This window comes from Caretta caretta, chromosome 3 (assembly GCF_965140235.1).
Source record: "Caretta caretta isolate rCarCar2 chromosome 3, rCarCar1.hap1, whole genome shotgun sequence".
Taxonomy (NCBI): domain Eukaryota; kingdom Metazoa; phylum Chordata; order Testudines; family Cheloniidae; genus Caretta; species Caretta caretta.
The window spans coordinates 104,112,613-104,400,970 of record NC_134208.1 but is presented as its reverse complement, the minus strand read 5'-3'; the positions used below and the strand labels follow the sequence as shown (position 1 = coordinate 104,400,970).

Below are 288,358 nucleotides of genomic sequence, written 5' to 3'. Positions count from 1 at the left end.
ACCAAGGCTGAGATAGGGTGTCCAGAGGTTGGAGGAGACCACAGGTTTTCTGGCATGGGATCTTGGTACAGGCACACCCCTGGCAGGAAGCAACAAAAGTCTCTATTGTGGGGCACATATGGGGCCACCAGATGAACCTGGATGTTAATCATTAGGATTTATATCACCCCACATGTCCTGCCAGGGTAGAGTCATGGCACAACTGAAGAACTCCAACTCTTGCAGATCTAGGGGAAACACAGATGTAGTTCCTTATGAACACGATTCCCTCCTGGGTGTTGTGTGGCTCTGGTCAATAATGGCCATCTCGTCGGGTGGAATTCCAGAGACAGAGGCAGAGCCGATGAGCATCAATAGGTGCTACCAATTGGGCATGTTGGGGAAGTTATGGGACTTGAGAACATGGGCTGGTTCCAGAATGCTGCTGGCTTAAGTAGGGCCAGCAGGCCAATCGGCTGCTTTGGAACTCCACCAATAGGAACTGAAGGGCAGAGCCTGAAACTGGGTCTGGGCTTCATGGGTCCTGGATAAACAATTGGCAGCGTTCTGTCAAGTAGAGGGTTGAAGCATGGCTGCTCCTGTGAACCCTGCAGACCCAGATTTGAGGCCTGTGCATAACACCCTTACTGAAACATAGTGTTTGCTTGTGCCCAGCTCACTAAGTGGTCCCAATCGCTTGGTATCAGTGACTTGTGCTCTTCATTGTCTATCACTCCCCCAGTCTTTGGGTCATCTGCAAACTTTCACTAATTGTTTTGTTTTCTTCCTTAGGGACCTTGTTCTAATGGTAAGAATTAGTTATAATAGTTCAAGGGCTACTCTAATTCTGGAGGCTGGGCTAGTGCAGAATCAGGAAGATGTAATTGTCTCCCGATGAGCCTTCCACTCCCCTACAGCAAACTGAGTTCAGATGCAGGTGAGACTTGAGCCTGTGGCTTTAAGTCGCAGCTTTCAGTACAGGATAACGTACAGGCCCAACAAGTCAGTGGGACCTTCAGGAAGCAGCGTCTCAGATATAGGCTCAATAGACCTAATTCTTCACTCATTCATGCCAGTGTAACACCACCAATTTTAGTGAAGTGTCACCCAATTTACACCAAAGCTATGGTGGAACAACCTGTGCAGGGTGCAGACCTGCATATCATAAACATGGCCCTATCACCTTCTTCCTCTTTGGTGTTAGCCAAAAGTAGTCCTTTGAGCACCAGGACTAGAATAATTACTAGATCCTGCTTAGAAGTGCAAGGAGGAAGGAAAGATGTTGTTTTTTTAAATGACCTTTTCCCCTGACTCACTTGCACAGGACTGATGACAATCTAACCCTTGTATGTTGTAGGGGTAGTATTTTAATGCCCTAGAGATGCCATCCTGCATGGACGGCTACTCTGTACACCCAGAGATTCCTTGCCATACCAGATAAAGCTGCATCCACTGCTGATGTTGAATCAAGCAGAACAGAATTCAGCTTACTCTCTTATAGCAGTGTTGGTTCTACACTATTACAGGAATTTGAGAGACTAGTTATAATAAAACAAACACATTTGTGTCACTAAAATGAGTATGTGTGACTCTGAATACACAGAGGGAAAAGATCTGCTGATTAAGAAGCCACTTTTATAGTCTCTTTTCAGACCAGAAGCACACTTCAGGATATGGAAGGAAGGATAAAGAAAGATGAAACATGTAAAGAGGTAAAGTACTGATGAGGTAGAAGATAGGTAGGCACACGAATAAGCCAGCAGAAGTTTTCTCTAATTACTGTGGATGCTGTTCTAGTATTTGTTTACAGTGAAATAGTCACTGTTGGTTAATGTTGTTGCAGTAATGTTTTGTCACTGAACTTTATCCATGTTCTCTCTCCAGTCTTCCCCCCACCCCCTCACCACACACACACACTTTTTGATTCATTGTTAAAAACACACTTGTTAGTCTGCAAGCAGGCTGAGACGAGAGATTCACTCAGTTTCATTCTCTAACAGTGTGACTCCAGTTTATGGCCCTTGGACTTTCTGCTCAGTCCTTTCTATCTTTAGAGAGAGAATTTTTCACACATAGTCTATGCAACATAAGGCTGTAGTGTATCTCAAGACACTTGACAAACCTCAACAAGAGAGCATGAGAGAAATTAAGAGGTATAATAGAAGGTGGAAAATATGCTTTCAACTACATTTTTAAAGGAGATAGGAAACCCAACAAGATAGTGAGATATAGGAAAGTTGTTCAGCTAGCCCAAGGACATTGTCTTTGAAATTCTTCCTTTGGGTGAAGGAAGTTTCTTCCAGCAGGGAGAGTACGGGGCAGGGGAGTGGGAAACACTCTACCTTCCAAACGCTTAGCCTTCAGCAGAACCCCTCACATATCTTTCCTGAAAAGGCCCCTTACTTTCAGCTTGCTGCTTACCCACTGGGAGGTATGGCAAAGTACCCCAAGAGCAATGATGTTGGAGCACATCCTTACTGGAGCACCTCCTTGCACTGTTGTGCTGGGAAGCCACTACTCAGCTTCAGTTTCCTAGCTGGTCTTCCACTGCTCCACCCAGCCTTCTGGGTAGCAGAGGATAAGCCCCCCAACTGTCTTACTTACAGTTCTACCCCTTCCAAGAGCACTCCAGGTCTAACACAAGTGTGAAGCAACACAAACAAACTCTTCCCCTTCCCCCAGGAGCCCTGCTATATACCAGTCTTGTCCCATGTCAGCAAGCAAACATTGCCAACAACTAAGCAGAGCTCTTCCTTTTAAGCCCCTCCTGGGAATGCCTACCACCTGCTCCAGGCCTCTTGATTTGGGCTGACTGGCCTTCAGTAGCTCATTAACCCCTTCCTGCCTTGCATAGAAGCTGTGGACTGTAATAACTTTTAGTTAGTATCAATCTGGATGAATTTGAACTGGCAGCATACCACAAAACACAGATAAGTGTTGGGACAGTTTGATTTTCTCAGCTTAAAAAAGGCCAAGTATAACTGGGACATATGCTGCTCTGCTATTGGAGATAGAAAATGAAGATCACAAAGGAATGAGAAACATTTAGCATTTTAACAGGATTCTGAGATAGGTTTTAAAAACAAACAAACCAAAACAGAACAAAAAACCCCCAACAGTAACAGAAGACTAAGTTTCCCAAACGTAAGGTTGGAAAACTAACTTTATTTAATGTCTGTGACAAACTTAAAATACAGCGAAGGGGCTTTAAAACATTCAGTAAAAAGAAGCTATGTTTTATTCTAGTGGTTAAAAAAGTCACTATTGCACTTCGCTGCCTAGCTACAGTACCTTTCTTAATAACTATGGAGACACAACATGGAAAAGCAAGTTATACTAATCAATTTCTTGTTGCCGCTTTAAAGGGAATGATTGTATATTTTCCCTAGCTCACACACACAGAGCCCCAGCAAAAAAATGAATGTTATGGATTAGCACTTTATCCATCCGTCCTAGGAAATGCTGACTAAAGTGATTGCCATTTGGATACCACCCAATTTTGAAATGGTTTTTCCATAATAGGAAGCCACATCATTCCACCAATATGCAATTTATATGGGATGCCAAATGTAGAGTCACTGAAGTTAGAGCCAAAAATCTACAGCTGGTTATCAGGTAATCAGCAATGATCCATGTCAGACTGGCAAGATTCACAAGAGATGTCTAATTGTGAATTGTAACTTAATTCTTTTAAAAATATTTTTCTCAATTACATAAACGTTTATTATTTCATATGTTTCAGATGATTGTGGCTAATAGCCTCTCAAGTTTGTTCAGGACTCCAGTCCTGAAACCTCCCACTCCCGTAGCACTATAGTCTAAAAACATCCTATGAAAATTACTAGGGCCATCACCAAAGAGTCAAGTGAAGTATTCAGGCATCTGCCTAAATCTGCTGGTGCATTAAAATACGCTCACATAAAAAAACTCTGTAAGATATATATTGCTTGCATGCTAATTAATTCAGTCTCTGTGGCCCAGATCCACAAAGGTAATTAGGTGCCTAAATCCCAGACTTAGGCACCTTAGTCCCAGTTTTGGCTCCACTGTGATCCACAAAACTCCACTGAATTAGGGTGACCATATTTCTCTATGCTGAATACGGGACACCTGGTAAAATTACTCATATTCAAGCGAGTTCAACTGCAATCAATCAGAACTTTGCAGTACAAACGTGCAAATTAACATCAAGTTGACTGAGACACTGTTAACTGGGACCCTGCATAGTTGGATTCTTTTTATTTACCTTCTTATCTTTAAGGCTTTAGGGCTCACATGGGGAGAGGTGACACACACGCACTCCCATACACCTCTGTCACACAGGGGGGTGACTGACTGACCCGACCCTCCCTGCCTAGAGCTCTTCACCCTCTATGTCTGGCTGGCCCCCAGGACAGACCCGCCTCTCCTAGTATCTGGCACCGCATCTTCCCAAGGCAACACGTGGGGAAGGCAGGCAAAGTCACATACTCCCCCTCCCCAGATTTGTGCCAGGGTTCATAGCAGAATGTGGCTAGCAGCAGCTTTTCAGCACTATGCAGGAGAGAAGGGATGGGAGCTGCTTCCAGCTGCGGGGAGGGAGGGGAGCTTTGCAGAGCTCATCTCTTCCCCACCCCAACCCCTGCTCCACCCCCGCTCCCCTGTGGCTGGAAACAGCTCATACCTTCCTGCCCACAGAGTGTCGAAAGGCAGCTAACACCTCCAGGCTACTGCTGGCCACCAACATAACCCAGTCACCTCCTGTCCCCTGCCTACAGCATGGGCAGGAAGGAGTTAAGCCCTAAGGATGCATTGTGCACCAGGGCCCAGGGAACCTGACTGCAGGGGCTTCAGTAACCTGGCCAGAGAGGTGGCTCAGCAGGGGAGGATGCCTAGGGGATGGATCCACTGCCACTACCCCACCTTATGACTTGTAGACCAGTGGTTAAAGTATAGGACATGGTAGACCCAGGTTCGGTTCCACCCTTAGCTGCAGTGAAGGGAAGAAAAGGATTTGAACATGAATCTCCCACCTCGCAGGAGAGCTCTATATCTACTGAGCTATGGGATATTCAGATGTGGGGTGCCCTCAGTCTCTCCTGTTTATTTATCCACAATGGAACAGCTTCAGCAGGAGAGATTGAGGGAGCCCAGGTCTCTCACATCCCAGGTGAATTCTTTAACCTCTGAGACAAAAGTTACAAGGTGAGCACCACCACCACCTCCTCTGGAGGTTTCGTTTGGAGCGAGGCAGATGCCTAACTCATTCCTACAAGAAACTACTTCGGCAGATAAGCCATCTGATTCTGTGAGAGGGGTTTCTGTTTGTGGATCTCTAGCAGAGATAAGCGCTGAAGTCTGGGCTGCAGGGAGATGCCTATCTCAGTAAGAGGGCAAGGCTCAGTACACACCCTGTTGTTAGCATCTCCCATTGGCTAGCTTAGGTGGCTTCCCATGCAGTGTCCTGGCTTTGTAGATCACATTCTAAGGTAGGATTACCATACGTCCATATTTTCCCAGACATGTCCAGCTTTTTGGTTCTTAAATCGCCATCCGTGAGGAATTTTTAAATATCTAAAAATGTCTGGGATTTTGCCGTTATTATTTTTCCCCAAAGAAGAGTTGATCATTCAAGAAAGAAAGTGAATGTTGATCACCCGAGAGAGTGCCCACTTTTTCCCCCTAGCTCCCAGCGCTTGTGCCATGAAACAGCTGTTTCATGTGGCTGGGAGGGGGGAGGAGGGGGAACGTGGTGCGCTCAGGGGAGGAGGCGGGGCTGGGGCAGGGATTTGGGGAAGGGGTCCAATGGGGCAGGGAGGGGGTGGAGTTGGGGCGGGGACTTTGGGGAACGGGTTGGAATGGGGGCAGGGAAGAGGCAGGGAAGGGGTGGAGTTGGGATGGGGGGGCGCGAGCAAATACCCCCCCCCATGGAGTGTCCTCTTTTTTGAATGTTCAAATATGGTAACCCTATTCTAAGGTGCCTATTTCTCCCCATTCATTGTATAGGGAGCCTAGGTACTGAACTTGGACTTTGGGGATTGCAATATTGTTCCTGTGATTTTTCTAGGCACTTAACTTTTAGAGTTGTAACACCTAAGTCCCTTTGTGGATCTGGGCCTCGGTGATGAGGAGGAGACTGATACAATCTAAGGGCCCAATCCTGCAAAGACTTATTCACGCACTTAACTTTAAGCAAAGTAAGTAGTCTCCATTGTCTTAGAATGGGACTAATTGTGTGCTTAAAGATGAGCATGTTCGTAAGTCCTTGTGAGATTGGGGCGTAAAAGAAAAAAAAGTTCTTGTTAGAACAGGAGCAGATTGCAAAGAAAACCAAGTAGAAGCTAATCAAAGTGGCTTTACACCACTGAAGGTGCTACACTATAGAAAAGAGCAATTTTGCACCAGGGGAGTGGGACAAATCTGCCTTAATGCAGCCCAGAATCTTACCAAAGTATATATTGTTCACTAGATTTATCTAAATTTCCTTTCCTCATTGCATTTGTGTCCTTGGGCCAGAGCAAGTTTTGCCACTGACATCAATGGTCCAAGCAGGAGCTGCAGCAGGCTTATTAGGTATGGTAAACCCCTTCTTTTGCTTTCTGACAAATGTAATTCTCACACAGACCTTAAAGCTTTCCCACCAACAGCAGTAGACTCAGTGTGAGAAAGGATCCAAGCTCACAAAACTAGTGAAGAGCACTAGAAGTCAGAGACAAGATTGGTAAATATCATTTAGAGTTTATTTGGGGATAGGGTTGAATGCGCTTCTTTTAAATTTGCAATTTCAAGTTAGCAGCAGCAGATTAGGCTATGGCTATGATTCTATTTGATGATCTTTCTTACAGGAAAGCTTTATACAGTGTAGCAAAACATACACTCAAGGACAAAATTCTTTGGGGGCAAGGTTCTTGGGACTCACACTAGGTTTTCTCTATGACTCTGATCTTCTGCAACTGGGAGAGATCAGATTTTAACAGTGCATTTCAGAGGTCATCTCGTTCTCGCTACATCCGGAATGCAAACTGTCTTGCTACCTTTGCATAATCTGTAACTTACCAGTATCTGCAGGAAAGCCACAAGAGAAACCTCATTTACGCACATATTCACCACAGCAAAACCACGTGAGCAGCAAGGTGGAAATAACAGACTGATACAGCTGGAATACACTTGCTATATAAATAGCCAGAGAAACTCTGCTCCTTAAAAAAACAGACACCCCTAGAAGCACTTTTTGGTAGCCATTTTTAAATACATTTCAATGTAAAGTTTATAAATGTGTATTATACACACACACACAAGTAGAGTGCTATTGTATGTCTAAAAGTATTTTTTAGTAGGCTTGAGATTGGGATCTTTGACTTTTGTCATTTGGTCTATTAAATTCTTTACGTGTATCCAGCTTATGAAGTTGGAAACGGTTTTCAATAAAAATCACTAAAATAGTTTTCAAGAGAAAGTTGTAGGCCCCAGTTTAACCTACAGGACACTTCATTTTTTTTTTACCACTATCCTCAAGGGGATGCAAGTATTTTTAGTCCTACAAAGAGGTGTTGGATTATGATTATTTTGTTGAGAACCAATATAACAGAGTATATGTCAGAGTTTTATAAGGGAGAGCTTTATAAAAAACATGGGCTTGACTTCAAAAAACGGCACGTTAGTCTTTAATTGTGCACAAAAATACACCACAGGACTAGGGAGGGGTGAAGTGGTTTAAATAAATCAAGAGGCACTTGACCCAAGCCTTCGCCCACAACTCAAACCAAATATGAACCTTTTCTGAGGTTTGAAAAGGTTCCATTAACTTTGTTTGTTTGTTTTCATTTTTATGCACTGTGGCACTTCCTGGTTTCAGCCATAAGCAGAAATATCATAATACAGTACGAAGAGAAAGGCTGTTCCTCTGGTACTGTATTTCTGGCCTGATGAGCAACAGGAAATACCAGGAGTCTCATGACAGTATCTGTTCTCAGAAGATCTCTAGCCCAATTTTGGATGATTATAGGAACCCAGCTGAAAGTCAGAACCTTGTGAGGTTTGCCCATTGCTAATGGGAAGATGAAAATCATTGCAGGAATTCAGCAGCTTGATCATTAAAAATATAGCATGATTCAGTTACGGTTATAAGCACTATTGCTTGACAGAGCTCCCTGCAGCAAGGACACACTTGACAAATGCTGAACGACAATGGTTGGTGACACTTATAGAAAGGCCACAACATACCTGGCCCTTTACAAAACAAAGCTCAAAGTGAAGATTTTCAGAAGTGACTCACAATTTTGGGTGCCTCCGTTTTGGATGCCCAATTTGAGATACTTTAAAGGGGCTGTATTTTCAGAGGGCAGGTGCTCAGTGCTCTCTGAAAAAAATCAGGCACCTTTAGAGACTCTCAAATTGGGCACCCAAAACTTCAGACACCCGGAGTCACTCCTTTTGAAAATTTTGGCCAGAATCCTCTCTCCCCACCACCAGAGTTTACCATTTAAATTAAGTCAACAACAACAAGAGAAGATAATGCAAGGAGGGATCGGTATGGGAAGAATTAAAACAAAGACACAGATACATATTTTTTTCCGAAGATACCCTGTCAAGGCTGAATCCCCACTCTGGCACTTTGAGTGCAGAAGGTAGGGGCCTGCAAGGATTCAAAAAAATTAATACGTGCCACTCCAGGCTTGTATTAAACTCCCAAGTTTACAGCTTTTCTCTGACCTTGGCTTGGTAAACGCTACCACCACCCTAATGCAAAAAACAAAAACAAAAACAAAAACAAAAAAAACCCCAACCCTTGGACCCAGGAAGGAACACTTGGCTCCCTGTGGGGTATCCTCAAGCCCTTTCATCTCCACCTCCCACCCCTGGGGAGGAGCTGAGAAAGAAAACAAAGGAAATGAGGTGTTGCTACCAGCTAATCAAAAGACATGCACAAACCTCTTAGGATACCAAAAATCCAATCCTGTTCTTAAAAAAGGTAAATTTTATTAAAAACAAAAAGGAAAAAAAATACATCTGGAACTTAGGCTTTTGCTAGATTTTAAAAGAGAAATTCTAAAAATTAAACACCCAAACTAGCTTTCTTGGGAGTTCAGCTTAAAGGTTACAAGCAAAAAAAGCATCAGGGGTTAGCACAGAGGAGATCTACAAGCCAAAATAAGAAATAAACCTGATCGTATGTAACTAAACATTCCCTACCCAAATAATTTCTTCTAGGTATGGAAGATACTTTTTCATACCTGGTTCAAACCTTACATAACATTACTGCTCCATGTCCCTCCAGCCCAGAGAACAAGAGACAAAGGGAAAGTTTCTTTCCCAATTTTAAAAAGTTTTAGCCTTCCCATTGGCTCTTTTGGTCAGGTGCCCATTTTTTTTCTTTACCTGGGGGACCTTTTAACCTTTTACAGGTAAAGCAAGTAGAGAACATCTACCAAGAGGGATTTTACAGCTAACTGGCTGGCTGGGTGTCCATCAAAGGGAGCTACCCGCTCACGCCTTCATTATCACTTACCCTATGTAATCCTCAATACACATGTACTACTCTCCCAAGCAACTGCTTCTTTTACTGTCATATGTACATATACAAGAATCCTTGAAGAAGTTTCAGAGTAGCAGCCATGTTAGTCTGTATCTGCAAAAAGAACAGGAGGACTTGTGGCACCTTAGAGACTAACACATTTATCAGCGCATAAGCTTTCGTGGGCTACAGCCCTCTTCATCGGATGCATAGAATGGAACATATAGTAAGATATATATATATATATACACACACACACACATACAGATAAGTTGGAAGTTACCATACAAACTGTGAGAGGCTAATTAGTTAAGATGAGCTATTATCAGCAGGAGAAAAAAACTTTTGTAATGATAATCAAGATGGCCCATTTAGACAGTTGACAAGAAGGTGTGAGGATACTTAACTTAAGGAAATAGATTCAATATGTGTAATGACCCAGCCACTCCCAGTCTCTATTCAAACCCAAGTTAATGGTATCTAGTTTTGCATATTAATTCAAGCTCAGAAGTTTCTCGCTGGAGTCTGCTTTTGAAGGGAAAGCAGCACACAGGAAAAACAGCCACAGATGGTTATCCTGTCTCTGAGTAAAGACAGTTAACTTTGGGGGTATAAGTAGAAGGCAAAGAAGACACCTCCTCATCCTGCACCTAGAAAATAAGGAGGTAGTGTGTTTACATCCATGAAAACGGCATCTCAGCCAACCTTGGTTGAAAAGCTGCAAAAGGTTTTGGGTGAGCAACTTTTTTAGACTGGAGGGTAACGTATAGTTTAGTCTATAGAAAGCATGTTATGATTTAGTTTTATAAAGCATGTTATGATTTAGTTTTATATCTAACATTTGTTCCAATATCCTTCCTCACTATCATTTGAACCTTAAATCTTTGATAATAAACCTATTTTTGTTTTCATTGTAAATATAGTGAAGGGCTGTGATATTAAGGAAAGTGCTTAACAGGAGTACCTGTGTTAGAGACTAACAAATTTATTAGAGCATAAGCTTTCATGGGCTAAAGCCCTCTTCATCGGATGCATATAGAATGGAATATATAGTAAGAATATTTTCATATACATACAAAGAAGATGGAAGTTGCCATACAAATTGTAAGAGGCTAATTAATTAAGATGACCTACTATCAGCAGGATACAATCAATTGATAATCAACATGGCCCATTTAGACAGTTGACAAGAAGATGTGAGGATACTTAACATTGGGAGTGGCTGGGTCATTACACATATTGAATCTATTTCCCCGTCTCTATTCTAACCCAAGTTAATGGTATCTAGTTTGCATATTAATTCAAGCTCAGCAGTTTCTCATTGGAGTCTGTTTTTGAAGCTTTTCTGTTGCAAAATTGCCACCCTTAAGTCTTTTACTGAGTGGCCAGAGAGGTTGAAGTGTTCTCCTACCGGTTTCGAATGTTATGTTTCCTGATGTCAGATTTGTGTCCAACTATTCTTTTGCATAGAGACTGTCCGGTTTCGCCAATGTACATGGCAGAAGGGCATTGCTGGCACATGATGGCATCTATCACACTGGTAGATGTGCAGGTGAACGAGCCCCCGATGGTGTGGCTAATGTGATTAGGTCCTACGATGGTGTCACTTGAATAAATATGTGGACAGAGTTGGCATCAGACTTTATTGCAAGGATAGGTTCCTGGGTTAATGTTTTTGTTGTGTGGTGTGTAGTTGCTGGAGAGTATTTGCTTCAGGTTGGGGGGCTGTCTGTAAGTGAGGACTAGTCTGTCTCCCAAGATCTGTGAGACTGAGGGATCATTTTTCAGGATAGATTGTAGATCTTTGATGTGCTGGAGAGGTTTTAGTTGGGGGCTGAAGGTGACAGCTAGTGGTGTTCTCTTGTTTTCTTTGGGCCTGTCCTGTAGTAGGTGACTTCTGGGTACTCTTCTGGCTCTGTCAATCTGTTTTTCACTTCAGCAGGTGGGTATTGTAGTTTAAAGAATGCTTGATAGAGATCTTGTAGGTGTTTGCCTCTGTCTGAGGGATTTGCGCAAATGTGCTTGTATCTTAGAGCTTGGCTGTAGACAGTGGATCATGTGGTGTGTCCTGGATGGAAGTTGGAGGCATGTAGGTAAGTATAGCCGTCAGTAGGTTTCCGGTATAGAGTGGTGTTTATGTGACTATCGCTTATTAGCACAGTAGTTTCCAGTAAATGGACTGCTTGTGTGGATTGGTCTAGGTTGATGGTGGGATGGAAATTGTTGAAATCATGGTGGAATTCCTCAAGGGCTTCTTTTCCATGGGTCCAGACATTGAAGATGTCATCAATGTAGCGCAAGTAGAGTTGGGGCATTAGGGGACGAGAGCTAAGGAAGCGTTGTTCTAAGTCAGCTATAAAAATGTTGGCATACTGTGGGGCCATGCGGGTACCCATAGCAGTGCCGCTGACTTGAAGATATATATTGTCCCCAAATGTGAAATAGTTGTGGGTGAGGACAAAGTCACAAAGTTCAGCCACCAGGTTTGCCGTGACATTATCGGGGATACTGTTCCTGATAGCTTGTAGTCCATCTTTGTGTGGAATTTTGTTGTTGAGCGTTTCTACATCCATAGTGGCCAGGATGGTGTTTTCTAGAAGATCAGCAATGGATTGTAGTTTCCTCAGGAAGTCAGTGATGTCTCGAAGATAGCTGAGAGTGCTGGTAGCATAGGGCCTGAGGAGAGAGTCTACATAGCCAGACAATCCTGCTGTTAGGGTGCCAATGCCGGAGATGATGGGGTGTTCAGGATTTCCAGGTTTATGGATCTTGGGTAGCAAATAGAATACCCCTGGTCGGGGTTCTAGGCAAGTTTCTCCACAAATCTGTTCTTGTGCTTTTTCAGGGAGTTTGTTGAGCAGATGGTGTTGTTTCTTTTGGTAATCTTCAGTGGGATCAGAGGAAAATGGCCTGTAGAACGTGGAGTTAGAAAGCTGCCTAGCAGCCTCTTGTTCATATTCCAACTTATTCATGGTGACGACAGCACCTCCTTTGTCAGCCTTTTTGATTATGATGTCAAAGTTGTTCCTGAGGCGGCTGATGGCATTATGTTCAGCATGGCTGAGGTTATGGGGCAAGTGATGCTGCTTTTCCACAATTTCAGCCCCTGCACATAGTCCTTTTGGCCACTTCTCACTTTCCCCAATTTTTTTTAACAGTTTGCATTCTCTTGCCACTTTCTCCTTTTCAACAGTCCATGTTGTCTTCCCTGCTAAATGATTTACTTGTGAATTTTTGGGTGATTCTAAAGAATATCTGAATCCTCACTCACATGTAACTCTGGAATTCCTATTATAAATGATGGCTATGATATGACTTATTTTTCACTCTTCAGTGTACATTGTCATGAATGGTATCAGTGATTTTACATGTCTTTTGCCATTTGATTGTATTGCTTGAATTTAGCCCTTTGTGACATGGAAGAGCCTGACTAGCATATCCCAACCACTAATCAAGTGAGTTATAGAACGAAAAGACTATTGCTATATATATATATATCACAACATCTGGCAACCACTTCTACGGCTGTCTGAAATCGTATTCTCCTTGTTATCAAACACAAAAGAGAAAATGGTATTTGGGACCCGATTCTCCTCTGCATTGCACCTTGTATAGTCATTTACACTTGTGCAAAGTAGGTATAAATGCTACTCTTCTGATCTAATAGCATTTTACACTGGTGTAGATCAGAAGAGTAGCATTTATACCCACTTTGCACAAGTGTAAATGACTTTACAAGGTGCATTGTAGTGGAGAATCAAGCTCTTTAGTTTCTGGATAAATTATAATTTGAGGAAACATCTAGAATAATCTCTCATGAAACAATCCTTCAGATTTTCTGTTTTCTTTGCTTTTCAGCATACATAAAAGTGTGCTTCCTCTGATAATCTTAGTCCAAGTTAAGATTGTTAATATAAACTTCATACAGTTGTTGCCGGCACAGAGTGCCCAAGGCAAGCAACAGTTGGGTTCGTTGCCCGGTGTGCATCGCACCAATGACCACAATGGGGTGGAGAAGCAGAGTTTTATTTGAAGCTTCAGACAGGGCTCAGGGAGACTGAACTGTCTCTCAAATCCTGCAGCCCTGAATGCAGATTACAGTATACAATTTATACCTGTTGCCTACTTCACTGCACAGGCTTATACAACCAATTACCTGTTGCCCCGTACAATACCGTAGCCAATCAGCTAAAGCAGCCAGTTATGTTTTTTCTCATTAGCATTGCCCGGGCCTTGCCTTATTTGGTTCTATTTGTTACTGGTTTTTGCTAAACATTTCTGCCTTATCTATATGTTTCCCAGGCCGAAGCTGGCCTTGGCTAGCGAGCCGTGTGCAAACCTGTCTGTGTGCTAGCTTCCTCATAGTTGTGCAGGGTCGCAGAAAGTTCAAGGAACGGAGGGGCGTCAGTTTGCCTGGGCCTAGAGCAAGAGGGCTTCATCGACAGTCGTGGTCTTCCACCCTCCCGAGTTACCTAGAGTAGTGCCCAGTGTCACCAACAACTCCCTCCTTTGAGAACACTCAACAAGCTTGTAACCGAGTTTTCTCCTATTCCAAGGACAATAAGTGATTAAGCGCTGAGGTGTTAGAATCCTCAACAAGAGGATATAATGGAGTTTCTGTGGAGCGGGAGGCACATATTTTATATATGAGTGCTTTACAACAGCCAAGCAAGAGGAGAATGATAATACACAACACAGCACCTGTGAGCAGGAGACAAACAATGCCTCCCCCCAGGTCGGGCAGCCATCCCCAGAGTGAGTCAAAGATAGTGGGCTCTCTTTCCTGGGCTTTCCACTGGTTAAGAGCCTGTTCGGCTGACAGGATGTGCTTGTTAATATCCTGTGAATCTTCTGGGACATACATACAGCATTCATCCCCAATCAGGGCACAATCCCCAAGCATTCATCCCCAATCCCCGCCCTGTGCAGCCAGAACGTAATCTAGGGCCTGGCGGTTTTGCAGGGACAACAACCAGAGTTGATACAGTTCCGTGTTGAGGCTCCTCTCTATGGCCAAGGTATCATTGGCGAACTTGGTGAGGAATACAGAGAGCTGGCAATAGAGCTTGGCCAATCTACCCCCCCCCCCATATGCTGGAAGAAGGATCATATCGAATCTATCTTCCTTGCTAATGGGTTCAGGAGTGGCATACAGGGACTGCTGATACAGGGGCTGGCCCGATGGGAGTTGGGCCATGACCCGAAGGGGAGGGGTAAGGTATCCCAAATAACAGTTTCTGTGCCAGCGGTGGGGTAGCCATTTATAGGCTGAGTTACTGCAGACAAAAAGGACTGTCCATTGGCTACCTTGCCATTGTGGCCCAATTTGTTGACTGTGGCTTCTACGGGGGTGTAATATTGAAGCCCTTCGCCTGTGTCTTGGCCAGCACTATTAAATAGAGGAATAGTGGTATTTGCGGAAGGGGACAAATAATACTGACAGGTACTATTACCAGCAAACCAGGTATGGTTAGCAGTGGCTTCCTGGTGATAACAAAGGAGATCCATGGGGATGGAGAGTAGCTGGATGGGTTTGGGGGCATGGGTCGCATTCCAGTAGGGTTCCCAGGGATCAATGTTGCTGCTAAACTTGGCCTCTTTAGTACAGTTTTCTGTTAAGGTGGGCTGCATTCGCAACTGAGTGGCGTTTGCTTTTATCCACCCGTCATAGAGGTCTGACCAGTTGTGGCAGGGGTCGCCCTCCAAAGGAAGCTGGCCGCATGGTAGGGGATCTGGGAATATATCCAGCAGCTGGAAAGATTAAATTCACGAGCAAAGGCTATTTTGAGGGCCTCATAGGTATTTACATTCAGATTAACGGTTCCCATCCATCCCTTCTTTAGAGAGAGATATGGGGAGTACTAGGCAAATGACCCTCACTATGAGGGACCTCATGGTGTATATGCCCTTGTAGCCCCTTCCCCCCCCCATGCTTATGTCTTTTTAAACAATAATTTGAGTCCAAGATTGTCGGAGGGTGACATGGTGATGGGCTGGACCGTCCACCATTCCGCTGGTGGAGGAGTAGACACCACCTTCAGGCGAGAGTGATGGATCCAGTTTTTGTGTCCCTCGACCTTTGCTGCTGTGTGGGAAACCAGCAGGACAGTGTGGAGTCCCTTCCACTTTTCTTGGAGAGCCTCGTTCTTCCAGGTACGAACAAGCACGGAGTCACCTGCCTGCAAGGAGTGGACAGGGGCATCCAATGGAAGAGGCTGGAAGTCTTTGGCATACCTGTGGAGAGAAGAGAGAACAGTAGACAGAGCACATATACTGAGACAAAAACCACACCCCATTTCCGACTCCCCTGCCAGAACCGGTGTCCCATTCATATGCCATGCCCTTCCAAACATAATCTCAAAGGGACTAAGCCCTAATCTACCCTTCGAGAGAGCGCAGACGTGGAGCAGAACAAGGGGCAGAGCATCGGGCCATCGCAGGGAAGCTTCTTGGTACACTTTTGAGAGGTGTCGCTTAAGGGTTTGATTGGTACGCTCCACTACACCACTGACCTGCGGTCTCCATGGCATATGGAGATTCCAGGGGATCTGTAAGGCATCTGAGATGTTTTGAATGATCTTTGATGTGAAGTGCGTCCCATTGTCAGATTCCATCCATTGGGAGAGTCCGAAGCGGGGAATAATTTCCCTAACGAACTTGAGGGCCACTGTTTTGGCAGTGCAATTATGGCATGGGAAGGCTTCAGGCCATCCGCTGAATCGATCCACCAAGACGAGGAGATCTCTGAACCCTTGAGTTCGGGGAAACTCAGTAAAATCTATTTGCCACACCAGTCTGGGGCCTGGAGTGGTTCCAGGGTAGCTGGTGTTACTGGATGTCCTGGCCGAGGGTTATTCTTTTGGCAGACTAAACAGTCAGCTTGTGTCTGGGTCGCCAGGGGTCGGAGTCCAGAAGTCAAGAAGTATTTTCCCATTAGCTGGATAAGGGCCTCCCTGCCGGCATGAGTGGTTTGGTGTAGCTGCTGCAGTACTGGCCGGATTAAGCCCTTCGGAAGAAGGATCTTCCCTTCCGGGGAATGAAGCCATCCCTCTTTCTCCTGAAGACTGAATTTGTCAGCTAGCTTCCTCTCTTCCCCAGAGTTCTGAGGGGTCGGAAGCTCCCCCACTGATGGGATGAGGGTATGCATGTGGGCATCCTCAGCTTCTGGTGGCGGCATGCTTGGCTTCTCTGTCCGCCCTGGCGTTGTCCCTGGCCACGTCTTGATTTTCCCTTTGATGGGCCCTACAGTGCACCACCGCTACTTCCGAGGGGAGTTGTACAGCTTCTAGGAGCTGGAGAATTTGGGGCCCGTACTTGACTGCGGAGCCTTGGGCCATTAGCATTCCCCTTTGCTTCCACAGGCCAGCATGAGCATGTAGCATCCCAAAGGCATATTTTGAATCGGTGAAAATGTTGACCCACTTTCCCTTTGACAGTTTGAGCACACGGGTCAGGGCTACTAGCTCAGCCAGCTGGGCAGAGGTTCTGGTGGGCAACCTCTCTGCCTCTACGGTATCATGGAAGGTTACAACAGCATAACCCGCCCTCCTTTGCCCATCCATGACAATGCTGCTACCATCAGTCTACCACTCATAATCCGCATTTGGGAGCGGCTGATCCTTTAAGTCCTGGCGGCTGGAGTATTGGGTATCTGTGATCTCTGAAAAGTCGTGTTCCTGTTCCTCTGTTTCTGGCAAGAGGGTGGCTGGGTTAAGGGAGGGGCAAGACTGCAGGGTGACCTCGGGGTTCTCTAACAGCTTAGCCTGATACCGAGCTATCCGAGCCTGGGTGAGCCAGAAACCACCCTTGGTGTCCAGCAGGGCTCGGACCATATGGGGAACGTAGATTTGCATAACCCCTCCCAATGTTAGCTTCTCGGCTTCCTCAAGTACTAGGGCAGTAGCCGCGACCGCCCGTAAACATGACAGCCAACCCTTTGCAATCTGATCCAGTTGTTTGGAAAAATAAGCCACAAGACGTTTCCAGGTCCCCAACAACTGCGTTAGCACTCCCAGGGCCACCCCTTTCTCGTTCATGTATATACAATTGAAATGGCTTAGAGAGATCCGGCAGACCCAGGGCTGGAGCTTCCATCAGCTTCCTTTTTAAGATTTTAAATGCCTTGTCGGCTTCTGGGGACCAGTGAAAGGGGTCGTGATCCGTTCCCTTGACACAGTCATATAACGGTTTAGCCCATAGTCCAAACTCTGGGATCCAGATCCTGCAAAAGCCCACCATACCCAGAAAGGCCCTGAGCCATTTACGAGTGCTTGGGGTAGGGACTTGACAGATAGCTTCCTTTCTTTCGTTTGAAAGCTGGCGCTTCCCTTGCCGTATGTGAAACCCTAGGTACTGTACTTCTGGGAGGGCGATTTGAGCCTTACTCTGTGCAACCTGATATCCTCGGAGCCCAATATGGTTCAGGAGGCTCACGGTGGCTTCAAGGCAGGGGGATAGGCCCACAGTGGCGAGTAACAAATCGTCTACATAGTGCAGAAGGAGGGCCTCCCCCTTATTGTCCCACTCCTCCAGGTCCCTGGCCAAAGAGGGTGGGGGAATTTTTAAATCCCTGGGCCAACACTGTCCAGCAAAGTTGCTTTTTAACCCTCTTCTGGTCCTCCCACTCGAAAGAGAAGATCTCCTGAGAGGGGGTGTCAACTGGAATGGTAAAGAAAGTGTCTTTCAGATCAAGAACCGAAAAATGGGTATACTGTCCCCCTATAGAAGCCAGTAATGTATACGGGTTCGGGACAAGGGGGTGCAGAGTCTTAACCCGTTCATTTACCACCCTTAGGTCCTGTACCAATCGATACATGCCATCAGGCTTTTGTACGGGCAGAATGGGAGTGTTCCAGGCTGACTGGCATTCTCGCAGGATGCCGTACGTTAAGAACCAATCTATAGTCTCCTGCAGACCTTCTCTGGCTTCCCTCTTGCTTGGATACTGCTTGATTTGCACTGGGCCCTTCCCTGGCATGAGCTGAACATTGACGGGGGTTTGGTGGGTGGCCTTTCCTGGGTCCCCTGCTGCCCACACTAGGGGGTACACCTGGTCTTCCCACTGGCTCCATTCTAGGGCTTGCATAGCCGAGGGTTCAACTGCAAGGGACATGATCCATGCATTCTCGAGGAGTAAGGTAAGGGTTATTTCATCCTCAGTAAAATGCAGGGTGGCCACAACAGTCTCGGTAATCAAAGGATAGAGTCCCACCGAGGGGGCAGTCTCTGTAACCTGAGGCATCCTACCCTTATAAGGTGGGGGTGTGGGGGCTGAAGGGGACACTGACTCTGCCATTACAACTCTGTGGGGGTTCTGGGGGCTAACATTAGCTACTACCGGTCCTGTTGGAGTCAAATTACATCTCTGTAGAATGTCTGTTCTATCTCTTAAAGTCATAAACGCTTGCGCATAGAATCATAGAATATCAGGGTTGGAAGGGACCTCAGGAGGTCATCTAGTCCAACCCCCTGCTCAAAGCATACAGATGTTCATTCCATTTACCCGTCCGCTGACAAAACAGAACTAATTGGAGGATCGTATTATAATTGATTGATCCTCCCGGTGGCCACCGTTCTTGGTCCTCTAGCCGATATTGAGGCCAGTCTACTGTACAAAACCTTTTTAATTTGCTCTTTGTCATTGGATCTGATCCAGACACTTTCCAGTTTGCTAGCATGCATTCTAGGGGCGTGCACTGGGCCCTGCCTGTAGTACTCAGTCCCCGTCCCATATTCCTGGACGACTCTGGGCATCCCCAGGTCTTAACAGAGAAAGTCCAGACCACTGGACTGTTCCTACCTTTTCCAAGGGACCGGTTTCCCACCGTCGCCTGCAGTTGCTTCTCCACTATAGGGGCGCATTGCACCATTGTGCCCTCCGGGGTCGAGCAAATTGCGTCTCCTCCAAGGCCTCCCAATGAACTCACTTGTGTGTGCTGGGCGTCAGTTGTCGCCGCAATCCGTCAACCGCCAGGAGGGGTCCGGGCAAGGCTAAATAGCAGCGCCAAGAACTATTGCCAGCACAGAGTGCCCGAGGCAAGCAACAGTTGGGTTCGTTGCCCGGTATGCGTCACGCCAATGACCACAACAGGGTGGAGAAGCAGAGAGTTTTATTTGAAGCTTCAGATAGGGCACAGGGAGACTGAACTGTCTCAAATCCTGCAGCCCCGAATGCAGATTACAGTATACAATTTATACCTGTTGCCTACTTCACTACACAAGCTTATACAACCAATTACCTGTTGCCCCGTACAATACCGTAGCCAATCAGCTAAAGCAGCCAGTTATGTTTTTTCTCATTAGCATTGCCCAGGCCTTGCCTTATTTGGTTCTATTTGTTACTGGTTTTTGCTAAACATTTCTGCCTTATCTATACGTTTCCCAGGCCAAAGCTGGCCTTGGCTAGCAAGCCGTGTGCAAACCTGTCTGTTTGCTAGCTTCCTCATAGTTGTGCAGGGTCGCAGAAAGTTCAAGGAACAGAGGGGCGTCAGTTTGCCTGGGCCTAGAGCAAGAGGGCTTCATCGACACTCATGGTCTTCCACCCTCCTGAGTTACCTTGAGTAGTGCCCAGTGTCACCAACACAGTAACGACAAACACTTAACTATAGCCTCCAAAATTGAGCTGTAAGCTGGTTGAATAGTCATCTTGTGTACAAGCAAATTGCTGATTTGAAAATTCCTTCCATAGCTCCCTACAACACACCATGTTATAGGCAGAGAAGAATTTAGATTGACTTTTGCTGCTCCACAGTCAATTGGGGGACATGTCTGTTGATCTTTCTAAAATATCTATTTAGCCCAGATGTTTTTCACTTAAAAAAAAAAAAAGTACAATAGAATCACTGAATGACATAGTAAAATATAATTGGACTAGTTGTAAAAATACACACAAAATAATAATAAAGGTTCCTAGGCAGTCTAAGTGCAGTAGTATCTTCAATGTAGATGAAAGCTATTCCATTTGTTTCCATCTACTAGACTAGTTTTGATCAGATTTGCTGACCAAAGCCTGTCAAAAGCATTCACTTCCATCTAGTAATGACTGCACTGCAGCTGTGAACTTCAAAACCCCGTTTGGAGAGGAAGAGAGATGGCCTGGTCTCCTTTTAGAATCACCTTGTGAAAGAAGACTTGTGCCAAAAGCACTTTATGATATATAAGAATAAAACAGTGATTTTCCTGTCTGAAATGTCTGCCCTTATTAGTGGATTGACTATCACCTATAACCTAATAAAGATAGGATACTTCAATTTCATATATTATCAAGGGTCAGAGTTCTGATTTCCTTTTTTAAAAAACACCAGTACATATTTACAATGTCACCGTACCCCTTAGCCAGAAAGGAGGAAAAAGCTCTTTGCTACCATATACCTGTTGTTCTTAGGGCCCATATATGTAAGGTGCTGTGCAATAATCACTGGAATCTATGGAAGCTGAGAGTGCTCAATATTTATCTCTCTGTGGGAAAATATCAGTCTCTTCTTTTGAATGGAAGCATTGCTGGACAATTCAAAAAGGAAAGTTTAACTAACAAAGAATGATAAAGGTCTACTAGGAAAATATTTTGTCATAGCATAAAACACTGTATTCTTTTTTACGCTGATTCCCTCATCATGTTTTTTGCCTTACTGTTTTTTAAAGAGATCTATATATTTGGAGGTCATGTCTTTCTCACTTTACTCACGCAAACAGTCCATTGCCCTCAGTAAGGCTACTCGAATGACAGACATGGAAGATTTGGCCCTTTATGCCAGATTGGTTACATTGGTAACGTTCTCACATTTGATCTAGAATTTCATAGCATGTACAAACAGTGCCCTGGACCAGGGCTGGAAGGGTTCATGATCTGACCTGCAGTCATCTGTATTCAATGTCACCTGCCAGAAATACTCCATCTGGAAGGAATGAACAGGAGGGAAACAGCAAATATAAGGGAGGAAGTAGGCTTTAGTGGGCTGGCTGCTTTGGCAGAGAGAGGATCTTTAGTTTGTGTGACTGAGGAGCGTGGCACCTGAGGAGCAAAGCCTGACTGGAGAAGTGGAAAGGAGCAACAGAGCTTCCCTGAGGGGAAAGGAACCACCATTATCTGTCCATTTCATAAGTGAGAAGATTAGTCTGGTTTCCTTGGGGCAAGGAAAAGCCTAGTGATTGGCTGCATGTGGATTTTCCCCTCTGCTGTGTGTACAAAATTTTTATAAAAACCTGAGGGACATGAAGGGCCTAAGAATGAACTAGAAAGGGAAGGATTTCTCTTCCATATCTCCTGCTGAACTATGTTTGTTTGTGACTCCTATGATGGCTTGTTGCTCCTCTACATATAGGGTGCAATGCAGCTTCTTAACTCTTGCTGCTTCAGTTGATGGATTTGTGCAAGCCTTTTTCTCCAGTTTTGGCTCATGTAGTTTTTATCCCCGGTGTTTTGATTTGAACTCCCTGTTCAAACAAACTGCAAAGTTAAAATTACCTGAAGATATAGAGTCTTTGCCTCAGGGTCAAAGTTATACAAAACCAATGAGTTTCATGTGGCTTTTACCCCAAACTGTAATTGCCTAAGTTTGTGAGCCCTTATGAGCCTTGCTTAAGTTCTGGGCTTGCAAGGCTGTTTTCATTTACACTAAGGTTCCTTTACACCACTCTGGCAGTGTAAATTACATTTGTTCCCAGCACTGCCAGAGTGGTGTAAAGGAACCTTAGTGTAAATAAGAACCAAGCTTTGTAAAGTTCAGAGTTTTAGGGTAGCTTTGTATAGCTCCATCCACAAACCAGTACTAATGGTGATCCAGTAGAGGACTAAAGGGAATGCTGCATTGTTAAAGGTGTTTTCCTTCAGGTTAGTCTCTGATGGCTGTGTTGTATATGGATGTTAAAGGTCCAAAGCCACTCTTTGACAGGAGTAGGCAATTATCTCGGATATGACTCTCCATAGTTCTCTCAGATTTTTTTCTTCATAGAATATCAGGGTTGGAAGGGACCTCAGGAGGTCATCTAGTCCAAACCCCTGCTCAAAGCAGGACCAATCCCCAATTTTTGCCCTTAGACCCCTAAATGGCCCCCTCAAGGATTGACCTCACAACCCTAGGTTTAGCAGGGCAATGCTCAAACCACTGAGCTACCCCTCCATGTCCAGAACTGTGCTGACCATGTTTTAAAATAGTCTGTTTTTCAAAAGGTTTATGTCCAGAAATGCATCTGTGTAGCTAACGTGCACACACATGATCAGTTATTGCATTTGCACATGCAAATGCCTGCACAAATTGAGCATGAGTGCATAAGTATCTAGCATGTGCTTGAGCATCTCTAACATTGAATGGATGCTAGATGACTTTTAGAAATCAAAATTTTTAAGACTAAAACTTCGGAATCATTTCTGCCTGCAGTCACTTCACTATTGATTTCTAACTCACTACCATTTAGAACACTATAAAATATAATTAAGTATGAAAGTCCTTACAGAAATCAAAGTAGTCTGTTTTTATTTTAAAATGTCACTTTACTGCTTTCTTCCTACACCATTTGGAATACCATATTGTAGAACAAACAAGCTCTTTTTCTTCCCTGGTTTAGGACACTTGATATAAGTTAAACTAACAAAGTGCCAGATTTTTTTTATGCTGTGTATGGAACATGTATATTTTCAATTTAAGAATGTCAATGTAATTTTTCTCCACCTTTCCAGATCTTAGTTGGGATTGGGTCTTCATTATCCTAGACTAGGGAGCACTGGTGCTGCGAATCAATCTGACTCTATCCTTCCTGCAAGTTACTCATTAGATTTGTCATATCAGCTGTGTCACTTTGTTATTTCAGAGGTCACACACAAGATTTTGGCTTGCATGAAACTGCTGAGGATTTTTATTCTGAAGTGAAATATCTATTTATACAAAAGAGAAAGCACTTGGCTTTAAATGACTAACATTTAAAATCTGCAGTACCTCTTGAAGTAGATATTGAATCCAGTTTTGTATGAATGGGGATTATATAAATGGTGTGGTGAATTTTATTTTCACCTTGAAAGGAGAAATACTTAATTTTTGATGCAAGAATCAAATTGTTGCACAGCACAATAAATGTGCTCTTTCAATATTCTCAGTGTATAACCAGACATACAAAATAGATACTCTTGAATCAGAAAAGAGAATAACATGTTGCATGTACAACAGGGTTTGTATTTTTTTTCCCTAATGTTATCTCAGACTTGTCAAATTAGACTTCCTCACTTGTCAAGTTTAAATTTTGAAAACAAAGCCATTTGTGACCTAGACACATACAAAAAATATTTCTGAACTTCCTTTTAAATTTTGAAGACAACTTCCACCTCTCTGCCCCCATGCTCAGATAACTATAACATGGCCAAATTAAATGTCCATGTTAAATATTAACAAAACCAAACCTTTTGGCAAGAATCAGTAGGAAGATTTCCTTCTCTATGGGACTCTTGGATACTTATAAGAACTTGAAAAGAGTCTGTTGCAAAGGTGTCCTGTTCCTTACAGTTATATAAAATTCTACATGTTAAACAGTGAGCCAAACTAGAAAACTTCAATATTGTTTGCACTTTCAATGAGATTTACAAATAGTAGTTCCCAACCCAGTTTAGTGCACTGGGAATTTGTCTAACTCACATGGCCTTCAAAGGTCAGATGAGCTGTCAATACTCTGACTACAGGGAACAAACCAAATATTGAGACCAAGACTCAAATAAAACAGAGGACTGCTCCTGGGACAAGGCTTGCACACTCTATAGTGACTGAAATCCTCTTTTTTCCAGAAGTGAGTGTATTATGCTCAAATCTCATGGTGAAACATTTTGTATAAATACATATCCTCTGAAACACACTTGTCCAATGAACCACACTTGTCCAATGAACCCACCCTGCAGTCACACTGAACTCTTGCTAAAATAGAAGGGAAATGTAAAAGTGGGGATGGAACAGCTATAATATTTAGCTAAACCCATACAGCCCAAATTCTTTTTTCAAATTGGGTGATGTCTAAATATTACAGTAACCAGAGCATTATAAATGGATGGATGTGTTTGTAACTGGGCCTATTTATTAGGGATATGATTACAACCCACATACAGGTAACATTTAACCGTCCACTCTGCCTCCTGGAGCTCCTTAGCATACAATCAGTGGGCCAGCTACTATATTCCTTTGTGAATGGTTAGTTTACTACTCATGTAACCAGCTAGCTCCATTGGCTGGTTGGTGCACAGGGAGTGAGGCTGAAGGAGTAAAGATGGAGCAACCCAGAACACAAGGACGGTGATTCTGGCTGGCTCTTGTGGGGTGCACAGGAGGGTGGGATGAAGGCTCCTTACACTTTGCCTGCATACACTGCATGTCTATATAAGGGCAATGCAGAATCTGGCCCATAATCATTATCCATCCTGCCTGAAGGCTGTCTTTTGTTGCCAGTCATCTTACTGACAGCATAATGGATTTTCAAAAGTGCTTAGCCTATTTACAATGGATAGTAAAGTTCCTATTTAAAATGGATAGTAAAATTCTCACTGACTCCTGTGGAACAGAGTTAAGCCAAGAGTGAGTGCTTCTGAAAATTCCACCCAATGTGTGTAATTAATTTCTCATTTAAAACATTAATAAAACAATAAAATTACTTCATATGACCACTGTTTAGCAATAGTATAATTCTTGTTAACTAAACTGAAGAATACTGGCTGTTCAGAACCACCTAAGGAGATAATGGCATATGCTATGACTATCTCCTCTATGTTCAATTACTGATTACAGTTTGTCTGCAAAATTTTGTTTCTCAAGTTTGACAACAAGGACAAATTTTCAGCTGTTGTATTTTGTGAAAGCAAGCAGATATTTGCGTGTGGAAACTGAGTAGTTAGGTACCCTGCTTCTCAATTTGTTCATCAGGAAAGTAATTATGGCACAGATGAAAAATTGAAGGCCATGGCTAAGACTGATTAAATATGGACCACCACAAAACTTAGGCCGCGTCTATGCTGCAGCTTATAGATTCACTAAGGTCAGAAGGGACCATTATGATCATCTAGTCTGACCTCCTGCACAACGCAGGCCACAGAATCTCACCCACTCCTGCGAAAAACCTCACCGATGTCTGATCTATTGAAGTCCTCAAATCGTGGTTTAAAGACTTCAAGGAGCAGAGAATCCTCCAGCAAGTGACCTATACCCCATGCTACAGAGGAAGGCGAAAAACTGCCAAGGTCTCTTCCAATCTGCCCTGGAGGAAAATTTCTTCCTGACCCCAAATATGGCAATCAGCTAAACCCTGAGCATATGGGCAAGATTCACCAGCCAGATACTACAGAAAATTCTGTCCTGGGTAACTCAGATCCCACCCCATCTAACATCCCATCACAGGCCATTAGGCCTATTTACCATGAATATTTAAAGATCAATTAATTACCAAAATCATGTTATCCCATCATACCATCTCCTCCATAAACTTATCGAGTTTAATCTTAAAGCCAGACAGATCTTTTGCCCCCACTGCTTCCCTTGGAAGGCTATTCCAAAACTTCACTCCTCTGATGGTTAGAAACCTTCATCTAATTTCAACTCTAAGCTTCCTGATGGCCAGTTTATATCCATTTGTTCTTGCATCCACATTGGTACTGAGTTTAAATAATTCCTCTCCCTCTCTGGTATATATCCCTCTGATATATTCATAGAGAGCAATCATATCTCCCCTCAACCTTCTTTTAGTTAGGCTAAACAAGCCAAGCTCCCTGAGTCTCCTTTCATAAGACAAGTTTTCCATTCCTCTGATCATCCTAGTAGCCCTTCTCTGTACCTATTCCAGTTTGAATTCATCCTTCTTAAACATGGGAGACCAGAACTGCACACAGTATTCCAGGTGAGGTCTCACCAGTGCCTTGTATAACAGTACTAAAACCTCCTTATCCCTACTGGAAATACCTCTCCTGATTCATCCCAAGACCGCATTAGCTTTTTTCACAGCCATATCACATTGGTGGCTCATAGTCATCCTATGATCAACCAATATTCCAAGGTCCTTCTCCTCCTCCATTACTTCTAATTGATGTGTCCCCAGCTTATAACTAAAATTCTTGTTATTAATCCCAAAATTAATACTTCTCACTATTTAATACACTTCTCACTATTAAATTTCATCCTATTACTATTACTCCAGTTTACAAGGTCATCCAGATCCTCCTGTATGATATCCCGGTCCTTCTCTAAATTGGCAATACCTCCCAGCTTTGTATCATCCGCAAACTTTATTAGCACACTCCCACTTTTTGTGCTAAGGTCAGTAATAAAAACGATCCTTGAGGAACTCCACTGGTAACCTCCCTCCAGCCTGACAGTTCACCTTTCAGTAGGACCCGTTGTAGTCTCCCCTTTAACCAATTCCTTATCCACCTTTCAATGTTCATATTGATCCCCATCTTTTCCAATTTAACTAATAATTCCCCATGTGGCACCGTATCAAATGCCTTACTGAAATCTAAGTAAATTAGATCCACTGCGTTTCCTTTGTCTAAAAAAATCTGTCCCTTTCTCAAAGAAGGAGATCAGGTTGGTTTGGCATGATCTACCTTTTGTAAAACCATGTTGTATTTTGTCCCATTTACCATTGACTTCAATGTCCTTAACTACTTTCTCCTTCAAAATTTTTTCCAAGACCTTGCATACTACAAATGTCAAACTAACAGGCCTGTAGTTACCCGAATCACTTTTTTTCCCTTTCTTAAAAATAGGAACTATGTTAGCAATTCTCCAGCTGGGAGAGTGCTTACCAGTGTGGGTAGACAGACATATCCTAGCTCTGCACTAGCTGGTGCACTAAAGATAGCATGGGCAGTAGGCTGTGCCTCAGGCTAGTTACCTGAATACAAACACACCCAGACTACCAAGCTACATACACAGGCAGCTAGCCCAAGCTGCCATCATGCTGCACCCAGCTATGTGGCTGGCTTTTAGCATGCTAGTTTGATCAGAGTTAGTGGTTGTCTACCTACCCACACTAGGAAACACACTCACAGCTGCAGTGTAGGTGTATCCTTAGAGCTTCAGAACCAGAAGTAGGGTTGCCAGGTGTCCAGTTTTTGACCGGAACGCCCAGTCGAAAAGGGACCATGGTGGCTCTAGTCAGCACTGCTGACCAGGCTGCTAAAAGTCCGGTCAGCAGGGCTAAGGCAGGCTCCCTGCCTGCCCTGGCTCCGCATGACTCCCGGAAGTGGCCGGCATGTCCAGCTCCTAGGTACAGTGGCGGCCATGGGGGCTCTGCATGCTGCTCTCACCCTGAGCGCCAGCTCTGCAGCTCCCATTGGCTGGGAACTGTGGCCAATGGAAGCTGCAGGGGTGGCACCGTGGGCAGCATGCAGAGCCCTCAGCCCCTCCACCTGGGAGCCAGACATGCCAGCTGCTTCCAGGAGTCACTTAAGGTAAGCACCACCCAGCCAGAGCCCACACCCCAACCCCCTACCTGAGGTCAGAACTCCCTGCCACAACCTAACTCCCTCCCAGAGCCCACACCCCCTCCTGCTCCCCAACCCCCTGCCTCATTCCTGAGCCCCCTCCTGCACCCTGAATCCCTCTTTGTGGCCCCACCCCGGAGCCCTCACACTCAGCCGTATCCCTCACCCTCTCCCATACCCCAACCCTCTGCCCTAGCCCAGTGAAAGTGAAGACGGTGGGGGAGAGTGAGCGATGAAGGGACGGGGATGGAGTGAATGGTAGGCAGGGCCTCAGAAGGGGCAGAGGGCAGAGCAATCATGTTTGGTTTTGTATGATTAGAAAGTTGGCAACCCTAATCAGAAAGTCAGTCATCATTCCAGACTCCAGAAAGATATAACTGTCTTTCTAGAATAAAAACAAAATAGAGCTGCAGAACACTACTTTGCTTATGTTTCATATTTATTATATATATATATAGAGAGAGGAAATATTTGTGGAAGTTGACCACACAAAATCTTTTGGCTTAATTTCTGCAACATGAATCTTAGCATTTAATCTGCTATACTTTCAGGATCTCTTGTTTCCATCAAACCACCTGAAAACCAATTATACATTCTCAAATAACTTTAAAAATAAAGGTTATCATCTTGTATCTAAGTTACTATAAGGCATTTATACCAATGGTTCTCAAAGCCGGTCCGCCACTTGTTCAGGGAAAGCCCCTGGTGGGCTGGAGCAGTTTGTTTACCTGCTGCGTCCGCAGGTTCGGCCGATCGTGGCTCCAACTGGCTGTGGTTCGCCGCTCCAGGCCAATGGGGGCTGCGGGAAGTGGCTCGTGCCAAGGGACATGCTGGCCGCCCTTCCCGCAGCCCCCATTGGCCTGGAGTGGTGAACCACGGCCAGTTGCAGCCACGATCGGCCGAACCTGCGGACGCAGCAGGTAAACAAACTGCTCCAGCCCGCCAGGGACTTTCCCTGAGCAAGCGGCGGACTGGCTTTGAGAACCACTGATTTATACTATAACATGTTTCATTAGACAGCAAATGCTGGTCATGAAGGTTTTATCTATAGCTTTGATTACTGAACCCATTAAATACTATTGACTGAGCTCCTTTAGTACTAACTTTAAAATGCTGATTTATTGAAATCTGAAAAGATTTGAGAACAGGAAAGAAGCCTTGCAGATCACTGATGTCATCTGGGTATGCAAAATTAGACAAGTTGCACTGAGGCTGCATTATCCTGTGGATTTGGTTTCTGTCTCTGTTTATATAGAGACTTTTATGGGAAAAATATTGCATCTAATCACAAATACAAGAGCCCTCGGGGAAACTATTCCCAAAGTCAGATAGAATGACTGTATTTGTCATCTTTCAGGTGAATTTTCAAGTTAATTATAGTTAATAAATGGATATAATGGCAACATATGCTTTTAAATCACTAAGTACTTACTAATTCACTCATTACAGGACAGAAATGGTATAAATGTGTATGAAGCAATCATTGTCAGTTTGCTGCATTTTAAATAATACCTCTCAGGAAATCATGGACAGTTGGATGTTGTTTAACTTCTTTCCTTTGGTAAATACAAGTTAAAATGCAAGCTGGGACTTATAGACTGAATTCTGAAGGACTTAATGCAAGCAATGTTTTTAAGGACCCTTAGAGTCAGTGAAAGGGAGTGTAACCTATACTGGAGGGAAGATATAGATAGCTGTATTTAGACTGTTTACCAGTTGGCAACTCCGGATCATGTCTTTTCCTTTGTGGGATTTTTCTCTCAACTTTAGAATATATTATTCCCCTACTCCCGTAAACCCCAAATAAAGTTGCACATTACTTATAAACCAGCCTCTGCAAGGTAGACTGTAATAGACAAAGCTGTGTAACTGCTTTGTGCTGACAGGCTAACATTCCCCAAAAGAGCTGAGACAGCGGAGTGCAAAAAGTTTCCAGGAGCAGTATTGCTCAAAGAATCTCTCAAAGTCAGTATGTTCCCTACCACTCATAGGAAGTATGGGTTTTGTTTTCTCTTCTCCCCTCCCCCACCTACCTACTCATTCAGGTTTTGAGAAACTCATTACGTGCCTTAGGGTCAGGGCTTCCACTTTGCAAGGCAATGGCTTTCATCCAATTGTACTGGGCATTAGGAGATGTCACAGACTTGGTCAAGCTCCCTTTGCTGGACAATGACTGGGCTCCTGTGTTAGGTTCCATCTTTCCCAGCCCACTTAGTCTGACCAGCATCGAGACTCTGGTTTCCCAGGGAGCAGACTGCCTGTTGGGTAACCCTTGTAAGTTGGACCCAATGGCCCAGCTGCCCTGGGCCGCAAGACTAGTGAACTGCTCTCCCACCACCCACCCAGCCCAATTCTCCCCAGGAGCTTAAGCACACCCTTTCACAGATCTTCACCCTCGCAAATACTCTGGTTTCCAGTTTCACTCTTTGGGGATGTCTGAGATTTACAACAAGGAACCTAGAGGCTTTACAAAGTAAACACACACACTTTATTCACAGAAACTTGCAGATCTTGCAAAACAAAACGTTCATGCAAAACCCCTTCCTCAAGTGTTCTCATCACTCCAGGAGACCTTTGAGTTTTTAGACACTCCTTTCAGAGTCCCCAGACCATCCTCTCCTCTTGCTCAGCCTTCAGGTTTGCTCTCTGCCCCTGCAACAAGCTTTCCTTCTCTCATTCAGGTCTGGCTGTCAAAAGGTTCCTGGTAGCTCACAAAATATACCTCTGTGTTTTACTAACTTCCCAGAGTCTGAGGTTTTTAAAAGGTCAGTTCTATCACCTTTTGACAGCAGAAAGTCCACCTTTCTTTACTGAGATTCAACCATCTCATCGCAAACTTTCTGGTTTTGGACTAACGAATTGTGCATAATCCAGGGTTTGTTTACTTTGCAAACACTTGTCATTGTGTGTTTTGTACACTTTGTATGGACACTTTATTGATGATTATGTCAAAAGTCTTGATACCCTTCATGTACAACTAATATGAAACAAATATCACAATGCTAACCAAGGTATCTGTTCCAGCAAGACCAAGTTCCCATTCTGTTTTGGCTCTGTCTCCTCTACTTCCTGGACTTTCATATTTTTTTTTCTATTTACTAGTGTATTTTAGTGTTGATGAAGTGTGGGACTACTGTTTCTATCTGGAGCCAAGAAAGCATCTCTACCCAACTCGTATTGTGCAGACCCTAGACTCAGATGGCATATGCCCAAGTGTTCAGAAGAATTTAAGAAAAAAGTAGGTAAGCAGCTGACAAAACTATGCAATTTCATTAAAATCGGCTGCTATATTAAATGACTGGAGAGTAACAAATATTGTACCTATCCCCAATAAAAAAAAAAAGGAAAGGTGCCAGAGCATGTCTTTCTGGGAATGAAAGAACAGTAAGCCTTACTCCAGTAGCAGAGAAACTGGTTTGAAATAACTAAATGTAAACTATAAAACAACTAGGTGATTGTGACAAAGGAAGGGCAAACTCACACAGCTTCCGTACAGGAAGAGGACGCCTCTCCAAAGTACTTGCATTCTTCAGGCATGTCAACAGAACAGTGCGTAAAGGAGACTCCATAACAACAATTTAAAAACAGATACAGACCAATTGCAAGGGCCTGTTGAGGAGCCTATGGCTATGTCTCCAGTTCAACTGCAGTGTAATCAAAGGTCTGAGAGCAGCTCGGTTAGGCATACCATCTTACTGACTTCTTTACATTTCCCCAACAGGTGTAGGAGCAGGATTTTATAACTCTACTATAAGAATAGAGGTACTAATGAACGTCTTGATATCATTTTACCAGCCACCCTTTTTGAATAGCAGAAAGGAATGACCCTATGGGACATTGGTAGGAATGCATCTGCCAGTGTCTGTACTGATGTTAAGGCAGGGACAGACCAGAACAATCCTTATGACTGATTATGCTCACCCTTTTGTTTTAGAATAAGTTATAATGTCTACTATGGTTTCCTATATGTATTACAAATTAGGCACTCTACCTAAATATAGGTTTCAGAGTAACAGCCGTGTTAGTCTGTATTCGCAAAAAGAAAAGGAGTACTTGTGGCACCTTAGAGACTAACCAATTTATTTGAGCATAAGCTTTCGTGAGCTACAGCTCACTTCATCGGATGCATGCTGTGGGAAGCCGATGAAGTGAGCTGTAGCTCACGAAAGCTTATGCTCAAATAAATTGGTTAGTCTGTAAGGTGCCACAAGTACTCCTTTTTCTTTTAGTTAAATATACATTTCTTTGTTTTAAGGTTTAGTAAGTAAATGACAGGAACTTGTATTGTGTCTGTTAAGGAGATTCAGAATAAACTGATACTGTTTGTATTCTCAACGGTCTCTATAAAAAGACTGTTTGTGTGAATGCGGAATGTATGCACCAGGAAAAGATAAGGTGTGAAGGCCATTGTTATAGCCAGATGGTCAAGGAAAAAGGAGTAAAGAGACTTAATGACACCAAAAAATCAACGCGCATCCATAATGAAGGAAGGGCAAATTGATGACCCTGAGGTGAAGGCTGGCACCCCTTAAGACAGGACAATTGATTAAATCAGAACCAGGACAGGATAACCCTCTCGGAAGTGTATTGGAATATTTACATCAAAAGATACACCAATTAAGATGTAACCGGTCACAAACTGACACAGCAAAATCCATAGACTTCAACTGAGAAAAAGACTATAAGAACAGGGTGCTTGGCCATGGGACTTTGGGTTCATCTTGCCACACTCCAGGAGCATCGGATCGCAACCGACAGAGCCCTGCTCCCCTCTGTGACCAATCTGGCTGGTCATTAGATTGATCCAGACTCTGGACTGGTAACTATAAACATCAACTGGCAGGACTGTGTGCATGGTGTGTGTGAAATTGAAAAGCGTATGCTAACTGTTGTATTCTCAATAAATGTGGCATGCTGCCTTCTTCCTGATAAAGATCCCATGTGCTTCTTATAAGTATAACACAGGGTAGTGAATTCCAGCTGGCAATTGTTGCATACAATGAAATTCTGGACAAATGGCCATTTAAAAAAATCTAGCCCTGGGGTAGATTTATGTAATAAAACAATACTTAATTTTCTAGTTATTTCTTTCCTATATCTCTACCATGTCAACTACTTAAAATTAAATGGCAATACTCAGACTTTTTTATACACATCCCTGGTTATTTTAGAAGTACCCTAGTTATCAAATGTAAAAGAATTAAGTACATTTGCATATTTTAAACTGTATCTGAATCTTAAAATAAATTTAAAAAATTCAGTGGCTGAAGAAACAAAATTACTACAATACCAGATCTCACATTATTATGGCTTGAGACTTTGAAGAAGTCCAAGATATTCCACTTTGTGTGTTCCAGAATTCTATTTTTTAGCTGTATTTGGGACCCTGCAGTCAGAGTGATCCCTGAAAAATGTTTGGGTAACATCATTGTAACTATAGCTATATTGTTTACACTTGTAGTTTTTATTAGTCTCTGACTCTTGCTTTAGCAGTGGTGTTCTGAACAGGTGCTAGCAATAGGGACTGGAGAATTCATGGGCGGGGAGGGATGGATTGACAAGTGGTGTTTTTACTTCTATGTTGTCTAGCCCTGCTAAAGCAGTCAAGGTGGCCTGGGGCTAAAAATGCCAGTAGTCCATTTGTACTAGTGCTCCCATTTTTATTGAGCTACACTGGTTACTAGCCCAGGGGCATGAGGATTTCAGAAAAACCTTCTTTACCAAGAATAGTTTAACGTCAGAGCCCCAGAGATTAATTTCTGTCTTCGCTATTGTTATAGCTATAAAACTTATGATTTTTGATTGATATTGTGAAGCTGTATTATGAAAAACGGCTGTATAAAGAGTGCTTATATGCATGTAGATCCACCCATTGCTGACAGGCCACACCAGTCAGGGACAATAGGAAATACTTAAGGTTAACAATGTCCTTGGCCCTAGCAAAGAGTATGCTTAAAAAGTAGCTCAAGCCTTGCAAGTCCAGTCTAGCTTACCCACCTGATGGAAGGAGGAGAGGGAACAGCAGTGGAAACTTTACCACAAGTAGAACAAAAGACATCAAGTTACCAGGAGGAGTTTAAATAAAGAAACACAGAGGAACAGGGAAACCAGACAGGAAGAGGAAGCATGAGGCAAGAGAGCAAGGTCACAGAAGCCGGGCAAGTCATCCAGCATGTAATAGCCTCATGGGGCCGGGAGGCCCTGTCCACTTTTCTGAGCCTGGATGGTCCAAGGAGTATGGGACTTGGACCCCAGTCCAGAGAATTCCCTGGAGTGGTAAGGAAAGTGAGACAAGGACCTGTGTGTAGTGTTTTCGTATGACCTAGACTCATGTATTTTTACATGAGTAGGTATAAAAAAACATAAATGTGTTCAACACTGAGCAAAGTGTGTGTTATATGCTTTACAAATACTGCATGCTCCTGAGAGACTTAAACTGTAAACCAGAAGTTTCACACATGTGGGACGGAGTTCTGGGAGAGGTGTATGTTTGAGTAACTGGGTATCTTGGGTCAGCAGACTGCAGACTCAGTAATCAGCCAGATGGCTATAGTGGTTTGGTGGGGGGGCTTTGGGTGAAGGGGTGGAGTCAGGGTGGGCCAGAGGGTCAAGCACCCCCCAGCACTTTGAAAATTCAGCGCCTGTGATGCCAAGCATTGATTTCAGATTTTACCATGGTCACTTTGCCTTCCTATGCAGATGTGCAGAAGGGAGTACACACAGTAAATATTCTTGTACTCTCTCCTTGTTGTGGCTGCCATGATGACATGCAGAGAGGTGTGAAAATGCATAAACTAGATGTTATACTAAATGAAAAGCCCTTTCCTCTTGTTTTAAATGGCAGCCTTTAACCAGCAATGAAAATTGTCTCCAAGGTTTGACAGTTCTTTTTGTTATGTTGGAAAAGTATAGCATAATAACCACATTGGGTTATTTACTCCAAAATGCAATCCAAATAAACCGTTTCTAGATTCCAGGTAATCTGTTCTCCTCTCATGCAACGTCTTCCAACACTTCTTTCTTTCAGGTCTATAAATTGTTCTACTATGTCCCTAATATGCCATGGGGCACTCTTTTCTTGAGTGCCTCTTGCTCTGTCATTTTAAATAAACCTACATTGATTAAAAATATCAGTTGAGACTATCTTAGTGGATGCAAATTTGGATTTCAAGCTGAGAATCTGCCCCCAGAAGCCCTGCCCTGTGCTCATTCTTATCGACTATGTGACATCTGAAGTAGAAGCTGCAAGAAGACTCCATTTAAAAGCGCTTGCATGTGTAAAAAATGTTCAAATAGGCATTTCATTAAGCATATAAACAGCAGCCATCTTAAACAAGGGCACATAGCCTAAAAATTAATCATAGCTTCTGTTGCATGTGCATCCTGGAGTATTGTGAATATTTCACAAAATTTGTGTCTTACAATTCAACTGCCTAAAGTATGTGGTACTCCTGGACAATAAACAAGCCAAATTTTCCAGTTGAAATATTCAGTGACTTTTGGGACTGAAGTTAATTATAGTGATTGCTCCAAATTTAAAAATCAAACCTCATTGCACTTTGTGGGGGGAGAGGGGGATGCACACAAGGGAGCCCTCTTTATCTGAAAGAATCCAGACTGGTCAACATCATGCAGATATCTATTTCCCTTAGCTGTCTTCAGGAACTTGCTAGGGTTGTGTGTGTGTGTGAGAGTGCAACAGTGGGGTATGCTAGGTGATCTCAATATGCTGAGCTGTTGTGGTGACTTTCTTCATGCACTGGGGTGTCCACTGGGCCACAGACATGACCACAAAGCCAATCCAATGACGCAAATCAGCAGCTGATATAAACAAGTTGACACAAACCAGAAACTAAGCTAGCAATGAACCTCAAGGGACTATAACAAAAAATAAAGAAAAGAAAACATCTTATTTTATAACGGTAAAAATGCAATTGAAAGTCAGTGCGTCCAATTTCATAAACAACTTAAACACATGCCCTGTAATATGTGTGTTTAAGAGTGAAATGGTCCTATTTGTACAAAAGGTGTGTCCAAAGCCTAGCATGTGGGTTGACATACTATTTAAAAGTACCTGAGGGTGTGGTATGTAGGGTGACCAGATAGCGAGTGTAAAAAATTGGGACGGGGGTGGGGGGGTAAAGGTACCTATATAAGAAAAAGCCCCCAGAATCGGGACTATCCCTATAAAATCGGCACATCTAGTCAGCCTAGTGGTATGGGAGAATTGCTCCTTTGTTTATCATTCTGTCTTTCATTTAGATAGGCCATGAATATGCATGGCAGCAGGTACCCCCACTGAACTAGAAGGTAACTATCTCTCCATCTCTTGATTGTTAACCAAATTCTATCCTTCTGTAAAGATGGGCTCACTTGCTTTTGTTACTGAATTCCATCCCTCTGTCTGTTCTCTTCTCTTCCAAACTCCATCCTTCTGTCAGGACATGTTACTTTATTGTTATGGTTCAGTCCTAGATCTTTCCAAGCACAAGCACATTCTCTCTTAGGCCAGGTGTACACTAGGAGCCCCTGCCCTCCCCCTGCAACTGAAGTAAACTAAGGCAAAGTTTTACCAGTATAGCTGCATCTGCACTATGGCTTTTGCTGGTACAGTTATCTCGGTCAGAGATCACACCCCTGACCAATGTAGCTATGCTGACCAAAGTTTGTAGTGTAGATCTGGCCCTAGTTAATGAACCCTATCCTTCTGCTAGGATGAGTTAGTCCCCTGATTGCTAGATCAATTTAATTTTCTTTCTTGATACTATTGCTTTATTAATGAATCCTAACCAGTCACAATATTAGCTATACTTGTCTCATAACCATAAAACCACTACAGAAAATATAAATGAGAAACATTTAAATTATTTTCCTCATATGATTCCTATAGATTCTAGTTCACTATGTCACATTTCATCTGTCTTGTTTGTTTGTTTTTTGGCCCTACACATTATGGGTAGCAATGAAGAGTGCAGCATTGCATTAGCAGTATAATTTGTCATCCTAATAGTGTTCTATCATGGGAGCCTATAAAAGGATTATAAAAAGTGTTCACAATCTTTTTTTTGGTCAGTGCTTGATTTCATAATAAAGTGACAACAGAAAAATCTATTAAAAATCCGGATATGTACTTTGCAGAATGTAAATAATGACAAAAGGTTAAACTATCAAACACGTGGGAAAGGGTTGAAAAACAAAAAGAACCAAAGACATCTGAGAGAGGAGAAAGAAAAGGAAAAAGTCTTGGACGGTGACACGGAGGGAAACAATGAGTCTTAGAGCTTCTATTCTGATAGGCAGCCAATATTTCCAGTGCATCTTTGAACGTGACCCAAATTATCTGAAACTTTTGGGTCTGGAAACTTGAGCTAGAGGTCTCATGAGAACAAGCTTTCTCGTAATTTTCAGTGATTCTTGTTTCTGGTCAAGCCAAAGATTCTGTGGGAACAGTCTTTTTTCCATATTGACACATGCATCTGACCAGAGCTAAAAAGTAGAGATATGGATGAAAATCATTTGGTGAAATAAAACAATTTCATGCAATCTTTCAAACTTTATAAGGCTCGGTTCTAGTTTTGGGTGAAAACTTATTAGATTACAAACAAGTTTAGGTAAATGGCAAATCAAGTGCTCCTATAGGCTGTCTTTCATAATGCAAGAACATGGGCACATTAAAATGGTATTTTAAGGCAGTAAACTTAAAACTAAGAAAAGAAATGTTTCATAGTCCATAGTTTTCATGTGAAACTCCCTGCCACAAGAGATCAGAGGCTAAGAGCTTATGAGGATTCCAAAAAGGCCAGACGCTTATAGAGCATAGTTATACTAGATAGGACTTCTAACAGTTTGATGTAAATCCTCATACTAACTGTGACACTACCCTCCCCCCCCCCCATATTCTTCATAGAGATATGGTTATGATATGATTAAGGCATAACTAAGATGTGTTTTATGCAAGATAGGTCATGTGAGATAACCTTTCTAAGGCTATGATTTACTGAATATGGTTATGCTATTTGTATGCATGCATCATTTTTGTATCTGAAGTTAGGAATATTGTCTATGCATCTATTACAAATATGTTTATACCTGGAGAAGGTCCACTAGACAGAATGCAATCAGTCTGGATGGCCAGTTGGGAAGGGCCATTAGGGAAAACTATAGATCATTGAAGATGCTTTAATTTCCTGCTGGGAAGCCTCTGAGTTATAGCTGCAGGGACATGTGATCAAGTCACCTGATACTAGGCTCCATGATAATACTAGTATTTTTCCACTGACCAGGTGGTGGGAATCACACTGGGAGACAAAGGATTCCTGCCATATGCAAAAACTACTTAAGGCAAGGGAGTGACATCATTGAGGTTGGTTCTTCATTGACTCCCCACCCAAGAAAGAGGAGGACTGCTGGAAACACCTGAGAACAAAAAGATTGGACTAGGGGAGAAGGGCTGATCCCAGGCTGGAGGGTTGTCTGGCCTGTGAAAGAAATATCTGGAGCACAGTTGCCAACTTTCACGTGGTAAATAAGCCCCCTGTCTTTCACAATAAGCCAAAAATCAAGCTAATTCTATTTCAAAACAAGGCCAAAACAAGCCAATCCTTAAGAACCCCAACACTCTATGTGACTAGATTTCCCACCCCCCCCAACCCACCCAGCATGCAGTCTGGGACTGTGGTGGGCCCACTGTACAACCCTGACTCTCTCTCCCCTTTGCCCCTGCTTTCCCCCCATGTTCCTGCTTGCCAGGAGATGATCAAAAAAAGAAGTAACAAGCTTCAACAAACTACAAGCAAAAAACTAGCCAACAAGCAACTCACAAGCCAATTAAGCCAAAAACAAGCCCAATTTCTGCGTTTGGGGTTTTTTTTTTTTTTTGCACGTTTGGCATGTCTGATCTGGAGTTTTAAGCTGCAACCAAGTGCAGCTTCCCTTCAAGACTCTCTGCAAACTGCCTAGAACAACATTTAAGGTGAGAATTTGCTGCTTATATCCAATTTCGTTAGTATATTAAGCTTAGATTGCTTTATTGGTTTTCTTTTATTTGCTAGGTAATCTGCTTTAATCTGTTTGTCCCTTATAATCACTTAAAATCTATCTTTTGTAGTTAATAAACTTGTTTTTGTTTTGTCTAAAACCTGTGTGTGTGGAAATCATAACTTGGGGCAGAAAGCTGTGTATATTCCTCTCCACGTTGATAGAGGGGGCGAATTTCCTGAGCTTACACTGTACAGTTCTCTGTGCAGCGTAAGACGGTATAATTTTGAGTTTACCCTCTAGAGGGCGGTGTGTACTGGAGTACTAGGCAATTCCTTAGCTGAGCCTTCCCATTCAGAGCTGATCTCAGCATCTGTGTGTATAGCTCCAGCTGGATGGGTCCCTACCGGTATGTGTGCTGGTAAAGTGCAATCTGAAGCCTGAGGGAGGGCTTGGCTGGCTTGCCTCAGTAATACAGTGTAAAGGGAGCCCAGGCTGGTGGGTCAGGTGGGTCCAGTGGTTCCCTGATTGGCACCCTGTGGGGCGGGAGCCCATCACACTAACCTATAGCTAAGGAGGCTAGGAAAAAATTTCCCCATGGCTATTTTCCCCCATGGCTAGTTTATTTTATAATTGTTTATTACAACATCTCTTGCTCCTTCCTTGGAAAAATCCGGTATTGGCCATTTGTCAGACAGGATACTGATTATAGATAGTAGATGTAGCACTAGTCTGATCTGGTATGGCAAATTCTATGTTCCTGTTCCAAAACTTGATATTAGGGCTCGCCAAACTGGTATTTACAAGGGCCAGTTTGAACCTTAGCCCAATTCCAAACTAAAGGTGATGGTATCAAGGTTTGGGATCATTTCAGTTAAGGAGCAACCCTTCTGTGATGTGTGAACCTATAGAGATACCATTCAGGTGGCCACGAGGGAACACAAAGTAAAGAGGCAAGAGACAGTAAAAACAGGCAATAAAGGCAGTCTTGCATTCACCCTGACCACTGTGTCCTGGGTTTCTTATCTCTACTTCCCCAGCTAAGGTCTTGGTTCTTCCTCACAACCTTACACCGATCCCACACTGCTTTTATCTCCTCTCATACTGGCATCTCTACAACCAACCACTCTAGGCTTCTCCACATGCCTAACACTCTCCCATTCCTCCAGGGCTCTCACTCCCTGTGCCATCTCTCAGTCCATGGCACCAGCTCCTCTTATTCCATTAAGTTATCTCTTAGATCTGCAACTCTCCTTTTTAAGAGCCAGTCTAGCAGCCTTTCTGCTAGACTTGCTCTCCTTCATATTGTATAACTTTAGAACCCCCTCCTGATGTGCTGCCTATGAGGAAGCTAGTTGATTAGTCTTATATCTAGACCAGCGTTTCCCAAACTTTTTTGGCCATGGAACACTTTTTAGCCTATTATGGAACACTTATAATATTATTTTGTAGTCGTTTGGTTTTCAAATAAAAAATTGCTTTATTTATGCTCAAATATATTATTTTATAAAACAAAGCAAAAATAAAAATTTAAAATAACTTGAACTAACAATTTCTAACTGGAAAGCGTGTATAAAGTAATACAAAAATCAAGTACAAGAGTCAAAATTAAATTCCAGATTCTTTCATGGAACACCTATTCACATCATGCAGAACACCAGTGTTCCACAGAACACAGTTTGGGAAGCGCTGATCTAGACCATAGTGTGGCCATGCACCACCTTGAATACTCTGCTTACTGTATATTTTGAAGCCCTTTCCCGTAACCGTTGTCCCTCTAGCTTTTAAAATCACTTCTCATCTGCCACCAGAAATGGATAATGACAATAGTAATATATGCAAAAGAGGACAGAGTTAAGGCTGCACACACAACCTTAGCTTTGCTGTCTCATGACTTTGAGTGTTTTACTTTGTAACCTTAACATTTTGCATGTAATCTGTTTTTTGGAAACAGTATACATATAGTGCTGGATATTTCATACCAATAAAGTGGTGATGTAGTGGGCTTCACTTGGGGCCAGCAGGCCTAGAAGGCCATCCCAAGACTCAGATCCAAAAAAAGAAGCACATTTGTCAAACCAGCTCCTGTAGTATCATCAATGTCAATAAATTCTAGAAAATGCTCTCTGACAGTCACCATTGCAGGGACATTTTCACTAGGTTCTGTTGTTGTTACAAAACGCACCATTAAAGTCATTTGTTCTGTATGGCTGATGTCAGGTGTGCAGTCCAGAATAACAGAGTAATATCTTGCTGACTTCAGATTTGCCACAATCTTCTGTTTGACTTTTGTTGCCAGTACCTGATCTCATTTTGAATTGTTTTTCCAAGGTAGTGGTGTGTCTACGTTTCTTGGACGGTGACTCTTCTTAAATGCTCCTGGAGTGCAGAATCAAACTCAGCCAGCAGCTCCACAATTGTAAGGAAGTTTCCACTGTTTGGCACATACAGCTGATCTGAAGTGCCACGCAGTGCTAGGTTTTGGGTAGCAAGCATTCTCACAATGGCAATGAGCCTTTTCAGAACATTTTGCCAGTAAAGAAACTCTGATGCAATCTTCCCTTCATGCTGATCATCTATGGTGGCCTTTAACCTTAGTCTCATCTCAAGCTCTCTCCACCTAAGGAATGCTCTCTGGTGATTTGCTGCCTTCTCATGACATGCCAGATTTCTAGCCAGATTTTTCCAGGCCTTTGTTCCTGTAGAACCCACTGTGGCTGGAACATTAGACTGGAAGAGTTTACAACAGAAACAGTATGCAGCATTCTGGGCTTTTGAGTACATAAGCCATGGCCTCTCCACTTTGTCACCATTTGGGATTTCACGCCAGTAATGTGTTGGATGGAAACTTCTATTTTCACTGTCTTTAGGGAACATGAAGTTTTTCGCTTGCTGTGGCCCATGCAGTACAAGGAAGTCCCTCAGGCTATTGCTCAAGTGGATCCACAGTCCTGGATCATCTAGACTTAAGGAACTAAACCAGGGGTCTCAAACTCAAATGACCATGAGGGCCACATGAGGATGAGTACATTGGCCTGAGGGCCACACCACTGACCACCCCTCCACCTGCTGCCCTAGCCCTACCCCTGCCCCGCCTCTTCCCACTCCTTCCCTTCCCCCATTCCAACCCCTTCCCTGAAATCCCCACCCCAACTCCAACCCTCCCTGCCCCCAGGGGGTGCAGGAGGGGTGCGGGGTGCAGCAGGGGGCACAGAGCAGGAGGCTGGAGTGCAGGAGGGGTGCAGAGTGCGTCAGGGGGCTCAGGGCAGGGGGGTGGGGTGCAGGAGGGGTCTCAGAGCACGTCTCAGGAGGCAGGTCTGGCCCAGCACGCACCGAGGGTAAGGCCAGGACCTGGGATGGGGGGTGGGGGCACGGGGGTGGGGGCACAGGGGTCTGTGTGTTGCCCTGGCTGCACCTCCAGGTACCTCCCTCAAAGCTCCCATTGGCCAGGAATGGGGAACCACGGCCAATGGGAGCTTCGGAGGAGGTACCAAGAGGAGCAGCCAGGGCAACAAACAGATCCCTATTCCCCTCTCCCCCCCCCAGGTCCCAGCCGCTTCCCGGGATCGGCTCAGGGGCAGGGCGGGAGCCTGCCCTGCCCCCAGTGTGTGCCAGGCCGGAGCCGCTCTAGGTAAATGTTGGGGGGGGGGGCCCGCGGGAAGCTGGCGGGCTGCAGAAAATAACTCCATGGGCCGTGTGTTTGAGACCCCTGAACTAAACTCAGCAGCAGCTGTTTCTTGCATCTCCACCACACTCTTCACTGCTCTACACTTTTCTTCAGGAATGTGCAGGGTTACATCCATTTGAAACGGAGATATAGATGCTGCAGTAGCTGCCAGGTCACCTGCACTCTGACTAACTGGAAGATCAGGCATCTCCTCACCACTCATGTCCTCACTGGAGCCAGAAGGCTCGCTGTGAACATTTGTGTCTATGTATCTCAGGAGAGCTCCTTCCTGCTTAGATAGAAAAGATTCCTTTGCTTTCTTTCTTTTTTCTGAATGCTGCCCCAGAGGGGCATTTTCTTCTTTCACTTGTAACCCTTCTGCCAGGCCAAGTTGATAGCAGCAAGGGCCGGGTTCAGTACACAGGGGTTCCCTCTCATCAAAGCAAATGCAAAACTGGCTCGAGCCCCCACCCAGTGACCTGGGAAAATCTTACACACCCCTGGGCACCTCAAAGAGGCAATACTTCCCCTCTCGCAAGCACAGAGTCTTGGTGTAGCAGAGAATCTTTAATAACATGAGGTAAACGACATCAGCATTAAATTGGGGAAACACCACAACTAGTGTTCATTAACCAAACCATAAGCAAAGACCCACCCCAGCAAATTGGGCCACATCCTTTCCCTCAGGTTCTTGAGTCTCAGAACCCAAACGTCTCTTGAGTCCAGCAATCCACAAATCACCCAAAGTCCAAAAAGTCCAGCCCCAGAGTTCAAAAGTTCATCTGCAGAGTGTTACTCCCCAGTCTGGCTAAAATGTGCCTGTGTGTGGGGGAAAGAGGTAAGGGGCATCTTACGTGTCCTGAAGCTGACTGCCCCACAGGGCTCTGTTCTGCTCCGCTGTCTCACGACCAGCTCCGCTCTGCACAGCTCGCCATCTCACGAACAGCTCTGCTCAGCTCAGCTCACCTCACCATCTCACGAACACTCCTCTGTCTCACGAATGGCTCCGCTCTGCACAACTCACCTCACCATCTCACAAACACTCCGCCAGCCTATCCACGAACAGCACCATTGCACTCTAGATCTTCTGGCTCCGCACTACTTGACACAGCGCTCAGTGATTTCAGCTCTCAGTGATTGCAGCTCATAGTAGTGGGAGCCTTAGTGGTGGTGCACCATAAGGCCAAAGTGAATTCAGCACAGCACCTGTAGCAAGACTCTTAATAGACCCAAAATTAGCTCTGACATTCCACAGTGGAGAGAGACAGAGGTGCAATTGGTGTTTCAGGGCCCACACCACCAGGTACTAATACCTATCTCAAGCCTTTCTCAATTCACAGAGTTTTGGAACCCATGTCCCTTGCCTAGCAAGTGCTACTTAGTTGATGGTGAGTCCCTCCATCATAACAAAAGGCCAAGTACAGTTCCAAGCACAGTTCCCATAATCAGGGTAATAACAATTTATTCTTCCCGCCCCAATAATAGAGACACTGGGGATCCCACAACAGCCAAAGTGACCATTTGGGCAGTTATGGCCTCATTCTAGGCGTGGTGGGTGTGCCTATGCAAATGAGATCAGCCCCTGAAGTTCTTTTCCACAACTTGCCACACCTCACCACCAGATGTCAGGGTGGAGCTCATCCTGACTCTGCTTACACACTTATGACTGCTGTTTTGTAGCAGCTATAGTGGCTCTCAACATTCAACTGAAGGGGACAAATAAGCAGGCTGGTAGCAGGGCCTGAGTGAGGGAAGATATCAGCATCTTAAGGGCCTAACTGGCTCCTACTACTTCAGTTCACTGCCTGTTCTCCTCCAGTGGGTTCAGGGAAGCAGCAGGAAACAGGAAGCTTTTTGAGAAGCTGGTGTTAATCAGTCCAGGCTCCTGGGGGTGCTAGACAGGTACATAGGAGGCTCCTTCTCCTCTCTCTCCCTGCAGCTCTTGCTGCTTTCTGTTATTGCCTCTCACCTTTTCTCCTGCCTGCCTCTTATGTCTCGTGCCCTCCTTCCTCCAGCATAGCACTCCACCATCTCTGTGCATCTAGAGCAGAGAGAATACATATGCACCAGCAGCAGACACAATTTTCTACACTCTGGGTCCTAGGGGTGCCCCCTGCACAGTCTGGCACCTGAGTTTGCCTCATGGTAAGGCCAGCCCTGACCCCCAGCCCACTCCTGCATGCTAACTCCCTCCCAGTCCCTAAACCCCCAGCCCTGAGCCCCAGGAGGAGAACACAGAAAAAAAATGAAAAACAGGGGGAGGGGGAAGATAAGAGAGAATGCTCCCCCTGTGGGAGGGGGGGTTGCCCAAAATGAAGCTGAGCACAGGGCCCCACTAACTCTAAATCCGCCACTACTCTCGTTAATTCTATCTGGAGGAACATAAGATACAGACGTGGGTTAGTTAAAAAATATAAGATATAGTGATATGTGAATTGGGATTTTTTAACCATGTAAGAGTAATAAAGCTTCAAAATGTATGGTAACTAGGTTATAATTCTATTCTGTAGTATTAGTGGCCGGGACTTCATTATGACTTGATATTATCCAAACCCCTGGTTGAAATTTCAGCCTTATGTCTAGTTTAGGGTACACCACTCCTTTATGTTATGATACAAATCACAGATCACTGCAATGGATGAAAACATTAGTGAGTTATTCAGATTAAAGTTATTTCTTCATCAAAGCCTTAGAACCTACACTTGAGCTAACTAAAACTTTCAGTTTTAATTTTGACTTGGTCCTCTGTGAATCCGTAACAATAAGCTTCATATACATCAAAGCTGATATGCCTGTCAACTTTACCAGCCATTCACTAGCCTGAAGAATTTATCTGCACTTTCCTTTCACTGTAACCTTGCTGTTGGCATGCCCTCCTGGTCTAGCAGACACCTTTCTAAAGGCCTAATCCATAGGAACTTGGAGAGTACGAAAGAGCCTGCATACATTCCTCTCTAAAAATATACAGATTAGTCTGGTTTACCTCTTTAATTCCATTGCATGAAGCTTTTTTAAATCTGTAGTTGAAACCCTTGTGCTTTCACACAGCCCTAAATGACAAAAAGAATGACTGAGAGAATCTGTCTCCATTGACAATGCATCTCTAACTCATGCTGCCAGATAAGGCAAACCTGCTAACCCAGCTAATGAAATCTATGTGCAATCTAGATGCAGCCTATGCTTGCCACAGCGTAATGCACATAGGACCATGAACTCAGGGATTCTAGAAAAAGTCTTCTCCACACCTCCAGCTCAGTTCTCTCTGGCAACATAACTGAAATTACAGTATTTTCTTTTTAATCCTTATTACCTTTTAGGAATTTCTAGTTTAACAACTTCGACAAGAAAATAGCTTAAATTTCATTTCACAGGGATGTTTTTTAATGCAACAGTATTCATAAACAACAAGTAGTGTCTCTTAAGCAAGGAGATCTAGGGTCTGATCCAGCTTCTGTTGTAGTCTATGGAGCAGGATTCAGCCCTAGGTTACATTTGCTAATCATAAGGGATTGATCACTTGTTCTGCTTTCCACAGTTTGGTTCCTTCCCACTCCTTATCTATCCCCAAAACCCCATGCTTCTTCACTCAGCCCAAGTTGCTTGTCTGATTCCCTTTTGGGGCCTCATCAAAACCCCACTGAAGATAATGGCTTTGTATGTAGGGTCCTTTTTGCCCTCAAGCTTTCTCTGATACAACCTCTATGCCTGGGACTGCCTTCCTGATCCCGTCTGTCACCTTCTCCCCCTTTAAACTTTTTCAGAAAACACTTCTTCAATTACACTTCCATTACAATCTACATATCACACAGACTATGCTGAGAAATTGTGCCATACACTCTCAAAGAAACTGCGAAACCACCTGATCAACATCCTATACAGCAAACAGGGAAAGATTAAAAATGAGCTCTCAAAACTGTATACTCTCATAAAAAACCAACCTTCCACACAAACTTCCTCATGGATAGATTTTACAAAAACTAGACAAGCCATTTACAACACACACTTTGCTTTTCTACAAAGGAAAAAGGACACTAAGCTATCTAAACTACTACATGCCACAAGGAGCCAAAACAGTGGTTCCCTTAACCCACCCAACAATATTGTTAATCTTTCCAGCTATACTCTTAGCCCGGCAGAAGAGTCTGTCCTATCTCGGGTCTCTCCTTTTGTCCCTCCAGGCCCACGAACATGATACAGTTCTGTGGTGACCTAGAATCCTATTTTCAACATCTCCAACTCAAAGAATATTTCCAACACACTTCTGAACAACATACTAACCCACAGAATCCTTCCTAACAACACTACAGAAGAAGGATTCTGTGTGGACTCCTCCTGAAGGTCGAAACAACAGACTGGACTTCTACATAGATTGCTTCCGTTGACGTGCACGGGCTGAAATCGTGGAAAAGCAGCATCACTTGCCCCATAACCTCAGCTGTGCTGAACACAATGCCATCAACAGCCTCAGGAACAACTCTGACATCATAATATCAAAAAGGCTGACAAAGGAGGTGCTGTCGTCATCATGAATAAGTTGGAATATGAACAAGAAGCTGCTAGGCAGCTCTCTAACTCCACATTCTACAGGTCATTATCCTCTGATCCCACTGAGGATTACCAAAAGAAACTACACCATCTGCTCAAGAAACTCCCTGAAAAAGCACAGGAACAGATCTGTGCAGACATATGCCTAGAACCCCAACCAGGGGTATTCTATTTGCTACCCAAGATCCATAAATCTGGAAATCCTGGATGCCCTATCATCTCCGGCATTGGCACCCTAACAGCAGGATCGTCTGGCTGTGTGGACTCTCTCCTCAGGCCCTACACTACCAGCACTCCCAGCTATCTTCGAGACACCACTGACTTCCTGAGGAAACTACAATCCATCGGTGATCTTCCAGGCCACTATGGATGTAGAAGCCCTCTACACCAACACTCCACACAAAGATGGACTACAAGCTATCAGGAACAGTATCCCCGATAATGTCACGGCAAACCTGGTGGCTGAACTTTGTGACTTTGTCCTCACCCACAACTATTTCACATTTAGGGACAATATATACCTTCACGTCAGCAGCACTGCTATGGGTACCCACATGGCTCCACAGTATGCCAACATGTTTATGGCTGACTTAGAACAACACTTCCTTAGCTCTCGTTCCCTGACACCCCAGCTCTACTTGTGCTGCATTGATGACATCTTCATCATCTGGACCCATGGAAAAGAAGCCCTTGAGGAATTCCACCATGATTTCAACAATTTCCATCCCACCCTCAACCTCAGCCTAGACCAATCCACACAAGCGGTCCATTTCCTGGACACTACTGTGCTAATAAGCGATGGTCATATAAACGCCACCCTATACCAGAAACCTACTGACCACTATACTTACCTACATGCCTGCAGTTTCCATCCAGGACACACCACACAATCCATTGTCTACAGCCAAGCTCTAAGATACAACTGCATTTGCTCCAGCCCCTCAGACAGGGCAAACACCTACAAGATCTCTATCAAGCATGCTTAAAAATACAATACCTGCCTGATGAAGTGAAAAAACAGATTGACAGAGCCAGAAGAGTACCCAAAAGTCACCTACTACAGGACAGGCCCAACAAAGAAAATAACAGAACGCCACTAGCTGTCACCTTCAGCCCCCAACTAAAACCTTTCCAGTGCATCATCAAAGATTTACAACCTATCCTGAAAAATGATCCCTCACTGTCACAGATCTTGGGAGACAGACCAGTCCTCACTTAAAGACAGCAAATACTCACCAGCAACCACACACCACACAACAAAAACACTAACCCAGAAACCTATCCTTGCCAGAAAGCCTGATGCCAACTCTGTCCACATATTTATTCAGGTGACACATCATAGGACCTAATCACATTAGCCACGCTATCAGAGGCTCGTTCATCTGTACAGCTACCAATGTGATATATGCCATCATGTGCCACCAATGCCCTTCTGCCATGTACATTGGCCAAACCAGACAGTCTCTATGCAAAAGAAAAGTTGGACACAAATCTGACATCAGGAAACATAACATTCGAAACCGGTAGGAGAACACTTCAACCTCTCTGGCCACTCAGTAAAAGACTTAAGGGTGGCAATTTTGCAACAGAAAAGCTTCAAAAACAGACTCCAATGAGAAACTGCTGAGCTTGAATTAATATGCAAACTAGATACCATTAACTTGGGTTAGAATAGAGACGGGGAAATAGATTCAATATGTGTAATGACCCAGCCACTCCCAATGTTAAGTATCCTCACATCTTCTTGTCAACTGTCTAAATGGGCCATGTTGATTATCAATTGATTGTATCCTGCTGATAGTAGGTCATCTTAATTAATTAGCCTCTTACAATTTGTATGGCAACTTCCATCTTCTTTGTATGTATATGAAAATATTCTTACTATATATTCCATTCTATATGCATCCGATGAAGAGGGCTTTAGCCCATGAAAGCTTATGCTCTAATAAATTTGTTAGTCTCTAACACAGGTACTCCTGTTAAGCACTTTCCTTAATATCACAGCCCTTCACTATATTTACAATGAAAACAAAAATAGGTTTATTATCAAAGATTTAAGGTTCAAATGATAGTGAGGAAGGATATTGGAACAAATGTTAGATATAAAACTAAATCATAACATGCTTTATAAAACTAAATCATAACATGCTTTCTATAGACTAAACTATACGTTACCCTCCAGTCTAAAAAAGTTGCTCACCCAAAACCTTTTGCAGCTTTTCAACCAAGGTTGGCTGAGATGCCGTTTTCATGGATGTAAACACACTACCTCCTTATTTTCTAGGTGCAGGATGAGGAGGTGTCTTCTTTGCCTTCTACTTATACCCCCAAAGTTAACTGTCTTTACTCAGAGACAGGATAACCATCTGTGGCTGTTTTTCCTGTGTGCTGCTTTCCCGCTGACTTCACTTCTTTGTTAACTTTGTATGCAAAAGAGCATCCATTGTGTAAGCTTATAATGCTTAATTTACATCCTTACCAAGAGATAGTTGAATAAGCATTTGTCTCACAGAATACCTGTTTTGTCACCTCTGCTGGTGACTCATACCTTGATACAGACTCTGAGAACGTATTTTCAGTGTATATATGAAACTCCTTACATAGTATCTGCACATACATTTCACAACAATATTCATGACCATTGTGACCCCAGCTTTCATTTAAGACCGCACATGACATTCTTTGAGCCAGAATGTACATAGAATCAGGAAATTCCTGTCACCCCCTTGCCAGTTAGTTCACACGAGCTAAGTACAAAGCAAGGGGAAAAAAACATTTGCCAAAAAAAGAGTGTAGGAACCAAAACATAGCAAAGACACAAAGCATATAAAATCATACATACTTGCAGAAACATTGCCAATAGAAACATCTAGTAGATAAACTAGTAAAAGAAAATATAATTACTGAGTTAATCTATAAGTCAATGCATGTTGCTATTTTCTCTTTTCCAATACTATGGTTGGTGATGCTTTTGCAAACCAAGTTTTCCACTTGCATTGTTTTTGCATATTGTGACAAAGTTCCTCCTCCGCCTTGGTGGGTCCTGCGCTTATTAGCAGATTTGCTTGCCTCAGAGATTCACGACATCCCTCAGTTTGGCCACTCTTGCTAGTGGCTCAAACCTGCCGTTCACTCAGCTAACCTCATCACTGGCCAGCATGGGGGAAACGGAGAACAATCCCTGCAGTCTCTGTATCCCACCTAGTGGGTTGGGGACAGGACAGATCCCTTTCCAATTTAGACCTTCCCTTGTGGTGTTTCTCACAGACCAGCTCAACTCCTCCTGTGTCCAATCAGGAGTTGCAGGGGAACCCAGGCCCACCCTCTACACTAGGTTCCAGCCCAGGGCCCTGTGGATAGCAGCTGTCCACAATGTTCCCTGTATCAGCTGCATGACACCTACAACTCCCTGGGCTACTTCCCCATTGCCTTCCCCCCAGCACCTTCTTTATCCTCACTGCAGGGTCTTCCTCCTTAAGCCTGATCACGCTTGAACGCTTCACTCCTCCAGCAGCACACTTTCTTACTCCCTGCTCCTGGCATGCCCCCCTACTTACTGATGGGAGGTCCTTTTTAAACCAGGTGTCCAGATTACCCTGCCTGCCATAATTGAATCTAGAAAGTTCTTAATTGGCTCCAGGTGTCTTGATTAGCTTGCCTGTCTTAATTGGTTCTGGCAGGCTCCTGATTGCTCTAGGGCAGCCCCTGCTCTGGTCACTCAGGGAACAGAAAACTGTTCATCTAGTGGCCAATATATTTGCCTTCGACCAGACTCCTGTATTGCACAGGTCTGGGTCTGTCACAACATATAGGGTTTTGGTCACAATGTTTTTAAATCCTATACTTTTGTCTTTGTGGTTTACTTGCTGTGTCTTTGTCCCACACTGGTTTTGTTTGTTTGTTTTCTTTTGTTTCCCCCCTGCTTTGTATTGACATGGAAACAGTGACAGAGGACAGTGGTAATAAGATTCTGCTTCCTGCAGTGAGAAGTCTTCAATGCTATTCTCACTTCAGTCACTATTCTCTTGCTCCTATAAGAATCTCTGGTGTTACAAAGTGGAGATTTAGGAAAAAAAAGAAGCTGTGTTAGTCAAGAAGGAAAGTGGTAATGGCAAGGCTAAGAATTTCAGAAGGGGCAAGGACAAATTTAGACAGTCATCCAAAAACGGTTAGAGAGAGTTTTACAGACAAATGGAATGTAGAAGATAAAGAGAGGTGGGAAGATCAAGGATGCCTCCTAGATTCCTGGTTTTAGAAGCAGTCTGACTTAGCATAGGGAACATTGAAATCAGAGACTGGAAAAGAGAAGATTTTTCTTTTTTGCCATGAAGGATTTAATTCTATGAAGGATTAAATAATAGGAAATTATGGTTGCATTCAGGAGATGACAATCAAGCAAGACATGAGTGGGTGATAGAAAATGCTGAAAGAGTTATGGAATTGAGCAACATCTGCACACAGATGAGGTACACCATAGATACTAGTGATAAAGATGTTACAGAGGGCCAGATATACGGAGAAGCCTGCCAAGGGTAGAGACTTGAAGCTGTACATAGAGGAGAAGGGGATGGGAAGTTGTAAAGCTTCTGAAAAAGAATGAAAAGTGAGCAGTTAGATAAGTATGTTTCCAACCATGTGAGTTTTTTGCTCAAGATAATAAAGAAAGAGGAGGAGGAGGAGGAGGAGAGAAAGAGAGTGTATCTTCTCTACAGTGGGGATGTGCACTGGTTGTGGGGTGGGGGCTAAGGCAATAAGCATTATCAAAAATGCTTTCCCTTAAAAAAGATGCATTTTATTCAGTTCTATACTCACTGAGTCTTTGTTTCATCTAACTGGTTCTTTTTTAAAAAAAAGTCCTCTGGTAAATTGGATGCAATCTTCACCAAGTTTTACTTCGAGATTTTGATTTAATTTGAACTGGTGCCAAACTACACTGCCTGAAATCACAGAATACACATCCTCACAATTCTCTTATGTTTCTTTAGCAGGATCAGTTGTTTTAAGTAAATCACTTGTGAAATGAAGCCTTGGCTAAACTGTGGTTTTCAAATTTCATGGCCAGACACCAGAGTATGGTGCCACCCCAAACCCCGCTGATGTAGACAATGCCAGTAAAAGCTCTCTGCTGCACAGGTTTAACTCACCCCACATCCTGTAGAGGTAAGTTGCACCACTGGAGTCACAGTTCAGCCTGGCCACATGAAGTTTGGAGTTCAAGTTTCACTCTGGGTTTCAGATTTAAATGAACTCAACATCTCAAAGTGAAACTTGGTTCAAGTTGCTGAGTTTCACCTGGTTTCCCAGCCTGCTCCAAAATACCATGAAGCCCAGCCAAAACTTACCCTGACTTTTTGGGGGTTTGGCTGTACTAACAAGTTAATATAAAAACACAGCATAATCTCGAGCCCAAGCCTTCTCCCCAAACTTGGTGCTTCCGACCTCAGACCTGTTCAAACCCAGATTACTGTCTATAAAGGTTTCAGAGTGGTAACCGTGTTAGTTTGTATCAGCAAAAACAACGAGGAGTCCTTTTGGCAGCTTAGAGACTGACAAATTTATTTAGACATAAGCTTTCGTGGGCTAAAACCCACTTCATCAGATGCATGGAGTGGAAAATACAGTAGAGAGGTATAAATACATAGCATATGAAAAGATGGTAGTTGCCTTACCAAGCGGGGGAGGGGGGGTGTTAATTCCAGTTCTGCAGTTTCTCGTTGGAGTCTGTTTTTGAAGTTTTTTTGTTGAAGAATGGTCACTTTTAAGTCTGTTATTGAGTGTCCAGGGAGATTGAAGTGTTCTCCTACTGGCTTTTGAATGTTATAATTCTTGACATCAGACTTGTGTCCATTTATTCTTTTGCGTAGAGACTGTCTGGTTTGGCCAATGTACATGGCAGAGGGGCATTGCTGGCACATGATGGCATATATAGATGTGTAGGTGAATGAGCCCCTAATGGTGTGGCTGATGCGGTTAGGTCCTATGATGGTATCCCTTGAATAGATATGTGGACAGAGTTGGCATCGGGGTTTGTTGGAGGGTTTGGTTCCTGGGTTAGTGTTTTTGTTGTGTGGTGTGTAGTTGCTGGTGAGTATTTGCTTCAGGTTGGGAGGGGGCTGTCTGTAAGCAAGGACTGGTCTGTCTCCCAAGGTCTTGTGAGAGTGAGGGATCGTCCTTCAGGATAGATTGTAGATCCTTGACGATATGATGCAGAGGTTTTAGTTGGGGGCTGTAGGTGACAGCTAGTGACGTTATGTTACTTTCTTTGTTGGGCCTGTCCTGTAGTAGGTGACTTCTGGGTACCCTTCTGGCTCTGTCAATCTGTTTCTTCACTTCACCAGGTGGGTACTGTAGTTTTAATGCTTGATAGAGATCCTGTAGGTGTTTGTCTCTGTCTGAGGGATTTGAGCAAATGTGGTTGTATCTTAGAGCTTGGCTGTAGACAATGGATTGTGCGATGTGGTCTGGATAAAAGCTGGAGGCATTTAGGTAAGTATAGCGGTCAGTAGGTTTCCGGTGTAGGGTGGTGTTTATGTGACCATCGCTTATTTGCACTGTAGTGTCTAGGAAATGGATCTCTTGTGTGGACTGGTCCAAGCTGAGGTTGATGGTAGGGTGGAAATTGTTGAAATCCTTGTGGAATTCCTCAAGGGCCTCCTTCCCATGGGTCCAGGTGATGAAGATGTCATCAATGAAGCGCAAGCAGAGTTGGGGTGTTAGGGGACGAGAGCTAAGGAGAGGGTTGTTCTAAGTCAGCTATAAAAATGTTGGCATACTGTGGGGCCATGTGGGTACCCATAGCAGTCCCACTGACTTGAAGGTATAAATTGTCCCCAAATGTGAAATAGTTGTGGGTGAGGACAAAGTCACAAAGTTCAGCCACCAGGTTTGCCATGACATTATTGGGGATACTGTCCCTGATGGCTTGTAGTCCATCTTTGTGAGTAATGTTGGTGTAGAGAGCTTCTACATCCATAGTGGCTAGGATGGTGTTTTCTGGAAGATCACCAAAGTATTGTAGTTTCCTCAGGAAGTCAGTGATGTCTCGAAGATAGCTGGGAGTGCTGGTACTGACTATTCTCACCTTGTTGTACCCAGATGGAGTTCTTGAGTCACCTGCAAGAAAATCAGTGGGACTCAGATTTTCCCAGGTGGAACAACTGTTAACAGGCTAGGTCCAAAAGTTCATTACTCCCTTGTCAGTATCAAATCATAGCATTTTTAATGGTTTCAGTGTGAAACCATAAATCATAGACAATAAGTATACCTTCCAACAAATGTGGCCTGAGATTAGAGATCATAATGAAATCAAGTATATTCACAGGGTTAGGTGTCATCATTCACTCTTTTTGTGAAGCTCTAATCAGACTTGACCAACAATTAGTAAGAATCCAACAAAGACAGGACTGCATTATAACAGAAATGCGAAAGGGCTTTCAAAGTTAAATACTGGGACCCCTATTTGGGCATATAGTCATTCTGATGCAGGTGGCAACTTAAAACACATCTTACTGAAATACAAAAGAATAAAATATTCCAGTGCAATAGCCAACATGTGATTAACAGACAGGATTGAAGGTTTGGGGGACTATAGTAAAGAATACCTGTTTAAAAAAAAGAAAAGAAAAAACTCCCTAAGCCCTGGTCTAAACTAGGACTTTAGGTCGAATTTAGCAGCGTTAAATCGATGTAAACCTGCACCCGTCCACACGATGAAGCCCTTTTTTTCGACTTAAAGGGCTCTTAAAATCGATTTCCTTACTCCACCCCTGACAAGTGGATTAGCGCTTAAATCGGCCTTGCCGGGTCGAATTTGGGGTACTGTGGACACAATTCGACGGTATTGGCCTCCGGGAGCTATCCCAGAGTGCTCCATTGTGACCGCTCTGGACAGCACTCTCAACTCAGATGCACTGGCCAGGTAGACAGGAAAAGAACCGTGAACTTTTGAATCTCATTTCCTGTTTGGCCAGTGTGGCAAGCAGCAGGTGACCATGCAGAGCTCATCAGCAGAGGTGACCATGCAGAGCTCATCAGCAGAGGTGACCATGATGGAGTCCCAGAATCGCAAAAGAGCTCCAGCATGGACTGAACGGGAGGTAGGGGATCTGACTGCTATATGGGGAGAGGAATCCATGCTATAAGAACTCCGTTCCAGTTTTCGAAACGCCAAAGCCTTTGTCAAAATCTCCCAGGGCATGAAGGACAGAGGCCATAACAGGGACCCGAAGCAGTGCCGCGTGAAACTTAAGGAGCTGAGGCAAGCCTACCAGAAAACCAGAGAGGCGAACGGCCGCTCCGGGTCAGAGCCCCAAACATGCCGCTTCTATGATGAGCTGCATGCCATTTTAGGGGGTTCAGTCACCACTACCCCAGCCGTGTTGTTTGACTCCTTCAATGGAGATGGAGGCAACACGGAAGCAGGTTTTGAGGACGAAGATGATGATGATGAGGTTGTAGATAGCTCACAGCAAGCAAGCGGAGAAACCAGTTTTCCCGACAGCCAGGAACTGTTTCTCACCCTGGACCTGGAGCCAGTACCCCCCAAACCCACCCAAGGCTGCCTCCTGGACCCGGCAGGCGGAGAAGGGACCTCCGGTGAGTGTACCTTTTAAAATACTATACATGGTTTAAAAGCAAGCATGTGAAAGGATTAATTTGCCCTGGCATTCGCGGCTCTCCTGGATGTACTCCCAAAGCCTTTGCAAAAGGTTTCTGGGGAGGGCAGCCTTATTGCGTCCTCCATGGTAGGACACTTTACCACTCCAGGCCAGTAACACATACTTGGGAATCATTGTACAACAAAGCATTGTAGTGTATGTTTGCTGGCGTTCAAACAACATCCGTTCTTTATCTCTCTGTGTTATCCTCAGGAGAGTGAGATATCATTCATGGTCACCAGGTTGAAATAGGGTGCTTTTCTTCAGGGGACACTCAGAGGTGCCCGTTCCTGCTGGGCTGTTTGCCTGTGGCTGAACAGAAATGTTCCCCGCTGTTAGCCACGGGGAGGGGGAGTGTTGAGGGGGTAGCCACGCGGTGCAGGGAGGCAAAATGCGATCTTGTAACGAAAGCACATGTGCTATGTATGTAATGTTAACAGCAAGGTTTACTTGCTGAAAGAGTGTAGCCACTGTTTTATAAAATGTGTCTTTTTAAATACCGCTGTCCCTTTTTTTTCTCCACCAGCTGCATATGTTTCAATGATCACAGGATCTTCTCCTTCCCAGAGGCTAGTGAAGATTAGAAAGAAAAAAAAACACACTCGTGATGAAATATTCTCTGAGCTCATGCTGTCCTCCCATACTGACAGAGCACAGACGAATGTGTGGAGGCAAATAATGTCAGTGCAAAGCGCAAAATGACCGGGAGGAGAGGTGGCGGGCTGAAGAGAGTAAGTGGCGGGCTGAAGAGAGTAAGTGGCGGGCTGAAGACAGGGCTGAAGCTCAAATGTGGCGGCAGCGTGATGAGAGGAGGCAGGATTCAATGCTGAGGCTGCTGGAGGATCAAACCAGTATGCTCCAGTGTATGGTTGAGCTGCAGCAAAGGCAGCTGGAGCACAGACTGCCACTACAGCCTCTGTAACCAACCGCCCTCCTCCCCAAGTTCCATAGCCTCCACACCCAGACGCCCAAGAACGTGGTGGGGGGGCCTCCGGCCAACCAGCCACTCCACCACAGAGGATTGCCCAAAAAACAGAAGGCTGGCATTCAATAAATTTTAAAGTTGTAAACTTTTGAAGTGCTGTGTGGCATTTTCCTTCCCTCCTCCATCACCCCTCCTGGGCTACCTTGGTAGTCATCCCCCTATTTGTGTGATGAATGAATAAAGAATGCATGAATGTGAAGCAACAATGACTTTATTGCCTCTGCAAGCGGTGATTGAAGGGAGGAGGGGAGGATGGTTAGCTTACAGGGAAGTAGAGTGAACCAAGGGGCGGCGGGTTTCATCAAGGAGAAACAAACAGAACTTTCACACCGTAGCCTGGCCAGTCATGAAACTGGTTTTCAAAGCTTCTCTGATGCGTACCGCGCCCTCCTGTGCTCTTCTAACCGCCCTGGTGTCTGGCTGCGCGTAACCAGCAGCCAGGCGATTTGCCTCAACCTCCCACCCCTCCATAAACGTCTCCCCCTTACTCTCACAGATATTGTGGAGCACACAGCAAGCAGTAATAACAGTGGGAATATTGGTTTCGCTGAGGTCTAAGCGAGTCAGTAAACTGCGCCAGCGCACCTTTAAACGTCCAAATGCACATTCTACCACCATTCTGCACTTGCTCAGCCTGTAGTTGAACAGCTCCTGACTACTGTCCAGGCTGCCTGTGTACGGCTTCATGAGCCATGGCATGAAGGGGTAGGCTGGGTCCCCAAGGATAACTATAGGCATTTCAAGATCCCCAACAGTTATTTTCTGGTCTGGGAAGTAAGTCCCTTCCTGCAGCTTCTGAAACAGACCAGAGTTCCTGAAGATGCGAGCGTCATGTACCTTTCCCAGCCATCCCACGTTGATGTTGGTGAAATGTCCCTTGTGATCCACCAGAGCTTGCAGCACTATTGAAAAGTCCTCCTTGCGGTTTATGTACTCGCCGGCTTGGTGCTCCGGTGCCAAGATAGGGATATGGGTTCCGTCTATGGCCCCACCACAGTTAGGGAATCCCATTGCAGCAAAGCCATCCACTATGACCTGCACATTTCCCAGGGTCACTACCCTTGATATCAGCAGATCTTTGATTGCGTGGGCTACTTGCATCACAGCAGCCCCCACAGTAGATTTGCCCACTCCAAATGGATTCCCAGCTGACCGGTAGCTGTCTGGCGTTGCAAGCTTCCACAGGGCTATCGCCACTCACTTCTCAACTGTGAGGGCTGCTCTCATCTTGGTATTCATGTGCTTCAGGGCAGGGGAAAGCAAGTCACAAAGTTCCATGAAAGTGCCCTTACGCATGCAAAAGTTTCGCAGCCACTGGGAATCGTTCCAGACCTGCAACACTGTGCAGTCCTACCAGTCTGTGCTTGTTTCCTGAGCCCAGAATCGGCGTTCCACAGCATGAACCTCCCCCATTAGCACCATGATGCATGCATTGGCAGGGCCCATGCCTTCAGAGAAATCTGTGTCCATGTCCTGATCACTCACGTGACCGCACTCACGTCGCCTCCTCGCCCGGTATCACTCTGCCAGGTTCTGGTGCTGCATATACTGCTGGATAATGCGTGTGGTGGTTAATGTGCTCCTAATTGCCAAAGTGAGCTGAGCGGCCTCCATGCTTGCCTTGGTATGGCGTCCACACAGAAAAAAGGCGCGGAACGATTGTCTGCCGTTGCTCTGACGGAGGGAGGGGCGACTGACGACATGGCTTACAGGGTTGGCTTACAGGGAATTAAAATCAACAAAGGGGTGGCTTTACATCAAGGAGTATTTCAGGCAGGACTTCACGGAGGGTTCCAATAAGAAATGGTGCACCTAAGTAATTGTTCTTATTGGAACAAGCAGGTTGATCTGGCCTCTGATTGATACATGGCTCGATTTACCTCGCTGAACCTTCTCTGTGAGTGACTGCAGTGTGACCTAGAGGAATGAGTCCCCTAGACAGGGGAGGGAGGGAAGCAAATGAGTACAAAACAAATCTGGTCTATTTCTTGTTTTGATCCACTTCATCTATCTTTTACATCTTTGGCTGGCAGCAGACGGTACAGAAGGACTGCAAGCCATCCTCATCTCTTGCCTGCCTGGCAGAAGATGGTACAGTAGGACTGCTAGCAATCCGTATCACCTGCCTGCTCACCATAAGATGGTTCAATAGGACTGACTGCAGGACTAAAGAGAATGACCTGGTCAAGTCACTCCAAATTTAGTCCCTGCGCCCATGTTTGCCCAGGCGCTCCTGATCGAACTCACAGAGGCGACCAGGAGCACCTTGGACATGGTGATGATGGCTACCAGTCCTACTGTACCGTCTGCTGCCACAAGGCAATGGGTTGATGCTGCTGTGTAGCAATGCAGTACCGCGTCTGCCAGCACCCAGGAGACACACGGTGACGGTTACCTGAGCGGGTTCCATGCTTGCCGTGGTATGGCGTCTGCACAGGTAACTCAAGAAAAAAGGCGCGAAATGATTGTCTGCTGCTGCTTTCACGGAGGGAGGGAGGGAACGGGGGCCTGATGATATGTACCCTGTCAAGGTTCCTCCCCCACTCTGAACTCTAGGGTACAGATGTGGGGACCTGCATGAAAAACCTCCTAAGCTTATCTTTACCAGCTTAGGTCAAAACTTCCCCAAGGTATAAAATATTCCACCCGTTGTCCTTGGACTGGCCGCTACCACCACCAAACTAATACTGGTTACTGGGGAAGAGCTGTTTGGACGCGTCCTTCCCCCCAAAATACTTCCCAAAACCTTGCACCCCACTTCCTGGACAAGGTTTGGTAAAAAGCCTCACCAATATGCCTAGGTGACTACAGACCCAGACCCTTGGATCTTAAGAACAATGAACAATCCTCCCAACACTTGCACCCCCCCTTTCCTGGGAAATGTTGGATAAAAAGCCTCACCAATTTGCATAGGTGACCACAGACCCAAACCCTTGGATCTGAGAACAATGAAAAAGCATTCAGTTTCTTACAAGAAGACTTTTAATAAAAATAGAAGTAAATAGAAATAAAGAAATTCCCCCTGTAAAATCAGGATGGTAGATATCTTACAGGGTAATTAGATTCAAAAACATAGAGAACCCCTCTAGGCAAAACCTTAAGTTACAAAAAAGATACAAAGACAGAAATAGTTATTCTATTCAGCACAATTCTTTTCTCAGCCATTTAAGGAAATCATAATCTAACACATACCTAGCTAGATTACTTACTAAAAGTTCTAAGACTCCATTCCTGGTCTATCCCCGGCAAAGACCCACACACAGACAGACACAGACCCTTTGTTTCTCTCCCTCCTCCCAGCTTTTTAAAGTATCTTGTCTCCTCATTGATCATTTTGGTCAGGTGCCAGCGAGGTTACCTTTAGCTTCTTAACCCTTTACAGGTGAGAGGAGCCTTCCCCTGGCTAGGAGGGATTTCAAAGGGGTTTACCCTTCCCTTTATATTTATGACATACCCAGAACCACCGGCGACAATGTTTTAGCCCTATCAGGAATTGGGATCTCAACCCAGAATTCCAATGGGCAGTGGAGACTGCGGGAACTGTGGGATAGCTACCCACAGTGCAACACTCCGGAAGTCAACACTTGCCTCCGTACTGTGGAAGAACTCCGCCGAGTTAATGCACTTAATGCGCTTAGAGCATTTTCTGTGGGGACACACACACTCGAATATATAAAAACGATTTCTAAAAAACTGACTTCTATAAATTCGACCTAATTTCGTAGTGTAGACATAAGAACTAACAACTCCAAATGCATCCCAGTTACAAGAGGATTAAAAAAAAATGAAGATGTCTGGCAAATAAAACAAAAGAAACAAATATAACAGAATAAAAGAATATCTTTCTTAGGATTTTCTAAGGAAAGACTGTGCAGTGGAAAGTAATCTGTCAAGGAAACGTTAATTACAGTAGACAATAGGGAGATAAAAAACTTTCTTCATAATTCGTCTCCCTTAAAATGGTATCATAAGGAGTGTAAAATGAAAATAATTAAAATGTATCCACACTGGCAGTATGACATGTTAATTGTATAAATGAAACAGTAATATGCTAAAAAGATCAAACATAGTAATTGTATACCTACTGTCAGAAAATTTAAGAGCCAGTGTTATGGTAATAGGTGAGAAATTAGGTGAGATGTGTTGCTACACTGCCACCTAGTGTTGACGTGGATACTTGTACTTGCCACTTAAAACCTTCCATCTGAGACATCAAACTGCTTTACATATATTAATTAATTTAGTCTCACAACAGCCTCCTGAGCTAATGTATATTAGTCTTATTTTACTGATGAGGACAGTGAGACACAGAGGTTACAATACATGCCGCAGGAGACACAGTGGATGAAATCCTGACTGTACTGAAGTCAATGGAAAAACCTCCACTGACTTCAACAGGGCCAGGATTTCTCCCAGTAAGACTGTCAGACTCAGGCAGGACCTGAACCCCAGTTCTCTGGCAATTAAACAAATAGATTTAACTAATTCCTTATGTTCAAGTTGTATATATTATGTCTTGCCATACACTGCTTATGTAGACAGTCTAACATACTGCAATACAAACTGATATAAGGGATTTTTCACAACTTTTCTTTCTTTATTTACAGTCCATTTAAAATGAATAATAAAATTACCAATTAAAATTCTAGAAGCCTTAAAATCCCTAAAAATACTAGATCTCAGTGGTTTGCTAACTTCTGGTTTCAGCTTCAGTCCAGCTCTCCACAACTTGTACCCTTAAAGCAGTCCTGGCTTGAACTTCTTAAAGCACTTGAAAGCCAGAAATTGGATAGACTCTAGAAAAGGCTTTCAAATGGACCTGAGTTTTTTCAGATGTTTGTTTCTCAAGTTTTCAATACAAGAAACTATTTCAAAGGTAGCTTATATGGCTTTGGCTGAGGTGAAAGACTGTAGCAAATTTTGAAGGGCTTCTGGATCTTAGTAATTTTAACTCCTGGAGAAAAGGTGTCCACATTAAGAAGACAAAAACAAAAACAACCCCACATTATAAATGATACTTGCCCTTATTCAGGAACACATACGCATGTATTTACATTTAAGTATATGCTTAAGTCCAATAGAAGTCAATGGGTTTTAAGCATGTCCTTAAAGTTATGCATGCATAAGCATATACTTAATTTCATCCCTACTCAGGAAAGTGCTTACATGCCTTCCTGAATTGCAATCACTAACACTGGCATCTCCACAAAGATTGAACTGGTATGGAAACTAACCTACCTTTTCACCCCTAGGCATTGAAGCACATGGGTAGGAAGATGTATGTGAGCTTGCACTGCTAATTACTGTTCTGTACTTCAGAGGAACAGCCGTGTTAGTCTGTATTCGCAAAAAGAAAAGGAGTACTTGTGGCACCTTAGAGACTAACCAATTTATTTGAGCATGAGCTTTCGTGAGCCACAGCTCACTTCATCAGATGTGTACCGTGGAAACTGCAGCAGACTTTATACACACACAGAGAATATGAAACAATACCTCCTCCCACCCCACTGTCCTGCTGGTAATAGCTTATCTAAAGTGATCAACAGGTGGGCCCACCTGTTGATCACTTTAGATAAGCTATTACCAGCAGGACAGTGGGGTGGGAGGAGGTATTGTTTCATATTCTCTGTGTGTGTATAAAGTCTGCTGCAGTTTCCACGGTACACATCTGATGAAGTGAGCTGTGGCTCACGAAAGCTCATGCTCAAATAAATTGGTTAGTCTCTAAGGTGCCACAAGTACTCCTTTTCTTTTTGTTCTGTACTTGTTCTTCTTTAAGAGACTTCAGTTTACAAGACTGCCAGAGACCAGGACTGCTCCTTTCATAGCACTAGAAACCTGACCCTGCAGAGCACAGTACAAGAAGGGGAGGATGCTCAGCACTTTGCAAGATTGGGCCCTAAATTTAGCATAATTCTGTGATAATCTTAGGCTTTTAAAGGCTTTCATTGCTCTTATAAATTCATTTTCAAATTACAACTGTATAATATAGTAGGAGAAAAGCTAAAACATTTTTTCTTATATTTTTTTCTCCTTGGCATATTACTTCAAAAGGCCAGTGTCACTAACAAATTCCTCTGTGACTATTGCCATATAAATCACGCTGGTTGGGCATTGTAAACCTGCACACTTTATAAAGAAAAAGAATAAATTACTATCAAGGTAAAATAATCTATTATGTAATTCTGTTAAATAATAAAAGCTTCTGTCAGGATACTTTACCACTGCACTGATTTTCTCTGAAGCCACAGTTAGAGACGTAAAATTTCCAGAAATTTTGCAGGCATGGGGAAAAGCCCCATTCCCCCCCGAACACCCCCCAGAAATTTTGGGGAAAAGTTTTGGGGGAAATTGAAAACTCATTGACACTAAACTTTATTTACTTCATTAAGAATGAGAAATGTATTATGTGAATTTAGTTAGCCCATTAAAAAGTACTGCTAGGTATATTTATGAAATAAGTATAAATTCTTTACGTTTGAATAATGACAAATATACCAAGTGTCAGAGATGGAGCTGCATGGGAAGGTACCTAAGAATATATTTTTTGCCTGTTGACATATCTCTAAAATAAGAAAAATAATTAAAATGTTTCAGAGGAACAGCCGTGTTAGTCTGTATTCGCAAAAAGAAAAGGAGTACTTGTGGCACCTTAGAGACTAACCAATTTATTTGAGCATGAGCTTTCGTGAGCTACAGCTCACTTCATCAGATGTATACCGTGGAAACTGCAGCAGGGTCTGCTGCAGTTTCCACGGTATACATCTGATGAAGTGAGCTGTAGCTCACGAAAGCTCATGCTCAAATAAATTGGTTAGTCTCTAAGGTGCCACAAGTACTCCTTTTCTTTTTAATTAAAATGTTGAAAATTAAAAGCATCAATATTGTTGAACTGTAAACAAAAAGGAAATTTATATCTGTAGAAATAGTATGTAAAGAGAGATCTGATGTTATAATGCAGATACAGAAGAAACTCATGTTTCTAGAGTAAAAGGTTGGAAAATGAACATTCCTATACATATTCTTTATAATATCATTAACACAGAACAACATTATGCAACATCAGTAAATTTGGGTATATATATATATATATATATATTAGGGCTGTTGATTAATTGCAGTTAACTCACACGATCCATTCAAAAAAATTAATCGTGATTAAAAAAATTAATTGCAGTTTTAATCACACTGTTAAACAATAGAATACCAATTGAAATTTATTAAATATTTTGGATGTTTTTCTTTATTTTCATATATATTATATTGTGTGTTGTAATTGAAATCAAAGTGTATGTTATTTTTATTACAAATATATGCATTGTAAAAATGATAAACAAACGGTATTTTTCAGTTCACCTCATATAAGTACTGCAGTGCAATCTCTTTGTCGTGAAAGTGCAACTTACAAATGTAGACTTTTTTTTGTTACGTAACTGCACTCAAAAACAAAACAACGTAAAACTTCAGAGCCTACAAGTCCACTCAGTCCTATTTCTTGTTCAGCCAATTGCTGAGACAAACAAGTTTGTTTACATTTACAGTTGATAATGCTACCCTCTTCTTATTTACGTCACCAGAAAGTGAGAACAAGGCATTTGCATTGCACTTTTGTGCATTGCAAGGTATATGTGCCAGATATGCTAAACATTCGTATACCCCTTCATGCTTCAGCCACCATTACAGAGGACATGCTTCCATGCTGATGATGCTTGTTAAAAAAATAATGTGTTAATTAAATTTGTGACTGAACTCCCTGGGGGAAAATTGTATGCCCCCTACTCTGTTTTACCCACATTCTGCCATATACTTCATGTTATAGCAGTCTCGGATGATGACCCAGCACATGTTGTTCATTTTAAGAACATTTTCACTGCAGATTTGACAAAACGCAAAGAAGGTACCAATGTGAGATTTCTAAAGATAGGTACAGCACTCGACCCAAGATTTAAGAATCTGAAGTGCCTTCCAAATCTGAGGGGTACCGGGTGTGGAGCATGCTTTCAAAAGTCTTAAAAGAGCAACACTCCGATGCAGAAACTACAGAACCCAAACCACCAAAAAAGAAAATCAACCTTATGCTTATGGCATCTGACTCAGATAATGAAAATGAACATGCGTCGGTGCGCACTGCTTTGGATTGTTATTGAGCAGAACCCGTCATCAGCATGGATGCATGTCTCCTGGAATGGTGGTTGAAGCATGAAGGAACATATGAATCTTTAGCACATCTGGCACGTAAATATCTTGCGACGCCGGCTACAACAGTGTCGTGAGAACACCTGTTCTCACTTTCAGGTGACATTGTAATCAAGAAGCATTATCTCCTGCAAATGTAGACAAACTTGTTTGTCTGAGCTATTGGCTGAACAAGGAGTAGGACTGAGTGGACTTGCAGGCTCTAAAATTTTATGTTTTATTTTTGAATGCAGGTTTTTTTTTACACAATTCTACATTTGTAAGTTTAACTTTCATGATAAAGCGATTTTACTGCAGTATTTGTATTAAGTGAATTGAAAAATATTATTTCTTTTGTTTTTTACAGTGCAAATATTTGTAAACAAAAAAATAAAAAGTGAGCACTGTAGACTTTTTATTCTCTGTTGTAACTGAAATCAATATATTTGAAAATGTAGAAAACATCCAAAAGTATTTAAATAAATGGTATTTTATTATTGTTTAACAGTGCAATTAATCAAATGATTAATCGCGATTAAATTTTTTAATCACTTGACAACCCTAGTATCTATCCAAACTTTATAGTAAACACCTGACTCCTTAATAGTGCATTATCATTACACAGTAAATGACATAGCTGTAGGCAAAAAAGCCATCTTATAAATAAACAAGAATAATATAAACAATTTAGTTACTAATATAATCTTGGAAACGCTAGCATAGCTCAAGTTTTTCCTTGTGATTCCTCTAATCAGAATCTATTTCTGAAAGATCCACAACTTCTGATTCTGAACTTTCACAATGATCTTCAAGTATTTCAGCAAACTGAAGATTTACCAAATGAAGCAAGCTTCTGAACTCTTTCACATGTTAGCCTATTTCTTGATTTTGTGTGTATATTTCCAAATATGGACCAGTTTCTTTCAAATGCTGCAGAAAATGGAGGAATCCGAAGCAGATGAGAAGTCAGAGGTTGTGTTGTACAAAAGTCTTGTCACCGTGTTGTAGGAGCAATACGCTTGGCGAATTCCCAGATTGCACTCCTGGACCAACTATCTGAAGATGTTCTGTACTCTGCAACATTTGAAAGTACTTTTCCAATATCCAGTGCTAAGCGTGTTTGGTTGTTTAGCAGTCCAGTCAATGCTGTAACATCACTAACATTACTACCTTTGAACCTTGGATCTATGAGGTTTGCAGCAACATATACTGGCTTGCAACAAAATTCTTCCCATCTACAAATGAAGTCCTTCACTTTTACTCCTTCCTGACTTGTGGGTGGAGATGCACTTAGATTCTCAAAAAACAGTTGACTTTATCTTGGCCAGAAGATGATGAATGTTTGACGAAAGTGCTCTGTCTGATTCATCTAGTGATTGCAGAAACAATTGGCTGTAGAATCTTCAGAGAGTTCTGCATGTGAACCCAGAAGATAGCCTCATCAAGTACACCTTTAAGATCTTCAATTATGACTTTTTCTGGAAGAGCTTTTTTTGTTTTAAAAAAACTTTCAAATGACATCATCGTTTTTCTCCATCTCATTTTGCTAAATAGTTTCAGTGTTACCATTTTATTCTTACCAGGCTTTTCTTCCTGCTTCTTCTTTAAAGACCGCAGCTACAATATGAACATATTTTCACCTTTTATAACTCGTTTTGTTCTTTTTATAGATCTTTTCCAGTGTGCCCAACTGCATGAAATCATTAAAAAGCTGTTTTAGGCCATGGGAAGCACATCCTGTTGCAGTAATATGTGGATATTTGTCCATTATGATGTGCCATGCTGCTATCATATTACTGGCATTTTGACTCAGCAGAGCAAATACTTTCCCACTTCCAATCTTCTCTAGTACTTCACATATTTCACTACTAATATACTCTGTTCTCCTCTTTCAATGCTTTTTTAAAAAACCTGGTTTAGGTGTTATCACAAATTTTATGATTCTTTCTCCCTATACATTTGTCCATCTATCTATAAGTACTACTAGATGAAGCGCTTCATTTATTTTTTTCTTGCAGTTTGCTGACTGGGAACTGTAATAATGTGCCCCAGGGGATTACATAGATAACTATGGTATATCGGCCTACTTGTGTGTAGGAATAGTAATTGCTTAATACTATAAATTGAATTATAGTAACTTCATTTGAAATACTTATTAGTTTTTAGACATCATTTTGAAGGACTGAAGTGCAGCAATAATATTTTAAATATTACTCTAAAATTTCTTTCACTGTTCATTCTGAGAGAAAATATTTCACACAAGTTTCTTTTCAGTTTTTCCCAAACTTTCCAAATGTAAACAGGATCTGAATGAATGCTTCCCTGACAGCTAGCTGGGAGGAGAAGAGACTATGGGTGTGTTTATGTAAATACAGTTTGCTCCTGTGCTGTTTACATATTCATCATTTACAGCTGTGTCAAAGGATCAACTTTGTCTGGTGTTGGGTACAAATGACCTTAGTACTGAATGCAGGGGTACTGAATATGGTTACCAATTTTGTAATTATCGTAGGAATACAGGAAAGCAGGACTGTGCTTAACCTGTCCCAAATGAGGGGGGGCACCCTCAGCTGAAAGAACCTTATTAAGCAAAGGCTTGAATGTCAGAGCCCTATGAATGTAAGAAGGGTGGGGATAAGCTTTTGGGCAGATTATCTCTGTGGCACTCAGACTAGAGATGCGAAGGTCCAGAAAAACCCTGTAAACTTTTAGGGAAAAAAGCTCTTTTCCCCCCAGAGGCCTAGTATGGAAAAACTGTGTAACCCTTCTGCCACGTGGAGCCAGCAGCAACCAGGGACGGGTTCAATATCCAGGGGTTCCTTTCCATCAATACAACACAGAACTGGCTCAAGTCCCCACCCAGTAACCTGGGAAAATTACACACCACCCCTGGGGGCTTATGAGAGGCAATACTTTCCCACTCGTAAGCACAGAGTCCAAGTGTAGAAAATAAACTTTTAATAAAAGGAGGGAAGTAACTCAGAGTTAATTTGGGAAAACACCGCAAACAGGGTTCATGAACATATACCATGAGTAAAAGACCCACCCCCAAGTAGGTTGGGCAGTGCCCTTTTCCCCTCAAGTTCTTAATCCAACCCAAAAGTCCCTTTCACATGCACGACCCTTCTCTGCACCCCACTCACAGTTGCTGTCCTTAGTCAGTGCAGACCAAGAGTTCAGAGGTGCATCTGCAGAGTTCACTTCTTACCCTGGGGGTTGGGGGTAAAAAGGCATCTTACTCACTCTGCTGGCCGCTCACCGGCCACCTGCTCACCGCTCTCACCATGCCCCTCCACCAGCCGGCTGCTCGTTGCGCCTCTCCTCCGCCACCCTGCTAGCCGCTCCTCACACCTCTCCGCTGCCGCCCTGCTGGTCGCTCATTCACCAGCTGACTGTCAGTCACCTTCTGCCTCTCTGCTGTGACTTCTGCACATCAGTCTCTCAGTAATTTTCAGCTCTTTTGCAGGCTGGGCAGAAATACTGCCCCCTCACAGCTGATTTCAGATCTCAGTGATTTTAGCTCTTAGACGGCAGGGCAGAAACACAGTCCTACCAGAACCCCACAAAGTCACGGGACCCCCCTGTCAACCTCCTCCTAGCCCTGGCCAAAATGGCCACCTACAAAACTAGGGAGAGGAGGTTGGCCGACGGGGTTTCCTGTGACTGTTGGGCCTATTTCCGCTCCTCAGTCCGTTCACGTATCCGGGCAGAGTTCTTCTGGGCGGCATCTGCTGGCTCCTTTGACACCTGCAAGGAGCAGTGGGTGCTGTCCGGGGTTCTCCGCTCTGTGTCCCCATCAGGTTCCCTTTGTTTAGCCCTGTGATCTCACTCCCGTTCCTGTTATATCTTTAGTTGTCCCGCACAATCGTTTGGAATCCCAGACCTGGGGAGGAAAGAGGATGTGGGCAAAAATCTACACCATGACAAGTTGGGGGTTCACATTTAGACATACTTTCCGTCTCCTGAACCTCAGCTGGAGATGATTCTTAAAGAAAAGAAAGAGCTATAAGAAGAGAAGGCAGATGCCCCAAATTATCTCTCCCTTTCTCTCTACCCATGTGTGATGGGACATGCATGGCCTGCACTGGGACTGCAGGAGTTAATTCCTCTCTTTGGGCCAAGGAGTCCATGCCCCCTTGACTCTGCCGGGTCCCCCTATCCTTGCCACCGCCCACCCTGAGGTGGTGGCCCACCTCACCAACCCTATTGATTCTGGCTGCTAGGCTGCCCAGCCCTGATCGTGAGAGCAGCTCTACTGACTCTGGCCAGTAGGTCACGCAGCCCTGATCTTGAGGGTGAGTATATTGACTTTGGCTGTTGGACCACACTACCCCGGGACTCGGGGGGGGGGCATGTAGACTTGACCGTGGGCCTATAATGACCTTTGCCCCATCCCATAGGGGGATGAGGAGTGCATGACCCGCGATGCTAAAGCATCCACAATACCTGAAGAACAAAGGAAACAGCTTTGGACTGGGGGAGGGATCCTGACTGAGAGAAATTCAGCCAGCAGAACTGTTGAAACGTGGTGAGAGAGACCTTTGCTTTAAATTTACTTAGCTTGTTAAGTTGGGTATTAGCTGTGTTTTACTTTTATTTTCTTGTAACCAAATCTGCCTTTTATGCCTCATTACTGGTAATCACTTTAAATTATCTATTTGGGATAATAGGATTTGTGCATATCATTTTCTATTAATAAAATGGCAGACTTTGAGTTTGTATTGTTCAGGAGAGAGCTGGGCAGTACACGACCTGCACTTCTGAGGAAAGTCTGGGACCGGGAATTGGCTGGTGTTGCTCTGCAGTGTAATTCAAGAGTGGCTGGCTATAGCACTCATATAACTATAACATGTTGGAGGTTTTGTGAACAGACCAGGAGTGGTAACTCTAACTGTGAAGCAATGTAAAAAGCACCCCAGATTGAAGAACTGAGGGAACTGTTCATCGGTCCAGATTGTACTCTGGGTAATGTCACAGTGTCATAATTGTACTAAGATTAACAAAACGTGTTTTATTAGTTGCATATAATTTTGACAAATGTAGGGCATCAGCTTTCAGAAATCTTATGGACTTGATCATGCTACCCTTACTACCCATATGAGTAGTTCTAATGAGAATGGAGTTTCCAGACTACCAGTGTAGGTACACTGAAAAACTCTGGCATTTACTGACATATGTGAGTCTATTTGTGCTGCCATTTATAACTGAGGCAAAAACTGAAATTGTGTCCTCACTGAAGTCAATAGCAAAATTCCCACTGACTTCAGTGGGGTCCATGATTTCATTCAGACTTTCATTTTACAAGTTAATTGCACACACACAACTTGTAAAAAAGTTAACTTTCCCCCCCCCATCAACAAATGACTTAATATTGAAAAAACTGTCTGTTCTCTGCTTTTTTTGCAAATGTTTTTCTGTTAGTTTGCTTGACTTCCAGTTTCAAGCTTTTGAACTTGAATTTTACTGGGCCATCACGCACTACAAGGGCAACAACAGAAACCGATTTGGGGCTTCCCAAACAACAACAGGATAGCTGGTGGGGTTAGGGCCTGCGCCAGCTGGGGCAGAGGGCCATACACTACCCCATCCCATGCCCAGCGGGCTCCTCGGCTTCCCAGAAGAGGTCACTTGAGGGATCGGGGATGTGAGGCTCCCCTGCCCCAGTCCCAAGCCCCTGGGCGTTGCAGCAAGGAGCGCGGAGGTGAACCTGATCAGACCCCACAGGCGTGGGGCAGCCTGGCAGGATCGCCACTGCGGGGAATGGGGCTGCTCAGGGGCCCAGTTTGTGGGGACACAGGACCGGCTGACTGGCCCTCTGGCGCCAGCAGGAGGCTTCCCCGCCACCTCCCTGAGCTTTGGGGCAGGCCCACAATGCCCCGAGCAGGCCCCTGCCGCGGCCAATCGCCAACGCTACCAGGAGCCGGCTGCGGGGGCATTAAACCAGTGCGGGAGAAGCCGTTTACGCGCGTTCCTAAAACGCATCCTCCAACAACGTCCCGCCCTGAACACTGCCGGGCTGGGCGGCTGGTATCATCAGCGCCAACGTCATGCGCATCACGTCACGGAATGGCGTGTACTGCATAAGCGCAAGCGCCTTTTCTCCCCCTTAATTCTAAGGAGCGCGCGCGCGCGTTTCGTCTTCGGGACTCAGTAGTGGAGCATGTGTTTCCGTTGTCGTTGAGGTGGGAAGCCTGCGAAGAAGTCCCGGATGCCTCTCCACGCCCAGCGTTCGCCCCACTTTACGCGCATGCGCATTCTGCGGAGCGTTGTTTCCTTGGCAGCTGTTGTTTGTTTTCGGCAAAACGAGCGTGAGAGGCCGCGGAGGGGGATGAGGAAGAAACCAAGTGGCGGGGGGGAGAAGGGGCAGCCGCGGCAGTCGCAGCCCTAGTTCGAGGCCGTGCCGGAGATCCGGTCAAAGTGAGTGAGAGCCCCTGCCCCGCGCGCTCTGCCGTTTGCGGAGGCACCGGGATGGGGAGCGGGGTAAGAGGGCTCGGAGGGCGGGGCGGGGGGAGTGGGTCTCCACCCGCTAGGCTCTGCCCCGGTAACTGCACACTGGGTCCCTGACTGCTGGTGACACTGGCCGCGCGCTGCTGGTCTCGCGTTGCCAACTTTCTAATCCCACAAAACCCAACGCCCTTGCCCCGCCCCTTCCTCGCGCTCTCCCCCACCCTCACTCGCTCTCCCCGCCCTGCAGCGCGGGGGTGGAGTGCGTGGGCGGGTGTGCAGGCTCTGGGATGGGGGGCTGAGCCTGGGGCAGGGGTTTACGGGGGGCTGAGCCTAGGGCAGGGGTTGGGGGGGGCTCAGTTACAGCACAGCAGGGGGTTCGGGCCGGGGTTTGGGAGGGGGTGGGGGCTCAGTTACAGGACAGTAGGGGGTTTGGGCCTGGGGCAGGGGTTTGGGGGGGTGGGGGCTCAGTTACAGCACAGCAGGGGGTTCGGGCCGGGGTTTGGGAGGGGGTGGGGGCTCAGTTACAGGACAGCAAGGGGTTTGGGCCTGGGGCAGGGGTTTGGGGGGGTGGCGGCTCAGTTACAGCACAGCAGGGGGTTCGGGCCTGGGGCAGGGGTTTGGGAGGGGGTGGGGGCTCAGTTACAGCACAGCAGGGGATTCGGGGCAGGGGGTCGGGCTGTGGGCTCCAGCTGGGCAGCGCTTACCTCAGGCAGCTGCTGGAAGCAGACAGCATATCCGGCTCCTAGGCAGAGGGGACAAGGGGCTCTGTGGATTGCCTGACCCCGCAGGCGCCACCCCCACAGCTCCCATTGCCTGCGGTTCCTGGCCAATGGGAGTGTGGAGCCAGCACTTGGGGTGGGTGCAGCTCATGGAGCCTCCCTGGCCGCCCACACATCTAGGACCTGGACATGTATCTGCTTCTGGGTGCTGCAGGGAGCCTGCCTTGGCCTTGCTGCACCGCTGACAAGACTTTTAGCAGCTCGATCAACAGTGCTGACTGGAGCTGCCAGGGTCCCTTTTCAACCAGACGTTCCGGTCGAAAACCAGACACCTGGCAACCCTATGCTGACCACTGCCCTACCTTGGGGTTTGAGGGGGGCTGAGACTGCAGGGGAGGGACGTGTGGTGCTGTGACATGAGTCGCTAACCCAACTTGCCAGCAGCTGCCTGGGTACTGGCCGCTGGATTTGGGCTCAGGCAAACTTGGGCAGGCTCCTGAGTGGAGACTACTCTTGTGGGAATTCTGTGTGAAAATATTAAAGATTCTGCACATATTTTAAAATTCTGCAATATTCTCCATATTTTACTGGCCAAAATAACACAATATAATCACACAAATTTCAATTATTTTGGTAATTTATTTCAAAATATCTGTCAGCAAGTATGTCTGTAACAGTACAGACAACGAATAAGACTAGGAAATGTTTTTTGTCAAATAGATTCCTTACTAGGCATATAAATACAGAACTTTGAATAATTAATTTAAACTGCAGTGCAGAACTGTATTTCCCGCCCCCCTCAGAAGCAGTGCAAAAGTTTGGGGGAGTCAGGGGTAAACAGAGGAGCTGAGGGAGAGGGTAGGAGCCTGGGAGTGAACCTGGAGGGTTGATGGGTATGGGTGGGAGAAATATGAAACAGGTTTTTTGGGGGGGCAGGAAGGGATTGTTAGGGGAGCCTCCCCTATGCAGATCCTGGCTGACCTCTAGCCTCTCCCGTTCAGTCAGCTACATCTGCCCCTGTCCCCATGTGTCCCTGTACCCTCCTGTCCTTGCACCCTTTCCCCGGTCCCCATGTGTCCCTCCACCCCCACTGAGACACCCCCCTCCCCCGTGCCCATGTGTGTCTGTACTCTTTCGCCCATCCCCATGTAGCCTTGCACTCCCTCAGCCAGCCCCCTCCCCCCATGTGACTCTGCACCCTCTCCCCCTGTCGCCATATGTGCCCCCACTCAGCCACCACCCTTCCCCTATGTGGCTGTGCACCCCCCCCCGTGCCCATGTGGCTCAGCACCTCCACTCCCATTCATCCCCTGCCCTAGTCTGTTCTCCCCCACCGGCCCTTATGAACCCCAGTCTGTGATCCTCCAACCCCGCACTGTCTGTTCCCCCGTATGCCCTGTCTGCTGACCTGGCCCCACAGGCACAGCGCTGGGCAGGCAACCTCTTCCCTTCCATATCAGCAGCTGGGGCTACTCCTGCCTTGGAGTGGCTGCTCTGTTCTAGTGCCACAGCAGTCCCTGGGGGACAAAAGGCAGAACTGCAGTAACTTTCCAGTAGAAGTTTATTTTCTGCAGGGGAAAAAATTATGCATGACACATTAATTATGTGCATGCATAGTGGTGCAGAATTCTCCTTGGAGTAGTGGGGGCAGAGCGGCTGCAGCAGGGAAGGCAAGGAGAACTGCTATGCTGTAGGCAGTTTCCCATCCTACCTGCCTTACCTGAGCCCTGCTGCTTTCTCAGCCCTCGGGACAGGTGTCTGAGGAGGGGTGTTTGCCTGCCCTACAGGGAGTGAAATTCACTCAGCCCGCCAGTGCAGACCTACCTGTTCTTCCCCACAGAAGCCTGCCTTGGCACTTTGGAGGAAAAGAGATTAGGGATGTCTCCCCCAGTGTCATGAGGCTGTGCCGCCCAGAACAGTGCTGGTCCCAAATAATTGCTGGTGAAGTTGAGATGAGTGTACAAAACTGAGAATGGCTGGCAACACAGGTTGTACTGCAGAGCCAGTTTTTTAAAAAGGCTCCAGAGACTATCCTGGCTGGTACAGGCCGGTAAGCCAAAGTTCAGTACCAGGGAAATTGATTGAAACTGTAGTACAGAACAAAATTATGGGACACACAGGTGAATGCTATTTGTTGGGTAAGAATCAACATGGCTTTTGTAAAGGAAAATCATGTCTCGCCAATCTATCAGAATTCTTTGAAGTGTGTCAACAGACATGGACAAGAATGATCTGGTAGATACAGTGTATTTGGATTTTCAGAAAGCCTTTGAGGCGGTCCCTCACCAAAGACTCTTAAGCAAAGTAGCCAGTCATCAGAAAAGAGGTGAGGTCCTTTTAGGGATCAGTAACTGGTCAAAAGATAGGAAACAAAGGGTAGGAATAAATGGTCAGTTTTCAGAATGGAGGAAGGTATGTAGTGGGGTCTCCTAAAGATCTGTACTGGGACCAGTGCTGTTCAACGTCTTCATAAAAGATTTGAAAAAAAGGGAAAATAGTGAGGTAGCGAAGTTTGCAGATGATACAAAATTGCTCAAGATAGTTAAGTTCAAAGTAGAAGAGTTACAAAGGGATCTCACAAAACTGGATGGCGGGGCAAGAAAATAGGAGATGAAGTTGAGTGTTGATAAATGCAAGTAATGCATATTAGAAAACATAATCCTAACTATATATCCAAAATGATGTGGTCTAAATTAGTTATGACTCAGGAAACAGATCTTGGAGTCATTGTGGATAGTTCTCAGAAAACATCTGCCCAGTGTGCAGGAACGATTACGAAAGACATAGTAAGAAAGTATATGTCATAATGCCACTATATAAATGCATACTGCATGCAGTTCTGGTTGTCCCATCTTCAGAAAGATATATTAGAAATGGAAAAGGTAGAGAAGAGCAACAAAAATGATTAAGGGTATGGAACAACTTCCATATGAGGAGAGACTAAAAAGACTGGGACTCTTCAGCTTAGAAAAGAGATTACAGTGCTAAGCAGGGATATGATAGAGGACTATAAAACCATGAATAATGTGGAGAAAGTGAATAAGGAAGTGTTGTTTACCCCTTCACATAATGCAAGAACCATGGGTCACCCAATGAAATCAATAGGCAGCAGATTTAAAACAAGTACTTCACTCAATATGTGGTCAACCTCTAGAACTCATTACCAGGGGATGCTGTGCAGACAAAAAGTATAACAGGGTTCAAAAAAGAATTAGATAAGTTAATGGAGGATAGGTCCATCAGTGGCTATTAGCCAGGATGATCAAGGATGCAATCATGCTCTGAGTGTCTTTAAATCTTTGACTGCCAGATGCTGAGACTGGACGACAAGGGATGCATCACTTGTTGATTGCCCTGTTCTGCTCATTCCCTTTGAAGCATCTGGCATTAGCCACTATGGGATACTGGGCTGGAGGGACCACTGGTCTAACCCAGTATGGCCACTGCTCCTCTGTTTGGAGGGTTTAAAACAGGCGTGCTTGGAGCATGCACCAAGAACACACTGCTGACTGAGACTGGGGTGAGGAGGCTTTACACACATGAGAAACTCTCCAGCACTTGGGAGGGGGATGGAAAAACCCACTGATATGAGTGGAGCAGTTCACATGTCTCAGACCTATTGTTCCAGGCTGTAGTCATCTCTTTCAGGTGGGAACATTTCGCTGAAATGAATGGGCCACTTTAGAAATCTGCGAGGTCACAGAGGTGTTGTTTTAAACCCACCATGGGCAGAAATCTGAGAATGATCTGTCAATGTTTGGGAAAAAATTTGCCTCTATCAAGTTTCCCAGTGGTCCCCCCCCCCCACCCCCACTCAACATAGTTCCCATCCCCTGATCTTCCTGAATTTTCCCCTTCTGTGTGTGTACTGGGATCTAGGGGAGCCCTACCTCTCTGCAGGGGTCTGACCCTCTCTCCCAGCCCCTCCATGTGAGCTGAAATCAGATCCGGAGTGAAGAGGGACTGAAGGTAATCAACATGGCCGTCCTTAGGCATACGCAGAATACGCAACTGCGTAGGGCACCGCGTAATTTGGGGCACCAAATTTCATGGTGCCCCAGACAGCTGCATGGTGCATATGCGGCACTGGCTCCAGCCGCCAGCCCCACCTCTTCCCGCCTCTGCTCCGGCCCCAACCCACCCCCATTCCACCCCTTCCCGACAGCCCCCTCTCCCGAGTGACGCAGCCTGGGATTAATGTGGGTACTGGAGCTGGCAGAAGGGGTCGCTCCCGCACTCCCTAGCGGTGGCAGGAAGCAGAACTACCCAGCCCCAGCCTGCTCTGCTCTGTTCCACTTCCCGCTGCTGCCGCTGGTGAGTGTGGGGGCGGGCCTGACCCCTTCCTCCAAGCCCCCTCCCACAAGCAACAGGGCTGGGAGCTGGGGGAGCGGAGCAGGCTGGGGCCAGGTCGCTCTGCTCCCCGCTGCGACCGATGAGTACGCAGGGGGGCAGGTCTGACTCCTGTTGCCCGCACCAGGCCCCCCGCTAATCCCTCGCACTGTCCTAGGCCTCCCTGTCCTGCTGCTGCCCCCCACAGCTTCTGCCCCTGCAGCTCTTGAGTGCAGTTTCCCCCTCACCAGCAGAGGGGGTGCAGTGCTCGGGCCATTTGCCCCACCCCACCTCCAGGAGCCACTGCCAGACATGATGGCCACTTCTGGGAGTGGCGCAGGGCCAGGGCAGGCAGGCACGCTGCTGCCACCCTGGAGCTGCTAGAGATACACCCCTGCACCCCAAACCCCTGTCCTGAGTCCCTTAGCCTCCTGCTGCACCTTCCTGCACCCCAACGCTCTGCCCTGAGCCCCCTCCTGCACTTCACAACTCTTCCTGCATCCCAACCCTCTGCCCTGAGCCCCTTCCTGCACTCCCTCCCGCACCCCAACCCCCTGCCCCAGCCCTACATTCATGGCCCTGTACCCCTCCTGCACCACCAACCCCGTGTCCTGAGCTACTGTTACACCCCGCACCTCTCCTGCACCCCAAGCCCTTCCCCTGAGCCCTACATTCATGGCCCTGCATACAATTTACCCACCCAGATGGGGCCCTCAGGCCAAAAAGTTTGCCCATCCCTGACTTAACCTATGTCCTATTAATAAATTTGTTTTATTTTAATATAAACCAATTCAGTGTTGTGTTTGAGGGGAAAGGTGTCTTTACCCCAGTTAAGTTAATAAACTGTAATATGCTTTTCTCTCTTTAAAGGCACAACAAACATTATTTCTCTGAGCTGTCCAGGAGAGGACTGGACACTCCAGGGCACAAGGTTTGGGGGGAAATTTAGGACTGGAAGTGCGGTAGGGTCATCTTGCTGGTTATAATCAGGGCTGGCAGGAGGTAGAACGGAGGTGTAGATAGGTTGCTGAGGGTCAGAGCTGCTGAACTAGGGCTTCATAGCACATAGGCACAGAATGTGACCTGCATTCTTGTAGGCTAGCTGTGAGCATTCAAGGCTGGTAGCTATAGCAGCAAAGCATTGTAAGGCACCCAGGGTTGCAGGGCAAGTGGTGACACAACTCTTTACTGGTCTGGATTGCACTTCCAAACTCAGTGACAGAATGGTGGGGCAGACACACACTAATGTTCTGTCACATGTTTAGTGGCACTCTAACAACCATGTAATAAAACTGAAGGTTTTGGGACATAGACCATGTATGAGATTTCTCTCACTGGCCCTGTTAGCAACTACACATTACAAACATTTCCAAGTGAAACTATTATGTTAATTCTACAGTGACGGGTTGGATCACAGAAACCCCCTTTGGGACCTGCCATCTGATTGCTGAGACTACCTTTGAGCCCATTTTCCCTGGCAGCTTGGGACTTCAGACATGCTAGCCTGCTACAAACACAGACTCAGGTCTGAACCACGCCCCCCACAAGCTGCAGGGCTTAACTGAAAACAGCTTAAGAAGTGTTCCTATCTCCAACACTCAGGTACCCTGCTCCCAGGGGGTCCAAATCCCAAATAAATCCATTTTACCCTGTATAAAGTTTATACAGGATAAACTCATAAATTGTTCACCCTACATAACACTGATAGAGAGATATGCACAGCTGTTTGCCTCCCCCCCGCACCAGGTATTAATACATACTCTGGGTTGGTTAATAAGTAAAAAGTGAATTTATTAAATATAAAAAGTAGGATTTAAGTGGTTCTGAGTAATAACAGACAGAACAAAGTGAGTTACCAAGCAAAATAAAAATATAACACGCAAGTCTAAGCCTAATACAGTAAGAAAGTGATTACAGATGAAATCTCACCCTCAGAGATGTTCCAATAAGTTTCTTTTACAGACTAGCCGCCTTCTAGTCTGGGTCCAGCAATCACTCACACCCCTGTGGTTACTGTCCTTTGTTCCAGTTTCTTTCAGGCATCCTTTTGGGGTGGAGAGGCTACCTCTTGAGCTGAACTGAAGACAAAACTGAAGACAAAAAGGTGTGATCTCCCAGGACTTTGTATAGTTTCTCTCTTCTGGGTGGAAACCCCCCTCTCCGCCTGTGTAGAATTACAGCTACAAAATGGAGTTTTGGAGTCACATGTCCAGGCATGACTCAGAACTTTACAGGAATGTTTCCAGGAAAGCTCAGATGTGGATTGGCATCTGTCAAAGTCTATTGTCAGATTAAGTGTTTCTTGATTGGGCACTTACTGAGAATAGTCTTTTCTCAAGAAGCTGACCAAATGTTTCACTGAGGCTACTTAAAATCAAACAAATACACAGCCAATATTCATAACTTTGAATACAAAAATGATACATGCATACAAATAGGATGAATATATTCAGTAGATCATAACCTTTGGAGAGATATGTTACATGGCATTTGTAGCATAAAACGTATTCCAGTTATGTCATATTTACATTCATGAGCATATTTCTATAAAGCATTATGGGGTGCAACATCACATCTACTATAACAAAATGTGTAGCAGTGAAGAAGAAGCACTGAGGAATTATGTAGTGACTCTATGGTCTAGCGAAAAGACCACTGGATTGAAACTGTTCCTTACTTTGCCACTGGGCCTGCTGGATGATCTTGGGGAAATCGCTTCACCTTTCTGTGCCTCAGTTTCCCACCTGTAATATGAGGATAATAATGTAGCGGTCTTTAAGTTATACCAATGAAAAGTATGATATAAATGTTATGTCTTTAATTATTACTTGGCTTGGAAGGATTAGGTTTTTATTGGTAAATGTCAATTTCACCATACACACACACACACAAACAGATGAAAAAATATATCCATTGAGAATAATAGAAATTTACAAATAGGCAGAGAGAGAAATGCTGCTTGAGAAATTATTAGAGTCTGATTTAAAGATATTTGCTCTATATTTTGACATGTGATGTTGGTGATTGGTGTTTTAATTGTTTTAAACCTTTAACGTTTTGAATCTCAAGGTCTACTGTCATTGAATAATTACTGTCTGACAACTCCCCCCCTAAATTTACACAGTTGCAGGAAATTAAATCAATTAAAACAGAAAAAATACCTAAAATAAACATTGATACTTGCTCAAAATTATTTATGTAAAAAAAAATTTAATTGTGCCAAGCCTAATTATTATCTAGACATGGAAGCATATAAACAGCAAACCTAGGTGAGAACTACAACTGTTGAAATGACCATTAACTCCTACCAGCAAACATTTCACTTTCTGTTTAAAGAAACCTAGGAAATTAAATGGCAAAATACTTCATTAGCTCAGAGTTACATTTGCCCAGTGATAGCTCCTGCCCTTTTAGAACATCGATTTCAGTAAAGTCTCAGACTTCTGAAAGTCAGGAAGTGCAGAGTTAAGGTAAACTCATGCAACCTTAATTTTGCCCTCTTTGAGCAATGTCCCAATATGTCCATAACACACATACGCCCATTCTCCCTTTTCACTGTAATGGACAGCTGCATTTGCTGTATAATCAAACACCCTGCCTGCTGCCTCAACAGAATACAACACTTGTAATATTTAAAAACTACTTCACTCTTTTTGTAGCCCCTTCACACTTGCACGTAAGATACCACCTAAATCTCTACTTTCCCCTACCCATCATTAAAGCCACAGACTGCTCTCATATCTGGCCTTTCTACTGACAGTATCATTGCCCTGCCACTGACACAACCTGTACCATTCTATATTGAAATGATGTAGAGTGGAAACTCAAGGTATATATACACCTCTTTCCTTTCATAAAACACGTGTGGGGGAGAGGACTCAGAACCACATCTTCTAGTATGGCAGTCACAGCTCTGTGATGCTCCTCAAACTAATCCCCAGGTCTCCTAATATCACTGTCACAGCTCTTCCATCTTATTTCTCTTCCACTGAATCTACACCTAACACAGTGAATGTAGCAGGAGTGCATGTAGATCATTCTCAGTGCTATTGTCACCTCCGTGGATGTAGAGTTAAGGTTGCATAGGCATTTACCTTAACTCTATGCTTACTGGCTTTCAGAAGTTTGAGTTTTGCTGAACTTAATGTTCTGGAAGGGCATGAGCTACTACCAGGCAACCTTAACTCTGCTTTAACAAAGTGTTTTGACATTTAATAGATTGAGCTCCTTGCCTGTCTTACTATAAGGCATGTTTTCCAATCCTTTAATCGTACTCATGGCTCTTCTTTGAACTCTCTCCAGTTATCAGCATTTTTCTTGACTTGTGGACATCAGAACTGGACACAGTATTCTAATGATGGTCTGCACCAGTGCCAAATAAAAAGGTAATGTAATCTCAATACTGATATTTCACTGTTTATACATCCAAGGATTGCTTTAGCCCTTTTGGCAATGGCATTGCACTAGGAGCTCATGTTCAAGGGATTCTCCACCATGAACCCCAAGTCTTTTTCAGAGTCACTGTTTCCTAGGATTGAATCCCCCCATCCTGTAAGTAAGACTACATTCTTTGTTCCTAGATGTATGACTACATTTGTCCATATTATTATTATTATTATTATTAATTTATTTATTTTATTTATTATAAATGTGTATTATCATAGCACCTAGAGAACCTGGACCCCATTTGCTATGCACTGTACAAATATAGAACAAAAAGACAGCCTCTAACCCAAAAACCATTCTCATTTTTTGTCTAGTTTCCTCCTTTGAAGTTAAATGCTATTGTGTGTTTCTTTGGTATTTTTCCTTCTACAAGGATGTTAAATTTAATTACATTATGGTCACTGTTACTGAGTAGTGCAGCTATATTCATCTCTTGGATGTGCTCATGTGTTTCATTTAGGACTAAATCAAGAATTGCCTCTCCCCTTTTGGGTTCCAGGACTATCTGTTCCAAGAAGTAGTCATTAATGGTGTCTAGAAATTTTATTTCTGTATCTCCTCCTGAAGTGACATGTTCCCAGTCAATATGGGGATAATTGAAAGCCTCCTTTATCATTGGGTGTTCAATTTTGTAGCCTCTCAAATCTCCCTGAGCATTGCACAATCACCTGGTCAGCTGTAGGTAGTATGTTTCTGCTGCTGTACTCTGATTATTCAAGCATGAAATTTTAAAATTTCTATCCATAGAGATTCTGTGGTACAGTTTGGTTCATTTAAGATATTTTACTATATTTAATTCTGTGCTTTCTTTGACATGGAGAGTTATGTTAGCTGGTGTTGCCAAGTTAGCATTTACAAGGTATTAATAAGGCTTCAGAAATGATGCCTAGTTAATCACTCTCTTGACTAAAGTACCCCATTGAGACGAATGAATAAAAACCTAACACGCTTTTTGTTTTTGCATAAATAATAAATGGTGATGAATAGGAATAGTTTGTATTTTTGTGCCATTTTGTCAAGTAATTCTGGATTGCAGTCTTGTGAGATCTCAAGCTAAGCAGTTACATCTAAGTTACACTAAGCAGTGAATCCTTGGATGGGAAACCTCCAAGGAAAACATGGGTGCCTCAAGATGGTGCTGGAGATTCAGCAGCTTGGCCAGTCAGTGTCCAAGTTCAGTGTTGGGAAGCATTTTGCTGTGCAGATGCTATCTTTCAGGCGAGATGTAAGCAAACAAAATCTGGAGTCATGGCCATTTGTGATCACTAAAAATTTCATTTCACTTTTTGCAAGAGAGTAAGGGAGCTAGTTTGATCAAATTCTAAACTGTGTAATAAGGTCCACCTACCTAAATTCTTCTGTGGCTCATATTGGATGAGGAATTCTTCAGTTCCTGTAGTGTAGCATTTAACAGTAGACACACACTTCTGCTTTGTTATATACTACGTGTGGCTGCTTTGCTGTGGTGGCTGGGGTATTTTTTTTCTTTGCAGCATAACCTATACAGCCCCTGGGATCTTTCAGGACAGAAAATGTTACAGAAGTATAAAATACTGACGCAGCAATACTACACTGTCTGTTTATAGACACAAAAGACAATGATGGACAGTACATTAGTTGCCATTCTGAAGATTATTTTTGCTACTTGATGAATTTGAAAAATACAGTTTAAAAAATGATAGCTTAGATAGAGAAAATGAGAATCTGCAGGAAGATATACAGAACATTTTTAAAATCTCTGGCTGCAGATTTCTGTTTCCCAGATTATATCCTGGTGTCTGGAATATAACCCTGTACTGTATTATGTGTGTTTGTCATTGCTGGAGGAAAACTGCTTTATTAATCAATATGCTAGAAAAATAATAGATTAAGGAAACCTCTAGCTTTAGTCATTTTGGGATTCTCTGATTGTTGAACTTTAACACAAGATTAAATCTCTCCTATTTTAAAATGAGATTATCTAGGGGGAACATCCTTGTTCTTATCCATGTTGATTAATAGGCTATATTTAGGCTTCTGATACTGTTAATTAAAGGCTGTGTGTCAAATGTTATGTAATTCTTCCTTCCGATTACAGTGGATAAAAATAACTATTAATATTATGGGTTTTAATTTTGTTGTCATGAAAGGGATAATTTATTCAGCAAGAGAAGAGTGGTGTGCAGAGAGCTCAGTGGTCTTCAGTCAAGCCTGGTGGATCTGTGCAATTTATAGCACTCAAAACAAAAAAGTGGCAGTGAGAATACTAGCCTAGCCTGTAGAGAAGATGATCAGCTGTGAACAAAATTTATTTGCTAGTGGCCCTCTTTTGTTGTGTATATTTGGATACTAATGAAGATATTTCAGCCATTAGATTGGAAGCAGGTATGCGCTACGCATATTTTATTTGTTTTTTGTCCTGTGTTCCTTTTTATAAACTTGAGAGTACCTGCTTTCTTGGTGCTCAGTCTCTTGAGAGAATAAAATCAATCGCAAAATGTATTCTTCCCTACTCTCCAAAAGACAAAAGTAATTGGTAAACTGCAGCTATTATAATTTAACAGTGTTTTGGTTTCTACCTTAAAGTAGTAAATGTTTTCTATTTCTATCTGAGTCTGAATTTGAATTGTGTGTAAAGCAGTGGTATCCTGTTGAGACACATGCCTTATAGTGACAATAAATCTAACTTTAGAAATATTCAAATTGATTTTATGTAACTAAAAAAAAAACCCTAAGACATGATTATTTAAAAATACATTTTCTCTTTTTTCATTTCTTTTAAGTGTTATGACCATAGGGATGCATAGTTTAACAATGACACTGAAGTAGTTTTGTTTCTGAGCTAGAAATAAATGATATTTCTGTTGGGGGGAAAAATATTGTTGTTAGCTGTGAAATGACAAGCTACATTTCTACAATAAAAGATGCTCCCTGCAGCCCCCCATGTAAAGCCACTTTTGGTCATACCTGCTAATTTCAAACACCTTTCAGAATATAAAGTTGGTATGGTTTCCACCTCAAAAGACTGCCTAGCAGCAAGAGGTAGAAATGGTATAACTAGATGTTAATGCGTAGCTTCTGTTTCTCTCTTTTTGGTTTCTAGAACTGTGCAAATATTGGAATTTTGGTTCGTTGGCAGTTCTGAAAAATAAAATAATTTTAAAAAAACAACAACTTTTTTTGGTGTATCAAAAAGTCAAATTTCATTTCAGTTTGATGATCATTTTATATTTTTATTAATAAAAATAAATATTGAAAAGTTGTTTCAAACTGAAAAATCAAAACACTTTATTTAGAAAATGTCAAAACAAAATGCTTTGATATTTTTCAGACTTTTTTTATAATTGTTTCAATAAAAAAAATTTAAGTGTTTTGGTGTTGCTGAATGTGCATATTTGATGGGGGTGTGTGTGTGTGGGGGGGGGTTGGCCAATAAATTTCACCCAACCCTATTTAGTACATTATGACAGTTCAGTAATTGCTAGAACTTATGCTTGGCATATCCACTCAAGTTTCTTTTAGAACTAATAAACCTCACATTTTGTAAGAAGGAATTTAGGACCCTGTCCTATCATCTTTACTCCACCAAAGCTAATGTTGACTTCATTTGGAGTATCGTCTGAGTGAAGAGGGTGTGCAGGATTGAGTCTTAATTGTTTTTTGTTGTTTTTTTTAAAGCGTGAATCTGTAAAATCTCTCTTTAGAGCATGCCACAAATTAAAGGGAAATGGATTCTATTTCACTGACTCTGTTTATATGGTGAGAAGTATTTCTTGCATTGTTCCATATAAATTGAATTGCATTTTAGATTTATTCTGATCAACTTTGGGTTTTTTTTGGTTTGGTTTTTTTTAGTCTCAGTATTACTAACCCAGTCATTCAGGCTGGCATAAATTTATACTATACATTTTGTAACTTAGTTTTGTTAATTAAAATATTCTGAATGTTGGTGTGTGTTTTGCAGAATGTTGAACTTTAAGAAAGAAAGGTGTAGTGTATTGAGCCATTCTTAATATAGGACTGAAAATGCCGCCAGGTGAGAACTTCTACATTTTTAATTTCCAAAATGCATTTTATTCTTAGAATTGGGTATTAATGTTCAGTTACTTCCATCAATTGATCTTTAGTGCTGTCTTGGATTAATTCTTGGTCAATGCTTACAGCTGATTTTGTTTTGTTTTATGAACTTTTTTATTTAACATTTGCAGGATTTATAAAATTGATAGTTAATATGTGAAACAATGTATTTGAGAATTGTCTTGTTGTGTACAATAGATGATTCTACGTATATTGCTTCTTTGAGTTATGTTCATCTGGTTGCCATTGTAAATGGAAACTTTTTCTCAGTTTCACAAGGTAAAATAAAAGTCTTGATTAGTGTAATTCATCTCTGGTGAAAATGCTGCCCTCTATGCCTAAAAGTGTAATCAGGTGCTGTTGTAATGAACCTAATTATTTGAGCCAATTAATCTTATTTTAACTTTTTTTCTAGCAGAGAGTGAGGCAAAGGCAAAAACCAAAGTTCGCTTTGAGGAAATATTCAGGAGTCATTCTGGGCTAACAGAAAAAAAGAAATCAAAGAAGCAAAAATTTCACTCTCATGAGAATATTATGGTGAGTTTGTTAACCTGAGAACAGTGATTCTGCTTGCCTTCATGGAAAAAATCCCATATCTCTCAGCAAAGGAAGTATGCTTCCTCCCTCCAGCAGAAAGGAGATGCTGTAAGCTTCAGCAAGCACTATGAAAAGAAAACGTGGTGTTTGCTTCATAATAGAAAACTTCCATTTTTAATGTATGACTTTTATTCATTGTTGATGTCCATACTGAACAATAAGAGTAAACCCCAGTAGTTTACAACCTACAGTGACCTAGTGATACTAGTAATGTAATTCGAGGTTAATGTTCAAGGATGCCTACAGGCATGCCTACAGTTAAAATTGTGTCAACCTATTCTTATCCACCACATTTTTCAGTAGAATTTTGGAGGCCATCCTTTAAGCTTTCCAGATTCACATTAACTTCAGTTGGAGTGTCGTGTGTGAAGGGCTTGCAGGATCATTCCCACAGTAATACTAGTAGTTAGCTCTTAGAGCAAATAGCTCTTGTCTGTGAGTTTTACAGATGGTTATCAGTTGTCTAGTTGGTAACAAAGGTAAATGTCAACTTTATTAAGTTTTCCAAAGCTAGTATCATGAAAATAAGATTATTAAAACAAAACTAAATCAAATTAGAACTCCCTCTCCTCTTTCCCACTCATTTCTCTGCTTCTGAACAGCACTGAATATGACTCTTCTCTCCTTGCACCCTCCAGGAATTGTCATCTAACATCCACCCAACTCCTTTCCATCAGCCTTCGTCTCTTGATTTTGATTCATGGCTGTCTATCTTCCTTGCCTCACAATCTCCCTCACTCATTTGTGGTGACTTCAGGTTCCATGGTGATGACCCATCCGACCCCTAAGCTCAGTAGTTTTCAACGTTTTTTCATTTGCGGACCCCTAAAAAAATTTTGAATAGAAATCTTAGACCTAGTCTGTGGACCCGCAGGGTGAAAACCACTGTTTTATGGTAATGACAACCTTTCACAGAGCCCTTAGATATAGTCTGCGGATCCCCAAGGGTCCATAGACCACAGGTTGAAAACCACTCGCCATCACGTCTTCATTCAACTTGCAACCCTGGTCAATAGTCCACTCACCAAAATGGCCACTCGTTTGACTTGGACTCCACCAACCACTGCTCTCATTTATCTCTCTGTTGCTGAGTTCCCCATCCAGCCAGTAAAAGTTGGCAGATTACAGGAACATCAACACACTCTATTGGTGGCCCAAAAAGCTGCCTGTGGCTTAGTTCCTTAGACAGCTCCAGCCTGTACAACCTTAATTCATGCCACTGGTACGTATACATTATGATACCGTCTTTAATTACATAATCACATATTATTTTTTTCCACAGGACCTTTGCTTCATTCAGTGCACAGCATGGATGGTACTCTCTCAGTTGGTAGCCGGTCGATATTTCATTTCATTCTCAGCACTCCATGTGTGGCCTCAGACCTTATTGCATACCTTTCAGAGCCTGTTCTGAATACAAAATTATTAATTTCCTCGTGGTGCTTATCACCTGTGACAAAGTTCCTGCTCTACCTTGGTGGATCTTGCGCTTATTGGCGGATTTGCTCGCCTCGGAGCTTCACGGCAGCCCTGAGCTTGGCCGTTTTTCTGAACTCACAGTCCAAGTCGACTCCTCCTGTGTCTGACCAGGAGTTGGGAGGATTTGGGGGGAACCTGGGCCTGCCCTCTACGCCGGGTTCCAGCCCAGGGCCCTGTGGAATGCAGGTGTCTAGAGTGCCTCCTGGAACAGCTGTGTGACATTACAACTTCCTGGGCTACTTCCCCATGGCCTCCTCCCAACACCTTCTTTATTCTCACCATAGGACCTTCCTCCTGTTATCTGATAATGCTTGTACACCTCAGTCCTCCAACAGTCCGCATTCTCGCTCCCAGCTCCTCACACACACACACCACAAACTGAAGTGAGCTCCTTTTTAAAACCCAGGTGCCCTGATTAGCCTTCCTTAATTGATTCTAGCAGCTTCTTGATTGGCTACAGGTGTTCTAATCAGCCTGTCTTAATTGTTCGCAGAAGGTTCCTGATTGTTCTGAAACCTTCCCTGTTGGGAAACGGAACGTCCTTTGCTTGCTCCTCAGCTATCTGCTTTCTATTCTTTCCTAAAGCCCCCTAGCCTGGATTTTTCTTACTTTTTGAACCTGCCTTAGTCCCCCCGTCCCCCCCCGACCGGGCCAGACGCTTTTTTTTGCTTTGTTTTGATTCTTTGGTTTTTTTTTTCTTCTTGCCATCTACGTGCTGGTCGGCCCTCAGCTTGCCGCCAGCACCCGCCCATCCCACGCCTGCTTTCGGGCGCAGCTGTTTGCCTCAGCTGGGCCCCCCGGAGGAGGGGGGGGAAGATTGCCAATTTTGCTGTCCGGAGGTGGGGAGTGGAAACCCCCAGACCCAGCCGTTTTGCTGGCAGCTCGGACTTTACAACATTCTCAGCATGCCGGAAGCCTTGGAACACAGCCAACACAGCGGGAGAAGAAGATTTCAGAAGACAGGAGAAATAATCCGGGGAAGCTATAAATCATCGTGAAGGGGGCCGTAAAACTGAGTAATTTTCTGAATTATACTCTCGTGGGGGGGAGTTTGACTGTGGTTACTTGCGTTTGTGGCGGCACAGGGGGTGTGGCGCGGAGCCCCCCCGGTCCATCGGTGTCCCTAACCCCCCCCACCATTACTACAACTGTCACGGCCCCCCCCGCCGTCCGTCCCTGCTGGCAACCTGCCATCTCCCTTCGGATCCAGCTGTTCGCTTTGAACTTTGCCTTTCGGACCAGACATAACAGCCGACCCACCGAGACTCTTTGGACAAACCTGTGTGGGTCTGCACCCGCCCCGATTGCTTATCCCACAGCTTGCCCCTATTACTGGACCCCGATTTTGTTTTTTCCCCCCGCCCCCAGTCCAACCCCCTCGGCATTCCCCCCCCCCCGCCTGCAGCTCAGCGGGGAGGAGCGGTTACTTTGCTTCCCCCTCCCTCCTCCTCCTTCCGGTGTCTCCCCGTCTCTCCCTGCTCACAATGGCGGGGAAAGAGAGGGGCGAGGCCCCTTTAACAAAATCAGTTGTCCCTCCCCCACCACCCCCCCTGCCCGACCCCCAAGGTCTCCCCCCACCACTATTGTTAAGATACTTGCCACACACCCCGCCACTGGGGCACCGGCAGCAGGAGGCACCGGGGTGATTGCTGCTGCTGCGCCCACCGCCCCCCCAGATTCTAGGAAACCCCCCCCAGCTGGCCGGAAGGGCCAAGGCGGGATGAAAGGAAAGGGCCCCGCTAAAACCACTAAGCCCTCCATGGCAGGGGCTGCCCCCACCGCTGTGGCCTCGTCATCAACCGTGGCGCCCCTCCCTGTGTTTCCCTCCACCAGCTCTGCGATTGTCCCTCCCCCGGCCCCCAGGACGTATGCCCGGGCGGTGACGGGCTCCCCCCTGCCTGCCGCCTCGTCATCTCGCCCCCCCCCGCCTCCGCTACCATCACCAGCGGCCGGGGCCCTTTCCCCGCCTTGACCAGGAGGCACGGTGTCCGTTGCCTCCTGGTGCCCACCTCGCCCCACGTGGAGACATACGTGCAGGCGTTGGCGAAGGTGATAGGACCCATGGCTATTGTGGTGGCCTCCAAGATGTATGGGAAGGTCGTTTTTTTCTTAGCTTCGGAGGCTGCCGCCTAGGAGGCGGTGGAGAGGGGCCTGGCGGGGGGGGTGGTGGTGTTTGTCCCCCTAGAGCCGCTAGAAGACCTGGGTGTTCGTCCTCACCTCCGTTCCTCCCTTCTTACCCAATGTTGCCCTGTTACCCGCTCTCTCCACTCTGGGGAAACTTGTCTCTGTCATCAGCCCTCTCCCGTTGAGCTGCAAGGACACCACCCTCTGTCAAGTCCTTTCATTCCGCCGGCAAGTGCAGCTTCTACCGCCGGCAGGGGCGTGTGACGGAGAGGTGCTCGAGAGGTCTTTCCTAGTCCCCTACCAGGGAGCCCGCTATCGGGTCTTTTACTCCACCAGAGAGGCCCGGTGCTACCTCTGCCGCTCAGCGGGGCATGTCCGCAGAGACCGCCCTTTGGCCTGGGGGGAGGGGCACCCGAAACCCCCGAGACCCAGCAGGACATCGGCCCCGTCGCTGCTGACGCCCCTGGATGCCCGGCACCTGAAATCAACCCTCCTCCTACTCGACCCATCGCTGCTCCCGTCCGGGCCCAAGAGATACCTTCCCTACAACGCCTGGGCAAGCAAGGGAGTTCCACCCTTGCTATTACCAATCCAGCAGAGCCTATGGAGGAGGGTGTGGCAAGGATATTACCGGGTATAGGAGAGGGCCCGCCCCAAGGAGAAACCCCCGCCCCTCATGCTGCCTCACCGCTACCCCCCCGAACCCCTGAACCATCGCCTCCGCCCCCCGACATGACCCCTGCTAACCAACCCCCAGATGACGCTATGGAGGGCTGGACCCTAGTCCAGGGGAAGCGAGGCAAGCGGAAAGCTCGAGCTCCGCTGCATCCATCCGACGCAGAAGCCCCCAGAAGACCAGGAAAGGAGGCACTGATATTGAGCCTCCCACCACGGCCACGAGCGAGATCCATCCGCTGGTGTCGGGAGGGGAAGAAGGACTGGCATTGGAGGGCAGAATCCCCCCTCCACGGGAGACCCTCCCCTCCGAGACTCCTGAGGATGCCCCTTCTGCCTGGATACCACCCGAACCCCCCGCGGACCCCGAGGCGACCTTTGAGGCGGGCCCTAGAGTAGGGGCCCCCGGGGTAGCAGGAGCTGGCCTCTCCCCCATGTATGCGGAGATTGAGGCCCTAGATTTGACCCCGGTCACCCAGGGAGAGGATGATCTACTGCCGGCTGAACACCCCCGCCAACAAGAAATCCCCACCCCCCCAGCCCTCCGCATGACGCCTCTTATTATTGCGACCCTGAATACCAGGGGCTGTAGGATGGCTCTCTGCAGGTCCCAGGTGCTCTCTTACCTTTGGGAAGGGGGGTACTCTGTAGTTTTCCTGCAGCAGACCCATACGGACCCGGCCGCTGAGGACAGGTGGCGGCTGGAGTGGGGGGACGGGGTATACTTTAGCCACTTCGCGACTTGGCAAGCTGGAGTGGCGACCCTGTTCTCCCCCAACCTACGGCCCGAGGTGCTAGGGGTCACTGAGGCTGTGCCAGGCCACCTGCTGCACCTTCGAGTCCGTATGGAGGGGCTCGTGGTCAATCTTGTTAACATCTATGCCCCGCAAATGAGCTCCAGGCGGCCACAATTCTATCAGCGGGTGTCCGACTTTGTCAGCACACTGGATTCGCACGAGTGCGTGGTCCTGGGAGGGAACTTTAACACCACCCTCGAGGAACACCACCCTCGAGCCGAGCCCGGCCGCCGCGAATATTCTCCGAGGGATAGTTGAACATCACTCTAGTGGACGTCTGGCGTGACCATCACACAGATGACACTTCCACGTTCACCTTTGTCCGGGTGGAGGCCCATCGGTCACACCACTCTCGGTTGGACCGTATTTACTTATCCCGTTTCCATCTTTCACAGGCCCACTCCTCTGCCATTCGGCCGGCCCCATTCTCCGATCATCATTTAGTCACCGTAACGGTCTCCCTCTGTGCAGAGAGACCGGGGCCGGCCTGTTGGCACTTTAACAACAGCCTGTTGGAGAACGAGAGCTTCATAACGTCCTTCCGGGAGTTTTGACTAGCCTGGCGAGAGCAGTGGCGTGCCTTTCCCTCGGTGCAGCGATGGTGGGATCTCGGGAAGGTGCGCGCCAAGCTCTTCTGCCGTGACTACACTCGGGGCACCAGCCGACGGCGAAATGCGGCGATAGAGCAGTTGGAACGGGAGGTCTTAGAGATGGAGAAGCGCCTGGCCGCCAACCCTGAGGACCCGTCCCTCTGCGGAGCGTGCCGGGAGAAGCGGGAGGAGCTCCGGGCCCTCGAGGACCACCGGGCCCGTGGTGCCTTCGTTCAGTCCTGCATCCGCCTCCTTCGGGAGATGGACCGCGGCTCCCGCTTCTTCTATGCCCTGGAGAAAACGAGGGGGGCCAAGAAACACGTCACCTGCCTTCTTGCGGAAGACGGCACCCCCATCACGGATCTGGAGGAGATGTGTGGGAGGGCCCGTGACTTCTACACAAGCCTTTTCTCCCTGGATCCGACCGATCCTGGCACTTGCGGGGTGCTCTGAGAGGAACTCCCCACGGTCAGCGTAGGCAGACCGAGACCGACTAGAGCTGCCTCTCACCCTGGCCGAGTTCTCGGAAGCCCTCCGTCGCATGCCCACCAATAAATCTCCAGGCATGGATGGGCTGACCGTGGAGTTTTACCACGCGTTCTGGGACATCCTCAGCCCAGACCTAGTCACCGTCTGGACTGGGTCCTTGCAGAGCGGGGTCCTCCCTCTGTCGTGCAGGCAAGCGGTGCTCGCCTTGCTGCCGAAGAAGGGGGACCTCCGCGATTTACGAAACTGGCGTCCCGTCTCACTCCTTAGCACGGATTACAAAATCGTAGCGAAAGCAATCTCGCTGCGGCTAGGGTCCGTGATGGTGGACGTGATCCACCCAGACCAGACCTATACTGTCCCGGGTCGCAGCATTTTTGACAACCTATTTCTAGTCCAAGATCTTTTGGAACTCGGGCGGAGAGATGGTCTGTCGTTCGCCCTCCTGTCTCTTGATCAGGAGAAGGCGTTCGATAGAGTAGACCATGGGTACCTCTGAGCACTCTGCAGGCGTTTGGATTCGGACCTCAGTTTGTGAGTTTTCTCCGGGTGCTGTATGCCTCCGTGGAGTGTTTGGTTAGGCTCAACTGGACCATGACTGAACCGGTCACCTTCGGGCGAGGAGTGCGGCAGGGGTGCCCACTCTCGGGCCAGTTGTACGCTCTGGCGATCGAGCCTTTCCTCTGTCTCCTCTGCAGGAGGATGACAGGGTTGGTGCTGCGGGAGCCGGAGCTGCGGCTGGTCCTGTCGGCGTACGCCGATGATGTACTCCTTGTGGTCCAGGACCCGGGCGACTTGGCGCGAGTGGAGGCATGCCAAGCCATCTATTCGGCAGCCTCCTCCGCCCGAGTCAACTGGGTCAAGAGCTCTGGCTTGGTGGTGGGGGACTGGCGGCAGGTAAGCTCCCTCCCACCCGCGCTTCAGACCATCCGGTGGAGTGCGGGTCCACTGCTCTATCTCGGCATTTACCTTTCCGCCACGCACCCTTCCCCGCCGGAGAACTGGCAAAATTTAGAGGGCGGGGTGATAGAGTGGATCCGGAAATGGACGAGGCTATTCCGATGTCTCTCCCTCCGAGGGAGAGCACTGGTGCTTAACCAACTAGTCCTGTCCACGCTCTGGTACCGGCTCAACACCCTGGACCCAGCCCCAGGTTTCCTGACCCACCTCCGGAGATTGATTCTAGAGTTCTTCTGGTCAGGAATGCACTGGGCCCCTGTTGGAGTTCTTCATCTACCCCTGAAGGAAGGAGGGCAGGGCCTGAAGTGTCTGTACACTCAGGTCCGCATTTTCCGCCTCCAGGCCCTGCAGAGGCTCTTTTATAGTGCAAGTAGTTCGGCGTGGAGCATACTGGTGCACGCCTTCCTGCGCCGCTTCCAAGGGCTCCCGATACGACCGGCAGCTCTTTTATCTTTCTCCAAGGGGTTTTCCGCGAGACCTCTCTGGGCTGCCGGTCTTCTACCAGGACCTCCTCTGGACCTGGAAACTGTTTTTAACGACCAGGTCCGTGGCGGCCACCGTGGGAGCAGATCTCCTCACGGAGCCCCTGCTACACAACACCCAGCTCCGTGCGCCAGAGGTTGGTCCTGGCGGAAGTCACGAGGGTCGGAGACCTCCTGGACTACGACCGGAGAGACTGGCTGGATCCCCTGACGCTCGCTCGGCGCATGGGGCTCTCCAGCCCCCGCACCCTCCGGCACATACTTCAGGAGGTGAAGGCCGCCTTGACCCCCGCTGCTCGGGCTTATGTCAACCGAGCCTTGCGTGAGGGCGCACCCCGTCCATCCTCTACCCCAGGCCCACCGGACCTTTCCATTGGGCCCCTACCCCGTAGATCCCAACAAACCCCTCACCCTTTCACTGCAAGCCGGCTGCATGAGCTGCAGCTGGTCAGTTTTCAAATTGCACCATGGAAATATTTATATACACTCACGCTTCACACCCTTCACGCCCACACCCTGGTGTCCCGCCCCGATACAAAGTGGCGGGACCTCCTGCCACCTTTGGAGGATGAGCAACCTTGATGGGCCAGCCTGTATTCCACCTTGGTCCCGAGGCCCGTCGGGGACATCAGTTGGCGGCTCCTTCACGGAGCTGTGAGCACGGGCGTGTTTCTGACACGGTTTACCCCCATTCCAGATACTTGCCCTTTTTGTAATGTGAGGGAAACCCTGGCACACGTATATTTAGAGTGTGCCAGATTGCAGCCCCTTTTCCGGCTCCTCACAAATATTCTATTGCGCTTCTGGCTTCATTTCTCCCCTCACCTTTTTATCTATACACTTCCCATCCATGGCCCCACAAAATCGCGGGATCTCCTGGTCAGCCTCCTCCTAGCCTTGGCTAAAACAGCCATTTATAAAACCAGAGAGAGGAGGTTGGCCCATGAAACATCCTGCGATTGTAGGGCTTTTTTCCGATCCTCAGTACATTCACGTATCCGGGCGGAGTTCCTCTGGGCGGCGTCCACCGACTCCCTTGACGCTTTCGAGGAGCGGTGGGTGCTGTCTGGGGTTCTCTGCTCAGTGACCCCGTCCGGTTCCCTCCATCTGACCCTTTGATTGAGGGGAAGAGCGAGAGACGCCAGCCCCAGCCGTTGCCGCTGTGGATACCATCATTAGTGTCATCTAGGAGGGGTCCTATAATACATGGGTGTCTACCCCCCCACCCCTAAACCGCCCACCCCGCAGCCGTGCCCATCTTACCGGGCAATCTCAGGAGAGGGAGGATCGGTGACACTGGGCCCGGCACTAGGTAACTCGAGGGGGTGGAAGACCACGAGTGTCGAGGAAGCCCCCCCGCTCTAGGCCACAAGGTAACTCAGGAGGGTGGAAGACCACGAGTGTCGAGGAAGCCCCCCCGCTCTGGGCCCAGGCTAGCCTGAACACTTCTCCCTCCTGAAAGCTGCTGTGTTATACCTTCTGTTTGCGTTGTTTTGTTGCATATCTGTTTTGTTTTCCTTGGTAATTCTTGTAAGTGTTACCAATAAACTCTTTTTCTGTTTCAAAAAACAAACAAACAAACCTTCCCTGTTACCTTACCCAGGGAAAAGGGACCTACTTAGCCTGGGGCTAATATATTTGCCTTCTATTACTCCCCTTTTGCCTTCTGGCCCGACCCTGTCACACACGATAGTGCTTATCACCATGGAATCAGAGTGCTTCACAAATATAAATTAATTTATTTTCAAAATACTCCTGTGAGGTAAGTTATCATCCCCATTTTACAGATGGGGACCAGAGCAAAGAGAGATTCACATCAGAAGTGTCCACTAATTTTGGGTGACCAACTTGAGTGCCCAGCAACTGGAATTCATCTACCAATAAGCCCTAGGGACTGATTTTTTTCAGAGTACTTAGCATTTTATAGCCGTTTATTTGTTTAGAGCAGAGATGGGAAAACTACGGCCCGTGGGCCACATTCAGCCTGTGGGACCCTCCTGCCCGGCCCTGAGCTCCTGGCCCGGGAGGCTAGCCCCCGGATCCTCCCCTGTTGTTCCCCCGCTGCCTCAGCTCACTGCGCCACCAGCACAATGCTCTGAAGAGCGGGGCTGCTAACTCTTGCCGAGCAGCACAGCTGCAGAGCCGCGGTCTGTGCTGTGTGGTGGCATGGCTGGCTTCAGCCACACAGCATGGCTGCCTGTCCTGGTGTTCCAGGCGGTGCGGCTGTAGCGGCGCCAGTTGCCGGTGCTCCAGGCAGTGTGGTAAGGGGGCATGGAGCAGGGGGGTTGGAGAGAGGGCAGGGGAATTCGGGGTGGTGGTCGGGGGTGGGGGTATGGATAGGGGTCGGGGCGGTCCGAGGGCGGGGAACAGGGTGGTTGAATGGGGGAAGGGGTTCCAGGGGGGCAGTCAGGAAGGAGGGGGGGGTTGGATGGGGCGGCAGAGGGCAGTCAGGGGACAGGGAGGGATGGATGGGGCAGGATTCCCAGGGGGGCCATCAAGGGACAGGGAATGGGGGGGTTGGATGGGGCAGGGGTCCCGGAGGAACCGTCAGGGGGCGAGAAGCGGGGGGTCAGATAAGGGGCAGGGACCGGGCCACGCCTGGCTGTTTGGGGAGGCACAGCCTCCTCTAACTGGCCCTCCATACAATTTTGGAAAAACCAATGTGGCCCTCAGGCCAAAAAGTTTGCCCATCCCTGGTTTAGAGTATGGCTCGCATTGACTTCAGTTGTAGGCCTTAGAAGTCTAAAGTTGATCACTGAGGAAAATTAGGAACACACAAGTGACTTGCCCAGCGTCACACAGGAACTCTGTGGCAGAGGCAGGAATAGAATCCATTTAACCAGTATGGCAATTATGTGTCTTAACCATGACACCATCTTTTTATTACATACCTTCCAACTTCTACAACAAATGAGGCAGAGGCCCTACAGACAACAATTTCCTTCACTGCATAGTCCTGTTCCAGCCCCAAAGCACCATCCTTCCTTCTTACTGAATGAGGCAGGGGTCCTGTGAATAGAATAGTATGTGATCATGTAATAAAAGTCTGTATCATAATGCATATGTACCAGTGGCATGAATTAAGGTTGTACAAACTGCTGCTGTCTGAGGAACTAAGGTCTGAGCCTAGCCACAGGCAGCTTTTTGTGCTACCGATCAAATGTGTTGATGTTCCTGTAATTTGCCAGCTTTTTGGGGCAGTGTTTGATATAGTTAGGAGGAGCTTCTGTTTTGCTAAGAGTTGTGGCTAAATTTAAGTGTACAAAGGGGTTTGTTCAAATTAGGGATATATATGTGTGTGTGGGTGCTGTAGATGATGAACTGCACAAAGTTTACAAAAAATGTAACACACCAGTCAAAATATCTCAGGTGTGATTTTTGAGATTTCTTCAGTGGAACACTTTTTACAGATCAGGATAAATTCAGAAAATCACTGACATGTAAATGATTAATTCCAAGTTATTTTCTGAAAGAAAACCAGTGCTTTCTCAGCTACAGAGAAGGAGTAAGGTTCTGTCAAAGACAAAAGAGTGACATAACCTTGACTATGGTGTCACTATTGTTCCTCTATAATTATTTGTCTGATAAATAACTTCATCCATTATACTTCATGGGTAAAACCTGCTCAGTAAAAATGCAGATAAGGAGGTGGGATAATCCATCCAAAATCAGTTGATGTTTCTGTATGCTTTGCCTTTTTTCATTTTGTATATAATCTGCTGCATTTTTTTAGCCACTGTAAAAATATTTTTCCTTTCTTTCCTTTATCTGTCACTCTTAAAATTACCTGTACATAATCTGCCACATCCTTTTGGATTGTTGGCTTTTGTATGGAAAGAATGTTGTTGGACTAACTAAGCAGGAAAAGGTTAAATTCATATGATGATGAGTATTTTCATGATTAAATACTACATAATTTTAAGTACACTCTATGTAATTAAAAATACTGAAAAGGTGTGTGAATACAGGGCTGGCCTTAGGTTTTTTGCTACCCTAGATGAACATCATTGCATGGAGTCCTATTCCCTAGTCTTCCATACATTTACATCCCACATTTAATAGAATTATTTAATTTAATATTTTAGCATGCATTTTTTACATTACTATGTCTGGGTTTATGTTTCTCTTTCCTTTCCCTCACTCCCTTTTTCTTTATGTTGACTCTGTGTTGGTGCATTTTTTCTCCCACTCTGTTTATCTGTCCAATTTATTTTTCTAGTAAGAATAATAATTCTCTCGCTCTCTCTCCCCCTCCCTTCTTTCTTCAACATCTCCAATGCTTTTCTACCTCCTTTTGTAATCTCCCCTCACCTCCATGTCCATCATGGCTAAACCAGGCTTCCTCCTCATCTCAAGGGTAGAGAGGAAGGTTTGGCAGCTAAGAAAGCTGAGGTGAAACTTGTGATGGAGGCAGCTGGTTGGCAGATAGGGAATGATCAACTTTTCTTGGTTAGTCACATGAAAGGTCAACCATATCCTTCTCTCACTCTTCAGAGATGGATCTCTAGAAATCAGAGATTCCAAAAGTGTGTGCGCCTTTGTAGCTACATGCTTTGCCCACGTTTAGGATTGGACCTGCCTGCTTCCTTCCCCAACCCCTCAGGATGACATTTAGTGGCATTATCTAGGCAGACCAGGTGAATATTTAAATATCAGGTTCTTATATAATGTCCTTGAGTATTAAAAAAAAAACAAAAAACAAACAAACAAACAAAAAAAACCCACAAAACAAAAAAACCAAGAACCCAAAAGAGAAATACAAAAACTATAAGATTACTTAAAGGAACCCTATCAATCTAAAATTGGTTTGTCTTAGATTTTTTTTATCTGCTATTCTTACAAGTAACACCCGTGGTAGGGGTTTTCAACCTGGGGTTTGTGTAAAGGTGTCAAGAGTTCTTTGGCCACTGTGCCCTTCCTAGCTAGATGGGAAGTGAATCCCAGGATTGTCTTGCTATTGAAAAATAGGGTAATGGCAAGGAAAAAGCTGAAGAGTAACAGAAATAAAATATTTGTACTGGAAGAAGTCAGAGGGGAAAACATATATTTTAGTTATTGGGGTTTCTTGTGGGTGTGTATCTGAAAGCTCTGTCTGTATAGTTAGTTTTACTGTTTCCCCCTGTGTAGTCAGTAACACCCCAATCCTGCAATGAGCTTCACTTTGGCAACCCCCTGAGCCCACATGGAGCCCCACTGACTTAATAGGAGCCCCACACAAGCTTAAGGACATATCTGTGTGGAGCTCATTGCTGGATCAGGCCTGTAGTAAGTTTGCTGTGTTGTCTGTGTGGATTTTTCATTCATCCATAAAGGGAGAGAAACCTTTACAAAAGTATTTTGCAAAACCACAAAAATTGACAGAGGGGTTCAAAGGTGGGTGTATTATCTGAAAATACTTTCAGCTACGTTTTTGAAGTGGACTAGATCTCAGGTTGACTCGGTCCCTTTAATAAAAGTAGTTTATTAATAGATTTTTTTTCCATAGTTTTATAACTGTCATCTTAAGAGTTGTCAGTTCTTACATTTTATTAAGTCTGTCTTTTGGAAAGTGATTTTCATTGCCAAAATTTGGCACACTGCTCATGGTAAAAAGGACAGGCATTGGCACCTCTAACATTAATATTAATATCCGTTTGAGACGTGTTTTGGTTCTGCATTTCATTTCTCCAGATCTTTCAAAATGTATTACATTGACATATCATATTATTATGGAGTAGTTCTGTTCGTTGAGGTAGTTTTGAATTTTACTATGTGGTGAATATATATGTAAGGTGTTTGTTGAAAAAGAACGTTGAAAGTACAGATTTAAAGCTGTCCAAATACAAAAACATATTTTAAGCATGAATGATCTGTTTCTGTTCCATCTGGTACTTGCTAGGTTTAAACAAAACAATGATTAGATGACTAATTTAATTTTTATATTTCACCAAATAGTGTAAACTGATAATGTACTGAGCTATTTTTATTATTTTAACATTGCATATGATTTATACTTAAAATTATGTTCTGTGTTTTTATTTCAAGCTTGACACCTTTAGAAATAATCTTGATCTAGCTAAAGAAAGTGGAAATGATGAGGTAATTATAAACAACACTTATAATCCTGAGGAAAAGAGCCCCCGGTTTACAAAAAACAAACTAAGAGACAAAGCCTCAGTTGCAGAAAAAATAAACAATGATGTTGTTAGTGGAGAAGAAAACAAGCAACCAAAGTCTAACAAGAAGAAAAAGAAAGCAGTGTTACAAGAACAATTTAATGAGGAGGAAAATGTATATGAAACTAAATTGGAGAGTTTTGAAAAACAGATTACTGATTTTCCAGAGAAAAAAACAAAAAGTAAATCACAAACAGATGCATCTCGTCAAAAAGGTAACAACAAGATAAAAAGTACCTTGAATGAAGTGAGAGACGTAACTGAATTAGAAGAGGAAGAACAGCTAATTCAAGCCTATCAGCTGCAAGTGGCTGAGGATGAGGCAAATGCAATTAAGGAGAAAATAAGAAAAAAACTTACAGAACAGATGTCTGAATTCACCTCCAGTGTTCAAAGCCAAAAAGTTGTATTGAACAATGAAGTGGGCAAAAAGAAGAAAAAGAAGAAAGAAGTGCCAGTTGCATCTGAAGCTGAAACAAGGTATAGTGGTAAATTGTAATCTGTGCATGTATACATCTTAAACAAACTGTTTGATTTTTAAGATGGGGAAAGAATCCTGTGATAGAGCTGCAAGGTTTTTTTGTTTTGTTTTTGTTTTTAAGTGTGAACGAGCCAGATGATTTTATGTTGGGGGGAGGGAACCTCTTCCCCTATATACACAAATAACTCTTCTACCACATTATATCTAAAAATGTTGCCAAGATCCTTACTAATTTGTAAGAAGTTACAAAATTGAATGCATTTTTTTTAATGTTGCAATACTACATGTAATCTGCCAATTCTTCACTGAGGACCCAACTCCCTGACTGTGTGGCCTTTGGGTCAAGCCTGATTAAAATTCGGCATTTATGAAATATTGTCTCAAGTCAAAACTACTTATCCACTCAGCTAACAGAATGCATCATTCTTTAGTATATTTTATTTCATGTGAACTGTGGCTCTGATCCTGCAAAGATCTTGTTTAAATTTATGCACATGAGTAGTCACAGGACTACTCATGTGCAAATCCCCACATGAAAATATTTTAGAAGGTAAGACTTAGGATAATAAAATGGAGAGAGAAATTAAGGATAGACCATTCAAGAATGTGTGCCACCGTTATCACTGTAATAGCTAAACAAGACAAAATTATATTTTTGATAGGATTTTGAAGAATGAGAGCTAATGAATTTGAGAAACAGGAAGAGTCTTTTTAATGGATTAACAGAAATAGTACGTATTTGCTGACAGTGATGTGTGTTGCGTTACAGTGCAATGTCCCTCGCTGAACTACAGCATAACCCAGTGGAAGATGATACCACAAAAAAGAAGTCATCAGGAAGACTGCTTGTATCATACTTTAAAGATGAAATGAACACAGAGGAACACGAGGAGGAAGATGTGGAAAAACTGAAACCTAAAATAAAGAAAGCAAAAAAGAAATCTAAAAAAGGTTTTTGTAATCAAAATATTATAGTCAAAGTTTTTCATATTGGAAGACTTTGCTGCTGCTAAGTTCCTTTGCTGTTGCTTGTTCCTATCAATGAGACAAAGGTGGCTTAGACTATTAAGCAGTGGGATGCAGAGGGGTTGAGTTCCAGAGGTTTGGGCTGCACTGACAGAGCTGAGGCCGTTGTGGGGGTTGGCTTTATCTGAGCCCCCAGCCTCTCTTGCCTCCCCTACCATCCATCACCATGACCCCTTTTCCCTCACTACAGCCCTAAACCCAATCTCCATATCTCTCCCCCAGTCTCCCACTCCTCCATCCCCTAATGCCCCTCCCATTCCCTTCCAGGAAGCATTCACATGTCATCTCTCTCCCCGCCCTGTAGACTTTAATTACGTTCCCTCAAAATAATTTTGGCACCCATGACTCTCACAAATTGTAGCAACCTCCAGCCCCTCAGTCTAAAACTCCTTTTGTCTTAGGTAGGGGCTTGTGATTAATATATCCTCAGTTATGTTAAACTGAAGTGTGAGTTCACAGCCATGGGTCTCAATGAGGTCTGTGGTTCATCCAGTCATAATTGTCTCTCAGTTTAACAGTACAAGGCAGCAAAAGGAAACCAGTTTCTTGGGAGGGCCTGTAACTCAGAAGCCACCCCCTTCAAATGACCCCAAATGTGGTCTCTACCATTACCCTGCACCTTGTAAGGCATAATCAATTTAAAAATAGTCTGATTAGCTATTCAGATGTTAGACCATTTACAAGAATTGAGCTTCAAAGCGTGTAAAATGGTGGGACTGGAAAACCTCTAGCTGTTTTTCTATATTGGTGCATGCGCAGTGTAAAAAATGTACATTTTTCTTAAATGCTGTTCTCAGTTTGGGTCCCCCAAAGATTTAGTGGGTGCTGTGCACTGCTTTAGGTAAAACTGAACAGATTGAGACCATTTTGCTCTGCATGACATCAATTGTTTAATCTCTAGCTCTGGGAAAAAGAAATACCCACCTAGAAATTTTTTTTAAAACGGCTATTTTTCCCAGAGCATACATCTCCAGAATCCCTGTCTCAAATGATCCCAAATTTGGGTCACTAACTCTACCACGCACCCACATGAGGCACACCAAATTTCAAAGAAATCCGACTAAGCATGTTCAATCTAGAGCAGGGGTTCTCAAACTTCATTGCATATGACTCCCTTCTGATGACAAAAATTAACTACATGCCTCCAGGAGGGGGAACTGAAGCCTGTGCGCTCCCCTCCCACCCCCGCCAAGCCCTGCTGCCCTTGGGCAGGAGCGGCCAAAGCCCAACCCCCACCACCCTGGGAAGGGGGAGCCAAAGCTGAAGCCCAAGGGCTTCAGCCTCACGCAGGGGGCCTGTAACCTGAGCCCCTCGGGCTCCAGCTTTGGCTCCGGGCCCAGCAAGTCTAAGCCAGTCCTCGCAACCCCATTAAAACAGGATTGAGACCCACTTTGAGGTCCTGACCCACAGTTTGAGAACCGCTGCTCTACAGGACTTAGAAAGGTCAACCTTTAAACAAATGATACGATGCAGCCTTAACTGTAGTGGTGCTCCTATGCCATTATAATACTATAAAATAGCTAAGGAGGCATATGGCATATTTTCTGTTCCTAGTTTTGGGCTGAATTCATGGAAAATTAGATGGGTGCAAAGCCATAAGTGCCTATTATAGTCTAGGGGATTCAGCTAATTGTGCTAAATGATCTTGTGCTAGTCTTGCAATTTGGATAGTAAGGTATTTTTGATCACATTATATAACCATTCAACAGCATATTGTGTAGCTATTGAAATCATAAAAGACAACAGGCATACATACTGTCGTTTATTAGTGTAGCTGGCTACATGTATATTGAAGTCTCAGGGAAGAGCTGATGCAAATCAAGAGCAAGAGTTGTGGTTCATTAATTTTTATTTGATAATCAGTGGTAGAGAATGCTTGTGTTAATATATATGCATATAGACAAACATATGTATTCTGATACTCTATTGCATAAAGAACAGAACTAAATATAATGAACCGAATGTAAAGTTTGCTATGAAAATGTAATAGATTTTTAATTCTTATAATTTGTCACTAATCTCTGCTTAAAGATCTTTTTGTTTGTTTGTTTGTTTCTTTGCTTTTAGCATTAGAAGAAAACACAGAAATTGCTGCAGAAAATATACAGGAAATGAACAGTCCAGAAGTTTGTACTCAATCCAAACTTGCTTTTGATGACAGCCTTGTGTTAGGGGTTTACATCCATCGAACTGATAGACTTAAAACTGATCTCATGGTTTCACATCCCATGGTCAAGATTCATGTGATTGATCAGAAAACTGGTTTGTATGTCAAGAAAGAGCATAGGTGATTTTACTGATTTTTTTTTCCCCCACCCCCAACCCCACCAAAAAAAACCTTCATGTGCCTGCTTCTGCTGGAAATAATTACTTAAATAAGCATATACATACATGTTTAACTATAAGAATAAATATAGTCTTATTCACTGCAAATCCCCACACAACTTGCATACTTAAAATAAAGTACATGTGTAAGTGTTTGCAGGAATGGCGCCATTGTTTTCTTTCACATTTGGAGCACATGTATTATCAGAGTAGCAGTGTATCTGGTCAGACACACACATTTGCAATGTGACTGATTGACTCCTCTCCCAAAACAAAGAGAGAGATGGCAGAATCTTTAGAAGCCTCATTGAGAATAAGCAAACAAACATATTGAGCCCTGAATAAGAGATTTCTTTTTGCTTATTGGCAAAACATCTATAAGAATATTGAAGTGAAGGTGAGTTCTCCATTCTTCTTACCGGTTTCAGAGTAGCAGTCGTGTTAGTCTATATTTGCAAAAAGAAAAGGAGTACTTGTGGCACCTTAGAGACTAACCAATTTATTTGAGCATAAGCTTTCGTGAGCTACAGCTCTGTTTCACTTACCTATTCCCATGAGGGGCCTGATTCAAAGCCCACTGAAGTCAGTGGGATTTGTATTGGCTTCAATGGGCTATGGATCAGGCCCAATCAAAATGCTTGATTATTGGGATTTGGAACTCCAGCTATGCTTATTGCCCTGGACTTCATCAGTTGCAGTAGGATCTGCAGTGGTTATTGAATATTCTTTCTAAAATAAAGAGAATGGATATCTTGTACATTTTTTTGTTTACAGTTGTTGAAGTAGTCATAGTATTTTGTTCTTTGCTTACTTTTTTGAAAAATATTGACAATTGCAGTTGGTTGTTTTTAAACAGCAGCCGGGCGGTTTCATCTTTTTATGAACAAGAGCGAGTGGAGCACATTCTTCCTATTATGACCCAGCCTTATGATTTCCGACAATTTAAATCAACACTTCCAGAATGGGAGGAACAAATCATATTTAATGAACGTTTTAGTTATTTTCTTCAAGATACTGAAGAAAGCCCCAAAGTAGTCCTGTTTTTTGAGGTACAGATGAAATATTTTACAGTAAATTTTTCAAGTTGCAATTTTCTGACTGTGTATTTCTGGCAGCACTTTATTTATGATTTACAGTTATATTGCTGGAATACCATAGTTTTTTTAAGAGAATATATATTATGGTGAAGATTTTAAAAAACACTCAACATTGGCCAGCTGTTCTCTCATTGAAGCCAATGGGAGTAAAATTAGGCCAATACTAAGGAGTTTTGAAAATCCCTCCCTCAGCAGGATTCTGTTCTGGGTAATAAATAAATACTTTGGCGAATGTGTCTTATTGACACAATCAAAATGCTTCCAGAAAGGACTGAAAGGGGCACGCCAGACTGGGAGCTATGGTACCCTTTGAAAAGGGTGTAGCATACCCTCCTCTCATTGCACTGGCACTTCTTGCTGACAGAAGAATAGGTAGGGTCACTGTCCTTTTTTTGGGTTCCTAACACCAGCAGTTCAGAGGCTGATAGTGGCTGCCCCCTTAGTGCTGTCACCTCCTACTTGTATACATAAGCAAGGCTAGCCAACATGTAGCCCACAGACTTTTTGCATGTTTGCCATAAAAAAAAAAAGTAGACATCTGTTTCTCCTTCATCATTACTCAAACAGCAATAACTACCTCAGCCTCAAATACATTTATGTTTATAGGAAAAATTGTAAAGCATGTTCCGAACATGTTTTTGAGTGTAACTGTAGCCGGTATTTATAGACAGCTATATACAAGAGAGTTTATATAGTGTTAATGTGGAAATGGAAACCTAGTACAATCAATAATTTTTTCATACCCCTGTCATATATTTTTCTAAATACATTGTGCATATGCAATCTGATAACAGTGCCAGATATTCCTTTATGGTCTGCAATTTTCATAAAATAACTACATTCAAAGTACTGAGAGAGGATCCTGGTGGCTTATCACAGAAGTGATTCCAGTAGCGTATAGAGGCTCTTCATGGAAACAGTTTTAAAGTTTGAGACAAAATCTTTGTCAAATGAAAGCCCGCAGTTTCTGTTGTTTTCACTGGCATTACTTAGGCACAAATCTGAAGATCAATTGTAACTCTAATATTATGCATAGAATCATAGAATATCAGGGTTGGGAGGGACCTCAGGAGGTCATCTAGTCCAACCCCCTGCTCAAAAGCAGGACCAATCCCCAGCTAAATCATCCCAGCCAGGGCTTTGTCAAGCCTGGCCTTGAAAACTTGTAAGGAAGGAGATTCCACCACCTCCCTAGGTAACCCATTCCAGTGCTTCATCACCCTCCTGGTGAAAAAGTTTTTCCTAATATCCAACCTAAACCTCCCCCACTGCAACTTGAGACCATTACTCCTCGTTCTATCATCTAGCACCACTGAGAACAGTCTAAATCCATCCTCTTTGGAACCCCCTTTCAGGTAGCTGAAAGCAGTTATCAAATCCCCTCTCATTATTCTCTTCTGCAGACTAAATATCCCAGTTCCCTCAATCTCTCCTCATAAATTATGTGTTCCATCCCTCTAATAATTTTTGTTGCCTTCTGATGGACTCTTTCCAATTTTTCCACATCCTTCTTGTAGCGTGGGGCCCAAAACTGGACACAGTACTCCAGATAAGGCCTCACCAATGCAAAATCGAGGGAATGATCACATCCCTCGATCTGCTGGCAATGCTCCTACTTATACAGCCCAAAATGCTGTTAGCCTTCTTTACATGCATGCCGTGTAAAGTTGCAGAAGTGGTCGGATATGAGGAGATTCTGGTTGCAGACCATGAAAATCAAGAGAATTTGTATACCAAAATGATCTTTTTGACATATAAAGGGTTTGTGAAGAATTGCTTTTGTCTTGTTTTTATAAAAAATATAAAGAGACTGATGTGAAATAAGAAACTTTGTAAAAAAAAAAAAAAGAGATTTACGTTCTTGAAGATCATAACACTGATGTGGTGGTGTGTGTGTTTAAATATCACTTGTGGTAGATATGGACACTGGATAGTTCATAAATTATATTTTTATAATATTAAGTAAAATGAGAATTTTGTTTAAATCCATGAATCCTATCTAAAATACCGTCAGTAGTAATTATTACTTCAGAGAAGTGCATTCTCAATGGTAATGTATGTATATATTCTAATTTAATATCTGCAGATCCTTGATTTCTTAAGCATGGATGAAGCAAGAGCCAACTCTGAAGTGCAAATTCAGGAAAGTGGTTTTCACAAAATCTCTTGGGCATTTCTGAAGGTATTGTGAACTTAAAAATACAAAAAAACAACAACCAAAAGTAGAATAAAAAGCCTGCATAAAGTATTTAAAAGAAATTGGCAAAGCCAGCTTTTCAAAGAAACATATTACTTGTTGGGAAACTTTTTTAAAACAAACGAAGTATTTTAAACCACAGGTATAGAGACAGATTCTGACAGAGAGCGCTCATGCTATTAAAAGATCATGTAGATATACAGAGAAAATAGGTATGGCAATAGAGAAAATGGATATTTCTCAACTAAATGTACAAAATGCATGAAAAAATACATTTTCTTTTTCAAGTGCAGCACTTGGCAGAAAAAACAGAAGCTTCTGAATAAAGGCGAATCAATTGATAAATGTCATGGGTGTCTTCTCTGTACACCTGGGACCAGAAGTACTACCTGAAGAGCAGTTAGTGTCTTCTGTTTAAGTGCTATTCAAAATTCTAGTAGACCTTTTAGTTAAATCCAGATATTGAGGGGGCACTGTGAGTCCCCCCCACTTGAAATAATGAAATTGTCATGACTCGCCTTAATCCTACAAAAGGGGAATCATCCTGACAAACAGTGGTCTATCTCCTGCCCCTAGTAGGCAAAAAACTAACTTATGGAAGGGATAAGTTCCAGAGCTCACTTATTTTCTCTTACCCTGAGTCATGCTATGCTACTCGGGGATGTTTACAGGCGCTACAGTGGTATGCCTGTGGCTTTGCAGCTGCCCCGTTGTAATGCAGTAGCACAGATACTTGCTACAGTGACAGGGGTTTTCTGTCACTATAATAAATCCATTTCCTTGAGAGGCTAGGCAACTAGGTTGATTGAAGAATTCTGACGTAGTGGTGTCTATGTAGAGGCTTAGATTGGCTTAACTTCATCTCTCAGATATGAATTTTTCACTTTGGGGAAGATGGGAGAGTTGCTACTTCTGCTGCACCTTCTGTCCTCCACCAGAAGACTGTAGAAGCGCCTTCATTGGGACATGAAAAAAGTGGGGGCAAGAGCAGGGACCTAGCTGCTCTTTGTGGCAGAAATCCAATGAGTCTCAATGGACAGTGCAACTGTTAATAACATTAAAAATACAATATTTTGTCTTAAACAACCACATTAAAACTAAATCTTTTTTTGACTTTTCCCTTTGGAAAGGAGTTGCAAAGGAAAGTGATGTTGCAAATAGGGATTCTTTCCCAAGTACAATATATTACATAACTACTTCTTGTGAAAAATTATAATAAATTAATGAATGCCTTTTTCTCTTGGGAAAGACAAGGTAGGTGAGATGATCTGTTTTATTGGACCAACTTCTGTTGGTGGAGGGTTTGAGTTTCACAGAGCTCTTCTTCAGGTCTGGGGAAGGTAACCAGAGAGTCTAAGCTAAATATAAGCTGGAACAGATAGTTAAGGGATTCACACATTGTAGGAGACCACTTAAAATGAAGTGGTCAGTTACGGGTTAGCAGGGAGTGAGGTGTGTTACAACTTGGCATAATGAACTATGAAACTTGTTGAGTCCATGGTTTGTGGTGTCTATTAGAGATACGAATTTAATTTCCTAGGCTCACCTTTTGAAGATGCTGTGCAGGTTTCCTTTGAGGACAAGTATTGAAAGATCAGATATGGAGTGATTGCTTTGTGAAAAGTATTCATCCAGAGGTGATAAGGTGTTTTTGTCTTATCATTTTTCTGTATGAGTTTATTTGAGAGCTTAGAGATTGTCTGTCTGGTTTTACCTCCATAGTTGTTGTTAGTGCATTTGATGAGGTACACCACACTTTGAGATAGGCATGTGTAGGACCCATGAATCTTGAAAGTTGTATTGTGGGGAGTATTGATGATTGTAGTGATGGAGACATGTCTGTGGGTTTTGCATCTGTTCTGGCAGGTTCTGGTGCTGCTTTGAGTTCTGTGTTTTGGTCTATGGGGAGCTTGCTTCTGATGATGAGCTTAGCAAGGTTGGGGGATTGTTTGAAGGCCAGAAGAATGGGTCTGGGAAAGATTTCTTTCAGGGTGTGGTCCCCATCAAATGTGTTATGCTTATAAGAAGCACATGGAATCTTTTTCAAGGGGATATCAGAACCCCGCGGAGGTTTCACACGAGGCTGCTCTCATAGACTGGGTAACTTGGGACCAGGAGGGTGGTCATACCCAGATCCCTGATACCTCCCAGAGGGCACTAAGCAGTGCCAACAAGAGGGGGAGAAGGAATACAACTCCATTAAGACAAAGCTCCCCAGCTAGCCTGACGGACCCTAATGCAGCTTGGGGAGAGCCAGGAAAAGTGGGATGAAGCACGGACTGGGAGGCCCTTAAATTACAATTGCAGCAGAAGGAGGTAGCAAGCATAACCCCCAACGCTCCTCCTATCCCTCCTCCTCCAGAAGACAACGAGGGAGGCCTGCTGGATAGGGAACCCCCACATTATGTAGGAGTACAGCAGTGGAGGTTCATAGGTAAAATCACCTAGGATCCCGGGGGGGCGACCATGTATTTATGTCCAGCTGGGTAGATGTGCTCCTATGCTAGCTCTAATTGACACAGGAGCTGTTGTATCTTTAATAAAATCCACTCCAAAAGCCTAATGGGGAGAAATTGTCTTCGAGGAAACTTTGCTTATTTTGTTAGCTTTGAATTAGTAAGAAGAAATTGTTTTGGTTTTATTCTTTGCTTTATGTGTTAATGATTGTTTGTTTGTTTTTAGAAGGATAGAAGTGTTATGGCTACAGTTCTTTCTTTTGAAATTATTTACTGTTTTGTGTGTGAGTGAAGAATGTATGGCATGCTAACAGAGAAGACACATGAGGCGCCAGTACTGATGGGCCAGATGGTCAAGAGAGGAGTGGAGAAGTCAAGAGGCACCAACCTTATTATCAGAATCACCCAGATGGCAGGCTGACAACCCTAAAGCAAAGGCATACGCCCCAAGGACAAGATAAAGAGTGGAGCCAAAGGGACGAGATAAGAAACATCTGCGGATACTCCCAGTAACAACCCAAAATAATGCTGATTGGCAGCAATCTTGACTACCTCGTGATTAACAGCTCCGGTGTGACACAGCAAGGTCCATAGACTTTTATGGGAACTTATTACTGTAAAAGAAGGGTGTATTCCTATGGGACTCTGGGTTTGTTCTGCATCAACATCAGAGCTTCAGATGCGTCCGACAGAGACCCAGCTCCAGCTCCTCCCCTCCCTCGTGTGCAGTTTCAGCTGGCCACTGGAACTGACCGAGCAACACTAAGGACTGGTAACTATAAGATCCAGCTGCAGAACCTTTTGGGGTGTCTGTGTGTGTGAATGGAAGCACGTGCTGATTTTAATGTTTAAATTGTACTCTCAATAGACGGGACGTATTGCCTTATACCCTTGAAAAAGATACTGTGTGCTTCTTATATGCATAACATATGGGTTGTAATTATTTGATGATACTTTGTATGGGTTCCAGTGTGGGGTGACAGGTGACAACTAGGGTTGTGCAGTCAGTAGGTTGTCTTTTCTTTTTTTTTCCTGAATGGAATCAGGTTCTCCACAAGTATTCTGGTGGCCCTTTCCATGATGTGATCTACTTCTCTGGTGGAGTGTTCTTGTTTAGTGAAGGCAGTTCTAAGGATCTTTAGGTGTGTATCCTGGACTTTCTCTTTGGAGCAAATTCTGTGGTATCTGAGTGTCTGGATATAAATAACAGATTTCTTAGCGTGCCTGGGGTGTTAAAGGTGATCTGTGAATTTCTTGTATATAGTTGTTTGTAGGGTTCCATTGCTGAAGCTCATCATGGTATCCAGGAAGCAGATGCAGGTATGGAGTACTCTAGAGAGAGTTTGATGGATGGGTGATGGTGGTTGAAGTTGTGGTAGAAATCTATGAAGGAGTTCATAGAATCATAGACTATCAGGGTTGGAAGGGACCTCAGGAGATCATCTAGTCCAACCCACTGCTCAAAGCAGGACCAATCCCCAACTAAATCATCCCAGCCACGGCTTTGTCAAGCCTGACCTTAAAGACTTCAAAGGAAGGAGATTCCACCACCTCCCTAGGTAATGCATTCCAGTGTTTCACCACCCTCCTAGTGAAAAAGTTTTTCCTAATATCCAACCTAAACCTCCCCCACTGCAACTTGAGACCATTACTCCTCGTTCTGTCATCTACTACCACTGAGAACAGTCTAAATCCATCCTCTTTGGAACCCCCTTTCAGGTAGTTAAAAGCAGCTATCAAATCCCCCCTCATTCTTCTCTTCTGCAGACTAAACAATCCCACTTCCCTCAGCCACTCCTCATTAGTCATGTGTTCCAGTCCCCTAATCATTTTTGTTGCCCTCCACTGGATTCTTTCCAATTTTTCCACATCCTTCTTATAGCGTGGGGCCCAAAACTGGACACAGTACTCCAGATGAGGCCTCACCAATGTCGAATAGAGGGGAATGATCACATCCTTCGATCTGTTGGCAATGCTCCTACTTATACATCCCAAAATGCCATTGGCCTTCTTGGCAACAAGGGCACACTGTTGACTCATATCCAGCTTCTCGTCCACTGTAACCCCTAGGTCCTTTTCTGCAGAACTGCTGCCAAGCCATTTGGTCCCCAGTCTGTAGCGGTGCGTGGGATTCTTCCGTCCTAAGTGCAGGACTCTGCACTTGTCCTTGTTGAACCTCATCAGATTTCTTTTGGCCTAATCCTCTAATTTGTCTAGGGCCCTCTGAATGCTATCCCTACCCTCCAGCGTATCTACCTCTCCTCCCAGTTTAGTGTCATCTGCAAACTTGCTGAGGGTGCAATCCACACCATCCTCCAGATCATTAATGAGGATATTGAACAAAACTGGCCCAAGGACTGACCCTTGGGGCATGCCACTTGATACCGGCTGCCAACTAGACATGGAGCCATTGATCACTACCTGTTGAGCCCGACAGTCTAGCCGGCTTTCTATCCACCTTATCGTCCATTCATCCAGCCCATTCTTCTTTAACTTGCTGGCAAGAACACTGTGGGAGACCGTGTCAAAAGCTTTGCTGAAGTCAAGGAACAACATGTCCACTGCTTTCCCCTCATCCACAGAGCCAGTTATCTCATCATAGAAGGCAATTAGATTAGTCAGGCATGACTTGCCCTTGGTGAATCCATGCTGACTGTTCCTGATCACTTTCCTCTCCTCTAAGTGCTTCAGAAATGATTCCTTGAGGACCTGCTCCATGATTTTTCCAGGGACTGAGGTGAGGCTGACTGGCCTGTAGTTCCCAGGATCCTCCTTCTTCCCTTTTTTAAAGACGGGCACTACATTAGCCTTTTTCCAGTCATCCAGGTCCTCCCCCGATCGCCATGAGTTTTCAAAGATAATGGCCAATGGCTCTGTAATCACATCCACCAATTCCTTTAGCACTCTCGGATGCAGCGCATCTGGCCCCATAGACTTGTGCTCGTCCAGCTTTTCTAAATAGTCCCAAACCACTTCTTTTTCCACAGAGCGCTGGTTACCTCCTCCCCATGCTGTGCTGCCCAGTGCAGTAGTCTAGGAGCTGACCTTGTTTGTGAAGACGGAGGCAAAAAAGGCATTGAGTACATTAGCTTTTTCCACATCCTCTGTCACTAGGTTGCCTCCCTCATTCAGTAAGGGGCCCCTTCTTGTTGCTAACATACCTGAAGAAACCCTTCTTGTTACTCTTAACATCTCTAGCTGCAACTCCAGGTGTGATTTGGCCTTCCTGATTTCATTCCTGCATGCCCGAGCAATATTTTTGTAGTCTTCGCTGGTCATTTGTCTAATCTTCCACTTCTTGTAAGCTTCTTTTTTGTGCTTAAGGTCAGCAAGGATTTCACTGTTAAGCCAAGCTGGTCACCTGCCATATTTACTATTCTTTCTACACATCGGGGTGGTTTGTCCCTGTAACCTCAATAAGGATTCTTTAAAATACAGCCAGCTCTCCTGGATTCCTTTCCCCGTCATGTTGTTCTCCCAGGGGATCCTGCCCATCAGTTCCCTGAGGTTGTCAAAGTCTGCTTTTCTGAAGTCCAGGGTCCGTATTCTGCTGCTCTCCTTTCTTCCTTGTGTCAGGATCCTGAACTCGACCATCTCATAGTCACTGCCTCCCAGGTTCCCATCCACTTTTGCTTCCCCTACTAATTCTTCCCAGTTTGTGAGCAGCAGGTCAAGAAGAGCTCTGCTCCTAGTTGGTTTCTCCAGCACTTGCACCAGGAAATTGTCCCCTACACTTTCCAAAAACTTCCTGGATTGTCTGTGCACTGCTGTATTCCTCTCCCTCTGCAGATATCAGGGTGATTGAAGTCTCCCGTGAGAACCAGGGCCTGCGATCTAGTAACTTCTGTTAGCTGCCGGAAGAAAGCCTTGTCCACCTCATCCCAGGACTTCCCGTTCTCCCTGCTTGTTTCCCAGGCTTCTTGCATTTGTGTATAGGCACTTGAGATAACTTGCTGTTTGTCCTGCTTTCTTAGTATGAGGCAGGAGCCCTCCCCGTCACACTCTCCTGCTCGTGCTTCCTCCTGGTATCCCACGTCCCCACTTACCTCAGGGCTTTGGTCTCCTTCCCCCGGTGAACCTAGTTGAAAGCCCTTCTCTCTAGGTTAGCCAGCCTGCTTGCGAAGATGCTCTTCCCTCTCTTCGTTAGGTGGAGCCCATCTAGCCTAGCACTCCTCCTTCTTGAAACACCATCCCATGATCAAAGAATCCAAAGCCTTCTCTCTGATGCCACCTGCGTAACCATTCGTTGACTTTCACGATTCGACAGTTTCTACCCAGGCCTTTTCCTTTCACGGGGAGGATGGACGAGAACACCACTTGCACCTCAAACTCTTTTATCCTTCTTCCCAGAGCCACATAGTCTACAGTGATCCACTCAAGGTCATTTTTGGCAGTATCATTGATGCTCACGTGGAGAAGCAGGAAGGGGTACCGATCCGAGGGCTTGATGAGTCTCGGCAGTCTCTCTGTCACATCGTGAATCCTAGCTCCTGGCAAGCAGCAGACTTCTCGGTTTTCCCGGTCGGGGCGGCAGATAGATGACTCAGTCCCCCTGAGGAGAGAGTCCCTGACCACCACCACCCGCCTCCTTCTCTTGGGAGCAGTGGTTGTGGAACCCCCATCCCTAGGACAGTGCATCTCATGCCTTCCAATCGGCAGAGTCTCCTTCTGTTCCCTTCCCTCAGATGTATCATCTGGTCCACTTTCCACATTAGTACCTGGGGAGAGAACATGAAAACGGTTGCTCACCTGTATCTGTGTTGCTGGTACGTGAACGCTCCCCTTTCTTCCTCTGGACATCACGTGCTGCCAGATTTCTTCACCGTCCTCCTGTCCCCTCTGCGCAGTCTGCTCTGACTCTTCAGAACATTGTGTCTGTAGAAGCATATCCTGACGTATGCCCAGGAAATCTTCAGTTTTTCTTATGCAATGCAGGGTTGATACTTGTTTCTCCAGACCTTGAACCTTCTCTTCCAATATGGAGACCAGCTTGCACTTTGATGATGGGGTGTTGAGTAGTGTCCATTTAGTGGGTCTTGGTGTCATGGTTTCTCTCAAAGGTGGTATCAGTTGTGGAGTTGTTGTCATTAGTTTTATTTTTTGTTTTTATGTTGGATGGCTGTCATCCGAGAAGAGGGCTTTTTTATAGTTGTTTTGGGTTTCCTGCATAATCTCCAGGTATGTTTTTCCTTATTTTTTTATTCCAGTGTGTGGGAGCATGTGGTGATTTATTGTTTGAGGTTGGCCCTTCTGGAATAAGGTGGAGGAGGTGGTTCCTCAGTTTTTCTGAGGTCCTTCTGTAGAGCTGTTCATCTTATTTGGAGTTTTATGCAGTGGTCAGAGGGTTATAGATGGTGAGTCCTCTTGGTATGATGATTTGTTTTTTGCGTCTGTTCAGGAAGTAGATGTTTCTTGGGTCTATGTCACTTAAAGGTATTGTAGTTCTGCACCATTTAAGACTGAGGCCAGATAGGAGTAAATTAACAGAAATATTTAGTTTCTCTTAAATGCCATATGATCTTTTACCAATTTTTTTTTAATTTGCAAAATTTATTTTAACAAATTTTCTCTCTTTTTGTGGCAATATGATACAGATAAAATATTTATTGCAAATTCTTATTTCTCTGAATTATTTCAACAAAATGTAACTTGTAATGCCTCAATCACTGCAAGAAAAAGATTACACAAGAATGCCAGTTTGAAGAGAGACATAAAAAATGGTAGTGCTTTCTGAATTATAGTAGGGTTTGATCCTGCAAACATACTAGGGTAGTGCTTGCTTACTCTCAAGAGTAATCCATTGAGTAGAATGGGGACATCACTCGTGGGAATAATAACTATCCCCAGTAGTAAGTTGAGCCCCTAGTTGGTCAAAAGTGTCAGTGTCATCAATGGCTTGTATGAATTTTGAACAAAAGTAGCAATTTTCTTTAATTTTTTAAAATTACTCTTTTAGCTTGTAGGTGCAAACAGAGTCCTAAACATTGATGGGAAACTACGTCTGCAATTGTATTATCCACCTCCAAGGACCAGGACACAGTCAAATGTTGTTGAGGTTTTTGATTGGTGGGAAAAGGGTCCTAGGAATCGTTACCCATCAACATTATATGTAACTATAAAAGGCATAAAACTACCAGATCATGTAAGTTAAGTACATTTATATATAAACAGAAATACTTAAGATCCATTCAAGCTATTTATTTTTAACCGAAATCAGATGACAATTTACATTTTTATGTTTTTTTCTGTAACTGTCCTTTATAACTTGCTATACTAAGCCTACTACATCTTAACATGCCCCCTCTTTTTTTTTTAATCTGCTTAGCACTTTACAACTTCTCGTAAAAACGTTCAAATCAGTTTCCCCAACTACTCTGAATTTCCTGCTATTTAGCCAATGTTTTCCATAGAACAGTCATGTATCATCTTGGCCCTCTCTGTCCTCTCATATTGGTGAAAACTGGGCCAAACATCATTAAAGTTAATTGAATTGAACTGGTATACAATTAGTGCAAGTGAGAGGAGAATTCGGCCCCTAACTTTTATTTTTGTTCTAAAAACTATATAAGAAAATGTACTTTTTATCAGATTTAACACCTTTTAAAGGAGGTGAAATCTTAAAATCAGAATAGCTATGATTATTTGCTCCAACACCACCCAGATGGGGACTTAAAAATAAAATTTTGTTAAATACTATATATATTGTTTTATTACTGGCTTCTTTATCTATAATCTTGACAGATTTCTTATCTTTGTTTAATACTGACATGGTTGAAGTGTAGTGGGGTTGGGGCAATGAAATCCACGCTCCCAATCCAAGGCCAGCGTGTAAGGCTGTTGTGTAGCTCTCTCAGATCACTATTTAAGCCTATAGATTGGAATAGCAGCTACAGACCTTCTGCACTAGTTACATGTATTGTTAGATCCACTGGACTTTACCCCTTGCCTGCCTTGCCCCATTCCTATGATGCCATTCTAGTACACTGACCCTTTCCATAGAACATGAGTGGATAGGCACCTCCACATGGCTGGCCAGTCCACCCACAGTCTCTTTGCATGGCCCCATATAGGCTCTAAATTGTGTAGAGTGTCTTGTACTGGCCCTCTGAACCACAGGTGAATTTAATCCTTTGCATACTTATAGTATTTTTACATTTTTGTTCTTCTTAAATGCTCTTAACTTCTGTCTTTCCTGACTTTCTGACTTTAGTGACTGATCCTGCAGATAGTCACTGCTCCATAATCTCTATTCCTGCACATATTCCTCCTGAAATCTATGGGTCTAAGTGCAATAGTAGCTATTCCATGTGCAATAGTAACTGTTTGCTATATGTGGAATAACATATGCATTGGTAACATATGCATTGGTGTGCTAGGCACCATACAAACATAGAGTAGGAGTTGGTCCTTGACCTGAACTATAATGCCAGACAAAGAGTGGAAGGAAAACAGAGGCACAGAGAATAGAAGTGACTTGCTTCTCCCTGATATTAAGGCATGTTCTTGGAGGTATTTAGTGTGCATTTCATTAAGATATTTATGGTTTTCCTTATCAAAAGAGGGAGCCTGAGTTCAGTAGCCAATGTGGCAGTCAGGCTGCACAGAGATCACGTAGGTTGCTCTCATGGGCTATATTAGGGGTTGGCAACCTTTCAGAAGTGGTGTGCAGAATCTTCATTTATTCGCTTTAATTTAAGGTTTCGCGTGCCAGTAATACATTTTAAAGTTTTTAGAAGGTCTCTGTCTGTCTATATATTATATAACTAAACTATTGTCGTATGTAAAGTAAACAAGGTTTTCAAAATGTTTAAGAAGCTTCATTTAAAATTAAACTAAAATGCTGATCTTATGCCACCGGCCCGCTCAGCCCGCTTCCAGCCTGGTGTTCCATTCACCTAGGCCGGCAGCAGGCTGAGCGGGGCAAGCGGCTGGCAGCCAGAACCCTAGACTGGCAGCCAGAACCCTAGACTGGCAGCGGGCTGAGCGGGGCTGGCGGCTGGGACCCCAGACTGTCAGTGGGCTGAGCGGCTCAGCTCGCTGCCACTCAGCCTGCTGCCGGTCTGGGATCCCGCCCCTTCCCACATAGAGTGGGTACCTACCTTCTCCCTGGTTCTAGCCCATTCTCTTCCTCTCTCTCTGCACTGAGCTGAGGGTGGGAGTGCACTGAGCTCAGGGCTGGGGGTGAAGGAGCAGGCTGGGGGTTGGAGTGTAGGGTCTGGCCAGGAGCTAGAATGAGGGAAGTGGCTCAGGGTTGGGGCAGGAGGTTTGGGGGTGGAGTGCTTACCCCACTCCCATTTGGTGCGAAGGGTGCAGGTGGGAATGTGGGGTGGGGGTGGGGTGCAGGAGCTCCTGTTTGGTGCTCAGGGTGGGGATGGGAATGTGGGGGGTGCAAGAGTCAGGACATGGGGGGGCTGGGAGGGTGTGAGTGGGGGTGCAGGAGTCAGAGTTGCGGGTGTGAGGGGGGTGCAGGAGTCAGGGTTGCGGGTGTGAGGAGGGTGCAGGGGTCAGGGCAGGAGGCTAGGGTTATGGGCTGGGGTCATGAGGGTGCTCCCAGCCCCCTGCCCTGAGCGGCTCACAGCAGCGGGCTGGTGATTCCAGCCTGATTCCACCCCCTTCCCCAAGGCCCTGTCCCCACCTCTTCTCCGCCTCCTCCCTGGAGCAGCAAGCTCGCTGCAGCTCTGCTTCTCCCCCTCCCTCTCAAGGGCCATCAGCTGATCGGGGGCAGGGAGGGAGTGGAGGAGGGGCAGGAACCCAGCACGTTGGGGGAAGAGGCGGCAGCAGCCTCCGGCAGGACCAAGCTTCTTCACCCTGCCCCCGTGGGGAGGGGTGAAGGGAGGAGGCGGAGAAGAGCAGGCTGGGGGTCCCGGCCTGTGTTCGGCAGCCTGCTGAGTGGGGCTGGCGTCTGGGACCCAGCAGGCAGCAGTGTGCCATTAAAAATCGGCTCACGTGCCGTCGGTTGCTGACCCCTGCACTATATGATGTTCTGTCTCCTTTGTGAAATTATTAGGTTCTGCTCAAATATTAGGAGAAGTTCATTAAGCACACTTAGCAGAGATTTTTCAATCACTTACAACTTCAATCTCCCTCCACAATTAATTCCACACATGGTGCAATCCACTTGTGCAGCACTTTTTTTTTTTTTTTTTTTTTTTAAAACAGTAGGGTTTAATTAATGCAGAGAGCCTATGCTGGCCCTTGGCACCAGGTGTGAATTTCAGTAAAGAGCGGTGTCTGCTAGATTTGGGGTGGGGAGATTAACTTGACTTAAGTGGGAGAACTCATGCTTAAACTGAATTGGGCTCTATTGTGGAAAAGGCTAATAAAACAGAAAAGCATGAATCAGTTGTGTAAGTAAAAGATTTATCAACCATCTGACAGAATTTTACCACCCCAATTTACTTTTCACCAGTGTAGGCTTGTTGGCTACTTTCATTGCACCTCATTTGTATTTGATGATGAATTTCACTTATTTCTTATGGAAGTATTACGTATTACTGGTTAACAGCATGTATCACTGTACTACCAGGTATTTTTTCATATACAAGGATTGCCCCCATTTAATTTTCTTTCAGTGTTTACACAAAATACATTTACATCCTAAAATTTTTAGACTTATTTCAATTTTGTGAAATATGTTACTGTACTTAAAAACGTTTTGTGTTTTCCTGAAATAATTGATTTTGCTATTGATATTTTGTCTGCCTTTAGGTATATCCTTCTTTCCGTTCTATGATGGCTGTTCAGCAGGAACAAGGTAGCACGTCATTCTGTGAGCTCCAGAATGAGGTATCAAAAAAAGCTAGTGTATATAGTCCACATGAGAAAAAGGAGCAATTTAAATGGATGAGACTGCCTGGACAGGTGAAGGTTTTTTTTAAAAGTACCAAAAAAATCCACTATCTGCTAATAAGGTTATTTTATGGTATAAGATTGTGAAACAAGTCTGGTTTTGAGGGTGTGGGTGGGTCTCAAGAACCTGCTGGAGGGCAGGACTCTTTCCATGGAGGTCCTAAGCTCCCATCCTAGCTTTGGGACCCGTGCAGTCAGTTCCTTGACAACATGATTCTTGGGACTCCTCATTTAAAGGATGTTTCACCAGCTTAGTGGGGATGGAGAGGAGTTAGTGCAGCTCCACTCTTGGTGCTTCTGGTCCTGCCCACTCCTCAGTCATGGATCCCCACCACACGTCAGAAAGGGGACCTTCTGTGAGGCTATTATTGTCCATATAATCATTCGGTTTATTCTCCAAATGGGAATGGGGTTTATTTCCCTGCTGGATGCCATGTAAGAAACACAACTAATACACAGAGTGCATTTGTTCAAAAGAAAATCCCAATTTAATCTTAGATGTAAATGGCTTTTGTTTATGTACCTTGATTTTGTGATATTATATAATTTGTCTTAAAAACTGCCAGTGGTTTTATTTCTTTCATATTTAATAACAGCCAGTGATTTAAGTAGTAACAAGGAAATGTTAGAAAAATCAACAAATTGTTTTAAAACAGCAAATTGTCCAAAGATGAAAAGGGTATGGAAATAAGTTTATGTTTGACATGTTTAGGATGAATAAAAATTGTGTAAATTTAGATTAAATTCTTTTTCAAAATGTTTTATGACGAATTTTTGCCTTTTTGCAGAAAGGCAAATAAATGCATGAGCCAAATTAAGTGAATTATAATCTTGAGAATATTGTCTAGACATCCTCAAATATTAAATTATTTATTATTAAACTTGTCCATGTAAACACTGTAGAAGTTGTGTTTTTGAGAGATCCAGGTACTAACAACTTATTTTGCTGATTTTTTTGGCTTGTGGAAAAGTTTGTTAAATACATAATGTCTTTTAAGTTTTGTGTATTTGTTAACATTCACAGCTGTGCAATAACTATTTTTATTTGGAAATGTAGGCTTGTCGTATACCAAACAAGCATCTCTTTTCACTGAGAGCAGGAGATATGGGCTGTTTCTGTATTCGTTTTTCTCAAGATGGAAAAACATTAGCAGCAGCGTGTGCAGGGAGAGATGGTTATCCCATTATTTGTAAGTTATGAATTTATTACTTCTGTTTTAACATAGAGCTATAACATATGCAAAGAGCTCTTTTTTTCCCCTTTAGTTTTTTATTTTGAAGAGTGTGTCGATTGGACTTTAAAAAAAAAAAAGTGTTACTTTTTGGAGTATAGAGGTTTTATATTAACAGTTATGTTCTTTTAGTAGATTTATTTAGTAATTCAGCATTGTAAATATTCTTAGCTATAAGGCATCTTTAGCAAAGTGTCTGCTGATTGAAGACAGTATGGCTTTTCATATGTGGTAATGTATATGTCCAGTTTAAGGACTTGATATTACAATATTTCAGCATCCAGTAGAAATCTGAGAATCTGAAATGTGCCAGGAATATAAGTTCTGATAATAAGTTTTTAAGTGAAATAACTTGCCCCTTTCTTAGATTTTTTTTTTTTTGACAGGGGAAAGGGAATTTGTGAATGAATTTAGTTTTCATTAAAGTGGCTAACCAATAATACTTACTAGAGCCAGGCATAACGCAGGCAGTCGTCTTCACAAAAATCTCCCAATACAACTCACTAATGACTAGCAATGCTATTCATATCCTGGGCTGCTTCTGTGCAAGAAAATGTCACTTGCTGCATTTTGAAACAGAATATAATCGATTTTTTGAGATTCTTGGGAACAATGTTCCATCTCCACACAGAATAAAAGGCAAAACCTATAAATGCAAGTACTTAAAGAGTAGCTATCACGGTTATATTGCTTCTCTACAAAACTTGCTGATCACCAAAAAATTGACCTCACCATTAATATTCTTATGTAGCTGGCCAAGTGGCAATCAAAGTTTTAAAAAAAATAAAATAGAGTATTTACTTAATGTCCTAGGTTCATCCCTGAAAACTTAAACTGTCTAGTCTAATTTTTAAAGGGGTTAATGCACTTGTGACATATCCATGAACCACTAGATGGAAGTAGATGCTTGCAAACTTGTGTTAAATTATTAACAATGCATACCAAGTAGCTATTTGATTTTGAATTATGGAAATTAGGAGCTAGTGGAGTTGAATTCACTTATGCAAGCAATGACTTGGCCCTAGTAATATATCTAGCTTTGTAGTAATTATATTCCAGATGTTGGTTGCATCAACATCTTCCATATTTGAAGATTGAATTTGTATTGGAATATGCAGTTATAAGTCTTATATATAAAATCTTGGCCCTAAATCGTTTTCTTTTGAGTATCGATGCTTTATTATTGGAAAAGCAGTTTCAAATGTTTCCAAATTTAATCTTTTTATTTACATTTTCATTAGTATATGAGATTCCTTCTGGACAATACTTGAGAGAATTTTATGGCCACCTTAATATTGTATATGATCTTTGTTGGTCAAAAGATAATGAGTACCTCCTTACTGCATCCTCTGATGGCACTGTCAGGTCAGTATGAGTGAAATGTTATAGCAACTGTTGTCAAAATGATAAGTAGGCTTAGTGAACCCAGCTGTGTCTTTATCATAAACTGTGCTGGACAACTTTTAACCATGGATTTGAGTGTAATTTGAGTTATTTGTTAATGTTATTGGAAAGCTATGATAGAATGATAGCTTTTTAGGAATAATTTTATTATGTTTGGTTTAAAATATACGGTGTTTTTGGTCCAAGATTTTAAAATGTAGTTGCCTAAGTATAGGCTCTTAAAACCATATTTAGCCGCCTAAATAAGTGGTCTTATTTTTCAAAAGTGCTCAGCACCCAGCAGCTATTACAGAAATCAATAGGACTTTTGGAACATTTAATCCTTCCAAAAATTACCATATTCTAGATGCAAAAGCCAATCTTAATGCTATATTAAGGCTGCAAATTTGAACACACCAGGCAGGAAATTGAAAATTTAGAATTCAGTAGCAACTTTAACTTTACCACGTTGCAATTGTATATAGTAGTTTGAATTCTTGGCTAGGCTGTTAAATGTGTAACTCAAGGCAAATCACTGTATCTGGAATATAAAATCTTAACTCTGAAATTTTTCCCCTCTTGTGTATAAATTTAAAAAGTTACATTAATGCAGTATTTAAGCAGCAAATCTTGAGGTACTTAAAGCTCCCTCATCCCTCCAAAAAAAAAACCAACCCAGAACACTTAAAACACAGCAAGAAAAAATATGGCCATAGTATTCCACAAATGTGTTATGGGTAACTTCATAGGTTTTAATCTTCACTGATGTGTAGATGCACAAAAACCTAGCTATTGCCTTTGTTGGGCAACTACATAGTGCTACAGGCAGCTGCATAATTAAAATCCCCAAAGAATTGTGATTGCCACATTATATGTGTTGAAAGTGTTAATTTAATTGGTTTTACTATGGGGTAGAGGGGAAATAAATATAAAGTTCTTCAAGTGATTGTCCACATCGTTTCCACTCTTGGTATGCTTGGGTATGAGATCAGGTTTTTTTGGCCAGCTGTGTACATTGGGGTCATGCCTTTGCCCTGGACGTCTTTGCACCATTCATCCAAGCCTGAGGGCATAAAAGGCAGAGTGGGCCAGCTGCCCCTTGGTTCTATCTTACCTCTTGTAGCAGCAAGATGGAATCCTTGCAGTGTCCTTCTTCTCTCCACGGTGTTTGTGTAGCTAGTTAGTAGTCTTACTGCCTAGTTACTAGTTAGTTTGTTCATGTAATTAGATAGTTAAAAATATTTTTTTTCTTAAATAAGTTTCAGTTTAGGCTAGCGCCCCGTGCCTGTACAGGGATGCTAGAAACAGGGTGGAAATAAATTTCCGGAGTTCAAAACCTGTCTCTCACGTGAAGCTTAATTCCCGTTAGAACGTTCCACATCAAACTTTTGAGTATAGCTGCAAAAATTCAGTAGATTCAATTAGACCCTTAAGTATTTGCATGTATTTACGTCTAGAACCATTAGCACAAAATTTGGTATTAATTTATATGGTAATATTTACTAGAAAGCGTCACGTTATGAGACAGTTATCCTAACTTTTTGTTCTGTTTTTTGTTTTTAAAAGAATGTGGAAAATTGAGACCCAGACTACAACTTCTGTGAGAGTTTTCCCTCATCCTTCATTTGTTTACACTGCAAAGTACCATCCAGTTGCTGACTATCTTGTGGTGACAGGCTGTTATGACTCTGTGATTAGGGTATGGAATACAAAAGTGAAAGAGATCTATGGTCAGTTAATACAGGAGTTTGATGGTCACAAAAGTTTCATCAATACACTGTGTTTTGATGCAGAAGGTATGTTCAATATGTTATAATTGCATCTCAAACAAAGAGCAGTTCAAGCCTGTTCAGTTTGGTGTATTTCACTGAGATAGTTGTTAAAAAACAGGATGTTTTTATTTTGTTACAATTGTTATTTTATTAAAATGTCTCACTCAGATCTACTACTATCCAGTGTGTTGATGTATTCAATTATTATTTACTGTCTGTAATTTGGGCATGTCTACAATATGCTGGGCACTGTACAAACATTTAGGAAGACATAGCCTGGGCTGAAAAGATAAATAAGCAGGCAAAAGACAGGAAAGAAGGATATAACAGATGTAAAAGGGTCAAGGTGATAACTAGCCAGGTCTTGATGATACAGTTTTTTTAAATTAGATATATAGATTATCCACAATTGACCCTCTTCCTAACTAGTTTTAGTTGGCTAGTTTCTTGTCAGTTTTCAGAGTAACAGCCGTGTTAGGTTGTATTCGCAAAAAGAAAAGGAGTACTTGTGGCACCTTAGAGACTAACCAATTTATTTGAGCATAAGCTTTCGTGAGCTACAGCTCACTCCACAGTATGCATCCGATGAAGTGAGCTGTAGCTCACGAAAGCTTATGCTCAGATAAATTGGTTAGTCTCTAAGGTGCCACAAGTAAGTACTCCTTTTCTTTTTTCTTGTCAGTGTCATTGCAGAAATTGGTATGGAATAAAGAACAGAGACTATTGTGGGAGAAGCAGGCAAATGGTGTGCCAAGGCTGGTATTATGAGCTGAGCAGAGATGTGGAGAGGCAATGTAGAAAAAAGTAGGGCTGTGAAATGATTATAACATTAATTGCTATTAATCGCAGTTTTAATTACAGGGTTAAACAATAACAGAAAACAATGTATTTAAATATTTTTGGATGTTTTCTACATTTTCAAATATATTGATTTCAACTACAACACAGAATACAAAGTATACAGTGCTCAATTTAAATTATTATTTTTATTACAAATATTTGCACTGTAAAATGATAAACAAAAGAAATAGTATTTTTCAGTTCACTTCATACAATACCTTAAAGCAATCTCTTTATCATGAAAGTACAACTTAGAAATGTAGATTTTTTTTGTGGCGTAACTGCACTCAAAAACAAAACAAAGTAAAACTTTAGAGCCTACAAGTCCACTACGTCCTACTTCTTGTTCAGCCAAACACTAAGACAAACAAATTTGTTTACATTTACGGGAGATAGTGCTGCCCTATTCTTATTTACAGTGTCGCCAGAAAGCGAGAATAGGCATTTTCATGGCATTTTTGCAGCCGGCATTGCAAGGTATTTACATGCCAGATATGCTAAGCATTTGTATGCCCCTTCATGCTTTGACCACCATTCCAGAGGACATGCTTCCATGCAGCATTATCTTACATAAATGTAAACATGCTTGTTTGTCTTAGAGATTGGCTGAACAAGAAGTAGGACTGAATGGATTTGTAGGCCCTAACACAGGGGTGGGCAAACGTTTTGGCCAGAGGGCCACATCGGGGTTGCGAAATGGTATGGAGGGCCGGGTAGAGAAGGCTGTGCCTCTGCAAACAGCCTGGCCCTGTCCCCTATCCGCCCCCTCCCACTTTCCACCCCCTATCAAACCCCTCCACTCACTGTCCACTGACTGCCCCGCCCCCTGACAGGCCCCCCGCCCCATCCAACCCCCTGCCACACTCCTTGTCCCCTGACCACCCCCTCCCGGGACCCCCGTCTGTAACTGTCCCCCCAGGACCCCACCCCTATCCGACCCCACCCCTATCCAACCCCCCTGGTTCCTGTCCCCCCGTGACCGACCCGAGCCCCCGTGACCCTACCCCCTATCCCCTCCCCCCCGTTCCCTGTCTCCTGACTGCCCTCCGCCCCATCCAACCACCCCCTGACTATCCCCCAGGACCTCCTGCCCCTTATCCAACCCCCCCACTTACCATGCCATTCAGAGCAGCAGGATAGGCTTATTGGAAAGCCTGGAAGATGGGCGGGTGCAAGCGGTGCTGCCCATGTGGCTGCGGGGAAGGAGGGACAGAGGAGGAGGGGCCGGGGGTTAGCCTTCCCGACTGGGAGCTCAGGGGCTGGGCAGGACAGTCCTGCGGGCCGTAGTTTGCCCACCTCTACTCTAAAATCTCACTTTGTTTTATTTTTGAGTGCAGTTATGTAACAAAAAAACTACACTGTAATTTGCACTTTCATGATAAAGAGATTGCACTACAGTACTTGTATGAGGTGAATTTAAAAAGATAAAATAGTATTTTTCCAGTGCAAGTATTTGCAATAAAAATAATATAAAGTGAGCACTGTACACTTTGTATTCTGTGTTGTAATTGAAATCAATGTATTTGAAAATGTAGAAAAAAATAAAAAAAATTTATAATAAATTTGAATTGGTATTCTATTATTGTTTAACAGTGTGATTAAAACTGCAATTAATCACGATTAATTTTAACTATGAGAGAAGCTCTCTCACCAACATAGTGCTGTCTAGACCAGCACTTTGGTCAGTATAACTTATTTCACTCAGGGGTGTGGGTTATTCAAACCCCTGAGTAACATAAGTTATACCAAAGTAACCCGTAGTGTAGACAAGGTCTTAAGTTACAGCCTGGGGAACTGGGAGGATGGTGAATTTTTCAACAATGTCAGTGAATGGAGAGGGTTTGGAAGGAGAGATAAGGAGTTCAGTTTTGGCAGTATTAAGACTGTGTTGGTGGCAAGACATCCAGGAAGAGGTGTTGGAGAAACATTCTAAAGTGCATAACTGGATGGAGATGTGCGTTGTTGCTGTGTGAGTAGAGGAGCTCCCCAAAGATGGAACATTTGTATTTTGGAATCTGGGTTTTTCAGATAGGTATTTCATGAAAATGTAGATGCGTTATTTCTGTGATAGGCATGGCAGCTGACCACAGAAAATAAAGAACTTTCTACTTCGTTGTTTACAATGATGTGTATACTGTTGGTTTAAGAGCAGCTATTGAAAGGCAGCAATTGGAGGGAAATTTGCATTTGCTCTTGCCCAACCTGTTCTCAGTGGGGGTCTTCACTGGATAGTTATGCACTAGGGGTCTAATCTAAGGCCCACTGAAGTCAGTGGAAAGACTTCCATTGATTTCAGTGACCTTTGGATCACACCCTAGAAGACAATACTAAAAAGCAAAGATATTGAATAAAACCAACTTAGCATCTAAGTGAAAAACCGTCAAAGTATTTAATTGTAAGTATTACAGTATTTACATTTTTATTCTGTTTGGAATTTATGATATTGACTTCTGTGATGTATTATAAGCAAAATTTAGGCTTTTTGACTACCCTGCATTAATTGGAGAAAATGGAAGCAAAATATTGCTGTTCAAATATTGGCTTTAATAATTCAGTTTGTAATATATCCATGAATGTGGAAATTACTATAAAACTGTTAATAGCACTGATAAGACAGAGTTTCCAATGTATATTTAATTTTGGAGATATCTCTAGCTCACATATCCCCTGTTGTTCATTTAGTATGGTTTCAAAATCTTGCTGTTAATACTACATAAGTGTAATTATTATTTTACAGGACTTCACATGTTCTCAGGAGACAGCTCAGGGCTGATTATAGTTTGGAATACCTTTGTCAAAGGAAGTTCTCAACATCCAGTCCAACATTGGGGTATAAATAAGGTATACAAATATTTTAATTAGCACGATAACTTTTATGTAAAGCAGTTTCAAATCTAGCCATCTAATTTGCATTTAATTACTTTTTCATGTCACTTTTGTGTGGTTGGAAAGTAAATTTCCCCTAAATGTCTTGTTAACACTTTGCAAACGCCTGATAAAACATGCTGTGATTCACTGGGAATTTCTAGATTTTTTTTTGTCAGTTTTTAGATATGATACTGTAAGTAGAGAATGTAAATGCTTATTCTTAGCACCAGCTTCTACAACAGATGTTTGAGAATTGGTAGCATTGTAATTGCACACAGTAACGTGTTGTTTGTACTTCCATAGATAGAATTAAAATAACAGACTGTGTATCTTGTCAAAGTAGCTTTATTCACACTTCTATGGTTAACGTCTTGTCAGCCTTTCTGTTATCAACTCTGGTTTTCAGAATTTCATCATTATAATAGGATCTGTCACTTAAATGGTTGTGGAAACTTGATATGGGCTAAAACTTGTTGATTTGGGATGTAGTATCTTGTCTAGGAACCAGTGTTTGTTTTTTAAAATGGCCTTGGTTTTTTTTAAAACTGCGTTTAATCTCTCCTTGCACTGCCCCCCACCAATTTCATAAGTTAATACCATAGTGACATCTTTGCCTTTGTTTCCTATCAAATTAGTCTTGCATTACAATAAACTTCATTTTTTCATGGTAGGAAATAAAAGAAAATGATATTAAAGGGACTCCAATAAATCATCTAGAGGTACATCCGAATGGAAGACGTTTATTAATCCATGCCAAAGACAGTGTTCTGAGAATTATGGATCTCAGAATGTAAGTAGGTTTTTGTAGTCAATGCATAGATTTCTGTGTCTCAAGTTGACTCATTGTGATAGTAAAATGTTTTAAAATTATTAAATAGATACTTAAAAGAGGAAGGATGGTCCAATAGTTACAGTGCTAGACTGGGACTTTGGAGACCTCAATACAAATCCTTGCTCTGCCACAGGCTTCCTTTGTGACATTGGACATGTCCTGTAAGTTAGAATTTCCAAAAGTGCCTAAGTCCCATTTACAAAAATGATTTAGCCACTTACCCTATGTCATTGACTTTTCAATGTCACTCAGGAAGTCCAACCTCGTACAGGAAGTCTGCAGCAGATCAGGGATTTTAATCCAGATCTCCCAAATCCCTTTAAAAAAATTATTTAGTTACTTAGCTTGGTTCATTGACTTTCAGTGGGACTTAGGAGCCTGAGTCACTTAGGCACCTTTGGAAATTTTACTCTTTGGGTATGTCTACATTTTAAAACTCTACAGCAGTGCCACTGTAACGCTTCAGCGTAGACACTACCTGCACCTACACCTACATTCTCCCATTGGCGTGGCAATCCATCTCCCCAAGAGGTGATAGTGAGGTTGACAGAAGAATTCTTCTATCAACCTAACACTGTCTACACTGTGATTTGTCATACCCTGAATGATGTAGCTATACCAACGTAAGTGCCTTAGGGCTAGTCTACACTAGAATTGCAACAGCGGCGCAGCTGTACCAATGTAGCTGTGCTGCTGTAGCGCTACTAGTGCAGATGATCTATGCCGAAGGGAGAGAGCTTCTCACGCTGACATAATGCTGTCCACACCAGCACTTAAGTCAGTGTAACATACGTCACTTGGGGCGGGGAGGAGGGGGCTTTTTCACACCCCTGAGCGATTTAAGTTATACAGAAGTAAGCGCTAGTGGGTACAAGCCCTTAGTCTCTCTGTTCCTCAGTTCCCCTTCAGTAAAATGGGGCTAATAGCACTTCACTCCCTCACAAGGTAAATACATTCAAGATTGTGAGGTGCTCGGATACTATGGTCACAGGGGCCACACAAGTACATGAGATGGATAGGTGGAGAGACATTCAAATATATTCTGTGATTATTATTTTCCCCTTTATTATTAATATATTTAAACTATTAGTATAAAAATAAAGAACTTAAACTACGAAAAGCAAAACCGCCCTAAGTGAATATACCGCTAAGGCTAAAACTTAAATCCAGAAAAACAAGGGAATGTAGTGTTAAAGCATAAAATCTGTGCTGATGTTTTGTTCTTAATTTCCCTCTTCTCCCTCCCCCTCCCAAACACAGACACTCAAAGTTTCCCCAGTGTTTTAAGAAAAGATGCTTGGGGGAAAATACCTTCCAAACACTGACAGCACAAGGAAGTATCTGAGGTCTAGGGACATTTTTTCAGAATATACATTTATTTATAATGTAGTTCTCTCCCCATATCACTCTGTTTAAATTTCTTTGACCCTGTCATGTTTTGGGCTATCAAAAGACTTAGCTCTTTTACAGCACTTTTCCTCTTGCCAGAAGGGAGAGGATCCTTGGAATGGTCTTGATGGAGAGGCCAAAGCTCAGAACCTCGGTGCAGTGTGGTTGCTTTTCATTGAACAGTCCACAGAATCTGTGTGTGGAGTCATTGTAATGGGCCCTTTGAGGGTCATATGAATGTAGGGGGATCCTACAGAGGTGTAGAGCCAGTATTATAGTTCCTATACTACAACCCTTCCTGCTACTGGCATGGCAGTGTGTTTGGGGGGGAAGAGGAAAGTGGGCATTGCTAAGGTTTCCCCACATACTCCTGGAGCCACTGGCAGCCAAAGAACCTTACATTGGAAAACCACCCAGCCAAGACTTAGAAACAGCGGGTATGTACCATGTGCTGTAGTGGACCCCCCTGGAACTATTATTGTGAGCAGAATCTCCACTCTGACTAAAAAGTTTCTAGTTATTGTGACTGTGAAGCAAACTTCAGAAATGTGAGCTGAGTGTCACCAATATGAAGTTGTCTGTGTGAGTCTGCAGAGAGCATGAAATAGTAGCTCTGAGAGGTTTGAACTGCTCTGTTAATCTCCATGAGGTGTTAATTTGGATTCCCAGCAATTATACTTTTAAATGTCAACACTGTTAACCATTTGAATCCTCACGTAAGAAAGGAGAGAGAGAGGGGATCACAGATCTGGACAATTTGCTGTGAGTGACACCTAAAGCTAAAACAAAGCTCTTAATCTTACCCCCAAGTCCCCCCCCACCACTACTTTGATCACTAGACATCCCCACCATTCTGCATGTCATTCAGGTCTGAAATGTGGGCATCCTCTTTGACTTGGACCTCTCTCTCTAGGTCCTCACGTCTATATGTCTCAATCTTGCCAACTTTTTCTGCTTAACATCTCTAAGATACAGCCTGTGTCATCAGTCTATGCAGTTAAGACTCTCATCATCTCATGTCTCAAGTACTGCTGCAACATCCTTCTCTCTGGCCTTCATGAGTGCATTCTTGCCCTGCTCATGTCCATTCAGAATGGTGCAGCAAAGATAATTTTCCTAGCCTGTTGCTTTGACCAAGTCACCCTTCTCTTTACTAGCCTCGTCACAGGCTAGGAAAATTACTCCCCTTCTCGAGTGTATCAAACATAAACTATTTGTCTTCACTTGCAAGACCTATCCAGGCCTACCTGTCAACTTTCATTCACTACGAAGATGTCTGCTTCTGACTCCAGTTGACCATGATGCCAGTCTCCATCGCTCACTTGTTAAGTTCTAAATCAAGCATCTTTGTGCTTTCTCTCTGTGCCCCTCATGTGTGAGAAGCTCCCCATAAACATCTTCAAAGCTATTTCATTATCCTCCTTAAAATTCTCCGTTTCCATAATGCCTACAAAAAAGCTATTCCACAATGATCCCATCTCTGCAACAGTGACTGATCTGGTTACCAACACACATTGTAGAATGCATAGTGGTACTCAAAGCACATTGTCCTTGTAAATGTACAGCAAACAGCACATAGCTCATAGCTTCAGCAAAACGAGTAGTCCTTGTTTATAAATGTCCTGCTAGGAATTGTGTGGTGCTTGCTGCACTCAAAGCTCCAGGCCCAGAGAACAGTCCAGCACAGGATGCTACTGTGGCTGACTGTTAAAATGCTCTTTCAAAGATTCCCTCAACTGCATAGCCCCACACTAGCTCTTGTAATGGCCCAGGTGTCTGGCTGTTCACAGTCAGCAAACAGCCGCTCTACCTTTGTCCACCGTGGTGATTGCTTTTCAACCTTTTCACCATCACAGATATTATGCAGGACACCACAGAGAGCTGTAGCCATTGGGATATTTTTCTCACTGAGATCCAATCATATGAGTAAATACCACATCATCTTTTCACATTCAGCTGTCATTCTGCACCAGGTGAGCTGGGTGTTGAGTCTTTCCTTGGTGCTGTCAAGGTGGCCAGTGTGTGGCTTCATGAGCAAGGTGTTTGGTGGGTCCCCCTGTGTCACTAATGGCATTTCAGCATTGCCAGTGGTAATCTGCTGGTTGGGAAAGAAAGTCCCTGCTTGCAGCTTTCTGAATAGTCCTGTGTTTTTGAAGGTGTAAGCGTCATGTACCTTCCCTGACCAGCCCATGTTGATATTGGTGAAGCATCCCTGGTGATCTTTCTGTTGATATGCTCTGTAGCAAAATAGGAGTGTGTATGCCATCTGTCTTCCTACCACAGCTTGGAAACCCCATTGCTACAGATCCATCCGCTACATCTTGCACAGTCCTCCACTGCAGGGGACCATTAATGGCCCTGCATACTTGCATGATGACTCCCACTGTGGATTGTCCAACTCCAAAATGATTTCCCTCTGACTAGCCGCAATTTGGTGTAGCAGTCTTCTAAAATGAGATCACCACTTGCTTTTCAACTGTCAGCGCAGCTCTCATTCTGGTTTCCATGCACTGGAGGGCTGGGGCAAGATTGGCACACAGATCCAGGAATGTGGCCTTTTGCATTCTGAAGCTCTGCAGCCACTACTCGTCGTCCCAAACCTGCCTATGTTGCAGTCTCACCCATCAGTGCTCGTTTCTTGGGGCCGGAAACGGTGCTCCACTGTCAGCTGCTGCTCCATGAATGCCATCAACAACCTTGACTTGGTTCTCACTGTGTCCCATAGCAATCTGTCCTAGAAGAAACTGTCATGTCCCCCGTTGTTGTGGTACTTTCTGCGGGTCTGCAAATACCAGAGGATCACATGTTCTGTATTTGCAACATTCATGGGAATAGTGTAGAGCTCTGTGCTTTAGTCAGAGGTGGCAGACACTGAAAAGTGCCACCTGGATTTGTGGGACTTTTTAAAAAAAGTTGTGATAATTTATATGGATGGCATTATGGAATGGAGAAAGTTACATGCTGGGAACTTGACCTCTAGCTCCCAAAGATCCCTGAGTGAGTAATTTCTACCCCATAACACATTGCAAAAATGTCCCAAAAGGCATTGGACCAGACAGCACTGTGTAGCACACTGGGATACCTACCTGCAGGAGACCATACGTTGCATCAACACAGGCACTCCTGCTGAGTATGTGCAGTGCCGACGCAAGTAGCCAAGTATGCATGTGCCAAAGCGATATACAAACTTTGGTGACTGTGTGCCAATATAACTTGAATCGAGCAAAGTTTGTTTTGTAGGCATGGCCTTCTATTATAATCTCCTTGGGACAGGGACCGGCTTTTGGTTCTTTGTTCTTACAGCTCCTAGCACAATTGGGTCCTGGTCCATGACTAGGATTCCTAGGTGCTATGGTGATACAATTTTTTTTTAAAAAAAAATCTAATTTTGGTGCCATACATGGGTGATGTTTCGGAGTACCACCTCTTTCCCACCCCTCCCCCAGTCAAGAAGGAGCCAAGTCCAAGGAATCCAGCAAATCCCCTGGGCATATTTAAGCCTCACTGAGGCGAGGAGGAGCTGAGCTCAGAGAGCTGCACAATTATATTTTGAATATCTACACATACTACTGTAAGGGGCACCTCATTTTGGCAATTTACATGGGTGGAGTGTATTTTGTTGGCAGAGGTGGGAAAAGTACCACCACTTTTTTTTTTCCAGTCCAACCCCCTTGGCCCAGCAAACAATCAGCCCAGAATTAAAGAAATGCAAAGACAACTTTTGTACCCACTGTCCAGATCTGGTATTCCTTTGCCATTTCCAAAGGTATGGGCTTAAGTAGGTAAGTGCACTGATGCCTACTTTAGATACAAGATATTGAGCTAGTATTGTTTATTCAGCAGAAAATTCATATGTGAGGTATGGGAGATTTTGTCTGTTATGAAAGCAATTGCCACACTCAGACTATTCTTTATTTTTAGCTTGGCTACAAAGAAATACATAGGTGCCACAAACTATAGAGAGAAGATTCACAGTACCTTAACACCATGTGGGACATTTCTTTTTTCTGGAAGTGAAGATGGTATAGCATATGTTTGGAATCCAGAAACAGGTAACCAATCAATTATTTTACAATATTAGGCCAGGTTGTTAAGCTCTCTGGAAGAGCCTTCTTTTTAAAAAAACAAAAACAAAACTTTTTCTTTTTCATTTAATAACATTGGTGCAAAATAAAAATTTAGGCTGATGTCCTTAAGTCTGTAAATGTAAGGTCCACCTTTTATATCAGTGTTATTAGTTATATGCTCTGAGTTAACAATTATATTCATATGGGAATAAATCTCAATCACAGGTAGTATTTCAGATTTCTAGTAGTAATTAAACATTTCTAATTTGGTCTTTTGTTCAGTTATCCTTTCCATATATGATACCAAAGTATTTGTGTATGCAGATTAAGACCCTGTTCCAAAGCCAACTGAAGTCAATGAGTGTCTTTCTGTTAACATCAGTGGCTTTGGATCAGGCTGTTAAGAGCTGTTTATTTTACTTGCACAGTTGACTGACTGAAGACCTCTAATAAGTGAATGATCAGTATACATAGCCACCTGGATGTAGGAGTACTAGGCTTCCTCATAAATTGCCCTCAGAATTGGATAATTCCCATATAATCACTAAAATACAAAAGGACCCTGCTGGACAAAGCGCAAGCAAAGCACAACTAAGAGCTAGAGAATTTGTTGTCTAAATTAACCTTATTGTACTGTGTATAGCAGAGAGGAAATTAAATGCGGTGGTTCATAACAAAAATTTGGTTTTGTTGCCTTTCTGCTTTGTTCTTTTATATCAGATAACAACCTAGATATTTAAAACATTAAACATTTAAAAACTGGTATTTAGGCAGGCAGATCTGTTCTAAAGATTTTTTTTTTTTGAAGGCATCTTCATCAACCAGGGTTCAAAACTACCTGCACGTCATTGCACGACTTTCCCAGTGTCTATCAAAAATAGGTGGAATGTAGGAAGAGAGAATTTGTAGATAAAAGCACTGAGCCTAAAAAGACTTATGCATGTGTTTAACTTTATAGACTGGACAGGGTCAGGCCAGATGGCTACGAAAGAGTGGTTGAAGACACATTAGACACATTAGTTCCAGGTTAAGGAGGTCCCTTTTCCCTGGGTAAAATAACAGGGACTATTCCAGAACACTCAGAAACTTTCTAGAAAAAATTAAGGCAGGCAGGCTAATTAGGACACCTGTAGCCAATTGGGAAGCTGCTAGAATTAATTAAGGCTAATCAGGACACCTGGTTTAAAAAGGCTCTGACTCCAGTTAGTGAGGGGCGCGCAAGGAGCTGAGAGTGAGAGGGTGTGGTGCTGGAGGACTGAGGAGTACAAACGCTATCTGGCATCAGGATGAAGGTCTTGTGGTGAGGATACAGAAGGTGTGGGAGGAGGCCATGGGAAGTAGCCCAGGGAGTTGTAGCTGTCACACAGGTGTTACACAAAACACTATAGACAGCTGTGATCCACAGGGCCCTGGGCTGGAACCCGGAGTAGAGGGCGGGCCTGAGTTCCCCCCATCGCCCCAACTCCCTATTGGGTACAGGAGGAGTTGACTTGGACTGTAGGTCCCACCAGAGGGGAAGGTCCCTGGCCTGTCCCTCGACCCACTAGGTGGACCAGCAGAGACCGTGGGGATTGTTCTCCTTCCTTTCCCCCATGCTGGCCAGTGATGAGGTTATCTGAGTGAACGGCAGATTTGAGCCCCTGAGGGCTACTGTAAATCTCTGAGGCGAGCAAAATCCTCCAATAAGCACAGGACCCACCAAGGTAGAGGAGGAACTTTGTCACAAGACATAAGATGTTCCATTGAGTTCAGGATCAGGGCCAAAACTTTTATGAAATAGTGGTGTGCAAAACTTCCGTTTCCATTGGTCAGTATGACTGAAGCCCATGACTAAGATAGCAAGCATTTTCCCAGAAAGATACAAACACATATTATGGTTATGTGCCATTTAATATTTGTTAAGTGGATAGTGCTTTCCAAGTTACAAACTAGTTTAAAATACAAAGGTTGAAGTCCTCTCTAAGGTTTTTGTAACATAAATATAATATAGAGAGATGAGTGGATATTATAAAAAGTTGCAACGTTATCACGTCAAATTTTTATGACAAATTAAGAACTCTATTTTTCCTTTTATAGGTGATCAAGTAGCCATGTATTCTGACCTCTCCTTCACATTTCCAGTTCGAGATGTTGCCTTTCATCCACATGAACACATGGTGTCATTTTGTGCCTTTGGTCAAAACCAGCCAATACTTGTATACATTTATGATTATAAAGGTACTGTAGAGCATTTCTTGATGCATAAGAATCTTGGTAGCTGTTTGTTTCACTTTTTAGAAGCGACTTGCAAAGGTTCTTTTTTAAAAACAAACAAACAAAACAGAACATCAAAACCTGCCGTGCAAGAATTGTGCTGAAATCTCTAAACCAGTTTAAGATCAGCACAGAAATAGCTTCCAATTTACCTTTCTGTCATGATTTTGCATGACTGAATTCCAGACTTGTCCTCACTTCTCTCTCCAGATCATACCCTCAGCAATCTATGTTGTGCTAGTGATATCATGTCAATCATTAGAACCATATTTCAGTCTTGGGCTGGATTATGGAGTCAGGCAAATTTACATTTTTCTCAAAGTACACATAGTTTAATGAAAACCTTAATGTTTTATGCTTGATGGGATATAAAATAATTTTTAAAAGCTGTATACAAATGGTTTAATTGTTGAGGAAAATCTAGGCTCTCTTGGTCCTCTGTAGGCAAACTCACATCTGCAGTGGAATTCCATAGCAACTGAGTTATCATCAGGGATCCTAGAAATCTATTTGTTTTGGAAAAACATGTGGGTTTTTATTGGAGAATTTTGGGATTTTTTATCACAGAAAATGAGATCCCCGGCTATCTCTAACATAGAGTTAATTGTAGACTTAATTAGTCTTTTAAACTGGTAGGTTTCTTGATTTTTAAATTTTGTTGGTTATTATTCAGTAGCATCACTCTTTTCTTTGTTGCGGATGTTGTTTCAGTTGTCATGTTTCATCTTAATGGCAGATATGACAAAGGTGTGTATATATAATATATTAAGAAGATATATATATATATATTTATTTACTTTTTTTCCCATTTACATCTGCTGTAAAGTAATTGCATTTTGTGCTGATAAAGATGAATAGTTAATGCAAAATATTACATTTTCCATTTAGTTGCTGTCTTGATAATATAGAGTGAATAATTAAAACAAAAAAAGCAACACTCCTACTAACTTTATATTAAGGTTCAAATCCTCCGTCTACTGTACAGACATGATTTTATTGAACTAATTAAAGTGAAAGAATTAATGGTCAATATTAAATGCTAACTTTTAGTCTACTAATAAATCTATTCTGTTTAGCTGTTTAACTAGAGAACCACAGATAATTGTCTCTTTTATTAAAAACTGATTGTAGGCCTGACTCAGGAAAATACTTAAGCATATTCTCAAATCTGTCCCTGTTCAGGAGAGCATTTAAGCATGTGTGTTAGTATTTTCTTCAACAGGGATGCTTTCCTAAATTGGGGCCCATCACAGTTCTGGAAAGCACTCTGCAAAGAAACAAACTATTATTTCCTGCAAGTAATACATATTTATCATGTCAAATTAAAGCTGAGAACTAATTTGCAGTATGGCTACATAGATATTTGTTAATATGCATATAAATTATATTAATAAAAGTGAAGAAAATTAGCTATTTGAAATCACTAAACAAAATTACATTCTTGAATTAGACAGATTTCATAGCTGTTTAACTATGTACCTCCTGGAAATTCATTTTCTATTTAATGGAAAACGTGGTTGAATCTTGAACAATCAAACAGGATCACACTGAGGTTATATTGATAGTTAAAGTCATCTGTTGTTTTAACAAAGTTACTGATCTTTTGTCATCAGTAAGCCATTTCATAGGTTGTGGTCTTTCGGGCATAATCTGTATGACATACCAAGGTACAATCCAGACTGAGTAGCCATGTCACCTCTGCTCTCGAACCTTGGGTGCCCTTTAAAATGCTTTGCTACTATAGCCTACAGTCTGCTCACAAAAAGCTTCCAGCATGCAAGTCACTCCCAGCTGTGTATGTGCTGCAGCCAGCCACACCTTTGCTCTTACCAGCCTTGATAATACTGCAGGGTGACCCAGCACATCCACAGTCTTCGAATTCCCCCTAGATATGTGTGTGTTCTGTACTTCCCAGCCCTCTCCTGGACAATACAGGTTTATATAAGATCTGTTATTGCTTTACTAGAAATAATATGCATGCACCTTGTTACCCCCAAATGGAGTCTCAAAGATACTTCAGTGTAAACACACTGGATTAGATAAACAATGAAACAAGTTTATAAACTACAAAGAGAGATTTTAAGTGAATACAAGTAATGAGGGGCATAAAAGTCAGAAATGGTTACAGGGAAAATAAAGATGAAATGCAACTGGTGCCTAACTTAACAAGCTATGTTAAATTCAAAGCAGAGTTTTCTCATCACATGCACTAAGCAGTCTTACTGACCAAACTTCTTAGGTTAGGACCCCTTTTCAAGTTCAATGGCTGCTTCCTTTGTCCTTTCTGGTGCAGTGAATTGAAGGACAGAGGGAGAGGGAGTGGAGAAATGTTTGTCCTTCCTTTTTATAGTGTTAGCCCCTCTCCTGAAAAACATTTCTAAGTGAAAAGAAAAGGAGTACTTGTGGCACCTTAGAGACTAACCAATTTATTTGAGCATGAGCTTTCGTGAGCTACAGCTCACTTCATCGGATGCATACCGTGGAAACTGCAGCAGACTTTATATATACACAGAGAATATGAAACAATACCTCCTCCCACCCCACTGTCCTGCTGGTAATAGCTTATCTAAAGTGATCATCAGGTGGGCCATTTCCAGCACAAATCCAGGTTTTCTCACCCTCCACCCCCCCACACAAATTCACTCTCCTGCTGGTGCTAGCCCATCCAAAGTGACAACTCTTTACATAATCAAGTCGGGCTATTTCCTGCACAAATCCAGGTTTTCTCACATCCCCCCCACCCCCATACACACACAAACTCACTCTCCTGCTGGTAATAGCTCATCCAAACTGACCACTCTCCAAGTTTAAATCCAAGTTAAACCAGAACATCTGGGGGGGGAGGGGGTAGGAAAAAACAAGAGGAAACACGCTACCTTGCATAATGACTTAGCCACTCCCAGTCTCTATTTAAGCCTAAATTAATAGTATCCAATTTGCAAATGAATTCCAATTCAGCAGTTTCTCGCTGGAGTCTGGATTTGAAGTTTTTTTGTTTTAAGATAGCGACCTTCATGTCTGGGATTGCGTGACCAGAGAGATTGAAGTGTTCTCCGACTGGTTTATGAATGTTATAATTCTTGACATCTGATTTGTGTCCATTTATTCTTTTACGTAGAGACTGTCCAGTTTGACCAATGTACATGGCAGAGGGGCATTGCTGGCACATGATGGCATATATCACATTGGTGGATGTGCAGGTGAACGAGCCTCTGATAGTGTGGCTGATGTTATTAGGCCCTGTGATGGTGTCCCCTGAATAGATATGTGGGCACAATTGGCAACGGGCTTTGTTGCAAGGATAAGTTCCTGGGTTAGTGGTTCTGTTGTGTGGTATGTGGTTGTTGGTGAGTATTTGCTTCAGGTTGCGGGGCTGTCTGTAGGCAAGGACTGGCCTGTCTCCCAAGACTTGTGAGAGTGTTGGGTCATCCTTTAGGATAGGTTGTAGATCCTTAATAATGCGTTGGAGGGGTTTTAGTTGGGGGCTGAAGGTGACCGCTAGTGGCGTTCTGTTATTTTCTTTGTTAGGCCTGTCCTGTAGTAGGTAACTTCTGGGAACTCTTCTGGCTCTATCAATCTGTTTCTTTACTTCTGCAGGTGGGTATTGTAGTTGTAAGAAAGCTTGACAGAGATCTTGTAGGTGTTTGTCTCTGTCTGAGGGGTTGGAGCAAATGCGGTTGTATCGCAGAGCTTGGCTGTAGACGATGGATCGTGTGGTGTGGTCAGGGTGAAAGCTGGAGGCATGCAGGTAGGAATAGCGGTCAGTAGGTTTCCGGTATAGGGTGGTGTTTATGTGACCATCGTTTATTAGCACTGTAGTGTCCAGGAAGTGGATCTCTTGTGTGGACTGGACCAGGCTGAGGTTGGTGGTGGGATGGAAATTGTTGAAATCATGGTGGAATTCCTCAAGGGCTTCTTTTCCATGGGTCCAGATGATGAAGATGTCATCAATATAGCGCAAGTAGAGTAGGGGCTTTAGGGGATGAGAGCTGAGGAAGCGTTGTTCTAAATCAGCCATAAAAATGTTGGCATACTGTAGGGCCATGCGGGTACCCATAGCAGTGCCGCTGATCTGAAGGTATACATTGTCCCCAAATGTGAAATAGTTATGGGTAAGGACAAAGTCACAAAGTTCAGCCACCAGGTTAGCCGTGACATTATCGGGGATAGTGTTCTTGACGGCTTGTAGTCCATCTTTGTGTGGAATGTTGGTGTAGAGGGCTTCTACATCCATAGTAGCCAGGATGGTGTTATCAGGAAGATCACCGATGGATTGGAGTTTCCTCAGGAAGTCAGTGGTGTCTCGAAGGTAGCTGGGAGTGCTGGTAGCGTAGGGCCTGAGGAGGGAGTCTACATAGCCAGACAATCCTGCTGTCAGGGTGCCAATGCCTGAGATGATGGGGCGCCCAGGATTTCCAGGTTTATGGATCTTGGGTAGTAGATAGAATATCCCAGGTCGGGGTTCCAGGGGTGTGTCTGTGCGGATTTGATCTTGTGCTTTTTCAGGAAGTTTCTTGAGCAAATGCTGTAGTTGCTTTTGGTAACTCTCAGTGGGATCATAGGGTAATGGCTTGTAGAAATTCGTGTTGGAGAGCTGCCGAGCAGCCTCTTGTTCATATTCCGACCTATTCATGATGACAACAGCACCTCCTTTGTCAGCCTTTTTGATTATGATGTCAGAGTTGTTTCTGAGGCTGTGGATGGCATTGCGTTCCGCATGGCTGAGGTTATGGGGCAAGTGATGCTGCTTTTCCACAATTTCAGCCCGTGCACGTCGGCGGAAGCACTCTATGTAGAAGTCCAGTGTGCTGTTTCGACCTTCAGGAGGAGTCCATCTAGAATCCCTCTTTCTGTAGTGTTGGTAGGGAGACCTCTGTGGATTAGTATGTTGTTCAGAGGTATTTTGGAAATATTCCTTGAGTCGGAGACGTCGAAAATAGGATTCTAGGTCACCACAGAACTGTATCATGTTCGTGGGGGTGGAGGGGCAGAAGGAGAGGCCCCGAGATAGAACAGCTGCTTCTGCTGGGCTGAGAGTATAGTTGGATAGGTTAACAATATTGCTAGGTGGGTTGAGGGAACCATTGCTGTGGCCCCTTGTAGCATGTAGTAGTTAACACCATCCTGGCTACTATGGATGTAGAAGCCCTCTACACCAACATTCCACACAAAGATGGACTACAAGCCGTCAAGAACACTATCCCCGATTAATGTCACGGCTAACCTGGTGGCTGAACTTTGTGACTTTGTCCTTACCCATAACTATTTCACATTTGGGGACAATGTATACCTTCAGATCAGCGGCACTGCTATGGGTACCCGCATGGCCCCACAGTATGCCAACATTTTTATGGCTGATTTAGAACAACGCTTCCTCAGCTCTCGTCCCCTAAAGCCCCTACTCTACTTGCGCTATATTGATGACATCTTCATCATCTGGACCCATGGAAAAGAAGCCCTTGAGGAATTCCACCATGATTTCAACAATTTCCATCCCACCACCAACCACAGCCTGGTCCAGTCCACACAAGAGATCCACTTCCTGGACACTACAGTGCTAATAAACGATGGTCACATAAACACCACCCTATACCGGAAACCTACTGACCGCTATTCCTACCTGCATGCCTCCAGCTTTCACCCTGACCACACCACACGATCCATCGTCTACAGCCAAGCTCTGCGATACAACCGCATTTGCTCCAACCCCTCAGACAGAGACAAACACCTACAAGATCTCTGTCAAGCTTTCTTACAACTACAATACCCACCTGCAGAAGTAAAGAAACAGATTGATAGAGCCAGAAGAGTTCCCAGAAGTTACCTACTACAGGACAGGCCTAACAAAGAAAATAACAGAACGCCACTAGCGGTCACCTTCAGCCCCCAACTAAAACCCCTCCAACGCATTATTAAGGATCTACAACCTATCCTAAAGGATGACCCAACACTCTCACAAGTCTTGGGAGACAGGCCAGTCCTTGCCTACAGACAGCCCCGCAACCTGAAGCAAATACTCACCAACAACCACATACCACACAACAGAACCACTAACCCAGGAACTTATCCTTGCAACAAAGCCCGTTGCCAATTGTGCCCACATATCTATTCAGGGGACACCATCACAGGGCCTAATAACATCAGCCACACTATCAGAGGCTCGTTCACCTGCACATCCACCAATGTGATATATGCCATCATGTGCCAGCAATGCCCCTCTGCCATGTACATTGGTCAAACTGGACAGTCTCTACGTAAAAGAATAAATGGACACAAATCAGATGTCAAGAATTATAACATTCATAAACCAGTCGGAGAACACTTCAATCTCTCTGGTCACGCAATCCCAGACATGAAGGTCGCTATCTTAAAACAAAAAAACTTCAAATCCAGACTCCAGCGAGAAACTGCTGAATTGGAATTCATTTGCAAATTGGATACTGTTAATTTAGGCTTAAATAGAGACTGGGAGTGGCTAAGTCATTATGCAAGGTAGCGTGTTTCCTCTTGTTTTTTCCTACCCCCTCCCCCCCCAGATGTTCTGGTTTAACTTGGATTTAAACTTGGAGAGTGGTCAGTTTGGATGAGCTATTACCAGCAGGAGAGTGAGTTTGTGTGTGTATGGGGGTGGGGGGGATGTGAGAAAACCTGGATTTGTGCAGGAAATAGCCCGACTTGATTATGTAAAGAGTTGTCACTTTGGATGGGCTAGCACCAGCAGGAGAGTGAATTTGTGTGGGGGGGTGGAGGGTGAGAAAACCTGGATTTGTGCTGGAAATGGCCCACCTGATGATCACTTTAGATAAGCTATTACCAGCAGGACAGTGGGGTGGGAGGAGGTATTGTTTCATATTCTCTGTGTATATATAAAGTCTGCTGCAGTTTCCACGGTATGCATCCGATGAAGTGAGCTGTAGCTCACGAAAGCTCATGCTCAAATAAATTGGTTAGTCTCTAAGGTGCCACAAGTACTCCTTTTCTTTTTGCGAATACAGACTAACACGGCTGTTACTCTGAAACATTTCTAAGTGAGATTCAGGACACAGAGTCTATAGGGAAGGACATTCCCTGCTGCTTTTTCCTAACGTGTTGGAGCTTCTTTTGTTTCTCTTCCTGCTTGATGACTCTGTTTACTGCTTAAATGCAAATTAAGTAGCACATATTTCTTTGAGACAGACCTGTTTGCCAACCTCAGTTTGGAACATGTGTGAAGAACAGCATACAGTGGAATCGTATAACTTCACACACAATGCTGCCACAGACATTTTCCCAGAACAATAATGACCAGCAAATTATGAGTTTTCAGATAATACCTCACAAGGCAGATATTGAACAAAGATTATTACAATAATGTGTCGGGTGTGGACACGGGTACATTCTGACACAGTCTGCTACTAACTTTTTCTTTGTTTTTGGTTAAAAATATTTGCTTTGCTTTCAGAAGATGATTTTATTGCATTGGTGTTAAGGAGTTAATCATACAGTAATATTAATTTTAGTCACTAGTACCATTTTTTAGGATTTCCATAGTTTGACTTAGATCAGCTGGTTTAAAAGTACCCTCTAATGTTTACAATGGGCAAATTTTAAATAAGGAATGCTGAAATCCTTTGTCTTCCTGATGCCACAATCTAGAAACTGTAAAAGCCAAAAGAAAAGGAGTACTTGTGGCACCTTAGAGACTAACCAATTTATTTGAGCATGAGCTTTCGTGAGCTACAGCTCACTTCATCAGATGTGTACCGTGGAAACTGCAGCAGACTTTATATACACACAGAGAATATGAAACAATACCTCCTCCCACCCAAGCTATTACCAGCAGGACAGTGGGGTGGGAGGAGGTATTGTTTCATATTCTCTGTGTGTATATAAAGTCTGCTGCAGTTTCCACGGTACACATCTGATGAAGTGAGCTGTAGCTCACGAAAGCTCATGCTCAAATAAATTGGTTAGTCTCTAAGGTGCCACAAGTACTCCTTTTCTTTTTGCAAATACAGACTAACATGGCTGTTCCTCTGAAACCTGTAAAAGCCAAGTGTGTGGTTAAAAGGCAGCTGGGCTCAACTTTTATCAAGATAATACCTGTTAACGCTGGTACCTGGCAGCTAGCCCATGTGATTGTCTAATTGGACCCTAATGGCCCTGCAATGGATATTGCCAAAAGCCTTTTCCCAAAACCTGAGGTTCCCAGCCCCTGAGCTGTTTTGCTGAATATCTCACTCTGCATGACTAGGCCTGCTCCTGTAGGATATCTCCTGTGCTTAAATGTGTTCAGTTGTCAACTTTAGAAATTTTTCTCAAAGACAGTTCTTTAAATGAGCTCAGTGCTGCTGGGCTGGAAGAACCTCCGGGCAACCTTAGTAGAAGAAGCAGTGAGGCTACAGAGAGAAAGAAGTAGCAGCGTCTGGTGGCAGAAAGAAGTAACTGAAATACAAGCTCAGGGTCTTCAGTCCAAGTTACCCAAGCGGAACCACTTGGTGACTTCCTTGAGCACCTGCTGGACTGGACCCAGCAAGTTACTAACCTCAACTGAACTAGAAGCCTGCATTTTAATTTAGTCGTCATACTTCATCCTTTAGTTTGTGTTTCCAAATGTACTTGGTGTTTTCAATTTTACTTTTCCTTAATTGTATGGAAAATTGACCTTTTTAAAATAAAAATGGTCTGCAATAGAGCCCTTGTTTATCCAAACCCATTTCTGGAAGCAGTCTTTTTCATGTATCTTGGTAGTTTCCTAGACATGAATTAATTACTGGTACATAATCTCTCCTTTATCTCAACCTGGGTTTATTTGAATAAATTTAATCCCCCTCTTTCCATTTGGAAAAACAGTATTCTTCCATATTGCTACTTGCAGTTACGTTAATCAGTTGTAATCTAGTTTATTTGTGTAAAAATAAATAAGAATCGGAAGTTAGAAAATGTATGATTTGCTTGAAATCAATGCCAGTCACCTACTTTTTTGACTTGTGTAGGATAGACTTATTAAGGTAATATTTTACTAATATTTTTATCAAGGGAAAACTACTGCTGATTAAAGGTTGTGATGAATCAGCTCAGTGTTAGAGGATGGTGAATACTAACAGTGGGAGGAAATCAGACTTCTGTGTGGGGAGAGAAGAAAGAGGGAATTCTGGAATCAAGACATGAGAGAAGCTGCTCTTTTTGGAGATCCTTGAACAGTGATGATGTGGCAGGAGGGAGATGGACCAGCAGAGAGAGGGAGAAGAGTGGCAGAAGGGAGTCAGACCTACAGAAGTGTACTCTGGAAAAGGAAGCACTGGGAAAGGGTGGCAGGAGGGAACCTGGCACATAAGGCCAAAGTCTTTTGCACTGTTAAGCATGGAACGAGGGGATTTTCTCTAAACTTTACATTTGGCTTTCTTGATAGCACCTTTATCATACATTTTGATAGAGATTCAGTGGAACCAGAGCAGGCACACGTGACAATTGTCAGCTGAATTCTTTGTGTTTTGGTAACTGAATACTAATACTGCACTATTCCTTATATTCCTAGACTAACTGAACTTAAATTGTAGATTCATCACATCCATACTATTGGCATGTTCAGAATACTGCACCTAACTTTTAAATTATTTTGCCGAGGGTTTTATATAATTTACTCTTTTCTTGTTCATATGTTGTATGCACTGATGCCCTGTATTTCTAGGGGGAGCTGGTAGTGACCCTTATATTTAGGGTCCTTAACACTTTCCATTGTTAAAGATTCCTATGATTCTTTTTTGAGACGCTCCTAACATCTCCATTGTTTGCAGAAGGACTTTGAAATTTGACAGGGAGAAAGCCCTCAGGCTAGAAAAGTTCCTTTTCTTTGTCCCATGAAATCCCATTTGCGTTTTGCTGAGTTACAAACTGTTTAAAGTTGTCAATTCCCTTTTCTTGCTTATGTTCCTCAAGAACTTTCACAGCATACCAAAATAACTGAACCTTAATTTTCTAAAGAACTAGGCCCACACCCTGGTAAAACAGCAGTAGCAGATTGGTAGTGGGAACACCAGGGAGCTGCCACCACAGCAGTAGAAATGGGGTGGTGAGAGACTCTGGCTGGGTGGGGTTACCCTCCTTTGATTATCCCAGGGACCCAGCACATTGCCCTGGCAACCTGTCCGCCTTTCTGGGAGTACCATGTTGGACAACAATTCCCACCACATTGGATGCAGGGAGTATTAGAGAGTGCTAAGTTGGGCCAGGCTTCTCTTGGACCCAGCTCATGGTGCCATCAGGTTATCAATGCTTCTCCCTTCCCGGAGAGAACAACCTATCCTTTTAACCGCTACTGTAATTAGACCTGTAGCTCAAGTGATAAGTCTGTCCAGTAGTGAAAGTTCAGGTTTCAGCCTTGATATTCTAGTGATATGTGATATAGGGTTTGTTACATAGTGAGACATAATGAGATTTAGTTTTATTGTATTCCTTTAAAAATACAAAAACCCTAAATTACATACAAACAACCCTAAGATAAGTCATTTAGATTTCAAAGTCAAGAGAGATTTATGCCCATGCAACTTTAGTATTGCGGCCTTGTTGTATGCATTATGATACAGTCTTTAATGGCAATAATCACATCCTATTCTTTTGCCACAAGATCTCTGCCTCATTACATGGACATGGGGACAGAATTAAGGTTGCCTAGGCAATTGTAAAACTGGCCTTTCCTAACTCAACTATGTAACCTAAATAACTTTCTTTTAATGTAGGGTTTTTATATATAATTTATCTTTATCTTGTTCAGCAAAGCCTTAGAATTTAATATGACCTATGAACTCAGTGTGGTTTGTTTCACGGAACTATTAAGACTTGACTTAAAATGTTAATGTTGATTATTTCTGCAGTTGCACAGCAGGAGGCTGAAATAGTAAAAGATCTCAATGGGTCACTCGCATCAACAACATCCAGAGGGCCACAAATTCTTAGCAATTCTTCTCATATTTCTGCACAGAAAGATTCAACAATGTCTCCAGCAAATCAATTTGTCAGTGTTGCAAGAGTATCTATGAGAATGCAGAAAGTGAAGCAGAAACTTGACTCTGTTATGGTATGTCAAATTTATTTATATTTCCAAGAAAATTGTAAAGTCCTCTCATACAATGCCTATATTCTATATAGCACAAGCACATATTACAAAACATCTGTATATTGTTTGTAGGTCTATTCTCCTTTTGATAAATGAATATAACTCCCATTATTGTCAATGCACTTATTGTGCCTGTTCAGAGACTAGATCATGTAAATATAAGTTATTTTCGATATCTGTTTTTTACCACCCATCAGTGACCAGAAGTTCTTTTGGCAACACCCATTAGCATTAATGTGAATTACATACCTACATATCCTGACTGTTTTTAAGGGATCCATCTTCATCATATTTTTGCTTTTTAGAAGATAAAATTTGGTGGCATTCACAATTCAGCTAGTCATGTCTAAGATGTACAGCACCCTCTGAAAATTCTTTCCTCACCTCGGTAGTAATAATAATATTTCCACTTAAAGTATAGGCAAAAAATAGTCCTGTCTCTAAGTTACACAAGGAGTATTAATACTAATTAGAGGAAATTCTTGTGTGCTTGATATGTTTCAAGACACACAATACCTAACCTTGTATGGGATAACAGTGCCTTCAGATTTTAATCTAGTACTGTGCCTTGATACATATATATGACATAGTTCTACTCAACTATGGTTAATCAGAGATCAATAATTAAATCTGAAAAACAAAGTTTTACTGATAAATAAATATTTCTGATGTAATTGGAGGCAAAAAACCAAATTATACAGCCACCATACATCTCTGCGAAAAGCGAACAACATCCTTATATCAGAATCAAGAAAAGAACTTTGCAAGTCTTGAATGAACACACACAATTAAAATTTTTGGCATTGCTTAAAAATGACAAATGTTTATGTCTCTGGTAAGTTACATAGTTTTGCTATATCTTTCAAGACAGTAAACTCACATGACTATAATACTAATTCAGAAATATTCATGCAATTACTAAATAGTTTTATGGAGGTTTCATTTTTTAATTAAAATGCATTTGTTGGTTTGACCTCACTAGTATTTAAATTTTTAAATAATTGCTTGTTATAGAAAATTTACTGTTATCTCACCTGCTTTTTCTTTTAGTAATCATTAAATTGAAGAAACTTGTTCAATTATATATTTGCACATAAGATCATGTTTACTTGAGTGATAGGTAGTTAGGAAACATCCAACCACAATTATTTTATCATTAAATTTCATTCTTTAAATCAATATAATTAAATGTGATTAGGTCCACGTGTATCCTGATAATCTAGTTTATCTATGCATTAAAGGCTAAATTTTTTACCATATGTCTGAATTGTATCTACAACTTTTGCAGAAGCATACACAAAACTACCCATTTTTCATACATCAATGAGCTTTCCATACATAACTTGCACACACCTGCATTTTGCCTGTGCAAATTAGGCATCTACATTGAAAAAATTAACCATTTGGGCTCAATGTTGATCTGATTATATATAAGCATATATCCTTTTTATTCCTTTATTTGTCTTCTCCATTCCTGGAATAGCTTCTGCTTGAGCAATGAAGAATCATTTTCAGTCAAGTTGTGGCCACTACCTTCTGTGCCGCTCTTTGTACCCAGTCAACCTTGCTTTTCTCTTGTCAGGAGGGGGGCATTCGTGAATAAAGCAAGAAGCTTCCTTTTCTCCCCTTTTCTCCATGGTAAAGCATGCAGCCTTGGAAGCATTCCTATCCTTTGTTAGCCCAGAGAATGGGAGACTAGAGCAAAGAACTGAATCTTGGTCTCTGCTTTAGCAGTGCACAGCACTAGTACTAGGAGATCAAGCCAGGCTATATTTAGTAAAATGAGTTACTGTATATTATTTTAAGCTTAAAAGAGATGCCAGAATTTTCTTTGTGAATCAAGTGTTGTTGATTGGCCTCTGCCTCTCAGAGAAATTGGATTGATATACACTATAGTAAATCTTGGCAGCACTTCCTATTTATCTGTGCTTCAGGGGATTAATCTTGATAATTCTCTCAATTTAAAATAAACTTCAGTGACAAAACATTTAATGCCTAAGTGTTCGCCTAACATAGCAAGTCACTAAAAAATTCTTTGTATTGGATTTCTCTATTTGTATAGTAAAATTCCCACTAACCATTAGCGGCAAAAATACCAATTTAGCTTTTTCATTATCAAAAGATTGTGTAGTATTTCTCATTATGTGGTTGTGGGGAGGAGATTTCATACTGTTACATTAGGACTGTGAAATGACACTTTTGAAATATCCAGAATTAAACTACTAACTTAATTGCTATCATTTTAGAAGTAAGAAAAGCCTAGTATTTTACAGCGCTTGTAACAAGTCCATTTTTCCTTCTTAGTGCTGGAGTCAGCCATGTATTGGCTGAGTTATCTCGGATACCAAACTACTCCTGAGCAATATTACACACACCCCTTTTTTTCTTCAATTTTTTCATGTACTTTTCTCAATACTTTTTTTTGGAAATTTTTATTGAAAAAAATTGTTAGTGATAACTGAAAATTTTCATTTATTGAAAACCTGCAACCAGTATAGGTGTGAAGGCTTTTAAGAGCAGCGACAACAGAAGGTTAGGATTTAAAATTAAGAGATCTCACCTTTTGTACAAACTGTAAAAATCACTGTGGTTTTTGTGGTCTTCCAGCATATACTTACCTCAGAGAACCTTTAGTATGAGAGAAACTAGGAGCTTTTTACTTCAGGTGACTTCTAATCACTTATAATGTGCTAATTCATAGCATTATTCTATCTGACTACAAAATCTGATTTTGGAAAATCCTTCAAATTGTCCCCTTATAGAATATACTGGAGATGTAAAATATCTCCTTACTGGTAAAAACCAGAAATTTACAGAACTTGTGCCACTGTGCCTCTGAAAGAGTATGCAGCCTTTTCGACAAAAATTTGAAGCACTGGTGAAACATGATACTGATAATATCTAAACCAGTGGTTTTCAACCTTTTCTCATTTGCAGACCCCTAAAAAAAATTCAAATGGAGATGCGGACCCCTTTGGAAATACTGAACATAGTCTGCAGACTCCCGGGGTCCATGGACCACTGTTCTATGGTAATGACAACCTTTTGTGGACCCCATAGACAAAGTCTGCGGACTCCCATGGGTTCACAGGTTGAAAACCATTGATCTAAGTGATCAAGTAGAAGAAGCTGGCAACTTGTCCTTTTTGTCTGCATTAAAGCTTGTGTAAATTATCATAGCTCCATTGCCAATGTACTGAGGATCTCCCTCCACACCCTCTCCCCTCAAGGCCTTCTCTAATTTAGTACATCCTGGAATACCTTGCGTAACAACTTTGGCTTTGAATTCAGGTCAGAAAGATAGGGGTTCCCATAACAGCTATTACAGGTTTCCATGGAGAAACAGAAAATCTCAAGATGAGTATACACCAAATGATCGAAACGTTGTAAAAGCAGTGTTAGTCTTGTGGATATTTCAGTACCGGTATAGGCAGAAGGAGTGGGATCCCTGAACTCAGTCAGTTCTGTATTAGAAAATCTTCATCTGCCACCTCTTAAATGTAGTACTGATATTCTGTAATCTATGCTGAAGTTACCCCCTTTCTCTTCCCAAAGAAGCTTTAGCTTTCCTCCAAAATAACCTTGCATGCACAATTTCTAGTGAGCCATTTTTATTAAACCTGACTTCCCATGTTTGAAGTAGGACAATAAATCTAATGCTGTTTGTAATTAGAAATAATAAACTGTTTTCACTCCAAATTTAAAACATTTAAATCCACAAAAATGGTACAATATAAAAATAGTACCCTACCTACTTATTAAAGGTAATTGAACAACATGCTAGATCTTGGATTAAACTCATGTTTATAATGCATTATGAGAACTATGTTCTAAATTCATATGTTTTATTTCTAAGTTTCTGTTTTGCTAGATAAGGGTGTAAATAGGTATGGATGAGGAATCCTACTGTAAAGATGTTTGTCTTTTAATTTTACAAAAATGTTTCTTCTACATATTTTAAATACTATAAGTGCTCCCTCAGTAGAGAACAGGATGTAAAATGGATTTCAATAGATTCCCACACCTAAAAGGATTAATGCACACATTTATTAAATTTATTTTACCTAGACACACAAACACTGTAATGGGACAACTCTGCCTTAATAGGTTCTCTTGGCACCCAATCTAATTACAAGATAATTCTCTACAAACACACTGCATATAGCCTGCAAACAATCAAATGCCTAAATTAGTAAAAATAAATATAGGTAGAGGGGAAAGCCTGAGGTATTAAAACAAAAAGACATAGAAAAGACTTGCAGAGTTTATTTATAATTAGACTTTTTGTAATTGATAATAGGTTGGAGAGGGAAAGCATTTCTATGTGTGACATTCTATGTGTTGAACAGCTGTATCCCTCAATTCTCCAACCTGGGGTACCTTTTTTACACTGCTGTGCTGTGAAAGTGACCATTACTGGTCTGCTCTCAAACAGACTCTAACATGTAAATTACTCCCAGCTGTATTATATATGAGTGCTCTAGCCAGTGACTCCTGAATTATATTACAGAGTAACACCAGCAAATTCCCAGTCCCAGACCTGTCCCTAGAAATGTGTGTCTTGTACTGCCCAGTATTTTCCTGGACAACACAAGCTCATAGGAAGTTTATTTCATTATTAGAAAATTATAATCACAAACCTTGTTATCTCAAATTGAGTTTCCCAAACACTTCAATCCAAATACACACTGGTTTAGTTAAAACAAACAAGTTTATTAACAGAAAGTTAGATTTTAAGTGATTGCAAGTAATGAGGCATAAAAGTTAGAATTGGTTTTGAAGAAATATAAAATAAAACACAAACTAATACCTAACTTAATAAACTAAGTGAACTTAAAACAAAAGGGTCTTTCTCATCACCTGTTTTTTTGCAGTTTTACTGTCTGGATGCCTTTTAGCAAAAACCCCTCCCCCAGTCCTGTGCTTCTTACCTTGTCCTTCAGGCATTGTGGATGTTGTGGGCAGAGAGAAAGGGCAGAGAGATGATTTGTGTCCTCTGTTCTCACTTCTTATAGTTATTTTCCTATTTGAAAATCATCATCATCTGAGTTTCAGGAGAAAGAGAGTCTGTGGGATGGGAACCTCCAGCTGTTTATTTACCAACATGTAAACTTCTCCCTCACACCCTTTTTCCTGACAAGAATGGCCCCTTAACCAGGTGATAGTCCATTTGATTACACTGACACCTGGCTGAGGTGCTGGCTAGCCTTTAGTCTCTGGGGAACTGGTTTGAAGCTGTTTTCGTAGACTTGATACATGTTTTACACAGCAAAATTTTATAATTTTACATACAATGGTGCCACACATATTTTACCAGGACAGTAAAGTTCAGCAGATTACAAGTTTTCAAATGATATCTCACAAGGCATACATTGTACAAAATTTATCATAGTCCTGGAAAAAGGATTAACATAAAGGTACTGACTGTGACACTATGTAGGCATTGTTTGTTAGTTGTGACTTCAGGTTGTTGTGTTTTGTCATTTACTAGTTGGATTTCTAATCTGCATGTTTCCAATTGTCAACAGGGTGCAGAAGCACTTTGAAGAGTAACATTGATAAGGGGTGTGTGTATGAAAATAGAGAATATATACCTTTTTTCCCACCAGCTGCGGCTGTTGTCCACACGATCTGTGATATGTAATAAAATTTTTGGAGCCCTAAACAAGATGAAAATGTTTCTTTCAACTAAGGGGGAACACCACATAGGATATGACATAAACTTCTCTTTCCCAAAAAAGTCTCCATTAAGCAAAAGAATGCAATGCAGTGCAGAGAAGGCAATGCACTTCAAACATGAATTGAAGTGCTAAAGTAAACCGAAAAGAAATATTGTATTAGAAAAAAAATTAAACAGTTTATTACAATATAATTTATTGTGCTAATATAGGATTTAATAGAACCCCACACTATTAATATTCACAGGAAAGATATGTTCTGACTATAATAAGATTAAATTTATTTTTAACTAGTCAATATGAGAGATATACAGGACTTTTATATATCTTATAGCTACAAGATTCTGTAAGCATCATGTTCTTTTTTTAAGATGCCAGCCAAATGTAATTTTGGAATAGTAACTGTACAAAAATGGCACAAAGGCACAAACATATTTTAAAACAATGTGTTTAATTTAACAACTAAATAACAAATAAAAGTGAAAGCATAAGTTGGTTTGACATCTCCTCATTGCATGTTACCATAAAGTACAGTGCAACATGGTGCATCTTTACTTTGTTTTTCCTACCAACTATATCCCAGTAAGGTCTAGATTTTTATCTCTGATCTGGCTCCTGTGTGCTGCGTAGATTGCTGTAACTCCTACTGAGACTAGCGCAAATCAGCCTGCAGAATCTGTTAACTGTAACCAGTTCTCCATTTCCCCACTCTCCTGTGCCAAGTATATATCGGCATAGAAGAGAAAATGCTTCTTAAATAATATCACTATAAAATGTAAAATAATAGCAGAAGGAAAGCTAAATTGGGTAGAAAAAGTGAGGAATATGTTTTCAGTTGAAAATTGAAATTACAGGGAGTGTATGTGTGAGAGCGAGAGAGAAAGAAGCGGGTCTTTAATGTTATCTCTGCTACATTATAGCTATCAGAACTTGAATTGTACTCTGATCTGTTGTACCTAGGATTTAAGTGCTTGTAAAACACAGTAACAGTGATTACTAGGGTAGTGCACTGAGGGCCAAATCCTCCTCTCTGTTCAAAGCTTGAATAAATGGGCTCTGTCATCCTCTATTGAAGTTAGAGGAAGAGGATTGAAATTGTCCTGTGGGTTGATGGACAGAGACTATGCTAGAGATGCTATGAATGCCAAGTGATCAAGGTGGTTTCCATTAGGATGGGGGGGTATTTTGACAAGTAGATCCACTGTCTCCATCTCTTCTGTTATCCATCCCCTTTATGATCTTAACGTCGCACAGCTCAGGAGCATGCCTGTGGATTGTTAATTCTCCTGTGTAGGCTTTTCACAGCCTGCCCTCCTGTGTGCAGTAAAACAATAATAGCACAACTGCTTTTGGTCCCTGCATGCCAGCAGAAACATAAATGTTCGAATGTCATGGAAATCTGCCAGAGAAAGTTCTCCAAACAAACCAAAGGACTGAGACCACCAAAGGGTTGTATTCCCACTCTGGTGGATTTTACTTTACCTAAACCTAACCTTTAGAAGAATGAGAGAAGAGAGGGGACATACACAACCCTCCACAGTCCCTCAACTTACTTGAAAAGTTGTTCCTTGAAAAAGTTATCCTCCGTCCCATGGTTGCTTTCCCCCAATTCTTTCCTCCCCATGGGATGGGATTGATTTCTATCTCTTGTAGGCTCTTCTTCTGGCTGCTCATTGTTTCCCCTCCTTTGCTTTCTGGCTGTCACTCTCAGCAGCAGCTGGCTCCAGCTCTGTCATCCTTCTGTAAACAACTGATAGGTAGCTGCAGAGAACAGAACTAATTGCTGCTGAGAGGCAGAAAGGGGGCTTGGAGAAGTCAGACTGTTGGGGGGCCACTGAGCTGCTGGGAGAGGAACAGCTCAGAGAAAAAATCTCCTGTGCTGCCACAGTCCTGCTGTAGGGATTTTGGTTGAGACACCAATTACCAGAGAGGGATTTTTGCAAACCCGAAACTGTCCCAGACAAAGTAGGTCTGCTTGCAGCTATCCACAAGGGTTTGGGGGGCAAAGAGCAGAGCAGCATTGTGTTAGAGGTACATGCACAAGGATATGAACTTGTTTTCACAGGTTACGTTGTTAGAAAGCTAACCTTGGTAGGATACAGTTGTGCTGAAAATATGATGTGGTTTGGTTGTAGTTTGGAGAGGTTTTTTGGATATGCTTTCCATTATTTAATGGTTTGCAATGCAATAGCCCCTTGTTTGTGGCTTGTATACTGGAAGATACAAAATTAACATGTCACATGTTAAGTGAATTATAAACAGGCTAACTGACAGGTCTCAAAGTGTAAGTATAAATGGGAAATCATCTTTGACTAGTTCCTGTAGGAATCAGTTCTTGGCCTTATGCTATTTAGCATTTTTATCAGTGACATGGAAGAAAGCATAAAGTCATTACTGATAAAATTTGCAGATGACACAAAAATTGGGGGAGTAACAAATGATGAAGAGGACAGTTACTGATACAGAGTGATATGGATTGTTTGTAAAGCTAGGCGCAGACTAACAATGTGTTTTAATAGAGCCAAACGTAAAAGTATACACAGGAACAAAGAATGTAGGCTGTAGTTACAGAATGGGGGACTGTGGTAGGAAGCAGTGACCCTGAAAAAGATTTGGGGGTCATGGTGGATAATCCGCTGAACATGAGCACCCAGTGCAACATTATGGCCAAAAGGGCTAATGTGATTCTTGGATGTATAAACAGGGATCATTGAGTAGGCGGTGATAGGTGTTATAACCTCCGTATTTGGCACTGGTGCGACTGCTGCTGGAATACTGTGTCCAGTTCTGGTGTCCACAATTCAAGGAAGATTTTGATAAATTGGAGAAGGTTCAGAGAAGAGCCACAAGAATGGTTAAAGGGTTAGAAAACCTGCCTTAAGTGACAGGTTTCAGAGGAACAGCCGTGTTAGTCTGTATTCGCAAAAAGAAAAGGAGTACTTGTGGCACCTTAGAGACTAACGAATTTATTTGAGCATGAGCTTTCGTGAGCTACAGCTCACTTCATCAGATGTTTACCGTGGAAACTGCAGTAGACTTTATATACACACAGAGAATATGAAACAATACCTCCTCCCACCCCACTGTCCTGCTGGTAATAGCTTATCTAAAGTGATCAACAGGTGGGCCATTTCCAGCACAAATCCAGGTTTTCTCACCCTCCACCCCCCACACAAATTCACTCTCCTGCTGGTGCTAGCCCATCCAAAGTGACAACTCTTTGCATAATCAAGTCGGGCTATTTCCTGCATAGATCAAGGTTTTCTCACATCCCCCCCACCCCCATACACACACAAACTCACTCTCCTGCTGGTAATAGCTCATCTAAACTGACCACTCTCCAAGTTTAAATCCAAGTTAAACCAGAACATCTGGGGGGGGGGGTAGGAAAAAACAAGAAGAAACAGGCTACCTTGCATAATGACTTAGCCACTCCCAGTCTCTATTTAAGCCTAAATTAATAGTATCCAATTTGCAAATGAATTCCAATTCAGCAGTTTCTCGCTGGAGTCTGGATTTGAAGTTTTTTTGTTTTAAGATAGCGACCTTCATGTCTGTGATTGCGTGACCAGAGAGATTGAAGTGTTCTCCGACTGGTTTATGAATGTTATAATTCTTGACATCTGATTTGTGTCCATTTATTCTTTTACGTAGAGACTGTCCAGTTTGACCGATGTACATGGCAGAGGGGCATTGCTGGCACATGATGGCATATATCACATTGGTGGATGTGCAGGTGAACGAGCCTCTGATAGTGTGGCTGATGTTATTAGGCCCTGTGATGGTGTCCCCTGAATAGATATGTGGGCACAATTGGCAACGGGCTTTGTTGCAAGGATAAGTTCCTGGGTTAGTGGTTCTGTTGTGTGGTATGTGGTTGTTGGTGAGTATTTGCTTCAGATTGCGGGGCTGTCTGTAGGCAAGGACTGGCCTGTCTCCCAAGACTTGTGAGAGTGTTGGGTCATCCTTTAGGATAGGTTGTAGATCCTTAATAATGCGTTGGAGGGGTTTTAGTTGGGGGCTGAAGGTGACCGCTAGTGGCGTTCTGTTATTTTCTTTGTTAGGCCTGTCCTGTAGTAGGTAACTTCTGGGAACTCTTCTGGCTCTATCAATCTGTTTCTTTACTTCTGCAGGTGGGTATTGTAGTTGTAAGAAAGCTTGACAGAGATCTTGTAGGTGTTTGTCTCTGTCTGAGGGGTTGGAGCAAATGCGGTTGTATCGCAGAGCTTGGCTGTAGACGATGGATCGTGTGGTGTGGTCAGGGTGAAAGCTGGAGGCATGCAGGTAGGAATAGCGGTCAGTAGGTTTCCGGTATAGGGTGGTGTTTATGTGGCCATTGTTTATTAGCACTGTAGTGTCCAGGAAGTGGATCTCTTGTGTGGACTGGACCAGGCTGAGGTTGGTGGTGGGATGGAAATTGTTGAAATCGTGGTGGAATTCCTCAAGAGCTTCTTTTCCATGGGTCCAGATGATGAAGATGTCATCAATATAGCGCAAGTAGAGTAGGGGCTTTAGGGGACGAGAGCTGAGGAAGCGTTGTTCTAAATCAGCCATAAAAATGTTGGCATACTGTGGGGCCATGCGGGTACCCATAGCAGTGCCGCTGATCTGAAGGTATACATTGTCCCCAAATGTGAAATAGTTATGGGTAAGGACAAAGTCACAAAGTTCAGCCACCAGGTTAGCCGTGACATTATCGGGGATAGTGTTCTTGACGGCTTGTAGTCCATCTTTGTGTGGAATGTTGGTGTAGAGGGCTTCTACATCCATAGTAGCCAGGATGGTGTTTTCAGGAAGATCACCGATGGATTGAAGTTTCCTCAGGAAGTCAGTGGTGTCTCGAAGGTAGCTGGGAGTGCTGGTAGCGTAGGGCCTGAGGAGGGAGTCTACATAGCCAGACAATCCTGCTGTCAGGGTGCCAATGCCTGAGATGATGGGGCGCCCAGGATTTCCAGGTTTATGGATCTTGGGTAGTAGATAGAATATCCCAGGTCGGGGTTCCAGGGGTGTGTCTGTGCGGATTTGATCTTGTGCTTTTTCAGGAAGTTTCTTGAGCAAATGCTGTAGTTGCTTTTGGTAACTCTCAGTGGGATCATAGGGTAATGGCTTGTAGAAACTCGTGTTGGAGAGCTGCCGAGCAGCCTCTTGTTCATATTCCGACCTATTCATGATGACAACAGCACCTCCTTTGTCAGCCTTTTTGATTATGATGTCAGAGTTGTTTCTGAGGCTGTGGATGGCATTGCGTTCCGCATGGCTGAGGTTATGGGGCAAGTGATGCTGCTTTTCCACAATTTCAGCTCGTGCACGTCGGCGGAAGCACTCTATGTAGAAGTCCAGTCTGCTGTTTCCCTACGCTACCAGCACTCCCAGCTACCTTCGAGACACCACTGACTTCCTGAGGAAACTTCAATCCATCGGTGATCTTCCTGAAAACACCATCCTGGCTACTATGGATGTAGAAGCCCTCTACACCAACATTCCACACAAAGATGGACTACAAGCCGTCAAGAACACTATCCCCGATAATGTCACGGCTAACCTGGTGGCTGAACTTTGTGACTTTGTCCTTACCCATAACTATTTCACATTTGGGGACAATGTATACCTTCAGATCAGCGGCACTGCTATGGGTACCCGCATGGCCCCACAGTATGCCAACATTTTTATGGCTGATTTAGAACAACGCTTCCTCAGCTCTCGTCCCCTAAAGCCCCTACTCTACTTGCGCTATATTGATGACATCTTCATCATCTGGACCCATGGAAAAGAAGCTCTTGAGGAATTCCACCACGATTTCAACAATTTCCATCCCACCACCAACCTCAGCCTGGTCCAGTCCACACAAGAGATCCACTTCCTGGACACTACAGTGCTAATAAACAATGGCCACATAAACACCACCCTATACCGGAAACCTACTGACCGCTATTCCTACCTGCATGCCTCCAGCTTTCACCCTGACCACACCACACGATCCATCGTCTACAGCCAAGCTCTGCGATACAACCGCATTTGCTCCAACCCCTCAGACAGAGACAAACACCTACAAGATCTCTGTCAAGCTTTCTTACAACTACAATACCCACCTGCAGAAGTAAAGAAACAGATTGATAGAGCCAGAAGAGTTCCCAGAAGTTACCTACTACAGGACAGGCCTAACAAAGAAAATAACAGAACGCCACTAGCGGTCACCTTCAGCCCCCAACTAAAACCCCTCCAACGCATTATTAAGGATCTACAACCTATCCTAAAGGATGACCCAACACTCTCACAAGTCTTGGGAGACAGGCCAGTCCTTGCCTACAGACAGCCCCGCAATCTGAAGCAAATACTCACCAACAACCACATACCACACAACAGAACCACTAACCCAGGAACTTATCCTTGCAACAAAGCCCGTTGCCAATTGTGCCCACATATCTATTCAGGGGACACCATCACAGGGCCTAATAACATCAGCCACACTATCAGAGGCTCGTTCACCTGCACATCCACCAATGTGATATATGCCATCATGTGCCAGCAATGCCCCTCTGCCATGTACATCGGTCAAACTGGACAGTCTCTACGTAAAAGAATAAATGGACACAAATCAGATGTCAAGAATTATAACATTCATAAACCAGTCGGAGAACACTTCAATCTCTCTGGTCACGCAATCACAGACATGAAGGTCGCTATCTTAAAACAAAAAAACTTCAAATCCAGACTCCAGCGAGAAACTGCTGAATTGGAATTCATTTGCAAATTGGATACTATTAATTTAGGCTTAAATAGAGACTGGGAGTGGCTAAGTCATTATGCAAGGTAGCCTGTTTCTTCTTGTTTTTTCCTACCCCCCCCCCCAGATGTTCTGGTTTAACTTGGATTTAAACTTGGAGAGTGGTCAGTTTAGATGAGCTATTACCAGCAGGAGAGTGAGTTTGTGTGTGTATGGGGGTGGGGGGGATGTGAGAAAACCTTGATCTATGCAGGAAATAGCCCGACTTGATTATGCAAAGAGTTGTCACTTTGGATGGGCTAGCACCAGCAGGAGAGTGAATTTGTGTGGGGGGTGGAGGGTGAGAAAACCTGGATTTGTGCTGGAAATGGCCCACCTGTTGATCACTTTAGATAAGCTATTACCAGCAGGACAGTGGGGTGGGAGGAGGTATTGTTTCATATTCTCTGTGTGTATATAAAGTCTACTGCAGTTTCCACGGTAAACATCTGATGAAGTGAGCTGTAGCTCACGAAAGCTCATGCTCAAATAAATTCGTTAGTCTCTAAGGTGCCACAAGTACTCCTTTTCTTTTTGCCTTAAGTGAGAGATTCAAGGACCTCAATCTGTTCATTGTGACAAGGAGAATGTTACGGGTAACTTGATCACAGTCTGTAAGTACCTACATGGGGAACAAAACATTGATAACAGGCTCCTTAATCTAGCAGAAAAAGGTATAACACGACCCAATGGCTGGAAATTGATGCTTGACAAATTCAGATTGGAAATAAGGTATATGTTTTTAACAGTAAGGGTAATTAGTCATTGAACAATTTACCAAGAGTTGTGGTGGACTTTCTGTAACTGGTAATTTTGAAATCAGGGTTGGATTTTTTTTCTACAAGATATGTTCTAGTTCAAACAGGAATTGTTTAAGGGAAGTTGTAGGACCTGCACAATGCAAAAGGTCAGGAGATCACAGCAGCCCATTCTGGCCATAAAATCTAGGGAATATGTGTCACCGTATAAAAGTTATATTGATCTGCGTTGGGGATGGCCACATTACTCATAGTGCGTGGTGCAGGTAATTCTAAACAAGTGCCACTAAAACCTTTACATTATACCACACTGTATTTATAAACATTTTTGTTAGAAATGTTAAGTGCTTTTAATAAAATGTATTGGAGCTTCTTGTCCTATATCTCCTCCTTTAAAGCCTGCCTGCCTTAGTTGCCATGTGTTCAACTATATGGTATAGGTGTTGTTTTGAGGGTTTTATTGGTGTTTGGATATCATAGGGAAGGCATGATATAAAGAAATAGATAGAGGCACATGCAAATATTTGTTTGAGATACCACATTTTGCAGGCTACTGAAAGTCAATGGGATTGAGGCTCCTTAGGTTTTTGAAAATGTTACTTGCTTTGAGGCAGACAATTTTCTTTCTAGAACACAAATGGCATTCTATTCAGATGATAACTTTTGACCAAGCTGCCCAAAGAATAATATTGTAAGGCTATGTTGTATGAGCCACATCGTAAGGACTTTGGGCTCTGAATTCTAAAATGCAAAGCAAAGCAGTATATACTTCATATAAACCTTATTGCCTCCATTTGCCAGTAAATAGTGTTGAGCAGTCAACATTGCGCAAAATATGATCACTAACATAAAATGCTTGAAAAATCATTAAAACCTGTTGATCAGTAAAATATTTAACAGTATAAGAATGCTTTACTAGAATTTTCCATTATATTTCCTAAAGAAATAGTGTGTAATAAAAGAAAGGCCTTTTGGAAATGGTTATGTAGTTATTTTTCTTGCCAGTTCATTAAGTATGTCCAGGTTTAACTCCAAGATACTTTACCACCCACAGCGGGGGCAGGATTATAAATTGCTTTTATATTTGGTTAACCATATTAGCAAAGAGCTGACCAAATTTCTGCTTTTCCTATCGTTTTTGTCTTATGAAAACCTCCATCCGAAAGCAATTTAATTAACAATTTCTATGTGTATGCAGAAAGTGAGGGAACTTTGAGTCTCATCTTCCTGAAAATCAGGTCCTTGAAGTCTAAACTGTTTTTCCTATAATAATAATTAATAACTTGCACTTAAACAAAATATTTTATATGTGCATTTCCAAATGCCTTACACACATCCATAAATGTTGTTTTAAAGCTTATGAAAGCAAATTTGAGAAGTAGAAAAACATTATCATTATTTTGAAAATGGAGAAACTGGGGCATAGATATGTGACTTAGCCAGACTCAAACAGTGAGTCAGTATCAGAGCTGATAACAGAATCCAGAATTCCTGACTCCCATTTTGGTGCTCTAGCCATTAAGCATCTCTTCCTCCACTATTACGATGGTGTTTCTGTAATATCAAAATAGTTTCCAAGGAGTTTTTGTTTTATTGGTGTTTGGATACCATACAGTATCCAAACACCAATACAGTACCATACAGCAGTATTCCCCTTGCAGGATCACCTAACTCCCATTATCATCAACAGGAGTTATGCATATGGGTCCTGAATCTGGAATTTAATCTTCATGGGCATTCCCTGGCACCCCTATAGAACTCAGTTGACCCGTGTGGATTCACCTGTAGGATCAGAGCCATGAAGAAGAAAGGAAGCTCCTTGGTGTTTGAGTGTAGCCTAACTGGAGATCAAACTGTGTGAAGGGTATGGGTTCCTGTTTGTATTTAGCCTTTGTGACACCACTATATGAGCAGAATTTTAATTCATTATAAGTTAGAACTAAGTACTGTAACTAGAGGTTTTGTCTCATTTCTATAAACCCATAAGTTTGTTTGAGTTCTTGTTCCTTTTTGTTGTCTTATTATTTCTTTCTCTCTGTGCTTTGTGTTTAAGTCGAGGTTACCTCAGTGTGAGGAATGTATTGCAGTAGTGCCATACTCTAGCATAGTCCTGTAACCCACACAAGTACTATATTTTACTAAAGAAGATCCAAGGAATATTTCTGTCTTTGAGGACAACCTCACTAATCAATGCATATTACAGATTGGTATTGTCATTTTATTTCTTTGTTTGTTTGTCTTCTTTCTTGTTTCTCCATGTACATGTTTGTACAAGATTAACAAAGAAAAGTTCTTCATTGTTTGTTTTCTCTCTCCTGAACAAAGTGAACTGTGGCATCTGAAAAAGGCTATATTTGATTATGTCATATTTAAAGCAGAGAGGCCAGAGTCACTCTTGCAGGTGCAAGGAGGAACAAATTATATCTGTGTGTCATCTGGCTGTGGGGAAAGTTTCCCATGGGAGGGCATGCAGTGGTGTTTCTGTTGGGGGAGGGCAGTTTTAATCTACAATATGAACCCATGGGAACTCTTCCTACAGGAGATGGCTAGGAGATGGATTGCATTAGTACATTAGCAGTGCCCCCAGCCAATGCTACCCACTTGTTGTTTTTTATTTTATTGGGGCTGCACTAGGCACGTGTTAGCCCCCTGATGTAAAGGAAAATTGTGGGCATCTCATGCCACTCGATTCCATCTGTTCCTGCTGCAGAGTCCATGTGTGAATTTGGTCATGGCCCACCCATATGCTGAAGGTGCTGTAGATTAAAAGTAAAGAAAGAGCAGATAAGATTGAAAATGTTTACAGATTTTGGTAACACTGTTTCACAGTTTTCTTTTCGTGTTTATACATTCACTTGAAACAAAAGAAACAACCTGAAATGATTACCTCTCATTAAAGTAAAAACCAAAACAACCCACTAGAAAGAATTTTGCATATTTTGCATCCAAAAATGAAATGTGTAGCTCATTCTGTGTGAATCTGGGTAGTTTATTTTAACTTTCTTCCAATTCCAAGCTGTCTTGTAATGAATCAGCAGGCAAGGCAATTGAGGCCTTGTCTACATAAGAAAGTTGCACTGGTTTAACTGAAAATGTGATTTTTGTAAACCAATTTAATTAAACCAATACAGACTCTTGTGTGGACACTGACTTATATTGGTTTAGCTTAAACTGATTTCTAATTGAATTTCACAAAAATGTCATTCTGTTTTTTTTTTTTGGTTTTTTTTTCGTTTAACATGACCACTATTAAGCTGCCTGGTCTGGCTTATGGCACTCAGAGAGGTTTTTATATGTGGGGTGAAATGCAGGTGCTAAATAAATGTCTTGGAGGAAGAGGGTTTTGTGTATGCATTTCAGGCTTTTGTTTGCTTTCCTGAAAATGTATTTAAATTAAAACAGACAATCATGGCACAGTGTTTTCTGTCAACAGGTAGGGAGGAACCAGGAATAGGGTTTTGCATTATTTGTCTGGAAGTCCCTGAGGTATGCAAGAGCACCATATCCCATCAGTTAGGAGGGGAAATGCAATCACAGGAAAGGTTCACTGAGTCAGTTAAAAACAAAAACCCCTCTGGATTGAGATGTTCAAGTGGAACACAACTTTGAATGCTCTGTTTGCCATATCTCATTGCAAGAAACTGGACGAGAGCCAATGGAAGCTTTATCCCATAATTGGTGAAGAAAATGTAATGTACTTTCCCCCATATACCCTTCAATAGGAAGAAAAATAACCAACCTCTGGGGAGACAAAGGTCACATAATCCTCATAGCCTTTATTAAGCAAGACAAATATTCTTCCCACTGCTGTTGGTGATGGCATTGACCAATCTCATTAAAATGGCAGTACCTCTGCATTTTATTATGTAGAAACAACATCTGTCTTAAACCTCATCCAAGAAAGATCACTGTTTCTCTGTATGCCTCGTAAAGGGAATCACAAGTTCTTATGGCTCCAAGGAAGAAGCCTGTTAGTTCAGATAGTTATAGAAATGTTTATGTTTTAACAGAACACAGAGAGGAGAAATGGCCTTGATGTTTAGGCATTGAACTGGAACTTGAGAGAGATTTGTTCAATTCCTGGTTCTACCATAAACTTCCTGTGTGACTTTAGGAAAGTCATGTGATCTTTCTGTATCTCAAAGCCTGATCTGTATACCAGGGAAGATAATTCATTTCACCCACCTTATGTCTGTCTTGTCTACTTAGACTGGAAGCTCTTACTATGTGTTTGTACAATGCCTAATACAATGGAGCCCTGATCTCAGCTGAGGACACTATGTGCTGCTGTAATACAAATAATAAAAAAAAATTGTATATCATATGTAAACTTGAGATTCAGAATTCACATAAAAATTGTGGCAGTATATTTTTATTTATACGGAAGTGTTATTGCATATGGATCAATTCTACTATTGAACAAAATAGATGGTAAAAAAATTTTTTTACTTGTTTGCATTGTCAACTTCTTAGACCCACAAAATCATGATTTAAAAACTACTTTAAAAGTCTTCTTTAAAAATAGTGTCCTAAAGGCACAAAACCTGGAAAGAAAACCTAAACGGATAAGAAATAAAACAGACCTGGCCAACTTAATTTGACTTGCAAGTACATATGGAAATTTTAATTTATCAGTTGCAATGTTCATAAAACTGATTGTCAGGGAAAAAAAGAAATTGTCAAATCTTGCAGTATTTTTTCTTTTTGTCACATGCAGTTCACTTTTTTTAACATGAAAACTAGTACCATTAAAAATGTATATTTGCATAATTTGCATAGAGCTGCCCTAACACAAAAAAGAGAATGCAAAGTAGCATTGTTTAAACTTGGCAAAAATTGTGGGTTTCTTTTTACCTCTGCAAAAACTGAGTTTTATAACTTTTAGCTTTACTCAACTCAGGGGTGGTAGTAAACTGTGTCTTTGATAAAGCTGTGGTTTTTGCATGAAGCAAGCAAAGTATGTTGTGAAAAATGAGTAGATTGGTGTTGGTTATCTTAGCCAACCTTACTTGTGGTTATAAAGGTATTTAGCAATTCCTTCCCACAGCATGCATTTCAAAAATAGTGATTGCTTCACTCTATTTGTTCCATAGGTATTATTACATGTTTGTCTATCGGAAAAAGTAGAGAAAATACATAAGTATTAATGTGCTTTTTAAAATATATTTTATTAACACATTCATACCTCAAATTTCAAACAACACTAATAAAAAAGTCATTATCATGTATCCACATTTGACTTCTCTAGCCCTTTTGTAGTGCTGTTCTTCACTATTTAATAAGTTTTTAAAAAGGGATTTAAAATAACATCAGAAACCTAATGGAGTGGAAGAAAATGCAGGCTCTGATTATGCAGTTACTTCATGTGGGGAGCTCTTATGCCTGCATAGAGCTCTGTTGACTTCTAGGGGCTCTGTGTAGGCGCTCTTCCCACATGGAGTCAGTTGCAGAATTGGGACCATTGCTATAAGATTTATTTTCAAATGAAAGCCTTTAAATTAACAAAGAATGTCAATCTTTTACAAAAAATGCCTTGCTTTAAGGTTTTTTGGAGGGAGGACATGAGTGGGGGCATGAATTGTTTTGTGTTTTTGTTTGTATTTTAAATAAGGACCATTTTTCTTAAGAGAAAAATTGAAAGGGAGAATGGATATATATTAAAGAAATACAGTCTTGTGGCCTGGATTTCAAAGCAATACATTGTGGTATGTACAAAGGTTGTTGGGCATACTGAAGGAAACATGAATTTAGAAAGAGAAGTGAATTAAATACTGTACTGAAATAAATTTACATGTGACATATTTCACTTCATCTTTAAAATTCCATGTAGGGTCACCACAACTGAGACAGGTTATTGAAACATCTCTGATACCTGAAATTTTTAAATCAATTTCTCTTAATTTTTCCTGTGATGTACAAAACAAGGGATTATAGAAAGTCCCAATTTTGAATAGTTTTATTTGTTGTTTGTGTGATTTATTACACACATTAGGTTATGAATTTACAAAATATTTGTGAAGTTTAGAAAAAAGATCCATGATATTGGAAATGGCTCATTTGGAAGAAGAAGAAGGTGTGTATGTAGGAGAGAAGTCAGGTTGTAAGGAGGGGAGAACTTGTCTTCATTCTGCTTAGATTTCAGGACTATTACTTAAAATGTACACACAATTGAATTCTCATACTGCAGAAAAATGCAGATGCTTTAGTGTTCTTGGATAATGTTCATTGGTTGGTCTGATTTTTTTGCACTGTGTGTTGCACTTAACCCAAAACTGAGCAAAACAAATTAGCCTGTTTGGGAAAATATTTATTATTACAGTAGTATGTAGTTGCCAAGTCAAGGCCCCATTTTCATTGGTGCTGTACAGACAAATAATAAAAGATAGTCCCTACCTCCTGGGCACTTAATGCACAGCAGGCTAGTGCAAGATACATTTACACCCCAGCTTGCTGCAAATTAATTGTTTGTATAGACAAGTCCAAAGTTAAATTCAAGCATACATTTTTTTTTTTCAGGATCGAGGCCTAGGGAATTGTTGAACATATATTGTAATTTATACAACCAGTGTTTATGTCACTGTACTACTTGTGAAAGCAAGTGAAAGCTTGCCCTTTCTTGTAACTGGCTTCATTTCTTTAAATAGAATTTAGAGACTAATAAAATAGAAGTAGGCTTAAATATGTCATAATTATTCTCCACAACTAAAGTTTGAGGGCCTGATCTAAAACCCACAGAAGTCACAAGAAAGATTTCCATTGACCTGTGTGGGCTTTGGATTAAACCTTACGTGAACATGCTTGATAACATACTTCTTGGCTTTTTGTTTTTGTTTTTTCTTTTTATATATGTTACTGGGGAAAAAAACAATTTCAGCTAATTACGCTGATTTTATTTAAAGGCAACTCAATGAATTTTGTTGTAGATATTTTATGACTATATTTTCCCACCAGTTTGACAGTATGATCAAAGGCAGTCAGTGACAATAGGTGTAATTTGTAAGAAAATGTTTTGTTTGATCATGTAAATGCCTCAAATTGTCTTAATATATTTTATATGTGTTATCTAGGATAACTCATTAGGAATAATTTGAGAAGGGTTTGTATTTGTGGTAACTGCATGTATGCAAAGAACCTCTATAGCAAATCAGATTTCAGCCATGTTATCTGTCATTATGGAAATAAGCATGTATACTACAGATGGCTTTTGTGTAGTCTTCATAAAGGAAGTATCTGGTGTTTTGGTCTAAATATGTTGCACAATTTGCAAAGAATAAATTTCTCTATGACTAAGTTTTAACCCTTTCCTCATAAGTACTCTCTTTAGACACAATATAATTTAAAATACTAAAATTAAGTGTTCTTTTTCATATCTGAATTTGGTCTAGCATACAAATAGTTTGATAGGCCAATATGAATTAGAGTATTACCCATATAAACTGTACATTATATTTCTTTCTGTATTGTGGAGGATTTTTATTCTATTAGTTTTTCACTACTCAATTTTTTGTTAAGCATTTAAGCTTTCATTTACATTTCAAACCACCAATAGGTTTTCAACTTTCTGTTCCCAAATATGTTTCCCCAAAAAAGCAAACAATTTAAATTGCTCTTTTGCCCTCAATGTGACACTCATTCTGTCTAGAATTTAATAATTATTTATGGTAAGTAAATACTTCTCATCCAGTTCTTGCATCAGTAAGTAACCCAGGAAATTACAACTTACTTTCTGATTTGCCTTTCCTATTACAGACCAGCTCAAATCTCATGCTTCCGGCTCCATCACTGCTCTCGCCACACTCCAAGTTAAGGCTGCCAAGTTCTCTGGGCACTTCACTGATTCCCCCGTATCCTTTCACTGCTCAAAACGGTGAGCCTCTTTCCTAATTTGATTACTGTGTCTAATGTACGTATGTTTTAGTTGATGAGTCTTTTTTCCTTTGTTGTTATATTAATCAAGTTTAGTATGCAGCACTTCATGGAGTAGTCAAGATGTCATATGTACCATTGCTTATACAATGCAATATTTAAACCATTACCTCAAACTGTTTTTTCTTCAGTTAGATACTTATTGTTGTTATGCTAAGTTTTTAGTAAAAAGAGTTAGCTCTAGATTTTCTTAGTTTTTATCAGCTTTTGTGTCAAAATACTTTAAACACAGCAAACACTATTAAATAAGCAATCACAGTTTAAAATGCATAATTGTTGAAAAAAGAAAAGGGAGAAAAACAGTTGGTCTTCAAATTGGGAATGGACTATTTACAAGGGTATTAATACAAACCCTATCATTAGGCTTAAAACCAGCATTTTTTAAAAATGCTTAAATGAATCCACAGCCTTCAGAAAAAAGACTAGTAGCAACAGAATTGTATGTTTTCTGAAATTCTTACATCTTGGTTTCAAATTGCAATTGTGATCAAAATAATAATTTACTGCAAAACAGCATATTTGATGTTTGTTTGGAGTGCCTGTTAGAATGATATATAAAACTGCTAGGTGGTGGTGGTGGTTGTTGTTATTATTTCTGTTGAAAGCACTAACCAAGAATGTGGTCCAGTTGTGCTAGGTACTGTACAAACACAAAGTATGTTCGTTTAAAGGATTTTATTTTGTAACTTTGGGAGAGAGCAAGAGAGAGGGGGAAAAAAGGGTACCATATAATGAGATAGAAACAGGAAATTGAGCTTTTTTAAAAAAATGTATAATATAGTTTGGTAGAAAAAGATAAATGGGTTCTGTTATTATATAAAATTAGCTAAAAAAGAGGCACTAATAATTATGGCTTGAATCAGAAAGATTTTCCAGTCAGAATATTGATTGATATGCTTTTTTCTAGTGTGAGCTAAAGGGCTGACCACAGGTGTAGGAACTGGGAGATGAAGTTCTAATTTGCCTCTGCCACTGATTTACTGTGTGACTTTGACTGTGTCAGTTAAGCTTTCTGGGCTTCAGTTTCCTTATCAGTAAAACGGTGATAAAAGTACCTTAGCAATAACTACCCCCTTCACAGGTATATGGTGAGGCTAATTAATATTTGTTCAGTGCTTTGCAAGTGTGAAGATCTCATAAAAGGAGTAAGTATTCATATTTCATTTCACAGAATGAACATACATTTAAATTTAGTAGAATGGCCCTTTCAAGAAAATGAGCATATACTTTAAATCTGTGCTGTAATTAACTCGGTACATAGCTCCCAAACTATACTGTCCTGTATCTTCCTTTAGACAGAAACACAAGATAAATGTGTTGACGATGTCTTCTTACATAGAACGATAAACCGTGAATGTGTGCTACCACTGTGCATGCATGTTTGTCTACAGTCCCATTGTTGCCAAAAACGACTACGCTTCAGCACCTTCCTTAAATGCAGAACGTTCTTTGTGAGGCAAATAAAGCTGAGAAAATACAACACTACAGAAGATATGCTTCTAAAGTATCTTTCAAATATACAATGGAACAACCAAAAAATCAAGATTTTTGGAAAAACCACATTAGAAAGATTATGGGATGCACAGACAAAATGGGGTTTCCCATGAGAAAATTTGTGAGAATCCTAAGTGACACCACTTGTCATATTTTCAGTTTCTAAGCTGCACTACTATGTTTGTAGCACTGTGCTAGAATTGTTTTCATAGAAATATAAGGAAAAAGTTTCACTCATGTAGTTTATTTTTCATCACCAGCTAGCAAGTATGAAGAAAGATACTTCAGTGTAGCTCTTACTGTTAGTTTAGTTTTAGTTTTGAATATTATGGAATTTGGACTAAAATGGAGATATGAGCTTACAACAGGCTCATCGAACCCGTGTTTCCCTGATTACCTTGTATTCCTGACTGTGTACTATCTTTTTAAAAGTCGGGATCTACTCTGGCTACTCAAATTCATCTGGCATTTGGAGCAGCAAATCATCCTTTTATAACAGGGATCCTTAGTGTTCATTGACTATGAAAAGTTTGCTCAAGGGCCTAGTCCCTGTTTCCCCTCCAGTATTCCTCTTTCCACCAGAACTCCTTGACAAACAGACCTTCGTGAGATTTGAATTTAGTACTGAGAATACTCAGGGGGACTCTCCCTTTTGAGCCAGTGGGGATGTAATCCTCAAAGCAAAATTCCTGATGGTCACTATAGCCTCAGTGCAACAAAGCACTTAAGTACATCGATAAAGAGTTATTTTTAAGATTTGGTTAGTGTAACTGTATGTTATACTACCTGTGTAATGTTGTTCTAATGTTTTGTGATGAAGACCAAATTGCAGCATTGGCACATGCAGCCATCTTTATTTTGAAGACCATCCAGTTGCTCCCGATAGTATAAAACAGCTGGGTGTTCCACCTTGTGGTTAGTGACAATGGAGGTAATACTAAGGATTTGTCTTGAGCTTGCAAGATCTTGAAGAAGTAGCTATGAATATTCTTTTTTATTGCTGCAAAAAGGAAACTAGTACTGCTACAGTTTTTTTTCCAAATGTCCCCTAGCAATTTGAGTAGATGTACTCCTCAAGTTACCAAACATGTAGCAATTTCAGCTTTTTTTCCACATGCATTTGGTCAAGCCTTTTCTGACACAAACCCTAATACCCTTCTGTGTGGAATGTCCTTTTTTTTGTAGTGTTTACATTATTGCTCTGGAAATAATTGACATGATGGAGCTTCTAGTGCTACCATACTTGATGTCATGTTTGTTTAGATTCAGGAGCTGAGGCAAAAGAGGACACTCTGAAGCTTTTTACAAGCCACGATAAGAATAAAAATATGCATTAGTCTCCCTCCTCTCTTCTCCTCCAAAAATCACACTAACCGAGAATATCAGTAACCCCTACCACATATTCTGTGTCATGGATATAGTGACATGAGTATGTGATGTTGTAATAGGCTCCTTGTGGGCTAGATGGCCTAGTGGTTAACGCTCACCCTGTTGTGATGGCAGTAGTATGGGAGCCTGGGCCTGCCCACTCCACCGGGCTCCGACCCAGAACCCTAGGAGGGTCAGCAGTGTTTGGCCTCCGAGGGGGCCCTCTGAGTTACCCTTCCTGGGTTACATCCTACTTTTGCTTTTCTCCCTCAGCTTCTGGTCCCAGATAAGAAAAAGGAAATAGAAGCCAAACCATCAGCCCCAATCAGCCTCAGCATATAGTCCTGTTCCCACAGGGAGGCTTCTTAGGCCCCTTTTGCCAGGAGCCTTCAGGGTAGGTCTGTCTTTCTCTCCCACCTCTCCCTTCTGAGCTGGGTTGTTCCATTTTCAACCATGTCTTCGGTTGGAGCATGCTCTGCAGGGCTAGAGGGATGGGGCTACCTGGGCCCAGTACTGTCCTTTAGCCCTTTCCAGCCCCATGTGGGGTTTGTATACCCCATCACACAGATCGTCTCATATTTTGTCAAAATGTTGAGAAGCTGCATAAATTCTTCTTTTGTACAAAAACTTAACAAGTCTGTTTTTGAATTGGCCATGGTAAATATGTTCCTGTAAGAACAATGAGATGCACAGAAAGGATATATGTCTCTACCATTGAAGGCAAGTCTTTGTTCATAAGACACTGAAAATATTGTTCAACGCAGTTTATCCTTCTGAAATATCCCTTTTCCTTTAAGAATGAGGAGTACTTGTGGCATCTTAGAGACTAACAAATTTATTTGAGCATAAGCTTTCGTGGGCTGAAATATATCTTCCTACTGTATTTTCCACTGCATGCATCCGGTGAAGTGCGTTTTAGCCCACGAAAGCTTATGCTCATATAAATTGGTTAGTCTCTAAGGTGCCACAACTACTACTCGTTCTTTTTGCTGATACGGCTTCCACTCTGAAACCTTTTCCTTTACTAAATCTACTGCTATAAGAGCTAACTTGGACTATTAGAAATTTCACATAAGCTTGTCTTGTGTTCATACCTTCCTGAACATTTCTTAAATGAAGAGGAAAGATCCCTTTCTTGTATTTGCCAGTTTTTTTTCCGTCACAGACTTTTTCCTTCTCTTTATTATTTTACATTAATTGGGGATTTCCTTTTGTGCAGTAGCTCTTTCTTGCACATATTGGTCAAAAATTTGTGGAATGTCTATTGCTAAATTTGTGAAATTGCTCCTGATTCCCTAAACAGAGCATAACAGTTGAAAAAGAAGCAATTAGTGTCATATCTTAGGTTAAACATTCTCAGACAATGCATTGCTAAAAATTTCAAACCAATAATAATAATAATAATAATTTTTGTCCTTGTAACCATTTTAGAGACTTTCCTTGATTACGGTCTTTTGTCCCTTACCTGTATCATGGATATGATAGTCATAGGGCCAGATAGAAAGGTCTCATTCAAAGGTAATCCATCTGTTGATCAGCCAGCAAATACAGTATTAGAGAGTTTCTCTCCTCTGTCCTCACATATAATGTAATGTACTTGACTCCTAAGTAATGTTTAATATTTGTGGATCTTCACAAACACTAACGTAATAAATGTCACAGCGCCTATATGGTATATGTAAATGTTCTTATTCCCATAACAAGTAGGGTCCCACAGGGATCAGTTCTGGATCTGGTTCTGTTCAATATCTTCATCAGTGATTTACATAATGGCGTAGAGAGTACACTTATAAAGTTTGTGGACAGTACCGAGGTGTGAGGGGTTGCAAATGCTTTGGAGGAAATTGGGACAAACTGGAGTAATGGTCTGAAGTAAATAGGATGAAATTCAATAAGGACAAATGCAAAGTGCTCCATTTAGGAAGGAACAATCAGTTGCACACATACAAAATGAGAAATGACTGCCTAGGAAGGAGTACTGCGGAAAGGGATCTGGGGGTCATAGTGGACAAAAAGCTAAATGAGTCAACAGTGTAATACTGTTGCAAAAAAAGCGAACATCATTCTGGGATGTGTTGGTAGAAGTGTTGTAAGCAAGACACGAGAAGTAATTCTTCCGCTCAACACCTGCGCTGATTAGGCCTCAACTGGAGTATTGTGTCCAGTTCTGGGTACCACATTTCAGGAAAGATGTGGACAAATTGGAGAAAGTCCAGAGAAGAGCAACAAACATTATTAAAGGGGAAAACATGACCTCTGAGGAAAAATTGGGTTTGTTTAGTCTGGAGAAGAGAAGTCTGAGAGGGGACATAACGGTTTTCAAGTACATAAAAGGTGGTTACAAGGAGGAGGAAGAACAGATGTGCTTCTTAACCTCTGAGGCTGGGACAAGAAACAGTGGGCTTAAATTGCAGCAAGGGAGGTTTAGGTTGGACATTAGGAAAAACTTCCTAACTGTCAGAGTGGGTAAGCATTGGAATAAATTGCCTAGGGATGTGGTGGAATCTCCATCACTGGGGATTTTTAAGAGTAGGTTGGTCAATCACCTGTCAAGGGTGGTCTAGATCAGTCATTCCCAAACTTGTTCCGCCGCTTGTGCAGGGAAAGCCCCTAGCGGGCCAGGCTGGTTGGCCTGGAGCAGTGAACCGTGGCCACTGGGAGCCGCAATCGGACGAACCTGCGGATGCGGCAGGTAAACAAACCGGCCCGGCCCGCCAGGGGCTTTCCCTGCACAGGTGTCGGAACAAGTTTGGGAACCACTGGTCTAGATAATACTTAGTCCTGCCATGAGTGCAGGGGACTGGACTAGATGACCTCTTGTGGTCCCTTCCAGTCCTCTGATTCTCTGATTCCATTTTACAGATGGGGTAACAGAGGCACTGAGAGATTAAGCAATTTCCCTACATTCAACAGGAAGCTTGTCAGAGATAGGAATAGAACAGGGGTTCTCAAACTTCATTGCACCGCTACCCCTTTCTGACAACAAAAATTGCTACACGACCCCAGAAGCGGGGTCCGAAGCCTGAGCCTGCCCAAGCTCCACTACCCTGCCTGGGCAAGCCGAAGCCCGGAGGCCTGTATCCTGAGCCCCGCTGCCCAGGTCTGAAGCCCGTGGGCTTTGGTCAGGGGCAGTGGGGCTAGGGTTTTGGCCCTGGGCCAGTCTAAGCCAGCCCTGGTGACCCCATTAAAACAGGGTCGCAACTCACTTTGGGGTCCTGGACCCACAGTTTGAGAACCGCTGGAAAAGAACATAGATTTCCTGACTCCCTGTCCTGTACTTTAGCTGTGACTTTCTTCCTTCCCCATAGTTTGTCAGTCAGATTAAGTTCTCTGATTTGTGATTTATCTGGCCATATCATGCTAATCTTTTGGGGGACTAAGGTGTGTTGCACAGTAATTCTGACTTTTTCATGGATGGCTATTCCAGTGGCCTGTGAATTATCTTTTTTTTTAAAAAAAAAACAAAAACCCATGCACTTAAACATGTTTGCCAAAATGCTGAGGGTAAACTCTTTATAAGAGCCCCTAGAAGATGTGCACACTACTAAAGCAGCTGCTTTTTCAGGGCTAAATTCTGTTCTCACCAAGCGCAAGTAGCCTGAATTGAAGGGAATTTCCCCAACTCCAAATCCACAGAGTAGCAATGGAGTAAAGCCCCTTATTGTTCTTGTGCCTTTGCTGTGTGCAGAGTAAATGGAATTTCCTTGTTGAGTAATAGGAGAGAGATTCCATGATCTATGCTAGATGTACATGAAAACTTTAAAGAACTTCTTTAATGCTTGCCTTTTGCAGTCAAGTGCAGACTCCTTTTATTTGCCTTCCTCACTCTGCACAACTCTGCTCCTCCGCACATTTCAGTGTTGATATTATCTCATCCCACCTTCCTGCACTTTGTACTATCCAAGCCCTTCCCTCTTAATCACACCCTTCATTTCCTTATAATGTTCTCATCTTTGTACTGTCTTTCATGCTTCCCCATTATCTTGGTCATTACTTTTTAAAAACTAACTAATAAAGAAACAACAATGCCCCTGGCTTTTAAACTTTCACTCCCTGGAGAACAATTAACTCCCTAATCGTTTTTATTTACCTATCTCATTTTAAATTGTAAGCATCTCTGGACAGAGACTTCACCGTCCTATTGACCTCTAAAATACCTTTTATGTCTATAGCACAATTTTAAAAATAAAAAATGGGCCCAATCTTGAGATTCTCAGGTATCCCCCATTGAATTCTGTACCTTCCATTGAGTTCAGAGGTTTGCTGAGCAAAGACTATATAAGAACATCAAAATTGGGCCAATTACAATTAGTAATTAGCCTAATAATTAACACTGGTTTTGTGAAAGATCACTGTTTGACTGCAAATACTGCCCAGCTAGTTTCTCTAAAATACTGACTTCATTGAAAACAATGGATTAAACCTGCTTTTAAAAATAAATTACATCTGTGTTAGGAACGTGATGGTTCTTGTATTTTAAAAAAAAAAATGTTGGCAAAGATGAGAACAATTAGAATGTTTCTCTCAGTTAACACAGCTGATAGTCAAGGGGTTTTCCAACTAAAGAAAGTGAAAGCAACTTCAAAGGAGTCTTTCTTTCTCTCTGAAGATATTAGCAGAGCTGACAATTGTCGTTAAACCCTCCATTATATTTGATGGACTACTTAAAATATATTTTTATTATGGTCTCAGATAAACGGTAATGTCAAAATCTTACAGATATAAAGGATACCAAAAAAGGACATTCAGATTCTACAGGTTTCAGAGTAACAGCCGTGTTAGTCTGTATTCGCAAAAAGAAACGGAGTACTTGTGGCACCTTAGAGACTAACCAATTTATTTGAGCATGAGCTTTCGTGAGCTACAGCTCACTTCATCGGATGCATGCCGTGGAAACTGCAGCAGACTTTATTTATACACAGAGAATATGAAAAAATACCTCCTCCCACCCCACTCTCCTGCTGGTAATAGCTTATCTAAAGTGATCATCAGGTGGGCCATTTCCAGCACAAATCCAGGTTTTCTCACCCTCCACCCCCCCACACAAATTCACTCTCCTGCTGGTGATAGCCCATCCAAAGTGACAACTCTTTACACAATGTGCATGATAATAAAGTTGGGCCATTTCCTGCACAAATCCAGGTTCTCTCACCCCCTCACCCCCCTCCCAAAAACCACACACACAAACTCACTATCCTGCTGGTAATAGCTCATCCAAAGTGACCATTCTCCCTACAATGTGCATTGATTAAATAACCACGAAATCTCAAATTTTCTCTTTCTTGTAGGGGGAAAGCAAAAGCTTTGTTACAAAATCCCACACCTATGCAAATATGCTTACCATTCATAACTAATATGTATTTTACAATCCTTGATGATTATTGCAGTGTTGCCAGCTCTCACGATTTTATCCTCTCTTAGAGTTTTTTATAACCATCTCTGTAGTGTGTGAGCGCCTTCCACATAAAACCAGTAGCAATGGTGAAGTCCCTACTTGATTTCATGGTGTCTTTCTGTCTCTTCTTCCTTTTCAGGGTTTAAACATAAATAAATACAGCCCTGATATCAGAGAGGCTAGTTAGAAAGGAATCACATTATGTTAGTAAGCATATATTTCCTTTTTAGTCTCTATGCTTTTGTTAATATTACTCCAGTTGCTTATTTGCCCCTGATTTACAAGCTATTTTAGATAATATCCTTGTCCAACTCTTTACATAGACTGGGTTTTAATTTTAACTGTACAACTGCACTAAGTCACTTTAAACTATACATTCAAAAAGGATTTGGGAAAGAAATTTGATGTGTCTTCCAAAAAAAAGGTCTTTTTTTCTTATGTTTTTATAAAAAGAATTGAGTAGAGCCATCAAGCACTTATTAAAAGGCTAATATCATCAGCTGAAGATCAGGCTCTTTGTTGAAGTGTTATTTTATTTCACATTTTTACTTTTCTCTCACTTTTCCTGTCAGGAAAAGAAGTAAGAGAAAGGAGACACACCCCACTCCATCCCCTAAATGTATGAAATTTTTTGGTTCAGTAAAAAAAATTGTTTTGAATTTTTCATCAAAAAGAAAAAAACTGAAAATGTTGAACAAAAAGAAAACTTAATTTTCTTAAAATCTCCCCCCGCCCACATACTACTTCCCACCTTTAGTGTATGTCTAGACCATTTTTTTCCATACCATTTACATTTTGGGGGCAACATCCTGCAGAATTTTTGTACACAAAACTCTCATTGATTTCAGGGGGAATTAAACACCTGGATTTAATCCTCAACTGCAGACAGCTCTATTTATGGTACCCTGATATTGAAGCTGCTGAGGGCTGGATCAGCTCCTGGTGTAATTTAGAGCAGCCTCTGGGATTCTTTGAATTATATCCAGCTTTAATGGCTCCCAAGAATTTGTCTGTACAAATGCTCTGACTACGCCCCTCTTCCCCGCCATGCCTCCGATCCCAGGGGCTATGAGTGGGAATGACCAAGAGCGAGTGTCTCTAGGGAGCCAAATAAGCCTGCTCTGTGGCCACTGGAGCAGCACAAAATAGCTATATTGGGGTCCAGGATCTGACGTAGGTTAGGGCATGAATACAGGCCCTACCTCTGGAGTATTATAACTATAAGTGTTTCAAAGTATAAAAGGAATAGTAAAAATGAATTATATAATATTTAATTTGAAAACCTAAGATCTTCATAAGTAGACTCATCTAACCACAAAAATGTTTTGACATACAATAAGAATAAAGTTAATTATTTTTGTGTCTGTTACTTTACTAATGAGAACAATCTATTTATTCTGTTTTTAAAAGTTGCTCATTCAGTTTCCTCTGGCTGATTGATTAGATGTTATAAATATAAATGTCAGAATAGTTCGCATTTTCTAGTTCAGCTCAGTGTAGCTTGGTGTATTTGTTTATACTGAGATCAAGGGTATGCACGTTCCTCTATTATGTGTTCTTTTTCTTGTTACTCCTAGGCATATTAATTACAATCTTTGACTGAAAACTACACTAAATACAGAGCACAATAACAGCAGTCTTTGAAGATTCCAAAAACTTTATCAAGAGAACATCATTTATATTTATGTGAAATTGGTATATGTTAGGATAATTACTGCTGTGCCTTCAGGGTAAAGGAAGTACTCTCGGCCAAAATTATATAAGGGTGCGGATTAAATGAAGCATTACTCTGTTTGGCAGCAATGGATGTAAGTTGCGAAATCAGGGTATGACGTAGCATTGTAAAACTAATCTGCCAAAAATTATTTGGCCTGAAAATGCCCTTATTTTTTTAATTATATGCTATTCTAAAAGAACCAAATTTAATTCAGTCTTAACTGAGAGATCCTGTTAACTACTTTTAGTCCTTTGAAAATAGATCCACTATACATTTTCTAAAGACAGAGAGCCATGAGGCAGGAAATGCTTGCAAGATAATATTTTGAGACAAATCCAGCTGCTCTTGGCAGTGGAACCTTGAAGTTTCACTGCCCAGGGGCTCTGCAATGGAGTACACACCCTCTGCACAGTATAAAGTTCAGGTTTTAAGGGGGACTCCCTTCATGGGAATGAGCATAAGGTGGATGGGGGAAGAGGATGCATTTCTGCATGGCTCCCTCCAATCTTACTACCACCACCACCTCCACCTCCTGAGGCAGAGTATATTAGGGCTTTGGTCACACTGGTATGGGGAAAGATTCTTTCCATTCTTTCCTCTTTTTCCTAACATGGAGATACCTACCATTTGGGCTGCGTGCTGGATCCCTGGATTTGGCCCTTCATTTTGGAAATTGGGCAAACAGCAAAGTACACCTACAATAGGGGCCTGGTTTTAAAGGGGCTTCATCTGTCCCTGGTATACACACATGCCTGTGCACACATTTTTCAAACCCTAACATTTGTATATGCATTTTATGGATTCTTTTATCAGTGTGCCAAGATGATCTTTTCATATGTAAAACCCATTTGCTCTTTTATGTGAGTGCTTGAAAAATGCATGCTCACTTCATCGGAGCTGTAGCTCACGAAAGCTTATGCTCAAATAAATTTGTTAGTTTCTCAGGTGCCACAAGTACTCCTTTTCTTTTTGCGAATACAGACTAACACGGCTGCTACTCTGAAATAAGCTTGGCAGTAACTATTCCTCCAAACATAACAAAGAGGATGCTCCTTTGATGAGTTCCAGTCATGGGGAGGGAGTGCGCTCTAAAACACACAAACACAAAAAGAGACCCCACAAACTAACAGATCCACCAGTATCAGGTACCAAATCACACACACCATCAACATCAGCATCCCTCAGAGTTTGAAATCCACCCACTCTGGGGAAGATGACCCTCCTGTACCGATTCCAGGGACAGAAAGAATACCCTTCACTCCAGGGAGGTCAGAAAAAGGGCCAGAGCCCCAGGAATTGTTTGCCGTGGGAAAGCCGAAGTCCTCACACCTTCTGGAACCTTCTATTTCCAAGAGACTATATCTCCTGCTCAGGACATGCCAAAGCTGAAGCACTCCTTGCCCCCTGTTCCTGTGATGGTACCTGCTTCCACCAGCTCTGCTGGTAATACCGATGGAACTGGTCTCCGGATTTTTGTATTCGGAGGAGTTGGATGAGGGGCAGGGACCGTCTATCCCCTCCCGTCCGTATGAGTACCAGTGGAGGTCTTCTATATCATAGCAATATGCTCCACTCCAGTTGCCGTGGAGTCACTGGTTCCCCACACCATACGGCCCGCTACAACCTCTTGATCCGTCATTCAGCCCTGTTGGGCACCCTGGCCCCAATACCCACCCTCATAACCCATCTGTTCTGTGAGGGAAACTTTGCCTATCTCCCTGTCTCAGGTGCCTTCAGGTAGATGCTTGGAACCAGTGATAAAGAAGAGCTGCCCAGTCTGGTTCTGACAGTGCCACTGGAGCAGGAAAGATTCCCATCGTCCTCACCTGATGTGGCAGTGGCTTGGACATCTCCCGCACCCCCTGAGGACTACCGCCAATGCCAAGATCTCCTGCATAGAGTGGCAGCTGCACATTCCCCTAGAGCTAATCTAAGACACTCAGCATAAGCTGCTGGACATACTTCACTCATCGGTGCCATGTAGAGTTGCTCTGCCAATCAACAATGCCATCCTTGAGCCAGCTAGAATGATTTGACATATGTCGGCCCCATGTATGCCTACCCCCAAGGGGGCAGAAAAATACTACTCTGTACCAGCTAAATAGGCTGAGTTTCTTTTCTCACCCTCCCTCCCTCCCGATTCACCTGTCCAAGTGACAATGAAATGGGCTAGACAACAGCACCCCATGCTCCACCGCATTCAATAAGGAGGGCAAGCAGTTAGACCTTTTGAGCCGCAAGATCTTCTCAGCCAGTTTTCAGTTCAGGGTTTCAAATTATCAGGCATTATTTGCAAAATACAATTTGCTGAATTACAGCAAACTGGAGGACTTTGTTGAAAAACTGCCACAAGAAGACTGTGCCAACTTCCAGGCAATAATAGAAAAGGGGAAATTAGTTGCAAGGACATCGCTTCAATCAGCAGTGGATGCGGCAGATACCTCATTGCACTCTCTGGCTACAGGCATAGTCATGCAGAGGGAATCGTGGCTCCATTCTTCTGGTTTTCCCAGGGAGATATAAAATACCAGTGAAAACCACCCTTTCGATGAATCCCATCTTTTTAAACAGAAAATGGATGATTCCCTTCAAACCCTCAATTATTCAAGAGCTACACTTTGTTCTTTGGGTATTTACGCACCTGCGCTGTAATGTAAATTCTACCACCCACACAGCATTACAGAATCTCCCAATTTTTCCATCAGAGGCCTTATGAAAAACCATGGAAGCATCAAAAGACTCAAAGATCTCATCCTCGGGGTCCACCCTCACAGCCTTCCTCCTTCCAGATGCAACCCCCACAGGAGAGAAATTTCTGAGGAACTCTAGAGAGCAGTCACCGCCTTGCCTACTGCTATACAACCACCCCACTCTCTTCCAGGGTCATCTAGCACTCTTCTTACCAGGCTGGAATCTAATAGCGATAGACGAGTGCTTGCTAAATGTCATATGATAGAGTTCATCATGGTACCTCATCCAGAGCCCACTCCCTGATCTCTCCTCAGGGACCCCTCTCGCAACAGCATCCTGACCTAGAGATGAACTCCTTACTACAAAGAGGAGCAATAGAGTGGGTTCCTTTGGAATACCCAGGGATGGGATTCTATTCAACTTCTTCCTTTTTGAGTGTCAGGAAATGCGGATGGAAGCCAATTCTGGACCTCCACCATCATAATCGCTTCAGCCACAAACCCAAGTTTCATATGGTCACATTAGCAGCAAACATCCCATCATTAGAAGGCAAGTTGTTTACAGCTCTTGATATGCAGGATGCTTGTTTTCACAGACATTCATCTGACTGTCAGATGGTTCCTGAGGTTCACCATCAGCTTACACCATTTTCAATACAGAGTCCTTTCATTTGGACTCACCACTGCTCCAAGGGTCTTCACCAAGGTTTTCTCCATCATCGTGGCCTACCTCAGGCATTGTGGGGTCCTTGTATTCCCCTAGCTCAATGACTGGCAAGGAAATTATTCATGAAACTGGAGAAGATGGGGATTAATACATGAATCAAAAGATGGATAAGGAACTGGTTAAAGGGAAGACTACAACAGGTCATACTGAAAGATGAACTGTCAGGGTGGAGGGAGGTTACTAGAGGAGACCCTCAAGTATCTGTCTTAAGATCAAACTTATTTAACATTTTTATTAATGACCTTGGCACAAAAAGTGGAAGTGTGTTAATAAAATTTGCAGATGACACAAAGTTGGGAGGTATTGCCAATGTGGGGGAGGAGTGGAATATCATACATGAAGATTTGGATGACCTTGAAAACTGGGGAAATAGAAATAGGATGAAATTTTATAGTGCAAAGTCATGCAGTTAGGGACTAACAACAAAAATTTTAGCTATAAGTTGGGGATTTACCAGTTGGAAGTGGCAGAGGAGGAGAAATGCCTGGGTGTATAGGTCGAACACGGGATTACTGTGAGATGCCGATGTGATGTGGCTGTGAAAAAGGCTAAAGCAATCCTAGGATACATCAGGCGAGGTATTTCCAGTAGAGATAGGGAAGTGTTATTACCATTGTACAAGGCACTGGTGAGACTGCCTGTGGAATGCTGTGTGCAGTTTTGGTTTCCAGTGTTTAAGAAAGATGAATTCAAACTGGAACAGGTACAGAGAAGGGCTGCTAGGATGATCAGAGGAATGGAGAACTTGCCTTAAGAAAGGCGACTCAAGGATCTTGGTTTGTTTAGCCTAACAAAACAAAGGCTGAGAGGGGATATGATTATCCCTCTGATGTATTAATAGAGAACACCGGGGAGGGAGAGGAGTTATTTAAATTAAGGGCTAATGTTGGCACAGGAACGAATGGATGTAAACTGGCCATTAACAAGTTTAGGCTTTCTAAAGATGAAGATTTCTAACCATCAGAGGAGTGAGGTTCTGGAACAGCTTTCCAAGGTGAGTACTGGGAGCAAAAAGCCTAACTTGTCTCAAGACTTCGCTTGATAAATTTATGGAGGGGATGGCATGATGAGATCGCCTTCAATGGCATATGGCCCATCTGCATCTGCTATTAGCAAACATCTTCAACTGCCGGAGATGGGACACCAGATGGGGAGGGTTTTGAGTTGGTGGGTCTCACCCACATGCTCAGGGTCTAACTGGGTGGAAACCATATTTGGGGTCAGGAAGGAATTTTCCAAATGTCAGAATGACAGAGACCCTGAAGTTTTTCACCTCCCTTTGCAGCATGGGGTAGGGGCAGGGCTGGATTACCCAATAGGCAGACGAAGCACATGCTTAGGGCACCAGCAAAGCAGGGGGCACCAAAAAAAAAAAAGATTTAAAATTTAAAATTGATATTTAATATTTCAAAAAAAGCATTGAAGTAGTCATCATGGGAAAAATCAGAACTTTGTTAGACTTCCTTACACTCCACTACACACTTTTCCCCCGTTTTTCTGTTCTCTTTTTATTACTTACCCCACTTAAACCAGGGGGGGCGTCCTACAAACGTAGATCGAAATAATGCGTGGAAATCAGATCCTGTCATGTATTGCAATAAATTTATTTTATTATTGATATATTCTTCTGAGTTATATGTACTTGATTCTTCTTTTATTTCATATATATATACACTATTTGTGTGTGTGTGTGTATATACACATAAAAATAGTGTATGTTGTGTAATTTTTTTTTTAAGTTTAGATAACTGAGATAAGGGGCAGGATGAAACGTAACTAACTGAGTGGAGCACAGAAACGTAAACTGGTGGAAGAAAAGAAACAAAAAACTAGTGAAATTTTCCAAAATCTTCCAAAGCTGACATCATTTTTCAAAGCAAATCCATCAGAAGCAACATCTTCTCTCAGTAGCACAGACATCGTTACAAAACCTATAGGTGTTTGAGACTAACCCTTCTTCTATTGGTGAAACAAACATGATTCCAGAACATGTGGATGTGTCAGAGACTGTAACTGATCATCCTACTCCTGGTGGTAAAACAGACATTGTTCTAGAAGGTGTGGATGTGTCAGAGACTGAACCTGCTCATGCTGTAAATAATAGGAGAAAAGACCTGATATGTGGGTTAATTTCAGTACCAATGATATAGCTTACTGGATAAATCGTGGACCAAATGACTGTCAGCACCACACTGGGCCATTTGAGAAATCATGTTGGACTTTTACCAATGGCAAACAAACAAGATATTGTTCACAAAAAAATATTTTTTGGCATGAAAGCGAATGGTGAGCAATACACTCGAGAATGGCTACCCTCACCATCAACAGGGTCTATGTACTGTTTTGTTTGCAAACTTTTTGCATATAAACCTTCAACATCCCGGTTTGCTGCAGATGGATTTAGTGACTGGCGGAATACTATTTTAATTGAACAGAAAATAGTACTCACAGAGATTCAATGTTGACATATTTAAATCGAAAAGAGGGCTTTGGATTGACACAAAAATTGGAAGAACAAATTAAAGGGGAGCGTGAATACTGGCAACGTCTTGCAGCGTGTTCTAGCTGTTATTCAAACATCAGCTGAATGTGGTCTGCCTTTCCGGGGATCAAATGACACATTTGGATCATTGCAGAATGGAAATTTCTTGGAATTGTTGGAGCTTGTGGCTCAGTTTGACCCATTTTTAGCAGGCCATATCTCAAAATATGGGAATGCTGGCAAAGGTAACTCATCATACTGATCCAAGACAATATGTGATGAACTCATTGGTCTAATGAGTGACAAAATTCGTTGAGCTATTGTGGATGAAATAAGTACTGCTGGGTACTTCAGTTTATCTGTCAATTCTACACCTGATCTTTCACATATTGATCAATTGAGTATTGTACTAAGATATGTGTCTCCCACAGATGGAAAACCAGTTGAACGATTTATAACGTTCCTCAATTTGAAAAGCCACACTGGTGAAGAAATGGCAAATCAAGTACTGCATTATCTGTGCCAAGTTTGTAAAATAGATTTCTCAAAGCGCAGAAGTCAGTCTTATGACAACGCTGCCAACATGTCAGGGCGTTATCAAGGAATGGAGAAGAAGCTTTTAGAACAGAACAAATATGCCATATTCATACCATGTGCTCAGTGGCGGATTCATGATTTTGCTGCCCCTAGGCCCTGAAATAATTGCTGCCCCCGGCCCCATATGAATTTGTTTTAGTTTTTGTACAATTTCATTTGAACCCGCCTGCAGCTGTTTCCTGTGACAAGCCTAGGAGGGAGGGGGTAGAAGCAGAATGGCTGTGCGCTCGGTGGAGGAGGCGGCAGTGGAGTGGAGGTGAGCTGGGGCAAGGAGCGGTTCCTCTGCAACCCCTGCCCCGGGTTACTTGCTGCGGCCCTCCCCGTTCCCCCAGCTCACCTACTCTTCTCCTCCTCCCCTGAGCGTGCCACCAGTCCGCTTCTCCTCCCTCCCAGCGCTTTCTTGCAGCAAGCCTGGGAGAGAGGGGGAAGGAGGCGGGGCTGGGTATTTGGGGGGCAGAGTTGAGGCGGGGGGGGGGCGCAAGCACCCACCAGCACTGGGTAAAGTCAGTACCTATGGCTATTATAAATTTGCCGCCCCTGCAAATTTGCCGCGCTAGGCCTAGGCCTTGTCGGCCTAGGCGATAATACGCCGCTGCATTTGCTGCACGCTCTCTGTCTTGCTGGCCACAGTGCTGTTGATTGTTGTCCGGTGGCAGTAAGATTTTTTTTCTCAACAGTCCAGTTACTTTATACATTTTTCTCTGCCTCCACACACCAATAAAACGTATTTGAGCAACGATCATGTGTTGAAATCTCTTTCTAATACTCGCTGGGAGGCACATGCAGTGGCAAAAAGTGCAGTTCTGGAGTCCTACTCAAAAAGATTGTGGGTGCATTAGAAAGTACAGCTGAAGACCAGTCACAAAAGGGAGAAACTATACAAGAGGCAGAAAACATTGCAAACAAGATGCAAGAACTAGAGTTTGTATTCATGTTGACCATGTGGAATGAAATTTTACAACACTTTTACCACACAAGTCAAGCTCTCCAGGAAAAAGAATTGGATTTGAAAACATGTGCAGACCTCTGTCAATCATTAGCAGACCACTTACACACTTTGAGAAATGATTTTGAAAGATTTGAAGATAGTATCAGGCAAGATATCTTTTGATATAACTACAAAGAAGCCCAGTCCCACAAGCGAATAAGGAAAAAACAAGCAAATGATAGCAGTGCAACAGAAACAGCATTGAATCCTAGAGACAAATTTCACGTATCTACTTACTACGCTATAATTGATACACTTGAAGCTCATATGAAGAGGAGAGGTGAAGTGTACAAAGAAGTATCAAGTAGATTTTCTCTTCTAAACGATATGGACTTATCTGACGAACAATATTCACAAGGTTCCCAAAAGCTAGTTGACTCCTACCCTGTTGACTTGAACATGAATCTCTGTGGAGAAGTACGGCAGTTCCACTGTTATATGTGTGCAAAGTTTAATGAAACAGGAAAAATTCAATTCAGTCACATTCATCTTCATGACACACTATTGAAAGATGGAATACAATGTGTATTTTCAAATGTAGAGATCGCACTATATATTTTTCTAACATTGATGATGATTAACTGTTCCGCAGAACGCTCTCTTTCTCAGCTGAAAAGAATAAAAAACCCTCAGAGAACAACAATGTGTCAGGACAGACTTGATTCACTTTCCCTATTGTGTATGGAAGCGGACATGCTTCGTCGAGTCAGCTTCAATGAACTTATCCAGAATTTTGCAATCAGAAAATCTAGAAATAAGCTATTTTAATTTCAGCATACATGTAAGTTTTGTCTCATTTTGAAAAATAAAATTTTATTTTACGATATTGTTTTTATTGTGAATTACATATGGAGGGGGCACCATAATCTTTTCAGTGCTTAGGGCCTCTAAAGGTCTTAATCCGGCCCTGGGTAGGGGTTTCTTGCTGGTTTGATTTAAAGATTTCAAGTTACAGAGTTGAAATCTTCAAGATTTGAGGATTTCAGTAACTCAGCTAGAGGTTATGGGTCTATTGCAGGAGTGAGTCGGTGAGGTTCTGTGGCCTGCAAAGTGCGGGAGGTCAGACTAGATTATCATGAAGGCCCTTCTGTCTTTAAAGTCTATAAGTGTAAGCAACAATGTCGTATAATCCTTGAGCCCAGAAATGGACTTGGTCTGATGATGATGATGATTGACGATAGAGTTCTTCCACTATTTCAAGCCATTCAGGGATGGCAAACTTCACAAAACTATAGTCCTTCAACTCTTCTTCATTCAGGACTTGGTAAGAAACGTGACCTTTTCTAGTGAAAAATAGAGACAGGTATAGATGGCCCTGGTTGGAATGGGGCCAGAGCCACTAGTGAAATTGCCAGATGGCATTAGATTGGCTGACAGGTTTGGACTTGAGTCTTGAAAGGCTAAAACCATTGCATCTGCTGTGCAGCTGTCTGAGCTTACTGTTCAGTGGGGCTGTATGTACATTAGTTGAAGCAGGGCAACCGCTTCTGTTGATCCTACACCACAGCTTGCTGTGGTACTATAAGGCAAGCTTTCCTCCTTGGTCTCTCTTTGTTGACAGAGCTTTTGACATGCCATTTCTCTGGCACCACGTTATTACAGTGCAGACTTTCCTCCTCAAAACTAAACTCCAGATCTTCCCTTTTGGTGGATGTAACAAAGTGGTTCAACAAAAGACTGTTCTTCCCTTTCACGGGGTATACTAAAGATTCACAGTTTTAAAAACCTAAGTTCTAGAAAGAGAAGAACATCCATCCTTGCCTTCAGCCTCAACTTCATAGATCCCAAGGTCAAAAGGGGCCACTGAGGTAGTGTTGGGAGGCATCATGGACTTGTAACTAGATAAAAGGATTGGAAATAAAAATCCCTGGAATCTATTCCCAGGTCTGCCAATAACCTGCTGCTTTGACATTAGACAAACGAGTGGCATAGCTAGGAATGGAAATTTGGGTGGGCCCCAGCTTATGGTGGACAGGCAATGACCTGAGAGCTTGGCTGGGCCCTTCTTTGGCTCTGGCACCTTGCCCCATTTCCTGTCCCAGCTACCCAGTTTTTCCAGTACCTCTTGTGTAATGTGCTGTTTCCTACACTGAAGAAGCAGCAGCTCCTGTTCCCTTCTGTCCTGTAGCTGCAGTGGCCTGGCTCTGACCCTTGCAGCCCTGGGCTGCTTCCCTTCTCCCCACCACAATCTATGGGGGTTCTGAGGAGCCCATACAGGTCCCTCCAGAGGATTGTGTTCCCCCTAGCCCCTAGTTGTGCGCACCCTTCCTCCATGTTGCTGGTGTGGGGAGGGAGACAGGGACAGAACAGTTACTGACTAATCTGCAACAGCTGTGGGAAGTGGAGAAGACAGTCCCAGAAATGAAGATTCTCCCTCCCCTTCCCCAGCCCCGGAGCAATTTGCTGCTGTTGTTGCAGAGCAGGGTGGGGTGTTCACACATGCTCAGATTTTGGTGGGCCTGGAGCTAATGGGATGGGCTATGGCCAGCCTAACTCCACCTGTGACTACACCCTTGACACAAACCATTTCACTTCTCTGCTTCATTTTGCTCTAAGATGGGGGAAACAATACTAATATAGCTCACAGGGTGGCTTTCACAGTGAGTTTGGTGGTAAAGTGCTTTGAGATTTTCTTATAAAAAGTTGCTATATAATTTCCAAATATAGAAGGAAATGAATTAGAAAGCGCCTTTTTTTATGCATGCTTCAGTGATGGGAATGGATCTCCTTAAAATGCCGTAGTTTGTCTGTCAAACATCTTAAATTTTGAAAACATGCTTCTTGTTGCATATGCATGTATATAATGCAAGTTGCATTGCATTTCTGTACTCAAAATATCCAATAACCTAACAGCTTCAAAAACTGGAAAATAACATGGATAAAAGTCCATTAAGAATTGAGATTGTGGCCTTATTTTCTGAATATATAGTAATAAGGCATATCTAGTGTGCACAGATATTTTGTTATTCAGTTACTCTTGGAGATATTACAATTAGTATTTTATGGCTGACTTGTTCTCAATTTGTGGTCTTGCATTTTTTAGGTTTAGTAAAATACTGGTCTGGATTTTTTGGCAAGCTGTGATGTCATAGGATTTCCTGGTAGTGTTGTCTGGAAATGAATATTCTGTACTTGCTGAATGTGCTAACTCAAGAAGGAAAATAGGCTGAAGTGCAAACAGTGGGTATTGTGGTCACAGTAAAGATCTGAAAGATAAAGCTGATTTATATTTTCCAGAATACTGCATGTGGGTTTGCTGGAAATCTTTTCCTTGAACAGAGATGAGATGAAAATGCTGCATATGTTCTTCAAGTGCTTTTGGTTGAAAGGTTCATCATTTTTGTTTGTTTTTAGTCAACACTCAATTCACAAACGAAAGCTGGTGAGCAATACAGAAACGTACAAGTTTACTGCGTGCAGTGACTGGTCAGTTTCTCTACTGAGGGGACTGCGTTGCAAATTTTTTAATGGGTGAATCTATAAAGTGATCAAGGTGGTCTAAGTTCAGGCATGGTGTTGGATTTTAGTTACAGCTTCTCATCTGTAAAGCAAGATGATAAACTGCTTATCATAAGTGTGAGCGTGATACCGAGTAGTTGAAATGTTACCTACCCATTATCATTTATTTTTTTCTTTTCAGTTGTGGAACCAATAAACTAGATTATTTTGGACTTTCTTTTCTACTTAATTTTCATTCTTCCATATCTCTTCCTAATCTCATCCCTGATCCAACAAACTATTTAAGTATGTGCTTAATTTTAAGTATGTGAGTCGTCCTATTGAAATCAATAGGGCTTCTCGCATGCTTAAAGTATGTGCTTAAGTACTTTGCTGGATCTGGGTCACAGTCACATTCTTCTTGTAATAGCCAAGCAAAGCTTGGTTCAAGGTTCCAGTAAATGGCATTTACTCAGTTTCAGTAGGGGGTACTTTAAAATAGTGCAGCTGAAGCAACAGTATGACCACGCCCAGAAATTATAACCTCTGTGTGAGGCATCTCCTCTCCCCAAACCTACAGTCTCTGTGTAGCTCTTGAACACATCTTCAGCACAGTAATACTAAGCACTGTCAGTGTAATAAAAAACTAGCTTCTTCTTTTACTTCACGTATTAACATACTTTTCCCCTTTTTTATTAACCTTGATAAACTTTGCAAAAGGATAATTGCTTTCTCAAGATATATTTGCAATTTTGAAGGGAAATTTTCAGTTGTTTAAAAATAAGTTATGTGGCTTCAGTTTTTCTTTAAACCTTTTGTGAAAACCATTGCCTTTATGACAGTGATGTTATCTATTCAGCACCCTTACCCAGGCTTATTGACACTAGGTCTGCATTCATTTTCCCTTATCCACTTTGTGGAAAGAAACAACTGAAAACTACAGGGATCATAGTGTCTGTTGCCATAATGGTATGGACTATTAATTAACATGTTCTTGATTTTTTTTTAAACTTAATGGCATTTAATCACCAATGACAAATTATGTACAATTAAGTGCTACTCTTCAGCTATTTATATGACAACTAAATCAAAGCGACCAGTACTTCCTTAATTTTAATTTTCTCCTTCCTTGAATTAATTTTGTTTTATGACTTATACCTCATAACCTGGTTAGCCCAATTTGAAACTTAGTGTGTGACAAAGACCCACAATAAGGGTCACACAAAAACTATTATCACAGGAAGATTAAAACAATGTCAGACACATTCCTCAATGGCTTGTGTACACCTTGCAATAATGTGCACTACAGGGATGTGAATTCTGAAGCATACCAATGTCTTGCACAGTAACTGACCCATTAAAAGTTTATAGTGCACATTATGCACACTTTCCATAACCTCACTTAAGATTCTGCATTTTTATGCAAATAATTTACAACAGTAAAACTGGAAAGGCATCACATTGGTGTGGTACATGAATGAGTGACATCCCTTGAAATGAGAGACATTTCAGAGATGTAACTGTCCTATGTAACATAACAGGAATTTGTGCAAACATGTCAGATACATATTTTCGCAAGAAGGAATTTTATGGGATATATTTTTGTAAGACCTTTTTATTTAATAACAGTATGTAGCTAAAAGGAGAATATGCCCTGTCAGTGTGGGGAAACTGATAGTACTTGGGGTATAACTTTTCAAGAACTGCAAGTGTAAAAAAAAAAAAAGAGAGAGAGAGGAAAAATAGTGCATTTTATTTGTGCACTAGTGGAATTCAGAGCTCCTAAAAGAGGTAAAGTCAAAAAGGGCTTGGTCCAGTAGTGTATGTTGAACACACACATTCCTGAAGGGGAAGAAATATTACAGAAAACATCACCTGAGCGTCTTTTTGTGGCACTCTCCTTCAGTTTCCCAGTTTCCTAATGATCCAATCCCCCTGACTCTTTTGGAAAATTATTACTGTTGGTAGGAAGGCGATCCCTTAGAATGATTAAATATGCTGAATACCCTCAAATTTCTGCCGGCTGCCTATCAGGTCAGTCTGTGTTTGGCCATGGGTAGTGCAGATTGATCTTATTAGCATGTATTATGTACATGCTCTTTACTTTAAAACAGTGTCTTGGACTTGAGCTACTACTAGTAGTAAAAAGAAAAGGAGGACTTGTGGCACCTTAGAGACTAACAAATTTATTTGAGCATAAGCTCCACTGAATGCATCCGATGAAGTGAGCTGTAGCTCACAAAAACTTATGCTCAAATAAATTTGTTAGTCTCTAAGGTGCCACAAGTACTCCTTTTCTTTTTGCGGATACAGACTAACACGGCTGCTACTCTGAAACCTGTCACTACTTGTAGTGTTTATATATTGTGGGAAATTACATCTGCAAGAAACTACATCTCACTAGCTGACATTTAGATAAGATTACCAAGAAATAATGGTTCGGTGCGTAGCCTACTAAATCTATTTCATTTTAATCTCTAATTAAAATGTTGGGATTATTTTGTATTGTTTTTATTTGTGATACTGCAGGCGTAGCTTAGTTATATTTTGGGCCAAATTCTGTATATTGGTTGTGCCTGTGTACAATGCCAGTAAATCCATGAGAAAAGGGAAAGCACAGGATTGAAGTTTTCTGGCTCAAATATTGCTCTCCACGGTTCTGTTGTGGAGGATTACTGTGGTGTGGAACCTAGGGGTCGGATCATAGTCTGCTTATATTTGCATGTATACCTTTGATCCAGCAATGGAAGTTAGTGGGTAGACCTACATTGTTACATGAATTTCCCCTACTTATGGTAGTAATAATCAGTGGGGGACATGCAGTGGGAAATAACATCCATATTATAGAGCTTCAGGCATATTAATACTTCTACTACCAGCTCAACAAGCACTTTTCCATTGGATTCTCAAACACCAGTGACTGGGGCAACTTCTGGCCCCTTTGGGGGAAGGCACAATAACAATTTTTTTTTTATGGTGTCACTGCAGGCTGATTGAGAGATCTAATCTGTGAGGGGCCGGAAGTTGTCCCATTCATTGGTGTTTGGGAATCCAATGGAAAATTGCTTGTTGAGCTGGTAGTAGAAGCATTGATATGCCAATACGGATGTTATTTCCCACTGCATATCCCTTTTTACCTAAGGCCTGGTTTACACAAAAAAGTTAGTTGACCCCACTACGTCACTCACCACACTCTTGAGCGATGTACTTAAGCATTCTAGGGAAGTGGATTAACTACAGCAAGAACCCCTCCAGTCGCTATAGTGAGTGTCTGCACTGAAGCACTACAGCAGCGCAGCTGCAGTACTTCAACTGTGCCACTGTAGTGGCTGAAGTGTATACATAGGTTGACTCACACAAGTCCCTTTCTGAAGCCAATATCTAACTTTAATAAACCGCTGGACAAAGCAAGTGTTGCTGATTTTTTTTACTGGAAGTTTGTACCGTCCGATGTAGATTTTTACTGGTTTAATATCTTGAGTAGCCAAAACAATCTGATATAATTGACATAAACGGTCAACTTTGCTCTTTAAAGATTTTGTGATGCCAGGAAGCTGAGGGGAAAACAATAGGAGTAAAATTCTGTTTTACTAAGTTTCAGTAGGGCCTTGCATTGGCTTATTGGATTTTTCCTGGGGCTGCCAGCCAGATCAGACAGACCACGCTCGAGCTAGAGCTGTGACAACTGGGAGTAGTGGGGCTGACAGCTATGTTTTTTTCATTATGTATATACCATTAAGGCAGCTCACTGGGATCTGATTTCTAATATAATTGAAGGGAAAGTTTCCCTGTATATTTCATGCAAATTAGTACAGAAGATAAGAGAAAAAGTTTGTTTTTTGTCTTTTATTTTGAGTGTTTTGTTTTAGTGGACAGACTGGGATTTATGTGATAAACTAGAACCCAGAGTAGAAAGCCATGGCCATCCTTGGGGAGACAGTGGAATCTTTTCAAACTGCTGTAGAGGTTCCCAGGGACATGAAAGGGAAGAAGAATATAGAGGAGGGGATAGTAATGGTGAGAACTGACCTACTATGTGCTGTAGAGGTAGCCTAAGAACGGTAGAACGAATTCTGCAAATTCACAGGGCTATATTCTGGGTTTTTTGAGTGCAAGTAGCACCTAGATCTATTTAGGTCAGGCTGGGGTCCTGATCTAGCAAAGAACTTAAGCATGTACAGTTAAGGACATTGAGCATATGAGTACCATTGACTTTGACGACAATTCAACAAACATGTTTTAAATGGTTTGCCGGAACTGTTTTTGTCCTCGTTCTTGCTACATGTGGAACGCTTTAAAATAGTGGTTAAAAATGCAGCTTAACCTCTCACCTCAACCACAGATTAGTTTTGAACCCAGAAATCCAACAGTTGTGGCAGAAGACTAACAGTGATCAAAACTAATTGAAGAAAAAAATACATTGAGGGGTAAATTTTGTTGAAACAGTTTTTGAATATAGTTTGGTCCTGGCCAGACAAACTAGTATGTCCAAAATCATGTTACAAGAAAACTAGGTTTGAATATTGCCACTATTTCAAACAGATCTCTCCACCTGTAGTAAGGATTGGGCATTCGAGTACACTCTCTTTTCTGATAATAAAATAAATTGTTAGGTGATGTCAACTGAGTGATTCCAACTTTTTATTATATATGAATCACACCTGAAAATATGTGTATGCAGTGGCTTTCAAAGACTGTTTTTTTAAAATTTGGTCATGGAGAATACCATTTTGTGGCAATGTCATCGTGGCTGTAAAAAAAAGTTGCTCTCTTTGTTGGTTAATCTGCTTGACGCTCTGGATATAGGTACAATGGAGGAATTCAATGTGACCAAACTGTGTCAGGATTAGTCGGAACAGAGGGCAGTTTCTGGTAGAATGGTAGGCGCACGGACGCTAACTCTCTCTGAAGACAGAAGCAATTAGGTAAGAATGAGGAGGTGAAAGACTATCCAGGGCTCCTGTGGTTCAGATACATATTTTAGAAGGTAGGAAAACTGCCTAAAATCTAGTTAATTTTTCCAGCTATGGTTACGCTGATTGAGGATACCCTCCACATAATTTATAGCCAATAGGAAGCGAGAAGGCTAAAGATACACTTTCAGTACTCTGGTGCTAAAATCAATCAGGAATAGGGTAGTGTGGTTTCTGGCTGTCTGAAAAAGTAAGTGACTAAAATATTTATGAAAAGATGCCCATCCTTTCCAAATGATTTACATAAACTCAGCAAATTTTTGGATAACTGGAGGACTTTGTCAGGGGGATTGGGGTGTTTTGTTTTTTGTTTTTTGCCATAAATAGTGAAAAAATACTCTTTGTGAGCAAAAAACCTTAAAGAAAGCTATGCAACGTAAAGTTAGATTTCCTATTCTCATGGCTAGCGTAATCAATAGACATAAGGGTTAAACAGAACACAGAGGAATACTGCTCCTGAGTTGGAAATATGCCAAGGAGGAGTCCTAGTAGTTCAAGAAGGAGCTGCAGTACATCTCATTTTGAGAGGCTGTAATAATTTCTAGGCATTAGCCTACATACTCTTGAAGAATGTACTGTATTTATTTACTTCTCTCATGTGAGATTATATATGTAAAAAAGGTCCTGGAAGAACCAATGCAGAGCCACAGAGAGCACAGCAATCCAGGATATAGTACTTTCACAGAGAAAACTAGCTTCACAAGGCATATAGGGATCTGAAGGTGAAGGCAGCAGGAGTTGCTGAGAAGGGAAATTGATGGGACGAACTCATGTGGATGATCATCTGGAATTATAAAACTTATTCTCTATGAGTGATCCTGAAATGTCTGAGAGATTGTTTAGCACAGGCAACTTGGTTTAAGCAATTTATTCATGTTCAGCCCTATAAAAGACTTAGTGACCATTATACAGGCTCCAACTAAATGACAGATCCAGTGGCACATGTTCCAGTCTCTCCATTATAAGTCACCAGATAAAAAGAAAATGTCCTTCCATAATTCTGACTGCTACATTCCAATACTGAACTACAGTATTGGAAAGTTTGTACAGGGATCAGGGACAACTAAACCAAGCCCTTCTGAGATATAGTCTCACACCTGCTCAGTGTAGTTTACATGCTTCATCGAGAATGGAACCCTGTCGACCCAGCCACTGCGCAGAACTGCTTAAAAAAAATCAGGCTTCTGCTTAGCACTATATGAGGAAAAGGAATTGGATAGTCACCTACTTGCTGAATGGACCTTTCTTTATTAATGGACCAGACTTTTTAACATATTTTTAAATATAGATGTAGAAGAAAATCCTGTGGATGAAATTACTAATAAGATGTACAACAGATGAAAAGAACCAAAGGGCATATCTAGATAAAAGAGGTGGAGGTGGCCAAAGAGACCAAAGATGAGATGGAGGAAATTGAATAATTGTGTCAGAAGCTTTAGCAAGCCCTGACCACTGCCAACAAATAATGTTGGCTCCGTGGAGTAGTGAATGCACTGCAAAAGTGCAGTGTACAGTTTATCATTGTTTCTGAAGCAAAAATGACATGAATTAACTGATTACGTTGGCAGAGGATTGTAGTAACTCATAGAAAATGCTTTTAATCACAGAGTAATTGGAAATGTTTTTTGGCAGTGTATTGTTTTATGCTCCTATAGTAGCTTAGTAGTATTGACTTTCATTAGAAGGCAAACTTTATTAAAAGACAATTTCATTAGCCTAAATATTGTTTTATGTTGCTTAGAAGGCTAAAACACTGTTTTTAAAGATGCTATTCACTTCATTATTGTTAAAATATAAAATGATGATACTGGAGGTGACAGGTGCCACAGTATTGTGATTAAAATGAAGTATCAACATTAAAACTATCAATAATAAGCCAAGGTTTTGTTTATATAATAGTTTCTTCTTTGAATGCTTGCTCATGACGATTCCATTCAAGATATATGCACACCCAAGTGCACAGCTGTCAGAGATATTTGCCTTAGCAGTATCCGTAGGGTCAGCTGTGGCGCCCCCTTGAGTGCCGCACTCATGCGTCGGTATATCAGGCACCGCCAGCCCTACACCCTCTCAGTTCCTTCTTACCGCCTGAGATGGTTAGTCAGAGAACGTTTGGTTGGAGAATGTTTTTCCCTTACCTTCTCTCTCCTGTCTTTGAACCTTGGAACAGTAAGTTTGTTTGTATGTAGTTGTTAAGTAGTGTAGTTAGAAGTTAGAATCCTAGTGGGGACTTTGTCCCAGACAGGGCATGCCCCCGTCTCTGGATTTTATGTCCTGTTCTGATTGTAACAGGCCTATGCCTGTTAGTGACTCCCATAGCAGCTGCCTGAAGTACTTGGGAGAATCACATGTGAAGGACAAATGTCACATCTGTAAGAACTTTCGCCCCAGAATACAGAAGGAGTGCAATATTCGTTTGAGGACCCTTCTCATGGAGGCTGCTCTCTGCCTGGCCTCAGAGCCATCCCGGCCAGACTGTAGTCCCAATACTTCGGCCTCGGTGCAAAGTGCACTCCCAGCATCGGGCTCTACCTAGCACTGCTTGCTGTCGCTGGTGCCCAAGAAGAAGTTGAAGAAGCACGACTCCCCGGCACAGAGCAAGAAGGGCCAAGGGGTATTGGGTAAAGGATCCAGTTCAGGCTGCTCACCCACTCTGGAGCTATGGGGGGTGCCTCCCCGATGGGATCCCTACCCCCCGGAGGGATCCACCACTGACTCTGTGGAGCAGTAGGGGACCCAGACTCATGGCAGGGCCGACACCTTCCCCAGGCCCTCTTGGCGCCCAGAGGGCAAAGGCCTCTACCAGTGCTGCTGGCACCACGCGCATCGCAGGAAACAGCAAGGGTTCCCTACGAGGGCAAGCTAGCCGTAAAGACCTCCCAGAGGGCAAGTGATGGCTGCCGATCTCCGGAACCAAGACAACACTCTCTGTCTCTGTGCCCCAAATCTCCAGCTTCTCAGCCCAGGTCTCCCACAAGATGTTCCAGGTTGCCAGCACCCTGATCGTGGTGTCTGTCCTCTCAACGTGGATCTCCCAGGGGCAGGGGTGAAAGTAAGTCGAGTGACTTACCGGTACCCTGGGGCCAGCTGTGGCCCCCAGACGGGGTGGGGCCTAGGGCAGAAGGGGCGGGGTTGAGGGGGTCAGAGCCAGCCCACCCTGTAATGTAAGTGCCCTCCCCACACACACACATATCTGAGTAGCAGCAGCAGCAGCCCGGGGCTCTGGGGGCTATTTAAAGGGCCTGGGGCTCCCCTCTTCTACCACCCTGGCCCTTTAAATAGCCTCCAGAGCCCTGGGGTAGCAGCAGGGCTCCAGCTGCCTCTGTCGCCCCGGTCCTTTAAATAGCTGCTGGAGCCCCACCACTTCCCCAGGTAGAAGCAGGGGAGCCGTGGGCCCTTTAAATAGCCCCCGGAGCCCTGGGGAAGCAGCAGGACTCCAGCAGCTATTTAAAGCACTGGGGCAGCAGAGGCAGCTGGAGCCCCGGCCCTTTAAATAGCTCACCGGAGTGCGTGCCCCCCCTCCAGGACTCTGGGGGCTGTTTAAAGGGCCTGGGGCTTCCCTGCTTCTACCACCCCAGCCCTTTAAATAGCCCCCGGAGCCCTGCAGCCACTACCCCAGGGCTCCAGCAGCGGGGTTCTGGAGATAATTTAAAGAGCCTGGGGCTCCAGCCACTGCTGGGAGCCCCAGGCCCTTTAAATTGCCCCCTGGGGAAGTTGGGCTGCCCCAGTACGGTGCACTGGCTCTTGCCGGAACACTGTACTGGGGCGTACCGGCTTACTTTCACCTCTGCCCAGGGAAGACATTGGTCACCGTATCTGCAGCATCAGTTACCCTCCCACCAGCCATCTCCTCAAATCCCCATCTCCTAGACCATGGGAACGGTCTCCAACACGGTACCGGACTTCCTGCCTCCGGCACCGATCCACCTACTCAAGACACCGGTCACCTGTGGCAACCATTAGCCATCAGACACAGGCTTTGACGGCCCAACCATAGTCACCGGATAGGGATTCCTCTGGCATGGAAAGGGAGTTCAGCCCCTCACCGAGGCAGCACTGGAGCGACTGGGCCCCTGAGGCTGCCTCGACCTCCACAATGTCATCTTGGCAGCAGGGCCAGTGGCCAGCACAGTGACCCTACTGGAGTGCATTGGGCATGCCCGTGATGTTGATGCCCTCTTCCCACCATTCTTTGGCTGCCACCTCAGAGTAACAACCGGCAGCACTGGGCTCGGTACGCAAAGCTTCTTTGAACATCGGGGTAGAGGAGCAAGTGCCCACCCCAAAGTCCCCTTTTCCCACAGGGGATTATTCCCTTGGTGATCCAGTCGTCATTCTTGTCCCTGGATGAGGCAGTGGTGAGGCCCTCTCATGCCAGCCCGCCAGATGACTTTAAAGAACACCAGGCCCTGCTTCAGAAATTGGCCACCAACTTGGACCTGGAGGTAAAGGAGATGGCTGAACAGGCAAACACTCTGTTTAATGTACTCTCGGCATCTACCCCTACCCATGTCGTGCTACTGATACATGATAGGGTCTTAAAAATAGCCAAAGCCCTCTAGCAAATCATCCCTCCCATCTCCAAGAGGGCCGAGGAAAAAGTATTTTTTTTCCTGCCAAGGATTTTGAATTCATGTACACCTATCCACCTCTGCATTGGCTGGTTGTCTCTGCAGCCAACAAGAAAGAGAGACAGGCAAAACCAGTTCGACCCCCAAAAATAAGGAGGTCAAGAAGCTGGCCCTTTTTGGAAGAAATATTTATTCATTCTTCCGTTCCGGATGGCTAACCACCAGGCTCTTTTGGGCAGAGGCATCTTTAACTTATAGGTCTCCCTCCGTAAGTTCAAGGAGTCCCTGCCACAGGACTCAGCCCAGGAATTTGGGGCCCTGGTGCTCCATCCAAATGGCGTGGGATGCAGCTGATTCAGCAGCTAGGGTGGCCATATCAGCAGTGGTCATGAGGCACAGCTCCTGGCTTCAGACTGTTGTCCTGTCCCAGGAAGTGCAGTCCTCAATCCAGGACCTCCTGTTTGATGAGAATGGACTCTTTACAGAACAGACAGATGCGAGGCTGCGTGGACTGAAGGACACTCAGGCCACCCTTTACTTGCTGGATCTGCATACACTGCAGTCAGCGAGGAAGCAGTTCCTTCCACCCCCTCTGCCAAGGCCTTCGCAGCCTCAGCAGGGTTCTGCAAGGAGAAGGGATAGAGATGTGAGTTTTAGTCGTCACCACCCTTCCTCCTCTCGCTCACCCATGCAACCCGGCCAGGCGAAGCATCATGGGGACCAGAAGAGCTCATTATGAGGGTGCACTCGAGAGCGACACCCCAGTCAACTCCCCGGATTCTTTCTTCTTTCTTCATTCTTTCCTCAACCGTCTTTGTCCCTACCGTTCAGCCTGGTCGTAAGTCAGCTTGGACTGTTGGGTGCGAGAAATTGTATCTCTGGGCTACACCTTGCAATTCTCGGCCACGCCCCCTTCTGCCCTCCCTTTCCCATCCCACTTCAGGGACCCTTCTCATGATCAACTTCTCGTTTAAGAGGTTGAGAACCTTCTGCAGCTGGGGGCAGTGGAGGAAGTCCCTCGGGAAGTGAGAGGAAAAGGTTTCTACTCCCATTATTTCCTAATTCTGAAAGCAAAAGGGGGCCTAAGACCCATCCTGGACCTGTGACACCTCAGAAGATCTCTCAAGAAGTTGAAGTTTGCATGGTCTCCCTAGTCTCCATCATCCCCTCCCTGGATCCGGAAGACTGGTACTCCATCCTTGACTTGAAGGATGCCTATTTCCATATCTCCATCTTCCAAGGAGAGATGATTCCTCTGTTTTATAGTGGGCAGGTGCCATTTCCAGTTCATGGCATTGCCCTTTGGTCTCTCGTCAGCCCCAAGGATGTCCACAAAATGTATGGCGCCAGTGGCTGCTTACCTGAGGCGAGGGGTCCAGATCTACCCATATCTCGATGATTGGCTCATCAAGGGCAGATCTCCGGAACAGGTGCAAAGGATCCTCGATCTGTTACATTCCACCTGCCACGACCTGGGCCTGTTGATAAACTAAAAAAAAATAGACCTTATGGCTGGTGCAACAGATAGAGTTCATAGGGGCGTGTCTCAACTCCACACGAGCCAGAGCCTTCCTTCCAGAGGCACATTTCCAGGCCATGTTGGGCCTGATCTCCCATGTGAAAGACCACTCACTCACCACTGCTCGCATGTGCCTGAGGTTGTTAGGCAAAATGGCAGCATGTATGTACGTGTTCCATCAAGCCCGGCTCCATGTCTGGCCACTGCAAGCATGGTTGGCGTCCATCTACATCTGCAGTAGGTATGATCTAGACGGGGTAGTCAGGGTTCTGGATCACATCCAGTCACCCTGGATTGATAGTTGAACTCCATATCAGTATTGGAGGGAGTTCCTTCGCAGCGCCGTCCCCGTCACTGACCCTGGTTTCCGATGCCTCGGATCTGGGCTGTGGAGCCCACGTGGGTGAACTCAGCATGCAAGGCCACTGGTTGTGGGACGATCTGTCCCTTCACATAAACTTCAGGGACCTCAAAGCGGTTCGTCTGGAGTGACAGGCTTTCCTGCCCCACCTGGAGAGCAAGGTGGTGCAGATCCTGATGGACAATACTGCTATGATGTGTTACATCAACAGGCAGAGCGGAGCCAGGTTGTCGGCCCTTTGCCAAGAAGCTCTCCGCCTTTGGGACTTCTGTGTGCAGCATGCCATCCATCTGGTAGCCATGCATCTGCCCGGGGCCAGGAACATGTTAGCGGATCGCCTCAGCAGGACTGTCTCGTCTCATCACGAGTGGTCACTCCATCTGGAGGCAGTCAGTGTGATCTTCTAGAGGTGGGGAACTCCCCAGGTGGACTCATTGCATCCCATCAGAACAGGAAGTGCCAAGTGTTCTGCTCATTCTGGAGGATGGACAGGGGCTCCCTGTCAGATGTCCTTTTGCTCCCGTAGTCGGGGGCTCTGAAGTATGCCTTCCCACAGGTGCCCTTGATCCAGAGTTCTCATGAAGATCAAACAGGACAGGGTGAAGGTGATCCTGATAGCCCCTGCATGGCCTCAACAGCACTGGTTTGGCACGCTGATGGACCTTTCGGTGGCTGCCCCACTGCAACTGCCTCACAGGCTGGATCTGCTGTCCCAGAACCACGGCAGTCTTCTGCACCCGAACCTGGCAGCGTTGCACCTGATGGCATGGCTACTGCATGGCTAAATGCTTGCCCCATGTCCAACAGGTCTTGTTGGGTGGCAGAAAGCCCTCCACCAGAGCAACCTGCCTGGCCAAATGGAAAAGGTTTACATGCTGGACCTCAGGCCAAGGTATCTGGGCTGAACAGGTCTCACTCGCTGCAAGCAATCCTGGACTATCTTCTGCACCTCAAGCTCCAGGGATTATCCCTGTCATCAATTAAGGTCCACTTGGCTGCTATTTCGGCCTTCCACCCTCCACTCCAGGGCAGATTGGTCTTCGCTCACGACATGATGGTTTGGTTTTTGAAAGGTCTGGAGTGGCTCTGTTCCCATGTCCGGAACCCTGTCCCTCCTTGAAACCTGAATCTTTTGCTGTCGTGGCTCATGGGTCCTCCCTTCAAGCCTCTGGCTTCCTGCTCCCTTCTCCTTCTCTCCTGGAAGGTTTCTTTCCCGGTCGCAGTAACATCTGTCCTCAGGGTGTCTGAGATCAGGGCATTTACTTTGGAGCCACCCTATATGGTGTTCTACAAAGACAAGGTCCAGCTGTGGCTGCACCCAGCTTTCCTACCCAGGATAGTTTCACAGTTTCATGCCAGCCAGGACATATACTTACCTGTCATCTTTCCGAAGCCTAGTAAATCGGAAGAGGATCGGAAAAGGTGCACTCTCTGGATGTCAGGAGGGTGCTTGCCTTCTACATCGACGGGACCAAGCCATTTCACAAGTCAACTCAGTTGTTCACTGTGGTGGCAGACAGGATGAAAGGCCACCCAGTGTCTGCCTTGAGGCTTTCATCCTGGATCACGTCCTGCGTCCGTTACTGCTATGATCTGGTGAAAGTGCCTCCACCAGCAACAATAACTGCCCACTCAACTAGGGAACAGTTGGTCTTCCTGGACCAGCTGCCAATTCAAGATATCTGCAGGGCTGCTACCTGGTCATCTAATCTACACATTTACGTTTCATTACGCACTTACCCAGCAGGCCCGAGACGATGCTGGCTTCAGTAAAGCAGTGTTGCAAGCCACACTACCGTGAACTCTGAGCTCACCTCCAGAGATACTGCTTTTGAGTCATCTAGAATGGAATCGACATGAGCAAGCACTCGAAGAAGAAAAAACAGTTCTTCGAGTGATTGCTCATGTATAGGTGTGCGCGCTCTCCACATGCACCAGTGCCGGAAGTTTTTCCCCTAGCAATACCTGTAGAGGGGAGTGCCCCAGTGACCCCTGGAGTGGCGCCTCCATGGTGTGGTATAAGGGGAGCTGCACACTCCCCCCACTCTCAGTTCCTTCTTGCCGCTGGTGAAGGTGCGTTGGAACTACTCTGCTTCAGCTTTGCTGTAGCTCGTCCCCAGAACTCTTCGTTCGTTCAGTGTTGGTACCTGTAATTAGTTAGCTGTTTAGTTAGTTCAGTCTGTCAGAGAACCCAGGCTGGGGCATGCCCTGTGCCCTGGGTTTTAAGTTGTGCGGCACTTGTAGGTGATCTGTGCCAAGGAGTGACCTGCATGCAGACTGTCTGCGCTGTTTGGGAGAAACCCATATCAGTGATTGTTGCAAAATTTGCAAGTCCGTTTACGCCTCAGACCAAGAAAGAAGGGGACATTAGGCTCCGGGCCATTCTCATGGAGTCAGAGCTGACCCCAACTCTGGCATGCTGCTCCGAGCCAGCACCGTGGTGTCAGTGTACAGCGACCTTCCGGTGCCATCGACCAGTTGGCACTGCTCCCTGTTCACAGGGCACGCCAAGAAGGCGAGAAAGATGCCTTCCTCGCAGCGACACCGAGGGAAACCCAGGACAGAGGCAAGACCCATGTTGGGCAGTCCTCGATCCCCACTGGCCTCTAGGCCTCCGACTCATTTAGAGCGGAGTAGCCCGGCCCCTTTGGAGCAGACCTCCCCAGATGTCCGGATGTCATCTGCACCGGAGGTCATGCAGGCGGTCCAGGAAGTTATGTCCATGCCGGTACCAGGAGCACCGCAGATGTTGGCCCCACGCTCCAGGGGCAAGCGCCGCTGGGATCTCCACTGTCACCCCCAGCTCGGTACCAATCTTGATCCAAGGAACATTCCTGATGCCGTTTGCTGCCCAGCGACGGTTCAGAGCAAAGTCCATGTGGATCGCCCTTGACTCCCACCAGACTGTGTGGTTGGGTTCCGTCAGACCAAGACACTCGGCACCGCTCCACCTCAAGGAGTGAATACCAACGGGACCAGGGCAGGTGTCGCCAAAGGTCCTTGTCTCGGAGGGGTTTCGCAGCCGGTCACGGCACAGACTTCGATGCCGTTCCCACTCGGAATCCTGCTCCAAGACTCCGCCAAGGCATTGCCTCCGCAGCCCCGGGCATCCATCGCCAGCGTCTCACTGTCTCGGGTCTGCCCATCGGAGCCAATCGCAGAGCAGCTGTTACCGATGGTACCAATCCTCCCCGTCGGGATCGTGGTCGGCGTTGCTCCCGGCGCTGCTGCTCCTCCCGGTCTGTGGACGGCGGCAGGTTGTATGTCAGCCTGGTCTCCATTCGTAGTCATCCATCGATGTGCCAGGCCAAACAGCAGGCCCCACCGATGCCATAGCAGGCGCAGTGACACCAGGCGCCGTGGCTGGCCCAGTGATATCAGTGGGCACCGTGGCCCATGATGCAGCCCCCGATGGGGGCTTGCTCGGTAGCTGGAGCCTCGGAAGCACCGTCGGCCTTCATCTCCAGACCTCCAAGGAAGGAGTCAGTGGGACGTACATCCTCAGCACCATGCCCAGAGACCGACCAGGTGGTGGACCCTCCGGTGCCGGCGGACACCCAGAGTACCGCACTGGCCTCCTCGCCCTCCCCGGATGAGGTGATTACAGCCCCGCCCCACTCCATCCTGCAGGAGGACTTTAGGGCCCACCAAGAACTCTTAAAAAGGGTGGCATCAAGCCTCCACCTCCAGGCAGAGGAGATGGAAGAGCCCTCCGACTCCCTGTTTAATGTGCTCTCCTCTTCGGCACCGGGTAGGGTAGCCTTGCCTCTCCATGAAGGGGTGGCAAAAATTTCAAATGCTCTGTGGCAAACACCGGCCTCGTTGGCCCCCATCTCTAAGAGGGCAGAACGCAAGTACTTTGTGCCTACCAAGGAACACATGTACTTGGGCGCTGGGTGGGTGTATAACTCCCTGGTGGTCGAGTCGGTCAACCACAGGGAACAGCAGGGCCGGCCAGCCAGCCCCTCCCCAAAAAATAAAGATTCACGGAGGCTGGACTCTTTTGAAAGAAAAATGTATTCGTCCTCAAGCTTCCTGTTACGAGTGGCAAACCACCAAGCTCTCCTGAGCCGGTATGAGTTCAATCTGTGCAGCTCCCTGCCCAAGTTCGAGGACTCCCTCCAAGAGCACGATAGGAGGGAGTTCAAAGTGCTGGCGGAGGAGGGTACAGCAGCTGCCAGGGCAACCCTGCAGGCAGCTTCGGATGCAGCAGACACAGCCGTGTGGTCCATGCCTCCGCGGTGTCCATGAGAAGGGCTTCATGGCTCCTGCTCTCTGGGCTGTCCAGTGAGGCGCAGACCTCTGTGCAGGATCTCCCATTTGACAGCAAAGCTCTCTTTGCGGTACAAACGGATACAAGACTGCATGGCATGAAAGACTCCCGCACGACCCTCCAGATTCTGAGTGTCTATGTTCCAGCTCCGGCTAAATCTAAGCTCAAACAACAGCAGACTCCCGCTCAGGCCACCCACCTGAAATACGAGGCTGCCCATAAGAAGTTACGGGACTATAAGAGGCGCCCTCAGAGACAGTCTCAGCCTGCCCCCCTGACCTGGGTCCTCCAAGGGCAAGCAGGTGGGGAAAAGGCGTTTTTGACAGGATGCTCGGGGGAGCCCTGCCAGTTCTCATCAGGGACCACCGTCAATAAAGCTTCCCTTCTCCAACCGGTTGTGTGCTTTCCTCCCGGAGTGGTCACAGCTGACCTTGGACCGATGGGTCCTCAACACCATCTCCCGGGGCTACACCCTCCAGTTTACTTCCTCCCCACCCAACCATCCCTCACCCCTGTCCCTCCTGGGGGACCCCTCGCACAAAGCTCTGCTCAAGCAGGAGGTGGGGCGGCTCTTGGGCCTAGGAGCAGTGGAAGGGGTGCCCGAGGAGTTCAAAGGCAAGGGGTACTACTCCTGCTATTTCCTTAGCCTGAAGGCCAAAGGGGGACAAAGGCCCATCCTGGACCTGCGAGGTCTGAACCAGTACATGGTGAAGCTCAAGTTCCACATGGTCTCCCTGGCCTCCATCATCCCCTTCCTGGATCCCAGGGCCTGGTATGCTTCCCTTGATCTGCAGGACGCGTCCTTCCACATTCATATATTGGAGGGACACAGACACTTCCTCCATTTTGTGGTGGGGCAGAATCACTACCAATTTACAGTCCTCCCGTATGGCCTGTTCACTGCCCCCAGGGTATTTACAAAATGTATGTCAGTGGTAGCGGCCTCTCACAGGCGTCGGGGGGGTCCAGATCTTTCCCTATCTGGACGATTGGCTGGTCAAGGGCAGCTCGCGGTCGCAGGTGAGGGATCACGTGACACTCCTCTGGTCCACGTGCACCGTAAACAACACCAAAGCCACATTATTCGTGGTTCAACACATAGAGTTTATCGGGGTGCTCCTGGATACCTCGTCGGCCAGAGACTCCCTTCTACCGGACAGCTTCAAGACTCTGAAGGGGCTCATCAACACGGTCACAAGATTCCTGGTGACAACAGCCAGAGCATGCCTCCAGCTCTTGGGTCACATGTCGATGTGCACATACGTGGTCCATCACGCCAGACTCAGGATGAGGCCCCTCCAGCTCTGGTTGGCCTCTGAGTTCTCCTAGGCCAGGGACAGGATGGACAAAGTCCTTACCGTACCCGACTTGGTGATCGCCTCCCTACGGTGGTGGTCTGCCCCAAGCAACATGCTCCAAGGGGTCCCGTTCAGGGACAGGGCCCTGTCAATGGAACTGGTGTCCGATGCGTTGGACCTGGGTTGGGGGACCCATGTGGGGAACGTTCAGACCTAAGCCCTGTGGTTGGCTCAGGATCTGACCCGATATATAAACGTCAAGGAACTCAGGGTGGTACGGCTGGTGTGCGTGGCCTTCCGCTCGCACCTGGAGGGCAGGATGATCAGGGTCCTCATGGACAACACGGCCTCAATGTTCTATATCAACAGGCAAGGCGGGGCCCGCTCCTCTGCCCTCTGCTGCGAAGCCCTCAGGCTGTGGGATTTCTGTATAGCCCACGACATCTGCCTAAAGGCCTTCCATCTACCAGGCGCCTGGAACACACAAGCAGATCGCTTGAGCAGGGACTTGTCCTCTCAACGTGAGTGGTCTCTCCACGCGGAAGTGGTTCACAGGCTTTTCCACCTGGGGAGTCCCCCACACTCGGACCTGTTCGTGACTCGGCAGAACCAGCGCTGTCCCCGGTTCTGCTCTGGGGGGGACTGGGAAGGGGCGCTATCTCCAATGCCTTCCTCCTGTCCTGCTCAGGCCAGTTTCTCTATGCCTTCCCCCCCGTTCCCACTGATTAGTAAGGTCCTGGAAAAGATAGAGACAGACAAGGCCTGGGTCCTCCTGATTGCCCCGGCGTGACCCAGGCAACATTGGTATGGGACCCTCATGGGCCTGGCAGTTGCTGCGCCGTGGCCGTTGCCGTTCCGCCTGGACCTGCTCTCCCAGGACCAGGGCCGCCTTCTCCACCCCAACCTAGTGGCTCTCCACCTCACGGCATGGCTGCTCAATGGCTAGGCAGGGAGGAGAAAACATGCTCAGAAGGGGTTCAAAACATCCTCCTAGAAAGCAGACACCCCTCCACGTGCCGCGCCTACTTGGCAAAGTGGTCCCAGTTCTCTAGATGGGCAGGTGAACGGGGTGTTTCCCCGGTGGCCGCCCCGATCCACCTTATCCTTGACTACCTTCTCCACCTGAGAGTCCAGGGCCTGGCACCCTCGTCAGTCAAGGTGCACCTGGCTGCCATATCGGCCTTCCATCCACCGGTGCAGAGCCACACAGTATTCTCCCATGCTATGACTTTTTCCATCTGTTTCCGTATGCTAGGCCCCCGGTCCAGCAGTGGGACCTGAGCCTGGTGTTGGCCTGTCTCATGGGGCCCCCCTTCGAGCTGCTAGCCACGTGCTCCTGGTCCCACCTCTGGTGGAAGGTGGCCTTCCTGGTTGTGATCACGTCAGCCAGGCAGGTCTCAGAACTCAGGGACCTGACCTTCAAGCCTCCATACATGGTTTTTCATAAGGACAAGGTCCAGCTCCACCCACACCCTGCGTTCCTCCCGAAGGTGGTCTCTGCCTATCACATGAGTCAGGACATTTTTCTGCTGGTCCTCTGCCCCAAGCCCCACGCGTCCAGTGAGGAGTGCCATCTCCATACACTCGATGTGCAGCGGGCTCTGGCTTTCTACCTCGAACGGACCAAGCCATTCAGAAAATCCTCGCAACTGTTCATCGCCTCGGTTGAGTGCATGAGGGGTCGGTCTATCTCCACTTAGCAGCTTTCCAACCAGATCACTTTATGCATCTGTTCCTGTTATGAGCTGGTGGGTATCACCCCGCCACCCATTGTGAAGGCACACTCGACTTGAGCGCAGGCCTCGTCGGCTGCCTTCTTGGCCTGCGTCCCCATCCAGGACATTTGTAGGGCCGACACGTGGTCTTCAGTTCACACGTTCACCTCGCACTATGCGATCGTCTCCCAAACCAGGGATGACGCCAGGTTTGGCCAGCTTGTCCTCCGTCCTGAGAACTTGTGAACTCCTACCCACCTCCAACAGATATAGCTTGGAATCACCTATTGTGGAATACACATGAGAAATCACTCAAAGAAGAAAAGAGAGTCCACATCCCACCCTCCTTCCCACCTGTTGGAGTTGTCTGGCAAGAAGGAACTGAGGGTGGAGGGAGCACGCAGCTCCCCTTATACCGTGCCATGGAGGCGCCACTCTAGGGGTCGCTGGGGCGCTCCCCCGTACGGGTACTGCTAGGGGAAAAACTTCCGGCACCGGTGCACGTGGCGAGCACACACACCTATTGTGGAATAGACATGAGCAACACATCTCAAAGAACACCAGTTACAGAAAAGGTAACTTTTACCTACCTTTCGTAACTGTTCTTTGAGATATGTTGCTCATGTCCATTCCATTACCCTCCCTCCTGCCCCTCTGTCGGAGTTGCCAGCAAGAAGGAACTGAGAGGGTGTAGGGCCAGCAGCGCCTAACATACCGACGCATGAGTGCGACACTCAAGAGGGCACCACAGCCGACCCTACGGATACCACTAAGGCAAAAATCTCCAACGATTATACACATGGACGTACACACGCCTAGAATGGAATTGACATGAGCAACACATCTCCAAGAACAACAGTTACAAAAGGTAGGTAATCATTTTTTCTTTGTTTCAATCCTTGACTTTCTCTTCAAAGGTTACAAAACAGCAGGAAAATTTCTTTGTGGCATGTGTCATATTTCCTGATCTAGCTGCACGTCTGACCCCTTCATGGCCTCCTTGAAGGTGCCCTATTAGGTGTCAGGCCTCTAGTCATCGCTGCCCTCAGGGCAGAGTCCTGTGAGTCTCTTCTCTAGACCTGGGCTGCAGACCCTTATAAATCATTCATCTCAGCAGAATCTGAGTTTCAATCAGCACTTGCAGTCCTGTTTTCTCAGGGGCAATGACAGGGTTAAGCAATGACCAACCAGCTTTCATAAAGCAAAGAACTAATTATTCAGAACAAAGGTGTTACAGAAAAAACACCTTAAAAGCAATAAACTGCTTATACAACTGCCTAGTTTATCAGGTGTCACCTATCTTCCACATGGAGACTCTGGTTCCAAAGTACTTCAGGTCCTCCCCGGAACCTGTCCCTCTTCATCACAGTCTTACCTCTGTTCTTGGATTGATGATGAGCAACTTAGCTCACCTTTCCTGATCACTCTTGCTTCAGTCTGTTTGGTAACACCCATTGTTTCGTGTTCTCTGTGTATATAAAATCTCCCCACTATATTTTCCACTGTATGCATCCGATGAAGTGAGCTGTAGCTCATGAAAGCTTATGCTCTAATAAATTTGTTAGTCTCTAAGGTGCCACAAGTACTCCTTTTCTTTTTTCACCCTGTGTCAGGGTGAGAAACTTTATACAGTTTACAATTCAGTTTGCCAGGCTTTTTGAACCAGGTCAAAGCAATAAATGCTATCTCCCCAGAGGGCTAAGCATGTCCAAAGGTGTTACTTGCAGTAGGGATTCACGTTAATTGCCCACCTGATTTTAGTTCCTGCAGGAAACCCTTTAGTTCCCCACTTGAGCCAGGAATACAGTCACTAGGCGGCCCATAAAGCTACATGTAACATTTTTTAAGTAGATACATTAGTTTTGAATATTCCATTTTTCATTGCCTCTAAGTGTTGTTGTTTTTTCTTTAATAGATTTATCCTTTTATAGGCCTGTAATTATATCAAAAAGTATCAATACAAACTTTAATATACCAGGCTTTTCCCTCCATGCTTCAATATGCTGTGCCTCTCCAACCATCACCTTGAATAAGCATCTGGTTCACTACATTTCAAAACAGAGTCCTACTTTACTATAATTTTTTGGATTAATCAAGCTAGATTTTATTTTTAATTTATTTATTCTTGAATCACAAAAGCATTAAGCATATATATTGTTGCCCTTTATTTTTTTAACTTTATAACTTTAAACCAAAAAACTTTGTTTTAAAAGGATTTTTCTAAATAAAATTTCTCCTTGTCTCGGACTTTTAAAGCTAAGATTCAGACAGTTATTTTAGTTTACAGCAAATTTATAATAAATCCATTAAAATAAGGGAGTAAAATCTTTCAGAGTTATAATTTGAGCCCTGCCCTCCTCTTCAGGCAGTGCAGTTACGTGCTGCCCCCTATTCAAGCTGGATTGGAAGATGCTAGTGTGGCCCTAAATCCCTAATCCTGCAAACACGTACTTACATGAACTGAAAAGGATTACTCACCTTTTGTAAGGATGTTCAGTTCGGGCCCTAAGAGGTTTGTCTTAGAATCTGACAAGTAATATATATTTTCTTTAAAGGGCACTGTGAGATTAAAAAAACAAGTAATTAAAATTCATATCTCTGTTATAAAAAAATCTTAAATTACTAAAATTGAAAGAATTTTCAAATCTGTTTCTTTTCATGTTTACATTCTGCAGTTCTATTATCTTGGAAAATTAAAATAAAGTAATACATTTCAGTTGTTTTTAGTCTCTTTTGAGTTCATATGACTTTCAGATTCTCACAAACTAGCACAATGTTGGTGTGTTTGATTTGAAAAAATGGCATTAGAAAGTTTAAAGTTTTTAAAAAAGCTATTTTCATTAGTTTTTTTATTATTTAATTATGAAAATATGTCTGTTGGTCTCGAGTTTTGCACAAGTTTTTTTTTGTTTTTTGTTTTAAACCAAAACTGGTCAATTTGCCTTTACAGTTTCCCTTTAAATCCTATGTAATTCTTTGCATGGACTGTGTATGTAATAGTGATTACATTTTACTTTTGATACACTAAGGCCTTGCTCCTGCAAATACATAAGCACATGAATGACTTTGCCTCATGTAGTAGTCCCATTGACTTGAGGGCTTCTCACATGCGTAAGTGTTTGTGTAACCTTTGGGTAGGCTAGAGTTTATTTTACTGCCCTTCCCCAGTGCCTAAAAAAACCTAACTTCATAGAAAAGCATGTGGAGACGCAGAATTCAGTCATTAAGGATTTTCAGCAAGGATTCCACAGGGTCAACCACCCCACAATCAAGTCCAAAAAGAACAAAAGGAATTAACTTAATTCTTAAATACCAACTTTATAAAATCTTATCATAATATTTTTATTAACAACAACTTAATTTCTACAACATAACATACCTATTTTATAATCCACATAATCTTTATAGTAATACATAAAAATAAAGAAAAGAAATTAAATCTAAACAGGTCAGTCCCCACAGAAACACGGTGAGAGGAAATTCTGAATTCTCAAACGCTTAGGTTGAGTTCATCTGAGTCTCAGTTACAGTTTTTGATCACCAAAATCTATACAGTCTGCTGAATGGAAGCACTGCATCCACATCTTCCCTCCACTTGCTTGTAGAAATCTTCAGATGGAATCCATGCAGACTCTTCCTTCTCCTCTAGTGAAATCACTCAGTTAGCTAATTAACCAACCACTCAATTTAAGTATACAGGGGGGAAAAAAACTCTGTTACAAGAAAAGTACAAACTGAGAATAGCAAAATATAAGTGACTCTTTCCCTGTCATCACATTTAAATAAGAGAAAAGTTGGTGAATCATACTAGTTGAGACAATTTAACTAAAACAGTTTGGCTAAAATCAAACATTCCAAGTATACAATTAAAATTAAAAAATTAGTTTTTCCTTCCCGTTTCCCCTTTCTATAATTAGCACGGCCAGGAGGGTTAACAATATCACTAACCTGCTGCAAAATGCTTCAGAGTTAGGGAGAAACAGCCTGCTGTCTACTGCTGTGACTCAGCTTCTCGCAACCCACAGAGGGCACAAGGCCTTTTGCAAAGCAGCTGCCCTGGCTATTTGCCCTCATGGATAAGTCTGCAAGGTTTCATGGAAGTCACGGATTCTGTGACCTCCATGACTTCTGCAGTGGCCTGTGCACCTGGCTCCTGGGCAGCTTGGGCAGCCCCGGCACCCGTCGTACCAGCCACTGCTGGGGCAGTCTTGGGCCATCGTGTGCCCACCCCCCAGAAGACTTTGGGTGTGGGAGGGGACAGGGGATTCAGGCACGGGACAGGGTGATGCGAGCTGTGGGCAGCGCTTACCTGGGGGGCTCCCCAGAAGTAGCAGCATCCCCCGGACTCAGCTGCTAGGTCCAGGAATGGCCAGGCAGTCCTGTGTGCTGCCTCTGCCTGCAGGCACCACCCCCACAGCTTCCATTGGCCGCGGTTCACTGTGTGGGTTGGGAGTAGCTAAGCGAGGGGGATGTTGCCACTTCTGGAGAGCCTCCCAGGTAAGCACTGCACAGAGCCCACCTCAACCCATCCCATGCCCCTGCCCCCTCCCATACCCAAACTCTGCTGCTGCTGGTGGGGGTGGGTGGGTGCGGAGCCAGATAGGGAGCCTGCCAGCTCCGCCAACCACCACCCACCCCACCCACCAGCACCAGTGGGGGTCCCAGGCCATACCCTGCCAGCCACCTTCCCCCAGCACCCATGGCACCTCCCCCCAAGTTTTAGTCACGGGTATTTTTAGTAAAAGTCATGGACAGAAATTCACGGCCCATGACCTGTTTACTGCCCATGACCTGTCCGTTACTTTTACTAAAAATACCCCTGACTAAAACGTAGCCTTACTAATGGAGTCTCAGTCAAGCTACTGGGAACCCATTGAGCATACCCAAAACTACCACACCCAATATCAGAAAATTCTGAGTGCTAATTGTGCATCTGCCTAACAATGACCCAGACACAACTCATTCCTCCCCACCTCCCCAGATAGATCTCTTAAACAGTTATCTTCCTATTAGGCACGTGGGTTACATTTGCAAGATCAGGGCCTAATAAATTGTAACTCTTTGAGCTTGAATTGCACCTGTGATACAGCATGGCCAGAGGGCAGCAGGAGAGTGTTAGAAGGGAGCCTTATTCTCTGTAGAGGGAAGAAAGTTTGCTATAGATTAATTAAAGCACCTGAAGCCAGTCACTTGATGAAACCCCCCCTGCTTCAATCAGACAGGGGAAGAAGTTGAAGCAGAGTGGACTGGTGTTGGAGTAGAGAGCAGTTTGGAGGAGTTGAAGCAGAGTGGATTGGTGGTGGAGCAGAGACCAGTTTGGAGGGAAGCAGAGGAGAGTTTGGAGAAGTGCTGTGGTGGGCTAAGAAGATCAAGACCCTAGGTAAAGGGACACCTGGTTTGTGCAGAGGGAGGGCAGGAAGTCCCACAAGCTGAAGGGCAGGAGAGGGAAGTAGCCCAGGGGAAGGAACCGCTAGTTCAAGCGGCTTACCGCTATCCTTAGGGCCCCTGGGCTGGGACCCAGAGTAGAGGGCAGGCCCGGATCCCTCCCTCTCCGCTCCCTTCCTCTAGGACATAATGGAGCAGTTAATACTCCAGTTCAGGGGTGAAAAACAGTGCCCTGAACCCTCCCCAAGAAGAGAGAGCACGAGACCCATCAAAGTAGTGCCGGCAATTTGCCACACATGGTGTCAGCAGTGGGATCTACACACTGGGGACTTAAACTAGGGTTAGCCAAAACCCTCCCGTCCCTAAGGTGGACGACGTGGTCAAGGCCCTAATACAAGCCACCACAGCCCAGCAGGAGGCTTCCCGGGTCCAAGCAACTGCCCAACAGGAGGTGACTCGGATGCAGCAGGGGATTAATCATCTGTTGATGAGTCAGGCTGCCCAGGACTGAGCCCTGCTGCAAGAGCTGGTGAACCAGATGAAGGCCCTTACGGAGCTGAACCGCAACTGCGCCGGGACCCGGACCATACAGACCAGCCACTGCCTACAGAAAATGACACGGGAGGATGATGTGGAGGCATACCTCCTGGCTTTTGAAAGAGCAGCCCTGCAGGAGGCCTGGCCCCAAGTTCAGTGGTCTGGTATCCTCGCCCCGTTCCTGTGTAGAGAGGTCCAGAAGATCTACTATGATATGGCTGCGGAGACTGCAGCAGATTACCCCCAGCTGAAGGCAGAGATCCTGGCCAGATCTGGAGTAACGAAGGCGTTGCGAGCCCAAAGGTTCCATGAGTGGCAGTATATGGAGGACAAGAAACCTTGATCGCAATTGTTTGACCTGATCCACCTGACCTGGAAATGACTGTGCCCTGAGGCCCTCAGCTCTGAGAAGATGATGGAGCTCCTGGTACTGGACTGGTATATGAGGGGGCTACCACCAGGCCTCTGGGCTTGAGTTGGCCAGAATGACCCCTCCACTTATGATGAGTTGGCCTCCCTCATGGAAAGACAGCTGGCAGCCCGCGAACTGTTCCAGACCCCAGGGGGTGAGACATGGCAAACCAGGAAGCCAGTCCCAAACCCAAGGCGCCGGACTGTCGAGAACTCCAGGAGAACCATAACTGGGAGGAAAGACACTGAGGAATGGCCCGAGGCCAAGAAGGGACCTGGGGGATTGGGAGGAGAGGGCTGGAGGTGGCAACTGGAATAAGGGGGCGGTGTTACGAGTATGGGGAAATGGGCATATAGTAGCTCAATGCCCCAACAGGGAAGAGTCTATGCAATGTAATCTGGGGGATCACGGGGAGCAATGTGGCCTAATCGGCCTGGTAGGGGTTGCAATGACCTCGCATGGGTGTACAAGATCAGTAAAAATGAATGGAATCGAAACCATAGCATTAGTAGATTCCGGGAGTGCTGTCACCCTGGTCTTGGGGAAGTTGGTGGGGCAAGAACAACTAACCCGGGCCAAAAACACAGGGTAATGTGCGTTCATGGCACCGTAAATTTCTACCCCACAATCCTGGTATGGATTGAGATCCAGAGGAATACTAGCAGGGTGACAGCAGGGGTGGTCCCCAGGCTCCCGTACCCTGTCTTAATTGGTAGGGACTTTCCCGGGTTTGAGAGCTTACTCCCCCCAATAGAGCCAGGGGAGGGTAGCAACCCCTGGGCTGAGACAGAGGTACCTACAGGTAGCCTCACCCCAATGTTTGCTGAATTTGCCCCAGAGTTATTTTCATCCCCCGGAAAACCCCGAAAGTCTAGGCAGGAAAGGAAGGCAGATAAAAGATTATGGACCAGGATTCTAGCCGAGAACCGGAAAACCTCCCTTGTTGGTAGGCGAACCCGTTCAGGAGGCCAGGAGATAATTCAGGCCAGTGAGGACTTGGAGGCGATTCCTAGCCCAAGTAGGGGCAACCCAGGGGGCGGAGTAGAAACAGGCCCCCTGGAATTAGGTCAGATTGGTACCGCACGTAAGGATTTCAGGCAGGACCAAGCCAATGACCTGCTATATGCGAAAGTGAGGGAGGAGATAGTGGAAGTAAATGGCGTACCCATGGAAGGAAAGACCAAAGGCCTAAGGCCATATTATGTGCTCAAACCTGATCTGTTGTTCAGGATAGCGCAAATACGAGGGGAAGAAGTAGAGCAACTCTTAGTCCCACGGAAACACACAAGGGCAGGACTAGAGTTAGCTTACAGTCATCTATTTGGGGGACATCTAGGAGTAGACAAGACACTGGATAGAGTCCTAAGAAGGTTTTATTGGCCAGGAATACGTGCAGAGTTCCAGCACTATTGTGCCTCCTGCCCTGAATGCCAGTTGCATAGCTCCGGACCTCACTTGCGGGCCTATTATTGAAGTCCCTTTCGAGAGGATAGCAATGGACATAGTGGGCCCACTGGAAAAATTGGCACGCGGCCACCGAAACGTACTAGTCATCCTTGACTACGCCACGCGGTATCCAGAAGTCATTCCTTTAAGAAACCCCACATCCAAGGCAATAGCAAAAGAAGTACTCCAGGTTTGTGCCAGAGTAGGCATCGCTAAGGAGATCCTGACAGACCAAGGAACTTGGTTCATATCAAAATTAATGAAAGACTTATGTACTCTACTCTGCAACCAGGCCATACGGACCTCAGTCTACCATCCACAAACAGAAGGACTGGTTGAGCTGTTTAACCAAACCCTTAAAAGTATGATCCGGAAGGTGGGAGCACAGGATGGAAAAGACTGGGATACCCTTCTACCGTACCTAATGTTTGCTATACGGGAATTCCCCCATGCATCCACTGGTTTCTCTCCCTTTGAACTACTATACGGACGCCACCCACGCAGAATATTAGATATTGCCAAGGAAGTTTGAGAAGAATAACCCAACCCAGGAAAGAATGTCATTGAGCACGTGACACAGATGAGAGAGTGAATAACTCGAGTAACCCCTATAGTACGAGAACATTTGGAAAAAGCACAAGAGGCCCAGTGGGCATATTACAACTGTCAGGCAAAAGTACAGAAATTTCAGCCGGGAGAATGGGTAACGGTGCTAGTACCGACAGCAGAAAGCAAACTCCTAGCCAGCTGGCATGGACCATGTGAGATAGTGGAAGCCACTGGGGAGGTGGACTATAAGGTCAGACAACCAGACCACTGAAGGTCAGAGCAAATCTACCACATCAACTTACTGAAGCCCTGGCATGACTGAGAGACATGCCTGGTCATTCGGGAAGCTCCACCCCAGACAGACAACCCACAGGCGCTGGTGAAGATATCTTCTGAGTTAACTCCAGAACAATGAACAGAGGTCGTGTTCTGTACACAGCCGGGCTGTACAACACTGGTCCAACATCATATTGTCACCAGTCCAGGAGTAAGGGTGATAAGACCATTCCGAATACCGGAAGCTAAAAGGGAAGAAATTAGGACAGAAGTGAAGAAGATGCTGGAATTCTGGGTTATTGAAGAATCCCACAGCCAGTGGTCCAGCTCTATCATCCTAGTCCCCAAGACTAGGGGCGGCGGTTTACCCTCGTGACAGACCACGCCCCACTCCAGTGGGTGCACAGAAACAAGGAGAAGAATGCAAGAGTGACTAGGTGGTTCCTATCCCTGCAGCCCTTCCATTTCCGGGTACAGCATAGGGCCGGAAACCAACACAGCAATGCTGATGGCCTATCACGACAGCACTGCCTCTCGTCCCAAGTAGCCCAACCCCATGGTGTTGAGCGGGGGTGGGGGGAGGGATATGTGATACAGCATGGCCAGAGGGCAGCAGGAGAGTGTTAGAAGGGAGCCTTATTCCCTGTAGAGGGAAGAAAGTTTGCTGTAGATTAATTAAAGCACCTGAGGCCAGTCACCTGATTAAAAACCCCCCTGCTTCAATCAGACAAGGGAAGAAGTTGAAGCAGAGTGGACTGGTGTTGGAGTAGAGAGCAGTTTGGAGGAGTTGAAGCAGAGTGGATTGGTGGTGGAGCAGAGACCAGTTTGGAGGGAAGCAGAGGAGAGTTTGGAGAAGTGCTGTGGTGGGCTAAGAAGATCAAGACCCTAGGTAAAGGGACACCTGGTTTGTGCAAAGGGAGGGCAGGAAGTCCCACAAGCTGAAGGGCAGGAGAGGGAAGTAGCCCAGGGGAAGGAACCACTAGTTCAAGTGGCTTACCGCTATCCTTAGGGCCCCTGGGCTGGGACCCAGAGTAGAGGGCGGGCCTGGGTCCCTCCCTCTCCACTCCCCTCCTCTAGGACACTAGCAGGGCAGTTAATACCCCAGTTCAGGGGCGAGAAACAGATCCCTGAACCCTCCCCAAGAAGAGAGAGCGCAAGACCCATCAAAGTAGTGCCAGTAATTTGCCACACCACCATTTAATTACATATATAAATATCTTCCAGTGGTTAAACATTTACAGTCAAATCACTTATGAATATGAATAATACCACTGGCTTCACACGGGTATAGTGCAGGTGGAGGTTGTACAAGGTTTCCCAAGGATCTGTGCCAATGCATCTGAATCTTAACCTGAAAAATCCCCATTATTCAAACTCTGGGCTCCTTATGAGCAGATATTCCCTGTTGTGCTAAATTGAGTTGGGTTTTGTGGTTGGAAACTAGAGTGAGACCTCATAACTCATTTTCACTTGAAACCTAAACTAGGATTTGAACCCTTGTCTCTCATGGCAAAAAGATGGTGAGCTTAACTCTGTGATATTTGGCTTGCCTCTGCTCTACCTGCTTGGGAAAAAGAGAGATGAAATATTTTCAGCAAAGCTGTAGCATTTAGTATTGTCATGTTTAGCAATTTTCAGATATCTCTATCTTTTAAAGATGTTTTCTTAGAAGAGATATAGTAGAAGAAACTAATAATAAAAAGATAAATCCATAGATGATGAAAGTATTTTCTTGAGCTTAGCCGATGAAATAATTTCAAAAGGAACAAATTTACAAGTAGCACTTTTTCAAATGCAGTTTATAAAGAGTGAATAAAATAAATATCAAGATGTGTTGTGGTGGGAAGTCAGATGATCAAAGGGAGATACTGAATAGACATCCTTATTTTATCTGAAAGAATAAGTAATTCCTTTGAGAGGTTTTGTGATCATTTCTGACTGAAAACTTTGTATGCGTTACTGAGAAATACAATGAAAAGAAAGGCAGTGTAGTTTAGATAATAGTGTCTGTTCTAAGCACGAGGTGGCATGTGGACATTGCTTGTGCTATTGCTCCAAATCATTTGAATGGAAATATTGGATTAACTAACCTTGTGTCAGGTCTATTAGTTAAATAAACCCTCCAACTGTTCCTGACTGAAGGATGTGTAGTTGCAACTGAAAGATGGTGCTGCTTTTCATTAGAGTTTTCTGAAACATGTCCTGCTAACATAATGTTATTAAAATAAAGTGGTTTATTAGAACGGGGTAACAAGCAAAAATTCACAGCTTTGTCTTTTCACAGGGAGTTTCAGCCCAGTAGGAAGTCCTCTTAGCCGAACACCATCCGTCAGACTACAGACGGTAAGGAATTCTATTTATGCATTTAAAAAAATTGATAAAGTTAAACTATAAAATGGCATTCTTCACAAATTGCTTTGTAGAAAAGCTTTCTTCTTCTTTTGTGAATAAAAGGAGGTATCTTTAAGGAAACTTTCGTGGCTGTGTAGGCTTTTACCTCATGTTGTTGATATAGAGGTCAGAGGTTTTTTTTTAAAAAAGGTAAAATACAGTCGTCTTCTCTCGCGCTCTCTCGCTCTCTCTCTCTCTCTCAATTGTTTAGAAATGAATAAGTCAGAATTACGTTCCTGTATTCTTGGTATTTATCAGGAATATAGGCAGTACTAAGTCAGGAGGGGAAAATGTGGTTGTAACTTAAAATTGGCTATTGGATCAATTGCAACTGTTTTTTACCATTAACTCACCTATATCTTATTTCAAGCACTGTTTGTACCAGTTGGCTCATGGTAACCAAAGTGAAATCACTAATATCTTCTGTGTATTTCTTTTATTGTGCATATAGGTTGGTGATGATGTATACTCCGTCCTGATCCTTTTTTCCGAACACAAAAGAACCCCCAAACTCTATAAACTTAGTTAACTACGACTATACAATCATTAAAGTATATGTTTTTTAAAATACCAGGGAGGGACTAGTTGTAGAAGAAGTAATGTTCTCAACACTTTGTGTGTGGCCCCTAAAAAAAATGGGCCTCTTGCACTTGGGACGTTAACCCCCTGGTGCCTGCAATCGAAATGTCCTGACCTAATGTGCTATGGTAATTGCTTGCCAGCTGCTGGCCTCCAGAGGGTTCATCGGAAAGGGACATAAATTAGATTGTGCCCTTAATTCCCAGAACCTGTTCCACCTTTTATTTCCATCTCATTTAGACCTTTCCTTCACAAAATCCTTTAATGTGTCTTTGTATCTGTCTGATATAATAAATAAGACTTCTCTTGAAAAACAACGCTGAAAATATAGTTTTGCATTCATCTTTTTCTCTGTGGCTAGGTGACTATTATTGTCTGCATATTTTATACATATTTAATTCTAGATATCAGCCAATTATTAGGAAAAATTATGAATTATTCAATATGTATATCAGTGCTTTCCTGCTACAGCAACCCTTAAAAGTATCTATAGTATTGACTCATTTTTGGGAAGGGATTTATAAATAAATTAGCAGCTTTCTGTTAAACTTGGTGGGATTGAATATATTTTCTTTAACCCTTTTTCTAGTGATGTTATAAATAAAGTCATAATAGCATAGAAATGATATTCTTTAAAGAAAGAAAGTAAATGTTGCCAGATAAGGACAAAATAGATCAAAATAGTTTTGCTGTGTATTTGATTAATCTCAGGAGTTGGTTTATTTCACATACTTCTGAATTCATCTTCTTTTTTTTTAGTTTCTTTATCCCTGTAGGCTTTGCTGAGGCAGCTGTGTTTGCATTTCTGTTTTCTGTTTGTACATTGTAGGATTCAATAAAGTGCAGCCTGGCACAGTTTTTCCTTGAGGCAGATTATAGATTCCCATGCTCATTAAATGCTGAAGAACTATAATCAAATAAGGATCATATTAATTTGAAACCCACGGAAGTAACATTTACAGTAGTTTCAGGATATTAGATGTATTAATTAAGACCAAAGCCCACTACAGTATTTTAAGATGTTACTACTTTCTCTTATAAAATGCTTATAGCATTTTAATGTAACTATTAACACTTTCCCTTGTGTTTTTTCCTTTGCGTATACACGGAATGTATACATTAAGATTCAATATTAAGTGTTAATTTAAAGATGCTTTCCATTTTCAAGGTAATAACCTAACTTGGATGATATTTCTCAGACATTTTTCATTTTGAGGAACATCAGTCGTTTTAATCCCAAAGTCACCTATATTCCACACAAAATTAACGTCCCCTCATGCCCACCCGAAGTATCAAGGAGTTACAATACTTCCTGGGGTTCACCAACTTTTATAGGCTGTTCATCTCTGGATTTTCAGGCTACATCACCCCATTAATAGCACTTCTCCTTAAAAATACCACCTTCAGCTGGCCTCCGGAGGCCCAATGAGCATTCATCCTACTCAAGATGACCTTTATCCCCACCCCAATCCTAGCTCATCCCAACCCAACATGACCCTTTGTTGTCAGGACTGATGCCTCCAATGTGGCAATTAGGGCAATACTCTCTCAAAGAGGTGGTCCCCAATAGCAACTCTTGCTTTGCGTGTATTATTCATGGAAGTTCACTGCAGCTGAACAGAATTATCTAGTTAAGGAGCTTCTAGCCATCAAAGCAGTTTTTGAAGAGTGTTGCTGCTATCTGGAGGGTGCTTGGTACCCAGGACAGGTTTACTTTGATCATAAAAATGTAGAGTACCTCTGCTGAGCCAAGACTCTTAACCAGATGCAGTTTCGCTGGGCCCTGTTCTTTGCACGCTTCAGTTTCACCATCATGTACCACTCAGGAGCTCAGAACAAGACTGCCAATGCCTCGTCCCAAAAAGGGGAATATCTCACCAGCCAAGAGCCCCCCTGTGCTGAGCCCCCCCATTCTTAAGCCCCCGAACTTCCTGGATGCCGCAGTTCCTCAGGACTTCATGTCCATGAGCCGCTCAGCTGCAGAGAAGTATCCCCATCCCAAGGAATTTGAGGCAGCAAGCCAAGGGCAACACCAGGTCCAGGATGGCTTGCTCTCTGTCGAGGGCTACTTGTACATTCCGCTAGAACCCCCTCAGTTAGAGGTACTATGGTTCTGTCATGACTTGCTATTAGCAGGCCATTTGGGTTGCTTCAAGACTCTCTGTTTGGCCATCCACTCCTTCTGGTGGCCCTGAATGCACACAACAATCCACTTGTATATTGATTTCTGTGAGATATACCTGCGCTCCGATATCACGCTCAAAACTCCTCAACGCCCTAATGCCTTCTGAGACCCCATCCAGGCTTTGGGCAGCCATTACCCTGGACTTCATAGTCAAGCTCCCTGTGTCTAACAAGCACACTGATCTGTCTCCATGGAATCCCAGAGCGAGTCACGATTGATAAGGGTCTGCAGTTCGTGCTGTGGTTTTGGAACAAAATCCTACAATTGCTTAGGATCTGTGTTTACACATCCATTGTTTATCCCCCACAAACTGATGGTCAGTCTGAATGAGCAATCAAGTATTAGAACAATACTTGTGGTGCTTTATTAATTTCCATCAGGAGAACTGGTCGAGCTTCCTACCCCAAACAGAGTTTGCTTACAACAACGCTGATCATATATCCACCATGCAGAATCCGTTCTATGCAACCTCAGGCCTCCACCCCCATCTCCACCCAGCTGCATCTGTCACCTCCACCAATCCTGTAGCCCCTGACTGCGTGTGTCTGATCCATGATGTTCGAGAAGAACTCAAGACACATATGGACAAGGCCAAGGAAGATTACAAGTGGTATGCTGACCACCAGTGCAGGGAAGGCCTGGCATTCACCATCAGGCAAAAAGTCTGGATATCAGCCCAACACATCTGCACTGGCTGGCTATGTCATAACTGGATTACCAATACCTTGGGTCACATTCCATCAGCCAGGTAATCAACCCAGTGTTCATGAGGCTTCATAACTACGCAGTGTTCCACGTATCCTTGCTAAAAATCTACGTTGACAACCCTTTCACTCACTGCGCCCAGCCACTGCCTCCTTTGGAACTGATTCAAGAGCACAACGAGTATGAAGTCTGTGAAATACTGGAATTGAAAATCAAATGTAGCTCCCTCTGGTACCTTGTAGGCTGGAGGACTACGCCCTAGAGGATAATCCTGGGAGTCAGCATCCCAAATCCATGCCCCGACCTTATGGCAGTCCATCCAGACAAATATGGGCCGGCAGAGAGTGCCCACCAGGTCTTGAATCAGGCCTGCAGAGCTGCTAGGCGGGGAACACGTCCACACAGCAGCAGTTGTAACTGGTTCACACACTATCTATGACTAGCTGTAAGCAAAAACCACAAGAAGTCCCTGCCCTCAGGCTCTAACAGGCGGCAGCCTCATGGCTCCTGATTGGCTTCCTGCCCTATATAAATCTAAGGGGCATTCTAGAAAGCGTCCAGACAACAGTGTGGATCTCCTGTAACTTCCACAACTATTTTTGCTTCCTGCTCTCAAAGTCCTGGCTTCGACCTTGCCTCCTGACCCAGACCCTGAAACCTATCTTGGACTCTGATCTTTGGTATTAACCCTGGTCTGGAACTTGACCATAAACTCCTCCACTACTCTCATCCTCAGATTTGGCCCTGCTCTTATCTTTGGTCCCCACTGCCCTTGTCAGGATCCTGACAAGATGCATTTGTTCAGGGGCAAGGGTATTATATATGTAATGGCTGACTGAGGTTAATTAGAGGAAAGCTCCTTATCCAACTAAAGAATGGCAGAAGGTGTAAAAGAGTTAGGTAACAGTTAATTGATAAAGGAAGACAGTCGACATATGTACTCTGTTGCAGTGAAGAGCCTGTTTGCAAATCAAAGGAAAATGGCACCTGAATGCATAAGCAAACTTTAGGTGCGATAAGCCTATGCCCGGAGGGGATCCTTACTCTACTTGTCTGAAGTGCCTGGGAGGAGGGTCATTTGCAAGACAAGTGCACCATCTGCAGAGGCTTCAAGCCCAGAACTAAGAGGGAGAGAGACTATCACCTCAAGCTCTTCTTGATGGAGTCCGCTCTCCAGCCCCAACTAGCTCAAGAGCCAGCACCAGCGGCCTCGGTGCACAGCTCACCGACCTAGGTGCAGGACATCTCGGCACCAAGGAAGGACCCGAATAAGGAGCATTGGCACCCTTCCCTGCGCTCATCGCTGCAGCACCGATCACTATCCCCAGTGCCGCATAAGAAGAAGGCGGAATGGGGCCACTCCCGCACCAAGAAGAGTGGAGGGAACTCCAGCATGGTGCATCCCTCTTTGGGACACCAGAAGGCTGGTCCATCAGTCCCAGCACTGTCGACTCCAACTTCGAAGAGGGGTCCATTGAGTCCAGTGTCGGTGGATTCTCCAGTCCGGCAAGTGTTGGAGGAGGACCTGGACCTCCCCTTCATACCAGACACCTTTTGAGGCCTTGCGGGACTTAATTGCCATGACGGCACAGTCCCTGGCCTCCTGTTCCCGTGCACCAGCTCAGGTGCAGGCGACGCAAGAAGCGGCTGCTGCACCACTTCCAGTACAGTCTGCGGCACTGATGGCGGCACCTCCTATCCAGCACCGGGGCAAGCCCACCTTGATGCAGTACCGCTCCCTGACACCGTCGGGATCTGCCCCTTCCTGGTCGGGCTCAGACTATTATCGGAATCAGAGGTGGAGTCATGTGTGTCCCAACATAGCCGATACTGGTCAAGATCCTGGCACCGGTCTTGGTACCGTAAGGTGGAGGAACACTCGTTACCGATGGTGTCCTGGCCTCCCCAGTGGCAGGGACCATTACAATGGCCCTTTTGGACACCTTGGGCCTACCACTAGGGCCACGGGCATGGTTCCAGGGCAGCATCGGTAGTCTCCATTGCCCATGCCCCACCTTCTGCGATGTCCATTGCCCCATATCAGTCCAGGGCTCCTGAGGACCCATCATGGAGTTCAGACCCCAGGCCTCCCGTATCGAGCGCAAGGTCAGAGACGACACCAGTGAAGGTGGCTCCTGTACCACCAGTAGCAGCAATGATGGATATCCCTGAGCAAGTCACCAGGAAACCGGAGGGGCAGAAAGACCTCATCCCACTTCAAGCCTTGTCTTCTTCCTCGCCGGACGAGGCAGTGGCGAGCACTACCATGTCCCTTCTGGCGATGGACATGAAAGCCCACCAGGACCTCCTTAGGAGGGTGGTCCAGAACCTCAACTTGACGACAGAGGACGTGGTGGAAGACTCAGATCGCATGGTGGACATACTCGCCCTGGAGGGTCCCTTCAAGGTGGCACTGCCACTTATAAAAATCATTCAGAACACCACGAAGGTGCTCTGGCAAATCCCACTCTCTATACCAACAACGGCCAGAGGAGTAGAGAGGTGTTACTTTGTCCCTCAGAAAGGGTGCAAGCACCTCTTCACCCACCACCCACCCGGGACCTTGGTAGTGGACGCAGTAAACCACAAAGAGCGGCAGGGGCAGCCGGGGCCCACCCCTAAGAATAAAGATGCTAAGAAGCTGTACCTCTTTGGTCAAAAAGTGTACTTGACCGGGGGGGCTCCAGCTTCGAATTTCCAACCAGCAGGTGGTACTTAGCTGCTATGCGTACAACTCGTGGAATGCCCTCTCTAAATTTCAGGAACTGCTTCCACCGGAATCCTGACAGGAATTCACTGCAGTCCCAGAAGAGGGCAGGGTAGTGGCTAGAACCTCCCTCCAGGCTGCTCTGGACTCAGCTGACTCGGCGGTGCGAACCGTGGCTACAGGCATCACAATGAGGCGTAGCTCATTGCTACAGGTCTTGGGACTCCTGGCAGAGGTCCAGAATAGCATACAGGACTTCTCATTTGACTGTGAGGGGCTGTTCGCTGACAAAACAGACTCGAGACTGCACAGTCTCAAGGACTCAAGAGCAACCCTCAAGTCTCTGGGAATTCACACCGGCACCCCAGAGAAAATCCTTCAAATCCAAGCCCCCCTCACAATTCTATCCAGGTCCCCCCAGGCAGGACTATAATTGAAGGAGGGACAGAAACAACAGGAGGTGTTCCCTGCAGTCCAGGCTCCTCCAAGCAGCCCCCCAGCTCTACACCCAACTTTTGAAGGTGCGCCCGGGGACAGAGCACCAGCCCAAATCCTGGATCCTTGCCCTCCCTTTGTGAATTGTCTGTCCCACTTCTGCCATGCCTGGGCCCAGATTACTTCAGATCGCTGGGTCCTGAGCACAGTAGGGGTGGGATATTCTATCCAATTCTGGCCCTACCCACCTTCCTCAGTCCTCTTCAGGGACCCCTCTCACAAGCAACTCCTGCTACAGGAGGTGCAGTCGCTCCTCACGCTGGGCACAATAGAGGAGGTTCCTCAGGAGTTCAGGGGCAGTGGATTCTACTCCCGATATTTCCTCGTCCCCAAGGCCAAGGGTGGGCTCAGCCCTATCCTGGATCTGTGAAACCTCAACACATACATAAGAAAGCTGAAGTTTCGTATGATCTCTCTGGCCACCATCATTCCTTCCCTGGGTTCGGGGGACTGGTATGCCACCCTCAACTTGAACGACGCGTACTTTCATATATCGATTATTTCGCCACACAGGAGATTCCTGAGATTCATAGTCAGCGGCCTGTACTATCAGTTCACTGTACTACCATTTGGACTTTCAACAGCCCCGCACATGTTCACGAAGTGCATGGCAGTCGTGGCAGCCTTCCTGCGCAAATGCCGGGTACAGGTCTTCCCGTACCTGGATGATGGGCTCATCAAGGGCAATTCCCAAGTGCAAGTGCTGGAGCATGTGGCCATGGTACAAACCACTTTCAGCAGGCTGGGGCTCATTCTGAGTGTGCCCAAGTCTACTCTGGTCCCAGCTCAGAAGATAGAGTTCATCGGGGCTCTCCTGGACTCCACTCAGGCAAGAGCCTCCCTACCCAAGTCCCAGTTCCAAAGCATCAGGGACATCATCGACAGCCTCCACTGGTTCCCAGCTACCACGGCCAGAAACTGCATGAAGCTTGTAGGGCATATGGTGGCCTGCACGTACGTAGTGCAGCGCGCCAGGTTGCACCTTTGCCCCCCTCCAGGCTTGGTTGGCGAGGGTATACACACCCAACCGGGACTCTCTGGACAGACTGGTTACCCTTCTGCCCAAGATTCTCGAGTCCCTCAGCTGGTAGCTTCAACTTCAGGTGGTCTGTGCAGGAGTACCCGTCGCCAAAGCTCAGCCCTCACTGTCGCTGGTCACAGACACATCGCAGACTGGCTGGGGAATGCACCTGGGCAGTATCAGAACTCAAGGCATGTGGTCACAACCAGAACTATCACTGCATTTCAACGTTAGGGAGCTGAGAGCAGTTTGCCTGGTTTGCCAGACATTCCAGGCCCATCTTCAGGGCAAATGTGTCTCAGTACTGACGGATAACACCACAGCGATGTTCTATATAAACAAATAGGGTGGTGCTTGCTCGCCTCCCCTGTGCCAGGAAGCTCTCCGACTCTGGGACTTCTGCGTCGCACATTGCATCCAGCTACAGGCTTCATATCTGCTGGGAGCACAGAACAAACTAACGGACCACCTCAGCCACTTGTTCAACACTCACGAGTGGTCACTCAGAGTGTACATCGCCCTTTCAATCTTCCAGAGGTGGAGCTATCCCCACGTGGACCTGTTTGCGATGCGGAGCAACAGAAAGTGTCAGCTTTTCTGCTCCTCTCAGAACCACAGCCACATAGAGGATGCCTTTCACCTACCATGGATGAGTCACCTGCTATATGCATTCCCACCCTTCCCCCTCATACACAAGGTCCTCCTCAATATCTGGCAGGACAGGGCTTCAGTCATCCTCATAGCACCAGTGTGGCCCCGACAGCACTGGTTCACCACGCTGCTGAACCTATTAGTGGACAGGGCAGTGGCCCTTCCTATGCTCCAGGATCTCATCACGCAGGATCATGGCCAACTACAACATCCCAACCTGGAGTCCCTCAAACTCATGGCTGAACCACCTTGAACTGCAGTGCTCGGACTCTGTTGGGGAAGTTCTGTTGGGGAGCAGGAAGCCCTCCACTCGCACAATGTACCTGGCAAAGTGGAAGTGTTTCTCCATTTGGTCCCCACAGAAAGGTACCTCCCCACAGCAAGCCTCTATTCCCCTTGTGCTAGACTACCTCTTTTACCTGAAGCAATGGGGGTGGGCGATATCGTCTATGAAGGTACACCTAGCGGCCATCTCAGCCTTCCACTGGGTGTGTTGGGCAAGTCAGTCTTTAGCAATCCCATAGTGGGCCAGTTTCTTAAGGGCTTGGATAGGCTTAACCCCCAGGTGAGACAGCCCGTTCCTCAGTGGGATCTTAACCTGGTCCTTTCAGGACTCATGGGTCCTCCTTTCAAGTCCCTGGCAACCTGACCCTTAGCCTACCTTTCCTGAACGGTGGCCTTTCTGGTGGCCATAACCTTGGCCAGAACGGTCTCCAAGCTCAGACCGCTGACTTCCAAGCCCCCCACATGGTCTTTTACAAGGACACAGTGCAGCTATGCCCTCAGCCAGCATTCCTACCTAAGGTAGTATCCCAATTTCACATTAACCAGTACATATTTCTACCAGTATTCTTTCCTAAACCTCATGCCAGCAACAAAGAGTGAGCACTCCCTTCCCTGAACGACAGGCGTGCCCTAGCCTTCTACACTGAACACACAAAGCTGTTTCCTAAGTCACCACCGCTTTTTATTGCAATCACTGAGAGAATGAAAGGGCTTCCCATCTCATCCCAGTGCATGTCATCATGGATCATGTCCTGCATCAGAACATGCTATGACCTGGCTAAGATCCTAGCCCCAGTGTTGATGGTGCACTCCACAAGAGCGCAGGCCTCTTCCGCTGTGTTCCTCGCACAAGTCTCCATTCAGGATACATGTAAGGCATCAACGTGGTCTTCCATCCAGACCTTCATGTCGCACTACGCCATCATCCAACAGGCGAGGGACGATGCAGCATTCGGCAGGGCAGTACTGCAATCAGCAACGCGGTGAACTCCAGCCCCTCCTCCATTGAATTTGCTTGAGAGTCACCTATTGGAATGGACATGAGCAATCACTCGAAGAAGAAAAGACTGTTATCTACCTTTCGTAACTGTTGTTCTTCAAGATGTGTTGTTCATGTCCATTCCAAATCCTGCATGCCTCCCCTCTGTCGGAGTATTCTGGCAAGAAGGAACTGAGCAAGTGGCAGGTCGGCAGGGACCTATATACACCGCCACAAGGGCACCACTCCAGGGGGCTTCACAGCCAACCCAACGGATACTGCTAGGGTAAAAACTTCCGATGATTGTGCACGCAGCACACGCGCACACACCTGTTGGAATGGACTCGAGCAACACATCTCAAAGAACACAGTTAGGAAAGGTAGGTAACCATCTTTTTTTCCTGGCAGAAACTCCAGAAAAAAAATTTAATGACTTCTAAGCTGGGGAAACACAAGTGGGAGTTATTGATGCTGATTTCCCTTGGCCTCTTGGGTCATCTTGAAAGGAGACTGGTTGCTCTTCCATTCAGCAAAAATGGAAATAGTACAGTCACCCAGCAAGACATCCAGGGTCTGATTTTCCTCTTGCTTACATAGATGTGAAATGGGAGTTAGCGTCATCGTAGTTATCAGAAATATGCATTGTAAAGCAAGCATTGTATAAAAATGGAGAACCAGGTACCAGATTCCAGACTATATGAAAGATACAGGTAAAGAGTCATTTCTTTCACTGTATTTTTCTCTTTGGATGTGAATTTCTGTGGAGCGTTGGATGTGTAATTTGGTTATTCAGCTTAAGTAATTGGTTGTGCATTGCCTATCTTGCAAGACTGCTACTTAGGTTACTTCTCTTTTGCATCTGCTCCCTGTATTTTGAGAGATTACAGGTTTAAGGTTTTCTTACTTTTCTTCTGGCTCCTCCTATGGCTCGGGATCACCTCAGATACAAACATACACCCAGTGTGAGGGTACTGGCGCCTTACTCAAGAGAACTTCCCTGTGTGTTATACATAAGGAGTGTATAGGTACCTGTGGAATGCAGAAAATTTACTATATTTGGAATTTAGTAATGTAATACTGTCTCACAAAATCTGGCATGAAAATAGAATACAAATTGGTTTAGATTGCCATACTGTTGTGTACAAAACATATTAAAAAATATATAAGGGATGTTTTGATAGAAAAGAGTTGTGGGAGGAAGTGTCTGGCAGTGTTGGCAATTCTTGTTATTTAATTGTATGTCTTGTAATATTTTCTTAGGCTTCAGGATCCATGTGATTATGTTAAAATCACAAATTTTCATTTTTTTTAAAGTACGGTAAGTTTCTAGTCCTCATGGTTATGGAGAAAAATTGGAAAATGTGACTTGCATGCATCCTAGAGGCTCCGCAATCTCAAGTAAAATAAAAAGAACGCAAAATGTATTGTGGTGTTTTTTTTTTTTTTTAAATCTCATGATTTTTAAGCCAATATCAAAATATGGGGGGGGGGACGTGTGACTCATGGGTTTTAAATGTCTGAGGGTTAGCAATACTGTCGGTGGGATACTGAAGGACTGGTGTTAGAACCAGCCTTATTTTACATCTGTTAATGTAGGAGAGGGAGTGAATAGCATAAGTAATGCAATTTGCAGATCAGAAACGTGGGTAGAAGATAACAAAAATGATCTGTTTTGAAAAATACTAGCTTATTACACCTGAGAAAGAGTAATCTTAAATGCACATACTGAGTGGGAGGTAGAAATCTAGGAAGTATCATAACCATCTGAAGGAACTGCAGCAGTAGTAGTGGAGAAAATACCCAGCTTGGGCACCTGTTCCATCTTCAGGGTCTAGATAAAGAAACCTTCCCCTAATCCTCAGGTACATGGGCCTCGGCTACGCTCACCTTCTCCAGTTATATGGTCTAAGGAAGGCAGGGCAGGACCTCTCAGGGGAGAGGCAAGGACTTCCCAAGCAACAAGCTGCTAAAGTGGGCTAAGTGGGGTCCTTTGTTCCTCTTCATCCTAAAAATCTTGACACCACCTAGGTAGCCATGTCGCCAACAGAACTCCATCTATGGGGGTTCTTCCATGGAAGGGCTTAAACAGTCACAAAGGCTTTGTTCAGCTAAGGTTAATGTGGCAAAAGAGGGCATTCCGAGTTAGCTTTTTCATCCTGTCTCTCTCAGGTGGACTGGCTCATAGCGTGCTAGCTCCAACTCTGAACACATCCATCCTACACTCCAAAAATAGCAATGGAATGGAATCTGAATACAACATGGTTGAATTGTTTTCACTTTCCAGCAAAGAGGAGATGTCTTAAGAGTCATGCTAGAGCTAGATATGTCCAAGGCTTCAGGACATTTCTGAAAAAAATAGGTTTTATTGACACTGTGAAAAGGAGTCATGTTTTAAAAGTATTGTAGGAGCCAGTTATATCTCCATGGTATTATTCGGAAATTTAGATGGGAGCGTAAGTGCACTGGGGAAATTACTTATTCACCACATCAGACCCTATCCTGCTACAAGTCCCTGTGTTTGGAGCATGCCGCTGTGGTCATAACTCTGCTTGAACGCTCACTCTGCCAGCTCTTGGATGGGCTCTGTACACACACTGACACGTACGCCAATTAAAAATATACTATGTACTCCTTCAAGTGGAAACTCCTTGGGTTCATGTTGTAATAAAAGTTTAGCACAACATCTGAGAGCATTCAAAATATTCTGGGGGGTGGCTCATGGCTTTGAGAATATTATTTCCTAACCGCTCACCTCACTGTAAGGAGAACTTGATGAGACCTTCTTTAGAATACAAATACCTTACAAAAAGGAGAGAGAAACATTCAGTATTGTAAGGGGAGCTATATAAGTTCCTTAACTAGTTACCTAAATAATATTATTAATAATCCTGATGAATCACTGTTGAGCAACAACTCCCACCCTTCAGGCTAAGCACACTGCCTGCAGAGTTCTCTCCGCTCAGAGAATGAAAGGTGAGGAATAGGCTGAAACCTGCATGGCTTTGTTAACTACCAGTATGCCATTTACAAGCCCTTTAAACTGTACTGTAATACAGATGTGGGGTGTTCAGATCCTGTATATTTGTCAGATGAGTCTTAAAGATTAATCACTGTGTGTATACTTTACAAAAATTCAGTAGCACTTTGGTAGTAGGAATAGATATGCTAGTAAAATGTAAGAATGGACTGCAGCTATTTGCTTTGATACTTTACTAATGTATGGTTAATATGATAAAAGCCATATTGAATATTATATATTGTATCTCATAAATGAGCTGGAGATGAGTTTAGAGATGCTTAAGTTTCATGGTTACCAAATATACCTCTCCTAGATGAGTTAAGATTAGTAGTCATGTGAAAGTGCAGTATACTTCTGCAGGGGCAGGAATGCAGGTCACTTGAGATTTCAGAGGAGACCACAAATTCTGCTCTCCTTGCTGCAGAGTGCTATAATGATGGTCCTTTGAAAAAGACATGGTGAGGGCCTAATGGAAATAGTACTGGGGGAATAAAAGCAGCATCAAATTTAAGATGTGCATTCATTTGCTTGAAAAAAAAAGTTAAAATATCTTTTTTTAAGAGAGAAGGAAAGAGGAAAAAGTTATAGATGCCAAAAACATTTGAAGTGAGTGTGAGATGAAAGAAATAGAGGTTGAATGAGATTTCTCATAAGTTTTCAACTGGTTTATAATTTAGCACAATCTGCTGTGGGTGAAAATGTCACTTCCAAATGCCCATAGTTGATTCTCCCATTAAAATATCTTAGTCCCTTTCACACTGGTTATATGCTGGCGCATAGTGCACACTAGTTGTTCTGAGTTGTAGTATGTACTTTTCAGCATGCAAAAAAATCCAGGAGTATCTGGTTTCTCCTTTAATAAATTAGGCAATTGACACCTTCGCTATTTCAGTAGCACTGACAAATGCCTTGTATCAGTTCAGTTACTCTGAGGGAGCTGCTTTCGGTATACTGGAGAAAAATAGTTTTATCATAATTATTCAATTCTAAATCTACCGTCAGCAAATGCTTCTAAATTTGGAGAAACCTGCCAAAGGTTTGTAGTTTTGCTATTTGAATTACATCAAACTTTCCAGGTACTGGTACATCCAAGTTTGAGCACACTTGTAGCATTGCTAAAATGTTAATGTTATTCCATTTATTTCAGTGAAAGGATAATGAATAATGGCAGCAAAGTGCTGTTAAGAACCAGCAGTGAAAAGGTTGATTGTTTCAAATCAGCCAAAAGTGAGCCATTATATTAAAAAAAAAAAATCAGTTTGAGCATAATAAATCAGAGGTGAAATTCACTGCATCATCTCCATTGTGTAATTTGTAAGGCAGGCAAGCTCAGAATGAGTCCTCATTAACAGCCTTTTTTCTTACCACAAGGAGTTGTCTTTAGTGGGGTGCATATAGCAAAGGAGTTTTAATTAAATCTTCTCCTAAATACCTTTTAATCAATACTGCTAGGAATATTCTCCAACCTCACTTGTATTTTCCCTTGGGAAAACAAAAATTAATATTTATTACATTACACTGTTGTGTTTACAGTATATGACAAATGCTCATTTTGAAAACTATCCTTACCAAAATATTGCATGCTAATGTTAAAATAATTTCTTCTTTTAGTGTGATGACCTTCTGGTTACATCATGTGTGAGAGGAGCAAATAATTCTACACCAGTGCAAGAGAGAGTATGTATTATGCAATTGTTTATTGTTTCAATACCTGCTACACTGTATTTATAATTTTGGAAATATTAATCTACACCACCATCACTCTTCCTCCTCTGACCGTTTTGTAAATCTAGCCCTTTAAAAATGCCTGGAAACTAAACATTTTGGGTGAGGGATATGTTTTTGTTTGTTTGTTTTATCCAGAACAGATTTTTTTTGATTTCCTGAAAGTTTTTGGAATTTTGGGGTCTGGTTCAACCCAAATCATAATTTTTTTTTTCTGCCAGTGAACCAAAAAATTAGTTATTTGCCCAGCTGTAGTCCAGATATCCAGTAACTTCCACTTTTATTTTTAATCAGTGATTCCCTAATTTCCCTAAACCAATCACAATACAAAATACAATAGTACCTAAATTTTGATTTGCCTTGCTTTTCTTTTAAGATTGTTGCAAGTTTGTCATGTCATTAGATTTTTGTAATTTTTTTCAGATATTGAACATCCACTGAACGTTTTACTATAAGAGATTGCAAAAATACACAGCACTTTCTGGTCTGCCTTTCATTTTGTGCATTTTGTTGAATATTTACCTCAAGTTTATGTTCCTTTTACCTTAAGTGACCTATTGGTTTTCACAGTATTATCTCCAAGGAGTCCTTTCATTTCTCAATTAGTTGGTATTCTCAGAGCACCGCTTGCTGGATGTGATCGTGTAAGCTGCATCCATCTAAATTTTACACTGGCAGTGTTGGTTTTGATCATATTATTGTGTTTCCTGATTTGGAGAGGAGAGGTATAATTGAGAGGGATGTATTCAGTTACTCAGTTTCTTTGGTCCTTTAGATATGTTAGTGGCAGCTAAGTGAAAGTTTGGATAGATTCCTGTCTAATAGTAGCTGAGCTGATCTTAATGCTTTGAGGCTGGCCAAATCACACAGTTCCACACTAAACTTAAGATTATAGAAGCATCCCCTTTTCAATTTATTTAATATCCCTGGTCGCTGTTCGTGATATACGGATATGCTTTGGTGGCAAAAATAGTTTATGTAAAATATAATATAATTATGTTTGGGGAGGGTGGAGATTCATATCTGTTCATACCTCCTCTATTGTTTTTACTCTTTTCTACTCTCTGTTGGCCAAAATGGGACAGAAATCACTCCCTGATCATGTAGTTGTGGAAGCTAAATAAGAAATGATCCATGGTATTTTTATTTTCAGGGCAGTTGGAAAGGGTGTGATTGGTGGTTGTGTATTCTATGTATTATGAAAGGTGGGAGAAGCCTATTAAAATTTTTTCTAGTGGCAGTATTGATGTAGCATGTTTCAAAGGCAAATGGCTTTATTATGTAGATAATATGTGGACCCAATGTACAAATTGTTTATAACAGATATTTGTTTCAAAACAAAATGTTACAAATAAATGAAAGGATCAAAATAAGGCTTTATAATGAAATTGTTCCATTGGAGTTTTCCATCTAGTAAAACAGTCGCATTGTTGAAGTATTTATTCAAACATATATGTTTGGTGTGCACACACACACACACACACACACACACAGAATTGGATCTGAAAGTGGTGTAACAATTCTGAGAAAGTGAATGTACTAAGGGTTGTGTTTTGTTTTTTTTTGTTTTTGTTTAACAAGTCAATTGCTTATAAAACTAGCAGCTGCTGTTTTGAAGCTAATCTTAGTGTATTGAATGTTCTTAACCATTTCTACAATCCCACAGTCCTTTATCTTGCTTCTCCTGCTGCGTTCCCACCACCCCTGATCCCATTAGCAAAAATTGAGACAGCCTCAGCTTTTACCAAAGTGCAGCTTTGGTTTCAGCTGCTTTTCTGCAAGAGGAAGTGAATGTTGCGCTTTTTTCTCTGTGGCACAGTTGTGATAAAGATGTGGTGGTCTTATCTCTCTTTTAGGTAGTGGCTCTTTATGACTACACAGCGCATCGATCAGATGAGCTAACCATCCATCGCAGTGACATTATCCAAGTGTTATACAAAGATAATGATAACTGGTGGTTTGGCAGCCTAGCAAATGGACAGCAAGGCTATTTTCCAGCTAATTATGTGGCTGGTGAAAGTAAGTTTACTGTTCTCTTCCTGGTATACCAGTATGGGTTTAACTGATGGTCCAAGATTTTACCATGCTATTCTGCTTTATTACTCTGAATACATATGTTTATACAATACACATGACATATCAAGAACTTACTGTGATGCAGAAATTATGTATAAAATAGCATGTTAACATGTAGTACTTTGTACTTTTCAAAAGTATCAACACTGCAGTCTCACGTTCCAGTTCACACAGTATCTTTGCAGTTACCAACCACCTCCTTCCTCACTCACCGCCTCCTCCCCCCCCACCCCGCACACAACCACCTGGTTCACATAGTATCTTGGCAGCTCTTTGGGGTTCCCACAGCATCTAGATAGTTCACAAGCATCTGAGACTTCCACTTGGTAATAGTTCCTGGACTCAGCCATCTCAGGCGCCTAAATATTAACTTACCTGTTGAAGTTATACAACTTTTCCCCACTCTGGTGGAGATGTTTCATTCCCCAATAATTCAGTTCCATTCTAAGGATTTAAAAGAGGAATGCCAGTTAAAACAGCAGTCCCAGGTACAAACTCTGAATTTGCCACTTTGTCCTAGCCATTAAAAACAACTTCTAAAGAACACTGATGCAGCCTGAATCTCAAAACAAAACTAAACTAAAAGCTAATTGTAGAACATAGGGAGCAGCCTAGGGAGCCTCTCTGGCATAGTGTTGCACACCGTGCTGCTAGAGGTTCCCTATCGGTTCAGAACTTTCCAATTATGGGATATCTGTCTATGTGCTGGAAGCATGGATTCAAGAGTAGAAATCCACTGGGATTATCTCTTCAGCGAATAAGAATTACAGTTATCTAATTTTCTTTTCTAAATAAGTGATGATACTGGTGTTTGGAACATAGAAATTCCCTAACCAGAATAGCCCAAAGGTTGATATCTGGGATCTAATCTTCAGCAGCGGCCTTTACTGCTTGGGAAAGGTGAAAAATAAATCTCAGAAAAAACTTAGAGAGCTGTGCAAAATAACTTCAGGAGATCTGTCCTTACCTCATCTGGTGACCCTCTTTTATACTATTCGGTTGTATTAAACATTACTAGCAATGAGCATGGTACTTTTTTGATAGCCTTTGAAATATAGTTGTTATGACCACACATGCTACTTTTTACTCATTTAAACGTTTAATCCTTTTTTAATATTTGCTGAGCATTTATGATTGTAGTGGTCATAACTATGCTAAAGTAAATAATCATGCTAAGGACTAGAGTTTATTGGAAAATTTTAATTAAAAAAAGGAAGAGTTCTAATGAAAAAAATTGGTGAAAAATATTTTCTGACTGGTGAAGCTAATGTCTCAGTATTAACTATATTATAATAATAATATCACTGCCATTCACATTTTTATTAACTGCATTCTTTATTACATAATTTTCATGACAAACATAATGGTGAATTGAATCATGTGTTATATTTTTAGCTGAATATGAAAAGGAACAGTCTTCTGGATTAGTACCAGATTCTACTCCTCTTCTACACAGTGAACAAACAGAAGCAGAAGTAAGATATCCAGTTCCACATGAGGTAATTATTTGAGAGGAGGGGACCATAAACTGTAGAATATGGATTTTAATTTTCCTGCCTTGTTTGATAAAATACAGAACATTCAGAATCTTTCCCTAGGCAAACAACTGTGTTTTCAGATGATGTTCTATGCAAATTTGTTGCCTAGATCCAGTTACCTCCATGATTTGTCAATTAAATGCTGGGCCTGCTCCTGCTCTCTTTGAAGTCCATAACAAAGCATTATTGAAATGAATGACAAAGCTCCCATTTACTTCAAAGGGGGCAGGAACATAACCATAGGAAAATAGATATTGAAGCATGAGTATGAAGATGAATTTATAGAGAACTATCCCCCTTTGTTACTTTTTAGATATTGGCATTCAGCTTTTAGTCTTGGGCAACACAACATCCACAATGCATGTGTATATATATCTTCAAAATTGTACTCCTTGTTCTTAAAATTTCTTATTTATCAAATGGCTTAGATAAAACCTATGATATAACTGGTGGAAGAAGTTTTCAATCCATGTAATAATTTCCTAATTAGCATACACGTTTGGTACCATAAAGCCTCTTCACCAAACAGAGCAATATGCCACATCCAAACCTTACTTGAGCAACAGACATTTTTATTCAAAAGGAGTTAAGTCCCTCCTCTCAGTCCCTGCTCCCTACAGGTGATATGGGGAGAGGAATCTACACTAACTCAGCCTATTACATTACATGTCTAATTTGGGAGAGTTAAGGACAGAGATGCAGGGAAATCCATAAACAGAAGCAGAATACTGTTTCTTCTGGTCCCTTCCTCTTTCTGCAGGTTCATCGCATTTTCTTTGTTCCAAAGAAACCTATTTTCTATTTAAAATATTTAACACATTTCTGAAATTTACATTTATAAAAGTAATTTTTAATCATTAAACCACTTTATAAGTAAAATAACTCTGTATTGTTCACCAGCGAATATATAGATATCCTACCATAGAGGTATGTTCAGGATCCTGCCTGTACCTATTAGATAAGCATTCCCAAGGTGTATGTTCAACTGGCAAGTTCTCATCATATTGTGTATCATTGCCTATATATCGCACTCTCTATTATATGTTTGATTCGTTGTGGCATTCTTGTTTCCATGCTTTTGCACGATGTTAAGGCTTGACAAAGTGAATTCAGGGTGAAGGAACTAGAACAAAGGCACAAATACCTGTCCCAGCTCAAGGTAGAGAAAATGTATTGTATAAGAGGGGAAATAAATACAGCACTGGTTTAGCACAGAGAAAAGATATGAGAGTATATGGGAAGGATATGTGTAAAGCAGACAGTGTGACTTTCGCATCTCCATACAACGTAGATTAGAACCTTTTAATAAGTGATATTCTCATCCTCTGAAGAAAGGGTGAAAATTACAGTCTTAAACTATAGGATAATTTTTTAGCAAAAGTAAACATACATAATGAATAGTTTTCAGAGTAGCAGCCATGTTAGTCTGTATCCGCAAAAAGAAAAGGAGTACTTGTGGCACCTTAGAGACTAACCAATTTATTTGAGCAAAAGCTTTCGTGAGCTACAGCTCACTTCATCACAAAAGCTTTTGCTCAAATAAATTTGTTAGTCTCTAAGGTGCCACAAGTACTCCTTTTCTTTTTATAATGAATAGAGGAAACAAGTTTAATTAATATTAGTAAGAATTTTAAAATGATTTTTGAATTGAACATGTTTGTAACCCTCTTCTGTTTGCTTCCACAAATGTTCAGGTTATCAAACTTCACTAACAAATACTTATGAAAAAATAATTTTAACTTAGAAATTTCAAATATTTTTCCAAAATGAAGTTCAAATTTTGTTTGATTGTAAGATTCAAAATGTATACTGTATTGCTTAGTTAACTAAATCATCTAAACAAAGAAAATATCATGCAACTTATGTTACCAACATATTGCAAATTTTGAGGTTCAGATATTCACAAAGAGCTATTTGGAACCTCCTCGTGTAGAAATAACATTTCACGTAGGGGAAGAGAGAAGTGAAATCTAACAAATTATTTATTACAGATTATTCACTCAGCTCTGCTGAAGCCAACAATTATCATAAATCCACTTACTGAATACTTCTAATTATATTTTGTAAAATTAATCACTATATTGACCAGAAATAATAATTTGAAATATTTCTGCTGCTGCTTTACTTCATAGCTGTTCCACTATAAGACTTTGTGAGAAATGCATAGCCAAAACAGTATTCCAAATTGTAAACAAATTAAATACAAATGTATACTCTCTTTTAAAGCATACTGGCACAAATATAGTAAAAGTTGTTATATCACTGAATGGTGAGTAATTTCTGTTTATATAGTCTATAATAGTCTAGACTAGTGTGAATTTTCCCAATATCTGCATTATCATTTTGTTGCTTAATTACACCGATAGACATTTGAAAGCCTTAGCCCATTCCCACTATCTTCTTATTCCAGATGTAGGTAGCTTAATCAGATCATCAGTGTTACCTTTAGAAATTCTATTTATCAAAGACACACAGAAATTAGAAAGGGAAAAGATCTGTCATAGTTAGAGTTAATAAAGATTATTTTTGTGTTTGTCTTGAGATATTTTTTTTATCCAGAGTAAATCTAATTAGATGATTGAATAACAACAACCTTTTGGTATAACAGTGAACATCAATCACAACTAATTTGTAACAAATAGCCAACCTGGTAAAGGAGCACTACCCACAGTCTGAAGGGTCATTTACTTCTTTTTAAGACCATATTGTTTAAAGGAAATCATTTTTATATCTTTCTAATAATTTCTTCTGTAGTAGTAGTTTCAGTAATATTTTAGGGGAAAATGTGTGTGTGTGTGTGTTTAATCTTTAGATTCTACTCCAAAATTAAATTTACCAAGCATGTACTAATAATGAACAGGGCTTCATTGTGGACCATTCAATGTTCAGTGACTATCAAAAAAAAAATGTTAGTGTATACATATAAAGAATGGGATAAAAATACAGTATTGAGAATATTATACAACCATTATATATCTGATGCCCTCCCTGGAACATTGCATTCCATTCTGGTCATCCTGTCTCAAAAATGATACAGCAGAAAGAAAAGGCGTTCAGAGATTTAAAAATTGGTTAAATGGAGAAAATTATGAGTTAGGAGAGTGTGTAAACTATTCAGAAAGTTGTTTGCATTGTTGTTGTTGCCGTGTTGGTCCCAGGAATATTTGAGACACAAGGCGGGTGAGGTAATATCTTTTATTGGGCTAATCCTGTTGGTGAAAGAGACAAACTTTCGAGTTTACATAGAGCTCTTGTTTAGGTCTGAGCTCAGTGTAAGCTCAAAAGAGGTAAAAAAGGTAATAACACTGCTCTACTTCTACTCAAGATCCCCCCATTTATGTATCCAAGGATTTAATTAGGCCTTTTGACCACAGCGTCACTGCAGGTGAGCATATTCAGATGAGTATCTACCAAGTCCCCCAAATCTTTTTCAGAGTCACTCCTTCCCAGGATAGAGTCCCCCATCCTGTAAATATGGCCTAAACCATAATACCTCAGGACATCGGCCAACCACTAACTAGGGAATCTTAGAAAGAAATTTCCTTATGGGCAGGTTATGCTTTAACTGTTGTTCCTGGAGTTTTTTGCACTCTCCTCTGAAGCCTTTGGTAGTGACCGCTGTCAGAGAGAGAATCCCTGTTGAGGTTACAGGGACAAACCATCCCAATGAGTCGAAAGAATAGTAAATATGGCAGGCGACCAGCTTGGCTTAATGGTGAAATCCTAGCGGATCTTAAACATAAAAAAGAAGCTTACAAGACGTGGAAGGTTGGACATATGACCAGGGAAGAGTATAAAGATATTGCTTGGGCATGTAGGAATGATATCAGGAGGGCCAAATCGCACCTGGAGCTGCAGCTAGCAAGAGATGTTAAGAGTAACAAGAAGGGTTTCTTCAGGTATGTTGTCAACAAGAAGAAAGCCAAGGAAAGTGTGGGCCCCTTACTGAATGAGGGAGGCAACCTAGTGACAGCGGATGTGGAAAAAGCTAATGTACTCAATGCTTTTTTTGCCTCTGTCTTCATGAACAAGGTCAGCTCCCAGACTGCTGCGCTGGGCATCACAAAATGGGGAAGAGATGGCCAGCCCTCTGTGGAGATAGAGGTGGTTAGGGACTATTTAGAAAAGCTGGACGTGCACAAGTCCATGGGGCCGGACGAGTTGCATCCGAGAGTGCTGAAGGAATTGGCGGCTGTGATTGCAGAGCCATTGGCCATTATCTTTGAAAACTCGTGGCGAACCGGGGAAGTCCCGGATGACTGGAAAAAGGCTAATGTAGTGCCAATCTTTAAAAAAGGGAAGAAGGAGGATCCTGGGAGCTACAGGCCAGTCAGCCTCACCTCAGGTCCTGGAAAAATCATGGAGCAGGTCCTCAAAGAATCAATCCTGAAGCACTTGCATGAGAGGAAAGTGATCAGGAACAGCCAGCATGGATTCACCAAGGGAAGGTCATGCCTGACTAATCTAATCGCCTTTTATGATGAGATTACTGGTTCTGTGGATGAAGGGAAAGCAGTGGATGTATTGTTTCTTGACTTTAGCAAAGCTTTTGACACGGTCTCCCACAGTATTCTTGTCAGCAAGTTAAGGAAATATGGGCTGGATGAATGCACTATAAGGTGGGTAGAAAGCTGGCTAGATTGTCGGGCTCAACGGGTAGTGATCAATGGCTCCATGTCTAGTTGGCAGCCGGTGTCAAGTGGAGTGCCCCAGGGGTCGGTCCTGGGGCCGGTTTTGTTCAATATCTTCATAAATGATCTGGAGGATGGTGTGGATTGCACTCTCAGCAAATTTGCGGATGATACTAAACTGGGAGGAGTGGTAGATACGCTGGAGGGGAGGGATAGGATACAGAAGGACCTAGACAAATTGGAGGATTGGGCCAAAAGAAATCTGATGAGGTTCAGTAAGGATAAGTGCAGGGTCCTGCACTTAGGATGGAACAATCCAATGCACCGCTACAGGCTAGGGACCGAATGGCTAGGCAGCAGTTCTGCGGAAAAGAACCTAGGGGTGACAGTGGACGAGAAGCTGGATATGAGTCAGCAGTGTGCCCTTGTTGCCAAGAAGGCCAATGGCATTTTGGGATGTATAAGTAGGGGCATAGCGAGCAGATCGAGGGACGTGATCGTTCCCCTCTATTCGACATTGGTGAGGCCTCATCTGGAGTACTATGTCCAGTTTTGGGCCCCACACTACAAGAAGGATGTGGATAAATTGGAGAGAGTCCAGCGAAGGGCAACAAAAATGATTAGGGGTCTAGAACACATGAGTTATGAGGAGAGGCTGAGGGAGCTGGGATTGTTTAGCCTGCAGAAGAGAAGAATGAGGGGGGATTTGATAGCTGCTTTCAACTACCTGAAAGGGGGTTCCAAAGAGGATGGCTCTAGACTGTTCTCAATGGTATCAGATGACAGAACGAGGAGTAATGGTCTCAAGTTGCAGTGGGGGAGGTTTAGATTGGATATTAGGAAAAACTTTTTCACTAAGAGGGTGGTGAAACACTGGAATGCGTTACCTAGGGAGGTGGTAGAATCTCCTTCCTTAGAGGTTTTTAAGGTCAGGCTTGACAAAGCCCTGGCTAGGATGATTTAACTGGGAATTGGTCCTGCTTCAAGCAGGGGGTTGGACTAGATGACCTTCTGGGGTCCCTTCCAACCCTGATATTCTATGATTCTATGATATTGGACTAGATTGTCCACAGCTTGATGTCCTGAACTAGTATGGAAATCCCGATATAATAGCAAGTACACAGCAGTTATTCTGGCGGCTACTTTAATTTTTCCCCTAAACTTTCTAAAGAAGTCAATAAATATAGCCTTTATTAGAGAAAATCAAATAGTGCTAATTATTTTTCATGGGAAATTTTGGGAAAAAAGTATTTTTAAATATCCTATGAATTTCACCCCAAAACAAATAAAAACAAAAAACTAACAAACAAAAAATTACCAACATTATGTGACATTTTTTGACATTTGACTATTCACTGAAATGTTTGTTACGCTTTGATTTTTTTTTTCACTGAAAACTAGAAAAATATGATCAAAACTATTGGGGGGGCCAAAAAACCACCTAAGATAAAAAATGTTTAGACAGAGTTTTGACCAACTCTACCATTTATGTGCTTTGTTATGCGCTTTTTGAGAAATGCTCAAATATATAAGGTTTCAGAGTAGCAGCCGTGTTAGTCTGTATTCACAAAAAGAAAAGGAGGACTTGTGGCACCTTAGAGACTAACAAATTTTTTTGAGCATAAGCTTATGCTCTAAGGTGCCTCAAATATATAAGTTAATTCTGATTACAAGTATCGTGAATATGAGAGTTGTCATACGTGTGATTGTTCTCTGATATTTTTAAGTCCTAACTGACTGATGGCTGAACCTTCGAAAAAAAGCAGATGAAGACTACTGTGGTTTGGGTCACACAGGATTGCACATATGGCTAAACCCTTCAAAAAAAAAGATACTGTTGAGATGGTTTGGTTACAATCAGGACCAGCTCTAGGCACGAGCAAATGCTTGGGGCGGCACAATTCCAGCCATCTTTTTTTTTTTTTTTTGCTTGGGGCAGCAAAAAACCTAGAGCCGGCCCTGATTACAATCATCAGTCTGAGCTCTAGACTTTTATAATGAACTAATACAATCACATCAGTGGCAAAGTATGTTACTTCTTAGAGACCACTTTGGGTCCTGCGAATAGGGACCATTTTTTTGCAGTCTACGATCCACTAGTGTTTTTTGGGAGGGTATCATCACTTTCTACTATTCACTTTGTATATATAATATAACAACTTGATGCAAAACTTTGTTCTCCTGCCTTTTGAATTACTTAACTCCTGAGCCACAAAATTAGCTCATATTCATCTTTACTTACAACATACATCTAACTGCCAATATAAAATTCTATCAGAATCTTCATGGCCTACAGTTCCAGGGCTCTTTTTATCAAACAAAGTTTAAAATTTAGTTAGGAGCCCCTTTCGTTATAAACACTTTTGAACTTGCTCTGTTCTTGGGGGAGGAGAGGGGCAGTACTAATCATTCTCTAAATCTATGTTACTGTTATTCTGAAAGTTAATTATGTGAGGTTGACCAGAGCCTAGGATAAGCACTTTTTATGTTTATAAATCTAAATAAACATGAATAATACTCTTCCCTTCCCCACCACCAGAAGCAGGTATTGCCATCAACTCTCTAAGGCCCCAGTCTTGCAATTGAGTCCATGTGGGCTGACCCCTGAAGTCTCTGGGGCTCTTCATGGTGTAGGGTCCATCCTCCTGGGTGCATTTGCAGATAGGGCTTAGTGTATCAGGCCTCCTAACTGAGAGTGATTGGAAACATTATTCAAGACTATTTTGACATATTATGGCTAGAGTTTTTCACTGAATTTCATCAAAAATAGAATATAATCCTCCCTCCCTTGTGCCTTTTCTCAGCTGAACAAGGAAGTACCTCCATGACTTAACTTCATGGCCTTTCTAACATTCATCTTTAAACAGAACAAAAGATTTGGAAGTTCATGGAAGTTGTTCATGCATTTTGAAGAGCAAAAGAAGAGGCTGAAGCCCCACAAAAATGTGTTATCCAATCAGATCAGAATGTGTTTCAATAATGCAAGGTCCAGCCTTGTCCAGTACTCTTAAAATTCTGTTCTTCTAGAAGCAATGCCGCCTCCTGGACTGAAAGAGACAGTGCTTCCCTAGAATAGATCTGCAAAGCTTCTGAGTGATCTTGCACACAGATTACCACTAGACATTGTGTACGATAGACACACCTCAGCAAATCCAGTTCTTGACAGAATAGTTACATCTCTTGTTCTTGGGAAAATAATCATACTGTTTTCTGAAGGAAATTATACTAAGATCCATCCAGAGAGGACAGACATTTTTTGTTATCTGTAAATGGTATTTCTCTGATGGACAAGATAAGACCCTAACATACTCCACCTTTTTGGTTTTGATCTGTTATGATGCTATTCAATTCTCTTGTCATGCTGAAATGTCTCTATTCAAAAGCAGCCACTATTACTAACATTTAATTTGCACTTTTCCACTTTAGATTAACACAGAGTTCCACATCTCCACTGTGTTTGAAGCCCTGTGCTTTACTAGACATCCAAAACTGAACTGATAGTTTCAGAAATATATATGCCAGGGTAAGTCTAATTTTAAAACATCAGCTGTCTATAAAAGTAATTTTGGGCCATACTAAATCCCAATAAAGAGACCAGAGGGGCAAGAAAACTCCACAGGATTCACCTTACAGAGTTTCCAGCCAATTGTCCATTCAATGGGGAAGTGTTTGGAGAAATAAGGCAGAATTAGCAGGAAATGGTGACATGGACTCCTCCCAACCTTGTCTCCAAAACTCATGACAGCATTTTCCACAGGAGCCATCTACATGCTTCTAGGCAGGAAGAGTATATTGCCATGGAGAGAAAAACTTCTTCCTCTTCCAAGCAGGCATGGAGGGATCTGCACTCAGAGGACCCCCGCACACACTTAGATCTCTGGGAGATGCTCTAGGTCACAATCTGCAACTCATAAAACTTAAACTGTAGTTTAGGGGAGGAAGGGATTGTCTTATAATTGAGTATAGGTTTGTGATCCAGGAGACCTAGGTCCTCTTATTTAAGTCTGTGTTACTGGCTTTCTGTGTGACCTTGGGAAAGTATCTTACTTCTGTTGCCCCATCTGCATTATTGGGACAAAAATACCTACCACAGAGATGTTACAAGGCCAATTAGATTGGAAGGCATTTTTGATCCTGGAATGGAAGGTGTTATAGAAGTGCAAAGTATTTTTTTATTATTATTCCATCATACCAGACTGGGGATGATCTTCATATACCTGCTAGTGAACAAATGGCCACATCATTAGATTAAAAAGTAAATAAAAGGAAAAAATACCCCTTTACAGTTGGTACTAATTGGCAGTTCTATTGGCAATCTCTGTCAAAAGGCAAAGGATTAAAAGGGCGTGGAGACACTGGTTGAGGGATGGCACAATGAGGGAACTTGCTGTCTGTATCATATGGTATGTGTTCTGTGGATAAAAAAACTTCAGACACCTGTGTTAGCAATCTGACATCAAGAAAATCTCGGCCCTAGCAATTGCAAATTAGCCGTTTGATTGTTGGAATCTGGATTACCTTGAATAACTAATACTAAGTATGTTAGAATGTTGGACACAATGAGTCTCAATTGACTTCAAGTTATGAAGGAAAATTGCTTTTAATGGCCTATGATGAATGAAGGGAGTCTTTCTTATAGTCGGGGCTGGTAGCACCACCTATTATTAAGGTTGCCTAAAACTTCCCAATGAATTTAACAGGCAGCAGGTTTAAAACAAACATAAGCAAGTACTTCATCACACAACGCACAGTCAACCTGTGGAACTCGTTGCCAGGGGATGTTGTGAAGGCCAAAAGTATAACTGATTTCAAAAAAAGTTAGATAAGTTAATGGAGCATAGGTACATCAATGGCTATTAGCCAAGATGGTCAGGAACACAATCCCATGCACTGGGTGTCCCTGAACCTCTGACTGCCAGACACTGGGACTAGAAAACAAGGGATGGATTACTCATAATTGCCCTGTTCTCTTTATTCCCTCTGAAGCATCTAGCATTGGCAACTGTCAGAAGCCAGGATAATGAGGTAGATGGACAATTGGTCTAACCCAGTATAGCCATTATTATGTTCCCATTATAAGACCTTGTTTTCAGTTGTTTATGACTTTGCCAAACTTTAGCTGTTTGGGTTGAAATTTTCTGAGGATGTCCTCTTCAGGCTGAAATTTTTTATTTATTTATTTATTCATTTTACTTCAGCCAGCACAGTTCAGTCATTTCTACCAACAAGGAGAATGAGGCTAAGGAAAAATATATTATTTTGCCCATGTTAAAAATTGCTTAGTAGAGACTTGCTAGAGCTTAACAGCTAAAACCTCAGATGATTCCATCTTCACTGAGTATGCTTGAGACGCTCACAGCTCCTTGTGCTGGCCAGCCTATGCATGCACTATCCCCACAGAGCAACAGAGAATATACTCCAGCCCAGGGCTGTGGAGGCTTAGAAGGACTTTCCCTGTAATGGCTGCTCCCAGCTGCTCTGACCTATGGTGGAGTTGAGCACTGTAACTGAAAAGCATCCTGTGCTCTCGGTGACCCTCTGTTGGCACGTAGGCCATGAGAAAAAGAAAACTGTCTGATTCAAATGAAAAGGGGACAAAAGCCAAACTGTGTGGAGGGAGGAAATAGTTTGGGACAAGAAGTCTGATAAGACTGGGACAGAATCATAGGGTTAGAAGGGACCACAAGGGTTTCTAATCCAACCCCCTGCCAAGATACAGGATTTGTTGTGTCTGAACCATCCAAGACAGATGGCTATCCAGCCTCCTTTTGTAAACCTCCAGTGAAGGAGTTTCCACAACCTCCCAAGGCAGTCTGTTCCATTGTCCTACTGTTCTTACAGTTAGGAAGTTTTTCCTAATCTAGATCTGCTGTGCTGTAGTTTGAGCCCATTGCCCCTTGTCCTGCCCTCTGTGGCAAGAGAGAACAACTTTTTTCCATCTTTTTATGGCAGTCTTTCAAGTGTTTGAAAACCGCTATCAATTTCCTCTTTTCCAAATGAAACATACCCAGTTCTTCTTTGAGTGATTGTTCACGTCCATTCCAATTAGGTGTGTGCGTGCAGTGTGCACGGACGTCGGAAACTTTTTCCCTTAGCAGCTCCTGTCGGGATGGCAGGGGAGCCCCCTAGAGTGGCACCCTCATGGCGGTGTATATATTACTCTGCCGGCCCAACCCCCCCTCAGTTCCTTCTTACCATCCATGGCGGTGTTGGAACATTCTCTCCCTCGTACATAGTTATCAGTTAATTATCAGTAGTTTAGAAATCCTTTGTTTCAGGTGTCTGGAAGCTATTTCCAGCACCAGCCTTGGGCTGCGGGGCATGCTGCAAGCTCAGGGTTTTAAAGCTTGCGGCATGTGCTGCAAGTCTGTGCCCAACAGCGACCCCCCTGACTCCTGCCTCCGGTGTCTGGGAGAGTCTCACCAAGCTGAGCGCTGCAAGATCTGCAAGGCCTTTAAGCCACGCACCAATAAAGAGAGAGACTTTCGCCTTTCATTCAGCTCGAAGCATCCTACCTCCCAGGAGTGCAGAACGAGCTTGCACATTGCCTCAGCAGGTCTTACCACATGCACAAGTGATCAATCAGGTCGGACATCATACAGTCAGTCTTCCAGAAGTGGGGTTATCCCCAGACCTGTTCGCCACCAAGAGCAACAGTCAGTGCCCTCAGTTCTGCTCTTTCCAAAATCACAGTCTGGGTTCAGTCGCCGATGCATTCTTAATACCATGGGGCGGGAGTCTGAAATATGCCTTCCCTCCTATCCCGCTTGTCCACCGGGTCCTCCTCAAAATTCACAGAGACAGGGCGACGTAATCATGATCACCCCGTCTTGGCCCCGTCAGCATTGGTTTACAACCCTTATAGAGTTGTCTGTGGAGGCCCCGATTGCACTGCCCATCCACCGAGACCTGATCACACAGGACCACGGGTGCTTCCTTCGCCCGAACCTGCAATCCCTGCACCTCATGGCGTGGAAACTGTGTGGCTAAATTCCACGGAAGGGTAGTGCTTTTAGTCTGTGAGGCACATTCTCCTCGGCACTAGGAAACCTTCCACTAGGGCGACCTACCTGGCGAAATGGAAAAGGTTTTCCCGTTGGTGTGAACCCAAGCGCCTTCAACCACTCCAGGCTACCATCCCAATTATTCTAGAATACCTCCTACACCTTAAACATCAAGGTCTAGCCCCTTCCTCCAACAGAGTACACCTGGCAGCCATTTCAGCTTTCTATCCAGGGGACTCTGGGCGCTCGGTGTTTTCTAATCCTATAGTGGGACGATTCCTCAAAGGTCCTGAAAGGGTGTTCCTGTATTCTCGCCCCCGTTTCCCAACCTGGAACTTGAACTTGGTCCTCTCCAAACTCATGAGCCCACCATTTGAGCCCCTGGCCTCTTGCTCCCTCCTCTACCTTTCTTGGAAGGTGGCGTTCCTGGTGGCCATTACATCAGCGAGGAGGGTGCCCAAGCTAAGGGCCCTCCACCTCTGAACCACCTTACAGAGTGTTTGATAAGGACAAGGTGCAGCATAGACCTCACCCTAAATTTCTCCCCAAGGTGGTCTCCCAATTCCACATGGGTCAGGACATTTGCTTACCGGTGTTCTTTCCAAAACCGCACACGAGCCCGAGACACCTCAGCCTGCACATCCTGGATGTCTGGAGAGCCCTGGCATTCTACATAAAGCAAACAAAACCTTTCCTCAAGTCTACCCAATTGTTTGTCACCATAGCCAACAGAATGAAGGGTCTTCCTGTTTCGTCCTGGATCACAGACTGCATTCGCACATTCTATGAGTTGGCCAAGATTCCAGCCCCAGCAATCATGGCCCATTCAACCAGACCACAGGCATCTTCGACCAGCCTTTCTGGCTCAGGTCCCTATCCATGAGATCCGCAAAGCTGCCACCTGGTCTTCAGTACACACATTTACAGCCCACTATGCTATTAACCAACAGGCCATGGATGATGCGGCCATTGGCAGAGCTGTTCTCCATTCATTCCATGACTCCTACCCTCCTCCTATGGTAAGCTTGGAAGTCACCTAATTGGAATGGACGTGAACAAACACTCAAAGAAAAGACGGTTACCTATCTTTTCGTAACTGTTGTTCTTCGAGATGTGTTGTTCACATCCATTACAATACCCACCCCCCTTCCCCTCTGTTGGAGTCAACGGCAAGAAGGAACCAAGGGGGGATGTCGAGCCAGCAGGGTAATATATACACTGCCATGAGGGAACCACTCTAGGGGGCTCCCCTGCCATCCAGAGGGGAGCTGCTAAGGGGAAAAGTTTCCAATGTTTGTGCACGCGGCGCGCGCGCACACCTAATTGTAATGGACGTGAACAACGCATCTCAAAGAACAACAGTTATGAAAAGGTCTTTTCCTTCAGCCTTTGCTCATATGGCTTGTATTCCATCCTTTTGATCATCTTTGTTGTTCACCTCCTTTCCAGTTTCTCCACATCCTTTCTATACACTGCTGACCAAAACTGGACACAATAATTCATTTGAGGTCTAACCAGCACTGAGTAGAGTGGTATTATCACCTCCCATTACTTGAATGCTAGAGCTCTGTTAATGTACCATAAAATTGCATTTGCTTTTTTTGCAACAGCATCGCATTGCTAACTCATGTTGAGGTTGTGATCCACCACAACTCCCAGATTGTTCTCAGCAATGCTGCTGCCAAGCCAGTTATCCCGCATTCTGTATTTGTGCATTTGATTTTTCTCCCCTAAGTGTAGCACCCTACATTTGTGTGTGTTGAATTTCGTTTTGTTGTCTATAGCCCAGTTCTCTAACTTATCAAGATCCCTCTGAACTTTAGCTCTCTCCTCAAAACTGTTGACAATTCTCCTAGCTTTCAGAGTGGTAGCCGTGTTAGTCTGTATCAGCAAAAACAACAAGGAGTCCTTGTGGAACCTTAGAAACTAACAAATCTCCAAATAAATTTGTTAGTCTCTAAGGTGCCACAAGGACTCCTCGTTGTTTCTCCTAGCTTTGTGTCATCAGAAAATTTGATCAGTAGGGGTCTGGCCTGCATTCCATGTTCCCAGATGATTGGGGGAGAGAAACAGTGATTTAGATTTGGGGCAGTGGACTGGGAGCTGGAGGATCAACTGGGACTGGCTGGGCAAAGAGACTGTGAGCCAAGGGGGGAGCAGCTGGGACTGGAAGCTGTGTTAGGGGAGACTGGGAGCTAGTGAAGGAAATGGGGGTAGGACCAGGAGCTATTTGGCTTTTGGGGGGGATAGGAGGAACACTGATGCCAGATGAGGAGATTAGAGTAGGTTCTGGGGAGAGGTGAAGACTGGGACTAGGAACCAGTTGTGGGAAGGAGGTGGTGGCAGGGGAAGGAGAATCTGACAAGGAGCTGTAGTATAGGGGCAGAACTGTCACAGACTGGGCAAAGAGACTGAGACATGGAGTCAGGCCAGGGGAAAATCTGAGATTAGATGAGGAGCCCAGGGAGGAAGACTGGGTCTGGAAGCCAGTAGTGGGAGAGGAAACACAGATTGGGTGAGGAGCCAAGAGGGGGGAAATGGGTCTGCTGGGCAAGGAGACTTGCACTGGGGTGGCATGAGAGGCCTGAGTAGTGGAGAGTGGGACAAGGTGCCAGGTATGGAGAAGAGAGACTTGGGACAAGGACAGGTTGGAGGGGATGGGACACCAACACAGAAGCTCATTAATTTCTCATGAGCAACAGGGAGACTGATTACAGATTAGCTGTAGCTCACGAAAGCTTATGCTCAAATAAATTTGTTGGTCTCTAAGGTGCCACAAGTACTCCTTTTCTTTTTGCGGATACAGACTAACACGGCTGCTACTCTGAAACCTGTCACTTTTGAAAGCATTTTGTGGTGACAGTAATAAGATCTTTAATTACATGAGGTTAGTTTGACCTCAGTTGTATGCAAGGTATTGGAACAAATTTTGAAAGAGAAAATAGTTAAGAACATACCAGTATGTGGGATAAAATGTCAAATGGTTTTACAAAAGGTAGATCATGACAGACCAGCCTGATCTCTTTCTTTGAGAAGATGGATTGATTTTTATTTTATTTTTTTTAGACAAAAGCAATGCAGTAGATCTAATCTACCTTAATTTCAGTAAGGCATTTGATATAGTTCCACATAGGAAATTATTCGTTAAATTGGAGAAGATGAGGATTAATATATGAATCAAGAGGTGGGTAAGGAACTGGTTAAAGAGAGACTACAGTGAGTCATACTGAAAGGTGAACTGTCAGACTGGAGGGAGGTTATTAGAAGAGCTCCTCAATGATCAGTCTTAAGACCAATCTTATTTAACATTTTCATTAATTAATCTTGGCACAAAAAGTTGGAGTGTACTAATAAAATTTGCAGATGATGCAAAGTTGGGAGGTATTGCCAATGTGGAGGAGAAGTGGAATATCACAAGCAGATTTGAATGTCCAAAAAACTGGAGTAATAGAAATAGGATGAACTTTTATAGTGCAAAGTGAAAGGTCATGCAGGTAGGGATTGACAAGAATTTTTCCTATAAGCTGGGGATGACTCGGTTGGAAGCGACAGAGGAGGAGAAAGACCTGGGTGTTTTGGTTGATCACAGGATGACTGAGCCACCAATGTGATGCAGCCATGAAAAAAGCTAATGCAATCGTAGGATGCATCAGGTGAGGTATTGCCAGTTAAGATAGGAAAGTGTTATTACTGTTGTACAAGACACTCGTGAGACCTTTGGTATAATTACATTGCTCAGGGGTGTGAAAAATCCACACCCCTGAGTGACATAATTATGCCGACCGTAACCCCCCATGTAGATAGTGATAGGTCGTTGGGAGAGCTTCTCCAGCTGACATAGCTACCGCCTCCTGTGAAGGTGGAGTATTAAGCCAACAAGGGAGCTCTCTCCTGTCAGCTTAGACTAAATTCATCCTATTTCTATCAAACTGGAACATGTGCAGAGAAGGGCTAGTAGGGTGATCAGAGGAATGGAAAACCTACCTTAGGGGACTTAAGGCAGTTGAATGCTGCCCTGGGAGAACTGGGTTCTATCCCTGCCTCTGCCAGAGTCCCTTTGTGATGCTAAGCAAGTCACTTAAACCAAACTTTCCAATGGGTGTTCACTCAATGCATGTTCCTTATTTTCTGGGCGCCTGACTTGAGGCTCCAGGGTCTGATTTGCAGACATGCTGAGCACTCACAATTGCAACTGAAATCAATGGGAGCTCTGCTTGAATATATAAAGTGCTATATAACAGTAACATCTCTGAAAAATTAGGTCATAGACATCTCAAATTGGGCACCCAAAATTATTGAATACTTTTGATACTTTAATCTCCCTGTGTCCCAGCGCCCATCTGTAAAATGGGGACACCACCATCTCATCTCAAGGGGTTTGGTGAAGATGAATAAATTAATGTTTATGAGGCACTTGGATCGTATAGTGATGACAACCATAGAAAAGCCAATGAGGAAATTAATCATTCTGACTTTATAGCAGGCTTTGAATAATATGCAGTAAATAAGGCCTAAGGCCACATATTGAACAATGAGGATAAAACAAAATGTTGAATAGCTGCTTATTAAGTGAGCACTGCCCAGCCTGTGCACTGAATGAGGCAGGGGTCCTGTTGGAAAATATCGTATGTGAGCATGTAATGAAAAACTACCCGAATACATAGGCACAAGGGGGCAGAATTAAAACCTTCATTCTAGCATTTCCTAACCTTTGAGTACTTGACTTTACAACCTTAATAGTGTTCACTATTATTTCTAGAAAAAAACTTAGAAGTATCTTATTGGAATTGTCTGTGATAAGGAGTAGGCTTTAATTAATTATTGATGCTTTCCCCCTTGTTTCTATAAGAAGAATAAAAAATAGCTTATTCCTTAGACAAGTTTTCATTATGTCTTCCTCTGCATGGCCAATAACTTCCTTTCTAAAATAGGAACTGTTCTAGTGTTACATTCCATTTAGAATTTCTGAGATTCTGTAAACAAATCCAGGATCACTCCACTGACAAGTGGGAGTATCTGAGTGTATTTGCATATCCCATCATTATAATCTTTACTAACATGGGATTTATTTTTTTTCTTTGTATCATTAGCTGGTCCTCACCAGCACAGAACCCTTTTAATTCCCCAGGAACGACAGGAAGACCATTCGCGTGCAGATTACTCAGCTTTTAAGTTTAACAAAAATGTGATTTTTAAAAATATGAAGAATACTGTATCAGACAGAAGTATGATAGAGCATCACTAATCAATACCCGGGGGAAAGGCCCACTGTAGATTGGTGAAGCTTTATACTAGAGAGTTTTGAGTTTGGGGAAGAGACATCAGCATTGAGGGCTAATTAGAATTAATATATATTTATAATGTATTTCAGGGAGTGACCAGGAGGTGATGGGTGTGTTGCCCCATGTCTCATGGAGAACTAGATATTACTCGCACCAATCATGACTCTGGCAGAACCTCATTTGGCTGTGTTTCATTCTGAAAAACTCAACAATCCGTTTTTGGACTAGGTTCGCATTTTGCTGCAGTGCAGTTTAGTCAGGTTCTCCTGTCTTGTAAAGCAACATGTTTGATTGCAATATTAACAGAGTTAGGAGAGAGATTCCATTATTAAAGATTGTCTGTGTTTTCCTTTTCTGAAAATATGGAAGATGAAAAGCCTTAACTTCTTTCATGTGAGAAACTCCAAGAGAGTGACTTGGCCCAGTTCTGACTACAAGAAAAGGGAGTGTAAAAAGGAAAAAATAAACATCAGGAGGGTGTGAACATTGAAAAATGTAGTAATCACTCATAGTTGCACTCCCTTTAATGCACTCCATTGTATATCGTTATCAGACAGTGACAGTATGTTTCCTTCTTTTGTGTGCAGTCCCAAATTTTATATTATGTTAATGTAGATTTATGTGTAAATTCAACACAGAGAGGCTTTTTTCTGTCATAACCAGTACTCTTACACATTCATACACTGACTGGGTATGGTATTTTCTAACACTGTGATCCTGTCTGCACTGGCCAAGGAAACTGTTAGGACCGCTTCACAAGTCATGTGTGGTGATGGCTCATGTCTGAACATGGCCCTTGTTAGCAATGTGTATACATTAATTCTCTGGCCATTAGGGGCTTGATACTGCTCCCATTTAAGTCAGTAATAAAAGTCTCATTGACATGAAGGGAGCAGAATCAGCCATAGAATTAGGAGCTTACACGTCTCTTTGTTTACTTTGCTTTAATTAATGTTATAGGGAAGCATGATCTAGTAGTTTGATTAAAGTCCAGGACTGGGACCCAGGAGATCTGCCACAGACTTACTGTAAGACCAGTCATTTAACATCCGTGCCTCAGTTTCCGCAGCTTCAGAATATGGGTGATAATACTTGACTGGGAAGTTGTGAGGCTTCATTCATTAACGTTTGTGAAGGACTTTAAGATCATTGATGGAAAGCTTTATTATCCCTGCTGATAACATTTGTGGATGACACAAAGACTGGCAGAGTGGTAAATAATGGTGAGAACAGCACAGTCATCTGGATCACTTGGTAAACTGGACCCATTCAAATAAAATGTATTTTAATGCAGCCAAATGCAGTTATACATCTAGGAACAAGGAATGCAGACCAGATCTATAGAATGGGGAACTGTGTCTTGGAAAACAGTGACTCTGAACAGGATCTAGGAGTCATAAAAGACAAACAACTCGACATGAGTTTCCAGTGCAATGCTGTGGCAAAAAGGGCTAGTGTGATCCTTGAATGTATAAGCAGGAGAGTAGGAGTAGGGAGGTGATTTTAACCCTGTGTATAGCACTAGTGAGACTAGACTATTGTATCCAGCTCTCATATCCACATTTTAAAAGGATGTTGAAAAATTGGTGAGGGTGCAGAAAAGAGACACAAAGATGATTCAGGGGCTGGAGAAAATGCCTCAAAGTGAGAGACTTAAAGGAGCTCAATCTGCTTATCTTATCAGAAAGAAGATTGAGAAGTTACTTGGTTACACTGAATAAGTACCTATAGGGGGAGAAAATATTAACTACAAAAGGACTCTTCAATCTAGTGGAGAAAGGCATAACAAGAGCCAATGGTGAGCAGAAGCCAGACAAATTCAAATTAGAAATAAGGCACAGATTTTTAGTACTGAGGGTGATTAACCACTGGAACAAATTACCAAGGGAAGGGGTGGATTCTCCATTTCTTAATGTCTTAAAATCAAAACTGAATGCCTTTTCTAGAGGATATGCTTTTAGCCAAATACTAGTAATTGGGCTTACTACAGGGTGATATTTAAGGGCCTGTGATATACAATAGGTCAGACTGGGTGATATAATGTTCTCTTCTTGCCTTAAATGCTATGAAAGTATCGAAGAGTAAAGTGTTGTTGTTGTTGTTATTATTATTATTATTATTATTATTATTTCATTCTATAATAGTGAAGCAAGCCTAAGTTGTACTTTATAATAAGATCATATTGCCTTGAAGGCAATATTGGTTTTCTCTTATTTGTTTGAATTAGAGATGGCATGGCAATGGTATACCTCACCTATTAGCCCATACAAATGCTAATTACCAGTTGGCAGGCTATCAAAAGTTGTCCTTTTCTTTCTTGACATCCTCCCAGAAGGTGCTTGCTGACTTTGAGAGTGCTATTTCCAGTAGTTACATCACTGTGTCAGCCACTCAGGAGGATCTTAAGGGCATTTTCTCTCCCAATACTATTGGTAGTTCTAGAGAGAGGATTTCAAAGAGAGTAATGTCAGAGAAAATGGCACGGCTATTTCCTGGAGAGATGAGGGTTGAGAGTGAAATGTGAGATTTACGAGCAGATAAGAGTAGCTGGGTAGGTCCATCATGATCTCTAATGTAAATCACTGGGTGTGGTGGGGTGATTTTAAGCACTAGAGTTGTTTGAAATGTCCATAATAAAACACAATGGAATGGGTTTTGCTTAGTTTCATTTTGAACTCAAAACATAACTTGATTTTGTTAAATCATAAGCTTGGTCCAAGTTTTATTGGATGAGTTCACTTTAAGTCCACGCTTCTCATAAGCTACCTGGAAAAACTTCTTTTTCAACTTAACCCCTTGCCCTCCTTCAGGCTCCGGTGTCTGAAAATCTCCATGGAGAGCACTATCCAATTTTCAGAGATTCGCCTGTTAGGCCTGTTGTCTTTCTGCCCACCCGTCTCATCCCAGAAAGATTTTTCTAGGGTGCAGAGCCCTGTCAATCTGCAGCAGAGAGACAAGAAAGCTTCCTGTTGCCACCATTATGTTGTTACGCATGGAACAAGAGATGCCCCAAACTTCTTTGCGTGGTTTTTTTAGCTAAACTTGTAAGGCACTGTGGAGCTTCTTAGGCCTAAATGTGTCTATACTGCAAACAGAGGTGCAATTGCAGCTGAGGTAGACATACCCACACTAGCTTCACTGTGTACAGCCCCGCCTGGAACCCTGGGTAGGTACTCACGTTGCTAGCCTGTGCCAGGGTCCATGCCAGTACATCATCACTACTAGATTCAAGCTAGTGAGGGTATTCCTATTCAAGCTGTAGTCACGCCTCTGATGGTCATGCGGAATTACCCTAAGCGTACATCTATAGTGCAGCTGAAAGTGGTCATTTGAAGCTCAGTAAATGTACATGTGCTAGCTCTGTTTGAACTAGCATGCTAAAAATAGCAGTGTGGCTGCAGTGGCTTGAACTAGCTGCTCAAGTACCATCTGAAATCCTCGGTACATACTCAGGTGGCTAGCCTAAGATGCTGGCCATGCTACGATGGCCATGCTGCTATTTTTTGCAGATGAGCTTGATCAGAACTAACATGTGTACATCTGCCTGAGCTGGGAATTACACCCCGCAGCTGCGGTGTAGGCTTAGCCTAAGACTCAGTACTTCAGTTGTGGGAGTAAGTGCTGCATGGTGAGAGGTATGTGTTGCATTCCAGGACAGCTGTTCTGAGTAAGATTTGGGGAGAGAGAGTGAAGCAGCAGGCTTTCCAGTTGTGCCCTCTTCTCTCCTTCATGAAAATTCAACAGTAAGGAACGGCCACTAGAGGCCCGTGAAGACTCCAGGAGGAGGAGCAGGCAGTAGCGTCCTCTGCCTTGGAAGACTTCAGACCTTGGGAGGAGGAAGTTACAAGCCACACTGAGCCATTCCTCCCTATTTCTAAGAGGAGTTCTTGTGGTAAAGGAGTGTCCCAGTCCTATTAGGAGTAGAAGAGGTTTTTGGATGTGAAGTGCAAACTGGGCTGACACTCACTGGTTTCATAGGAAACTAGAGAATTTTGCATGAATTCACGTTGCGTTTTGAGTCTGTACGAACCCTAACCTCCAAACGAACCTGAAGAGATTTGAACCACTTTGAACAAAATCTGCTATGAAGTGAAGCAGGCCGCTTTTTCACTAGTTAAGGCTGAGATGGGATGACTCCTCAGCATTCTTCAGTTACTAATTCAGTAGCTGAAATAAATTTAATCCCTTACAGACTATGTGCATTTTAAGATTCATTCAAGCAAAGATTCATAACCCGTTGTTTTTGCCACACACCTGAAAACTGTCTTTGTTTGCAAGGAGTTGTTAAGCAGGGGGCTGTTTCCTTGTTTTTAACCACATAGGAGTGAACACTTCATGGCTGATAGACATTCTTTTTTCAGACTGGGTATATTCTCTCCTTATTCAGGAAGCTGGTGGCTTTTCAATGTACATGTGTTAGCCCCATTGTCTTTCTTCTTTCTACCTTCCTGCTTGTTTTCTTTTGCAGATGTCAGCAGTCATCACCGAGTCAGGGGACCTGAAATTTATCTCAGAGCATGACACAGATATAGACTCACCTGTGACACAGTAAGCAACAAATCATTCAAAGCAATTTGCAGTGTTATTTCTACAACTCCTCTTAGGAAACTGAGATATTGTCTGGGGGGAGGGGGGAGGTTACTTTGTTCTTTTAAGCGAGACAGCAAAACAAGAAGTTAAAATTAGGATAATTGGTCTAGAGAAGTGTTTAAGAAAAATAAAGTGAAAAGGAAATAATGGTTTGTTGTACTTTTTTGCATAGGTATGTTACAGAGATACTGTAAGGAGTATAGTGTAAGGGAGTTGAGCTGTAATCCAGAGGTGCGGGATTGCCTTGAAACATCCCTCAGCTCTTTTGATTAACCCATATTGTTATGAGCTGCCAACTACTTTCTGCACCTTCTAAGAATTAATTAATGTAAATTGAATGAGTTTGTCACATGTAAGGAAGACAAACAAACCAGCATCTTTCATTATTACATTTGTATTTTAAGTGTGTGTACACATATATATGTAGCTACACAATGTGTGAAACTTTGAAATAAATAAGATCTAAACATTTTGCACAAGATTTTCCTTGTGGATGCATAAATACTTGCTTTTCCATGTCATCTTCATGTTATCCTAACTGTTATTTTAAGTATCTGCATTCGTTTATTTTTGAAGAATACCTAGAAAATACTTATGTTCCTTGTCATTAACTTTTTTAGCCGATACATAAATGCAAACCACCTACTGAAAGGGAGAGCTGATCATATAATAACCTATGCTTGAGTGTTAGAGATGGTTTTTTATCTCTAATTTTAACCATGTCTCAAAACCGTCATTGGTAGGGCTCCATCTTTGTGTCTATATTCAGAAATAAATGGTTAAGGGAAAGTTTGCTTAACACTCATGTGCCATAAGAAAAGGGGCTGTACAACTGCACCGTGACACAATATGAGGTTGCATTTTGAGCATAATTGTATTAAAAGGATTGTGTTCAAGAAGAAAATACATGGTTTAGGAGGAGTACAAACAAACTTGATACAGTTTTTTAAAGACAGGACTCGGACCATGGTATGACAGGACTGCATAGTTAAAAATTCAGCAAAGGTGATTTTTTTTTTTTTAGCATCTGCAGAGTAGTGTAGGACCAGGGATTTATGAAATATGGAATTCACAAAGAATATGATCTAATTCAGGGTTTGGGGGGCATTACTAGGTATAAAATGTTCATTTAAAAGAGAAGTAAACACATCATGAGAGTAGGGTCACATTAGCAATCTGGTTCAGATGCTGGATCATATGAGGGAAATAAAAAGCCTAAGGGTATGTGTATACTACCCGCCGGATCGGCGGGCAGCGATTGATTCAGCGGGGGTCGATTTATCGCATCTAGTCTAGATGCGATAACTCGATCCCCGAGCGCTCTCCCGTCGACTCCTGCACTCCACCGCCGTGAGAGGCGCAAGCAGAGTCGACGGGGGAGCAGCAGCAGTCGTCTCACCGCAGTGAAGACACCATGGTGAGTAGGTCTAACTACGTCGACTTCAGCTACGTAACTTAGATTGATTCCCCCCCCCAGTGTAGACCAGGCCGAAGAAACCTTTCAGCTGCAGTTCAGAAAGGTGTTGGATGCCTGAGTCATCAGACTTTAAATTCTAGCAGTCTCTCTTCCTGCGCAGCAGGGAGTAGGCATGTCACAGAGATGCCACTCCAAACATGAGAGGGACTGAAGGGCATGCTACTCAGTGAGGGGGGAAAGACAATAACAGAAAATGTGGAAATGGCAGGGGTGCGTAATGACTTCTTTGTTTCGGTTTTCACCAAGAATGTTGGTGGCGATTGGACGTCTAACATAGTGAATGCCAGTGAAAATGAGGTAGGATCAGAATCTAAAATAGGGAAAGAACAAGTCAAAAATTACTTAAAGTTAGATGTCTTCAAATCACCAGGGCCTGATTAAATGCATCCTAGAATACTCAAGGAGCTGACTGAGGAGATATCTGAGCCATTAGCAATTATCTTTGAAAAGTCATGGAGGACGGAAGACATTCCAGAAGACTGGAAAAGGGCAAATATACTGTCCATCTATAAAAAGGGAAATGAGGATAACTGGGGGAATTACAGACCAGTCAGCTTAACTTCTGTACCCAGAAAGATAATGGAGCAAATAATTAAGAAATCAATTTGCAAACACCTAGAAGATAATAAGGGGATAAATAACAGTCAGCATGGATTTGTCAAGAACAAATCGTGTTAAACCAACCTGACAGCTTTCTTTGACAGAGTAACAAGCCTTGTGGGGGGGAAGTGGTAGGTGTGGTATATCTTGACTTCAGTAAAGCTTTTGATACTGTCTCACATGATCTTCTCATAAACAAACTAGGGAAATACAACCTAGATGGAGCTACTATAAGGTGGGTGCATAACTGGTTGGAAAATCATTCCCAGAGAGTAGATATTAGTGGTTCACAGTCATGCTGGAAGGTCATAATGAGTGGGGTCCTGCAGGGATCAGTTCTGGGTCCGGTTCTGTTCAATATCTTCATCAATGATTTAGATAATGGCATAGAGAGTACACTTATGAAGTTTGCGGATGATACTAAGCTGGGAGGGGTTGCAAGTGTTTTGGAGGATAGGATTAAAATACAAAATGATCTGGACAAACCGGAGAAATGGTCTGAAGTAAATAGGATGAAATTCAATAAGGACAAATGCAAAGTACTCCACTTAGGAAGGAACAATCAGTTGCACACATACTAAATGGGAAATGACTGCGTAGGAGGGAGTACTGCGGAAAGGGATCTGGGGGTATAGTGGATCACAAGCTAAATATGAGTCAGCAGTGGAACGCTGTTGCAAAAAAAGGAAACCTCATCATTTCAGGATGTATTAGCAGGAGTATTGTAAGCAAGACACGAGAAGTAGTAATTATGCTCTACTCAACGCTTATTAGGCCTCAACTGGAGCATTGTGTCCAGTTCTGGGTGCCACATTTCAGGAATGTGGACAAATTGGAGAAAGTCCAGAGAAGAGCAACAAAAATGATTAAAGGTCTAGAAAACATGACCTATGAGAGAAGACTGAAAAAACTGGGTTTGTTTAGTCTGGAGAAGAGAAGACTGAGAGGGGATATAACAGTTTTCAAGTACATAAAAGGTTGTTATAAGGAGGAGGGAGAAAAATTGTTAATCTTAACCTCTGAGGCTAGGACAAGAAGCAATGGGCTTAAATTGCAGCAAGAGCTGTTTAGTTTGGACATTAGGAAAAACTTCCTAGCTGTCAGGTTGGTTAAGCACTGGCATAATTTGCCTAGGGGAGATTGTGGAATCTCCATCATTGGGGATTTTTAAGAGCAGGTTGGACAAACACCTGTCAGGGACGGTCTAGATAATACTTAGTCCTGCCTTGAGTGCAAGGGACTGGACTAGATGACTGCACAAGGTCACTTCCAGTTCTGTGATTCTGTGTCATTACTGTCCTGTTTGGGCAGGCAGCAGTGCTGCAGAGAGGGTTAGTTCTCAGGCTTTAAGGATGCTGAGGCCATTTGAACGTGATAATAGGAGTGGGAGAGACACTCCGGCTCAAAATCTGCTGCTACACCTTGACAGGAAGGAGCTAATTTAGAAGGGAAGGGGATTACATTAAAAAATGAGCAGGCAAGTTTTGTACAGTGCTAGTTTCTCTGGGACACATTAGGGTTTTTTTAAACCTTTAGTTTTCTTCCTGATGTTTTGCCTTTTCTAACAGGTTTCAGAGTAGCAGCCGTGTTAGTCTGTATCCGTAAAAAGAAAAGGAGGACTTGTGGCACCTTAGACTAACAAATTTATTTGAGCATGAGCTTTCATGAGCTACAGCTCACTTCATCGGATGCATGCAATGGAAAATACAGTGGGGAGATTTTATATACACAGAGAACATGAAACAATGGGTGTTACGATACACACTGTAATGAGAGTGATCAGGAAAGGTGAGCTATTACCAGCAGGAGAGCGGGGCGGGGGGGGGGACCTTTTGTAGTGATAATCAAGGTGGGCCATTTCCAGCACTTTACAAGAACAGTAGGAGGGGAAATAAACATGGGGAAATAGTTTTACTTTGTGTAATGACACATCTATTCCCAGTCTTTATACAAACCTAAATTATTTGTATCCAGTTTGCAAATTAATTCCAATTCAGCAGTCTCTCATTGGAGTCTGTTTTTGAAGTTTTTTTATTGAAGAATTGCCACTTTTAGGTCTGTAGAATCATAGAATCATAGAATATAAGGGTTGGAAGGGACCCCAGAAGGTCATCTAGTCCAACCCCCTGCTCAAAGCAGGACCAATTCCCAGTTAAATCATCCCAGCCAGGGCTTTGTCAAGCCTGACCTTAAAAACCTCTAAGGAAGGAGATTCTACCACCTCCCTAGGTAACGCATTCCAGTGTTTCACTACCCTCTTAGTGAAAAAGTTTTTCCTAATATCCAATCTAAACCTCCCCCACTGTAACTTGAGACCATTACTCCTCGTTCTGTCATCTGATACCATTGAGAACAGTCTAGAGCCATCCTCTTTGGAACCCCCTTTCAGGTAGTTGAAAGCAGCTATCAAATCCCCCCTCATTCTTCTCTTCTGCAGGCTAAACAATCCCAGCTCCCTCAGCCTCTCCTCATAACTCATATGTTCCAGACCCCTAATCATTTTTGTTGCCCTTCGCTGGACTCTCTCCAATTTATCCACATCCTTCTTGAAGTGTGGGGCCCAAAACTGGACACAGTACTCCAGATGAGGCCTCACCAATGTCGAATAGAGGGGAACGATCACGTCCCTCGATCTGCTCGCTATGCCCCTACTTATACATCCCAAAATGCCATTGGCCTTCTTGGCAACAAGGGCACACTGCTGACTCATATCCAGCTTCTCGTCCACTGTCACCCCTAGGTCCTTTTCCGCAGAACTGCTGCCTAGACATTCGGTCCCTAGTCTGTAGCTGTGCATTGGGTTCTTCCGTCCTAAGTGCAGGACCCTGCACTTATCCTTATTGAACCTCATCAGATTTCTTTTGGCCCAATCCTCCAATTTGTCTAGGTCCTTCTGTATCCTATCCCTCCCCTCCAGCGTATCTACCACTCCTCCCAGTTTAGTATCATCCGCAAATTTGCTGAGAGTGCAATCCACACCATCCTCCAGATCATTTATGAAGATATTGAACAAAACCGGCCCCAGGACCGACCCTTGGGGCACACCACTTGATACCGGCTGCCAACTAGACATGGAGCCATTGATCACTACCCGTTGAGCCCGACAATCTAGCCAGCTTTCTACCCACCTGTAATCGAGTGACCAAAGAGATTGAAGTGTTCTCCGACTGGTTTTTGAATGTTATAATTCTTGATGTCTGATTTGGATCCATTCATTCTTTTACGTAGAGACTGTCCAGTTTGGCCAATGTACATGGCAGAGGGGCACTGCTGGCACATGATGGCATATATCACATTGGTAGATGCGCAGGTGAACAAGCCTCTGATAGTGTGGCTGATGTGATTAGGCCCTATGATGGTGTCCTCTGAATAGATATGTGGACACAGTTGGCAACGGGCTTTGTTGCAAGGATAGGTTCCTGGGTTAGTGTTTTTATTGTGTGGTGTGTGGCTGCTGGTGAGTATTTGCTTCAGGTTGGGGGGCTGTCTGTAAGCAAGGACTGGCCTGTCTCCCAAGATCTGTGAGAGTGATGGGTCATCCTTCAGGATAGGTTGTAGATTCTTGATGATGCGTTGGAGAGGTTTTAGTTGGGGGCTGAAGGTGATGGCTAGTGGCATTCTGTTATTTTCTTTGTTGGGCCTGTCCTGTAGTAGGTAACTTCTGGGTACTCTTCTGGCTCTGTCAATCTGTTTCTTCACTTCAGCAGGTGGGTATTGTAGTTGTAAGAACGCTTGATAGAGATCTTGTAGGTGTTTGTCTCTGTCTGAGGGGTTGGAGCACATGCGGTTGTATCGTAGAGCTTGGCTGTAGACAATGGATCATGTGGTGTAGTCTGGATGAAAGCTGGAGGCATGTAGGTAAGTTTAGCGGTCAGTAGGTTTCCGGTATAGGGTGGTGTTTATGTGACTAATTCTGCTGTCAGGGTGCCAATGCCTGAGATGATGGGGCTTCCAGGATTTCCAGGTTTATGGATCTTGGGTAGCAGATAGAATACCCCTGGTCGGGGCTCTAGGGGTGTGTCTGTGAGGATTTGTTCTTGTGCTTTTTCAGGGAGTTTCTTGAGCAGATGGTGTAGTTTCTTTTGGTAACCCTTAGTGGGATCAGAGGGTAATGGCTTGTAGAAAGTGGTGTTTGAGAGCCGCTGAGCAGCCTCTTGTTCATATTCCGACCTATTCATGATGACGACAGCACCTTCTTTGTCAGCCTTTTTGATTATGATGTCAGAGTTTTTTCTGAGGCTGTGGATGGCATTGTGTTCTGCACGGCTGAGGTTATGGGGCAAGTGATGCTGCTTTTCCACAATTTCAGCCTGTGCATGTCGGCGGAAGCACTCTATGTAGAAATCCACTCTGTTTCGACCTTCAGGAGGAGTCCACCCAGAATCCTTCTTTTTGTAGTCTTGGTAGGACTACAAAATCAGCGGCACTGCTATGGGTACCCGCATGGCCCCACAGTATGCCAACATTTTTATGGCTGACTTAGAACAACACTTCCTCAGCTCTCGTCCCCTAATGCCCCTACTCTACTTGCGCTACATTGATGACATCTTCATCATCTGGACCCATGGAAAAAAAGCCCTTGAGGAATTCCACCATGATTTCAAAGGTCCCCCGCCACCCACTCTCTTGCTGGTAATAGCTCACCTTTCCTGATCACTCTTGTTACAGTGCGTATGGTAACACCCATTGTTTCATGTTTTCTGTGTATATAAAATCTCCCCACTGTATTTTCCACTGCATGCATCTGATGAAGTGAGCTGTAGCTCACGAAAGCTTGTGCTCTCATAAATTTGTTAGTCTCTAAGGTGCCACAAGTACTCCTTTTCTTTTTGCCTTTTCTGACATCATGGGGAGAGCTGCTTTTGAGCCTAAAACAACATTCTTCTCAAGTTCCTGTGCCATCTTGAAAGAAACAGGAAAGCAGCCAGTTGTGCATGTAAATATAGCTGCAAAGAAAGAGATTGTGACGTTATTCCACACACAAATTCATGTCTTAGACAAGAGTTCAGCCATGAGAGATAAAAACACAGGCAGGATTCAGGAGATTGATCTGTGGGTCAGAGTCCTTGAAAATACATGATCTGGACTGGATGCCAAGATTCATGATTTCTTAAGACAGCAGTGCCTACCTTGTTGAGACAGTATGGAAGGATGATGTCATTCATGCATTTCTAATTGTTCTTCGACTAGCTCCTGCACTTTCCCACTCATGGGATGCTCTGGAGTACAGCTCCTGGTGGTGGAACATTTCATAAGTTTCCTCCAGAGTGCTCTTATGCCCCCTCCTCTCCTGCCTTCACTGTTCCTGAATATTCTGAGAGGGACGCTATTAAAAGGAGTCATGGCACTCCAGCCACCTCAGTTCCTTCCAAACACAGAAGCAGAAAGACCAAGAACCTCTCCAGATTGATCCATCCTCTTTGAGGACTTGGTGCCTTCCTTAGATTTTTTTTTTTTTAGTTAGGATTAATATTAGAAATTTTAGCTTATTCGTTTTCTTTATTAAGAGTATTTCTTTTTTTAGTGTTTATTAGAACCAACGCCTCAGTTCAGGTATCCATGGCAGATCTGAAGATGAAGAGACCAGGGTTTAAGAGTTGTGCCACTTGTCGTGCTGTATTCCCACTTTGGATGCCCATACCAGGCGTCTGGCTTGCTTAGGGGAAGGAATGCTCTCCTGCATGGTGCGCAGTCTGCAGCACCTTCATCCCAAGAGCTCACAAAGAGCGTCAGAGCCAGCACCAAGCCTTAGTACTTCAGGAGGCCCTAGCAGCCAAACCCTACCCACCTCTGTGAGTGCAGAGAGGCCCGTGTCAGCCCCTACCCCCTCAGGCAATAAAAAGCTCAAGATGCTGCTGAGTAATGTCCTCTGCTCCTTGAGTGACAGCAAAACCTTCAGTACCAAAGGATCCTAAGCCATCAGATCCCAGTTCAAGACACAAATGGAACCCCATATGTGTTAGCAGAGCCAGTCCTAGTGGGAGCACCCCTTCACATCCAGCACCTCTGTTCCAGATAAGATTATGGTGTGAGATATGGCACCTGTTAGCAGGGCTGAGCACCATTCCAGATCCCTCTTGGATCCTTTGGTCAGTTGTGAAAACACCTGGGGCGAAAGGTTAAGGCTATGGCACAGTGAAAATGCCTATAGAAGTGTCATGCCACTAATGCAACAACAATATCCGTTCTGGATCTTGGTTCTGACTCCTTGGTGCCATCAACAGATATCAGATCCTCAGTCTAACATTGTAGTAACATTGTAGAATTAGATTGTGACAGACAGGTTAAATTACCACTGCGGTTCCCAAGAAAGCATATCAGGGCAAATGCTACACTGATGCTCTACACAGTTCACATAGATACAGACCATGCTCTTACCCTAGTAAGTACTATGATAAGGAACCTGAAGCAAAATATTGGCAGGACTGGCAATTCCCTCCTTGTGCCAGATGACCTTACTGGTTCTCACCTAGGTGTTATGGGGATAGTGAACACATTTGTCCTTACAGGGATCAGTCCCCTCATATAGGTCAGGGGAAGCGTCATACATTGAATCTTCTGCTCCCATATCAATCTGCGTCACTGGGCTATAGGATCCCCTTCCATCAGTAGTCCCAGAAACCCTTTCAGAGAAAGAACCAATGGGACCCATGGAATTCCAGGACACACATCTAGAGCCTGCTGATGAGACCTCTCCTGATAACGTAGAAGTTGCTCCGGCATCTTCCCTATCAGAAGATGCCATTCAGTTTCATGAACTGTTAGTCACAGTGGCTTCGATTTCAGCTCTCAATTGCAGGAGTGTGAAGATATGTTACATGGAATTCTATCCACATATTTACAAAACATTATGCAGTAGACCCAGCCTCCCATTCAGATGCTCACTTTGGTACAATGGTACTTCAGTCATTATTTAATTAGGACTCCACGTCCCACCTTCCGCACACGTCAGAACTGCATATCAAATTATTCCATGAGTGGGGATGTACACAGGCCACTTGAAGAAGAGTTAAAAATGAAGGTCACTCACCTGGAACTAGAGATCTTAAAGATGGACCCTGCACATTCACAGTCCCTGCCTACCTTCCTATTTTCTCCAAAGTCCTAATGTAATCTTGGACCTGACGAGGAGGTGGTACAAAGAGTTGTGGTGGCCAGAATGCCTTGCCCCTTTTTTATAGCCTCCTGCTCAGAATGTTCAGGATCAGTGACGGTGAGGGCGCTCCACGAGGCACTGCTGTCAAATATTTCGTGCTCAGAGCCATAGGCATCGACTCTTTGGGTGCTCTGGGGCTCAAGTACCCATTGAAAAAAAAAAAGGGAGTGCTGAGCACCCACAAGACACCAGTTGGTGGCAGGAGCATATACATGGCGCACAGTGAACCGGAAGGTGGAAAGTACCCACTGGCAAAAACAAAAGTCAGCACCTGTGCTCGGAGCTGCACTGCTAGCACATCCCGGGGTGTGGATGTGCACAGTCCATCTCAAAAGAACTGCGTTTACAGGAGAATAACCTTCATTTCTTTAGCAAGATTACCATTTGAAGGGCTTGCATATGAAAGCTTATTGCACTAAAGCAGTATCACCAACATCAACTATTGTTCTGCCTTGCAACCTCCAGGGCAGCTACATGAAGCTCTTTATGTGCTTTGGACTTCAGTCATCCACGCTTATTATTTATTCATTTGTACTGTGGTAGCACTTGGAGACCTGGTCATACCCCATAATGCTGAGCACTATGCAAACACAGATCAAAGAGGTGGTCCCTGACCCAAAGAACTTACAGTCTAAACTAAGTCATTATTTAAGTAAGGTTACCTCAACTTCTGCCCAGAACAGAGGGTCCATGACGTTGCCTTGATGAGGGTTGCAGCACTACAATGCACTCAAATTCCTGCTCCATTTGCGGGTCTGCAGATGGCCATCGCAACCCGTAATTGGGTGGCAGCAGTTGGGGAGGGTACATAAGAAAACTGGCTTGATTCATGGTGTGTTTGGTGCTTATGTGAAGTGCCCAGTACATTAGTGGACATGAAAGCAGCTTGTATTTCTGTAAATACGTCCTAGTTCAGATACTTAAAATGACCAGATGAGTTATTCCACTCTGCATGATTTTCCTAGAGTGGGTGAATGAATAAATAAACCGGGAATCTCTCTTTGACTGGAATATTGTGGAAATCAAAGTTGGAGGATGACCAATATTCTGTAATGGCTCTTTGGAGGGGGCCAGAGGATTGGTAATTTGACACTTTTAAAATAATTAAACTTATTGATTACTCAAGGCTCTAGTTAGTTTTAAAAATCATGGGCAGCTGTCATCAAACAGGACAGTTAGAACATATGTTGCAATGGATTTGGAATAGAGACTACCATACTTGGTTCTAGTGCTTTTGTCTGTTTTGGTTCTGCAGTAGCAAAGTAGTACTTACAGCTGTTTCACCACTATACTCAAGGGGGAAAGGCAGACAATTGTTTTAGCATGTCAGCTGTGGTTGGAAATAGCTCTAAACTTTAGCTAATTCTGTATGTTTCTTATCCTCCTTCTCTCCCCCTCCCCCAATAGAATTACGAAGAAGAAGAAAAGGATACTGAAGAATGAAACAATAGAGAGTCAGCCAAATGTAATGGCTCTTGACACCCTTGCATCATCAATTACCACTAACAGCACTGAAAATAATCCTAGAACACATGGGTTAGAACTGAAGAAGAAGAAAAGAGCAGTGAAAAGCTCAAGTGCAAGTGGAAAGACAAATGTTGCCTTTGAGCCTGACAGTTGAAGTGTAGTCATCATTTAACTCCAGATATAGGTGTCGCATTCAGAATATTGTATGCAAAAAAATGGATTTGAATGGGATTTATGCTGAAATGATGATCTCACTTTCAGGATAAAAAAACATTGAAAACCAAAACATTAAACATAGACACAAACACAAAATTCCCCCATACTCCTCTCAAGACATGCCATGTCATATAGAGCCTAATTCTGCAAGGAACCTGGCACCTCCAGCTCTTACTGATGTTAACGAAATTTGAGTATCCAGCAGTTCACAGGATTGGGCTCCTGGACAGTTCAAGCCTGAAGTTTGGCTCTCATATTTCCCAAAAGCAGCATTTACAGATGCATTCTGAAATAATCTAAATCCCGATTCTGCTACCTTTCTCATGCTGACTAGAATTTTACTGGGAAAAATTCCCATTGACTTCAATGGGCGTTGGATCCAGGCCATTTTTGAGCATGAGCAAAGGTGGTAGACTGAAGTCCAAAGTTGTTAGTACTCTGTGACCTAAAATTAAATAAGCTTGACCACAATAGAAGGTTTTGTGTTAGCAATTTTGATTTTTTTGCAAGTAAAAAGACAGACAGTATTCTGTATGTAGCATGTGACCACTCTGAAAGAATCTTACACGGGTCTACATGAAAACATGCTTTTTATGTCTTCCTTTTGTTGAGTATTCACTTTGGACTAGATTTTGCAACCCTTGTTTTTATTGGTGAACACCTACTCATGCAAGTAAATTGACTTCAGTGGAACAACTTGTAAATAAGGCTCACCAACATGAGTAAGGATTGGAAACTTCATCTTTTTGGTATATTGATTTTTAAAATGAAGGCTTTTTATACATCTATAAATGTGCACTAAAACTTTGTAAAACTCAGTTTTTGCTGCACTGAGAGCAGCATTGCCAAATATATTTTACTTTATTTTGAAGAAAGGTTTCATATCAAAATGGGTAGTTTATTTTATGCTGTGTGTAGTATTTATTTCCTTTATATGTTTAGTTTATCTATTTTTGAAAATAATGGCACTATGTTGTGAACCATTATTAATTATTTCAATAACTTCTTACAATACTATCATTTTACATTTGACATTAAATGAAATACTTTCCATCAGTTAATGCTGGTATTTTTTCTGACTGATGGTGTCCAGTTTATTTTTACTCTGCTAGGAAAATCTTCCCCCTCCCCCTCCGAAGCAATAAATAATATAAAATTAGAAAACCCTTATTTAGTAGACAGGGCACTTGATTCCATTAAAAAAAGAAGTGAGAATAACCATGTTGAGCACTGATGTGTGAAATGCACCCAGATGCAAAGGACTAGTTGCCATATATTATAGTGTCATCCCTGCACATGTTTTGAAGGCATAAAATATGTAAACATGTTTCGGTTGGGTAAAACTCCTCAGGAAAAAATCCTTTGTTCAGGGGCATTGTTAAATGCTCTGTTTGCCCAGTGTGTGTGTGTGTGTGTGTGTGTATGCAAATCCCATATTATCCTAAACAGGAGTTACATGTGTGCACTGGGGTGATAATGAACTCCTATGTGTGTGTTTCCCTAGCCATATATTATAAAAGCATATTATTCCTGTGTAGTGAAACTGCTTAATATTTTAGCCTGGCTTCTTGTCAAGCTGCTGTTGAAATACAGCCCAGCTGCCACTTCAGTGAGGTGTGTGGGATTTAATGCTTTATGAAAGGAAAATGTCAGCATCTTCTGACTTTAAAAATGTCATTGGTCACATTTAAAGATAAGGGCAAAGCATGACATCAGGCTACACCACTGATGTAAGGGTGAGCAGAGCAGTAGCCAAGAGCTGGGTGCTCCTTTGGAAAGCCTAGTAAAATGTTGATTTGGCATTGTGGATGCTGAAGATAAAAATAACACTTCAGATACACACCAGAGAGAAATGGTAGTTCTAATCAAAGGCACAGTGCCTCCTTTCATGCTTGGAACTCGGGCTCCAATTATGTTCACTGCTCTGAAGCTAAACAGAGCTGCTTTGCCACACTTTCCAAATTGAGAGAGGAGAGGCAGAAGACGTGTCTTCCAAGGCATGGTTCCAAATCACAGTTAAGCGGAAAAATCCAATAAAAGACCCAACATGAAAATTTATGGAGTTGGAAATATACTTTTAAAAACTGTTTTGTTACTATTCTCATTATTACAGAATCACTGGCTTTATTTGCATTATCCTTTTCTCCCTGCCTCATGAAGGTTAGGTTCTTTTACTGCTTTGTATTCCTTCAGTGCAGTGTTAGAGTGAACTGCATTTACTTCAGAGGAAATGAGAAAGAACAAAGATCTGGATTTAACAAAACAACACTTCTGAGCCATTTTCAATATCCAAATTAGGAGAGTCAGATTAAGATTATTATTAACCTTTTAAACTAGTACATATCAGGAGATAATATCAAGGACTTGTAGTTTTTACCTGTGTTTAGAAATGTAGCCAATGCATTCATTTTAAAAAATCTCATTTTTCTTTTCAGTGGTGTTGAAGTCTGAGAAATGGCAACGCTTTTTTCCCCACCGGCATTCAGATTATTTTAAATATACAAACAAGCATAAAAGAATAAGTTTTCTATTTGTCAAGTCAATTTGTAGTAGCAAGGGGATGGTTTAGTAAACTAATCTTGGAAATGAAACTTTGTGTCCTTGTGTAGCATGGTGCCTTTTTCATGATAATGCAGCACACGCATAAAAAGTTGTTAAAAATGGTGAACTTCACACGCTTGGTGGCAACTTTCTAGACATTTAGAGGGATGAAATTTTAATTTAAGGGGGGGGGGAAGGGTTGAGAATGCATACTGCACACATGATCTGAACATTTTCCCCTCTCCTTATTTTTTTTTAGCGCTGCACATTAAACATCCCAAATGTGAGTGAGCTGAAACCTTGTTCACTAAGTTACAGCCCAGAGTGGCAGCGTTATAATGAGGGGTTTCTACAGGAAACACAGACTTAACTTTGATCTAGTGGCACAAATAGTGTCAGTGGAATAATGACAATGGCGATCACTGGTGGAACAAAGCAGGTAGAAATCTATACAAGGAGATGAAACATTACAGAAGTTTATAACTACCTGGCCAGTGAGAGTATAGTGGTTTGTTGTTTTGGGGTTTTATTGTATATGTTTTTGTGTGGATACATACATTTCTCCATCTGTAACATGTATGTGTGGTTCAGCAAAGACATGTTGAACAATACACAAATGTGAACAATTAAAATGGAAAGGAAGAGACGACTCATTTTTTCCTTGCATTCCCCCATAACCATCAGCTTGCATTTCTTTTTTCTTTTAATGTTTTAAGGAATGGACATCATAAAACACAAGTTGTATATTTGTAGCATCACTTAACTCAAAAGGCAATAGGCAATGGATCACAGTCAAACAAGGGCTAATGAGAACACAGAAGAATATGACAATTGAAAGTCTCTGACTAGTGAACTAAATCTGCCGGCTGGACCTGATTGTCTGATGAAGAATTGAATGTCAGTATCATTTAGGGTTAACAATGGTCCGACACAAGCAAAAGCAGACAGCTATGAAAAATAGCCGGCATGGTAGCCATTCTGCAGAGACCATGGAGGCAAACTTGATAATGAGGCACTTCATTCACCACATCTTTCTGCTCTAATTACTAAGGTGAATAGGAAATACTTCATCTAAGGCGGGAACAAGCTAAAGCAAAAACACTTGTTTGGTAAACACAGAAGTTTTTTTTTTTTAAATGATTCTTTTCTAGCATCTGTGAAATTAGTATGAACTTCAGTTTCATACTTACCTTTGCGTTAGCGTGTATGCCTGTTCAAAGTTTCCTCTCCAAGTACAATGGGTGTTAGTACAGTCCTAGTTGTACTGTAGGATTATATTTTTAAAAGTGTACTGCCTCCAACTTCTTAAAACAAAGCCGCTATAATTTTTAAATTGAATCCCCAACTAAACTGTTTCAGTTTTCCACAGGGCTGATGTAACAGCTTAATTAGTTTTCCACCATTGACTTAAAGGCCGAGTTAGTGCTTATCCTAACTATTCATTTTATAAAATACATACTCTCTCCAATTGAAGGGGTAACCTAGAGTGCCAGAAAAAGTTACCTCCGTAACAAAGTATAAAACTGGGCACGCTTTCCATGCATATCGTACAGTCTTAAAAAAAGTACTTGTAGTAGTCTGGAAGTGAGGGAAAAATGAGAAGCATTTGCTGAATGTTAAAGGAGATGAGAGGTTAATTTTCAGGTCTTTCACCTTTTTTGCTTAGCATTCTGTCCTAAAACGACCCAGAATGTTTTGGAGGAAATAATTTATGGATGTGCAACTGTGCCTGTAAAAACATACTGCATCAATTCAAAGGTTTGTATTGCTTAAAAGTGGCAATGTGTGCATTTGGAACAGAACTACTGAGCATAAGGAATAAAAGGGAGAGGAGGTTTGAAAGAAGTAAATGAGCAGCTTGAGAAGAAAACTGCTGTCTGGGGCAGATTTAGGAGAATGTAGCAACTAGGAATTGGAGCTTTAGAAGAAGGAACAGGAGAGAGTGGAAAGGCTCATTATAACAGAGCTTTGGTGGCTTCCGTCATGTGTTTTAATCTTTCGGAGCTAAGACCTTTTAATCATCCTACCAAGCTCTTCATCCTTCTCTGGTGTGTACGCTGAGTTCCATGTTATTTACTGGGGTCCTTCAGACTAAACCTTAGAAACCAAGAGGGAGATTCTGGGCCGGGCCTCTAAGAGGCTCAGCATGGAACTCTCAGGCCAGGGGGGAAGGGGCTGTGGTGGCTTTGTGCCCTCCCACTCCTAGGCTGCTCCAGGCCCTGGAGAGGCACCTGTCATAACTTCGATGGGTGCCGCCAGTAACTGCTGATGGTGTGGTGCCACAGCCCTGTCCCTGACATGTCCCCCCGACCATGCAAGCTACTCTGTGTGAGCAGACCCCTGTGTCCAAGGAGAAGCCCATTGAAATCGGGGGGAATCAATGTGTGAGCAGGGTTCGCCGTGGCTGGAAAGCTTCAGAATGAGGGGCTATGGTTTACATGTTACTTGGCGATCCTTCAGGTTCAAAAGGCTGCATTTCCATTTCGCTCTGACAGATGTGGATGGCAACTTTGTATTTCATCTGACAAACTCCCGCCACCTATGTTTTGTCACTGTGCTCTTTGCACTAGGGTCGGCTGTGGCCAACCAGTTTTACAATTCCTGTCTAATGCTCAGAGGTGAATATTCAGTAGAAACTGCAGATGCCACTTTTAGCGGAAAAAAGTTTCCACACCGGTAAAGAAATATCAGTAAAATCTATGCACTGAGAAGACATCAAATTCTTGTTACCCTCCTATCTCCTGCACAGGCAGGGAGGGTAACAAACTAGTCTGCAGCAGCTGTAAATTTTCTGAGGATTTATCTAACCACAAATACATTGAAATGGGGAAATGGGGCTATATTAAACTGTGCAAGATGCTGCTGGAACTTAGCCATTTCTGCAACATCCTGTAATTAATTTATTATGACAGGTCTGGCAAACTGAAACACCCAATACACTTGCAACAGACTGTTATGATATAGCTGTTTGAAAACTCTGTAGTCACATAACGTGCAGGTATAGCTGAAAAAATACAGCAGGGGAATATTAAATTGATACATTATTTCTCCAGAGGTATCAATCCTTCCCAGACCCACATCTTCAAACCCTCAGAATGGCCCTGGGTAAGTATATATAGACAGTATTCTCCAGAATATACAGACTTGGATCCTGCTCCACAAGGAGTCAAAGTGATAGACCAGGCAGAATCATAGAAACGTAGGGCTGGAAGGGACTTCAAGAGGTCAGCTAGTCCCCACACCGTGTTCAACAAAAGCAACTGTACCCCACATGTTTTGTGAGGCCAGGTTCAGCCTGTGGGGGGGATGTTTTTGTCCATCTGGATGCTGGACACATTCAGTTTTGTTCAATAATATTGGAAGAGGACACCATTTATTTTGTTTCAAGAGATGAAAAAAATTAATACTCAAAACTACAAAAGGTTTTTGGGGGTATGGCTGGTCCAGTTTAGAAACAAGGTCTGAAGAGGCTCTCTGTTCATCCAACTGCACCTCCTGACTTCACCTCAGTTCACAATTTAAACCAAGAAATACTGAACTTTGTCTTCTCGTGGGGCTCTCCTCAATCCGATGCTATAAATCCCATTGCTGGAGCCGATCGGTCACAAGCTATTAGACCCTGAATCTGTCACTGGTGTAGAACTAAATTCAGCCCACCCTGCACCTCAGAAGTGTGTGATCTGAGGGGAAGTCTTTTTCCCCTCACAACATGTGATAACATGTTTAGCTGTTTTGCTTAATTGCTTGGCCAGCTGTTTTGCTTGGTTGGTTTATTGTTTTAATGGCAGCAGTTTGAATCTGTTCATAGATTCAAGTGGTCGAGTAAGTCCCAGCACAGATGCATTCATAGGCAGGGTGCAGGTGAGGCAGCCAGAGATGCATAATAAATGTAACCTATTATATGAAGATTACCACCATGTGTTTATATTAATATTCGCCTAGCATTGGTTATTTGTAGTGGGCCCTAAATGCATAGTTCTACAATATTATTGATGCTTTTATTTCACCAGAATACCATCAGCTGTTAATTTCACGAATATATCTGGCATTCATATTTTAATAGCATCGTTGTATAAATGTCTGTAATCGCTTAATTCTGTGTAAGGCATTAATCTTCACTTGTTGGGGATAACTTGTCACAACACACTCACGGCTGCTGTAGTTGTATATGACATCAGCCTCCTACTCATTAAAATAAATGCTGTCTAAAGCTAAGCTATAACAACATGCATAAGCCTATAATAGGCTTATAGAAGTGGGTGGCTAATCCTCATTATGGTTTGGTGTTATGTCATAATGAGAAAGTGACATTCAAAAAGTCCATGAAATGAGGTAAATCAACATTCCCCCTCCCCCATATAATAGAATCATAGAAGATTAGAGTTGGAAGGGACCTCAGGAGGTCATCTAGTCCAACCCCCTGCTCAAAGCAGGACCAACCCCAACTAAATCATCCCAGCCAGGGCTTTGTCAAGCCGGGCCTTAAAAACCTCTAAGGATGGAGATTCCACCACCTCCCTAGGTAACCTATTCCAGTGCTTCACCACCCTCCTCGTGAAATAGTGTTTCCTAAATCCAATCTAGACCTCCACCACTGCAACTTGAAACCATTGCTCCTTGTCCTGTCATCTGCCACCACTGAGAACAGCCAAGCTCCATCCTGTTTGGAACCCCCCTTCAGGTAGTTGAAGGCTGCTGTCAAATCCTCCTACACTCTTCTGCAGACTAAATAACCCCAGTTCCCTCAGCCACTCATCATAAGTCATGTGACCCAGCCCCCTAATCATTTTCATTGCCCTCCTCTGGACTCTCTCCAATTTGTCCACATCCTTTCTGTAGTGGGGGCCCCAAAACTGAACGCAATACTACAGATGTGATGTCACCAGTGCTGAATAGAGGGGAATAATCACTTCCCTCGATCTGCTGGCAGTGCTCCTATTAATGCAGCCCAATATGCTGTTAGCCTTCTTGGCAACAAGGGCACACTGTTGACTTATATCCAGCTTCTCATCCACTGTAATCCCCAGGTCCTTTTCTGCAGAACTTCTTTCCAGTCAGTCCCCAGCCTGTAGCAGTGCATGGGATTCTTCCATCCTAAGTGCAGGACTCTGCATATCTAATGGACTAACTCAGGGGGTGGAAGGTGCAGCAGAAGGAGCCAGTCAGCCCCTGACAGTATTCCCTTTTGACTAACCACCCAGTGAGGACATAGCTGATGACCGCAGGCTTTAATTGACGGTGAATTTAAATACACATTTTCTATTCACATGTGCAGGGTGAGGAAAGTACAAACAAATATTTTTGGCTGCAGTTATTGATTGAAGCAGCATAGGGTCATGATTAGAGCAGTGGGGACTGGGGGTCAGGAGACCTGGGTCTGCCACCATGTCACTCTAAATAAGTCACCTGGGCCAAAATTGACAAACTTGCCTGCCTAAAATTAGGCCCCCTCGATTTATACAAATCTGGTGACCAGATGTCCTGATTTTATAGGGACAGTCCCAATTTTGGGGTCTTTTTCTTATATAGGCTCCTATTACCCCCCACCCCCATCCCGATTTTTCACACTTGCTGTCTGGTCACCCTATATACAAACAAGTGGTCTGATTTTACCCAAGGTTAACAGCTGGACCTAGGCGATGGGCCAACATTCACAAATCAAGGCAGTGGCAGCCATGAGTAGAACAGGAGTTTTGACTTCCAGTCCTCTGCTCTAACCATTACCCCCAAAGTATTTGTTGGTACTTTTATCTGGATGCAACCTATCTTGATTGAGGCTTTTTGGGTGGTATTGCCCCAATGATACTTAGCACTGGGATTTTAGTGCCAGTAAAATTGAGAGCAATAAAACACCAATTTCTGTTCTCAAATGGTTTGGATCAGACCCACCACTGCTAACTGAGATTGCCTCAGGGCAGAGGAGAACAGGGAGGTTCCTGGAAGAAAGTTTTAAGGCTAAAGTCCCCTGATGAGCTCCCAGCCAAGGGCTATAAAGCCTGGTTTTTAGCCCAGTCTACTTACGACAGTAAGGAGTGCGTTGGGCGAGGGGAGGATCTGATTACTTCAGTACATTGAGATTGGTATATGTTTCAAATACCATCACAGCCAGATCCGGAGCTGTTGTAAATCAAAGTTGTTCCATTGATGTCAGTAAAGCCATGCGGATTTACCCTGCTAAGGGGGTATATTTTTGTGTATCTTGTTTACTTTCTTTTTGGATTTATGGTACTGCATGTTGGCAATTTGTCCTGGCACCATCCAGGATACCTGTTCCTCTTTAAACAGTTGGCATTGTTCTCCAGAGGATTTTCTTGCTCCACCAGACTTGAGATCAGTCAAGTCCAGACACAGACCCCCCTGGTGCCTGTTAGTGTGACAACAGCACAACAAATACAAAGGGATACTGTTCGATACATTTCTCATTCTTGTTCCTGCAACACTTGTTCACATGAGTAACCCTTACTCAAACAAATAGTCCTCTTGACTTCAGTGGAACTACTTGCATGAGTAAGTGTGGCAGGATTGGGCTCCACATGAATAAGGGTACAAAGAGGTGGGGAGAGAGAATTTGGTCCTGATTCTCCACTACCCTTCACCTTGGGCAAAGTGAGTGTAGAAACTCCACCAATTCAGACATAGCCTTTGACACCCACTTTGCACAGGTGTAAGCGACTACACAAAATGCAGAGCAGCAGAGTGTGTATGTGTATATACATACATATATATCTTTGTGAAGGGCATCACCTTAAATCAAGTGTGCTCTGAGGTACCTGCACTTTGTCGTTTTGCTCCCCTTCACACTCATCTGCTTTCAGTTTTTTTGCAGCTTCTTTAAAATTCCAAACTCCAATTGTGTAAGCCGATGGGTGGCAACATGCCAGGCATCCATGCAGCAAACACCCTTTGACAGACATCCAGGCATCCATGAGCTGACAAGCTTCTTCACACGCTCATGCCTTCTGTAACACAGGTCATTTATTCAGTCTGGGATGCATTTATGCAAATATCTATATTGCTGCTTTGTTTATGTGAGGGGGTGTTTTGTTTTATTTGTCACTGTATCTTTCGAAGCAGGTAAAGGAATGCAGAAGAGGGCTTTCTGCAGTATGATAGTGTACCAGGAGGCAAAGTATTCAGCTGAATAAAAGCCTAAAGCTATTCTGCAGAATCCTAGAGCTCGTTGAAAACCAGCAGTGTCACAAAACATGTTGAAAGGATGTTTCCATTTTGCAGGGTTTGAATCTGAGCTGTTTTTCATGAAGCTTTTCATGCTGTTGTTAACTGTTGTTAAAATCATTATGCCCATTGTTTTCTATACCGAAAGCCAGGTTTTCTTATTGACGCAGTTTTTGGTAAGAGAAAAATTTCCAGTGTGCTTTTAAAAATGACGATAAAATATGGATAAAAACTTTCACCAAAATTTTGATACTGTTAATAGTTTTTTACAGAAAGTTTCTTTTAAAAAAAGGACATTTTTCAATGGAAAAAAATGTTTGTGTTTGAAAAATATTGATCTCCGCTGAATACTTAAATCTGCCTCTTGTGGGGCAGTTTACAGATTACCTATTTCCTTTCCTCTTATATGTTCCAGTCTCCCATGTAGTACCCTTTTTCACACTGTAAAATAGGATCTATAATTTCCCACCAAGTCTATCTTGATGCTTAATCACTAATTTTAGGGCATGCTGATAAGAGAGTTTTTTCATGACTTTGTCATAAATCTATTATTTCAACACATCTTAATTGCCAGGAGTGAAATTCTGACCCCCTTGAAGTCAATGGCAAAGTTCCCATTGACTTTAATGGACCTAGGATTTCACCTCAGACTTTTTCAGGGACTCAGAGGCCAGCAATTCCTGAGTTCTATCCCTGCTCTTCCATTGCTTCTCTGCATGGCCTTGGGTAAGTCAAATGTCTCTGCCTCAGTTTCCCTAATCTTAAAGTGGGGACACTAATACTTCTCTCATGGGTATGGCTGAAAGGCTGTTTAGTTGATGGGCATACAGCACTTTGACAATACATGGTGCCCATTATTACTATTTTAATTGTTGGTGGAGTCCTCTCTCCTTCCCGACAAACATCTGCAGGGATTGCAGAGCATTGCCATGTGAAGCCCCTTGCAGACGAGCAGTGATGCCAACATTCTTAGGCTTATCATGAGTCTTGCAATATTTGGTGCTTTTTTATAAAGCCCCAGCTCCTTGATTCAAGTGATTGCATGAACATATCAACTTTGATATAAAAAAATAGTTTCTCGCCCTCATGCTTACAGAGAGACTAGAAAACATGACCAGAGTGAAGCCAAAAGGCTCAAAAACCAGAAGACAAATAAAAAGAACCCAGAACTAGTTAATTTAAAAAAACCTCATGATTTTTAAACCAGTCTCATGATTTTGGAGGGTTGACTGAATTTTTGTACCCTTGAGGCTGGCAGAACTGGACATGGGATGAAAAATCCTAGAGCAGCACTGCAAGAGCCATTACTTTGCAAGTTTGGATTTTTCAGCTGTACTTGGAGACTATCCCACTATTACAACACAGTCTCCCCTGGCAATCACAACAGACTCCAGAGCAGGCCCCGCTGAAGCTCCTGAAGTCTGGGATGCAGCTGGGACAGAAAAGCTGACAGCCCTGAAGCATGTTCCATTTAAAGGCAAAGGGGTTGCCATTTCCCTCCGGTTTTCTTGAACTCCTAAATTAGTGATCAAGAGAAGGAGAGGAGAATGCTGGAGATGCTGGCAGGGAAGAAGACAGTTGTTCCCCACAAACGGGACTGTCTATATATCACACTGGATGAAGTGGTGAGGTAATAACTTTTATTGGACCAACTTCTGTTGGTGAGAGAGACAAGTTTTCGAACTTACTCAGAGCTCTTCTTCAGGTCTGGGAAACTAACTCAAGAGTGTCATTGCTAGATACAAGGTGGAACCAATAAAAGATTTTACCTCACCCGCCTTGTCTCTCTAATATCCTGGGACCAACATGGCTACAATGACACTGCATATGACACTGGATGAAGTGTTTATTTTACAAAAAAGTGATGAAGAGCAAAGAGCTGGTCTGCTCGTTATGTCAGGTCTGAAAGCGGTATCAGAAGATCTAAGGATGATCCAGCCGTTCCAGCATCAGTCTCTATTTTCAGGGCTTTGTAATAGAGGAATGGGAGTTCCTTCAGGCTGGAACATGGCTAACAAAGGCTCCGCCTAGCAGGTCGTTTCTTTAAAATATGTCACATACAATTGTAATCGTAGGCCCAAATCCTGAGCGGTACTGACGTGTGCAACTCCAACTGACTCATTCGTTAAACAAATTTATTAAATAAAAAACACACTGATCCAGTCTGAGATGTTTTGCTATTGGAGTGCAAGACTTACTTTCGTTTTTTAACAACTTCCTTTTTGTTCATTTGTAACTTGAAACCAGCTTTTTTTTAAAGTGTCAATGAACACATTATGAGATCACATTTTTGTCTATTTTGAAAAAAAAAAACAATCCTACCTTTCAGACCCAAAGATATTTCTGTTTAGAAAATGTAGTTAGTGAATGCAACCATTTTTGGGGAGGGGTGGGGGGGAATAATGATCACAATGTTTTGATTGTTGGTATTTCCCACACTTTCCAACTTCCACAAAACACAGACCATGGCCAAATCCATTCCAAAGACTAGATTAGAGTCCAAGATTATTATTATTATTATTATTTTATTTATTATTATTTATTTTGCCTCTAAGCAAAATGTGCTCGCACGGCACTAAGTGCAGAGCGATATGACTCTGCGAACTGCAAATAAAGCCACTGAACCACTTTCCCCCATTCAAAACTTCATTAAAACAACTTGGTGCCTGATAGAAAACCACAAGAGCTAGACATTGCTTCCTACAGGCCCCATCCAAGGCCCAATTAATTCAGTAGGAATTTTTTCCATTGACTTGGATAAGCTTTGGGCTGGGCCAGAGGTAAAGTTCTTCCAGGATCCAAGTTCAAGTGCTGGAGTAGCTTTTGCAATTATTTTTCATGCTAAAAACTTTCCAAGTCCTTACCCAGACCAAGTGCCCATTGATTTCAAAGCGTAAAGGGCTTGAAAGCATAAATATTTAAATATTTCATTACACTACAAGTCCCACTGAAGTCAATGGGGATTGCTAGGCTTATCTACCATGCAACATCTTTAATGTAGTCTGATCCATGTCAGTAGGAGTTTTACCATAACTAGGCTTCAGTGGGAATTGGCTCAGGCCCTTAGTCATTAGCATTCTCTTTGTACAACTTTTGCTTGGTAAATAGTAAGATATTGTACTTACACAGTGTCCATAAATAGAGAGGGAGAGTGTAACTTCCCATTCTGGTTTCTCCGTTGTTTGTACCTAGCTATGTCATGCTGACAGCACCTATTGTTCTGATGCCACTGAAGGGCGGCCAAGTTTTGTATCATTAGATTGTCGTCATGGTGCTAAGACTGCCGTCCATGCACAATAAAGGAGTTTTACTTCACCTACAATCACTATGTGCTGTTATCCCCGTTAATGAAACAGCCAATTATGTCATGGCTGTGCGGGCATACAAATATATGCAAAATGATTTGATTTAAGAGTGGGAGGAAATGGTTTTACAAGGCTAGCGTTCCCTTCGCCATGGAATTCCACTCTAACCCGTGAGAGTCCAATTTAGCCAGCGAAGAGCCGGCAGTATTAGAGTATTATTTACAATTTGTTAATAACGGATACAAAAATAATAGTTTTCAGAGTAACAGCCGTGTTAGTCTGTATTCGCAAAAAGAAAAGGAGTACTTGTGGCACCTTAGAGACTAACCAATTTATTTGAGCATGAGCTTTCGTGAGCTACAGCTCACTTCATCGGATGCTTATAAGCTATTACCAGCAGGACAGTGGGGTGGGAGGAGGTATTATTTCATATTCTCTGTGTATATATAAAGTCTGCTGCAGTTTCCACGGTATGCATCCGATGAAGTGAGCTGTAGCTCACGAAAGCTCATGCTCAAATAAATTGGTTAGTCTCAAAAATAATAGTAGTACTTTGCAATTTTATAGCACCTTTCAGCGGAAGATTTCTAAATGTCTGATGAATTAAAACTCACCCCAATTTATAAGGTGGGGAATGTATTAGTATGACCAAGAAAACATCCAAGCCTCACTGTTAAAAACAGGCTGGCCGGCAGATGAAATGGTTTTCACTTCCCTGGCTGCGCGATGGAGAGGCTTTGTGCATGGGCATTCCAAATGAAGGCCACTGAAGCCATAGCTGGCACAGGGCTGCAGCTTGAACGTAGCATATCCAGGCTAGTGGCAGACAATGGCATCATAGCCTTGTTCGGCTTTCCGGAGTCCCCAAGTAGTTGTAGCAGCATGGCCAGCTACCACCTCACAAAACCTCAGGCGTTGTTTTACGTGACGATGGCGACGCTCAGGAGAAAGGGGAAAGGAAAAGGGGGCATTGCTGGGGGCAGGCATACAACGGCAGGCTAGCAAGGTCAAACTGCCTGAGGTAAGTTATTTTTAATTTCATTATTCCAAGTGAATTAGCTGACACTCTGCCTGCCTGACGCTAGTACAAGCTTCAGTCAATAATAACATTATTCCACATTCCCCCTCCACTGCAACTCAGGTACCCAGTCTTGCCCTCTCAGAGCTCTGGTGATCTCCACATTTCCCCATGCGTTATCCCCTCTTCATTGTGGCTAATGAGGCTTGGCTGGGGCTAAGTTTGGCTCTCATCAATGAAGGCAAGATTGGGGAGCAGCACAAGCCCATCCTTCCCACCTCCCCTTCCCACCCAGCGGGCTGGAGAGCGAGAGACATAGAAAATGAAGCTAGGGTGCCCAAGGGAGCAATGCAGAGTACAGCCTGCTGGGAAACACAGACGCTATCTCCCACCCCTCCTCCCCTTCCTCCTGCCCCTCCTCCTGGCTTGGTCACACTGAAGAAGGAAGGTAAGAGTGAGTCTGGCTGTTTAGCCCCTTAAATCATGCCGGTTCCTGACTCCAGAGAGCGAGGAAGAAGCTTTCAGTATGTGACCACTGGTGAGAGATCAGAATAATGAGAGACAGTGTGGAAAAAGGGATGTAGGGAAAAATTATCTGGCCCACATGTACTCAGTGGGCGGGAGGAACTGTGTGGGTGACAGCAAAGCGCAAATGTGACAAGATTTTACCACGTGATATGGCAGCAAAAAGGGCCAGTGCAATTTTGGGCTGCCTATGCAGCGGCCTCACATCATTGCGCGGGGATGTGAGAGTCCCACTCTGCATGGGTCAGGTGCAGCTTCACCTGGAATGCTGAATTCATTTCTGAGACCCATGTTACCAGAGAGACACCTGGAAAATTTGAGAGCGTTTAGAACAGAGCACAAAAATGATCAACGGGTTGGAGGACCCTGGGGGAAGTTTAAAGGAGCTAAATATGTATATCTTGGCATTGTGACAACTCGTTAGGCTGGGATGGGCATGGCAATGTATAAGAGTGTAAACACCAAGTATGTAGAATTATGATTTTGTATGATAGCTGGGGGTATAATTAGCCAGAATTGGATGAAATTAAGAGAGGGAAAAGGTAGGCAGACTATCAGGGGGAACATCCTGGCCTTGATACTGTGGAATAGTGCCCCAAGGGGAGTAATAGACACCCCATTGTTTGAGCCGCTGAAAATGAGACAGGAAAGTAACACTAGCCATGGCACCTTAGGGAACAATCCTGCATTGGCAGGGCCAGGGACTGGATGAGGTAACAGGGCTTTGTTTTTTGGAAGGAATAATACATTGTAGGTCTCCTTGACCACTTGTGCTCCTTAATGACCCCATGGAACTTTTTATTTTAATGTTAATGTCTCAATCAACCTTCAGTCTGGGGAATTCCAATCTGCTCCATAAATCCCACCTTCATTTCCAATTGCTTATATTCTTCATTTCCTGTCCCAAAGTGCTTGTCTGAAACTACTGCATAGTTTTACTGACCTCTGTTAAATGACTGCTGCCTTCCACCCCAGAGTTGGCTGCATTTCAGTGGGGGGGGGGAAGGTGAAGTGACCTTGGTATAGCTTAACTATTTAAGGAAAGTTTTGTAATTAATTGGCTAATGGTTGGAAAGTGCTCTAAAAGCCTAAGAAGAAAAGTACTATGGAAATGAAAAGAAACTGCAAAAGTACTATGATTAATCTGGGGGACAGTTTTTGGACTGTCATATCATTAGTTTAGCTATTTATTTATGCAATTTTTAGCTAGGGTTTTTTTTGGGTCCATCTTGGGGAAAAAAGGGTTAATAAGTCTCAGTAAAACATTGACAGTCACTAGAGACTACTAAACTGAGATGAAAAACAAGACTGCACCTGTATGCTGGCAATTTCAGCTAGATTCTGGTCAGCTATTTTTCTCTAGTGCTTTGTTCTGCCAGCTGCCTCAGTGCTTTGGATGCAGGTGGAAGGATGGACTTTGCTATCTATAAAAAAATTTAATGGTGAAGACCAACTTCCGCTTCACCTCCCAGGGGATCAAAGTTACTGTATTGCTACATAACATGGCAAAGCAGCACAGAACAAGCTGCAGGCTACATGCCTAGCTACTGTGAGGGACACTTTATTCAAAGAAATAGCGGGAGATATTCCTCTTCTTTTTGAAAGACATAATGGATGCGTGGAAGGAATCCCAAACTGAGCAACTATACACAGAAGGGACAAGCATTCACTTCAAATCAATGCCAGGCAGTATCAGGACCGTACTTCCTCCACTAAGGAGGAGTTGTATTTGTTCAAATAATCCAGTACACGGAAATGAAGTGCCCTGGAACGCTACGTATATGGCATGATGTATGTCTGACAAAGCAACTCTGAGGGACCCTACAGAGTCAAGTCATACGTGCTGGCATATAATAAACAGCCCCACCAGCTCCTGGAGGCACTTTCATTGTCTGTGGTGGAAAAACAAGCTACCGTCCAGACTTTTCAAAGGGGTTAGACCTATTCTCAGATTGTGAGAGTAATATTGTGAAGTAAATCTTTTAACTGAGATTTATCTAATCGCTTGATCCTCTGGGAGCTCTCTGGGGCAACAACTGCCTTTGTGCTATGAGTATTGCCTAGTAATAATGATAATATTGAGCTCTTATAGAGTGCTTTTCATCAGTAGATCTCAAAGCACTTCACAATCAACGCCACTGTGAGGTTTATCCCCATTTTACAGATGGGGAACTGATGCACAGAGACACTATGTGGCTTGCACCAGGTTACAGTTCTGACTGGAGTGCTTAGGTGTGACTGTGATAGAAATAAATAATAATCCTCTGATAGCAATGTAAGAACTCAGTGTGAGTAAGTCACAAGAAATATAAAGAATCTACATAAAAAACCATTAATAAGAGGGGAGAGAACTATCAGATCTGATGGAAAAGTTAAATGTAAAAGAGCCATGCACCAATTGAGTGGGCTTTGTAAATGCTAGTAGGAGCAAGGGACATTTTGCTCTTTTTTTAAGTCACACAAACAGCTGCTTAATTTAGGTTGTTTTCTTAGGTTGTTGTTTTACATCACTGCTCTATGACCCCACGCCTCCAAAGTGACAGAAAAAGAGGAAAAAATACAGAAGTTGCTAAATGGAGATCAACGGGTTACAGCAGCTGAAAATAAGTATGTTGGGGGGGGGGTTGGTTTCTTTTAGAAGTGGCTACATATCAGACAAATGTTAGAAGGTCAATCTATTCATCATGGTATGCCATGATAATCACAATGTTATCTAGGTAACATCACCTATTGCATGTAAGGATAATGAAATCTCCCCTGAAAGGACCCACAAGGAATTAGTTGCATCATGGGTGGTGCTTACCTTACTCTGAAATAACAGGTGTTGCCTGCTGTGAAAGGCAAGATACCAGGATAGAGGGACCAAGTGTCTTATTTGGTTTAGTAAATTGTATGCTCTTGTGCATTTTCTGGTATTTGGACATTCTGATGCAGTATTGTGGATGCTGCCACAGACCCGCGTGTAGGAGGGGTCTGTCAATGGGCAAACGTCAACACTAGTTTCATATGTGGTCATGGGACAACTCTTACTTTTCCTGTGCACCGCATACAGTAAATGAGTCACTGTTCCACCACCTGTGGCAGATGAGCACTTACCTGACACATGTCTCTGGACTGCCTGAAGCATGAACAAGCTGCCCAGCTTTCCATTAATGACCTTCAGCTTTATCATATGCCTGGCAGACTACTAGTGCCATTAAGGCACATGACCTATTATATTAAAAGAAATATTTGACTTGGGTGGTGCTGTTGCATGCAGGCTCTGGACAGGTTATTCTGTGAGCCAGATTTATCCTGGCTTCAATGGTGTTACAGCCAGGATTAATTTGCTCTAATATGCTTATACTGTTCTAAAGATAATAAATAAGACCAGCCATTTCATTGGACTATGCATGCATGAGTGAAATAATTTCAAAATCTTCTCCCATTGCATGCACAGATTTTGATAACTGGTATTAACTTGTCTGTGGGGCAGGCTGGGATTGTCACTTGAACCAGCCCACCCGGTTAGCAGATGTTGCTGCTGCTGACATGGAATGTACTGGGTTCTGCGCTCACTGACTAAAACAGGTGGCTCGTTATCTCTGCCTGACGTAAGTGAAAAGGTGGGAGAGGTGCTCTAAAGAGAGGGGAGGGCTGAGCAGTCCTGAGGTAGGAACTCTAGGAGCAGCCAAGCCCGAGAAGAAGGTTTGAGCTGAATCATGTGTTGTACTGTTGTTAATTTCTATGTTAGCAACTCTCCAGAAAGGGGTGAGTTAGGACTCTCCATTGTGTATGGACTGTGTCTGAGAGCTAGTTGGGAATGGCCCCTGATCACAGTCTTTGTGTAGTGAATGTGGAAATGTACTCTGCAGTGGTATAGAGCGTGGCGGGTCCTGGGTTTATGGCTATATATTAGGAAGGGTTTGATTAGCTACTATGCCCATGGAGCAAGTTAATGGAATCTCTAGTTTATTTGAATATAAATCCTTCTCTCTTTGTAGGCTTTTCACACTTTGATTTCTACATGGGAATACATTAAAATTGCTCTTGTGTACAAGTCCCTCTCCTTCTCATATGCTCCCTGCAATCTCCCTGGTTCCCCTCCCAGAGCTGTAAAATGTGTGAGATTTTTCTAAGGAGCAGAATATCTAATCAATTGACATGGGGCCAGATTCTGCAATTCACACTCACACTGAGCAGTGTTTACTCAGGGGAGTACTCTCCTTGAAATCCTTGGAGCTAGCTGCATGAGTTAATGATAATCAACATGAGTGTTACATAATCTAGCCGTATATTGATAAATGAATCCACATGCATTTCTATGGCTCTCGCCATTGTAGCACCTGAATTAAGGTAAATTAAATGATAATTCTCACAAATCCTAGCGAGCACCTATCCTGGCCACCCACTAGGACTGCTGTGGGGGGAATCCAAGCCTGTATGAGCTGGATCCCCTGAGGTGTGTTAAGCTTAAAGCCTCAGCAGGCTGCCGCTGTATTTCTATCCTTAGCCTCTCTGGCATATTTCCTGGGCACTGACTCTAGGACCAGTGCTGAACCCCACCTCTTTCCCAGAACTCTGCCCTAAGGTGTGAAGTTTCTTGTTTAGTTTAAGACTCTCAGGGGCATGCAGTAGTTGTAAAGCAGCTAACACACACTTTGCACAGAGCTAACCCATTTATGCTCTTTTATTCTTAATCACACAAAAGCACAAGAGAGTACAGATCATACAAAACTGATTAACAGGACTCACATTTCCCTGTCTACCTCACCCTTTCCTTGGGAGTCCTGTGGCACTATTGGGGTTCAGAAAGGCAAGTGGGGGTGTCCTCTGCATCATGAGGTTGTTACATGATGGGTGGTCTCTCCCTCCTGGAGCCCGTTACCCAGATGCTGTGACCTTGCTCTCTCCTGCTGTGCACTTCCTCTTCCTATCCGACTCCCTATTCCTGTGTGGCTCCCTTATTCAAACTCCTCCTGGTTACCTGGCAACCTTTGTTCTATCTTTTGGGTAACTTTCTGTTGCTCCTGCCTTCCCCACTCCCTTCAGAGGGGTTGTGCTAAAACTGGATTTCTAAGGAGCCAGCTGCTTTTTAGCATAACCTTTGTGAGCAATAAGTACCACTGTTAATAAGTATTTCTTATTGTCCCTGTTTGGTGTGTCCTGCTACAGGCCCTTTTGGCAACAGTGGATCCACGTACATGTAGGCACTCATGATATAGCAGTTTTTCCACAGTATACTTCATAATATCAATCAAAATTCATAAGT

At 43.3% G+C, this 288,358-nt stretch overlaps 1 protein-coding gene across 11 annotated transcripts; it reads left to right on the top strand.

Moving 5' to 3' along the window:
- The first annotated feature begins 71,087 nt into the window (after nt 1–71,087).
- AHI1 (Abelson helper integration site 1) lies at nt 71,088–271,729 on the top strand. Of its 11 annotated transcripts, none has more exons than XM_075126764.1 (29): nt 71,092–71,340; nt 78,448–78,522; nt 80,721–80,803; nt 82,994–83,228; nt 84,522–84,602; nt 84,808–84,879; nt 85,339–85,457; nt 99,135–99,745; nt 100,516–100,697; nt 102,840–103,059; nt 103,954–104,146; nt 106,281–106,376; nt 114,804–114,989; nt 118,556–118,708; nt 119,754–119,886; nt 121,170–121,293; nt 122,878–123,107; nt 126,661–126,764; nt 127,463–127,581; nt 132,934–133,064; nt 135,156–135,296; nt 146,186–146,388; nt 167,376–167,493; nt 218,048–218,106; nt 232,392–232,457; nt 234,362–234,524; nt 235,977–236,080; nt 257,505–257,584; nt 268,267–271,729. In XM_075126764.1, exons 6-29 carry the CDS (start codon nt 84,870–84,872, stop codon nt 268,478–268,480), a joined length of 3,759 nt encoding a protein of 1,252 aa, XP_074982865.1. In that variant the 5' UTR covers nt 71,092–71,340; nt 78,448–78,522; nt 80,721–80,803; nt 82,994–83,228; nt 84,522–84,602; nt 84,808–84,869; the 3' UTR covers nt 268,481–271,729. The 11 variants fall into 11 exon arrangements, with proteins under 11 accessions (XP_074982869.1, XP_074982868.1, XP_074982865.1 ...); XM_075126760.1 differs by having other exon boundaries at nt 71,093–71,340; nt 85,336–85,457; XM_075126765.1 differs by lacking the exon at nt 84,522–84,602.
- Nucleotides 271,730–288,358: the final 16,629 nt, after the last annotated feature.

Coding starts and splice junctions, on each gene's coding strand:
- AHI1 (XM_048844479.2), top strand. Junction 133,065..135,155: donor TGTTTGGAATCCAGAAACAG/GTAACCAATCAA, acceptor TTCCTTTTATAG/GTGATCAAGTAGCCATGTAT. Junction 232,458..234,361: donor CTACACCAGTGCAAGAGAGA/GTATGTATTATG, acceptor TCTCTCTTTTAG/GTAGTGGCTCTTTATGACTA.